We start from the raw sequence: 213490 nt of genomic DNA on the forward strand, positions 1-213490 counted from the left end.
AACATCTGTATGCGCCTCCTTGCCCAGATTGCCTGAGGTTTCGGACTGGGTTATCACCAGTATACTGAAGACACCCAGCTCTATCTGTTGATGGATGGCAGACTGTCTTCTGCCTCTGAACACCTGTCTGAGGCATTAGGAGCCGTAGTGGGATGGCTACAGCAGAGGCGACTGAAGTTAAATCCAACAAAGATGGAGGTCCTGTGCTTGAGTCGAGGGGGGGGGGGGTTGTGTAACCAGCTCCCACCCTTGGATGGCCCGGTTTTAGTGCCAACCCAACAGGTGAAGAGCTTGGGACTGATCCTGGATGCCTCACTTTCTATGGTGGCCCAGGTCGCGGCAGCTGCCAGGTCTGCCTTCCACCATCTACGGCAGATCAGGCAACTAGCACCATATCTCTCCCTCCAAGACTTGGCCACAGTGACCCATGCAATGGTCACTTCCAGATTAGATTACTGTAACTCACTCTATGCAGGCTTGCCCTTGAAGCTGATCCGGAAACTGCAGCGAGTGCAGAACGCGGCAGCTCGCCTGCTGACTGCATCACCTATACGGGTGAGCATGCGGCCGGTGCTCCATGGCCTGCACTGGCTGCCTATAGAGTACCAGATCTGCTTCAAGGTGTTAGTTCTGACTTTCAAAGCCTTACGTGACCTGGGACCAGCATACCTGCATGACCGTCTCTTCCCGTATATGCCCTGGAGGTCGCTTAGTTTGGCCTCCCAGGATAGGCTGACTGTCCTCAGCCCAAAATATGCCCGTCTTGCCTCTACCAGGGCCAGTCCTTTTCGGTCCTGGCCCCAGCCTGGTGGAATCAGCTCCCTATAGAGATCTGGGTCCTACCTGGCTGACTAGCCTTTTGTAAAGCCTGTAAAACGGAGCTGTTCTGCCAGGTCTTCGGGTGAGGCGGCGGGCATCTGCCCACTAGATCGGTCAGCCTCCCCTACTGTATATCCTACTGCGCTGACTCGCTGCACTGTCCAGCTACACCATCATATCAAAATTGTTCTGCCAAGCTATTTGTTTATGGAATAATTGTAATTGTTTTTATTAATATATGATTTTAATGTGATTTTATTTATGTTGTGCTCCGCCCTGAGCCCCCATGGGGGAATGGGTGGAATATAAACTATTAATAATAATATTAGTAATAATAACAACACCAAGTTTCAAAAAAAATGGATCAGAGGGTTTAGTTCTATGAGCCCCAAAAGAAGGTGCCCCTATCCTTCATTATTTCCAAATGGAGGGAAGACATTTCAAAGGCGTGTGGTCCCTTTAAATGTGATTGCCAGAACTCCATTCAAAGTTCTATCCTGCTTGCCACACCCTGGCTCCACCCCCAAAGTCCCCAGATATTTTTTGAGTCAGACCTGGCAACCCTATGTCAATTTCATTTTGTGCTGAGCTGACATTTTCATTGTTATCTATCACTCCTCCACCCCCACCCCCACCCCAAAAAAGAAAGGAAAATGCAAAAAAACTGTACTTTGGGCATGTGTGAGACAGAGAACACTTTTACTGGCATGCTGAAATGTCACTAAATTGATTTTTGCTTTAATAAATGAAAATGCTTCACTGATTTTAAATTGAGTGTATTAACATCTTGAGTGGCTCATTCCAGATAAAGCTTAACTTTTATGAGAGACATGGAACAGGTAACACCTTACAAAAGCAGTGTGACATTATGCTGTGCATCATCCTGCCCTTTCACATAATTGACTTTTGGCCACAAATCTGGGGCAATGCACAGTAGTGATAACATGTCACATGTGGTGTTTACCTAGATATTTCAAGGGACAAAGAGGAGCACTCTTGCAAAACATTTAAACTGTGCAAAGTAACTATGCTTCCATAGTTATAAAGGCAGCACAATACCCACAAGTGCTATGGACATGAATCAACGGGTATGCTTCGCATTGGTTGCAGCACCATTTAAACCAGGCACTGAGCCCAGGGCTCATAGGAAGCTCTTTGTCTCTACAGCATTACATTTAAATTGGGCTTTAATACCAGGGAGGGAAAACAGGCACAGGTGGCCATTTTGCAGGGATAGCAGCCCAGTTTAAACAAGATGCTGGGAGTGCAAGGTCACACATGTTTAAATCAGGTATCTCAGGGCTGTTGAGAATAAAATGGGTGTGTGTACCCCACCCTGAGTTCCCAGCTGGAAGTTGTAATAAAACTATGCAATGGAGACACAGACTGAGTGCCTATGTCAGAAGTTGCAAGTAGGTTCTGATGACAAAGCCAGTTTTATCTGGGTGTCTGTTAAGCCTATTGTCAAAATTTAGCCTGACACAAAAAAGTGAACTAACAACTGTAATATTTGCTCCAGCACTTACAGACATGCAAAAGAGTCCAGTGGCACCTTTAAGACCAACAAAGTTTTATTCAAGATATAAGCTTTTGTGCGCACACACATTACTTCAGATACATTAAAATGGAAGTTACCAGTCCATACATATAAGTAGAGTGAGCAGAATATTGGCATAAGCACAGTAAACAGCGCTTGATCTTATCAGATGCTAGAAGCTAAGCAGGGCCAACCCTGGCAAGTACTTGGGAGACCTCCAAGGAATACCAGGAGTGGGAGGCAGAGGCAAGCTGTTTCAAGCCACTTCCCTGAATGTCCTCCATGCCCCAGTGGCAATCTCCAGAAGTCACCACAACTTCCATGCATGCATGCATACACACACACAAAAAAAAAACCCAGTCCATAAAATGGGAGTATGTACCCCACCCTGAGTTGGAAGTTGTAGACAAAACTGTGCAATGGAGACAGACAATGGAAATAGCTACAGTACGTGAGTTCCAATGTCAGAGGTTGCAGGTAGGTTCTGATGACAAAGCCAATTTTTATCTGGGTGTCTGTTAAGCCTATTGTCAAAGTTTAGCCTGACACAAAAAAGTGAACTAACAACCGTGTTTAACAGATCCAAGGACCAAACTGGAATAACAAGCTTTGTTTATATGGTCACTGTGTGTTTGGATTTAATTCCAGGATTGGCTGTGTAGTGTATAGCTCCTCTGTCTCCACACCAGAGAATGCATTCAAATCTACCATTCTGAATTAATTACATTCTACTGTTCATTACATTACAAATACCATTCCAAATAAAATAAAGATGATATATAGTTCTCCCTGGTAATAATGCAGATATTAGGGTTGAGTGAGCTTACCAGAGTGAGATAAGAAACAAATATCCCCAGTAAGTCCTGGAGATTCCATTGTTCAAAGTAGGGGGGGGGGGGGTTGGGGGGGTTGTTTTTTTGCAAAGAAACTTCAGGAAAAGACTAGAAAGGAAAATTGCTGAGTTGCAAGTTATTACAATACTCAGAACAATGGAATCCCCTGGACTTTAGAGGAATATTGCTTTCTTTTCGGCTTTTTTTAATCGGCTACCGTCACTCATCGGTATTCTCACCAAGAAGGGCTATACATGCTCTTTATTTTATTTGGAATAGTAACTGTTATGTAATGACGAGATTTCTTCACAGAGACTGGCGGCAAGCCCAGCCTCTAACAGTTATTCAGTGTTTTCTCCGCACATGGATTTTAAGAAAAACAAACGAGCAGTTCTAACAAGACAATATCCTCTTGACTACACCGGGGGCAGAAAATGATCCGCGATCGGTACTCTGCTACCAATCCTGCCCTATTAGGAGGGCTTCTCTACGCATTGCATGACCCCAGGACGCGATACTGGACGAGTGACCGACCACTGCGTATGTCACGCGCTTGAGATCTCAGGATCCTCGCGGGGGGGGGGGCATTTTCATCCACCAATAGACGAGGAGGTAGCTTTTCCGGTTTTAGCCTGATTGGAGTAGGTAGCTGTTGTTCAATAGCAGTGAAGCGAGTTATCTTGCGGCCAAAGTTTGGAGAGTTGCTACAGCCCAGTTACGAGCCCTGCGGAGCCCTTATAGAAAAAAGCACGACGGACGGGGATCGGCTGCTGTGTCAGGTGCTGTTGGGAAGTGGGCTCGGTGGCCGGGTCCCCATCAGCCTCCCGTTCAGCTCTGCCTCTTTCTTGTGGTCTGTAGGAAAGAGGGCCTTAACGAAGCAGCTGGGGTCCTCTCTTGACCCAGCAAGTGGCCCTCGGGTTTGCTCCAGCTCATCTGTGCAGTCTTAGCATTCATAGGTAACAGGCTGAGCTTCTTTACCCACCACAGCTTTCCCTCCTCCTTGGGCCTCTTTCTTGCTCTGGCTTTAACAGCTGCTTGATGGGCAGTCGTTCAGCAGGTGTTGCGTGATGTGTTGGTGGGGAATGCTTAAAGTGTAAGGGAGGGAGGGAGGTAGCAGCCGTACTCTGGCTATGTCTTTGGAGATCTCACGATGGTATAGGGGCGGGGCGGGCTTGCCGGCTCTGTTTTGGGAAATTCCTTGATGGGGTGTGGAGAGTTGAGTTGCCAGCTCTGGAGATTTTGGGGATGCAACCTGAGGAGGGTGGAGTTTGGGGTGGGACGTCAGCAAGCTATAATGCAGTGGAGTCCACCACCCTCCAAAGAAGCCGTTTTCCCTAGGGAAATTGATCTCTGACGTCTGGAGGTGAGCTGTAATTCCATATCTCCCGCCATCACCTGGAGGCTGGCAACCATAGAGTGGAGCTTAGGGACGGACCTCAGTGCGGTATAGCTCCACACAGGCCCAACCATCCAAAGCAATCACATTCTCTAGAAATTATCTCAGTAGTCTAGAGATCAGTTGCAGTTCTGGGAGATCTTCAGGACCCACCTGGAGGCTGGCAACCCTAGAAGGCAGAAGTCCTTTGCTGTTGCAACTTTTCTCATTGATATTTTCCCATGTTAAGACTAGTGTATGTGTTGAATTCCTAGCACAGTCATTGAATTTACGGGTCAGGGGGAAGCAATCCTAATAATCTAGGAGAATGTGTTCATGCTAGAGGTGTAGAGCATACTAATGCACAGAACCAGCTTGTTCCCATCAGTGAGCAACAACAGTGTTTTTTTCTCTCGAGTGTGCAACCCACCAGAGCCTCTTCAGTGCCACAGTAATGCAGGAGGCATGTGTTGTGTCTCTGTAGGAATGTCCCAGAAAAACCAAGCACAGAGCCTCCAGGAAGAACTGACCTGTGCCATCTGCTATGATCTTTTTCGGGACCCAGTCATGTTGGAATGCATGCACCATTTTTGCAAGGAGTGCATCCAGAGCTATTGGGACAGATGCTCTCGAGTTGCCACCTGTCCCCAGTGTCGTCAAGAGTTTCCCGCACGGTCCTTCCGCCCCCACTACCTTGTTGCTGGAGTTGTGGAAACAGTTCGGAAGGCCTCCTCCGAAGAGCACAGAAGAAGAATACAGGTAAGTACCTTTATAGCAGTGACTTGACCTTGCTTTTGGCTCACAGTTTGAGGGTGCTGCTCATTTTTATTGATTCCTGCAGTGTGAATTTAATTGTGGGTCTTGGTATCCGTCAGATGACTGTTAGGAAATAATGCCTAAATGATAAGCTTGAAGTAGAGGCAATTTGTAGGGGGTTGTAGGAGTCTTGCAGCAGAAATAGTGATAAAAGAATTTAAAAAAGCATGTGACTAATGTGTTTGGACCAATAGATTGGGTCTGGAGAAACAGAAAATTCCATTGGGCAGGACAGTTTAAAATCCAGTTTAATTAATAATAGTGACCTCCTGGAAAGAAACCAATGCTCCTGCTCTTTCATTGTGGTTTAACAAGTCATGGGACTCTATGATTATGGAAAAATAATGTCTCAGTTAAAACATATTAATTCAGAATTAAGACACAAAAATTATATTGAAACTTGGTTCACTTTTCCTGGTTTTATTTCTAAAAATGAATCCTTGTTTAACCTTCTCTAATAGATGTGTTCATATTATAACTTCTGTTCTACCCTGTGACACTCCTTTTAAATTATCTGATAATACAGGTATTAAACATAGTTATGTTTAATTGTGGGTCTTGATATCCTTCAGATGGCTGTTAGGCAATAATGCCTAAATGGTAAGCTTGAAGTAGAGGCAGTATTTAAGTTCCATAGGTTTATTTTCTCCTTTGTTGGGTGTGTTCAACCTTTATATATTACTAGGAGTAAGGCCCGTTGTAAAGAAAAAATACAACGGGCTTTTGAAGGAGGCTGTAACAAGTGCCTGCCACCCTTGCTGTCTACCCACCCGAGTGAAGGCATTAACTTCCCCCCACCTCAAAGGGAGCTTATCTCTGCTATCTAGAGAGCAGTTGTAAATCTGAGTGATCTCCAGTGGTTCCCTAGGAGGAAATTGCATTTTACCTGTCTGAGGCCCCACCTACCCCACCCCAGGCCCCACCTACCCCACCCCAGGCCCCACCTGTTAAATACCCATGAATTCTCTAACCTGGAGTTGGTAGGGTTAGGCTGGAAGTCTGTGAATGGTCCAAAATCACTCAGTCAGGTTCCACAGCAAGGACCTGGGTCCAGCAGACCCCACACTGAAGCCCTGACTCCTGTGCCCTCCACCACAGAATCTTCTGAAATTTCTCACCAATCTAGAACTGGCAGCCATAGTCAGGAGTGGCCCCAATGAGTTCTGCATCAGAGGCCTGTAGTGAGACCTTTCTGACAGACTGTTTAATAGGGAGGAGCTGTCAGCCATTACATCAGATTACAACATTCTCCCCACTTTGATCTGAACAACAACAACCCCTTGAGGCAGGTTAGACTGGATTGAAATCACCCAGTCAGCTTCTACAGCCCTCACCTGAAGATTGGCAACACTGGTTCCCCAGGAGGAAAGGCCTACTCAGAGGCCTGTAGTGATACCTTAGGAATTCCCGACCAACCTTGAAAGATATAACTAAAGGCCTCTGTGTGAGTGCGTAGGAAGTCCAGGGGGAGTGAGCCCCCCCCCTCCCCCTGGACTTCCTACAACAAGCCTTGAGGAGAAGCAGTACTGATCAGTAAGCTCCCTGTTAGCAGAGAACTGTCTCCCTCGAAGGTCAATGGCCTCCTCCTTCCAGTTCATTTTGTCCACATATCTATCATTTGGAGTACAGAGACCAATGGGCATCTCTCCAATGTAATTTATTCTGTTCCTGCTTTCACCTCACTGTCAATTTAAACCCAGTGATTAATTTTGGGCAGCTTTTGGCAAGTCCAGCTCTCTTGGCCTAAACTACCTCACAGGGTTGTCCTATGCTGCTAAGACAAAACTGTGTGAGCTGGAGGCTAAGAAACTGTGAGCTAGCTCACACTAACTCAGCTTCGAAGGAACACAGTGGGATCTGCTGTGGCTTTTAGAAGGGTAGGGCAGCCAGAGGAAAAGTGGGTGCAATGTCGATTGGGCTTGTGTTGTTTGGGGAAGAGTGGGATGTGATCAAAGGTTTCATAAGTCCAAGAATGCCACTCTCTTGGTAGCAGCTTACCTTCTTTGCTTCATTATAATGTCATTTATGAGCAAGGGCAGCAGTGAAGGCTGTTTGACTCCTAGACCTCAGGGGCAAGCCTAGCAGAGTACTGCTTGTAATTGTGTAGTCTAAGCAGTTGCCTGCTTAGCACGTGCTGATCTAAATTGGGCCCATATCTGAACTAGGCACTCCTGCCACAGCATGGCTTTCAACTTTTTTTTTTTTTAAGGAGAGGAGCTCTGATCTCTTTGGTTACATTGGTTTTGACCTTGAGAGGATATGAACCTTGATTTGAGGTGCTACAAACTATTCACTGTACCATTTTAACTGTTAAATGGATGATGGAGGCTGTACCAGACAAAATAAATATAATTAAGACTTACTTTATTATTATCTTCACTCTTAGAAAAACTTCAGAGAGGCATTCCAGTCTAATCAGAAGGAGCAGGAAAAATTGATAAGGATGAAGCATGTGGCAGAGGAGAAACTCCACAGCCTGCTGGTAATGTTCCTTTCTCCAGTTCTGCTTCCTTATGAGCTCTGTTTTGAGGTAGCTTGTTTAGATGAGGTGTGCAGAGAGAAGCAAAGGCATAGCTAGTGTGTGTGTGTGTTTGCTACTTGTGGGGGGAAAAGACTTTACGAGAGGTCAATCAGAGAGAAGAGAATTAACACAAATGGAAAAATGCCAAACTCTGGGTCCCGAAAGACATATCCGGTCATCTAGGCTATGGCTGGGAGATCTCACTGTTTCTGGGCTTCCATATTAATGGTCATCTTAAATCACAGGGAAAAGATGAAATTGCCAAATAAATAAGTTGCTTCAAGGGTGACAGAAACTAATCATCTGCCCTGATGACCATCGATCTGCTGAGGCACCTCAGCAGATGGCAAGATTAATACTTCTAATTGTTTCACTTGCACAGAGGGAGTAGCAGGAGAATTACTGGGGAGCTTACAGGCAGAGACAGCTTAATGTCACTAAGCCACTGAAAAGTACCTCAAGCTTTTTCAGCCGTGCCAGCAGGTTTACTAGTCACATTTCAGTCTAACCCTTTTCTTCTAGAAAACCAGAAAAATCCCTGCTAAATAATTGCAGATGGTAAGCAAATAAAAATTCATCAGTCTACTTTTTTTTTTTTTGTAATTCCAGGTGATCAGTTTTTTTCCCGTTGAGTAAAGAGAACCAAGCAAGACATGTTGATTTTCTGTAGCTTCTCAGAATATGCAAAAGGGTGGGTACCAAGAGCCCTGGGGCTTAGGTAGTCCTATCGTATGGGCAAGGTTCACCCATTTTATGAGGGATCCTGAATATCTGTGTGTAGAATTTCTACCCAAGCTTTTTAGCCAAAGCTCCTAAAGCATATATTGTGTAGAACAGATGGCACTTGATGTCATTCTGAAGAGTTCTTGGATGAAGACTGCTTATGGCATGTCTCCCCAACTGACATACATTGCCACTCTTATTGAAGATCATTAGCATTAGTGGCTTTCTCTGTATGAAACCAGTGTGTTTGCATTCATAATGGTTTGTTCAGTCTTAAAAGTTGGTAGCATTACGGAGTTAGTTTAAAGCAGTATTTCATGATTCCTTTTTTTAAATTACCTATTCAGTGAAGCGAACACATCAATAAGAGAGGAATTAAGCTCTTGGCAATATAAGCACTTTTGTTGGGTTTAATAAGCTGGCAAGGCAAAACTTAGACAGGAGCCTGATGGTTAAGCACTGCTAAAAACCAACATCCGGCCTGGGCAGAGCAGCAGGTTTTGGCGAGCTGCCAGCTTGTAACTAAAAACATTATCCCCATCTTGAATGCTTTGAGAGAAGACATCTAGCATAACTGGGATAGCTTCTACTAGGAATCATCTGATTTGCTAATTGTTGCTTGTTTCCCAAGTGCTTGTGTGATTCTATAGGCCATCTAATTACTAAGCCATCTTGTTTAGTAATTCCCTTTATTTGCGTGTTACATTGCTCCTTCAGTCTAGCTACATTCCCAGCTTTACCTTCTGTTGTCTTTATACATTTAATAAATATTAAAACAAGTATTTTCTCCCTTACTATCTGGCACTCCAGATCCCTGCCTAGTGTATTTCCCATGTTTGTGCCCGTTCAAGCACAGACCAAAGATCTCTTGCCCAGGGCATCTAGAGGTGTGTTTGTGAAGGAGTATTCACTTGCATTCCCAGATTCCCAGGTAACACCAGGGAGTGGGGGTGGCAGAAGAAACTTTTTGTAAATGTGTTAGGCTGTTTCTCAGTGAATTGTGTCGCAGACAGACCTGGCACTATTGTGAGTTGCATTTCTATTTACCTTTTTTTTTAGGTTTGTAGTGATAAGTGAAAAAGTACATTGGCACAACTTGTGTGAGACAATATTTTGTATGTTGAGGATGAAGACTGTCAGCAACATCAAAAGAACTTGGGCGGCCTAGTTTAACAAACATTGCTAGTTGGCATTGTCAGTGGCAAGTCACGAGAAATGTGTACTTCAGAAGGAACAATTTGCATTCAAAATTAACTCTGATTACTCGTACAGACTGAGGCTCACTATGGAAACCCTCACATTCAATGTGCAGCAGCAGTTTTGTTTTGTTTTTTTAAAAAACTGGATAATGAAGGAGAGATTGATTCCGAGGCGACTTTGATGTCATTGAGCATCACTGTTGTGTTCTCTCCTGGGCCTTCGAGTTTAGTTCTGGTCACCTCATCTACCAGACAGGAGCAGAAATAAGAGGTTAGAGAGAAATAATGTGAATGATTAGCTCATGACTGTAGCATCTGAATTGCCAGGGTTACTGGGGAGATGGAAGCTGGATAAATGCAGAGGGTAAGAGATTAAACAAGAGGTGAATAAAACACTATCAAGAGTAAATCACGAGGGAGAGGGCTTGTGTTTATTTTTCTCTAACGCAAGAATAAGAACACTTCGAATGAAAGTGAAAGGTGATTCATTTAAGTCTGATGGGAAATGTCAGATAAAGCATTCTGTCTTTTATGTCAGTTATGCAGAATTAGTAATTTTGCCACTCATAAAATGCTCCCATCGCAAAGCTGCTTTGGCTTCTGCTCAGAATCCTAAAGCATTTTGCAGCAGGGCTTCATTTAGGGGTCAGAGTGTGCCCATTCAATGTATCCAGTCTCTACAGCCCATTAATACAGCCAACCTTGGTCTAAAATATGTTCCTACCTATATGTATCGCAGAAGGAAATGCGTGGATTTGACTTGGGTGTTCTGTCTTCACATGTGTCTGCCTTTCAGGTTGCATCTGCACAGAAGTTTCCCCCCACCTTGACTTATGAACTACCCTGGGCTTTTTATTTTAAAAAAACAAACATCCATACAAATTGTCCTCTAATTGTGCACTTTCCAGGATTCCCCCATCCTCAGTACATTTTCAAACCCGCTTTGGTATCATCTTTGCAGAAGGAGTGCAGCCTTAAGTGTATTAGCAAGCCATCTGAACAGGAACATGTATACTTTAAAAGGTCCTACCTTTATCATTGCCATTTTCCATGTCTCAGCTCCCTGGAGCTATTAATTTCCTACCCATGCCACTAGTGAGTGTTTTGTTTGTTTTTTGGTTTTTAAAAAAATCTTAATTGGAATTTGATATTGTGATGTATAGTGTGATAATGTTATAACAATCTATTGTCACAGTCTATTAGTTCCTCTTAATTCTCTTTTTAAAAGCTTTCTTTTTTATAAAAATTAATTATCTAGCCTTTTGTTGCAGAGATGCATGGGAAAAGGCAAATGGGGGTATCCCCTTGTATTCTTCAACAAAAGCAACTGGAATTTTTTTTAAAGTGAAAATGGATAATTCAGAGAAACCAGTAGAGCATGACAATAGATTGTTACAATATGAGTATTCTATAGAGCATTAGCAGTTACTTCTATTTTTTTAAGGCATCTGGTGCTGTGAAAATAGCACCTGGGAAAGGAAAGTGCTCACACGACTTCTGCGTTGGCTCCTCATGCCAGTGCAAATGCCTGTGCATTTGCAGTGGAAGTGAACACTGCAAGTGGGGAATTCTCACTATGTGGATGCAGCCACAGTCTATGCAAGGGCTTTGACACCTCATTAGCTTGCCTGAAATTTTCAGAGTTGGCAGTAAAACATTGCAAAAAAGAGGGGAGAGGAGCTCTGAGATGTGCCACAACGCTTTGATGCAGGCGCTATATCAGTAGATCAAATGGCTGTAGAAAATTCCCCTTTCATTCTCTTTGAAGAACTATTACTAATTGCCCTCTCTTAATGAAATTACCTAACACCCAGAATGAAAGCATCATTTGATCCAGAAGAAATGCCTGATATTGTAAAGAATTCATTGACAAAAGGAAAAAAGCATGAGTTCTTGGTGGCTTTAAATTTTTCAAAGAATGATACTAATTTTGTTAATCTTGTGAATGCCTTCTATTACGCTGAGAATATTGTTCTTTTGGAACTGGCTTACTTTAATATCCCTTTCATGTTACTAAGACATAGATAGGCAAAGACCCAGCACTTGGGGTTGCTAATTGGTTTAGGTGAAATAGCTGTTCTATCTGCTGAAGACTCAGCAGTAGATTCCTTCATTCTGTGAGGAGCCACCAGCACAGATAGCAGTGAAAAGGACTCTCCTGGCTGAGCAGAGCCCTGAGGGAATTCTTCACCAAGAGCAGGTAGCTCGATCAGGTAGTAGCCTCACAAACAGTCGCAGACGGGAGTCTAGACTGGGGAGCAGCATATAGTAATATTTGCTGTGGAGAAGCCCCACTCGTCACCCCACACTGGCTACAGAAAAACTGCAGAGGCCAAAACAAGCACCTGGCTACTGGGGGCAGAAATCTGACTACCCATCCTATCCCAGCTGTGGCATCTGGCTGAAAGCGCAGCTGCGCTAGTGAGACAGAGAGACAGTCAGCCCTTTGTGGCCGTAGATTAGATGGGGCAAAGTGGGGAAATAGGCAAGAAAGGCTATGGGAATGGAGAAGAGGGAAGCGAGACAAGAACCTGAGCCTAGAAGGGGACCTCTGATTAAAAGAAAGTTGCAAGGAGTAGTGGATGCTGCTAGAAGGAGGAGGGACAAGGTGGTGGGGAGGGAGGGAGGGAAATAACCAAAGACAGAAGGGTAAATCTGAGGGAGGAAGAGGAAAAGGAAGAGAATGGGTGGGTGGGAATGGCCAGCTGCATCCTGTTCACTGGCTGCTGATGAGAGCCAAACTGCTCCTCACAGAGTAACATGGGGAAATTCCCTGCATGAGGACTGTGACAGATGGGCAGGTGACAGAAACTATGACCATGATGACATGAAAATTGCAATAAACCTCTTTGGCACAAGTGAATACCCGTGAGTTTCAGTCCCTGGCAATACTTCAGTCTCTGTCACTTGTGATATCATTGTACCAATGTGGTATTACTGACAAGTCATTCACAAGCTGGAGTCACAAATTCCCTGCACGTCCATCTCTGGCTCATGAACTGAATTGCACCAAGCTTTCCTAAGCATTTCAAGTGGTCAACTTCGGCTGCAACCCAAACCGTCTGTAGAGGCATGCATAAGAATTTGTGTTCCATGCACTAAAGTTCATTCATTGAGTGTTGTTTTCCAAGACCAGCTCTTTGCACTGCATGAGAAGTCATGTCAGAGTTTCACTCAATTTTAAAGGTGGTTTAACAAGTCTTCCAGAAGTGTCTGAGTGAATGCTGAAGCCCTGCTGCAGAAGGAGAGCTCGCTGCACAGCTCACCTTTGAAGACTCCCCAAGCTGTAGAAATATTGCAAGCCATACCCCTGGCAGACAATGCTCAGTGACAGTAGGCACAAAATGATGCAAATGGTTTTCATAAAGAGGGCCATGGTCTGTTTTCTTACTGATATACATTTTTTTTTCACCCACAAAAATTTGGGATCTAAAGTCTTGATAGCTCTGTGCATGTACATGGATGTATTTGAAGTTCATCTTTTTTCACCTGTTTCTTGTGATCTTTCTTTACCTCTGATCAGAAAATGTCTGGTGAGTTGAATGTAAAGATCCGGGCAGAATTTGAGCACCTTCATCATGTCCTGGAGGAAGAAGAAAGAACTGTGCTGATGGAATTGGCCAGAGAGGAGGAACAGTGGGTGATAAGACTGCAAGGAGAGTCTGCACGCCTAGAACAGGGGATCTATGAACTGAAGAAGAACATGGAGCGCATTCAGCAAAACCTTGAAAAACTGGAGAACTCAGTGCTGCTAGAGGTGAGATTCATTGGGCCGGTTCAGAAAGAGGTTAGTGGTCTTGAGCTTTCAGGCCGGTAGCAGGGACAGAACTTTCCTGCTTGCTTTTCTAGTAATGCAGTGATCATAGTATTGCATTATGTGAGCGTAGATCCAAATGAAGTATCCTCTTGGTATTCTTTTTACATGTATTAGGAAATTTGAGTAGAACTTGGGGGGCAAAGTGACATGTAAAGCAATAGGAACCATAATCAAGAGAATAATTAAAAATAATGTTGTTAGTTACATTTATTTAGATATATTTATACCCTGCTTTTCTCCTCCATGGGGAACCAAGGTGGTTTACAACATCATCCTCCCCTCTTCCTTGTTATCCTTGCAACAATCTCATAAGGTAGGTAAAGCTGAGAGAAAGTGTGATTGCACCAAGGTCACCCAGTGAGTTTCCATAGCAGAGTGGGGATTGGAATTAGGGTGTCACAGATCATAACCCAGCACCACAATGACTACACCAAACTGGCTTTTGTCTGTCCCAAAAGAAGGGAAGAGAAAATTCACCATTTTGTTTCTGAAATATGTCCCATGAAGTGTGTTATAAAAAATCCACACAGATGAGAAATTGCAAGGAAGATTGTGTAGCTGTAATCAGGACCCAAGCAACCTTTCTCCTCTTCCCCGGATCTCCCTCCAGCATCTAGTAAAAAAATGGCGCATGATGTGAAATCTTTACACTCCTAATTGCCAGCCCCACAATGAGGCGGTGGAGAATTCCAACCCCAACGACATCACATCGTAGATTTATTAATTATTTTTGCCAGATGTTAACAGAGTGATGCAGGGAGGAGACACTTCCCCCTCCCCCAAAGAAAGGTGACTGGAAAAGCCACAACACCCACTTCTTTCCTCTTACTCTAAATATTATTTGGAAGCAGACATAATCTTGGTGCTGGCGGGGAGTGGGGTTAAGAGTGCTCTGAGAAACATGGAAGAAGTTCGTTGGAGGAGAAATTCATGACTTTTGTGTATGCATATACTCTTTCCATTTTGCAAATGTTTCATTCTCTTACACATTTTATTATACTTGTAACCCTATTAAAATATTGCTTAGACCTGAACACATTCTTGTCAATTTCCTCTGAGTACCATTCTTATATGCTTTCCTTTCTGTAGGCAACTGTACTTTCATCTCTGTTTGGCCACCTGTTCCCTTTCCTTTTCGCAGAGATGCCACAGAGATAGCATCTCCTTTCCTGCCTGAGAGTCTGCTGTGCAGTCTGGCCTTATTTATCAAAAATGAATATTTGCATCTGTCATTTCCTCTCTCCCCCAAATCACTTTTTTCTCCATCCTCATATTTAAAATACAACTGATCGAGTAATGTAATGCTTCTACATAGTTGTTGTGGTTACTGTGGCTGTATTGTGCAGCGAATTCTTGGAGGGAGCCTTTACCAGGAAGCTCACAAGCTGATTATGGGTGGATCCAGTGGAGGGTTTAGTGAATGAAAGCATTTCCATCTGTGGAACACCACTTTCTTGTCTCCTCTCCTGCTGCTGCAGCCCAGAATGCTGCTCCTGAGGAGAACAGTGCACCTGCAGCAACAGGGGGGTAGTGAGAACGTTGTGTTCCACAGACAGAAATCCTTCCATTTATTCTTCTTCTTCTGAAACTCTCTGAAGTGTAAAACGATTGAGGATGTGGATTGGTTGAGGCTGTACTATTCACACTAGGAAGGTTCCTTTTCTCTTTTTTCCCACTGTCTAATCTTTTCCCACTTTCTGTTTAAGGCACTGGAATCAGCAAGAGTAAGGTGGGTAGTTGGGTAGGTCACAGGGGAGTAGTGTTGTTGAGAGAATGTTTGAAATGGATTATTTGTTATAAAAAGAATGTACAGTAATATTTGAGTGGGACAAGGATTGGGTTATCTCTGCCATGCCCTTGGTGATGGCACTTTTAAAAGCCGTTTTGTTGTGAGAGAGGCTTTTCCCAGGCAAGCCTCCAGACAGCCTGAGTTTGCTTCACCTCAGCCATGTCATGAACATCTAATCTAACGTTCAAGGGTTTCTTCACTAAAACTTTGCTGTATGCCAGCACTAAGCAAGTTTCAGGGCCAACCTGGACACCCAACATGACTGTTTTGTACTTGAAAAGACATGTGGGGGGAGGGGAAAGTTTGCATACCGCCCCCACACCATGGGGGCCTCGCAGCAATTTTAAAATGCTTGAATTCTCCTCTGAAATGGCATCATCGGCCATGAGTTAGTCACAGTAGCATCTAGTTTGGCTCTCAGTGCAATCCCTTCAAGGTTCTAGAGCTGAGGCGGGGTGAAATTCGTTTGTCTTACATCGACATTTTGTCTTTGTAGAGATTCCCTAATGCAGTTGACCCAAATGAAATTTTAAAGTGGGAGAGAAGGGAGGAGACCTCATTGATGATTACTGAAAGTCCTCTGATAGCAACTGTCACTCACCAGACAACTGCTTTGTGTTTTAAAGAGATAAGGCAGGACAGAAATGTTTAAATTTAAATAGTATATAGAAGACTTTATTTTTTCAGTCCTCAGACTCTTGAGTTTGGTGTCTGCTTTTAACAGAAGAGATATAGAAAAACACAGGAACTGGGAAACCTTCCTTCCTCTCTTCTCGCCCCTTCCCCTTGCAGAAACTAGTGATTATGCCCAGTACTCCAGGGTTAGCTTCCACTTGAAATAGGTTTGTTAGAATTCTGCTTGTGCTTCAGTGCAGATGCAAAGAAAGGGGACAGTTTAATTTACTTGAGAAGCTGTAAGGATTTAGTGAGGTGACTGTTAATTTTCTTGCTTCTCGTTGCAGGTGGAAAATGTGGCTGTCAGGTACGTGTCTGGAAAGAAAAAGAGCTGCTTCTCTTTCTGCTGGCTTCTTATCTCACCTACTCTGCTGAGGGACTGTTCGTTTTTTAAATAGAAGAGGGTATTATCACTAGAGCTTTTAAAACACTGAGAACAACAGTTTGGAAGAGAGGCTGGTGTGCAGACTGAAGTAATGTAGGTGCATCTGTTTCCCTGTGAATATCAGATGCCAGAAGCAGAGCTGGGCAAAACTAAACTGAAACAGAGTCCCCAGGTTTAACTGGTTGAGTGGAATTCCCCTTTCAGGGAAATGGCTGAAGGAGACCGGTAAGAAGGGTGTGGTGTACAACCCTGTACAATTTGTGACCCACTAAGTCAAATGGAGCCCACTAGCTGTGTATCATGTCCTGCCAGATGATTCACAGCCTTCAGCAGCGAGGGGCTGGGAGGTTAGAAGGAGCCAGGCAGTCAAAAAAACAGGACATCTGATGAATTTCTGGTGTGCTGTTGTGCATGGCTGGTGAGCTGCATTTGGCCAACTGGGTCACAAGTTGTGCTGCAGGCCAGTCTTAGAGCTATCATTGCTCTGTGTAGTTGCTGGACTACCAAACTGCTGTAATACAAAATGTGGAGTCTTCTCTTACATTTCTATTTTTGCTGTTAGCTTATTACTGTTAGCTTATTGTGGTGAAGGATTGCTGGAGAAATTTTCTGCTTAGCGGCTGAGGGGAGCATGACAAATAATGACAGGTTTAGACGGCTCTTCAGAGGCTTTCAAATACTGAGAGGAATTGGTTTGAGAGCATTGGACTCACACCTCTGTTGAGTACCTGTCAAAATTGGCAGACTGAATTCTATCAGCAGTGCATATTGCCATTCTTCATTGTTCTTGGATTTGGCTACTTGTGTTTATGTCTGGTTTTGCTGACCATAGGGCAGTAAGCAGTTGAAAGGCAGAGGAAAATAATTGGCCTGCAGAGGTCAGTACTTCATCTGCATATCACAAGAGACTTCTTCAAATGTGCAGCATCCAGCAGGTCCCTGATATCTCTTTTCTCAAGATCTTAAAAACTCTCTATCTAATGTACACTCACAGCTGCTACTGACACCAGAATAACAATTTTAATAGTTTTTGTTCCTGCTGCAACATTAGCAATAGCTTTGACTGGTTATTTAGTAAGAGGTTTTTCTCTCTTTATCCTAAAAACTCACAACTGTTTTTTCTTGAAAGTGATCTTTAGTAGTGCTTTAAGGCAATAGGTTCTGGAGTTGTACACATTGGATCTCTGTCCATTTTTTAAAAATTAAAATAAAGTATACAAGGGAGTCCTCTACATCAGTCTTACACACCACCTTGTACATCAGTCTTGGGTCTCGGCTGTGCAATGACTAAGCTGATTGACACAGCCAGATCACTGTTATAACTGATCCAGTGCTCCATCTGCACGAAACTGCACAATCAGGGTTGGAGCCCAACTAAATTTTCTGTTAATGTGAAGTGCTCCTGTTGGCAGAACAGAATGTTCCTGTCCTCCCCCCTTCCTCCCCCCCCCCACACACACAACTGCAACCCAGTGATCTCATAGATACATAGAGCTGGAAGGGATCTCAAGGATCATCTAATCCAACCCCCAGCTCAATGCAAGAAATTCACAAATACACCCCCCCCCCCAAAAAAAATGCTGTTCTTGGGGATAAGGGACCCTCAGGAACAGCATGAGAAGCAAAGGGTCTGCAGCAAGAAGAGGGAATTGGTAGAAATTACCGCAACCCTTCCATTAGCAGAAAACATAGCCCAGATCCAACCCTATCTACTGCATAGGGCTGTTAAACAGCTTGGCTGCATGTTGAAAAGTTTGATGATTTTCTATGCTTTATTTTGGGACTTGGGAATGTTAATCTGATTTTTGTTTTGCCTAGTAAACTTTTCTTCTGCCTGCTCTAGGCCACCCATGGAGGTTGAAGCATTGCCTGCCTTTCGCCTTGAGCAGCACATGGACAAGTATGATGGACCCCTGCAATACATATTTTGGAGGAGGATGCTGAAATCAGTCGACCCAGGTGAATTTCCTTGCTTGCAACAGGTGTAGAAATGAGGGTAGAATCCGAAGCCCATTAACTTAGACGCAGTTTGCAGTATACTGATTAATTCCGATGTACTCTCTTCTCAAAGCTCCTGCACCTCTGACTTTCGATCCGGAATCAGCCCATCCTAACTTGATCCTTACCAAAGACCTGACTTCAGTGACAGAGAGAGAGAAGCCTTACCCTGTGTCCAGCAGTTCCAGCCGTTTCCTCAAATGTGTGAATGTGTTGGCCAGACAGTCCTTTGAGAGCGGGAGGCATTACTGGGAGGTTTGGGTGGGCAACAAGGCCAAGTGGGACCTAGGAGTGGCAGCCAGTTCCATAGATCGGAAAGCAAAAGTCAAGCTGTGTTCTGAGAATGGCTACTGGGCTCTGAGATTGCGGGGAAACTCTGAATACTGGGCTGCAGCTACTCCCCAGATGCGCCTTGAACCCCGACGCATGGTGAAAAAGGTGGGTGTCCTCTTGGACTGCAAGGAGAGCAAGGTGGCCTTCTATGATGCCGAGGACATGTCCCATCTCTTCACTTTCCATCAAGTTACAGCCTGCAAGTTCTACCCTTTCTTCAGCACTTGCTTTAGCGATGGCAATAAAAATGCAGAGCCCATGAGAATCTGCCATCTGAGTCACTAAGAATGCCTCATAGCCTTTCTGCCCACAGACTATATCTGTATTCACCAGGACCTTGGTGACTGCACTGGGGACCATTTTTGTCTTATATCTTTGTCTAGAATAAGAAGTGCTTGCTGGGATAACAGCATTATTTTCTTTCTGCTTTTCTGCTGGTGACATTATGTAAGCGTAATGTAGATTCCATCCTCTGAATCAGAGTTGTAATTAACCAGTTCTGGGGGATTTGCTGTTCTTGTTCCAAGATTCTTCTGATTTTTTTAAAAATTCATTTTATCAACCAAACACTTTCTTAAATAAGCCTTAACAACAAAGACAGCCAATGGTAACATGATGGAATAGAACGGGGGGGAAAAGATGGGTTCAGAAAATTTGAATAAATTAGATGTACTTTGAATAAAGACAGTTTAAAAGTTACTGGGATCTGATGTACTGTTCTTTTATAAATATTCTGTTCTTTTATAATATACATAAAAGGCTTAATATTTATTGGGTTTGTCGCTTGGTCATTTTTCCCCCTTTCATCTGCTTAGGAAAGGGGTATGAGACTAAACATGAAGTAAACATTCAGTCACTGCACCATGTTGACCTGGGTTTTGACCTGTGTGAGAAAATGGAAGTGAGATAGAGAAGTATGTTGCAGTGGGTGGAAGAAGCTGTAGGAGAAACAAAATGTCTTCTTAGAGTGCTCAAAGGCCCTGCAACTGATACCATAGAAGGGCGCACAGTTGGCAGTTTTGCATAACATGATTCTTTGCACTTGGAATTTATGAAGCAAAACCCAGAAGTGCAGGATACATAGTGCAAAATTAATTGCACAAGCAAATTGTGGCAACAACTGTGGTTAAGTGTGCGGACTCTTATCTGGGAGAACCGGGTTTGATTCCCCACTCCTCCACTTGCACCTGCTAGAATGGCCTTGGGTCAGCCATAGCTCTGGCAGAGGTTGTTCTTGAAAGGGCAGCTGCTGTGAGAGCCCTCTCCAGCCCCACCCACCTCACAGGGTGTCTGTTGTGGAGGAGGAAGGTAAAGGAGATTGTGAGCCACTCTGAGACTCTTCTGAGTAGAGGGCAGGATATAAATCCAATATCATCATCATCTTCTGTGGTCAATTGCATGGAATAACAAACACAGCCTTAATGCAGATAGATAAAGATAGGGTTGGAAGAAGGGAGATAGTATTCTATTCCATGTAGCCTTTCACATGGAAAACCTATCCTCTTCTGAATGAGGAGCAAGGCCCTGCATCTTGGAGGCATATTTGCACGATCTTACAGAATGAAACCCAATGATTATTGTTCAACCTCCCTGCTGCAACAAGCTACTGAAAAATGCAGCTCTACCACATACCAGTATAGGGATGTAAAAGGCCTTTGCCATGTCAGCATAGACAAGGCTGTTGAAGCAGCAGTTAGTTGTCATTTTTAACGTACATAATCTTTGCCACATCAAATTGAAAAAAAAAATTACCTCTACGCATTCTCCAGGAGTTTTCAGTTTCACAAGCTTTCCTTTGGTTTCCATGGTTTTGCAGAGGTGTGTATAACAGTAAATCAGTATTTCATCTAGTGTTGACATGAAAGATTTTCTTCATGTGAGAAGAGCAGTTTCCTTCCCAAAATGTTCTCTCAGAGGGTATGAGCTGCTGTTCCCAGTGTAGGATACCAGTTTTCCAGCAGAGGGCTCTGCCTGTTAACAGAATGTGTGAATTGTTAGCATCAATGCTGTAACAATTGATAACGTGCCTGCTATATTTGGCACTGTATTCTTAGCTGTCTGGAATATTATGTCATCAAACAACCTTTCTTTATCATGATTCAAGCAGCTGGAAAGACTAATCAGGTGGATGAGGTGCTTTGCTAAGCTGTACACACCAGTGAACTTTGCTTTCTTTGTTGTTTCCTTCCATACTAGTATAACAAAGTAATGATGATGAGCTATGAACAAAATGTCCCTTGTGGTTCAGTCTGTCCCACAGATTCACTGGGATGCCTTAGGCAAGGCATACCTTGTCAGGCCTAAGTCCAGCAGAGCAGACAATGGATGAAGTAGTCTGCATTGTACCACTTTGAGGTAGCAGGTAGAGGCTCATGATACAGTGTTCATACTTCTGAAACATCTACACCAGAGGTGTCAAACATGCAGTTTGGGGGCCGAATCGGGCCCCCGGAGGGCTCTTATCAGGCCCCCGAGCAACTGGCTGTCATCTGCTTCCTTCTCCCTATATCTTGCTTCCTTCTGGATAACAGCTTGCTTTGCAAGGCTTGCTCAGTTGCACAGGAGCTACAGAACATAACCTCTGTTTTCGCCATTGGCTGAGGCTCCTCCCTTGGGGAAGGCAGGAAAGAGCCAGAGCTTCCTTTGCCCAGTTCCCTGGATCCCATGAGAGATATACAAAGAAAGCACCTTTAAGACCAATGAGTGCTAACATCTTAAGCATGTTTTAAGTTTTTAAATATATATATGTTTGTTTCTTTATAAAATTTATATCTCTGCTACCTAATCTTAAATAGGTACACACATGGCCCGGCCCAACATGGTTCGACGCAACCAGACATGGCCCAGCTCAACAAGGTCTCTTATGTCAGATCTGGCCCTCATAACAAATGAGTTTTGACACTCCTGATCTACCCCTTGGAAGCTAGTATGTCAGGGGGAAGGCTTGTGTTCTGTGTGCAAGGGAGGCTGGGAGGAAATAGTCATATGAAGCTCAAAGTGAAGTGATACCATCCAGTCACTGGCCCAGGTCTAAATTTTAGGTCGCATTTACAATACAGGAATAGTAATACAACTTAATTACAGTCATGTTGCAAGATGTACAAAGATGATCTATGAAACCCTTTGGATGCTTTAGAGTACATAGTAAGTGATAATTAGCATTTATATAGCATTATACCTGCTTACTTGCCTGAGACTGAGGTCTAGGAATTAAACCAGCTCTTGAAATGCCATTTTTACTGTGGCATAACACCCTCAGGGGTGTCAAAATCATTTCTTATGAGGGCCAGATCTGACATAAATGAGACCTTGTTGGGCCGGGCCATGTGTGTCATAAAATCTAATGCCAGTTAGTGGAGGTATAAACTTTATAAAGGACACATAAAAGATTTTTTTAAAAAACTTAAAACATGCTTAAAAGATTAGCGCTCTTGCAATATTTTGTTTATTTAAATGTTTCTGATAACTGACACCTCTCGCTCTGAATTATTGCATCAGAACCTGGAGACAAACTTTGATTTATTGACAGTCATTACAGAAATCTCATGTTCAATGCTTTGAGCCTAAGACTCAGAGGAAAACATGGAATGGCTGGGCATTGTGAGCTTTTGTACAAAAGTTGCTTCATGTGCTGGTCAGCCAATGGAGAAAATAGAGACTTTGCACTGTAGCTCCTGTGTGATTGAGCAAGCCTGGCAAAGCAATCTGTGATACAGAAGGAAGCAAGAGAGAGAAGGAAACAGATGAACCCTGAGTTGCTCGTGGGCCTGATAGGAGCCCTCCGGATCCTGCATCCCCAGGCTACATGTTTGACACCCCTGCTCTACAGATTCCCATACTGGACAAGGAGCTAAGGAGGAATGATAAGTAGCTCAATTCTATCATGGTGGGTCACTGCTTCCTATTCTGATGGGTTCATAAATATCTAAAAATTTTCTTCATGCGGTTCTCTGTTTTTTTTTTTAAGATGGCCTCATTATGTACCAGCTAACAAGTAGTTGCACACAGGGTAAACAAATGTAAGGGTAATTGTTACTCCTCATTGACTCATATTTAAAAATACTGTTAGAACAATGCATGGTGTGACTTCCACGACAGACACTTCTTGACCAGATCAGGCACACCAAGCTGTGATGTCAGAGTCCATTTCATGATCTGCTCTGATTTGCACAAAGTGTCTGGAAGGTGGGTGCCATGGCAGCTAGCCCTAGCATTAAAACGACAATGTTGGTGTGCCTGACCTGATTGAGAAGCATCTGTCATGGAAGTCAGGCTGTTTTTGAACTTTGCTCCACTCATACACTTGCTGCAGTGATAGACATGCATCACCAAATTGCAACTACGTTCACTGATGATTTGCAATAGGTTTCATTTCTTCACAACTCAAAAAACAGATAATGGAATGCTGCTCCTCTTTGGTCCATGTCTCAAGTGGGGCAGTCATCTTTACGCACTGCTACTGTGACAGCATGTTGCTTGCCTGCACTCTGCTGCCACCTGTAGGACATCCCTTATGCCATTGGTAAAAACACCACCAACTTACAATGGCAAGGTGTTTCTAAATTTTATCACCATTTAAGGTTTCATCATTTGACTCGCCCTCGTATACCTGAATGAATTAAACTTATGGGCAGAAGCAGGACACTCAACTATTCCTCCACGTACTGTGGATGCAGGCAGTCTTTCCTTCCTCCCAGGTTATTTCCCTTCCCTCCACCCTTTGGCTGATTTCCATCCTTGGAGCCAAGGAGAAGTACTACAGCTGCGGGCAGAGCTTGTAAGTAAAAGAGAATTAGCAGGTAGAGGAAGGATTCAGCATCCCCCTCCTGGCCACTTCTTTCCTGCTGTAATTTGTCCTCACCTACGCTTTGCATCTGTTCATTACAATCCAGGTTTGAAGGCTTGAATCTGCCACTTTCCTGTGGAGTTCCAGCCCTCTGCCTCCCTAGAGCAGCTTTGTGCTAGAACACACCCCAGCCAAGTAAATGGTGGCTTCAGGCACCACTGTATTACATGGATAGGTGCAGTTTGCTGCTTAGTAGCTGCTTTAAGGTACTTGTTTCATGGTGTTCAAAAGCCTTTCATCCATCTCTTTGAAAGAGACAAATAGAGTCCCATAATTCTCAGGAATCTAGTGAATACTCCTCTAAAAAGCCTAATTCTGTAACTTGTTTAGATTCCTAAGAGTGGGTTTCAAGTGTCAGGTTTGGACTCTTGTCAAGGCTGATTTAACACTTGGGGAAGCTGGCTGTATCAACCCCTGGCTAAGAAGCATGTCTTTCAACAACCTTCCAGAGGGGGAGATTAGGCAGGAGCCTTGCTGGGGCTTATGTCTTTCAGCAAGGCGGGTGGATCCAGGCCCAGCTGGCAAGACGCACATCTTCATTGGCAGAAGCCAGCAACTTTGGGGGTTGAGAAAACACTTGAGGAGGGATTTGTCATAGTTATCTAATCTGGTTGCAGTCAGGGATCACCAGTGTTATATTATCGTGCCCTGGCACTGAGTGAAGCAGACCTCTTATTTCTCAGAAGTTACCTTCCCCCTCATTCCCTTACCGTGCAAAATTTGCTGGGTCTCTGGAATTGGTGTATTTGCATCTGAACAACTGGGACTATTCTTCTGCTTCAGGATCTAAAAGGAAAAGATCTGTCGTGTCCAAATTGGCTTGAAACAAATATTTTGCTTGCTAGTGTATTTTATCCTAAAACATGCAATGAGATACATTTCAACATGGGCTCATGGGATATGGATCTAGTTTGCATTTGTTTATTTCTCACATTTCTAGACTTCTAGCTTGGGCGGGGGGAGGTGACTAAAAGCAAAATGATGGAGGATTATAAAATTATGCATGGCAGGGAGAAGGGTGTGAGAGAGGAAGTTTTCTTCTACTCCCAGAGTAGTAGAAATCACAAAATGAAATCAATTGGCAATAGATTCTGGACAGATGAAAGAATTTCACTCGTAACTTGTAGAACTGACTGTCACAGGATGTCATTATAGCTACTGTCTTAATAGGATTTGAAGGGAGATTAGATACATTCCTGGAGAACTGGTCTCTTAATAACTGTAAGTGGAACCCCCACCATGTTCAGCAGCAGGGCCCTACTTGCTGGGTGACAACAAAATAAGGATTTGGCTTCTGTGCTCCTTCCCAGGACACCTGCTTGGCCTCTGACTAGCATCAGCTCTTCAGGATCTCTGACAGGAAAAGTGTTTCTCTTTACTGGTTACCTAAAATCTTTTTCATTGGAGAGGCTGGTGACTGAATCTGAGGCTTTCTGCAAAGCCAGTACTAAGCACTGAGCCAGAAGAACCTGTGAAGCTGAGTTTTGCTAGCCATGCCACTGGCCCATCTAACTGAGTATTGTCTATTCAGGCTGGCATTGGCAGTGAGGTCACAGGGAAGGAATGATCTTTCCCAATACCTCTTATCTGAGTTCCTTTAGCTGGAAAAACTGGTGGCTTGGACCTGGGACCTTCTGTATGCAAAACAGGTGCTTTATCATTGAGCAATGGCACCTCTCCATGTACTGAAGTTTGAATCACTCGAGTGTGCAGATTCACTGCCCTGGTAATATAGAGAACTATAAGATGGACATATGGAGAAATGTTCTTTCTCCCTAGGAGGCGGAGGACATCTTGGGTGTTTTCCCACCGTCCAATCAGGGAGGCAGGAATCAAAAACTTCCTCTTCCTGTGACTGTGGGGAACCACCCATCTTCAGTTCTTTTCCTGCCTCGACAGGGAGAGCATGTGCTAGGATAGGTTCCTATCCTTTGTCTTTTGCCTTCAATTCTTCCTCACCTTTTTTTTTTCCTTTTGTTACTGACCTATACCTGTTCCTGTTCCTTCTTAACCTCCTGGCTTCACTGATCCCTTCTCTGAGCCTTTTTTCCCCTCTGCGTTCTCCCCCACATCGAAGAGGAGCGGCGCGCCGGCGGCCCGGGCTGCACTTTTAAAAACCGCGGCGCGAAGATCAGCTGATGGCGCGCCGAGCGAGGGACGCCTTTTTAATGGACGACTCGGCCCCCAGCGCTCAGCGCGGAGCCGAAAGGCCGCCTTCCGGAGCCGGCATGACCGCGGGGCTTGCCATGGCTGCCGGCAACGTGCCCTGTAGGGGCAGAAGAGGAGCGGAGAACGAGCGCAGGCGGCGCTGGTCGTCATCGGCAGCGGAGGAGGTTCCCTCCTCAGAACGCCGACCTGGCCCCGACGGCCATTCCGAGAAGCGCAGGAAGGCGCATAAAGACGGCGACCAGCAGCTGGGCAGCCTGCAGAGACGGGGACCGGCAGATGCCACCCTCCAGGCGGGAGATCCCGATCCCTACGAAGCCCAGCCACTCCAGGAAGCTGCACAGACCAGCCAGCCCCAGGCGGGCTTGGGTAATGTACCCACTATGGGACCCTCTTTATTTGTGGATTTTTTAGAGTCTATAAGACAGACAGTGGGTGCTGCAGTGGCAGCAGCCACCCATAGGAGACGAAGGCCCTCTAGCCCACGTCCCCCCTCCAGATCACCATCACCTAAGAGGCCCAGGGTCCAAGACCACTACTCTAGGGCCACCAGGGGTTATTTAGTCAACGATCCTCTGGAGGGTGAGAGATCCCAGTATGGGGATCAGTCGGATCAGTCAGAAGAGGGAGAACGGGAGGAGGGCGAATTCCTTTCTGATGAGGAGATAGAGGGTACGTCTGTGCCAGAACCCTCCTCACGTTTCTTCAGGGCGGAAGAGTTCCAATCTCTCCTGGCCAAGGTACTAGCTATCCTGGACCTCCAGGCGGCTCCTGAGGAACAGGAGGCTCCCAGTTCTCTGACCAACCCCAAGAATAAGTCCGAGGGGAACTCAGAGTTTTTTCCAAAGTATCGCTCTCCTGACAGGGCCTTCCCCTTCCCAGTATTTTTTGAGCGCCAGCTGAAAGCGGAGTGGGCCAAACCAAACGCCAACAGGCAGGTTCCCAACTCTGTCAGAAAATTGTATGAGCTGCCCAGCTTTGCCAATGATATGCTACAGGTACCCCTGGTAGATGCGCCGGTGGCAGCTTTACAGTCCCATGGGTTGTTAGCAGAAGACGGCCAAGGATCCGTGCGGGACAGCTGGGACAGAAAAATTGACCTGGCCCTGAAGAGGACCCACGAGGCCACGGCCTTTGCCATCAAGGCTGCTGCTGCCAACTCCATAGTCTCTAGAGCAGCCATAGCGTGGATAAGGCGTCTGTCACAACTCCTACCAGACGCAGACAAAAGGACCCTGGAGGGCACCAGCAGACTCCTGCGGGCAGCTGAATTCTCAGCAGACGCTTCCCTGGATGCCCTTACCTTCTCTGCCAGAGCAATGGCGTCCAACGCTGTGGCAAGAAGGGGCCTATGGCTTAGGGCCTGGCCGGCTGACATTCACTCAAAATCGATCGTGTCAGCCTACCCTTTCCAAGGGGAAAAGCTATTCGGAGACGCTCTGGAGAGGATCCTTGTGGAGACACGGGACAAAAAGAAAGCCATGCCCAAATTCCTCAGACGTCCAGACAGACGGGGATTTGGGCCTAGCTCCTTTCGGACCTCCCCCAGCACCTCCAAGCCCAAAAAAGAGTTTAGAAAAGCAGCCTGGGGTCAACCCAAGCAAAATTTTCGTAAAGGCTTCTCCAACCCCAGATTCCAAAGAAACCAGCCCGATAGATCGGGCAAATTCCAGAAGGGCCCCAAGCCCAACCAGGCATGACTGGGACCACATCCCAGTAGGTGGCCGCCTGCTGCACTTTCATCAGGCCTGGGAAAAATCGCAGGCGGACTCTTGGACTCTAGAGATTGTCTCCCGGGGCTACCCGATAGAGTTCAAGCGTACACCCCCAGATCGTTTCATTATTTCCCCACTCTGCTCAAACCCGGAGCGGAGGGACATTACCCTCAAGGCAATACGCCACCTTCTGGAGTCAGCGGCAATAGAGCAAGTCCCTCCGAAGCAGAAATGTCAAGGTGTCTATTCCATCTTCTTCACAGTTCCCAAGAGGAACGGGGACTGGAGGGCGATTTTGGACTTAAAATTCCTGAACAGAAACATCAAACTACGACACTTCAGAATGGAATCCATCAAGTCCATAACAGAGGCCCTGAACCACAGGGACTACATGTCATCGCTGGATCTGACAGAGGCTTACCTACATATTCCAATCCTGCCGTCACACCGCAAATTCCTACGTTTCTGCGTGAATGGCTCTCACTACCAATTCAGAGCCCTACCTTTCGGTCTTGCAACAGCTCCACGGGTGTTCACCAAGGTGTTGGTGAATCTGATTGCTCATCTCAGACAGAGGGGCATACACGTGCACCCGTATCTCGACGACCTCTTGATAAGGTCATCGTCAAGGGAGAAAGCAGAACAGGACATACAGAGCACGGTCAGCTGCCTCCAAAGCCACGGCTTCCTGATCAATACAGCCAAGAGTCACCTCCAACCGACTCAGAGACTAGAGCACCTGGGCATGATAGTCGACACAAACCTCAAAGCCATCTTTCTCCCAGAGGACAAGATCTTAAAGACAACAACGTTGGCACAGCAAGTGATCCAGGCGTCATCATCAACACTCCTGACTCTAGCAAGGCTCATGGGCCTCCTCATCTCCAACCTCGAAGCTCTACAGTGGGGTCGACACCACACCAGACAACTCCAGATGCTCCTTCGTCCCCATCAACTACAGATCATGGAGAGACACTCCGTATCCCTAACACTGCCCCCGGCGGTGAAAGAGAGCCTCAGGTGGTGGACCAAGGCCAGCAACTTGCGTCAGGGGAGAGTCTTCCTCATAGAAGGGGAGTTGCAGCTGTTCTCGGACGCCAGCCTCTCCGGCTGGGGGGCAACCCTCAACGGGATCCCCACGCAGGGCCAGTGGACGACCAAGGAATCGAGCCTCCCAATCAACCTCCTAGAGCTTCGGGCAGTTCGCCTAGCTCTCCTGCACTTCCAGGACCAAGTTGCAGGCCAACACGTCCTAGTGCGAACGGACAACATAGCGGCAAAGGCCTACCTAAACAATCAAGGGGGGTCCAGGTCCAGCTCCCTCTACAGGGAGGCCAAAAAACTGTTCGACTGGGCAGAGCTTCACCTGAAGTCAATAAGAGCAGAACACATCAAGGGGGCGCACAACGTGCAGGCGGACTGGCTCAGTCGGGAGAGCATCCAGGCGGGGGAGTGGTCTCTCAACAGAGCTATATTCCTAAAGATAGCGGATCACTTTGGCCCGCCAACCTTAGATCTCTTCGCATCTCACCAGAATCACCAACTGCCCCGGTTCTTCACAAGGTACCTGCACAGTCAGGCGGAGGCCACAGACGCTCTAACATCCCCGTGGCCGCAAGGACTCCTGTACGCATTCCCTCCTATCCCGGTTATCCCGAGATTGCTCAGAAAGATCAGGACGCTGGGGGCAGAGGTCATCCTGGTTGCACCTTGGTGGCCTCGGCGTCCCTGGTTCTCTTCAATCCAGCAGATGTCGGCGGAGGAACCCCTTCACTTACCAGCATGGCCGGACATGCTGCTGCAGGGACCAGTGTGGCACCCCCATCCAGAATGGCTGAGATTGACCGCGTGGAGGTTGAGAGGAGATCTTTGCTAGGCCTAAGGTACACCAGCGAAGTGACAAACACCATCTTGGCATCCAGAAAAGAATCCACTACGCGGATCTATAACATGTCTTGGAAAGCCTTCCACAGGTGGTGCCGGAGAAAGAGCGTGGATCCATTGCATCCTACTGTCCCCAGAGTTCTTCAATTCCTTCAGGACGGTCTGCAGTCCGGCCTGAAGCCAGCCACACTCAAGCGCCAGATCGCGGCACTGTCGTCAGTACTTCAGCAGGTGGACGGTATATCCTTGTCCTCTCATCCTCACATCCGCCGGTTCCTTAGAGGGGCTTCCTTAAGCTCTCCACCACAGACTCATCGGTTCCCGACCTGGAGGCTGAACCCAGTGCTTTCCGCCCTAACAGGCCCACCCTTCGAACCGCTCATGCACGTGCCTTTAAAGATGCTTCGCATGAAGACGATATTCCTGGTAGCGATAACGTCGGCCAGAAGGGTTTCCGAGATCGGAGCCCTATCGACTAGAAAGGAGCTATGTGTGTTCCACAAGGATAAAGTGGTCCTCTACCCGGATCCTACCTTCCAACCAAAAGTGTCATCCAGATTCCACCAAAACCAAGAGATCAACTTACTATCCTTTTGCCCAGATCCCAGGCACCCCAAGGAACGAGCCTGGCACACCCTGGACGTGCGCAGGGCGATCAAAATCTACCTGATTAGAACAGAGCCACTGCGTAAGTCAGACTCCATGTTCATCAATATTTCCGCACCCAGGACGGGGCAAAAGATGTCCAAGTCGGCCATTAGTTATGCCATTAAGCAGTGCATAGCGGAGGCGTACAAGGCCTTGCACCTCGAGGTTCCACCTGGGATCACGGCACACTCGACCAGAAGCGCAGCCGCTAACGCAGCCTTCAGCAAGAACGCCTCAGTCGAGGAAGTGTGCAAGGCAGCTGCGTGGTCGTCAATCTCCACCTTCGTGCGACACTACAAGCTGAACTCTTACGTGTCTGCGGACGCGGCCTTCGGTAGACGAATTTTACAACATGTACTACCTGAGTAGGGTGATCCCTCCCTATGTAACCTACTGCTCTGGGAGCACCCAAGATGTCCTCCGCCTCCTAGGGAGAACGACCCTTGGCACTTACCGTGAGGGGTCCTTCTCCTAGGAGGAAAGGAGGACATCTTGCCCTCCCTTCTATCGCCCAACCTTGGGCAGCTTATCTCTCCATGGTCGTCTACCAACACCTCTACCAATACCTGATTGCCTTCGGGCCTGCCCTTGTTTCTTGTCTATAAAGCTTATTTCCTCGTCGGTCATCCTACTTCTTTATGGATACCGGCGGACTAATAGTTGGTTTTCTCTTGTTAGAAGTTTTTTGTTTTATAGATACAGTTATGGTTAAGACTGCTGCTCGGAGTCACCCGAACTGAAGATGGGTGGTTCCCCACAGTCACAGGAAGAGGAAGTTTTTGATTCCTGCCTCCCTGATTGGACGGTGGGAAAACACCCAAGATGTCCTCCTTTCCTCCTAGGAGAAGGACCCCTCACGGTAAGTGCCAAGGGTCGTTCTGTGAGATGTTGTGTTAGGATAACTGAGCCCTTTAAACAGCTTAGATATTTTGCTGGGTAACTGTCCTTTTGCTAGATAACTCTATACCTGGGTGGCCAACAGTAACTGTCCAGATGTTTTTTGTCTACAACTCCCATCAGCCCCAGACATTGGCCATCTTGAGAGCTACCGCTGGCCACCCCTGCTCTATACTCACAATACACAGTATTAGTAGTGTGACTGGTGACTATTGATCAATAATGCTGGGCTAGCAGGACTTTTGATCTACCCAGTTATGGGTCTTCTACCTGGGGTGATGTGACCCTGCATGTCTCAGTAGTACTGCTCTGTGGCAACTTCCATTCATGAATGAATAAGGCCCACCAGGTACAGGCTGCCCTCCACCCAATTCTACTCCCAAATCCATAGGAAACCCAAAATAGTCAAGATTACAGCTCTGTGCCATGTCTTTCTATTTAATTCAGGTAGTTTGAAACTCTGAAATACATATGTTGGCAGGCAGTTTGATGCTTGTCGTGAACAAGAACTTTGAAACAATTCCAGGCAGATAAAAATACTTAAGAAAAGAGGGGGGAAGGACATAAATAATTTTTAAAAGAAATATAAAATAACAGCATGATTATCACTTCTCATATGTCTAATAAAGGAAGGAATTGGGAAAAGAAATGGATACCATTCGCATGTTGGTAGCTGGATCCATCTGAGAAATTAAATACTAGAGATCAGAGTTAAGTGATTTCAAGAAATCTATAGACTTGTCTATTTTGTTCTTATATATAGCTAATACTGTTCTTCATCCCTTAGTAGGTAGAGGTGGAGGATTTAATGCAGAGATGTCAGGAAACAGTACAGACTTAAAACTCAGGCTTGTGTTGACAGACACAAACATTGCCGGCACTGAGTGTGTCAGCCTAGTGTGGGAAACTGAGGAGAGTTTGGCAATCTGGGTGGTGTACCGACCGCCTACTGCACCACCAGAAAGCCTGCCTGCCCTGCTGGATGCTGTGTCCACCTGGGCATTGGACTTCCCCAGGCTATTAATTCTGGAGGATTTCAATGTCCATGTTGATGACGCAGCATCTCAGCAGGCACAGGACCTGGTGTCGTCCATCGAGACACTAGGACTCAGCCAATTTGTATCAGCTCTGATGCATCAGGCCGGTCACACACTGGTTTTTATCTTTGGGGCAGGTATATTACCAGATCTGGTGGTGGCGGAGCCAGTTCCGTGGTCAGATCATTATGCCCTGAAAGTCCAGTTAGACCTGAAACTTCCCTCCTGTTTAGGCGGTGAGCGGATTTATGCTCGCCCGCAGAGCCAAATGGACCCTGAGCGGTTCAGGAGGCCCTGCAGGATTCGATGCCCCCTGGCGGGTCATTGAATGAGTTAGTGGAGGACTGGTACTCCTGGTTCTCCACTGCCATCAATGATATCGCTCCCTGGCGCCCTCGTCATTGTTGCATCAAAGCTGCCCCATGGTACACCATGGAGCTGCTGAGGATGAAACAGCAGCTTAGATGGCTAGAGCGAGTGTGGCGACGTCCTCTTATAGAACGTTTATGAAGGGCTATGGAGGGGCTATGAAGTCTGCTAAGAAAGAGTTCTATGTGGGCTCCATAGAGTCTGCAAAGTCAGGCCCAGCCCAACTTTTTAGAGTAATTCGGTCATTAACGGTCTTGCCATCAGGCAATCAAAATGGTAGAGAATTGGATATTGGCTCTGAGGCTTTTGCGACATATTTTGCAGATAAAATCCTGACTCTCTGCCAGAACCTACCCGCCTTGATTGATACAGTACATGACCTGGAAGCCCCTTGGCCGTCTTCTGGTCCTACATTGGACTGCTTCAGCGGGCTCTTACCGGAGGATGTGGACAGACTCCTGGCTGCCGTGAATCCTACCACTTGCCCCCTGGATCCCTGTCCATTCTGGCTTGTGAAAGCCAGTCGGGATGGTATCAGGGATTCTCTGGGTGATATTGTCAACTTGTCCCTTTCAACAGGGATCTTCCCAGAGAAATTGAAGGAGGCAGTGGTTCGTCCGCTTTTGAAAAAAACCATCATTAGACCCTGGGGTCTTGGCCAACTACCACCCAGTTTCAAATTTACCGTTTCTGGATAAGGTAGTCAAGAAAGCAGTGGCGGAGCAGTTACAGGTTTTCCTGGATGAGACATCCATCTTGGACCCATTCCAGTCCGGCTTTCACCCAGGCCATGGGATGGAGACTGTCCTAGTCGCTCTCACAGATTACTTAAGACGGCATCTGGATCAAGGTGGGTCAGCACTGCTGATACTTCTTGATCTGTCCGCAGCATTTGACACAGTCGATTACTACCTTATGACCCACTGCCTCGCCGTCACCGGAGTTCAGGGGGTGGCCTTACAATGATTTTCCTCCTTTCTTCGGGGATGGGGGGAAAAGGTGATGTTTGGCGAGCAGACTTCCTTGTGGCATCTACTTATATGTGGAGTGCCACAGGGAGCCATCCTCCCACCAATATTATTTAACATCTATATGCGCCCCCTTGCTCAGATTGCCCAAGGTTTTGAGCTGGGTTGCCACCAGTATGCTGATGACACCCAGCTCATCTGTTGATGAGTGGCTGGCCAATCGCCACCCCTGACCAGTTGTCCGAGGCATTGGGAGCCATGGCTGGGTGGTTACAACAGAGCCAACTGAAGCTGAATCCAGCTAAGATGGAGGTCCTGTACCTGAGTCAGGGTGGGGTGGGTATGGGCATCGAGCTCCCAGCTTTGGACGGTGCCACATTGGTGCCAGCCCAAAAGGTGAGGAGTTTGGGAGTGACCATGGATGCCTCCCTTTCCATGGAGGCCCAGATCACGATGGTTGCCAGGTCTGCCTTTTGTTACCTTCGGCAGATTAGGCAGCTAGTACCATATCTATCCCCCCAGGACCTGGCTACAGTGATTCATGCAAAGGTCACTTCCAGACAAGACTACTGTAACTCGCTCTACGGTGGCTTACCCTTGAGACTGATCCGGAAACTGCAGCAGGTGCAGAATGCGGCAGTTCGCCTGCTGACAGCACCACTTTTATGGGTAGGCATTCGGCTGGCACTCCACAGTCTGCACTGGCTGCCCATCAAGTACCGAATCTGCTTCAAGGTTCTAGTGCTAACATTTAAAGCCTTGTGCAGCCTGGGGCCAACATACCTGTGGAACCATCTCTTTCCATTTATGCCCAGGAGGTCGTTACGTTCGGCCTCCCAACATCTGTTGGCTGCCCCCAGCCCAAGAGATGCCCGCCTGACCTCAACTAGGGCCGGGGGTTTTTCAGTCCTGGCCCCAACCTGGTGGAATCAGCTCCCTATTGAGATCCGGGCCCTACCTGGCTTATCAGCCTTTCGTGGGGCCTGTAAAACTGAGTTGTTCCACCAGGCTTTTAGCTGAGGGCATCTATTCTTGATCTGGTTGGCCTCCCTGGCCAGCACTGTCATCTGTGCTAGGAATTGGAATAAAAACTGCCATCCCTATGAGATATCATGATGTGAGATGGCCAGGCTGGGCAATATGTGATGTTGTGGTAATCTGAGTGCTGTTGAGTTGTCTGTTTTAAAACGTTTTTATTGTATTTTATTGTTTTATTATATGTTGTACTCCGCCCTGAGCCCTATGGGGAATGGGTGGAATAGAAATTTACTAAAATAAATAAAATAAAAGTGATGTATGGTTCACTTCCTAGCCACAGTTACAGGCAACCATACTAAGTGGAACAATGTGTATAACATTGGTGAGAGGAAACAAGCTCCTATTTTGATGCCTTTTCTGAGGAGTTGAAAACATTATTCTGTGGTCACTGCTTCCAAACAGGGCTGTCATGCATCTTGACAGGAACTAGTCTATGGCAGACTAGCAAAACCATATTTCCATAAGTACAGAGAAGCAGGGTCACAGCCACACTGTTCCCCCTACAGGTTTCCCTGCCTGTTTTACAGCAAAGGTGCTATATGGATATTTTTAAACCACCATGTGGCAGGTGATCATCTGTTTTCACCAAGATCTGGGTCTGTGTAGGGGTGACTGATGAGCTGCACAAGCCCTCGGCTGCTGCTTTTGGCTCTGAATAAAGAATGAACTCGGTGGGAGTGACTCTTTGCTGTTTATTTGGTTTCTTCTGTTCGTGTTCTCTGTGTTAGTTTCTTGTCTTCCAAGAACCACCTTCCCATGTGTTGATGACTGCTTCGAACCATGGGCTGCTCTTTCCAGGGCCTCAAGGCACTTTTAGCTCCAAATTCTCCCACCACCCATGGTGGCTTGCACAGGACTCAGGGAGTTTTATTCATCCCGTTTGGGTCTCTAGATGTCTTGGAACAGAGCAAGCTCCCTTACGGGCTGCTGGCTTCAGATGAAATGAAAGCAGAACAGCAAAGGCAGTTGTTTGTTTGAGTTTGCCTGCTGGGAGAGGAAAAATAAAAGTTCCTGGGGATGTTTTGTCAATGTCCAGGCCATAAGAAAAGGTGAAGACAGTGTAATTCAATGAAGAAGCTGGCTGACCCACACGTATGCTGCAGTGGGACTAAACAGCAAATCTAATCTCCCTTGAAGAGGAAAAAAGATCCCTTTTTGCAGAGTTTCCTGGCTGACCCATCCCCACAATGATACAGGTTAGCAACTGTGCTTGGGTTACTGCAATTTCTCTTTTGAAAAGGGATGGGAAAGTGCAAAGTACATATTACGTTATGCTAAAGTCTGATTCCCACATGCATATTCATTGATGACTGAAGGCTGATGTGTGAATATGTCCTTCAGCCCTGTCAACAGAACTTTCATATGCCAACGTGGCATTGCTTTATTGACTTCCATTTAATTTCCTGTGCAGTACAAGATAATGAACTGTAAAGCACTAAATGGCATTGGCCCAACGTGGTAGTGCAATATGGGATCATTTTCTTCCACATCAGTTTTACCTCTGAATCTTAGCTGGGGGTGGAAAGGCCTGCTAGCTTGGTGAGAAAGTTTCCAGTGGATCACTGCCCTGTATAGTTGCTGCTGGCCACAAACGAGCTGAGCTGCAGAGGCCACTCAGTTTGGAACTGGCCAGTGGCAATGGCAGTAGGCACTCCAAACCCAAAAGCAGGGGAGGGGGACTTATCTATTGGTTTATCTCTTTCGGCTTGGACCACAGGAGGCAATGAGCTAACCTACATACATCATTGGTCACCACAGCTTGAGTGTAAGTCAAGCAGCTCCACCACCAGGGCCACTCAGTTTGCTCCATGTTTGGATGTTCCCATCAACCTCCTGAACATTAGGTCATCTGAAGAAGCACTGCTCCGGATGCTTCAGCCCTCAACCTACATACATCATTAGTCACCACAGCTTGAGTGTGAGTCAAGCAGCTCCGCCACCAAGGCCACTCAGTTTGCTCCAGGAGTGTTTAGATGTTTCCATCAACCTCCTGAACATTAGGCCATCTGAAGAAGCACTGCTTTGGATGCTTCAGCCCTCTAGAATTAGGCTGATGGCTACAAGGCTCATGGGCATTTTGGAAATGCCCTTGTTAGGACAGCCTATCAGGCCACTGCTCTCTTTTTTTTTAAGCTTTTAGGAGGATAGATAAGTTGTGACAGTTTCAGGACTTCTTTGAACTAAGCAACACTGAAACCACCTCAAACACTGTGCATTTGGCTGAGAACTAATTTATGTATGTTGGTGCCGCAATCCTTATTACCACGATGACATTTTGCACTCAAATATGTGTATTTATGTAAACACAATGGTTGCCTTTTGTAGTATGACAAACAGCTTCAGCAGGAAATAGTTTTCAGCAGGACTTGGGTGGAAATTAATGTTTGACCCTTTATGAGTGCCACTTTTCTGCTGCAACTTACCCCTGGTTTTATCAATCTAGATTCCAGTCATACATTTGAGAGGATTAATACATATCCAAAATCCCCTTACCACTCCCTTAGATCATGTGAAAAGAAATAAAAAGAAGCCTTTTTATACTTCTCACTGGTGATTAGTTTCCTTGTTTCCCCTCTCTGTTTCCTCTTGTTGCCTTAGAGCAAAATTACATGAATACTGTAAAGTGCAGGAAGACTGAAATCAATTCAGACACAAGTGAATTTAAAGCTATCTTTATTTTTCAGCATCAGAAACCTGATATTCATGTATTTGGAATTGCTTTTTTGTTTTTCAAATGGGTAGCCGTATTAGTCTGTTGTAGCAAAACAAAAGGGGAAGTCCAGTGGCAACTTAAAGACTAACAAAATTTATTCCAGCTTGAGCTTCTGTGAGTCAGACTAGTTCATCTCTTCAGATACAACATTTATTCCAGCAAGGAAACTCATGCTGGAATAAATGTTGTTAATCTTTAAGATGCCACTGGATTTCTGTTTTGTTTTTCACACATGTACCTACGGACAGCAGGAGAGGAGCTGAAAAGTGCTGGAAGTGGTAGGTGTGAATTTGATGGTGTTTTTATCTCAGCTTTCCTCTGCCTCTTTGTTCCCCTTTGTTCCAAGCCTTCCTCTTTCAGCCACCTCAGGTTGTTTGGAAGAGTCTTGCACTTAAAACTAAACATTATGTGGAATAGAAACGAGAAGATTGGACACTTTTGTCCATAGAACAACATGCCAGTTCACTATGGCAAGAGAACAATGCTGCAAAAAAATGCTGAAAGTACATTTGGAAAATGAAAAATGGTTCTTGTTTTCACCAGACATCAATAAAAAGGCAGTGCTTAACTTTAATACATGGTTATTCATAAAGGGCACTAAAGGTACTGAAAATGTTATGATATGTGACACATAATTCAGTGGTAATTCTGCATTTATGTTTCAGGCTAAATAATGAAGTATGATTGGACTGGAGACATGAAAATCCAGTTTTTTAAAGTGTGGCATTCTTTATATATAATCCCCTGGTCAGTACGATGCCTTGGAAGGGCTCATTCCAACTCCCACCATGCATCTCTTCTTTGATTCACTGAATGTGCCCTTGACTCATCCGCCTCCTGTGCAAGGAAGAGACTTGTATTGAAAGAAGGGTCAGGAGGGGAGGAAGCACATTGAAACCCTTGCTGGGGTCACTGTCAGGAAACAAAGTGCTGACTGAGGTTGGGGTTTTTTTTCATACCAACATGTCAAGATGTCCATGTATTCATCTGATGGCTACGGGTGAAACCATAATTTAGATTATCTCAGATCCAATAGTGAAGCAAACTTTGCTGTGGGTGAATCTGTTGTTTTTTAAATCAAATATTGTATGCACAAATAAAATCCAGGTTTTGCAGAGAATATTACAATTCAACAAAACATTCAGAAACAAGTATCATTAATGCACTTTTATCATATCATCTATATATCTAATTCTCAACATTGTCTCATATATTAATACTTAAAGCCAGAGACTGGAGTCATGAACATAAAACAAATTTTTCTACAAATCTGAGAAAAGCCTCAGGGTTGCTGAAAAATCTGAAATCCAGAAAACAAAACATACATTGATGAGATCCCCCCCAAAAAAAAAATTAATAGAAGCAGTGCTTTTTTAATAAATGAATGCCCTTAGATTGGCAATTGCCAGTTGCTAGGCAACTGCAATAATATTGCCAGCCTTCAAGTCTTGGTTTATGTCAGTCAAAGGGGGGCAGACCCCTTTATAGGTCTGTTTTGGCCATTGATGAAGGACTTGTTACAGCCAGGTCTGGCAGCAATCACCAAGGAACTTGATGCTATGTGACTTGCATGACTCACCCTGGCCCAGCTGCCTGTTACTGTTCAGCAAAAAGGTTAGTAATGCAAATAAGCTACATGGATAGGATTGGAAGAAACAAGAAAAAAACCTCAGAATACAAAAAGCCTCCAAAACACATGAAAAAGTTCAAATATTAAAAATTCTTAATTATAATGTCCACACCTTCAGATAATTACTTAACATGTAACAATGATCATATACATATAAAGAAACAATCATGCAAAATAGGGAAACTATCACAGTTCATGAGTCACGGAACAGGGAATGCAAACCCACAGTCCAATCTTGTAAGTCCTTGATAAAACAAGTTGAAGTTTTCCCCTAATTAAGTATGAGATTCCCTTCATGAAAACAAAATTAATTTTTAAAAACCAGAATATCATTTTAAATATCATTTTTCAAAATAACAGAATATTAAAAAAAACAGAATGCCAGAATGCTATGTATTCATATGACGGAATAAGCATGGCCAAGTTAAATCTGTATATAACTAAAACGAAGTGTTGTTGTGATTTTAAACATCTATCCCTTTACCTGTGCAGTTTTTCTTTTCATTGTTTCCATTGTTTTCATTGTTGTATTAGCTGATTTGCTAATACAATTCCACAAAATGTCAATAACCTTAGTACGAAACTTGCCTCAGTTTTCGTACCTGTACATTTTGTCCATCTCTTATAATAAACTAGAACCTTCAAAAGGTAGTGAGAAACTAACTTGTTCATTTATTGTTTTGTTTTTATTATAACTGATCATATTGTACCACCTGACATTTTCTTCAGCAGACAGAAGAACAAATGATTATTTGGCTCCTCCCCATTAGTTAGGGATCATTAGCGCCTGCCCGTGTGTTTCCTCATAATACCCCTTGCTTTTTCTTCCGAGCTTCTCTTCCACAAACAAGTGCCAGTTCAGGCAGCAGGAAAAGAGGAAGACCCAACACATAAAAGATTGCAAGACCTGAAAATGGCAGCTAATGATAGGGCATTTTGGAGAATGCTAGTTCATATGGTTGCTGTAAGTCAGAAGCTACCTGATGGCACCTAACACACACAAATAAAGCATGATGTATATTTGAATTGTTTGGGGGATATAACTGAGAACACATGGTACTCATACCTTTCATAGAAACTGTGCACATGGTTCTTATTCCCAGCTCCCTTTTTGATGTCTGCAAGGTAGTATAATTGATATATTTCTGTGGCACCATTCTCCCTCCAATCCACTCACCCGCTCTCACTTCAAGCAAGGCAAGAGATACTCTTCTATCCAAGGGCTGGTGTCCAGATTGTCCAGGTTGAATATAATTTGTATCTGGAAAAATTTGACAGTGTCCACTTATACAAAGCCAGAACTCTGAATTTACAAGGTGATAATTTAATGATATTTGAGCAGACTTCAGAGGATGGTGGAAGACAGGAGGGCCTAGCATGACTTGGTCCATGGGGTTACAAAGAGTCCAACTCGACTGTGCAACTGAAAACAGCAATTTAATGATGTTTGTTTACAGCTCTCTGGCTTTGAGTTTTAGCATTCACTTTTGCATGTTCTCTTCTCATTTGGTGTCAGTTCATTCTCCTTCACAGACACACTACTAGCTAACTTCCAGGACTCACACCCCACACTGGATGTGTCTCAGTCCTCCAGTTAGTCTTCTGGTCTGAGTTTTGGGTACCCTACTGACCACCAGAATCCAGTCCTCCTTTTTTATGCATTGGCGTGAACTCAGTTTAGACACAGGAGATTGCAAAATCTCCCTCAGAGTTTCAAACTGCCTTAAAACTCTCTCTTTCAGACAGAGACTCTGTCTCCCACAGCCCTGTCTCCCACAAGGAGTCCAGCCTCACTGGCTGATCTCAGTCCCTTGTCCAGTTGCCTTTACAACTGACCAGCCTAAACCCACAGTCTTCCCTTCAGACTCCTCCAAAGACCTAACTCGAAGACTCTCCCGCCAAGACCTGACTTTCCTCTAATATTTCTCATTTATCCTTTAGCTGCTTCTCTCTCTCTTTTTTTAACATGCCCAATAAGCCTTTGTCTTGGGGAAAAGAACCTCATTTGGTGCCATTCTTCACAGTGAATAGATATACTAAAATCAGGGGCACTGCTGCCTTGTTCAATGGCCAAATCTGAAGAGTCTTTTTACCATAGCACGGAATGAAAGGATTGAATGTGATTCTGGCACTGATCCACCCAAAACACAAAGCAGCACAACATGAAATTTCTTAGGTGCAGCACTTACTGTGTCCCCCCCCCCCCCCCGCCCGCCCCCAATTACTTTTGCTGGAGTGGTCTTGAAGTCGGGCTGAAATCCACAACATGCAAAATCAATTCCTTTAATTTTGGTAAAGCTATTCTGGAAGAAAAGGCAGGCAGACATTAGCAAACTTTGTCACATTTGTTACCTTACCAAAAATACTCAGAGTTCATGTATGAACTTAGTTCATACACCCACTCCTAGATTTGTGTCAAAGGGACCTTTGTGGTTGAACTGAGTACAAACTTGGGCAAGACCCCAGAGAGGGGCTTGGAATGGCACACAGTGAGGGAGACCATACTCAAGTTTTAACGTGTTGAACATGTAAAAGTAACAGAATGAAAAGTAAAAAGTGCAGGTAGACTGAACAAGCAATATAAAATACTAAATTCTGGGAATTACTGACATGCAGATAACAAGATGGCATATAAAAATCATGCAAGCATTTGGGGAATAAGCAGCAAAATGCAAATTGAATTATTTCTAGTGAAGGCTGTCCCAGGTACGGTAAGATATTCTTCTCTGAGACTGATTCAGAAAGTCAGAATGCACCACCTGTGTTGTTAGAAGCACGCAGCATAACAATGAGAGAAAGAGGAACAGGAGGGCAGAGGATGCAGGTTCTCTTTGAACAGCAGTTCAGCGAAAGGAAAGGACATGAGAAGAAGCAAGAACGAGGGCTTAGAAAAGCAGAACAGAAAGTTTCATATGTTACTTGATAAGTTTTAATACAACTGAAGAAATTGCAAAGTATTGAGAAGGAAGAGCCAAGAAGAAGAAAAAGGGGTTTCTCCCCTGTTATTTCAAAGACGACAAGTAGTCATTGGGTATCACATTAAACCTAATTTCTCTCTTGCTGGGATGCTATTTTTATCCCATTTTCCCTTGGGCAGGATTTGGATCCAAAGCCTACTAGTGACATTTTGAAATCTTAGCAAAATTCTTACTCTGACTAAGAGAAAGTCAGAATCCTGGCTGTTAGTGATCAATTTGAATTTTTGTAAAAGCAAAGTAGAAGATCGCTAAGAGGAGGAGGAGGAGAAGAAGACAACTGCAGATTTATTCCCCGCCCTTCTCTCTGAATCAGAGACTCAGCTTACAATCTCCTATATCTTCTCCCCACACAACAGTCACCCTGTGAGGTGGGTGGGGCTGAGAGGGCTCTCACAGCAGCTGCCCTTTCAAGGACAACTCCTGCAATAGCTATGGCTAACCCAAGGCCATTTCAGCAGGTGCAAGAGGAGTAGTGGGGAATCAAACCTGGTTCTCCCAGATAAGAGTCTGCACACTTAACCACTACACCAAACTGAAGGGAAGGGGACATGGTGGGTGCCAGGTGAGGCAATGAAGAAGGTGGAGCGATTGAATCTCCTGGGTAAGACAATTGAGTTACCTCAGTATAAGGCTGCTGAGCAAAGGCTAGGAAAATGGCCGATGGCCCTGGCTTAACTTATGATTAAGTCTGCAAGGAAGGCTATGTTAGTTAAATTCTTGGATGTCCTAGGAGGTGGGATTATTGTTCTGCAGATCTTGATCATTAATTATGACCTGAATTATTGTGAGAACAGACCTGCTGGCAGGGGAATCTGATTACTATGTCATTTTTAAAAAGCCAAAGGTAGTCCCCTGTGCAAGCACCAGTCATTTCCAACTCTGGGGTGACGTCACATCATGACATTTTCACGGCAGACTTTGTACGGGGTGGTTTGCCATTGCCTTCCCCAATCATCTACACTTTTCTCCCAGCAAGCTGGGTACTCATTTTACTGAACTTGGAAGAATGGAAGGCTGAGTCAACCTTGAGCCGGTTACCTGAACCCAGCTTCTACCGGGATTGAACTCAGGTTGTGAGCAGAGAGCTGGGACTGCAGTACTGCAGCTTTACCACTCTGCACCATGGGGCTCCTCTTGAACCACAGAGCTCCTTCATTAGTTTAGAACCAATTACCTGTAGCATGATCTTAATTTCTCAGCTTTAATATCAAACTCTCCTGCAATCTCAGATAGCACACAGCCTGAGGAAGATTGGACTTATATCCGACCCTCCACTCCAAATCTCAGAGCGGCTCACAATCTCCTTTCTCCCTCCCCCACAACAGATACCCTGTGAAGTGAGTGGGGCTGAGAGAGCTCTCACAGCAGCTGCCCTTTCAAGGACAACCTCTGCCAGAGCTATGGCTGACCCAAGGCCATTCCAGCAGGTGCAAATGGAGGAGTGGGGAATCAAACCTGGGTCTCAGTCATGGAAGTGACCCAAATACATGGCTCCCACCCCAGGGCTGCTTTCAGGGTTATATATTTTCCCAAGAGGAAGCCACATCAATCTTAGTAGAACTTACCTGAGTATATCTGCATAGGATCAGATTGCTAACATGCTTGGCGTTCTAAGGAAGGTTTAAACGTGCTGTTGTCAACCCAGTATGACAAAGATATCACTTCACACATCTCTGATGCTTCCACACAGGTCAGTGACTACTTTTCTGCTTATGCACATGCTTTCTCAGTGGCTACACCAGTGCTGTGGACTGGGCTTCCCAAGGAGATGAGGAGGGCTCCAGCACTGCACAGAAGGGGAGGGGCTGTGGCTTAATGGTGGAGCATCAGCTTTATATGCCAAGAAGAATGCAGGTTCAATCCCTTGCATCTCCAGTTAAAGAATCAGGTAGCAAATGATATGAAAGACCTCTGCCTGAGATCCTGGAAAGCCGCCACCAGTTTGAGTAGAGAATATTGAAAAGGGCCAGTGTCAGCATACCCTGAGGTGTGGCAACTGCCAGGGCCAAGGACTTCTGGTAGGGCTCACTGTGACTAACCCCACACACACCTTCCCTACTACCTGTACCTATGTTCCCAACTGCCCAGGGTCATTGAGGAAGGGCATGCAGGTGGAGTCCATGATGGCACTCCTGCTGGCAATGAAGGTAATGCAGATGACTGAGCATGGATGGTGGGCATGAGCAGGAGAACAACACATGTACAGGTGAGGCATACAGGTAGTGGCCAGGTGGAAAGGAGGGCATAAAGGAAGCCCTGGATGTGGGCAAATGGATGCTTCTGTGTACTGTCTTCCCAGGGCCCCTTAAAAACCTGGAACCAGCCCTGATACTTGGCAAACCAATGGCTTGATTCAGTATAAGGCAGCTTCTTGTTTTCATGTATGTGTTTATTCTAGACTTTATAAAGCCAGAGCTCTTCCTACATGCCTTTGTGACTTATGAGTAGAGGTTGTGGCTTGTTTCCTTTTATTTGTATTTTAAAGGGGGGAGTTTCTTCAGAATTTGATGTCCTGCTAATCACATTTTTTGTTTGCTATAAAGCTGCAGCCAACTTTATGGACTCTATGCATTAAAACCTGCTGAGGTCCCTCCCTCCCGTCTCCAATCCCTCCCCTCCCCAGGCTTCACTTGGGGAGCAGCAGCTGGGGGAATGTCATTTTAAAAGCCTTCAGGAGCCCAGTTTGTTTTGGGATTGTGACATGGTGGAAGGTGGGGATCCTTCATCTTCATCCACACCATTTCCCAGAGCCAAAACATCATGGCAAAGAGTTACTTTGCATAACTTTGAGGCTACACATTGAGCAGGTGGGGCCTGGAGATCTTCTGGAATTTTACCTGATCTTCAGACTACAAATATCAGTTCCCCTGGAGGAAATGGCTGCTTTGGAAGGTGGACTCTATGACATTGTATCCCACTGAGGTTCCTCCCTTCCTCAAACTTCCCTGTCCTCCTCCCCCAAATCTCCAGGAATATCCCAATCCAGAGGTAGCAGTGCTAATGTGGAGTGTTTGGTACACACACATCTCCAAAGCTATGCAAATTTCAAAGCAAGAGACATTCAGAAGTGGTTGCCATTGCCTGCCTCTGTGTAGCAACCTTGGACTTCCTTGGCAATTTTCCATCTAAGTACTAACTAGAGCTGACTCTGCTTAGCTTCCAATATAATAATAATATTTTTATTTATAATAATAATATTTTATTTATATCCTGCCCTCCCCGCCGAAGCAGGCTCAGGGCGGCTAACAACATAATCAATCTATACAATAAGTTATATAACAATTTTAAAATCAACATTCAACATAAAGCATTCCAATTTAAAATTAACATTTCTAGTGCTATTCTATTAGATGCAAGTATGTATGATGGCGGAATCACTTAAGACGAGTCCATCAGTCATTCAGTTAGGTAAAGGCCATCCTAAAGAGGAAGGTCTTGCAGGCCCTGCGGAACTGTTCAATATCTGATAAGACCAGGCTAGCCTAGGCTATCCAATTCAGGGCTTGATCAAATATACATATTTTTTTTAAAATGTCTTATTTAAGTAACTTAAAAAAAATAAACCCTGGCAAAACACTGTAACTTGAGATATAATTAAACATTACAAGACTGCCTTGCACTGAGTCAGATCTTGTCTTGGCAGGAACACTCCAGGGTATCCAGCAGAGAAAGGTCTTTCCCAATACTTGCTGTCTGAGGTCCTTTCCCTGTGACTGAACCTGGCACCTTCTGTATGTACATAAGCTATGGCAGGGGTGGCCAATGGTAGCTCTCCAGATGTCTTTTGCCATCAGCCATGCTGGCTGGGGCTGATGGGAGATGTAGGCAAAAAACATCTAGAGAGCTACCATTGGCCACCCCTGAACTATGCGGTCAGCCCCTGAGCTGAGCCCTCTGCTGAGCTGGATCGAAGCAAAATTTGTTTGTGAACACAATTTCAAAATGAGAATAATAATATTTTTTAACAAAATCATGTATAGACGCAGATAAGGCTTGGAGTTGCAGTGAAGCTTAAGAGAAATGACTGTCATTTAAGAGAAATGACTATCATTTTAGAAATCAATAGATAAATAATTTTCATCAGTCCCACTGTTTAGATTCTGCTTCACTCAGACGTAAGTCAATGCCCTTCAAGTTGTTTCCACAGATTAAGGGAGAATGCTGTATAGGGAGTTGATGGGGGAAATGGAATGACAAGGGACATGTGTTCTTGTGTATTTACAGATTTTGTGTCTCTCAGCTTCAAATGTAGTTGTAAAGTCATGGGGGGGGTGCTATCATATAAAGCACAAATGATTCTTAATCCTTTTAACTTCTACAAGCCTGAATTCTGTTATCTGTCATCAGGGAATTGCTTGAAGTCATTATCTTCTCTGCGAGCCATCCACAATAGAATAACATCCTATAAATGTTAGCATGGACAAAGCCAACACTTTACAGGCTGTCAACACCTGTAAGTGCACAAAGGCTCAAGGATCAACTTCCCTGTTTCTCAGCCACTGGCATCTTGTGGCAGCCATCTGAAATGTTAAAATGCTAGCTGCTGCAAAGTGCTACAGAGCTCTGGAGCTCTGTGCTGGTGGCAGAACTACTCATAAGGAATCACAGCAGCTTCTCTGCAGATGCCAATGAGTGATCTTGATCCTCAGCACATCCCGGCTGCCTTTGTCATAGATGAGCTTTGAAAGATTAATTATGCACTTAGAGAGATCGTATGAATTTACTGGTGTGTGTAATATGTGTGCTTTTTCCCTGTCTTTTTTTTTTGGGGGGGGGGGTGTAATATGCACTTTTTTGTAGTCTTTAGCTGTGATGGTGTCTATACCATGTATTGTTTTGGATATGTGTGTGTGTTGGTTTGTACCTCTGGATGTGTGACCGTGTTTCTTAAACTGGCAGTATGTGCATGACAACTACAATGCATGGCAACTATAGTCACTTCCCGCATGTCTATCTACATGATCCAAGTGCCTCTACTCAGCTCCATGAATATATGCATGCAGAGCTGTGTATCAATACATCATGATTATGCATGAACTTCAATACTAAGCACAGAACTGAACCAAGGTCTACCCACTACTTGTGTGTCTGTCTTGATCTTTTATAACTCTGTCTTCCCCATCTCTATTGCTGCTTATATTGACATCTGTACAAACTATTTTGAACTTTCAGACAGCCTTATTAAGTGTATTCAGTCCCTACAAGGGGCATTTTACCTATCCACATAGTAGACTACAGAATCACAGAGTGCACACAAGTAATATGACCTGGTGCCATGTTGTGCCAGCTGGTTTTGTATACAAAAGCACAGCCCTGAGAGCTTGAGGCACTCCTTGGCAGTTGTACAGGAGTTGTTACAGGAGCTAATCAGATATATATATATATATATCTGCGCAAGCACCAGTCATTTCTGACTCTTTTAATGATGTTGCATCATGACATTTTCACAGCAGACTATGTACGGGATGGTTTGCCATTGCCTTCCCCAGTCATCTACACTTTCTCCCCAGCAAGCTGGGCACTCATTTTACCAACCTCAGAAGGATGGAAGGCTGAGTCAACCTTGAGCCAGCTACCTGAACCCAGCTTCCACCAGGATCAAACTCAGGTCATAAGCAGAAAGCCTGGACCAGTACTTTACCACTCTGTGCCATGGAGCTCCTGCCAATCATATATATATATATATATATATATATATATATATATATATATATATATATAACCAAAGCAGCTGTGCTGGATTGAATTCTGTGGAGGCCTGTAGGCAGTCAAAATCTTGGGGGTCCCCTCGCAAATTATCTCAGAGTTAGAACGCCTGCCTTTCCACCCATGATGCCCACTGCGACCTGCAGGCATCTTCTCAAAAGCCGCTTTGACAAAGCTGTGGGGGAGAGGCAGAGAAAGGCAAACTTGGTGACAACACCAACAGTAGCTGCACCAGACAAGCTGGGCAAAGAGTGACCCAGTTGCTGACTGTGCATGCAGGCTGGGAGGGCTACAAGCAGGGGGGAAAACAGAGGGGAAAGCCGGCTGGAGGCACCTAAAGGTGTCGGGGCCCATGGGCCAGTGCCTACTAGGCTTAATTGCTAATCTATCTCTGCAAAGCAGCTAGAGAACCCTACAGTGACTACTTTGTTTTTTCCTCCAACAGCAACACAGCAGGCACAAATTCAGGCCACAAAGCTTTCTCGTGTAAGGAAAAATCTCACCAACCGAATTTCTGCACAGGAAGCCTGCTTTACGGCTCAGTGCACGGCTCAGTGGCAACCCGGGCCTAAACAAGCACAGCGCCTTTAAAAGAGCAGCCTCCGCGGAATGTCTTCACCCCTGCCCTCTCGCTCTCTTCTTCACGGCGCTCTGCCTATCAGCCCATCCCATCCCATCCACCCTCTGATGAACTCTCTTCTCCATCCTATTCCGAAGCCCTTAAACAAAGTTTTGCTCTCTAACCCCTCCCCTCCCCACGCCACCCCGCGAAAGCCCCCTCCCATTCCGTGCCAGCGCCCACCTCTCTCCCTCTCTCCTCCTCGCCCTCTCCGTCTCCGTCTCCCTTGCCCCCTCAGCTCGCTCGCCGGCACTCCCGTGCTCGCGACCAGGAGGAGGAAAAGGAAAGGGAAACGGGGCTGAGCCATTCCCCCACCCCAAGAGCGCGTCCGCTCGGCCTGAGGGGACGGAGGCAGCGTTGCGCCGGCTCCCACTGCCCGGCACGACCAGCCCGTCGCCTCAGCAGCCCACCGGCCAGACGCGCTCTTGCTGGCTGCCGCCCCTTCCCGACGCAGCCTCGCCCTGGCGCTGGAAATGAAGAGAGTTTGCACGTTGTCCCTCTGGCTCTGGATCGGGATTGTCTCTGAAACGGGTGAGGGACGAGCGGCGCCGCGCCGTCGACGAAGCGCCCGCTGGGGGATTTGACGGGGGTGGCAGGAGGGGACCGGACCGCTGGGCAAGGTGGAAGGGGATGGCTCCTGGGTGGATAGCGGGGCCAGCTGGTTTCTCCGGCCGGCCACTTCCCGTTGTGCTGGAGTCACCCCCAGTGACGCCCTGGCTTTTCTCGCCCTGGTGCCTTGAGCGCGCAACTTTGCCCAGGGCACGGCGGCAACTCTTTCCCCGCGCTTGCTTCTCCCCTCAGCATCTGCAGCTCAGGCTCTTCTCGTGCCGTTCCTTCTGTTTGCCGCTGTCCACCGCCCTTGTCAAAACCCAACGTCTGTCCCCCAGGTGTTTTGCCTCTTCCCTGGCTTATTTCTCTTCTATTTCCACTCTTTTGCCCAGTTCGTTCCTTCGCTCGTCCTTCTGGGCAGCAGCCCTCCCTTGCTTCAGTCGGCGCACCTTTGTCAACGCAAATAAGGGGTAGTGGCGTCTGTGGCCTGAAAAATCAGACGGAGTCTTGAAGCACCTGTTAAAATACGCAATTTTATTCCACCTCAAACTTTCGCCCACTTCCTTAGATGTAACTCGCTTCAACTGAAGAAGTGAGCTCCGGTACAGGAAAACAAATTCGGGAAGAGATTTTGTGAGTCTTTAAAGTACCACACGACTCCCGCTGATTTTTGTCAAGGCAGCTGCTTTTCTGGAAAGACTTTGGCCAGTTGGGCTTCATTCCACCACCAGAGGGCCCTCTAAGGTGACTAATCTTTTCCTCCGGCTGTGCTTGACCAAGTTGTGACAGGAAAGGGGACTTTGTGCAGCTTTCTCAGTCAATAAAGCGCCAGGGATTTGCTGCAGAGGACAAACCTCCACTGGTTCCTCAGGAAATTCATGCTGCCATCTGGGGCAACTGTGTATTGATCTATCCTGCCTTTGTCTTGGGTTGAGTCTGTGTGTGCGTTTAAAAAAAAAACCCGCACAATATGCTGCTGCCTGCCTGTTGCATGCAATTGCTATTGTGCATATCTCATGAAAGGCAAGGGCATTTGTATGACATTCACAGGTATGTATGGGGCTCTGTCTGAAGGAAACCAGTCAACGCTTTCTTTCCTCTTTGGTAATAAAGAGCTGTTTTTGTTCATGTAGCAGAGGAACACAGTGGGCATGGAGATGTGAAAGGATGAAAGGAAGGCCATGGATGTATTAATCATAATTTATTAACCAGTTGCTGGTTATACAACTCTGAAGTTTTTAACTCTGGACAATCACTGATACTTGCTGGGTTGCGCTCAGATGTCTCAACAGGCTCCTATAAAGGCAAGGCTGTGCAGAGGCACGGATGGTTGCCATGTGCATGCCCTCCCCCTCCCTTCTTGTGTGAAGCACAGTGAAGGTTTCCTGATTCTCAGTGATATACAAATGTTAGGCATCCAGGTGAATCAGAGTTTATATTCTCCCCACAAACTGAGATTTTAAACTGTGGCTCCATACAAGTATAGTATACATGTAAGGTCAAAAGTAATAGCTGTCATACCTGTATGCTAGAACACTGTTTCCAGTCTAAGATGCATGTTAAGATTTAAGTGGTTGCATATAACAAGAAAACACATCAGCTGACGCAGCTCCTGAGATTAATTTTTTTTTTTAAATGCCTGGGAGATGCCTGAGAGACTTGGGGTTGGAAAGATGTTCTGTGTGGGAAACAAATCATACAATAAATCTGAGTTGCCGAAAATGTTTCTGGGGAGAAGCATGACTTGCTTAAATTCAGATGGGAGAACCAGAAAGACCACATGAAAAAACCTTAGGTCAGGAAGCTTTGCATGTGGTAAGATCAATTTTTGCCTTAGTCATCCATTTTCTATCATCTAAGCTTCATGATTCGTCATTGTTGTGGTGTGAAGCTGGGTCTGAAGTAAGCAATGGTAGAGAGGACTGGTACACAGTACTGGGCACTGCAAATTTAGTGCACTACCATCTGCTAAGTCTGCCGTGAAAAACATTGTGAAAACGTCACCCCAGAGTTGGAAACGACTGGTGCTTGCACAGGGGACTACCTTTACTTTACCATCTGCTAATAATGCTTTGAATGGATAGTGCTGTGTATAAAGCATACTATAGTGGGATGCAGTGTGTAGTGCCATCTTTTTAATGCAGGACTAATTAATCCAGATGTGGTCTTGCAAAGGCTGATGTACACCAAACCATTTGGGACTGGTATGCAGTACACAAGCCCCCTTTTTTGCCTGACACAGAGAGAACTGAACCATTCAGCTTGTGAGGCTTCCTTCATAAGGAACATTAAAGGAATTTAAAGAGTAACACTTGGATGCCTTCTGAGCTAGCAGCTGGAGGGAAATAGAGAGTGCCAGCATTATGAGCAGATTTAGTGTGAATTGGGTGAGCCAGTGTTAAATGATAGTAGTAACCATTCTGGGCATGTATCCTAAGCTAGTCAAGGATGCAGAAATAGGGTTCTACATATACAACTATACAATGTGCATCCAGCAATGTGATATTTTTTGTCCTGTCAGGCCTTGAGGGAATAAGTCGTTGGTCTTCTCCCATTTCCATGAAATGGGCTTTAAATACTGGGATCTTATAATTTTAATGCCATGTATTTTAATTTTATTACCATTAGCCAACAGTCCGGCTGGGAAGACCATGCCAGCTAATGAACAAACAAATGCAGACCCACGGGTTGCCCCGTTGGTATCCTTGTGTGGCAGCTTATACAATGTTTGGGCTCTAAGCATCAGTAAAGGCATAGCTTTCAGTTCTTATTGCAACCCTCAGACTAGAGTGTCCAAACAAAGAAACAAATGACTGATATTTTATTATCAAACCCCTTTACTTGGCAGTGGGAAGGGCACAATGTAACTATGTATAGGATAGTGTATCAGGCCTCCGGTATTTCTGGGCCCTTGTTAACTTCTCTCACAAGCATTTTTGTGATCAAGCCTCACTGCAGTTAAAGCATATACTTTGTAAACTTCTTCCCACAGTAATTGTGAGTAAAATGACCAAACTGAAAATATTATTCCAGGTTATTCTACAGGACCAGACCAATGATAATGTGAAGTAAAGGAGCTGTTTTAAAAAGCAGATGTCTTAAATGTAGGATGACTTTTTTAGAGAAACTATAATCAAAAGAGGCACATGTAGTGATTCTGTGTTTGTATTGTTTTGAACTAACTGAGCTTTAGGAAAAGAAAAACTATGATTTCTGTTGCAATCATTTATTTGAGTATCTACATTCTGGGAACGGTGGTTGCAAAAACTAGAATTACATATGTGTGCCTGGAACTAAAACAGAGTAGTCTTGTTCTAAAGTTGCACCTTAAACTGATCATGATGCATTTTTAAAAAAGAGATCTTAAATGTTGTGGTCTAGTTCTGCCCCAGTTTAAAAGGCAGGGGGCAGACTTCAGTATGTCTTGCTTTACTCAGGACATTTTTTTTAGCAGGAAAGCACAGGAACGCAGTTCCAACGGGCTTGGCATCAGGAGGTGTGGCCTAATACACAAATGAGTTTTACTATATTTGGGTTTTGCCTGAAGAACCCATTCTGTGCTACTTCTTTGATGTATATAAATCACTGTCAATTATTGACCTGTAGAAAGAGCCCCGTGGCGCAGAGTGGTAAAGCTGCAGTACTGCAGTCCTAAACTCTGCTCACAACCTGAGTTTGATCCCAGCGGAAGCTGGTTCAGGTAGCCAGTTCTAGGTTGACTCAGCCTTCTATCCTTCCGGGGTCAGTAAAACAAGTACCCAGCTTGCTGGGGTGAAAGTGTAGATTACTGGGGAAGGCAATGGCAAACCACCCTGTAAAAAAGTCTGCCGTGAAAATGTTATGTTGCGACGTCACCCCAGAGTCGAAAATGACTGGTGCTTGCACAGGGAACTACCTTTACCTTTTTAGAAAGGGAAAACAATGAGATCTGTAGCTGCCATTCAACTAGTATCAGTTGCCCTAAGGGCCATGAAGCTGCTGATTTAGAGGCATACCAGTTTCTTTGTCCTAGACTGTTTGAGAGAGGTGTCTGGTCTACACTGGATTTCATTTGCCTAGCTAACAGTCCCCACTAAGCAGAGTTACACCCTTCTAAGCCTGGTGACTTTGGTAGAATTAGAAGGGTGTAACTCCACTTAGCATGGCACTATAATTCTACATAGACAGTGAATGTGCTAAAAGCATCCTTTTGGCACAAGGCCAAGGAAGACTTAGACCCACAGCCTTCAGGAATGTAGCTGGGGAAGGCAGACAGATCCTTGTTGCAGACATGGAGGAGCATGCCGATACAACTACAGAGGCATGTGGAAAGTATTATGGCCTTTACTATGCCCAGATTGGCCCTGTGTGCTGTAGCACCTGCTGCAATGAAGATGCTTCTTGCAATGCATTACAAAGATACCCCTTGCTCCCTGTCTCCTGCAACTTGGTGCTAGGCATTCCAGTGGATTGTAGGGCGGTCATAATTTCTTCTTTGTGGGCACAATAATGCTTCTGCAGCTGTTCTGCTATCCAGTGACTAGTTAAATTAATCTCTAAATCTTCATTGCCTCTGGCTATCCTAGACCTTTTGTTTCTTATTGCAAACTGTTAATTGGGTAGGTTAGATTAGTCCCAAGGGTTGCATTTTTTTCTGAAGGCAGAATTGTAATGGTGCAAAATATGAAGTGATATTGCTTTTCTAAAGTACCTCATCATTAAGGGTGCACTTGAAGGCTGAATAGATATGCTAAGTTAGGAAGATGGTAGTCAACAACTTCTGTGGTTAAATGTGGCTCAGCCCTTTGCACAATAACAGCAGGTTGTCTGATATCCTTTTGTAAATATGTAACTGAGTACTTAGGAAAAATTAAATTCATTGTGTACTTTCTCACTCATTCTTGCTAGTTGTTGTTTTTCACAACACTCATATTACCCTAAAACACATAAAGCAGCTCAACTCAGATCCAATTGCTTAATGGTAAGGTTTATCTATGAGCCAGACCAAGAGGTGATGGAAAAACCAAAGCAAGTTGTCAAGTAGTGAGAACTGTTATGCTTAAATTGATAAATGCACCTTTTGAATGTGCAAAAATAATAGTTTTGCAAAGTGACAAAGTTATCAGGAATCACTAGCCACTGCAAAGGCAAGGAAAAAATGTGGAAGTTGTGTACCACATCTGAGAGAACATGATGTATTAAACAAGATTGTTTGCAAATCTGGCCCTCACACTTTCCAAAAGTTATATTCATATCCGTCAAACTGAAATAGTTCCACAGCCATCAGTGAAACTAGCCTGAAGAATTTTGAATAGTGCTGTTTTCCCCAATTATTTCTTCTGTGTAATAATTCTGTGGTGTTTCTTTATTAAGAGCTTAAAGCAATTTATTTAACTGAGTAGAGACAAAAAGTAATACCCCATGATTATATTCATTGCAAAGAGAGCTGAAGAGTTGTATATAGAGGCCAGTAAGATTCTAAGGTGCATGGCAGATTGGTAGAAGCTGCATGGCAGTAAACTAGAGTGCTCCTAAAATGGCTTCATATTAAGAAAAATCCAGTTCAGTATCTTGGAAATGTGTGAATCATGGGTCCCCAACCTTGGCTGCATCCACATGGAAGTTTTACTTCAATTTGGCATTCAGACTACACTGATTTTTTTTCAAGCATCCTCACAACATTCTTTTGTAGTTGACAGTTGATTTCCCCCCAACTTTACTGCAATATCTCCCAAGTCTGATTAAGTATGGTCTTTTTGGAAAGATCAAAATCAAAGCATTTTGATATGCTGCATAGATGGAAAGTACATGTTTTTCCAGGTCCCACCCATATCAGCACAATTTTCTTTCCTCAACCCCTCACCCCAACCACCATTAGAAGGCTTCTTCAGGTTTCTAAAAACTAGCAATTAATGTATAACTATGTTTTAATATTCTCTCCACTAGTTCCTCTTTTGTTTTGTGTTTTTTTCAAAAATGTAAGCAGCTAGAAGTTTTTGTTGTGTAGATATGCCTTTCCCCTTCTATCGCTGCAGCAAGGGGCTAGAGTCTTATTTTTTAAAGATGAAAGCTGGGAATTCAGATGACCTGATAGATAAATCATTATAATCAGGGCCTTATTTGTAGAAAAAAGCCCAGCAGGAACTCATTTGCATATTAGGCCACATCCCCAGACACCAAGCCAGCCAGAACTGTGTTCCTGTGCATTCCTGCTCAAAAAAAGCCCTGATTATAATGCTATAGCAACTTATTAGTTGCTGATTTTCAAAAAGCCCTCTCTGGTAGTGCAAAGGGGATGAAAGCCGGGGCCGGGGGGGGGGGGGTGAGGCAAGCAAAGTGTTGGGAAAACTGTTGTGTGGGTGCTCCATTGCCAAGATAAATACCTCTGCATTATCAATGGCAATGAAAGCTATATAAAGAATCATCACCTTAGGGAAGTAGCCCTTGTTGAACTAGTGGGGACATTTGGAATGTTGAGAACAGCTGGTAGGTACTACAACAAAATGGCTGCCATGGGAGGCAATCACAAAAAGTTAAGCAGTTCCAAATCAAATTTCTTCTAGTGAAGTGCAGAAATGTCAGGATGAGAGCTTTGTTTTGGGGAAGATATAGTACAGGGAAGAAGCAGATGTGTGTATACTGGTGGGTGCCATGGCTAAATTAGAGTTGCCAGTGTCCAGGTGGGACCTGGAGATCTCTAGATGACAGAGATCAATTCTCCTGGATAAAATGGCAGCTTTGGAGAGTAGATTATTTGGCATTGTACTGTGCTGAGATCCCTCTCCAAATCCATCCCTCTTCACGCTCCACCTCCAAAATCTCCAGGTATTTCCCAATCAAGGGCTGGAAACCCTACATGGCTTCCACAGACCACATTAGGGATTACCGGTATGGATAGTGCAATGTAAACAAGCAACTGTAAACTTATCTGTAAGGCCAAACCATATGTGATGCTGCTGGGGATCACTAAACATGTAATTGATCTGCAAAAGCAGCTGCTATTGAGGGAGGTAACATGGATTGGGGCCACAGCACAGGAGAATGAAGGAGTTAACTATTTCCTGCCCATCACCATTTCAGTGATTGGAAATGCCCCTTGTCTGCTTTAAGTCTCAGGTTTCCATGGTGTGTGCGATTTCCCCCCTCCCCCAGGACTTGAAGTTAGGGGGCATTTCCTCCCATTCCCAATGTATATCTTACAGATCTGGGGATCCAAGCACAGGTCCTCAGCATTACATGTGGCTTGACCCTAACCAGCTTACGTTTTGGGAATACATTTAGGTTACCCTGAAACAACAGTTTTGTGTGCAAGGGTTAAATATGTGAATTGCTAAGATACTCATTTACTGATACATTGTTCAAATCAAACCTTAAGTATTCCTCTTTCCAAAGCTGGAGTAATACAAGCATTAACCTTATGTTTGTTGCCTACATGAATTAATACAAGCATTACGTTGATACTCTGTTGTCTACAAGAATTAAGCTAGGTCTTGCATCATTAGGTCCATTCCCTAACAAGGCAGCTTCCAAAGAGTTAAGTGAAGATGGTTAGTTATGGTGCCAGGCTTGATGTCCAAGCTTTTACTGGTGGAGGTCAGCAGTGGTTCATGGGAAAGGAAAATTTGGCAGCTGGGCCGGATGTCCTGCATTTCCCCGCTTCCTGCAGCGGCCTGAACTATGTTCCTTATTTAGCTTTCCTGATGGGCAGGAGGAATACGATGGCGGAAACTGTCATGGCCTGATAACAGCTCAGAAACCCCTTTATGATGGGTGTCATGGCAGGCAATGGGGTAGTTTTCATTTTAGCTGGGACAGGGGAGGAGAGTCGTATGTCCTGTCCGCCTTCCCCCTTCACTTTGGCACTTTTACCAGCCTTTTCAAGGCAATAAGCGTGTCTGCGCTTCCCTGTGCTTGCCTGCTCACTCACTTGTGCACAGTTTACGCTGCATTCTAATCATAATACAATGAAGGCTTGAAACGATGACATCCGTTGCGAGGGTTTTGATGTTGGCAGCAAAACCAGCTGATGCCGGAAGGAGTTCATGGAGAGGGAGGAGATCCTAGAGCAAAGCCACCTGGCTGGAGTCCAGGCCTGGGTAGAATATTCCATTTGCTGGTAGCGACAATGTGTCAGCAAGGCCAGCGATAACAATAGTATGGTATGTAGTGACGCATAGTTTGTCAGCTGGAGGTGGGAGGGGCAGCTCTACATGCAAGCTGCATTAAACAAAACATTTGCATATATACATTTACCATATATGGTACCTCAGCATGGTCTATTCATCTGAATGTAAGTTTAAAGACAAATATTTCCGTACCAAAATTTTTACCCCAAGTCAATGTAATACCAAAAGTCACATCCACTATGCTTCATCATCCACCATTGCTTCACAGAGCAAAAGACTTCTCTGATTCAAGGTCCAGCGAGACAGCTGTTAATGATGTCATATACATACTTAGCAATATCAAAGTGATCTCAACAAAAAGTAATGTGTATCCAACTGTGATCTGTGGTTTAAAGCTCTTCATATCAATGGTTTCATCTACCTCATGATGACTGATATATGGAAAACAAGAACTCTAGAGAGAGACTGTTTTGAAAACAGAAACGGGAAACATGAAACCAAATCTAGAGTAGCATATAACAATCAGATTTCCATTCCGGTGAAGATGACAAGGTTATTCTGTGCGGGGCGGGAGGGGAGGGAGACACCACAAAATAAGGCATACAGTTATGCAAATTATTTAATTATAATAATGTATACTATTCACCAGATTGATGAATATGAGATTTTTAAGGATGGCTGAACTACAAATCATAAAGCAAATGAAGGGTTCCCAGGGTCATGTTCTCCCCATAATTTTTGTGAGGGGATTGGGGTAAAGGAGCATTTGTAAGTAGAAATTGCTGTGTGGCAGAGAGTATTTAAATATTTCCTGCCACACCTGCAGCTTTCCCCTGTCCTGTTTCCCCTGTCCAGCTCAGAGGCCAAAGGAAAGAATAGGTTGAGGGGGAAGAGGCCTGGTAAAGGTATTGTGGGGGAGAATCAGCAGGCAGAGGAAGGTTTATGTGTAAACTTCCTCATGATTCTCCCTTTCAGCCAAAGTTTGGTGAGTTAACATCTAGTTCCTCTTGAATGTATGTATCAATTTAGGGTGCAGAGTTTTGGTTTAATAGGGCTCCCAATATCCAGTTGGGGGCAGGGGATTCCCTGGTTTGGAGGTCCTCCTCCCTTCTTCAAGGTTATCAGAAAGCATAGGGGGGAAATGTCAGCTGGGCACTCCATTATACCCTATAGAGACCAATCCCCAGAGGGTATAATGGAGAATTGAGCCATGGGTATCTGGGGCCCGGTGGAGCTGTTTTTGAGATAAAGGCACCATATTTTCAGCATAGCATCTGGTGCCTCTCCTCAAAAAAACAAAAACAAAACTCCCAACTTTCAAAAAGATGGGACTAGGGGGTCAAATTCTTTGAGCCCCAAAAGAAGGTGCTCCTATCCTCCATTTTTTCCAGTGAAGAGAAGGCATTTAAAAGGTGTGTGGTCCCTTTGAATGTGATGGCTAGAACTCCCTTTGGAGTTCAATCATGCTTGTCACAGTCTTGCTCCTGGATCCACCCCCAAAGCCTCCTTGCTCCTGGATCCACCCCCAAAGCCTCCTTGCTCCTGGATCCACTCCCAAAGTCCCCAGATATTTATTGAACCACACCTGGCAACCCTATTGTTGCAGCTGACTTTTAAAATTTAATATGAAGATATGGTTGTTGTAATGTCAGACAATGTATCTTTAGAAAACCATACTGCTGGCACGCCTATATGTACTATGGAAAAAAAGTTGGATGGTTTTTTCTCTCACCATTATATAAGAAATAATTTGTTGAATACGTGGATGAAATATAAGAAATATGGTGATGAGAGAAAACCGTTATGGATAGTGCCAGCAGAAGTGATAAAAATAACAGCTGAGGTGGGTGAAAAGTGGTTGTCATATAATCAGCTATTAAAAATACAAGGCGGTAAAATAGAGCTGAAAACTGCGAAAGAGTTGAATAATAAATATGACTGGTTTCAAATGCAACAAATAAAGAGTTTGGTGGAAAAAGACATTAAAACTGAAGGAATAAGAAAAGAACAAACAGAAATGGAAATAGTTCTGCTTGGAGATAATAAAAAATTAATTTCAAAACTATATAACCTGCTTTTGAAATGGTCTACAGAAGATGAAGTAGTGAAATCTCAAATGATTAAGTGGGCAATTAATGTAAATAAAGAAATACAGATGGAAACTTGGGAATATCTTTGGAAGAATTCTATAAAGCTTTCAGCATGTCATAGTATTAAAGAGAACTGGTTTAAAATGATGTATAGATAGTATATAACTCCTAAAAAAGTTGGCAAAGATGAATAATAAGATGCCAGATAGATGTTGGCAGTGTAAAAAACATGAAGGTTCTTTTTACCATATGTGGTGGACCTGTGAAAGAGCAAAAAGTATTGGCAGATGATTCAACAAGAAATATCTAGGATCTTGGGATATGAAATCAAGGAAGTTTTCTGTTGGGATTATATATGGAAAAATTTCCAAAAGAAGATAGAACCATAATTTGGTACTTGCTCTCAGCTGCTAGGACATTGTATGCGCAGATGTGGAAGCAAGAAAGAATACCAGAGAAATGGGATTGGATTATAAAAGTTATAACGTGGAGTGAAATGGACAAATTGACAAGAATTGTAAGAGACTATGATCTAGAAACTTTTATGTTGGAGTGGAAGAAGTTTAGAAGTTATATAGAAAAAGAGTGGAAAATAAAAGGACATTGGACAATTTTTGATAATGATTAAGTCTTAAAAGAAAGAAACATAGAAATTTTTCTTTTATTAGTTAAGGGTACCTTTAAATATTAGTATTTTAAATATACAACACCGGCGGGGGTCAAGTAACGGGGGGAGGGGAGGTTAGAAAAGTAATATATGGGATAGATAAAAAGAAGTAATAATGCAAAGAAATGATTGTTACCATATGTTACTGGAATAAAATTGTTTTACATATGAACATATGAAGCTGCCTTATACTGAATCAGATCCATGGTCCATCAAAGTCAGTATTGTCTACTCAGACTGGCAGCGGCTCTCCAGGGTCTCAAGCTGAGGTTTTTCATGCCTATTTGCCTGGACCCTTTTTTAGTGGAGATGCCAGGGATTGAACCTGGGACCTTCTGCTTCCCAAGCAGATGCTCTGCCACCGAGCCACCGTCCCTCCCACCTGTTTTAAACAGGAAAAAAAAAAGAAAACCATACTGCTCATCTGCTGCTTTTTCTGTTTACCTCAGCTTGCCATGTGTCCCATTGGGCTTTCTGATAGCGTTAAAGCTTTCCTTGATTTCCCAATAAAAGCAAGCGTCTGCAGGAAGGAATAAGCATCACTGAGTGCATGGCAGTCAGTTATCAGAATAGGTGATGATTCCATTTTCTGGAGATGAGGATGGAACACAAAGGGATAGAGCAGTGTCCCACAGAGTGTGGGGGAGGGGGGGAGGAAGGAAGTTCCTTATTAACAGGCAAAATCCTAAAGTCATTAGTTTCCACTCAAATGATTTACAAGGGAATGTTGCTTGGTTAAAATTGGATATAAACATTTCAAATATCATTCCGTGATTATTGCTATTTAAGTACTACTTTGCAAGAATGACCTGAGATATGCAAGTTTAAGGAATTCACCAGAAACTTAAGAAACTGTAGCTCTGTTTTCACTTTGATGGATACATGTGAGGGAAGAAAAAATATGATCCAGCAGGTAGTGCTTTAACAAGAAGAATAGCCAATGATTCTAGACTCAGGGATTGTAGATGGAGCAGAAAATAATATAGCAGTGCCCTTAAGAGTGTGCTTCAGGTAGGGAAAAGGATTTTTTTAGAATAACTTGGCTAAATCCTGTTCTGTTTCCAAGGAAGTATCTGTTATGTATATGAATCTGTGTGTACCAAATGGTGTTCCTGCTTGGCTCATTGGAGCCTGATGGACTCAGCTTGGGGATTTAGGAATAATGAGCAGGAGGATCCAAATCTCAACTGCCCTGCTCCAATCACAGGCCCCCTGCTGATTTGAATGACCCAATAACGTGCGAGCACAGGAACCCAGTGTTGTATATAGTTTGCCCAGCGGGCCCCATTCTCCAGTTCAGTTAGTGCAGCCACCCACCATGCTGTACTCAATAAAGAGCTTATTATCACTTCCACCTCGCCTCTTCAATGCCTAAGAACCCATTATATTATAGTATCTGATTGAAATTTAGACTAAAAATGCCAGCAAACACGATAGCTATTATTACTAAAAATAAATACATTCCTAAACGGATATTTAGTTCATCTGAATCATACAGAAGTGGTTTCCACTTAGATGGGGAACATTATGTTGAAATTAATAGTAGAGTGTGCAACTGAAAATTATGGATAGGCAAAACTGTGCAAGATTTATAGGATAAATTTAAGGACCACAGTTCAGAGAAAATTAATACATCTAATTTAAGCGGGATTTACAGTGGTACAAGTGACTTTCTCCATGACTGGAATCCAGAACTACAGGTAGTCTTTTCTCAACATGTCAACTGCAAATCACAGAGTGTATAATTCAAATACATATACTAGATATCTTTCAGTCATATTTTTCCCCCTGAAGGTAGCAAAGAAGGCTTTTCACCTATTGAATCATCATTTATAATAATAGTTCAGGTTATTTTTCTAAGTGTTCAAAGTATTTTCTATGCATTACGTCACTAATTCTTACAGCAATTTGGAAAGCCAGGCCAATATTATTATCCCATAATCCAGATGAAGTGCTGAAAATTCTGGCTTGGCGGCCTCAGGGGTCGTTTTGTAGAAAAATAGGTGGTGTAGCGTATTAGCATAACTCATTAGCAAATCCCCCCAGCTGAAAGCAACTCAACGCAAGTGAGGCCTGCTTGGGCTGGCTAGAGATCCAGCCAGGCCAAGCAGGCCTCGCTCGCTTGGGGCTCTCCTGGGCTGCCCCCCTCCAGACAAAAGGCCAATAAGCCACCCACCGCCCAAAATCACATAAGAAGTGGAGAAAGGGTGATAGGGGTTTCTCCAGGGGTTAATGAGAGTTGCTGGGGGCATGGCAAAGCCCCTGGTGGCTGGCTGGCTGCCTGCTCTCCTAATCCAGAGATCATTATGCAGGCGCACTTACTATTCAATGGACAAGGTAGGTGGGGAGAAAGAGGGTAAACCCTCAGAAAGGTTCAGGAGCTGTGCTCCTGTGAGCTACGGCTTTATCTGATGCCTGGGCAGCCTTAAAAAGGTAAAGGTAATCCCCTGTGCAAACACCAGTTGTTTCCAACTCTGGGGCAACATCACATCATGACATTTTCACAGCAGACTTTACCCCCAGCAAGCTGGGTACTCATTTTACTGACCTCGGAGGGTGGAAGGCTGAGTCATCCTTGAGCCTTAAACCCACTCAATTCATAGATTAGTTAAAATTTGAACTGGGGGGTTCCAGTTCATAGTTTATTCTCTAAGCAGAGTTACACCTGTCAAAGAACATTGCCTTTAACAGACCTAGAAGAGTATAGCACAGTTCAGGATTACAAAGGTTCTACACTGGAGGTATTGTCTGCAATCATGTTGTTGCTGTTCTGTCATTAGCTACATCTGGAATTAGAAAAGAGGGTCCACAAACAGATCCCCATGGAAATCATTTGCTTTTTGTATTTTTCATGACCACATGGGGAAGGGGTGGATTGTTATGTTGTAATCACGAATCTGCTTTCTTTTTTGTTCAGCAATATTGGTGGAAGTATACCTCCCCCCGCCCATGTTTGTGCTGATTAGCTTTATTACAGCATAATGCTATATCAACACTAGGAATATATTTGCAGTTGTTGTACCCCAAACTCAACCTTTTTGCCTTGGTGTGTCACTCCACATTAGTCCTTCTATGACCCCAGGTTGACATTTCCTCAGAGATATATTGAAAGAAGTCCATATAATGAATGTTGCTGCTTAATGTTCTCCTTTCCTAAAATGTAAAGGAGATCCAAAACCTCTCTCACAGGAATCACACAAATCATATCATCAAGCTATATATATCATAGTATTTTCTATGCATTAGGTCACTAATTCTTACAGTCATTCAGAAAGCCAGGCCAATATTATTATCCCATAATACAGATGAGGTAGGGTTGCCAATCCCCAGGTGGGGGCAGGGGATCCCCTGGTTTGGAGACCCTCCCCCCGCTTCAGGATCATCAGAAAGCGGGGGGAGGGGAGGGAAATGTCTGCTGGGAACTCTATTATTCTCTATGGAGATTTATTCCCATAGAAAATCATGGAGAATTGATCTGCAGGTATCTGAGGCTCTGGGGGGGCTGTTTTTTGGGGTAGAGGCACCAAATTTTTCAGTATAGCATCTAGTGCCTCTCCGCAAAATACCCCCCAAGTTTCAAAAATATTGGACCTGGGGCTCCAATTGCATGAGCCCCAAAAGAAGGTGCCCCTATCCATTATTTCCTACGGAAGGAAGGAATTGAAAAGGTGTGCCATCCCTTTAAATGTGATGGCCAGAACTCCCTTTAGAGTTCAATTATGCTTGTCACAGCCTTGATCTTGGCTCCACCCCTAATGTCTCCTGGCTCCACCCCCAAAGTCCCCAAATATTTTTTGAATTGGACTTGGCAACCCTAAGATGAGGTGCTAAGAATTCTGGCTTGTGTGGATAAAACAGAGGAGAGGAGAATTATGTGAACTAATTCTCAACCCAACCTTTTCTGAGGATACTTAAATCCACAGACTGGAGCTGTGAAAACCCCAGCTAAAACATGCCTCAGATTTGCAGGAAAGAATCTGAAATCTAAAAAACAAAAAATAACTAGAGGGATTTTTGAAAAGTGCCTGTAGCTTTAAGAAATGGATGCCAGTGATGTTGCTAGGCAACCACAACAATTTGCCCAGCAAGCTAGGCTTGGTTTTTGTCAGCAAAAGGCAGCAAGCAAGCGCAAGGCCCTTTCCATGCCTCTTTGAGGGAGGACTCATCAGGGCCAGGGCAAGTCGCAACCAGTGATTTACTACTATCTGACTTGCGTGAGTCACTCAGGCCTGACTGCTTGCTACTGTTCAGCCCAGCCACTGCACTACAACCTGGGTGGTGTAGTAGTTAGAGCTTCAGACTAGTACCTGGGAGACCCAAGTTCAAATCCCCAATCTGAAGTGGAAGTTAACTTGGTGACCTTGGGCCAGTCACATACTCTTAGCCTAACCTACCTCACTGGGTTGTTGTGTGGATAAAACAGAGGAGAGAAGAATGATGTGACCTACTTTGGATCCCCACTGTGGAGAAAGACAGGGTATAAATAAAGTAGCTAAATATCTGAAGACGGGGTGGGGGGTAGGATTGTTGATATGTGAGAAAAGAGAAGGGTGAGGATAAGGGAGTTGCCAGGAAGACAGAAAGAGGAAATAGTGTGGGAAAGATGACACAGGGCAAAATGAGGTTCTCTTTGCAACTCCTTGCAGGTTACCCACTGGGCTGGCCTGGTGACTAGCACTAAGCAACCGGGCCATCGTTTTCCATGCAAAGGGCTGGCAGGGATAAGGAAGGAAGGGGAAAGTGGGGGTGGGTCTTGGAAGAAAAAGTGACGGGGGAGAAGAGAAAGAGGCAGGAAAAGGGGGAGGCTATGGGGGACTTCAGGGAAGGGAGAGAAGAAATAGGGGAAATGAGACTCCCCCCACAAGTTCTTGTGGGTTCCCAGTTGTATGTTGTGACGGCCAAGTTAATCAAATCCTTAAATCCGGTGATTCAAGCTGTGAACTGATGAAATCTTCCTCCAAACCTGAAAAATGCCCCAGGTAATCTTCCTCCAAACCTGAAAAATGCCCCAGTTGCGGCCAGAGGATTCTCTGGTTTGGAGGCCCTCCCCCTGCTTCAGAGTTATCAGAAAGTGGGGGAGGGGCGGAAATGTCTGCTGAGCACTCCATTATATCCTATGGAGACCAGTTCTCATAGGGCAGGGGTGGCCAAACTGCAACTCAGGAGCCACATGCAGCTCTTTCACCATATTGTGCGACTCCTGGAAGTCAAGGAGGGACTTAATGCAGGCTTACTCTCAAGTAAGCATGCTTAGCAACGGGACCTCAATCAGTCTCTGAGTGCTGATCCATAGGTAGGCTACTATTTCTGCCATATTTGAAGCAGGGAAGGAGGAAGAAATAGGCAGGCTTGCAAGCTCTTCTTCTCCACCACAGAGGTTGCCCAGAGACCTGGAGTGGGGAAAAAGAGCTCAAGAGCTGAGGATGCCACTGGAAGGAGGGATGGAATTAAAGAGGGTAGTGCAGTGTTCTCCTTTAGTTTCATAGCTCGTGTAGGAGCTGTATTTACTAACCTGGGTGTCAAGGCAAAGAGAGATGCATGATGCAAATGGTGGTCAGTGATTTATATGGTACACGTGTGTTTCCTTCTCCCACTGGTGCCAAAAAATAATTCCATAACCTTTCCCTATATAGGTCTCACGGGGCCGTTATTCCCAACTTTTTTTTTTAAGTCTCCTTTTAGCATGGTCGTGTTGTAAAGGGCACACATACACATTCCATCTTTCAGTGCAAAGAAAGTATTAAGAGTTGTAATAAAGATGTGTGTGTGATATTTGTTCATGTCTTGCAACTCTCAGGCATCTGACATTGCAGGAAACTCACAAACACCTCCCCCTAAATTCACAGGATCTTCATTGCTGCCAGATGACCATCTAGCCTCTGTTTAAAAACCTCCAAGGAAGGAGAGCCCACCACCTCCCGTGGAAGCCTGTTCCACTGAGGAATCGCTCTAACAGTCAGGAAGTTCTTCCTAATGTTGAGCTGGAAACTCTTTTGATTTAATCCCAACCCATTGGTTCTGATCCTACCTTCTGAGGCCACAGAAAACAATTCCACACAGCCCTTCAAGTACTTGAAGATGGTAATCATATCACCTCTCAGCCACCTCCTCTTCAGGCTAAATATCTCCAGCTCCTTCAACCTTTCATCATAGGACTTGGTCTCCAGACCCCTCACTATCTTCGTCGCCCTCCTCTGGACCCGTTCCAGTTTGTCTATAGCCTTCTTAAAATGTAGTGCCCAAAACTGAACACAACACTCTAGATGAGGTCTTATCAGAGCAGAGTAAAGCAATACCATCACATCACATGATCTGAACACTATACTTCTGTTAATACAGCCCAAAATTGCATTTGCCTTTTTAGCCACCGCATCACACTGTTGATTCATGTCCAGCGTATGATCCACTAAGACCCCTAGATCCTTTTCGCACATACTACTGCTAAGACAAGTCTCCCCCATCCTATAACCATGTATTGGATTTTTCCTACGGAAAAATGCAGAACCGTAGGATTTTTCCTACGGATAAGTGCAGAACTTTACATTTATCCCTGTTAAAATTCATTTTATTGATTTTAGCCCAGTTTTTCAGCCTGTCAGGGTCATCCTGTATCCTGTTTCTGTCTTCTTCTGTGTTTGCAATCCCTCCCTATTTCGTATCATCTGCAAATTTTAGAAGCATTCCTTCTATTCCTTCATCCAAATCATTGATAAAGATGTTGAACAAAACAGGTCCCAGGTCAGATCCTTGAGGCACTCCACTTGTCACTCCTCTCCAAGAGGATGAGAAACCATTCACAAGCCCTCTTTGGGTGCAATCTGTCAACCAGTTACAGATCCACCTAACTGTAACAGGATCCAAACCACATTTTACCAACTTGTCAACAAGGATAGTATGTGGAACCTTATCCAAAAGCCTTATTGAAATCAAGATAAACAATGTATACAGCATTCCCCTGATCCAGCAAAGTAGTCACTTTCTCAAAAAAAGAGATCAGGTTATTCTGACATGACTTGTTCTTGAGAAACCCATGCTGGCTCTTAGTAATCACATCCATTCTTTCTAAATGTTCCAGGACTGACTGACTGATGATTTGTTCTAAAACTTTTCCAGGTGTAGACGTCAAGCTGACAGGTTGGTAGTTACCCGGATTGTCTCCCCCCCCCCCTTCTTGAAGATGGGGACAAGACTGGCCTGCCTCCAATCTTCCGGCACCTCTCCTGTTCTTCAAGAATTCTCAAAAATAATAGCCAGAGACTCAGAAATTACATCTGCAAGCTCTTTTAGAACCCTTGGATGCAATTCATCTGGCCCTGAGGACTTAGTTTCATTTAAAGAAACTAGGTGTTTATGTACTACCCCTATGCTGATCCTAGGTTGGAACTTCATACCCTCCTTTAAACTTGTCATAAAATCAACAACAACAACCTTTATTGGCATAGCAACCATATTTATAACAGAAAAAGAAGGAACAATTCAAACAGTCGTGGCCCAGTCTATCAATATATATATGCAAGGTTTAGCCACAGTTTCAATTACCATTTGATTCCAAGAAGATAATAGAAAAAGGGTTTTGTGTTTCTCGGATTTCCCTTCTTGCTCTCTCAACAAAGGTTCAATAAGTATGTATATCAAGAAAGTAAGTGCAATTAAAAAAACATGTTCAAGGCTTTCTATGTCCTGCCAACGACAGGAGCGTAAGCAAAGCCTATTAGCATATGGTATTTTATGAAATCTCCTGTAGAGCACCACAGAAGACGACACATGTAAGCAGGCTAGCTAATAGGCTCTACAATAGTGTGAGGCAATTAAAAATAGGAGAGGGACTGCTTGGCAAGCAGAAGGTTCCAGGTTCAATCCCCGGCATCTCCAACTAAAAAGGTTCAGGGCCAATAGGCCTGAAAAACCTCAGCTTGAGATCCTGGAGAGCCACTGCCAGTCTGAGACAATACTGACTTTGATGGACTGAGGGTCTGATTCAATATAAGGCAGCTTCATATGTTCATAAAAGGTAAAATACTCTGCCATATACCCATAGGCCCACAGGTGAACATTGTCATTGTCTAAAACATAATTGTGCTGTCTAAAGAAGATATTTGTACCTTTTTGCTAAGACTTCGTTATTTGCTGTATGGTGGTTTAATATTTGGAGAGACAATACCTTTGGGATGAAAACAGAGATGAGGGAAATATGGAAGTCCTTGTAACAGGATTCAAAAGTAGAGTTATACTATGTATTCTGTGCAAAGCTTTCTCCTAATTCTCCTTGGAGGAGCAGTTATGAGTTTTCCTTGTTTCTTCCTTATCCCTCAATAACACCCACTGCATAATGGCTCTCTATAATAGTGACAAGCCTATACTCCCAGGGTTTGGCATCTGCCATTATTTACAGCCCCTCTCCACCTCCAGCTGTTTAGACAAACATAATCTAATGATGACTGGAGATTTTTAAGGCCTGGCTTTCTGCTCTCCATAGCAATAGCAAGTATTAGATAGATTTTCAGAGATGTGCCAGCAGCAATACACTGAAATCAGGTAGTGTTAAAATATATCCTTTTAATCTGAGGACTGGAAAAGAAATTCAATATTTTCATATACTAGATAAGAGTCTCTGTCTTAGCTGCTTTCAATGGGAATGCACAAGATTATGTACTGATCTGACCTCTTACTAACACTGAACAAAACATGTTTTATTACAATGGAGGATAAAAGAAATAATAATAAATATAGCCCTGTGCAAACTCTAAGAGATTTGCAAAAGTATACAAAGATATGACAGTGAGTTTGGTTAAAAACGATTCCAGAAGGATAACCATATAAGTTAGTTGTAACAAAATAAAGCAGCACAGTGGCATTTTAAAGGCTACCTTTTTTCCAGCATGAGCTTTCATGATTAACTTCTTTAGATGCAATGGTATCTCATTCAAGATGGGCAGCTGAAATTCCTGCTTCTACCCTGTTTAAAGTCATGTACAGGGGTGTCAAACTCATGAGGACCAGAACCGAAATAAATGAGACCTTCACTGATTCCCCACTTGCCTTATTCCAGTCTCATTGCTGCTTTTCCCGCTGGTGCTTCTGCTTTATTTCGCACAAGCTGTCCCTGAGCGGTGAGTTGCCCCACCTCTTTTTAAGTTCCCTTTGCAGCAGGCAGAAACCAATTTTCAGAAGATACTGCCTGCTTCAGAGGGAACCTGAAAAGAGATGGGCAACTCCCCCTCCCCCGCCCGGGGCAGGTTGTGCAAAATCCAGCAGAAGCACCGGCAGGAAAAGGAGCAATGAGACCGGAACAAGGCGAGTAGGGAATCAGTTCCAATCGGGCCAGGCTATGTGTGTCATAAAATGTAATGCCAGGTAGCAGAGATATAAACTTTGTAAAGGACACAGACAAACGCCATTAAAGATTTTTTTTAAAAATGTAAAACATTAGCAGTCATTGGTCTTAAAGGTGCTTTCTATGTATCACTCCCATGAGATCCAGGGAGCTGGACAAAGGAAGCTCTAGCTCTTTCCTTCCTTCCCCAGGAGACCAGGAAGGGGAGGAGCCTTAGCCAGTAGAAGGAAGAGAGGCTTGGCTCAGTAGCTCTGCTGTGTGATGAGCTACCCCTCCCCCCCTTCCTCCCCAAGGGAGAAGCCTCAGCCAATGGAGAAAATAGAGGCTTTGCTGTGTAGCTCCTGTGCAATTGAGCAAGCCTGGCAAAGCAAGCTGTTATGCAGAAGAAAGTTAGATAGAGGGGGAAAGAAGCAGATGACAGCCAGTTGCTCAGGAGCCTGATAGGAGCCCTCGTTGGCCTGATTCGGCCTCCAGGCCACATGTTTGACACCCCTGTCCTATAGATTTGTAAGAATAGAATAAACTTATAATTAGTTTTACAACAAAACTTTAGAACTTTGCTCAGCAACTTCTGCATCACATTCAGACATCGCTGTTGTCTTCTGGATTGGTACAACCAGGGCTTTTTTTTTTTTAGCAGGAACACAGTTCCAGCTGGCTTGGCATCAGGGGGTGTGGACTAATAAGCAAATGAGTTCCTGCTGGCTTTTTCAAGAAAACAGCCCTGCATGAAACAATGGTGACATCAGAGGGTGTAGCCTAATATGCAAATGAGTTCCTGCTGGGGGTTTTATACGAAAAAGTTCTGGGCACAACCATTACTATGGCTACCTCTTGCTGCTATGAGTTTATCATTTAAGATCATCATAATATATTGTCTAATATTTTATCTGCTGTGTAGTTTTTTAGATAATTGATATTCAATTGTGATGTGTTTATATAGTGCTTATATATTTTTAACTCATTAGTCCCTTGAATATTTTATGGACATTGCAGCCTATGTATCCTTGTCATATTACAATATAATATTTTTTATCAGAGAAGGATACATGGTAATGTACTGCTCAGTGCAATGTTGATTGAGCTTGCTTTAAATTCTTTCATATTCTCCATGATTCCCATGTAGTCCCTTCCTGAGCTTTGATCCAATTTCCATTTGCATAGTCCATCAGCTCTTTATGATGAAAGGTAAACTTGGATCAAAAAATGAAGCAAATCCCCCTCCCCCTCCCCCATGCTATACTCAGGAGTTTAAAAGCACAGGCAAGAACATCAGAATATCATCTCCACCTGTTTTTATTCCTGTTCTTGTCTACTGCTATAGGAATTAAAGTGAATAACAAAATGGCTAACTGAGGAGAAGGAGCCAACCACAAAAGAGCTGCCATGGGAGGCAAAGCCAACCACCAAATGCCAGGGAACAAGGTTATGCATAGCTCTTAGTCTGCAGTCAGACAAGCAGTTTGATCCGATGTTGTTGCTGTTCCCTTCCAAAACATCTGCCTCCTGTTCCCCAGCCATTAGCACCCTGTTCTGACCAGTCTTTGAATCTGAGTTATTTGACATCAGCAGGGCTTTTTTTTTTTTTTTTTAGAAACCAGCAGTAATCTATTTGCATATTAGGCCACATCCCCTGATGCCAAGCCAGCCATAACTGTGTTTCTGTGCATTCCTACTCAAAAAAAGTCCTGGACACCAGGAAAAGTTTGGTTTTTATGGATATCAGCGCTTTCACCCTGAATTTCCAGTTGTCTGAACTCCCCTGTTGTGAAGTCAACCCATTTGGGAAGTCTGAACCTTCCTTTCTGTTTTCACCCTTTTTATCAGTTAGCATCGTGTGCTTAAGTGGACCTTTGCCCCAGGGTTTTGAATCACAGTTTGCACATTTCTGCACTCAAACACTCTAACAGGAGCCCCTGGGGGAGTTGTTTTTGAGCAACAACCCCCTTCCCCTCCAAAAAACCCTCTCTCCTATTTCTTGAGGTTCAAAAGCCATGAAAATAGTACCAAATTAGGCTCCAATATTTTTTTTTTTGCCTCAGAGCTGTGTTTGAGAGCATCCCATGATTGACACGAGTAAATGTACTGAAGTCAATGGGGCTACTGTCATGTAAACCTTCATGAGGTTTACACTCCCCCTCATATTCCAAGGAAGAGAAGCACAGCAAAGGAGGCTAAGAGGGGCTGCAGTACTTGGCAGAGGGATCACAAGTTATTTGGGTACACGCTTATGCACGTATGTGAAAGACAAACAAAAAAAGGATGCCACCCACCCACTCCATGGTTTACGTGCAACAATAATCTGAACAACTGACCATGGAGCGAACTCACTGTGAAACCAGTTCAGGGTGGGATGTCTGATCAAAACTTCCCACTAAAAATAAAATGGTGTAATTAGAGGCATGGCCAGACCACACCAAGCCTGTTGTCTGACCATAGCCTAATAGTAACTCTTTAGTATTTCAGGCAGAAGCTCTGCTTTAACATGATACCTTGTAAAGTAAACAAACTTTTTCTTACATATACTTTGCTTACCATTAGTCACACAGTGAAGATCCTTGTGCAGTGGTGGCAGTGGCTTCTCAAACAGCTTTTAAAAATCTGGATAGCTGCTCAGATCTCCAATATGCAGTCAGAAAACCTGTCTGGGCAAAAGTCTGGCCCAGCCCACTTTCAGAAAACACTTGGTGGGTGTCAAGAAAGGTGTCATGGTGCCCATGGGTGTCACGTTGGGGACCCCTGAGGTATGTAGTTCAATATTATATGCCAGTTGCTTCCTGGTCCAGTTTCCCCTCATTCTTTATTCATTCTTAATTAAGAAAATCCAAATAATATAACTGAGAATTATTTTTCAAGAGTCAGGTTCTATAGAAACCTATAGCCACGCCATCTCTTGTAGGATTACTAAACATTAAAATAATTGAATATTTTTAAATGTTTGAGATAGAGGACATTTAAATGGCATTGACAGAAATTTGTTTTGAGCAGGTAATACACTCATAAGTTTGTATTGTTCAAGACTGAAGATCAAAGCTTTGGAGACCTTGTGGTATTACCATACTTTTTGTGATCTTGCACACAGCTTTGTGCTACAACTTGAATGTATGCAACTAACTAAACTCTGTGATTTTCATAGCTCATCAAGATAACTCTGCAAGTTAGTACTGTCTTTTTGTTAGTAATTACTATCCTTCACTGAAATTTGTCATTAGGATATATAGGCACTTTACCAGCTTCTGTATTCTACTTCTGAGCACCCCTGGATTTATTGTGTAACAGTGGAATAATTTTAAAAGAAGAAAACTACAGTCAGTAGATTGGCCAGTTTTTCCCAGTATGCTTTAGAGGTTTATGACCACCCCAAGGCATGCTAAAATATAGTAAAAAAAAAAATCAACTTGGAAATCTTTAGTGAATTCCTAACTATGAAAATATGATTGACTGACCACAAGAATTCTGTTGAGACAGCTAAAGAATTTGAAATAATGTCAGTTTTGTTTGAATTAAATTAATTTCTTGGCTACATGGGGTTATTACTAGTTCCAAATGACACATATATGTCTAGATTAATCCTCTGTTTTAACTGCAAACTGTAGTTACTATACTACTTCACAAAGATTATAGTGTAGTCCTTTAGATCATATCAAATACTGAAGGCTACAAATACCGAAGTCCTTAAAGGATTAAGTCGTCAAAGTCACTTCTGTCTTAAAAATACTTATCCCAGCCTAACCCACCTCACAGGCTGGTTGTGAGAGTTCAGTGAAAGAACCATATATGGTGCCCTGAACTCCTTGCAGGATAAAAGTATACTAAATAAATAAGTAAATATATCTGACACAGAATTAAAGGAAACTATCATAGATAGTATCATATCAGAATTAAAGCAAACGATCATAGATTTATTAAGCTAAAAGAAGGACTAAAGCTGACATGATTGGAAAACACTGCTCATGCTAAAAGCAACAAACTGGAACTGGCAGCCTGCCGCATCAAAGTACCGTGATCAAGAACCAAATAATGGTTGCAAGATTATTTTCCTGTTAATTCTGAAGTACAATTAAATTTTGTATGATGTGAAGAAATTCAACAGGTGAAATTTTCCCCACAAGGAAATGCTATAATAGGTAATGCTTCCCCAGCTGAGGTTCTGTCTGTGCTAAAGTCCAAGAGCTCTGTCTGGAAAAAAGATGACAGCCAGACATAGAAAAAAGGGTGGCTCTCCCCTTTGCCAATGCAACAGAGGCGTTGTCAATTATTGTCAGATAGTAAGGGAAATGAGTGTGTTCAGCTGTGCAAAGAGCAGCAGATATCAAACTCCCCGGAGGTTTGGAAGGGCTGCTGACAGCCCAGATCCGAGAGGAGGTCTGCAGGGTGGCCCTGGCTGACCTGCTGGCTCTAGGCCGGACATATGGTTACCTGACAGGCTAACTTTGGCTCAGGACATCTACTCTTTGAGAGGATGGAGTGGGGGAAAGGAAAGCTGACAAGGAGAGAAATGCAAACATGACCTAACAGCAATGGTGTGGGGGGAGGTGTGGAGGAAAATGAAGGGTAAACCTGGCAACAAAACTCAGGAAACTAGGCTGAAGCAAAGCAGGGGGGTGATGAGATAGTGCTTCCTGGAAAGGGCTAGGGAGAAATGCAGACAGATAAACAGTCAAGAGGACGCAAACCAAAGGAACGGATGCTGTTTTCAGAGCCGAGTCCTAGAGGGTGCTATGCAATTAAGCTAGTTTCCACTCCCTACTTCTTTTTGTCTTAGAATTTTACTTGAAGGTCTTAAACACATGGCAAGGACATTAGGAAGAGAAGAGGTCACCCCCAGCCCTTCATTACTCTGGTCTAAATGCTAAATATTGTTCACAATACCTGGCGGCATGCCAACAGCACTACATACTAAAATGAAGGCAAGACCAGAGGCATTAGAAGAGTCAGGTAATGGTCCCCAGATGCTGCAGACCAGTCTTCCAGAAAGGAGTATTGCAGAAGGCTGTCTTGTATCACGTTAATGCTATGCTATCCTGTCCAGGTTGTGTCTCAAAATCTCAGAGGCCCACACTTCTTTCTGAAACTGATAGATAACTAAACTTTCAGAACAGAGACAAGCACAGAAATGGGTTATGTCAAAACCAGAAGATGTTATCTTTGCACATATTTTGTAGGATTAAGGTCTATCATTGCGTTTATTAAAAAAATACTAGAAATAAAGCCCATTGTGAAGAAAAATATAACAGTGTCTAGAAGGATGCTCTGGGCAAGTGCCCACCCACCCTTGCTACCTTCCCATCCACCAAAGTAAAGACATTCAGTCCCCCTCCTCCCTCACCTCAAGGGAAGCTGATCTCTGCCATCTGGGGAGCAGTTGTAATTCTGAGTGATCTCCAGCCCTCATCTGGAGATTGGCAACAGTGGTTTCCCAGGAGAAAATGGCATTGTGCCTGTCTGAGATCCCATCCCTCCTCAAACCCCACCCTTTCCAGGCCCCACCTCTTAAATCTACAGGAACTTCCTAACCTGGAGTTAGCAACTCTATCTCCTTCCCTTTATCTGCCCCACTGACTTGAGGTTTCCATTGCCTTCCCCCTCCCTGCAGCCTGTACATAGGAAAAGGACAGGGGGGAACCAAAGCACCTTACATCATTCTCCTCTCTTCCCTTTGACCTGAACAACAACCCTGTGAGGCATGTTAAGCTGAAAGTCTGTCACTGGTTCAAAATCACCCAGTCAGCTTCCACAGCAAGAACCTGTGTCAGGCACACCACGCTCTGAAGCCCTAACTCCTATGCCCTCCTCAAACTCCACCACAGAATCTCCAGGGATTTCTCACCTGCAAAGGTATCGCTAAAGGCATCTGGGTTAATGCTCCCCCACCCTTGCTGTCTTCCCACCCAAGTGAAGTAGGGTTGCCAAGTCCAATTCAAGAAATATCTGGGAACTTTGGGGGTGGAGCCAGGAGACTTTGGGGGAGCCAAAAGTAAGGTTGTGACAAGCATAATTGAACTCCAAAGGGAGTTTTGGCCATCACATTTAAAGGGACAGCATACCTTTTAAATGTCTTCCCTCAATTGGAAATAATAAAGGATAGGGGCATCTTCTTTGGAGGCTCAGAATTGGACCCCCTGGTCTAATCCTTTTGAAAGAGGGTGTTTTGAGGAGAGGCATCAGATGCTATGTTGCATATTTGGTGCCTCTACCTCAAAACACAGCCCTCCCAGACCCCCAGATACCCACGAATCAATTCTCCATTGTACCCTATGGGAAACAGTCTCCATAAAAAATAGAGTGCCCAGCAGACATTTCCCTCCCCCCACACCGCTTTCTGGAGGGCCTCCAAACTGGGGGATCCCCGGTCCCCACCTGAGGATTGGCAACCCTAATGTGAAGGCATTCACTCCCCCCCAACCTCAAGGGAAGCTGATCTCTGCCATGTGGACTTAAGACAACAGCTCTCAATCCCCATTTTGGAGAAAATAACTGATTTGTAGGGTGGACTATGGCATTATATTCCCCTGAGGCCTCTCTTTTTCCTGACAAAAATAGTCTGCTTTGCCTAGCAACAGCCTCTGGCTAGCTCTTCCCAGGGGGCAGCCATGGGATCTAAGGAAACACTTCCAATGGAGCCTTGGCTATTTCTGTGGTGTTTAGAGGCTGTGTGTGCTGGGAGGTCTTTCATGAGGCCACAGTAGCTCTGCAGCAGTTTCTGAGAGTGGTTGACAGAGAGGACACAGAGAAGAGTTGGAGATGTGTCTGTCTCTGAGGTAAGACTGCTTTTGGCAGTTTGTTCCACATTCCTGGGCCTGCAGTCTGAGAAGCCAAGCTGGAACGCTGGCTTAGGCAGCCAGAACGCTGTCCAGGCCAGCTGGAACAGTGTTCTGGTGCGTTCCGGCTCAAAAAAGCCCTGCATTTAAGATTCCATTACTAGCTAAAATAATCAGGTAAATAATAGCATAAACGATGGCTGCTACCAAATGGGAATCTGATAAGACTTCATGTGTTTGATACAACAGGCTAATAAAGCTGATTAATTTTGTACAGAACAGTAATAATCTTCTTTCATTTTTATCCAATATGGGGGCCCTTTGAGATATTGGATGGCAAGAATGTAAGTAGTATAGAGAGAGATATGTAACAATTTAATTGTATTACATTTGTTGAAAAGTCCTTTATTTGTACTTTTTCTGATTTTTGTTTTTTTGTCTTTGTGTGTGTGTATACATACGCATCTGAAATTCATGGTGGCCTCTGATGACTGACCCCTACTGAAGGTATGGAGGATATTCAGAAAGGTGGCTGACTAAAGCCTGCCCCTGTGCCTCCAGCTCTGGTATTCCAAGGAGGTCTCCCATCCAAGTACTTGCCAGAGAAAGCCCTGCTTAGCTTCTGAGATCTGATGAGATCAGGCTTGCCTGGACTATCCAGGTCAAGGCTCTTTTTCTGATTATTTTAATAACTTGGTTCCTACACAGTACTTCTGAAACATTCACATTGCCATCCTAAGCAAAGCTTCTAGAATGATATAACTCTGATTAGGATTGTACAGGGGGGGTTGTTAAAAAAACCCAGCAGGAACTCATTTGCATATTAGGCCACACCCCTGTTCCACACAGGGCTTTTCCATAGAAAAAGCCCAGCAGGAACTCATATGCATATTAAGCCACACACCCCTGATGCCAAGTCAGCCGGAACTATGTGCCTGTGCATTCCTGCTCAGAAAAGGCCCTGACTGACAATGACCTAACAAGGTTTCATTTGCCTACCACCACCTTAGCCATACTTGTGTTTCCACAAGATTCATCCCTGTTTCTAAACATAGAACTGCATATGGTACGCACTTCGGGAATCCCAGGATTTTCCGTAGAAATTTTGCTTGGACACCTTCAATGTTGTTGTCCAAGGCTATGATCCAAACTGGGACCCCATATAAGAGCTGTGGTATCACTTTAGCCTTAAAGATTTTTTAAAAAAGCGCTGAATAGCTGCAACGTTAACATTGACTGACTTAATTATACAGTTATGGTGATTAGTCCAAAGTGAGTTATATTGGAAATGAATTCCTAAATATTTATAGTATTTTACTTGTTCCATCTCTTTGCCACCTATTGACCATTTAATTGGTTTCCAAGATTTGGAAAATACAAGAATTTTAGATTTGTCATAATTCATAAGGAGCTTATTGTAGTTAAGGAAAGTGATACAACGGGCAAGCAAGCGTTTTAATCCAGTTCTGGAACAAGATAGTAAAACTGTATCGTCCGCATATAAAAGTAAGGGAACATGTCTGGCACCGAGTTTAGGACTATGATGATCAATAACTGACAAAAAGGGAGCAAGGTCATTAAGAAAGAGGTTAAGCAGAAAAGGGGCCAACACCCACCCTTGTTTAATTCCTTTGTTTAACGGGATTTTTGACGTAAGATTGCCTGCTGAAGTGCATTTGACCTGACAAAAGTTAGAAGTATATAATTTTTTAATAAGCATGAGAAGTCTTTTATCAATACTTGTTTGTTCAAGTTTAGCCCAAAGCAGGTCCCTGTCAATTGAATCAAATGTTCCCTTTAAGTCTAAACAGGCTACATACAATTTCATCTTTTTCCTAATAGTGTATTTGGAAATTAGATGAGACAAGGTATTACAATGATCAAGAGTAGTTTTGCCTTTACAAAATCCCAGTTGTTCCAGACCAAGAATTTTTTCTCGCATCATCCATTGTTCAAGTTTATTTTATTTTAAAAGAATCATTAAAATGTTTCTGTCTGTAGAATAAAAAATAATTATACAGATTATTCTTCCTCACAAGGACAATTATTTAATATAATTTATTTAGTTAGTACAGTTTTATCCCACCTTTCCACTCCAAGAAACTCAGGGTGGCATTAATGAGGTAGGTTAGGCTGAGACAGTATAATCCAGCAGTATAATCCAGTCTCCCCAATCCCAGTCTGATGCTCCAGCCACTACACCACACTGGCTTTTTCACAATGTGATCATGGACCAGTTCCCATTGAAACTGGAACTCTGGTAACTTCCAGAACTCTGTTGCCAGCAAATTTTGAATTACCTCCTCAAATGCACACAGTGCAACATTTTTCTGTGCGTACTACTGCCAGGACTAAATTCTGTTCTACAGTAGATGAGTGAAGGGAAAGGACAGCCAGACTTCTGTAGCACCTGGAACAAGAAATTATAAACCCATCCAGCTTCTTCCTATAATGTAGCATTTAACAGTGTTGGGAAATTGTTTATCAGTACTTGCCTTCAGGTTGTCTATGAACACATTTTATTTTCTGCCTTAATTTAAAAGCATAAAGCAAGAATGTTTACATAAAATCATTTGTACTTCACAGCCTCCACCTTTTTCTAAGTGTTGTGACAATAAATGCATTTCTTGAGGTGGTACTGTTGCAGTCAGATGCTAATGCTATAATTGAAAAGCAGCCACTTTGGACATTTATAAAGAAATCAACAAAAAGCCTCAAACTTCCCTTCTTAGATGCTTGCCATTTGCAAGGTTTTCTCAATCTGTTTATTGCCCTAGATAGTCCCAGCAGGCTTTTTTGTTGTAGCTTTAAAGAATCTAAACATGCAAGCTCATGAGAGCCTTTCTCCAACTATAATAACACTGTTGTATCAGAAAATAGCTTAGGGCTGCCAGATCTCTGGTACTCTTTTATGACATTTCAAAATATTCCAATACCATAAAACAGAGCATCCTAGCTTCTTGGCACTGCCTATTTTGATCTAATAGTTCCATGGCAGTTTCTTACACAGCATTAAAAGTAACAATAAATATAAGGAACTAAGACTGAATCTTATAAGGTTGTTCCTTCTAATAGCTATGTAACCAATATCGAAGATACACAAATTCTGTCTAGTAGCCAAGTCATGTTTTCTATCAGTCAGTGGTAAAGTCCAATTTAGGGTTACAAGCATCCAGGTGAGGCCTGGAGATCTCCCATTTTTACAACTGATCTTCAGCAGGCAGAGATCAGCTCGCCTGGAGAAAATGGCTGCTTAGAAGGGTGGACTCTATGGCATTGTATCATGGTGAGGCCCCTTCCCTCTACAAACCCCACCCTCTTCCAGGTCCACCTCAAAGTCTCCAGCTATTATCCAACACAGACCAGGCAACCCTAGTCCAATCCCACTGAAATGTTACCTGTAAAACTATAACATAATTTCTAGTTTAATTGAAACTTGTTAATAGATGGGTGGGGGAGAATTATTTCACTGTATTGGGAAGGCACATTAAAAATCACATAAAACAGAGTTGACTTCCACCACAGTAATTAGGAAGAGTCACAGTGTGGAGGATGGAGGCAAAAAAAAAAAAAAAGGAGGGGGAGTTAAGAGAAAATTTAAAAAACTAGGCAAAAATTCCTTTAAGTTTACAAACACAGTTTAGAGGGCTAGGTGTTTAACTATATCCTGAGGGGGAGAGAATGGTAGCTTATCACCCCATGACCTAGGTGGTGGTCAAGTGTAGTCTACTAGTTAGAGCAGTGATACTCCATAATTTAAAAGAGAGCTGTATTTGCAATCACCATAAGCTATGTGGCTACCGTATGCTTTGCTCACTACTCCACCAAATACACACACTGTAATACTAAATATATCTATTAATATTAATAATAATAATAATAATAAATTTTATTTATATCCCGCCCTCCCCGCCTAGGCAGGCTCAGGGCGGCTGACAAGAGTTCGATAAAATTATACAATATAAAGTATACAATATAAGGTAATTTAAAACAACATTTAAGTTATACATTGATTTAAAACAACAATCTAAAACCAGTTCCAAATGTCTGGATCATTCCATAGTTTAAACGGCGGTGATCTTCCTGATGTTATCTGTACACTTGTATTATGGCAGGGGTCACTAGATAAATAGTTGGTAATTAAACAGCCATCCTATCAAGTTCTACAAACGCCTGCTTGAAAAGGATGGTCTTACAGGCCCTGCGGAATTGGTCCAAATTCCGCAGGGCCCGTACCTCCTCCGGAAGTTGATTCCAAAGGCACGGGGCTATAACAGAGAAGGCCCGTGCCCGTGTACTCTGTAATTTCGCCTCCTTTGGCCCAGGGATAGTCAGCGTGTTCTTCCCTGCCGACCTCAGTGCTCTTTGGGGCTCATATGGGGAGAGACGGTCCCTCAGGTAGGCAGGTCCTCGGCCATATAGGGCTTTAAAGGTAATAACCAGCACTTTGTATCGGACCCGGTATGTAACTGGCAGCCAGTGCAGTTCACGCAGCCCCGGCTGTATATGCTCCCATTTCGGGAGTCCCAATAACAGCCTGGCCGCTGCGTTCTGCACTAGCTGCAGCTTCCGGGTTCGACACAAAGGCAGCCCCATGTAGAGGGCATTGCAGTAGTCTAGTCTTGAGGTGACCGTCGCATGGATCACTGTTGCCAGGTCCCGGCGCTCCAGGAAAGGAGCCAGCTGCCTTGCCCGCTTCAGGTGGAAGAATGCCGACTTGGCAGTGGCCGCTACCTGGGCCTCCATTGATAGTGAAGGCTCCAGTAGGACTCCCAGGCTCTTGACCCGGCCCGCCGCCTTCAACGGCGCACCGTCAAAAACCGGGAGAGGTATTTCCCTTCCCAGAGCGCCGCGCCCCATATAACCCCATATAACCATATAAAGTCCACTAACTTATTTATTGCATGTGTTTTCTTCTGGGCCTCCTGTCAGAGGTGCAGATCAAACCTCATAAAACTCAAACTGGAAGACGAGCCAGGGCTGGGAATGTGTTACATGTGGTTCTTGAGCCACAGAGTATCACTGGATCAGACTATGATTTGGGGATCCTTTGGTTCAAATCATCTATCATCCTTGAAGCTCCTGGGTATTCTTGGATTCAATCATTCTCTCTCAGCCTGACTATGAGGATAAAATGGAGGAAGGAAAGATGAAGTAAACCATTCTGTTCTTTTTATATGAAGGACTGAATAAAAATGTTATATGCAGATAGTTTCCTTTGATTAGAGGGAGATACTTCCACCTTCATAAAGGGGTACAAAAGTAAAGAGAAAATAGGACACCCAGACCTCAAACAGGCAGAATTGATTGAAACTTGTTAATAGATGGGTGGGGGAGAATTATTTCACTGTACTGAGAAGACACATCAAAAATCACATAAAACAGATAAATGTGGCAGGATAAAACATTTTTAAAACATGGCAGGAAAAGAAAATGCAAGCCAGACATTGCTTTCAAAAAGGAGAGAGAAAGAAAAAAGAGAAGACAAAGATCCAGATCCAGATATTGTTGAAATGAAAAGCACTTTAAAAAAATGGGAAGGTGAGAAGCAAACATGAAAGTGGGCCATCCATTTGCCTTCAGCCTAGATATAGTGTGAAAAGGTAGTATGCTTGGCTTTATGCAGATAAATATGGTTCTCCACAGAACAAATGGTTTCTTGGTGTTGTTTAGTTCCTCTAATCTTAATTAAATGTTACCACAAAATAACACCTTATTAGGACACAATTTGAATTGATTATTGAATTAGTAAATTGGCTAAGAGCATTTGTTCTCACACACACACACTAATGTAAAAATTGCAGTCCTTTAATTTAAAACTGTCATTTACTGTAGATTACACTGCTTGGGAAAGGAGTAGACGGTGCCCAGTAGTAAGAATTGTCTCACCATGGACTGAGGAGCTGAACACTTTAATTAACATTATGTGGGGATTGGTTGGAAGTATATTGACTAATGCCTAGTTTATTTGGACTCTCAATGTGATTAACTTTGGATGGGTGGGCACAGCTGTCCTTGCTATAAGCAACAACTTGTAAATTATGGCAAAAACTGACTAGGAAAAGTTGTAATTAGTTATACTTTACAAAGGGGGAAGGCATTGTCTGAAACTGTGCAATTAATCTTGTATGAGACAGGACTGAGACAGTGATGGAAGACTGAAATTAACCCCATGTGGAGTACACATGAATTACTGTCTTATGCACTCTTGTGAAAAACAGAAAGAATATTGGCATCAGTCCTATGCAAACAGCACATGATTATGTTAATTCTGTTCATCTGCTTTTGGTGAGAATGTATTTACTTAGATGTATATTTAAATTCCCTACCCAAGCACAAAAACACAGAACGGTCCTATCTCTATACATCTCTGAATTAAAATAAGCAGGAAAATGGGTAATATAATGCTGTGCCCATTCTTGTAGACTCATTAAATGTTTTGTACCACCTCAGGAAAATTGCCAATGGAAGCAACCTTTTGAGCTACCTATCTGCCTTTGTTGTTTCTATCTGATAAATAAGGCACACTATACAGGTGTGGCCTGACCAGTGCTGTACACTACATTGGTCAGGCCACACCAGTAGTATTTTGTGCTGTTCTGGAGGCCTCAGTTCAAGAAGGATGTGGTCAGAATGGAGTGGGCACAGAGGAGAGTGACAAGGATGATCAGGGGCCCAGAGACAAAGTGCTATGAGGAAAGGCTGAGGGACTTGGGAATGTTCGGTCTGGAAAACAGGAGGGAGGGGAACATGATTGCTCTCTATAAGTATTTGAAGAGCTGTCACTTAGAGAAGGGCAGGGAGCTGTTCCTATTGGCAACAGAGGAGAGGACTGGTAATAATGGATTTAAATTAAGTGTGGGAAGGTATCAACTGGATATTAGGAAAAACTTTTTTACAGTAATAGTTGTTCAACAGTGAAATCAGCTACGGAGGGAGGTGGTAAGCTCACCCTCACTGGCAATCTTTAAGCAGTGGCTGGACAAACTCTTGTCAGGGATGCTGTAGGCTAGTCCTGAACTGAGCAGGAGGTTGGACTAGATGGCCTGTATGGCCCCTGCCAACTCAGATCATTGAGAGGTGTAGGAGAGTCTCTTAATCTAGAATTCTCAGAACTTTTACAGCCACATTGGACAAAGCCTGGCTTCATAACAGAACTGATAAATAAGGATACCAAAAAATTGAGTACTAGTTCAGGCCTGTCAATCTTCCCCTATCATTGTTCTCCTTCCCTGTTTGTTCCCTACCTGTTCCACCCTAATACTGTCACTCTGCTCCCTTGGGTAAAGGAAAGTTAACAAAATACCTGATAGTCAGATGTCTAGGTCAAATCCCGACTATAGGATGCTTTATATAGGGTTGCCAAGTCCAATTCAAGAAACATCTGGGGACTTTGGGGATGGAGCCAGGAGACTTTGGGGGTGGAGTCATGTGACAAGCACAATTGAACTCCAAAAGGAGTTCTGGCCGTCACATTTAAAGAAACTGCACACCTTTTAAATGCCTTCCCTCCATTAGAAATAATGGATAGGGGCACCTTCTTTTGGGGCTCATAGAATTGGACCCCCTAATCCAATCTTTTTGAAACTTGGAGAGCATTTTGAGGAGAGTCATCAGATGCAATGCTGAAAATATGGTGCCTCTAACTCAAAACACAGCCCCTCCAGAGCCCCAGATACCCCCAGATCAATTCTCCATTATACCCTATGAGAATCAATCTCCATAGGGAATAATGAAGTGCCCAGCGGACATTTCCCTCCTCCCTCCCCCCATTTCTGACAACTCAGAAGCAGGGGATTGGCATCTCTACTCACAAGTTGCTGAACTTCCAACTTCTTCAAAGTAATACATAGCAACCAAAGGTTCAAGTTTACCTTTCCTATGCAAACGAGCTCTGAAAAGATTGTGCAACTAAGGGAGGGTCTGGGCTGTTTTCATAGCCACTGGGAGCAGCCATGTTCTTTTGCCTGCTCCCCCCACCCACATTCAGCCTTAAAGACACAGACACAGCATCCCAAGAGGAAGCTTTACCCAGTGGAGTCTGAAGCCTCCAGAGGTGGAAAGGCACATGGTGGCTGTGGGAGTGGGGCTTCCCCACCCCCCACCGGCCAGCTGACTGGGAACGGGTAGGAGTCTAGGAAAGCAGGAGAACCCCTGCTGGGACCTGGGGATTGGCAAGCCTATTTATAATGTTCCCAGCTGGAGGCAGAGGTTAAAGCAGAAGGAGGAGCAAGGAGTTGGAAAGGGGGCCGAAGTTGATGGCTTTAACCAGTGCTTGATGTGTTGGTATGTTTCTTATGTGTTGGCATGTTTGTGAGACTATTTTTATATATATTTTACTTCCTCCATCTGCCTAAGGTGACAACAACTGAGACAGTGCAGAGTCAAGGTACAGGAAGCCAGTGCAGAGTCCAGAAAAGCAACAGTTTCATACTAGCAATTCTCTAGGAAGTGTTGTTAATTATGCAGTTGATTTTACCCTTTTTACTCTCAGTGACAAATGCAGTCCATGTTGTTCCACTGAACATTTGTGATCTCTTCAGAGCAGCTATTAAATGTTGAAAACTCCCCCCCACCCACCCAGTGCATGTGTTCACAGGGTCTAAATGTGCAGAAGACTAGGTTTTTTTTCAAAACAATTTTTATTTTAAATATAATGTTTGTAAACAGAGAATAACATTGTTACAATAATGCCTTGATTTTCATTCCACATACATACCGTTATATAAAATAAAGTTATACAGCTATAGAGTGATCACGAGAAAAGAATACTCTTGTGGATAACCCGTTGGTTAAGTGAAGAAGAAAGAGTGGTGTCAACCTCTATCCTATCCAGAATTGGATACCACTTTGCATAGAAATCGTTAGCTGCCTTTATCGGGTCTATGGTGTCTATGTCGGCTGTGATTTTCTCCATCGTGATGAGGTCCCAAATTTTGAGGATCCAATTATCTATGGACAGATTGAGTTTAGATTTCCAGTTCAGGGCTATTATGTTTTTGGCTGCAGTTATAAGCGAGATAATAAGGGATAGTTTGCAGAGCACGTGAACTCAAGTCTGGGAAAGGAGAATCTGTGGCCTTGTTCTGACACTTCTTCTGCTGACATCACTAGTCAGCAATAACCTCCGCTTTTGTTGATACAAGGAACTACCCCAAATGCCGTCTAGACATTGAGTTGGCTGCCATCTTATTCACTAATATCTGGAAAAGCTCAGAGATCAATTTAGAGGCAAACAAGGGGGAGAGGGAGAATTGAGAGAAGGGAAATGTCATTTCCATTGTTATTTTAAAAAAAGGTTTCTTTCTCTTGGTTAAAGCTGATTTTTTTTTTCTCCTCCTCTCTCCCCACTGTGCTGACAAGCTTTGAACAAATCCAAATTTGAAAGCCACAAAATAGATCCTTTTCTAGGCCACCTAAGATTGCTCTGTTGAGTAATTCCACCTGAGACAAAAATTATAACACAGCTAAGGTGATGATATACAAGGATATAACTGGGCTTTTTTTCTGGAAAAAGAGGTGCCAGGAGTCTCTGGAGGAAAATGAAGGAGAAACACATGACTGCCCCTCATGAATTGTTAAACACTTTTTGAGAATTTTTTTCCACAAAGAGATTTCGGAATTCCATTCCACCACATTTTCCCAGGGAAAAAAACCCTGGGTGTAACTGTTAGATCAAGGTAGGCAGCCGTGTTTGTCTGATGCAATAGAACAAAGTGGGAGTCCAGTGGCACCTTTAAGACAACAAACTTTTATTTAAAGTGTGAGCTTTTGTGTGTATGTACACTTCCTCAGACAAAGTGAAATGAAACTTATCAATCCATACATATAAGGCAGAGGTTGAACAGCAAATTAGCAAACAAGCAAACAATATAATGAAATGTTTTAACAGATGCAAACAGGAATAACAAGCTAAGTTTATAAGGTCATAAGGACATAAGAACATAAGAGAAGCCATGTTGGATCAGGCCAGTGGTCCATCCAGTCCAACACTCTGGTCGTTTTCGCACTCACCTTCCGCCGGCGCGACCCCCCTCTTCACCGCGCAGGATCTGCGCGGATTTCGCACTAAACGCTGCGGAGCAGCCAGAAAAGCCGGAAGCTCCCGTCGCAAAAGCCGCGCAAACGCCAAACTGCTTTTTGGCGGTTTCAGTTTGAGCGGCTTTTGCGCCGGGAGCTTCCGGCTTTTCTGGCTGCTCCGCAGCGTTTAGTGCGAAATCCACACAGATCCTACGCGGTGAAGAGGGGGGTCGCGCCGGCGGAAGGTGAGTGCAAAAACGACCTCTGTATCACACAGTAGCCAAAAAAGAAAGGAGGTTCACAAGTGGAGCCAGAAGCCCTTCCACTTTGCCCCCCCTCAAGCACCAAAAACACAGAGCATCACCGCCCCAGACAGTTCCAAGGGGCAACTGTGAGTCAAATAAATGTGTCAGAATTGGCATAGATGTGTAAATATATCCTTCTTAGGGTTACCAAGTCCAATTAGAGAAAAATCTGGGGACTTTGGGGGCGGAGCCAGGAGACTTTGGGGGTGAAGCCAGGAGACATTGGGCGTGGAGCCAAGAACAAGGATGTGACAAGCATAATTGAACTCCAAGGGAGTTTTGGCCATCACATTTAAAGGGACAGCACACCTTTTAAAATGCCTTTCTTCCAAAGGAAATAATGAAGGATAGGGGCACCATCTTTTGCGGCTCATAGAATTGGACCCTCTGGTCCAATCGTTTTGAAACTTGGGGGGTATTTTGGGGAGAGGCACTAGATGCTATACTAAAAATTTGGTCCCTCTACCTCAAAAAATAGACCCCCCCAGAGCCCCCAATACCCACAGATGAATTCCCTATTATTCCCTATGGGAATCGTTCTCCATAGGGAATAATAGAGTGCCCAGTAGACATTTCCCTCCCCCCCACGCTTTCTAAAGGGGGGAGGGCCTCCAAACCAGCGAATCCCCTGCCCCCTCCCTCTCTCTCTCACACAAATACTTACCAGATCTTCTTCCAGAGAACTCTTGCTGTGAAAACGAAAGCAAAAGAAAGGGAGGGGCCGTTCTCCCAAGCCCTTCCTGCTTCCTGCCCAGCCTTAAAGGGGCATACATTTTACAAATGGCTCAGGAGCTCTATAATAACATGAAGCCTACAGGTATGTTCTCTCCCCCCTCCACCCCCCACCCCCCGCTTCCCAATTTTTGAAGAGCAGGAGATGAGGCTGCGAACCCAGGGGTCTCCCGCCAGAGCGGGAGGTTTGGGAAGCCTAATCCTTCTTAATTATGGAGTGTTCAGAGCAATGTTCCCTCTAAACACCACAGCAAGCTCTCAACAACAAGAAAACAGAAGCACTTAAGTCAGGGTGAGGAACCTCCATCCCGAGTGTGTGGTGTGGCCCACTTGGTGTGGCCCTCAGGGATTGCTGGGCCAAACCGAGCCATGTGGAAGCCTCTCTGGGGCCTGACTGGCCAGTGAGGATCATGGGGCCTAGCCACACTGTGCAGCAGCCTCTCCAGGACCAGGCAGAGATCACAGGGCCCAGATGTACTGTGTGGCAGCCTCCCTGGGGCCTGGCTGGCTGGCCAGAATTGCTGCAGGGCCTGGAAAAGTTACTGTCACAGTTTAGTTTGCACTTGATTATCCCAGATGGTGTGACCTAATATGCTAATGAGTATGTGACCTAATATGCTAATATTAGGGGATGTGGTCTAATGTGCTACTGAGTTCCTGCTGGGCTTTTTCTACAAAAAAGCCCTGGACCTATGCATTTGCCTAGGGCGGCAGACTGTGTGTGTGCGCACCAGATTAGGTTCTCCCCACATGACTTCAAATAGAAAAACAATTATTTGCATTAATTTTGCTGGCCTGAATCATTCTCCCTCAGTGGAGCACTGTTTTTTAAATTGATAATTTTTTAAGGCACGCAAATGATGTTATAAATATCCATATGGCCCTTGGCAGAAAAAAGGTTCCCCACCCTTGACTTAAGTGTTGGATAATGTCCAGTACCCTTTGATGTCATTTGGAGTAACTGATAGATTCAGAGAGAAAATCTTGATAAACTGATTCACAAGGTCTTACTAACTCTAAACAATTTTCATGCCAATGATGCCCCTTTCTATCCCCCTCCCATCTAAATGGCTTTATTCTACCTTTATTGTCTCAACTTACACTCCCCAGGCAGCTGTGTTCTGCAAAGCATCCTAGGGCTTATAAATCAGTGAGTGTTTCATAAAGAGCCAATCTAATTTTTTCCACTGCACATGTAAATTAGTTTTTTTAGATTGCTTCAATAGCCTTGTAAAAATATCAGAATTATTTTAAATTATATTTAAAATATATTTTAAGAATAATTTAAACATTATTAGAGAAAACAGAAACAAGTCAAATTTCACCCACCCTTTTCCACTATATTGGTAACTTTTTCTCTGGAGAACAGGTCTACCTGCCCCAGTCTACTATATTGGTGGACCTGGCCCCTGGAGAACAGGTCTCCCCACTTCAATCCAGCTTATTAGCAGATCTGGCATTGGACTGTAACCCTGTGCTCAACCTTAGAACGCATACCAGTACGGGGCGGGGTGGGGTGGGGGCGATTCTTGCAGTCTCCTTTTTTTTTAAAGTGAAATATGACAACCAGTATTACAGGTCAAGTATAACAAAGGAGGAAAAATCACTGTCAGAACCCTGCATAGCCTAACAAATAGGAAGGTGCTTAAATGTCATCAACCTGCATAAACTGCTTATATATTTAAATATTTATATTGAACTTTCCTCTGTGACTCAAGGCACCTTACAAATCATGCTAAAAAGTATAATAGGGGTGTGCAAAAAAAAAAAATCAGTTTTTCTGACTCCATTGTAGCATATGGGGACCATTATAGTCAATGGCCCCATAGGGTATAATGGACAATCAACCTGGATTTATATGGGGCTCTGGGTGCTGTTTTTTGAAATAGAGGCACCAAATTAGCTGCTTGTGCCTCTCCTCAAAACCTCCCCAAGTTTCAAAAAGATTAGACCAGAGGTTCCAATTCTATGGTCTCCAGAAGGAGGTGCCCATATCCATTATTTCCAATGGAGGAAAAAATGCCTTGTGGTCTCAAGCAGAAATCCCTGAGCTGCCAGTTAAAATTTTGTGCACCAAGGCCCCCTAGCACAACTCAGAGAGAACTACAGTTAAAAGTAATCATCTGACCCTGCTGTCACACTCCATCCATCTCCTCTCAAGTGTGAAGGTAACTGATGGTATCTTTTTCTTTGAGGTGGGGTGGTTTGTAGTGCCATGTTATGTCCTCTGTTACCAGACTAGAGGAATGCATTCCAATATACCAGGGATGGCCAAACTGAGGCTTGGAAACCACATGTGGCTATCTCACACATATTGTGTGGCTCTCAAAGCCCCCAGCATCCCCTTGGCCTGCTTGAAGAAGGCATTTGTCTCTTTAAATCACTTCTCCAATGCATTTAAAGTTGCTTTCTTTTTATCTCTACCTCTCTCCTCATCTATCTATCTTCCTGCCTGCCTGCCTGCCCTCAAACATCTGACATTTATTCTATCTGGCTCCTACATTATGCAAGTTTGGCCACCCCTGCAATATACCATTCTAATTCATTGCGTTACATTACAATCACTGTTCTAAGTCACTATCCCAAATAAGAAATACACTAAAATAAAGAGGATGTATAGCCCTTCTTGGTGAGAATACAGATGTAATACTGAATGAATTTAGCATATGTAATGAGATCAGAAACCAATATCCCGATTGTGTCCTGGAGAGGTTTTTGTTCCAAGTTTTGTAATAACTTGTAATTCTGTGATTTCCCTTTCCATTCTGTTCTTGAAGTTCCTTTGCAATAAAACAGTTAATTTGAGGTAAAAGCTTTCAAGGGTCAAAACTCACTTCATCAAATACTGTTATAAGAGCGGGGGGATTCACATAATATACCACAGCCATGTAGGAAAGCACTGCAGGGGAAGAATGGCTTGTATATACCTCATCATATGTGTGTGTAAACGGCTTTTGCATTAGAACAATAAACACAAAATAGCATAAACAAGAAAAAATTACAGAAGAAAGAACAGATACAGGGGGAAATGAAGAAAATCAGAATGCGTGTCAGGAGAAGTTTTTGTTGTAGTTTTATTGTTTTTGCTATTTTAGTGTTTAATTCCTACACCAGTCCCTTTGGAAGCTTAGTCTGAAAAGTTTAATAGAAATTTTGAAATAATCAGAAAAATGCAAAATCAAAGAATAGAATACTATGGGAGAAGTGGGGAATGTTGCTGGAACTTTGTTGGTAGAAATTTTCCAGTTTATAAATGTTTCACTTCCTCAGTCTAAGTAAATACTCACTGGGGACAATAGGGATAAAACAAACTATGCTCTGTTAATTAAATTAATTAATTGGAATCAGGGTTGCAAGTCCCCAGGTAGGGGCTGCACACTCCATTACTCCCTGTGGAGACTGATTCCCATAGCGTACGATGGAGAATTGAACTGCAGGTATCTGGGGCTCTGGGGGGGGGGCTGTGTTTTGAGGTAGAGGCCCCAAATTTTCAGCATAGCATTGAGCTTCTCCTCAAAACACCCTCCAAATTTCAAAAAGATTGGACCAGGGGGTCCAATTCTATGAGCCCCCAAAGAAGGTGCCCATATCCTTTATTATTACCAATAGAGGGAAGGCATTTAAAAGGTGTGCAGTCCCCTTAAATGTGATGTCCAGAACTCCCTTTGGAGTTCAATTATGCTTGTCACAACCTTGCTCCTGGCTCCACCCCCAAAGTTCCCAGATATTTCTTGAACTGGACCTGGCAACCCTAACTGGAATCTAAGAATAAGGAATTGTTCATAGCAAGGGAGCATAAATGGACTGAAGGAAAAATTCTAGTTCCATGGCAGAAAAAACCAGAGGGTTGCTATGGTTACCTCAAAGCTAGTAATACACTCCTCTTTGTTTTTATTATGTCTGTAATCTGCCCTGAGCCCACTGTGGGAAAGGGCAGAATATAAATCTTCCAAAATAAATAAAAATTGTCTGCCTTTAGAAACATCTCAGAAACAGCTCCATTTGGCACAGAATACTACAGCTAGGGTTCCAGGTCCAACTCAGGAAATATCTGGGGACTTTGGGGGTGGAATCAGGAGACTTTAGGGGTGGAGCCAGGAGCAAGGTTGTGGCAAGCATGACTGAACTCCGAAGGGAGTTCTGGCCATCATATTTAAAGGGACTCCTTTTAAATGCCTTCTCTTCATTGGAAAGAATGGAGGATGGGGGCATCTTCTTTCGAGGCTCATATAATTGGTCCAATCTTGTTGAAACTTAGGGAGTTTTTTGAGGAGACGAATCAGATGCTATGCTGAAAATGTGGTACCTCTGTCTCAAAAAACACCCCCCCCAATCCCCAGATAACTACAGATCAATACTCCATTATACCGTATGGGGACTGGTCTCCTTAGGGTATAATGGAGTGCCAGCAGACATTCAACCCCTCCCTACTTTCAGATAACCCTGAAGCAAGGGAGGGCCTCCAAACCAGGGTGACCCCTGCCCCAACTGGGGTTTGGTAACCCTAACTACAGCTCAGCTACTCTCAGGTACTACTACTCAGTGGAATCTTCATATCAATCCCACTATACAGACATTCCATTGCTTACCAGTCAGCTATCAGGCTGAATGTAAGGTTCTAACTATCACCTGTTCACCCTTTAATGGCCCTGGACCCGTGTACCTACAGAATTGCCTCTCCTGCTATGTTCCACTGCAACAGCATTAGTCATCCAAGCAAAACCTTCTGAAGATGCTACCCAGCTAACAGATAAAATCAGCAGTTGATTGTTCAATCACATTACCTGTGCTGGCTCCCAAATTATGGAAGGGCCTGCCTAAAGCTATTAGGAAGGCCCCCACACAAAATATAATTGTTCAGGAGGGTACTCTTGTAGAGGTATAGAGTTTGGAGCTATGATGTAATGGATCAGCTCAGGAGGTGACCTCTATTATGAATTATTTTTTTCTTCCAGTTCTTCAATCCTAGCCCCACTACAGTAAGTTGTTTTACTAAGAAGTGTTATCATCCAAATGTTATCATACTTTGTAATCAGCTTATAGCCTGACTGAATAGTTCAATATTAAACTGCTTTGAATCATGAGGAAAGACAGAATATAGTTTTAAATAAATAAATAATTATTTCATGCTAGTAATCCACCGTGGGTCCCATTGAGAAAGGCAGACTATAAATATAAATTACTAAAATAAAAATAAATTGTTATCGAGATTGGAAAGGGAGTCAGGGGCTGGGTCCAGACCGATAGTTTGGGACACACAGGAAGCGTGCCAAATCAGTCCAGCTCAAAATGGAGTGGTGGAAACCCATCCACACACTCCCCAAAAAAGTGTCCTCCCCCCCCCCACTCCGTAAGCCAAAATGCCCTCAAAACGAGGTTGGGGAATTAACAGGTGGGCACCTGGCTTTAAAAGGATCTAGAATCTTTGTATACAGGATACACATCCAGAAATTATTGCTTAAATTTGCAAAGGACACTAATTAAGTAAAACAATTGAAAATTCATTGTAGAAAAATATAGAACACACATACAAGACAATGAATACATACAACACACATGCAGTCCTAATAAAAATAGAGAGAAATGCAGAGATAACACAAGGGATTGACAAACAGGGTGATAATTACCGATCGTAGTCTTCAAGGAAGGCTCCAATGGCAACAAACGAGGACTAGGGGGAAGGGACCCTCAACTGGCCAAGAATCGGGGATATATCTAAACAGCAGGATAGGGATACTGCTAGATGAACACCTGTGGGACACTAGACCACAGGTTATAAGGACTGCCTTGAGCCCTTAGGGGATGGAAGGTACAGGAGCAGATGACAGTGGTCAGCTGGTACATGACCTCAGAAAAAGGGGAGGCTCTGCAATTATCATAAGGGCTGGACTTATGCAGTAGCCAATAGCCAGTTTATTGGTAGCACCTGATTGGATGCCCATATCTGGCCAATGGGCTGCCTTGGCCCTGGTTACCTGATTGGACTTCCAGGTAACAATGGGCCAAGGGGGAGGCTCCAGGATAACCATTAAGGGAAAGAATGGAAGAAATGATTGGAATGGGGGTGATTAAAACTATCAAACTTATCTAAAAAGGTGACAATATATGGCTAAATTGCTACCTAGGGTAACACCCGGTCTACACAAAGACACTTGGCTCTAGGTGAAGATGTTCTTCCTCCTCTTCGATCTTCTATTGGCAGCAGTCTTTGTCTTGAATTCCATTGGACAAAGACTTAGGTGGTTTGACAGGATCCACGCCTAAGATAAGCTTGATGGTCTTATGCATAGGTGACATCTGTTGAGTATGTGAGCCTCCCGCTTCGCTGTTATGGAGTCTGGCACTGCAGGAAGATAGTTGCTGGTGATGTTAGCCTTCCAAGATGGATTCTATGGTTGAGGCTGGAAACCGCTTGCCTGGACAGTTCCTGGTGGTGCACCTTCTTCCGTTGCTATGGCCAAGATGGGGATCGCACGGAGCAACTGGAAACCATCTGTTCTCCTGGTCAGCCCTCTTCAAGGGACACGGAGTGCTGCTGCAACATTGTGGCTGTTGGTATTCATAAGTCCCTTCCAGTCTGGTAGACAAAACCCACGTTCACGTGGTAGATGTGTGTGAGTTGAGTCTCCAGGCACCCTGGCAACCAAATGGGTGACTACGATGTTCTGGAAATAGGGGTATTATTCTCACACACACCCCGGGACATGCTTCAGTGTGGTAGATGGCCTTTGCTCACCATCTCCATAGTTTGGTTTGGGTTTCTTCCCCCCCCCCCCACCACCATTTATTTATTGGTCATGCGCACCTATGCACTTGGAATCAATGTTTAAAAAAAAAGCCAGAAGTGCCTTGGAGCAGCCTGGTGGGTTCACACCACCAAAGCACCTTGCATGTGCACTCTGGTGTTCAGATGCCTGCTGAGGTGGATGCCATGCAGCGCAAAAATTTGCTACCACTTCCGACTGGGATGCCTACTGATGGGTTGAGTGCAGGAGCAGGATGGCAGGCAGATGTGCACATTTGGTCGTGCTTTTTTGGTCCACATGCATCCCGTCGCTGTGCTGGCTTAAAATGCCAGTCTGGACTAGGGGGGTGCGTTCGGTAAACATTAGTTTGGAAAAAAGCCGAAATAAGCCCTTTTCGGCATTTTTAGGCTTATTAAAAGACGAATCAAATTCTCTGATCTGATTCAGCAGCCGAATTAGAGAATTCTGGGGAAAAGCCTAAAAAGCTCAGCTTTTTTTGGGGGGGGGGAATCAGGAGGATGGAAGGGGGAAGGGAAAAACATTACAACGAACATCCTCTTCCTTTCATACTTCAGGGGAATCTTTTGTCTCTACAATTAGAATCATTAAGAGGTCTGAATTTACTCTGAATGTGTTCCTCTCAATCCTCAAGGCCTGAACAAAGACCAGTCAGCCATCAAGGTAACAACTGTTTTATCAGTGTAGCAAAACAAAGATTAACTCTATCAGGCCAATGGGAGGGGGGGAGGAATTGCATTTGCAAGATTGTTGAAACAAGTTTTTTTATTTGGCTGCAAATAATAAATGCTCAAGATTGGTTAATATTTATAATTTCACACATACGCAGGAATGGATAGGAAAGGAATGGACTTCTGGAATAAAGCAATAGCTAAAAACAAGGCTAATATGTAATGTATTACGCCTAACCTTCTTTGTGTTTCCTTAATTACACAGTATAGCTAAATTTGCTTTCCTTTGTAAGGCTGTTGAAGAAGGTTGGGCTGCTAGTGGCCAGCAGATTGTTGGGGGAGAGGTGGGCAATCTGGCCAATGGGGCAACAGAAATTCATGCCAGTCACAGGATTTTTCACATTTTGAAAATCTGTGCATGGCCAGAGAGCATAAAAGCAATCTGAGTCAGATTCCATGCTGGTTTGCTGTGCTGCCTGCTACCCAAGATTGTGTGGCTTGCTAGTTCAGCAACTGCTCTGTGCTGGACCTGACTGCTGTCTGCTTGCTGCTGAATTCCTTGGACATTTCTAGAGGGAACCTCCTTCCTTGGAGGTTTTAAACGGAGGCTAGATGGCCATCTGGCAGCAATGAAGATCCTGTGAATTTAGGGGGAGGTGTTTGTGCGTTTCCTGCATTGTGGAGGGGGTTAGACTAGATGACCCTAGAGGTCCCTTCCAACTCTGATTCTAATATTCTGCTCCCTGACTCCTGTCCCTTGCTGGAGGAAGAAGACATCTCCTGGTTTACCTGACAAAGTTTAAATATATTTTTATCGTAGATTTTTTTAAAAAAATTGCCTACTGGGTTAAAGGGAGGGCTGTTATGGGGGGGTCTACTTTGGGTTGGGGGAGCAGGCTGCCCTTGCCTAGGCATTTTTTAAAAAGTTTAATTGCTTTGTTGGGGGACCTATGGGGGTTTGTGCTGTTTGTTGTACTTTCTCTGTGTGGGGCCTGGCCTGCCCTGGCCTCCTTGGGCTGGTGCTGTGCTGGTGGGATGATCTGTGGCTGCCTGTCCTGTTATTGATACTGTTGAGGTTTTTGCATTTTGTTTTAGTTTTTTGCATTTTGTGTCTGCCTTGGAATTTCTTAAAAGGTTTGAGACAACAATGCTCCTAGTTTTCTGTTTTTTGCTATGTGGGCTGCCTGCCCAGGTTATGTGTGAAGGTCTTCCCGTCTGCCTTCACAGAGCTTGTTCATGTGGTTGGCTTGCTTGACTGAGGCCTGCAGTTAGCCTAGATAGCAACAGTTGTTTCACAGTTTTTTTAAAAAATTATCCTGTTGGACTTGGACTGTTTCTGAGTTCTAGGTCTAGCTGTGTAGTGGATGATTATTGCGTTTTTGTGCAGATTTATTCTACTGCACTGCACCAGTTGTGTTAATAGACGTTATTGTAAGTTTCTCAGTCCTACAAGCTTGCTTTTTCAGGGGGAGGCCAGTTGTAGATTTCTGTTTAGTGGGTGCTGCTAGAAGAGGTTTTTAAAGTTTTGATTTCCAGAAGGTTGCTTTTCAGGGGCAAGACCAGCCTGAGACTGTGTGGCTTGCTAGTTCAGCAACTGCTCTGTGCTGGACCTGACTGAATGCTGTCTGCCTTTTGCATTACCCTGAGTATTGCTTGGTGGGTGCTATTATTAGGCTTTTAAAAATAATTAGGGTCTGAGACAGGGAATCCTTTGAGTAACATTGTTGGCATAGAGCTTTAGCACTTCCCCCGTAAGTAGGCCAGATAAGATCTTAAAAGATCTCCAGGCCCCACCTGGAGGCTGGCAACCCTAATTTGAGCAGCTGTTTTCTTCAGCAGAACTGATCTCTGCTACCTGGAGAGCACTCCAGCCCTCACCTGGAGATTGGCAACAATGGTTCCCCAGGAAATCCCTCCTACTCAATTTGATCTTTGTTCTGTTGGGTTTTTTGTTGTTGTTGTGTTTTGGCAATGCCATAGTAGGATTGCCACTGCTGGGCACATGCACTGGTTCTGCTGCTGACTAAAAAAACACTTTTTTAGGTAAGAGATTCTCTTATTTGACCTTAGAACAAAGCAGGAGTCAAGTCACCTTTAAGACCAACCAATTTTTATTCAGAATGTAAGTTTTCATGTGCTCTCTAAGCATACTTCATCAGACAAGGGGATCAGGTATGATGAAGTGTGCTTAGAGAGCACATGAAAGCTTACATTCTGAATAAAAATTGGTTGGTCTTAAAGGTGACTTGACTCCTGCTTTGTTCTACTGCTTCAGGCCAACACGGCTGCCCACTTGGATTTGACCTTAGTCATTTTTTCCCTACAACTGAAACCAATGGAGTTTTCACAGCCATTGATTTCAATTGGGATAGGGGCACCCTCTTTGGATGCCCACAGGATTGAACCCCCTGGTCCAATCTTTTTGAAACTTGGGGATTCTTTTGGAGAGAGACTCCAGCAGGTACCCAGCAAATTTGGTGCTTCTCGCTCAAACTCCTTCCCCCACAGCCCATGGAATGTACTCTATGGGATTTTTCCATTGACTAAAATGGCCCACAGAGTATAATGGAGCCAAAAAAAAATTGGGAATACCGAATTTTTTCAGGTCTTTTTCCTTTACCTAATATGAGATTTGGCTTTCCAAGGGAATAATGATTTTTTTTTTTATTGAACCCCAAACTGAAATTTAACAATTTTTTCCCCCTGCGCACCCCTAGCTAGACCCAGCCAGGGAGAGAGATGGAGAAGGTAAGTCAGGAGGGAATTTCCTGCCAGAAGGAAGGAAAGCCTATAAGCATGAAGGGTCTTCAATATTTCATCCTTACTTTTGAAATTCACTTCTTACCTCACTCTGTAATTTTCCAGATTTATGAAAGAAAGACTCTATATTATTCCAGGAATGACCATATACCTAGCCTATTAAGTTGCACGATACGTAAATGATCAACTTTGCATAGGCTAGGTCAGTTGACTAATTATCATGTGGCACTAAGGCACTGTCATGCAGGAATGAATCAGACTTATTAAGAAGAACAACCAAGAGAAGAGAGGAAATAGGCACTGACAGCTGAGTGGTTAAGGGCAAGCACATTTTGGCTGGGAAAATGGACGCAATTTGCCACCAAAAAGCAGATGTTCATGGAATGATACTGTTCAGAAAAGACAAAAGGCTGCCTGCACCAAAGTGCTGGCACTTTACAGATAAACAAATTTATTGTGGTATAAGTGTTCAAGGGCCAGAGCCTGTGTAATTGATTTGCCAAGGGCTGTTTCTGATATGTACTCCCATCAATAGCTAATGCTTTGTGGAGGTACAAGCTTTTGTGTACAATAGACCACCAGCAAAACAAAATAGCAAGAGATCACAGAACTTTGGGCAAACTATATCACCTCTTTGAATGAGTTTGTAGCTGAACATCCATGAAAATGCCAATCCATATGCATCTTTTTATATATGACAAAGCCACCATGGTGTAGTGCAGGGGTGGCCAACGGTAGCTCTCCAGATGTTTTTTGCCTACAACTCCCATCAGCCCCAGCCATTGGTCATGCTGGCTAGGGCTGATGGGAGTTGTAAGCAAAAAACATCTTGAGAGCTACCGTTGGTCACCCCTGGCTGTAGTGGCTAACAGCAATAGACTCTAATGTGGAGAACCAAGTTTGATTCCCTGTTCCTCCCCATGAAACCTACTGAGTGACCTTGGACCAATCATAGCTGTCTCAGAATTCTCTCAGCTCCACCTACCTCACAAGGTGCCTGTTGTTGGGAAAGGAAGGGATAGCAATTGTAAGCCAATTTGAGGCTCCTTAGAGTACAGAAAAGCAGAGTATAAAACTTATTTTTCTTCAAATACTTGGTAATTGTTCCTTGCTGCCAGCTGACATATATTATATATTAAACATATATAGGGAAATGTGAATGTATTGTGCCTTAACTCATATGTTATGGAACATGGTACTAAGTGTTAAAGTTGGGCTGTTATAGCAAGTCCAAGGAATCCAATTAACAAGAAAAAAACAAGGGTGCCATTTAGGGAGGGCAAAGGAGCAATCGTTTCAGATCACGTGTGTTTATTTCTCTGGAATACTTCTGATTATTATGAGGCACAAAAGATTATAACAAATGTTATATTTGTATAATGCTTATTTGTTGTCATTGTTGTTCAGTCGCACAGTCAAGTCTGACTCTTTGCGACCCCATGGACAAAGTCACTCCAGGCCCTCCTGTCTTACACCATCCTCCGAAGTCTGCTCAAATTCGTTACATCAGTAACGCTGCTTAGCCATCTCATCTTTTGCCTTTCCCTTCTTCTTTTGCCTTCTGTCTTTCCCAGCATCAGGATCTTCTCCAGTGAGTCAGTGCTTCGTTCTCATTTGGTGGCCAAAGTATTTGAGCTTCAGCTTCAGCATCTGACCTTCCAGGGAACAGTCTGGGTTGATTTCCCTTGGGACTGACTGATTTGATCTTCTTGCAGTCCAAAGGACTCTCAAGATTCTTCTCCAGCACCACAGCTTAAAAGCATCTATGCTTCTGCGATCACAGCCATACATTACTACTGGGAATACCATCGCTTTGACTATACGAACTTTTGTTGGCAGGGTGATGTCTCTACTTTTCATTATACTGCCCAGGTTTGCCATAGCTGTCCTCCCAAGCAGCAAACGTCTTTTAATTTCATGGCTACAGTCATCATCTGCAGTGATCTTGGATCTCAGAAATGTGAAGTCTGTCACTACTTTCATGTTTTCCCCTTCTATTTGCCACGATGTGATGGGGTCGGATGCCATGATCTTAGTTTTTTTGATGTTGAGTTTCAAGCCTACTTTTGTGCTCTCCTCTTTCACCCTCAACAAGAGGTTCTTTAGGTCCTCTTCACTTTCTGCCATTAGAGTGGTATCATCTGCATATCTGAGGTTGTTGATGTTTTCCCCGGCAATCTTAATTCCGGCTTCTGCTTCATCCAGGCCAGCATTCCGCATGATGTATTCTGCATATAAAATAAATAAGCCGGGTGACAATATACATCCTTGTCAAACTCCTTTTCCTATTCTAAACCAATCAGTTGTTCCATATCCCGTTCTGACGGTTGCTTCTTGACCCTTATACAGGTTTCTCAGGAGACATGTGAGGTAGTCTGGTACTCCCATCTCTTTAAGGACTTGCCACAGTTTGTTGTGATCCACACAATCAAAGGCTTTAGCATAGTCAATGAAACAGAAATAGACGTTTTTCTGATACTCCTGTGCTTTCTCCATAATCCAGCGAATGTTGGCAATTTGATCTCTAGTTCCTCTACCTCTCCGAAACCCAGCTTGAACTTCTGGTAGTTCCCGATCTACATACTGCTGAAGCCTAGTTTGTAGGATCTTTAACATGACCTTGCTGGCATGTGAAATGAATGCAATGGTGCGATAGTTTGAACATTCCTTGGCATTACCCTTCTTTGGGATTGGAATATAAACTGACCTTTTCCAATCCTGTGGCCACTGCTGCATTTTCCAAATTTGTTAACATAATGTGTGCATCACTAACAGCATCGTCTTTTAGGACTTTGAATAGCTCAACTGGCATACCGTCATCTCCACTCGCTTTGTTGTTAGTAATGCTTTCTAAGACCCATTTGACTTCACACTCCAGGATGTCTGGATCAAGGTCAGCAATTTCACTGTCATGGTTGTCAAGAACATTGAGATCCTTCTTGTATACTTCTGTGTATTCTTGCCACCTCTTCCTCATCTCTTCTGCTTTTGTTAGGTCCCTACAATTTTTGTCCTTTATCATGGCCATCGTTGCATGAAACGTACCTTTGATTTCTCCAATTTTCTTGAAAAGGTCTCTTGTCCTTCCCATTCTGTTATTTTCCTCTGTTGATTTGCATTGTTCCTTCAGGAAGGCCTCCTTATCTCTCTTTGCTGTTATCTGGAAATCTGCATTCAGTTGGGTGAATTTTTCCTTTTCACCTTTGCCTTTCACTTTCCTTCTTTCCTCAGCTATTTGTAAAGCCTCATCAGACAGGAAGGATAGGGAGGGAAGGGTTGGAGGTGGGGTGGCTCAGAGAGGGTATACAGTCCAGTAAAACTGAGGTCAGAGAATTAGATTCCCTTCTAGAAATGCTTTGGGTTGAAATAGAGGGCCCAAAAGGAAATTTAACTATGGATATAAAAAGATAGAGGACGATTATAACATTATAAAATCAAAAGATAGAGGACGATTATAACATGATGGAAGGATTAAAGATAGTGGCTAAACGTAAAAATTGTGTCGTAATAGGTGATTTTAACTACCCTCAGATTGATTGGGTCAATATGTGTTCTGGTCGAGAGAAAGAGATTGAGTTTCTTGATGCTCTCAGTGACTGTGCTATGGAGCAGATGGTCTCAGAACCTACCAGGGGTGGGGCGATCCTGGATTTGGTCCTAAGTAATGCCCAAGACTTGGTGAGAGATGTAAAAGTGATCATACCGCTTGGGAGCAGTGACCATAACTGTCAAGCATGCGGGTTCAATGACGAGTCGAAGTTGATACAAAGACTACGTTTATTGGTAGACCGAGACTTTCTATGTAACAGATTCTTGAGAGTAATGCTGCATATACATTGATACAATACTTTTAAGGCTTACTTCAAAAGGATTCCAAGGGATGTGGGTGCGGGGTAGCTCTCACACACAAACTATCATAAATGTCTACATTCTCGCAGTGTTATCAGGACTCTGTCTTTGCTTTCCCCAGATGTGTCGCACCAGAAATGTATGGGAAGGTGCTGATTACTTCTTCTCAAGTTAGTTTCATTTCTCACTACTTCTACTTTTCAGGCAATAAAGCAAGAAGGGGGGAGGGAAAGAATAACAAAGCTAGCAAAGCTGGGTCCTCCATGATACTTCACAGACCAGTGTTAGGCAGGACCCTATAACAATCAATTATCAATGGAATTTCACCATGCTTGACAATAACATTATTGATTTCACCATTTGTATAAATAGAGAGTTGCCCCAAAAGACCAGCATGACCACATTTAACTTTAAAAGGGGTAAATTCTCTGAGATGAAGAGGCATGTGAAGAGGAAACTGAAAGGAAAGGTAAATACAGTCAAAACCCTTGGGGAAGCTTGGAGGCTATTTAAAACTACAATCCTAGAAGCTCAGATAATATACCACAAGTTAGGAAAGGCACAAACAGGTATAAGAAAAGGCCTGCATGGTTAACAAACAAAGTAATGGAAGCTGTAAAAGGTAAGAAGGACTCCTTTAAGCGGTGGAAAGCTAGTCCAAGTGAGATTAATAAAAGGGAACACAGGCTGTGGCAACTCAAATGCAAGACTGTGATCAGGCGGGCAAAAAGGGACTATGAGGAGCATACTGCAAAAAACATAAAGACCAACAATAAAAATTTCTTCAAATATATTAGAAGCAGGAAACCAGCCAGGGAGGCAGTGGGACCCTTGGGTGACCAAGGGGTAAAAGGGTTACTGAAGAAGGATAGGGAAATGGCTGAAAAGCTGAATGCATTTTTTGCCTCTTTCACTGTGGAAGACTAGAAGTGTTTCCCCGCTCCAGAACCACTAATTTTGGAAGGGGTGTTGAAATACCTGAGTCAGATTGAGGTGACAAGAGAGGAGGTCCTACAACCGATAGACAAATTAAAAACTAATAAGTCACCAGGTCCAAGAGTGCTGAAAAAATTCAAAGTTGAACTTGTGGATCTTCTGACAAAAATATGTAATCTTTCATTGATATCTGCCTCCATTCCTGAGGACTGGAAGGTAGCAAATGTCACCCCCATCTTTAGAAAGGGTTCCAGAGGAGATCCGGGAAATTACAGGCCAGTCAGTCTGACTTCAATACCGGGAAAGTTGGTAGAAACCATTATCAAGGACAGAATGAGTAGGCACATTGATGAACCTGGGTTATTGAGGAAGACTCAGCATCGGTTCTGTAAGGGAAGATCTTGCCTCACTAACCTGTTACAGTTCTTTGAGGGGGTGAACAAACATGTGGACAAAGGAGACCCAATAGATGTTGTTTACCTTGACTTCCGGAAAGCTTTTGATAAAGTTCCTCATCAAAGACTCTTTAGAAAGCTCGAGAGTCATGGAGTAAAAGGACAGGTCCTCTTGTGGATCAAAAACTGGCTAATAGGAAGCAGAGAGTGAGTATAAATGGGCAGTCTTCGCAGTGGAGGACGGTAAGCAGTGGGGTGTCTCAGGGCTCAGTACTGGGTCCCATGCTGTTTAACTTGTTCATAAATGATTTGGAGTTGGGAGTGAGCAGTGAAGTGGCCAAGTTTGCAGATGACACTAAATTGTTCAGGGTGGTGAGAACCAGAGAGGATTGTGAGGAACTCCAATGGAATCTGTTGAGGCTGGGTGAGTGGGCGTCAACGTGGCAGATGAGGTTCAATGTGGCCAAGTGCAAAGTAATGCACATTGGGGTAAAAATCTCAGCTACAAATACAAGTTGATGGAGTGTGAACTTTCAGAGACTGACCAAGAGAGAGATCTTGGGATCGTGGGAGATAACTCATTGAAAATGTCAAGACAGTGTGCGATTGCAATAAAAAGGCCAACGCCATGCTGAGAATTATTAGGAAGGGAATTGAAAACAAATCAGCCAGTATCATAATGCCCCTGTATAAATCAATGGTGTGGTCTCATTTGGAATACTGTGTGCAATTCTGGTCACCGCACCTCAAAAAGGATATTATAGCATTGGAAAAAGTCCAGAAAAGGGCAACCAGAATGATTAAAGGGTTGGAAGACTTTCCCTATGAAGAAAGGTTAAAACGCTTGGGGCTCTTTAGCTTGGAGAAACGTCGGCTGCGGGGTGACATGATAGAGGTTTACAAGATTATGCATAGAATGGAGAAAGTAGAGTAAGAAGTACTTTTCTCCCTTTCTCACAATACAAGAACTCGTGGGCATTCAATGAAATTGCTGAGCAGTCAGGTTAAAACAGATAAAAGGAAGTACTTCTTCACCCAAAGGGTGATTAACATGTGGAATTCACTGCCACAGGAGGTGTTGGCAGCTACAAGCATAGACAGCTTCAAGAGGGGGTTAGATAAAAATATGGAACAGAGGTCCATCAGTGGCTATGAGCCACAGTGTGTATATATATATGTGTGTATATATATATATATATATATATAATTTTTTGGGCCACTGTGTGACACAGAGTGTTGGACTGGATGGGCCGTTGGCCTGATCCAACATGGCTTCTCTTGTGTTCTTATGACAGCCACTTTGCTTTCTTGCATTTTTTTTTGGGGGGGGATGGTTCTGATTGCTGCCTACTGTACAATGTCATGAACCTCCGTCCATAGTTCTTCCAGCACTCTGTCTATCAACTCTTGTTCCTTAAACCTATTCTTTACCACTGTATATTCATAAGGGATGTGATCAAGGTCAAACCTGAATGGCCTAATGGCTTCCCCAGTTTTCTTCAGTTTAAGCCTGAATTTTGCAATGAGTAGCTCATGATCTGAGCTGCAGTCAGCTCCAAGTCTTGTTTTTGCTGACTGTAAGGAGCTTCTCCATCTTTGACTGCAGAGTATATAATCAATCTTATTTCTGTGTTGCCCATCAGGTAATGTCCATGCGTGTCTTCTGATTTAACTCTGGATTGCTTCGACCCGCTCAGCTTGGAGGAGGTCGACAGAATTCTTGGCACTGCATGATCCACAACTTGTGATCTGGACCCATGCCCCTCCTGGCTAATTAAGGCCTGCCAGGAGGAACTAAGATATCCTATACGGGATATTATAAATCAATCTCTTTCAGAGGGTGTTTTTCCAACACCCCTGAAAGAGGCATTGGTCCGCCCTCTCCTGAAAAAACCTTCATCAGACCCGGCCGAATTGGCACACTACCAGCCGGTCTCAAATTTGCCCTTTTTGGGCAAAATTATTGAGAGGGCTGTGGCGTCGCAGTTACAGGATTTTTTGGAGGACGCCTCCACCTTGGACCCATGCCAGTCCGGCTTTCGCCCGGGGCATGGGACGGAAACAGTCTTGGTCGCCCTCATGGATGACCTCCGACGGCAACTGGATTGAGACGGCTCGGCAGTATTGCTGCTGCTAGACCTATCGGCTGTGTTCGATATGGTCGACCATCGGCTGCTGACCCGCCGCCTCGCTGACGCAGGAATTCGGGGGCTAGCCTTACAGTGGCTCTCCTCCTTTCTTGAAGGTCGGGGACAAAGGGTGGCAATTGGGGGGGAGCTGTCTCAGAGACACCCACTTCATTGTGGTGTGCCTCAGGGGGCAGTTCTCTCCCCGATGTTGTTTAACATCTTTATGCGCCCCCTTGCCCAGATTGCACGGAGGTATGGGCTGGGTTGTCATCAATATGCAGATGACACCCAGCTCTATCTATTGATGGACGGCCGGGCTGGCGATGTCCCTGTAAATCTGGACCGAGCGTTACAAGCCGTGGCTGACTGGCTCAGGCTGAGCGGGCTGAAGTTGAATCCGGCGAAGACCGAGGTCCTTTGCGTGGGCCGCGGCGGACCGGGAGGGGAGATTACCCTACCAGCTTTCGACGGTGCGCCACTGATACCAGTGCGCAAAGTCAAGAGCCTGGGAGTGCTGCTGGAATCCTCTTTATCAATGGAGGCCCAGGTAGCTGCCACTGCTAGGTCCGCCTTCTTTCATCTCAAGAGGGCGAGGCAGTTGGCTCCCTTCTTGGAGCGCAGCGACCTAGCAACTGTGATCCACGCAACAGTCACCTCGAGACTAGACTACTGCAATGCCCTCTACATGGGGCTGCCCTTATACCGAACACGGAAACTCCAGGTAGTCCAGAACGCAGCAGCCAGGCTGCTAATGGGACTACCACGGTGGGAACATGCGCGGCCTGGGCTGCGGGATCTGCATTGGCTACCTGTTGTGTACCGTGTTCGCTATAAAGTGCTGGTTATCACCTTTAAAGCCCTATATGGCCGAGGACCTGCCTACCTAAGGGACCGCCTCTCCCCATATGTTCCCCAGAGAGCACTGAGATCTAGCTCTCAGAATCTTCTAACAATCCCTGGGCCAAGAGAGGCTAGACTGAAGACAACCAGGGAGCAAGCCTTCTCGGTAATGGCCCCTCGATGGTGGAATCATCTTCCAGAGATGGTACGAGCCCTGCGGGACTTGAATCAATTCCGCAGGGCTTGTAAAACATTTCTTTTCCAGCTGGCTTTTGAGACAGAACCTGGCTAATCTGATGTGTAGCTATTTAGCCATCTTGTGGATATTACAACTTACAGTATTTTTATAGCACCTATTTTTATCTATTTTATTCATTTTAAATTATTATGTAATTAACTATATCTAATAATTGTTATTTATATTGTTTTATCTAATTCATGGAATTTCCATGTCTGTGAGCCGCCCTGAGCCCGCCTCTGGCGGGGGAGGGCGGGATATAAAAATAAATTTATTATTATTATTATTATTATTATTATTATTATTATAGAGTCGCTTTTTAGATTGTTGGAAGAGGGTGTTCACTATGACCAGTTTGTTCTCTTGACAAAACTCAATTAGCCTTTGCCCAGCTTCATTTTGTTCTCCAAGGCCAAACTTCTCAGTTGTTCTGGTTTCCTTTTGACTTCCTGCTTTGGCATTCCAGTCCCCTGTGATAAAGAGGACATCTTTTTTTGGTGTTAATTCTAGAAGGTGTTGTAGATCTTCATAGAACTGGTCCACTTCAGCCTCTTCTGCATCAGTGGTTGGGGCATGGATTACTGTGATATGGAATGGTTTGCCTTGGATACGGACCCAGATCATTCTATCATTTTTGAGATTGTATCCCATTACTGCCTTCCTCACTCTTTTGTTAACTATAAAGGCCACACCATTTCTTTTATGGGACACTTGCCCACAATAATAGATGTAGTGATCCTCTGAGTTAAATTCACCCATTCCTGTCCATTTTAGTTCACTGATTCCCAAGATGTCGATGTTCACTCTTGCCATCTCTTGTTTGACTACATCCAGCTTACCTTGATTCATAGATCTTACATTCCATGTTCCAGTGCAGTATTGTTCTTTGCAGCATCTGACTGTTCTTTCGCCATCAGACACATCCACAGCTGAGCGTCCTTTTGGCTTTGGCCCAACAGCTTCACTCTTTCTGTGGTTACTTGGACTTGCTCTCCGCTATTCCGCAGTAACATATTGGGCACCTTCTGACCTGAAGGGCTCATCTTCCAGCGCCATATCTTTTAACCTTTTGATACTGTCCATGGGGTTTTCTTGGCAAGAATACTGGAGTGGTTTGCCATTTCCTTCTCCAGTGGATCACATTTTCTCTGGGTTCTCAGCTGTGGCCTGTCGATCTTGGGTGGCCCTGCATGGCATAGCCCACAGCCTCACTGAACCGCACAAGCCCTCTCACCACATCAAGGCAGCAATCCATGAAAGGGATAATGCTTATTTACTATAAATAATTTAATCATGTTGTCCAGGCCCGGGACTGCCGGCAGCACCGCCCACGCCCCCCCCAACCCGCACGGGACCTCCAGGCCGCCAGCCGACCAACCCAGCACCCCCAACGCAAGCTGGAGACCACTCAGCCCTTCCCCACTCACCCTGCAGGCTGGGGGCCCAACGCCTGCTGCAGGAGCTGCTGCCGAGGCTGACAGAGCCGCTGAAGCCAACAGGACGGCCAGGCCGAAGAGTAGGGAAGTTGCCGGGGCCAGGAGATGTCTGGTGGAGAGGCAGGTCCAGCCCCGGACCCGCGGAGGCATCGCCTGGCTCCCTCACCTCAACAGGCAGGAGGGGAGGAGCCAGGCCAGTAGGAGCACATCGCTCTGGACCGTGGCAGGCCCACAGGGCCTGCCACACCACACACACAAGCAGCCAGCCAGAGAGGGAGGGGGCTGCTGGACGTCTGCCCTTAAAAAGGGGGGTGGTGCCTGGAGGGTCCCTCCCAGGGGGAGGAGGCACAGGGGCTGGGGAAAGGTTAAAAGGAAGGGCTGAGCAGCCAGATGGGGGCCGATGATGACGGATTGGAGTGGAGCTGGTGCCCGAGCAAGTCTCATCAGCTTGAGCAAACACAGAGAGAGAGGAGGCAGAGAGCTGAGGGGCAACAGCCTGAGGGGCAACAAGGTGCTGTAACCCAGCCCTCCACTCTATTCTGAGATCCCTGGCCGCCCAGGGGAGGACCCCGGGGAGCAGACAGGCAATGGACAGGGCGGGGCATGACACGTGTACTGTGAACCTTGTCCAGACAGAAATCAAAACCTGAACTGGTTTTGTGGAAGTACATGATGATGCTTTTAAGGAAGTGACCAAGAGCATTAACCTCATTGCCAAAATTTTGTTTGTTTTCAGAATTGGTATGCCACTTTTCTCCCTGAAGGGAACTAAAGATGCTCACAGAAAACTAACAAAATACAGTCCTTTTGGTTGAAACAAATAATATGGTTAAAGAAACAAAGAAAACAAGACAAAAACAAACATCCTGAGCTAAAGCAGAGATCACAAAAAAAAACACTGTGGATACAATCACACAAGGAATCTGGCTTGACAGTATCCCAGCTTTGAAAAAGCCAGTATACTTTGATGCATGCCAAGGCATTCACACAGCCCCCACCCTGTTGCCAAGGAAGGCACGGGCCATACACATGCATGAGGAGAATTCAGACTGCTCATGTGCATGTGGGACAGCTGCAGTGCACACCCAGCCGCTCAGACAGCTGGGAAATGTGCCCTACACACGCTTTAGACATTTGCTACCAGGAAGTACCTGGTAGATATTTAATCCAGTCCCAGCCCATCCTAAAATAAGATAAGGATGGGTGGGACTCGGGAGGGAGATGTGTGCATGTGATTGTGCACATTAGCTCCAGATTGGAGGTGTGGCTAGATCAGCCCAAATCTCTTGTGTGATGGCACCCTGTGATAGATAATCCTAATCTCTGAAGGTCCTCAAGTCAAGACAACATAATGAAGCAGATCGCTCATCTTTTCTTTACTTCACTTTATATTAGAACAGCCACTGCTGAAGGGGATGATTAAAAACAAACAAACAACTGAGTATTATTTAGACAATTTAGAATCCTAGTCCCTAACGTTTAATACACATGAGCACCCAAATTATGGCTTTTAAAATGAAAGGTTTACTGACTAGTCACTGTTTCCCAAGGTACTGACAGTCTGCTATACAAATTTCAGTGTCACTTTAAACAAATTTGTCAGTGCCGTTTCTCTGCAACTATAACTATATAACAACTACCACTATATTGGCTAAAATGTGCATGTATTCTTGAGAAGGGTTGTTGCTGTTCATTTTATTTATTTGTTTTAATACAAACAAATCATGAAGAACAAGCTAGTAAAGGCGGTGAAGTACCAATGCTTGCACTAATAATAGTTGTTTTATTAATGTGTGGTATATAAAGGAGCCTTTTAGACTGTATTCTTTAATCACCATAGCACATGCTGCTTTAAAGGAGATTAGCTTTCATTCCTTGATAGAGCACTGATGAGATCGTAGTGTGTGTGTTGGGGGGGAGGAATGATCAAAGTGGGAATTACTTCTCCATAGCAACACTGCCAATAATGATATAGTCATTGCACAAAATGTACTGAATCAGCACTCTCAGTGAGGAAGAGAAGATTGCAACACATAAATATAAGCAATGACAGACAATAAATCCATTTTGGATAAAAGCCTATGTCTGCAGTCTGCCCCTTTAAGAGCCATAAACTGAGAGATCAAGGATAGGAAAACCGATAGGAAACACAGTTTTCCAGAAATAGACAAGGTGTGAGCAGGCTGTGGGATCCTGCTTCCTTTCTCAATGTCCCATCAATCCAGTTCTGTTTATTTTAGTATCCTGCTGCCAGCTCTCTTGGAAACCATCTTGAAAAAACAAATATCAGTGGAGCTGCTGCATGCCTTTTTAATCACACTCATTCTTTCTCCGTGTTAAGTGTGTGCATATTAGAATAATATATTCATATATAAGACACAGTGGCTTGCACTTTTTATAGCCACATGTGGTTGCTATATGTTAACACATTTGGGCTACTTGGTTTCCTGTGGAGAAAAAGCCTGCGGGTGAGAGTGATGTGATATATTTATTAATCTATTTAAAACATTTCTATTTCATGTCCCCCCTCAAATAGAGTCCCCAAGGTGGTGAACATCAAGATGTTATAATCAGGGATTCTTTTGCAGAAAAAGCCCAGCAGAACATCATTTGCATATTAGGCCACACCCCCTTATACCAAGCCAGCCGGAACTGCGTTCCTGTGCATTCCCACTCACAAAAGGCCCTGGTTATAATTAGGGTTGCCAGGTCCCCTCTGGCCATTGGTGGGGTGTGGAGGTGTAAGGTTGCCAGATCTATGCTGGGAATCTCATGGAAATTTGGGGATGGAGCCTAGGAAGGACAAGGGCTGAGTGGGGTACAATGCCATGGAGTCCACCCTCCCTGGCATCCATTTCCTCCAGAGGAACTGATCTCTGTAACCTGGAGATGAACTATAATTCCAGGGGATCCCCAGCTTTTAAAACAAGGTGTATATATAAAATATAAAGGTGATAATGCTGGTGGCAGTTGGAAAAGAAAAAGACCCAACATTGACTCAGTAAATGAAGCTACAAACTTCAGTTTGCAAGACCTGAACAAGGCTGTCAATGATAGGGCATTTTGGAGGTCATTAATTCAAAGTGTCACTGTAAGTTGGAAGCAACTTGACAGCATGTAACACATATATAATTTAAATAATTCAATAAAAACATATTGCAACTAGGAAGAAGAAGAGAGGGCATATATATATTCTAGCAGGTTTATCTCCTCACATCATGGTATTTTCCCAGAGTTATGTGCCTTCTGAGCAGAATCAGTTGCCATTTCCTAGCAAATCCCATTGCCGAAATCAGCTTGCAGGAAAGATTAGTTGTGCCTTATCAATATTAGGGAGAATTCCAACCTGATGGGGTCCATTTTCTTCAGGAACTCAGGTATACAAGGAGTCAATACAAAAGAACAGGATGGGGGGCGTTTAATTAAGAGATAATGGTAGTGCAAGAGAAATACAAGGTGAATTTGAATGTCAGTCCAGCTTTGATATCCTGATGTCTATGCCCAGTTCTAAAGCTGCAAATGTTTTTCAAGTAACTGCAGAATGGCTGTCAGTGATGTCTAGGATTTGTTAATTAGTGCCCTCATGCATCCTTTTATTGCCAACACTCCTCAAGAATTGCTTGCTACTTAAGCAAGGAGTCATGTGGTTCAATGGAAAAATTATTTCTATATGGAAGACCTGAGTTCAACTAGCTTTGTAGTCAAGTGTAGCCTTGAGCCATGTAACTCTCCACCTGAAGTTCCTGTTTTAGAATATGAATTACTGTTGTGAGGATGTGTAAAGATACAGATTTTAAAGCACAATGCACATAACTGCTATGTAAATGATAAACAATAATTATCATAGAAGTACAGAATACATTAGATGTTCCTGTTTTTCACACCTGAGCTCTATCAGCCTCAATATAATGGCCCTTATTGTTAATAGTTTGAATTGGCAATATTTTAATTATACTTCACCTGCACTGTTTAGATCAAAATCTGAATAATAAAACTTAATGTGTTCTTTTCCAGATAAATGCAAAGAGTTTGTATCTAAATGGAGAAACTAAAAAATTGTCACCAAAGTCATTGGAAAGCTCCCACTTGTTTCTGAAAGAAGCTGCAGTCAAAAGGGATCAAAAAGTATAGAACAAATTGATGGGAGAGATGAGATGACCTCAAATAGACTGGTCACTGTTGCAAACAGACTGGTCGCTGTTGTAGATGGTTGCCCCTACTCTTAGCAATGAGTGCAGTTGATGGCTTATTCCAATGGACAGTTTGTTCCTTTTCCTGTTGTAGTTTTGGAGAGTCACAGACAGGATGCATCTGCAGGAACTAGAGAACCTAAACCTGCACAGACTCTGCCTTTTCTTTTTTTCTCTACCTTGTTGTGGTGTTGCTGCCTAACAGGTCATTAGGCTGAGGGAGATGGCTTCATTTTTTTTTTTATACAATGCATCCTTCCTTGTGGCCTCCACCTAGTTCTGATTGTCATGAATCTGTGCATCCAGTCCTATGCAAACCCCTCACAAACAGAATGAAAGAACAGCCATCTCAAGCATCATCTTATCTAAATGAGGCAATACATATAGGCTAGTTGCTGCAAGGGACATGAATTCATTCATTATAAACATGGAGGCCTTGGTAGATCTCACAGACCATGGATATGTCTATTGGACATATTAGGTGACAAGATGTTCATAGCTTTGGTAATAATACTGCAAAAAGCCCCAACAACCATACTGCAGCAATGTGCACCTCACTTTGAATTCCACACATGGGTAAAGGGCTGCCATTCAGTGGTAGAGCCTCTGCTTGGCATGTAGAAGGCCCATGGTTCAATCTCCAGCACCTCCAATTAAAAGGAGCAGGTAGGAGGTGACATGAAAGATCTCTGCCTGAGACCCTGGATAGCAGCTGCTAGTTTGAATAGACAATACTGACCTGAATGGACCAATGGCCTGATTCAGTAGAAGGTAGAGCCATGTGTCCACACCTCATTAGACAAAGAGAGAGAGCCTAATGCCTTGGCACTGTTATATCTCAGCATTTCAAAGAGGCAAAGAGAATCACCTAGAAATGTATGGACAGTATGTATCACTCATACAGTTGTCTTTGCCAGAAAGGACAACTGTGTGAGGAACATACACTGAAGGAGGCATTGAAGGGGAGACATTGGCAAAACTAGGAAAATCATGCAGAGATACAAGTGCTGCTTTTATTATTTGGGGGAGGGGTTAACCATGTGCGTGTGCATGTAAGTGTGTGTGTTAGAATTCAGATTTTTCTACAAACCTAGGTCTTTTTTTAGGTTTATAGAAAGATCTGATTGTCTGTCCATGGCTACAGTATCTGGATTTAAGTATGCACAGCTTTGGCCATGTTGAGAATGGGATCTATTAATGTATGGAACCTTAAATATGAGGAAGCAGAACTGATTATCATTGTGTTAGGCTCACATGCCTAGAGTGATATTGAAATATTAGGTATTGAAACTCCCAGATGCTTCATAATATCCTGGCTCAGTCTTCTCAAGAATATTTGTTATGCACATGCAAAGTTAAATGTCTATATCAGGAGAGATTAGAATTGTTCTTTTTATGTCTAAACAGGTCTACTTGGAAGTAAGTCCCACTTTATTCAGTGGGGCTTACTTCCAGGAAATTGTTCTCAGGATTGCAGCCCTAGACACCAGAGTTTTACTAGAGGCAGATGTGTTGGTTGGTGAATTTGAAATACAGATTTGTGCTCATAAAGGATCTGTAATATATTTGTTAATATCATTATATTTTCAAGGGATTTAACAAGAATGCTTTAATTTATTTTCATAACCACAGAACTCAGGTTTTTTTGTACAACATCCAAATGTTTTCCCTATCTTTTTCTTTCTGTTCCTAACACTTTGTTAAATATTCACTTAAGGACATACAGAATGTTTAATTCTTGCTTTCTACATTTTTCCTTTTCCTCATGTTTTCTATTTATTTTATCTGGCATAACAATTACAGGGTTTTTTTAAAAAAAATGTTGCCTGTGCAAATGTTGATACCAGGGTTTGAACTTCAAAAATACAACTGCATAAGAACAAAAGTCCATCCTCTTCCACAGTCTCCACAGCCTAGGATATTGCCTCGAGAGATATATGCTGGTGTTCCCAGGCTTCTGAACCTTCTTTAGGTGCAGAAAGAAATAGATGTGTCCAGCAGCAGTCCGTTTAACTGGCAAACAGTAAGGAGCCTCTTAATACCTGAATCTCAACCTTCTGCATTAGAATTATATTTTGCACTTTTTGTTTCTAGTCATGTGGCTGAAACCCCTAATCTTGGAGTGTCGGGTATGGCTTGGGCTATGGCTTTTTTCTACAGTTAAACTAAATTACATAACAATGAAAATGGTGTTACCAAATAAAGAACATCTTGTTCTTATTGATATAGTATAAATGCAAAAACTGGACTAAAAAACAGTACTTTTCAATCAGTGGAGGTAGAAAATGCATACAAACATATATACATGTAATATAGACCTTGACTCGATCACTTTTTGTCAGCAGTGCTTCTGTTGTGTTTCATATTTTGACTTCTTGCATTCACATATATACACACATTTCTGGATGCTCCATAATTTCTTGTGTTTTTGTTACTGAAATTAAATGTTCTGTTGACTGTTAGTGCCATCCTAAGCAAGTCTACTCAGTCATTCTCAGGTTTATTCCACAGGATTTATCTATCAAGAAAATGTTCTTACAGTTGCAATGTCAGTTGGCTATGTGAAGGAAAACCCTTGAAAACAAGAAATCAGAATGGACCCATATTTAGTGGGTCTTACCAGGGCTTTTTTTTTTAAGCAGGAACGCACAGAAACAGAGTTCCAGCTGACTTATTGTCAGGGGGTGTGGCCTAAGATGCAAATGAGTTCCTACTGGCCTACAAAAAAGTCCTGCATAAAACAATGGTGATGGCAGGGGGTGTGGCCTAATATGCAAATGAGTTCAGATTTAACAGCATCATGTGCCCTGAAATAATAATAATCTGGCCTTAGACACAATTATGTTCACTGAGAGAAGCCGGGTTCCATACTAGTTCTATATCAGTGATCCTCTAATTCTCTAAATTATAATGAATTTGAAATGCTCTAGTATTTGGCTCTTTCAGTCCAGTAATGGTTGCACGTAATGATGGCGATTTTTCCCCTCGGGAAGGTCTGATTCATGCTTTGGAAAGTATGACTCTAAATTCCATGAGCACAAGAAGAAGAGAAAAACCAACGTAACAATCCAGGGAGAGTCTGCCTCCATCCTGTCATTTCATATTGGTGTTGTGCCTGCTGCTATTACAACTGTTACTTCAACCACTACTATAGGAAAAGCATGACTGAATACAGGCATGTCTTCCAGGGAATGTTCAATAGTCCCAGCCCAATTTCTATACATACACATTGTCAAATGACTACACTCAGAATGACTTTTTGGTAGGAAGGAAGTATAAAACAATTAAAAGACGCAAGTATGTCTACACAAAACTACATTATTGGCAAGTCATCCTTATGGGCTAGATGTTACTCTGCACGTTTCTCAGAGGTCTGTAGGGAGACTATTCCTGAAGAGCTTTCTCTTCTTATTCTTTTTGGCATTCATCACCTGCTTTTCCTGACTGTAATTCAATCTGAGGGAGTTTATTTTTTTTCTTAGTTCAGCTGCCTGTTTTTATAAAATGCATATGTACTAGCCAAAGAGTGATATTTTAACCTCCTTTGGAAATGATATTGCAAAAGAAATACTCCTTACTATAATGCATAATCATTTATATATCTAATAGCCAAAGGTTGGCCCAAGTGTAGATAGACAAACCCATACAATGAGGACAGCCATATCAACATCATAGGGTTCTACAGATTAGGGGGATTCCCAGGTATGCAATAAAAAGTTAAGTTTTAACAAATAGGGACACAACTTCCCCCACCCCCACCCCCAATTAATAGTGATGTCTGCATGCACAGACATTATTAACAATTCAGTCTATGGTCTGTAAACGAAAGGAATTCAAAACAATGTTTTAAGTTCTGCGTCAGGCTATTTGCCTCGTAAGCCTCCATCATCCTAAAGTTATTTTGATCCAATGGTATAGATTGCTTTGTTTTTACAATTTTCTCTAACCTGTGGCTTTCCCCTCCCCAAATGTCAGTGTGTCCCAGCTGCTTGAATATTTCTTGCCTAATGCTTACATTGGACCCTTTGGTTTTGTTGATCAACCAAAAAACAATTTAAGAGCAGTAATGGAAATGCTGGCCTTGTAAGAATGCTAACAATTCAGTCTATTCCTACAGTAATTCCCACCATATTCTCAGGATAAATGCCGTGTTTGTGTCACCCGTTTTCAAATCTAAACATCACACAACAATAAGTTGAATAGTATAACACAAGCTAAGTAGGTAAGAGGAATCAGTGAAAGGCATATGCTGCATATTCTTTTTTGTCTTCTATAATCAGCAGACTTGAGAAAACCTGCAAAACAGAACTAAATCTTGATATTCTGTTATTGACTTCAAGTGTTACTTCATGACAGGTATTTGACAGAACTTTTGCAGTAAACATAAGTGGCTAGTGGCTAGTTTTTTAATATTATGAACTTCTTTGTTTCTCTCCCAAGATTTGGTGAGAAGCTATTCTATGACTCCACCCACACTCAGCATCACAGAAGAGGAATACATGATCAACACTAAAGATACACTGAATATTACTTGCAGGTAAGAGTCATATAAGAATGCCCTTCACTCTTCCCAACTGTTATGTCAGGGAAAAGCATTTGATATAAAACAAGGTTGGTAAAACATCATTGAAAAATGGGGTTGCCAGTTCTGGGTTGGGAAATACCGGGAGATTTTGGGGATTCTGAAGAAGGTGGGGTTTGTGGAGGAGAGGTTCTTCAATATGGTATAATACCATAAAGCAGGGCCGGATCTAGGGGGAGGCAGAGGGGGGTGCTTGCCCCGGGCACTGACAGAGGGGGGCACGCCAAATTGGGTATGGAGCCCATTGTATTCTATGGGACCATAAAATAGAATGGCCCATAAGGGGGCACCATTTTTTGATTTTGCCCCCCCCCCTCAAAAAACATGTAGATCCGGTCCTGCCATAAAGTCCACCTTCCAAAACAGTGATTTTCTCCAGTGGAACTGATCTTAGTCACCTGGAGATCAGTCGTAATAGAGGGAGATTTCCAGCCGCCACATGAAGGTTGGCAACCCTAAAAGAATGAAACTCAGGCTTTGCAATATCGTGTCTTTAACACCTAGTTTGGAGACCTGCCTTGGGGAACGAGAAGAGTTCTTTCTAACCGAAAAATCTGCTTCCAAGAACCCAACCAAGGGCCCAGAAAAACCTTATTAGCCACCACCATCTGGATTTTTAGATCTCCAATATATACTTTTGTGTAACTTTTCCAGGGATTTTTATGAGCAGGAAGACACAAGAACACAGTTCCGACTGGCTTGGTGTCAGGGGTGTGGCCTAATATACAAATAAGTTCCTGCTAGGCTTTTTCTACAAAAAAGCCCTGAGTTTTTCAGAAAACCAGAAAACTTATTTTCAATAATCACTCAACAAAAGAAACAAAATTACCCAACAAAGAAAATAGCCAGCTACATTAGAAATATCTATTTGTTTGTTTTATATAGAACATTTAGGTATCACCCTTACATAAGTAAGTGCTCTAGGCAGCTCATGGAAAAACAGAACTTTAATTTGGAAATTGTCATAAAAGCATGAAACCACAAACTATTAAAAATGAAGCTTAAAAAGTATTTAAAAAGAAATGCCAAAATCTGGGGAGATAGGAAGAACTTTATAAGCATCACAAGATATTTAAGACAAATTGTAGAGACGTTCCCTGTGCAACTTTACAAAGAGGGTGCAAAAAATCTACATAGCCCATCTTAATAACCAAGAAGTATAGTATAAAGAATATGACAGCACAGCCGGAAAAAGAAATATTCAATAAACTAGTACTACCAACCTTTGCTTTATATAACAGCAAGTACCAGACAGCCTAATGAACAGGGTTGCCAATCCCCAGGTGGGGGCAGGGAATCTCCTGGTTTGGAGGCCCTCTCCCTGCTTCAGGGTCATCAGAAAGCGGGAAGCGGGGGAGTGTGGAAATATCTGCTGGGCATTCCATTATTCCCTATGGAGACCGATTCCTTAGGGTATAATAGAGAATTGATCCATGGGTATCTGCGACTCTGGAGAGGCTGTTTCTTAAAATAGATGCACCACATTTGCAGAATAGCATCCAGTGTCTTTCCCCAAAATACCTTCCAAGTTTTGAAAAGATTGGACCAGGGCGTCCAATTCAATGAACTCCAGAAGAAGGTGCCTCGATCGTTCATTATTTATAATGGAGGGAAGGCATTCAAAAGGTGCACGGTCCCTTTAAATGTGATGGTCAGAACTCCTTTTGTTCCTGGCTCCACCCCCAAAGTCTCCAAATATTTTTTGAATTGGACTTGGCAACCCTAGTAATGAATGAGCGTTTAGAAGGACCTCTGAAGTATTGCAGTCTTCAATTTGATAATGTGGGCTCTGAAATAGATACTGATGACTACTACTACAGAGAAGGCAATTTGACTATATCCCCCTCCTAAGCAAAGAAAGGAAGTAAGTGAATGTAATCAGAAGCTTGAAAACACGGATCAGGCCCAGCTCAGAAGAATGCCTGGATGAATTTCCTTCTTGAGAACTGTCAGTGTTCCAAACTATCAGCAATACCTAGGGAGCCTTTAATCTGAGAACTTCTGGGAGTTGTATGGAATTTTTTTTTTTTTTGGGGGGGGGGGGTACCTTGCTGTCTTATTTATATCACCTTTCTAAAAAAATGATAGGAAATAATTGCTTAAATAAATACAGAGAAACAGTCTTCAGCCACAGATGGCAATGACCATGCCTACGCCTTAAACAGTTCAGAAAAAGGTGCTTGTGCATCTGTTACATGAACAATGTATACAGTATGAATGTTATTTGAAAATGTTTTTTTTTTTTAAAAATGTAAATGGCAGAGATGGTTAAACAACATTGTGAAAGAATCCAGCTGACTCTTTAAATTTGCAGTGTTGGTATTAGAAAAGAAGACCAGAATGGAATGTTTAAACAAAAAACTTACCACAATGACTCAAATAAACAACCCATCTAATCTAGATTCTGTTGTCTTTTTGCTCCTGAAAAGAGGTCAGCATCCCCTGGAGTGGTCGTGGCCTGGAGGCCAAGAGGACACTGTCCAGATTGGAAAGGACAGCGAATCAGTGGTGTTGGTGAGTCTCGACGGTGTCCGAACAGTCAAGGAAGAGGATTGTGAGGGCACTGACACAAAGCCCTACTGCAAGGTCTTGACACTGACAGGGACTCAGGCTAACGACACAGGCTACTACCGCTGTTACTACAAGTACATCAATGCCAAAATCGAGGGCACCACTGCAGTCAGCGCCTATGTGTTTGTGAGAGGTAAGAGGGTAAAAGATCTGCATGGCCAAAAACAGATTAGAGTACAAGTGGAAGATCCCATTGGCCAGTCTATTATATTTGTTTAAATTTTACTGAAACTCTATATCACACAGCAGGCTGAAATTACAAAGGAACAACTTGTAAGCCAAAATGCCCTCAAAAGAGTTGGGGAATTGACAAGTGGGCACCTATGGCTTAAAAGGGATCTAGAATCTATGTATACAGGATTCCACCTCCAGAAATTATTGCTTAAATTTACCAGGGACACTAATTAAGTAAAACAATTAAAAATTTATTACAGAAAAATATAGAACACACACAGAAAAATATAGAACACACATACAAGGTTACAACACACATACAGTTCTAAAAAAAATAGAGAGAAATGCATAGAAGTAACACAAGGATGGACAAACAGGATGATAATTACCGATCGTAGTCTTCAAGGAAGGCTCCAATGGCGACAAACGAGGACTAGGGGGAAGGGACCCTCGACTGATCAGGAATCGGGGATGTATCTAAACAGCAGGAATGGGGTACTGCTAGATGCACACCTGTGGGGAGCTGGGTCACAGGTTATAAGGACTACCTTGAGCCCTTAAGGGATGGGAGGTACAGGGACGGATGACAGGTGGTCAGCTGGTACATGACTTCAGAAAAAGGGGAGGCTCCACAATGACCATAAGGGCTGTACTTATGCGGTAGCCAATAGCCAGTTTATTTGGGGCACCTGATTGGATGCCTGTACTTGACCAATGAGCAGACTTGGCCTTAGTTACCTGATTGGACTTCCAGGTAACAATGGGTCAAAGGGGGAGGCTCCAGGATGACCATTAAGGGAAAGAATGGGAAAAATTATTGGGGTGGAGGTGATTAAGACTGTCAAACTTATCTAAAAAGGTGACAATAGATGGCCAAATTGCTACCTAAGGTAACACCTGATCTATACAAAGAAATTTGGCTCTGGGTGAAGATGTTCTTCCTCTTCTTCACTCCTCTACTGGCACCAGTCTTTGTCTTGGGTTCCATTGGACAAAGGCTTTAGGCAGTCTGACAGGATCCATGCCTAAGATAAGCTTGATGGCCTTATGCATAGGTGACATCTGTTGAGTACGTGAGCCTCTCGCTTCACTGTAATGGAGTCTGGCACTGCAGGAAGATAGCTGCTGGTGATGTTAGCCTTCCCATATGGATTCTATGGTCAAGGCTGGAAACTGCTTGCCTGGACAGTTCCTGGTGGTGCGCCTTCTTCGGCTGCAATGGCCGAGATGGTGATCGCGCGGAGCGACTGGAAACCCATCTGTTCTCCTGGTTAGCACTTCTCCGGAGACACAGAGTGCTGCTGCAACGTTGTGGCTGTTTGTACTTACTTAAGTCCCTACATTCTGGTAGACAAAACCCACGCTCCCTTGGTAGATGTGTGTGAGTTGAATCTCCAGGCATCCTGGCAACCAAATGGGTGACTATGATGTTCTGAAATTAGGGATCTTTTTCTCACAAACTATTTAAGATTTAATTCATTATAAAGAAAAGGAGGACACCCTGTCTTTTGAATGGGAAACACTAATCCAGGCAGAACAATGTAAAAACATGTCTTTGCCAGGTTACCTCTATCATGACCTTTACACCTCTGCACTCTCATCTCAGCTCTCATTGTTGCTGCTGGATTCCAGCACCATCATATTTGGGTTACCTAGGTTGACTGGGAGAATTTTAAACTCACATAGCTGGCTATCTTTGCGCTTCAGGTAGATGTTCAGTGTTAGGCAACATAGGCACCTGCTCAGCCCAGTAAAAAGATAATCATTCAGAATCTCAGTACTGACACAAACCCAAAATATGTATTGCCAATTTTAAATGCAGGAATAGCAGATATTTTGTTAATATATTTATTCACTGCTTTTCCTTAAAAAAACAAAACCTCCAGGTAGTTTGCAGCATGTTTTAAAAGCCTCATAAAAGCACCCCAGTTCCAAAACATAATGTAAGATTATTGTGTCCAGCCAGTCCATTGAACCTGAAAATCTGAGAATAAAAAAAAAATTAACCTGGCAACACAAATTACACAGGGGTGTCGGCTGGCTGGTTGGTATCTCTGGAACACTTGTCTGTCCACTTCCCAAGACCTGTTCAAGAGCTCTGCCAGGCATTCTGCTTGCAAGTTTTCAGACAAGCAGTAAGGAAAAGGGGACTGCAAGCATCAGTGGACCAAAGACAAAAAAGTATGTGTAACAATGAGAGAGAAATCTGAAAAGACTGCCCTGTCCAGCCACTTAGGGTTCCTAGTGTTTCTCCCAGCAGCACTTGGCCATAGCTAAGTTCATTCTTCATACTCATTGACCATTTCCCAGTAAATAAGCTGGTTCTCTTTCTAATCTAAAAAAACCTGATTAAATCCAAGGAAGTTGATGAAAGAGTTATAGCATAAACTTTTTGTTTTACTGAGAGAGAATAAAATCAGTATTCATCCTCTTGTGTGGGATAGCTGAAGATCTGTTCTGTCTGGAGGATTCAATTACATTGGTGCCTGGGGTGAATGTTTCAGAGGGACTGGAATGTAGGAATTTTCAGTTTTATGGCACTCTAGAAGCAGAACACTGGCTTTATTTTTTTAAAAGAAGAACTTAAATCTATTTGCATTTTGGGTTGTAAGGGAACAGGTTGGAAAGTGGTGGGGGTGTTTTCAATAAAACTGAAGCAGAGTAGGATGCAAAACGGCAGATATACTGTTAGAATTAAACAATGTGCAGGCAGAGGCTGTTTTCTCCATGGCCATATACTGCTTTGTGTCTGCAGCTGAATTGTAATTTGTGATATCTTTGCATCTTCCAGCTCCATTTGTTTACCAGTTTGTTTTACCAATTAAGTAAGGTTTCATGTATGCTACCTTAAAAGTCCTTACCTATCCAATCAACTTAACATCATGGTCAGTTAAACAGAGCTGCAGTTTTAAATAGCCTATACTAAGGCAAAATCAAAATCTGTCAAATATGTTACTCAATATTCATGTGCTTTAAACAATTTATCTCTGTCATCATAACATCAGATCTTCTCCTGAACAGTTTTTGTGAGGTGAGACAAAGATGCTTCATACTTGGACTGCAACTTGTCTGTTCCCCCAAGGTTCTTTATTCTTTTAAAGACAATTTTGCCACTGCAAATATGCATACAGAACTTCAACTTCTTAGGCAGAAAGCACCCGGGGGGGGGGGGGGACAAGTGGAGCAGAGAAATAGCAGGTGAGGGAAGATTTAAATGCTCCCAACTTCCTTTAGAAACCCTTCCTTTGGTGTGACCTTGCATAGGATTCACAACCACCTGCTGTATTCATGTTGGCTCACTTACTTTGTGAGCATGTCTGTGCTCTGCAGTTTAGGATGAATCCAGACTAAATTGACCATTTCTACATATTACCCCTTACTGCTGTAGACCCCACCATATCAGCCCAAGGAGTCCCTTAAGAGCAGCATTTAATGGAAATCAATGGGATGCAGTGGGAGAAAGAGACAGGAAAAGTCAGTTTTGCTAATGGAAAATTTAGTCTATCCATCCCTTTCTTCTTTTTTTAAATTGCATAGCAGTATCCAGAAGAAAGGACTAATTTTTCCTACAGCAGGTTGGTAACCAAATCCACTTGGCTAACTATCATCCTGCTCAGGGCAACTTACATGGTTAACAACACTAGCTTCTGGGAAATGTGGATCCTTTTTGTATAAGTGGGGTTGTGAGTTAACATGGAGCCCCATTTGCAGCATTGCTGTGGGGGGGGGGGGAATGGTCAGCATCATGAACTTGGGTATTCTCTGTTTGGAAGCCAAAAAGTGCTACAGGGAAGTGAGAAAAATGAGGACCAAGAGTCCTGGATGTGGCCTGCATTGCAGTCATTGAAGAAGGCATTTTGGTGTCATAGGGGAGGGAAAGCCAAACTGGCAGAAGTCAACTGTGTCTGGATTGCTGCTTTGTGGATGAAGAAGAGTTGAGGGTACATCATTCTGTGTGTTTGTCTTAAACCAGATGAGAGTATGTTTTTGTCTTGTTCAGATACAGTTGAGAGCTGGTCTCCAGACCAGACTTGTTTGCTCATGTTCAGATTCAGGTGAGAGCTTGTACATGGACTTTGGTTTAGGAGTGGTGTTGAGGACCTCTAAGTTGGTTTCCTGAGTGGCTCCAACAACTGAGGCTGCCTTGTGAGGACCAGCTCAGAATTTCATGGTCTCCAATGCCAACCATGGGCTGGTCTCAAATAATAAATGGGCCCCACATTCTGTTTGGGTCACAGTCTGGTTTTCAGTCTGGGTGGGACAGGTTCATATAAAGGTGGGGCTGAAAACAGTTTCCATGACATAGATAGATCACTGCTTGTTGGAGTTTACATTTACAGGGACACCAAGACTGTGCATGGCTGTAGGATCAATTAAAATGATCCAACCCCACAGCCAGATGGATCCAAATTATTTTCAGATGGCCTCGGAGGATTTCCCTATTGATACAGTTGGCTCTCCTATTGATTCCATAGTTGACTTCTAGAGTGAGGAAATCAGGTAGTTGACACAATTGTTCTTAGGCACCTTCTCACCTGTCTAAGAACCCGGTTAACCCTTTGGTTTACTGAGGGGCTACAGGCAATCAAAAGACAGGAAATTGATAGAACCATGAAGAAAAACCAATTAAAAATCTGACATGACATAGGCTAGAGCTCATTTTAAAGCTTAATTCATGGCAGTGATGGCTGTAAAGAAAAATGCTTCTTTTGCCACCATTGCATCTGCACAGTGTAGGCCTGAGGAACTCTTCCACGTGGTCAGGGGCCAATTGCTATTTAGCCTGCAGAAAAAGAGGGGGTGTTTGTCCTTGCCTTGACACAGGTGGCAGTCCATCATTTCCTAAAGCATGCGCACACACACTGCCCTAGGCAAATGCATAGGTTCAGGGTTTTTTGGTAGAAAAAGTCCAGCAGGAACTCAGTAGCATATTAGACCACATCCCCTAATATTAGCATATTAGATCACACTCATTAGCATATTAGGCCACACCATCTGGGATAATCAATTGCAAACTGAACCGTGGCAGTAACTTTTCCAGGCCCTGCTAATATTAGGGGATGTGGTCTAATATGCTACTGAGTTCCTGCTGGACTTTTTCTACCAAAAAACCCTGAACCTATGCATTTGCCTAGGGCAGTGGGTCGCACGTGTGTGTGTGCGCATGCCAGATTAGGCTCTCCCATGACTTCAAATAGAAAAACAATTATTTGTATTAATTTTGCTGGCCTGAATCATTCTTCCTTGGCGGAGCACTGTTTTTTTAAGTTGATAATTTTTTATGGCCCACGAATGATGTTATAAAATGTTATAAAAAAGGTTCCCCGCCCCTGTCCTAAAGAAATCTACTCTGGACTAGTTTGAATAACTATCTGGTTTCAAATTTGCCATTCCTGAGCAAGGTGATTATATGAGTCCATCTGGACACCTCCAAGGATTCCTGGATGAGGTGAATTGTTTCAAATCAAATCTGGTTTCAGGCTCATTTATGAGAATGAAACTGCTTTGGTCACCATGGTGGATGATCTGCACTGGGAGATGGATAGAGGCAATGTAACCTCTCAGAGGCTTTCAGTCACAGTTTCCTTTTGGGAGGACTGGGAGGTACTGCTCTGGAATGGTTTAGGTCCTCCTTGGAAAGTAGGGTCCAGAAGGTGAGGTGGGGAAACTGCTTCTTGACCCCTTAGCCTTTGGTCTATGGTGTCCTGCAAGGTTCCATCTTGTCTCCCATGCTTTTTAACATCTACTTGAAGCAAATGGGAGAGGCCACCCAACAATTTAGCCTGGGTTGTCACCAATATGTGGATGATACTCAGCTCTGATTTATGCTTCCAGCTGACTCCAAAGATGCTGTGGAAAAGAATCAGTGCCAAGGTAAAGGTAGTCCCCTGTGCAAGCACCAGTTGTTTCCGACTCTGGGGTGATGTCGCATCATGACGTTTTCACAGCAGACTTTTTATGGGGTGGTTTGCCATTGCCTTCCCCAGTCATCTACTTTACCCCCAGCAATAAGAGGAAACTTAATCCTAAAAAAATGGAGGTGTTGCTGATGGATAGAATGAGTATCCCAGGAATTTCAGTATCTCCTGGTCTGGAGGCATAGCACTCCCACTACAGGAGCAGGTTTGTAGCCTTGGGGTGCTCCTGGACCCAGGCCTCCTACTGGATAAGCAGATGACAGTGGTGGCTGGTGAACAAGCTGAAGCTTTTCCTGCCCAAAAAAGAATTAGATTAGACTACTGGAGTACACTCTACATGAGGCTGCCCTTGGAAAGGTGCAATTGGTACAGGTTGTTACAGCCAGAGTGTTGACTAAAATGGGTCACAGGAACCATGTCACTGCTGTCTTGTTCTGCCTACACTTCCCTGATTTGCTTCTGGGTCCTATTCAAGGTGCTGGTTGGATGAAGCCAGCAAATCTTAAGGATGTCCTACTCCTAAATAAACCTATCATTAAAGTCAACTTTAGGGCCTCTACTTCTGCTGTCCCCACCATCTGAGTGCCATATGGGTGCCAATTTGAGAAAGTGGTACAAATATTTATGTATTTTCTTCCCCGGGGAAATTTGTCTGTTCCCCTCTATCATTGTCTTCTGCCACTATGTGAAGACTTTGTTGTTGTTGTTTAGTGTTCCCTCGTAGACCTTTCTTCCCCACATACATGTTTTGTTTGTTTTTAATTTTTCTATACACACGTTTTACACAAACAGATCTGTATTTTTAAAGTTGTTTAAATGTTATTTTAATGTTTCTGACTGTTTGCTGGCTTAGGGAGCCTGTTGGATGGAATGGCAGCATATGCCTTCTGTGCACAGTTGGTTGAATACAAACCACTGTAGCTTTCTTCCCCATTTGCCATGATTCCTTCTCACACTCATATATATCACATATTCCCCTGTATCCCTACCCTCTGTTTCTCTCTCTCTCTCTCCCTTGTACCCCACTATATCTTCTCATCTTCATGCTTTCCCTAACAACAGCCACACCTGTAAGGTGGCAGGCACCACAGAGTTTGAAAACAGATAGTAGCTGTTGAAAGGGAACTTGTAATTGATTTCAAGTTAAATGGATATCAGTGTAGTTCATGGGCCCTCGATTTTTAGCATACGGTCTAAATATAATATGGGCAATTAATAGTGAGCACTTGTGGTTTGCCAACTGAGCAACTGTTGCTGGTATTTTAAAATAAATCATTCTCCAATAACAAACTCAAAATAACAATAGCCAGAGGCATTAGAAGTTTGGCAGGAATTTCCCCTTGCAAATGTTAGTTCTTGCTTAATCTAATCTGCTCTTGGTCTTTGCTATGAACATCTGTGGCTGCTCTTCAAATATATCCTGGAGAAATATTTATATAAAAACACAGAGATGGAATAAACTCCAAAACCTCTAGTCAGAAGCATTTAGCAGCAAAGAAGCTGAAGTACATGATTGCCTATGAAAATGTGTTTCAAGCATGACCATGTGCTGCTGTCTTGCAGTGCTGAACTGGTTTTGTTATTTAAGTCTAGATTTATTTTGCCTTTTGTCAGCATAACAGAATATTGAATTGGGAAAGTGTGAATATAATGAGTTTCCAGAGAAGAACTATGGTCCAACCTCAAAGTGAGTTCACAGAGGATATGGGATGCCTACTTTGATTATAGTCTCTGTCTCTAAGCCCCTAGGGTATCTTGCACAAAATGCATTGTTTCCATGTACTTTAAATTACATGTATTTTCCCAGTTAACAAGGAAGCTGTTGTGTCTTTGATTTTTTTGGCCAGGCATGAAGACTTTGATACTTAGCTACTAATATATTGGCATATTTAAACAGATATATGCATGTCTAAGCCAAAGACCTATATTCTATTTCCTAAATCTTTCCACTTAAGTTGCAACTAGAAGCAGAGAATCACATAATGTTCCTGTCATGGCTTTCATCATAGAATCAGATGCTTGGATCCTGCAATAAATTTCCACTGATGGAAGAGATTTCTGTTAGTGGAATAGGTTTTTCTTCTCTCCTACTGCAGCCCCAAAGGACGTCCCTGAACTTCATTGAAACATTCCACCAAACTAGATGATAAGTTTTGCCAGCCTGATCCTCCAAAAGTGAGACAGCAGCTGCTGGGAATTAAATTCCCAAGTGTGCTAGGATCCTAGCCATGGGAGGAGGAGGACCTCCAGCTCTCCCCCCATTCCATGCCGTTTCCTCAATCCAAACAGCTTTCAGAGGCATTATTTGCCCCTGGAGGGGCTGAACATGCTATTTTACTCATAATACACATGTAATGTGTATGTAATTGCTTTGTGAGACTGCCTAAATGTCTTTGTCTTTAAAAACATATAGGTTTGGAGGGAAGGGGATGTGAGCAAGTGAAAGCATGATTTAGTGGAGGAAGTCTTCTTAGAGTGGAAGAAGACTTCAGACTTTGCATAGTGGAGTGGTTAGTTAGGATACAGGCTACTATATTGTTCTGTGCTAAAGTGCATCATTATAGTTTTGAGACTGTAAACCTTGAATTATAAGTTCCACAATGAACCTTAGAAGTAAGTCCCATTCCCACCCCACCCCCCAGTGGTGTTTATGTTAGGTAATTGTACAAAAGACTGAAGTTCCTATAGTTCTAATTTTTTAAAAAAAATGATATTAGTGATGGTTTAAGTACTTGAAATTTGTTATTTTTAAACCTGCATTTTGGGAAGGGAGTGGCTATATTCGTTTCTGTTATCCTAAGCAAACTGCCACATCCATTGATGTGCATGGATCAGTACTAATTTCAGTCAGGAATTTTGTGAAGTGAGCACACACAGTGAAATCATTCTGCCTCAAGTGTTACCACTGAAAGATCATGTTGCATTGTATCTTCTGATTTTATTTTCTAAAACCCTCTGTTGGATTGCCTATTTATTGTAAATGGCTAGAGGAGGAGAGAGCAAAAAGACGTAGCTTATACACTGCCAGAAAAAGTTTCTTCTAAAAGGCAAGAAATACATGCTAAGAAACAATCAGAATCAACCTAGGCCTGGCTGCAGTTGGATCAGAACGGACAAGGCAAAAGGAAAAGGCGGATTTGGAAATATTGTCATTACCTAGTCCTGCAGCTAATGGTGTCAAAATGGCTGAATCATGAAGCTGTGATGACTGAAGGAAAATATAATTATCCATGTGGATTAAATTAGCATTCTTGTCTAACTAACGGTGTGTATTCTATTTATTACATTTGCATCCTTTTATTTATTTATTTTTTTCAAGAAATGCAGGGTGCTTGCTGTTCATAGGTGTTACCCTAATTTATCTACACAACAACCCTGTAAAATAGGTTAGGCCAAGTGACAGACACTTGACCAGGTTTCCCTGATACTGTGTGATTACACGGGCTCACCAATTATTTGAACATATTTAAGAATATTATAAATATTATATCAACAAACCAGAATAAAGCACTCAACTGAAAAGAAGTAAGCAATCTGAACAAAGACAAATAGTTTGTTCAGTCTATTAACTATAGGTCTGCTTGTGGCTGTATTACCTGAAATATAGGCAAACTTTTAATGTTCCCTGCCATGTCTGGGCAAAAGCATTTGTTTGCTTTCTGGGAGTTGTCCAGTTATTAAGCATGACAGTAATATAGTAGAGATAGAGCCCCAAAGAGTAACCTAAGACAGTGGTCATATAGGGCACTTTACATTTCTGACCCCAACCTCATACTGGTGGCAGGTTCAGGACCATTTCACATAGAATTTATCTAGTTTAAAAACTGTTAGGAAGAGAAAATAATCACATTTTTCCTATTTCTCTATCTTCCATTATTCCATTGCTGCTGTTCTCTGAACTTTCTGCATTCCTCTCATTCTCAGATTTTGAACAGCCATTTATCAATAAACCAGAAACTCTTCTTATCTACAATAAGGAGAATATCTGCGTCCCATGCCTGATATCCATTCCAGACCTCAACATCACTTTGCTCTCGGTAAGAAACCTCTTGCGGAATGACTCAGGGCTCTGCCTTGTTTCAAATTCAATCTTACCAGTTTAAGGAGGAATACAGAAAATATCCTAGGGAGTGTGAGACAAAAAGGGGCAAAAGGAGAACTTGATAAAGCTGTTATCCATGAAAATCCTTAGTGATATTTCCCAGTGTAACTTTTTCTTCATTTTTGTCTCTGTTCTCTTTTGGACTGCAGTTTTTGAATTCTCTGTGGGATATTCTGGATTCTCAATGTTTATTTCAGGAGGGATATATTACTATTACTCAGAATTTTCAGGGCAAGGTGAGACTTCCTGGGAGGAAAGGAGCTTTTTTTGTGCCAGGGAAACACTAATATTCCACCCTCTATGGGGTTTTGGCATATTGAGGAAAATTAATATAATTATTGTTACCAGAAAACTGTTCATGTCTGGAAGTTACACTACCTTTCTGCAGACCATGAGTGCCATTTCACACTTTGACCAAAATCACATGTGCATTGTAAAGCATAGGAAGTTTAAAAAACAATTGTATATTAACTTTCCTGTTTTGAAATCAGTCAATTAAAAGCAATGTGCAATTGCCAGAAAGCTGATGCACTGAAAACTGTTCAGGCTTTTGAAAACATACACAACTATAGTGGAACAGAGACCTACAAGTGCTAAATGACAAGTTGTCATTATTCAAAACCACCTGTACCACCAAGATTACACTAAACAAGGAGCAGCAGCCATTCATGGCTGTCTAATGAGTATATCTGCACAATATACTTATTTGGACAAAGTGTGTTTGTTTTTTCATTTTTTCATTTTATTTGATTTATATCCCGCCCTACCCCACGGAGGCGGGCTCAGGGCAGCTCACAGCATAATAATTCTAACAATAAGGTTTAATATAATAAGGTTTGCATAACATTTTAAGATATGCAATAAAAATATGTTAGCACCTAAAGTGTGTGAAGTGCTCCTTGCTACAGACTGCATGGGAAACTAGGTTGCTTTCGATGGGTTTAGATAGAAACTGTATAGGATTGTGCAAACAATATCTTAAGGGGCTCAACAGATGTTAAAACTGCTAAGAGAGGACTCATGGGGAACTGAGCAAAAGACATGTGTGCTGATGCATTTGCTATTGCATCTGCCCATCCTGGCAACAGCAAAGGCAAATATTAATATTGGAAAGCTAAGACCAACATTATAGCTTATATGTTCTGCACCTGAAAAAAGCAGTAGCCTTCATACAATCTAATTGCTCCACTTCTTATACATTATGCATCTAGTCATGTTATACCACTCCCACCCAAAATTTTCAACTTTCTACTCAGGAACTAGTACATTCTGCCTCAGCATTTTCCTGCAAAATGTGCCCTATTCCCTACTTTGGTTGCTTTTCCTTCCCCATCTCTCCCTCACACAGATGTCAGTCCAACATCAAAATATTCATCTGAGAAAAGCTTTATCTGAAAATGCTTTCGGATTTATATAGGGAGGTGTCTGTGGAATCAGCCACAACAAAAACATCCCTGTGGTAGCCTCTAATATCATGTTTCTGATGGGCCTTCTCTCTCTCTCTCTGGTCCTCAAATGAAAAGCACATACATTTGAACTGTTTGAAAGATATTATTGATAGCTACTCTAGATGAAGGGACATGGATAAAATCTATCTTTTGCACCATGGTCTGGATAAATACATTACCTATACGGTAACTTTGTACTGGCAGTCAACATAAATGTTTACCGTTGTTAGCTATGTCATGCTATGGAAACCATTTAATATAATTATCACTCTTGATTTTGCCTATACTCAATTTTCCTATGGCTCCACTGTTGTTACCCAACTTTGAATATCTAGATCTTGTCTCCTTCTATATTACTTGGTATGTGGAATTCTGTGATGACCTTTGGTTTGTACAAATAATTGTACAATTATCATGTACAATTAACTTTGGCTGATTATGTGGCTGATTAACGTTGGTGCTGACCAGCCTTGAAAGTAATAGAGGATAAAGCTGTAATGTTACATCTTTGCATTTCTTCAAAGAGTTTTTTTAATGTTTCTTTTTTTCTAGACAACCTCTGTCATCTACCCAGATGGAAAAAGCATTATCTGGGACAACAAAAGAGGAATGTTGGTTCCCACCTTACTGATCAAGGATTCCCTATATGTTCAATGTGAAACTTTCATTGACAGGAAATCCTTCAAATCCAGTTTCTTCCTTGTCCACATTGCAGGTGAGTTTTTTCTTCCACCATCACCATCTATCTGGTGTTCAGTGTTCACACATGAACCTGTCTTATACTGTGTCATACCCTCGATCTACCAATCTCAGTATTGTCTTTTTCACTGGCAGTGGCTCTGGAGGGACTCAGGCAGAGGTCTTTAATACTACATATTACCTGTCCAATTGGATATGCTGGTGACTGCACATTCTGTTTGAACCTGGGGTCTTCTGCATGCAAGGCAGATGCCTTCCCACTGAGCCACAGCCCCTCACAAAACCCTTTGCTTTATTACTATCTCCTCTTATAATAACAAAAGCCATTGGGTCAGCATCACATAAGCTTGTTTTGCTATTTTCTTTGTAAGATCTCAGGTATCTATAAGGCAGCAACGCTTGTGTGTTTAATCTATGCTTGTAAGAAAAATATTTTTTAAAGTTCATACTGTGGATTGACAATTTGTATTGATTATAGTTAATTTCAAATTTCAGTTATGAATTAAAATGTGTAGGCTTTTCATTTTCTGTTAGTTGTTTTTATCAGTAGAATTTCTTGGGTATGTTTCTGCCTAATTTGTATTCTTTCAGGTCTTTGGAATTTGTCTTACCAAACTGTTTTAATTGTCTTATGTTACTGTTATCAATGATCATGCAATACAAATTATATTTCTCCTGCTACTAAATTACTATAGTAATCTGTGCGATGTATAAGGTTGGCCAGTAACATTAATGTTGCTAATGGGGTACTGACATTGCCATGGGGAAACATATTTAAGGCCACCTAGTAAAGTCAGATTATATCTGAGCCAGCAGCAACCTATTTATTCTCTTAGCTGCTATACCACATCAGCTCAGAGTTGCTTGCTCTGAAACTATGCTTGCTAAAGATGTCCTTGGAGTAGAAAAACATTATTATCACAGATGAGGTTTAAATCAGTGCTTGTTTTAATTGCCTTATAATGTGAATGTAAATGTCATGTCTTGAGGTGCAGGCAGAGAAAGAGACCAAGCCCCAGCTGGGGTCTGAGTTGGAAAGCAGGGAGTCCAAAGTCCAATCCGAGGTCAGAATCAACAGCAGAATAGGAACCAATAGAGATCAATGTCCAAAACAAACCGATAGCCGAGTCGTTCATAGCCAGAAGTTCAGGAGCCAGAGGATCAGGTTACAAAGGCAGCTGGGGTGGACGCATGTTGCAAGATTGATGCGCATTGCTTCCATGGAGGCCCCCAGCCCGTAGCAGAGGCTAAATGGCCCTCCTGCGAAAAGCTTCTGCTAATACTCAGGGCTAATCGAATGCCTTCCTCTTTGGTGTGCCTTCCTTCTCCAGGTTGCTAAGTCTCAGCATAGTCGTTCTCTTAATTGGACTACTGGCGGGGGAGTCAGCCAGGCTCCCTGTTTGCAGCTGTGCTTGCTCATCCTTCTCCTCTGCTGCTGGGACAAGGGAGGGGGGAAGCAAGCTGTCAACCTCCTGAGCACTCAAGGGGATGGCTATAGGTTCCACTGCCAGCTCGTCCTCGTCGTTGCCCATGACAGTAAAGCCTGCTTTGGCCAGGGCACTATTAGTGTTACAGATGCTTCTTCTTTACACACTCGCGTTCACCACAGACCAAGTGCTTTACAGTTTCTCATAACCTAACAGCCTGTTGATTTAGGCTGTTAACATTGAATTGGATCCTGATTAAATAGATATTTTCCACCAATTTACCTGCTGCATCTTCTCTACATGTCAAGGTCTTCTATTTACCCACTCACCCAGGAGCAGCATATAATGGAGATCAGTAGGCTATAGTGGTAGAAGGAAGGCAGGGAAGTTCCATTCTGTCATCAAAAAAATTAGTTTAGATCCAATCCATTCCATTGGAACATTACAGAGCAGAAACTGCAACAGTTCCCAGTGAGCCCAGTTGAAGTTCAGTTGAAGTTCTCCCATTTTCTTTCTTTCTTTCTTTCTTTCTTTCTTTCTTTCTTTCTTTCTTTCTTTCTTTCTTTCTTTCTTTCTTTCTTTCTTTCTTTCTTTCTTTCTTTCTCTCTTTCTTTCTCTCTTTCTTTCTCTCTTTCTTTCTCTCTTTCTTTCTCTCTCTCTCTCTTTCTCTCTTTCTCTCTTTCTCTCTTTCTCCCTTTCCCTTCTCTCCAGCAGTTGAGGAGGCTTTTTTCCACTGCTGTGCTCATTTCCTCTGCTACTAGCACTTCCACATGTACAGGATCAATGTTTTTCAAAGAGCCCTGTGCACATGAACATGGATCCAGCCTTAAATCTCTAAGGCTGTGATCAGGCAAGCAATTTGATCCAGTGCAGCTCCACTTCTAATTGATTCAGGGTTATTTTGTAACAGAGTTCTGATCAGACTTACGCCTCCTTGAACTGCATCAATGTGCTTTTATCTCGTCCTTGATAGATCAGATGCAGCAGCCAGGGAGTGAGCCAGTGGGCTTTTTTTCTCATTTGTCGTCTGAGCATGCGCATAGGCGCTTATGGGAAGCAGCACCTCAGACTCCTGGCAAAATAGTGGCAGCTGGTGGCCAATGGGATTGCTGGAGGAAACTGTGGGGATATGTAGTCCAGTCTAAGGAAAGTGTTTTTTAAACTGTACTTTTGACAACTTCATTGTTTTAAACATTTCAAAGCCAGGGGGAGAGAATATAGAAGCCTCATCCTGGTTCTGTGTGTTGCTGGCATTTTTATTTAAAAGCTTGGAGCAAAGCTGGAGACATGGGCATCATCCTCAGACTGCCCCCTCCTTCCCTCTCTGATAAAACACCTATCTCCTTTCAAGTAACCCTTTTCCCACCCCATGTTCTGCAAAGCACAGGGGGGAAAGATGAAATACACAGGCACCTTTCTTTGGAAGATGTTTTTTTTAAGAAAAGAAAAGAAAACAAGCTCCTCTGTGTGTGTGAGAGAGAGAGAGTGCAATATGCAAATATTAAGTTATGCTCATATCGCTGACTAGTAAAAAAAATGGTGGCTGGTAAGCAGAAACCTCAGGCTTCCAAAGCAGCTTTCACACTGGGAAAAAGTTCTGACATCCAGAAGTGGATTGACAACACTGCAGGATGGTTCAGACTCTGAAAACTGTGGGGTGAATCAGGTACCAAAATAATCCAGTCTGAAAGAGGGATTATAGCAGTAGCATGACAACTCAGAAATGGGAGGCAGATGTTGCTGACTGATCATGCACATTAAATCTGGTAGGGAACAGCAACGACAACAGATCAAACTGCACGTCTGATCACCACTTAACAGTGCAGTTGACTTCTATGGGCTTAGAAAGTACAACTGTTGTAAATCAGCCTGTGTTAAGTGAAGACTCAATTTTTTCTTATGGAGAGTTACTTGTACTTAGCCTTCAGCTGCTGATTGAACAGGAGAACAACAAGAGATCAGATTATCTGCTGACCAAGAGCCACAGCCTACAGCTGAAACTGAGCCAATGCCTTGTGTCTCTGAAGCAGTAAACAAGTCTTCAGAAGCCACTCCCAGCCCACCTAGATCATCAACACACTTGCATTACTGACAGTCAGAGATGCTTAGAGTTGCAAGAGAGAGAAGTGTTAGACTCATGACTCATCATCGGCTGTCAGTTGAAGAGATAAATGCCAAGAAATTGGCTAGGAATTTAACTCATTAAGACTTGGCTATAAATTCAGCTGACAGAAGCAGCAGGTTGTGGATGCAACAAGTACACTTTGTTACTGAGCCACCAACTTTGCTGCTACTGGGCCTCTGCATCCTTGTACTGGACCTGACAACTGGCTTTTCCAGAACCCCTGATCCTGGACTGGACTTGGACTTACTGCCTGGAACTCCTTGACACTAGACAGAACTTTGGTAAGCCAGTTCTCTTTTGGACTGGATTTTGGTTATTCTCTGCAGCCTTGCCTATGACCTGCCCTGCTGAACCCTAGCCCTTCTGGGAAAGCTACACCACTACAACAACTCTGATTAGGATTACATTGCAATTGTATTAATTATATCGCAATTGTTCAATGCCCAGAATATCCAGGTGTTTCTTGAGACTTCTAGGCACTGCTCCAAGGGGTCCAAGGACAACTGGCACAATGGTCACCTTCTTTTCCCAGAGGTGTCCTAACTCGTAGGTCTTTGTATTTTGTGGTCTTTTTCTGTTCTTTCTTCTCTTTTCTGCTGTCTCCTGGGATTGCAATGTCAATTATCCAAACCTTATTTCTTATTTTTTTTTTCTACACTTGTGATGTCAGGGGTGTTATGCTCCAGGTGTTTATCTGTTTGCAGCCCCCAAACTACTTCAGCTAGAAACTTCTCTTTGCTTTTCTTGGTATTGTTCAGGGCTTGTTTTTCTTCCTCAGCTATTTGTTTAACTATCAGGAGAGCTCTTCCACCTAATTTTCTTGGTAAGCAAACACAATCAACATCACTTCTAGGGTGTAGTGAGTGATGCTTTGTCATTATCTTGTGAGTTTTGTGATCTGTTGCTTCTAATTCTGCTTGTTTGCAGTTGATAAGGCCAGCTGTGTGTCTCAGAACTGGGTCTGCCCACATGTTAATTGGCTATATTGTGTTGCCCTCATTTAATTTTGTTTGCAATATCTTTTTGACTCTTTGATATTGTTCTTAACAAGGGTATGTTTGATGTTGTTGGCTTCCAAAATGCCAAGATATTTGTAGTTTTCTTCAGAATATGGTGTTTTGATGTTGTTATTTGGCATCTTGATTTCTTCTTGTTCAACAACATTTCCTGCATTCAGTGCTAATGCTGCACATTTGTCAAGGCCAAGTACTATTTCTATATCTCTGCCAAATATTCAAACTGTATTTTGTTGTTGTTGTTGTCATTATTATTATTTAATCATCCTTACCCTTCCTCCAAGAAGCTCAAGACAAATATAAATCATTCTTCCTTCTTCTGTTTTATCCTCACAACACATCCTAAGAGTGAAATTAGGCTGAGAAAGAATGCCTGTAATTTGTTATAACGGAATATAATAATAAATCCATAGTCCTGCATTATACTAAAAGCAAAATAAAAACAAATGTATACAATAATTTTCCTGTATTAACATGATTAATTTAGGCATTATCTTCTTTTCAGGTAATATTGTTAAGAGATCATATTTTACAGCTGGTTAGAAGGGGTGACAGAGAAGCTCCACCATCTGCCCTCACTCAAAAGGGTGGCGGTGAGGAAATGGGAACGCCAAATTGTTCACCATGACAACACTACTGACTGTGTGCATGGAAGTGGCATCAGTTCATCACATAGTACTCTAGGAATTTTCCCAATCTCTATGTTTTTTACCATAGAATTTCAGGTAAATCCTAGAGTGTGGCATTCTGCCAGGTGTCCCACAGTCTCCCAATGGGTGCCAGCCCAATCATTTAACTACCAAACCCAGCTAAAATATGTGGACCATTTTTTCCAGTGGTGCACAAATATAGCATTTAAACATTTCAGACTGAAGTAGCACAAGAAACAGAAATGAAGTGAAAAGGCAAGCATAATTATAAACACTTGTATAAATATACCACCTAATCAGACATATTCCAAAATCCAAAATCATTGGGTTTCAAAGATAGAGGCTAGAACATCCAGCTCTACAAAGGTATGATTGACAAATAATCACAGATTTAAGCAAATTATTGAAGGCTGGTAAGTGTGAATTGTTTACAATTTTGTGCAACAGCAGCAAGCGTTGTGTTCCAGGACTAAAAAACTGAATAGATTTTGCTTAGGTAGTACTTTTTCCTTATTCCTTTCTACACCAGGAAATGAACTTTATGACATTCAGTTGTTTCCAAGGAAAGCCATGGAGCTGCTTGTTGGAGAAAAGCTAGTTATCAACTGCACAGTATGGGCTGAGTTTAATTCTGGAGTAGATTTCCAGTGGGACTACCCTGCAAAAGAGGTATGAAAACAAAGTGTGTCTTATCCTACATGTGTGTATTCCAGATTCACTGGATAGTTTGTGCATATTTCTTTTCCTTGAGGGCCCAGGGGAAAGCTTGAAACGTGTGCATACTCAACAAATCAAATGTACATTTATTCCCTGAAATTCCATCTATATTCTCTACTGCCTTCTCGCAAAGAGAAAAATGAAATATGCTTTTCTAAAGAGATCCACTCTTCATCACATTTCAAGTTGCCAGCCCTCAGGTCCCAGTGGGAGATCCCCTGGGGTTGCCAAGTCCCCCACGGACAGTTTGCCAAGCCCTCCACCTCCCGAGGAAACCTGTTCCACTGAGGAACTGCTCTAACGGTCAGGAAGTTCTTCCTAATGTTGAGCCAGAAACACTTTTAATTTAATTTCAACCCGTTGGTTCTGGTCCTACCTTCTGGGGCCACAGAAAACAATTCCACACCATCCTCTATATGACAGCCCTTCAAGTACTGGAAGATGGTGATCATATCACCTCTCAGCCACCTCCTCTTCAGGCTAAACATGCCCAGCTCCTTCAACCTTTCTTCATAGGACTTGCTCTCCAGATCCCTCTTAAACTGGGGATTACCATTTCTCTCTCTTCCTGGCTTGTTCTCTCTGGCTTTTTCCCTCTCCCTCTCTCTCTGGAGTGTGCTTGCATACAAAAGCTTATATCTGGAATAAAATGCTGCTGGTCTGCTGTCACAGGATGCCATTTTCTCTCTCTCTTACTTTGGCTCTTTCCCTCCCCTTGCTCCCTCAGGCAATTGAGGGAAGGCTTTCTTTCCACTGTGAAGCAGGAAATAGGAGAGACTGGGCAAATGGAGCTGTGATGCAAGAAACAGGAAGTAGGAAGCAGCAGACAGCCAGTTGTTAAGCAGGCCAGACAGGACCTCTACAGCCTATTCTAGTCCCCACTGTACTCTGATAGACCCTCACCTGGCTTGGGTTTAGGTGTCATTTTGAATATAACAAATGTTTAGTTTAATATGAAATTCATTTTGAAGCCACCAAAGGGACACATTTTTAATTGGATTTTTTAAATTACTTTTTTAAAATTACCTTTCCCTCTCTATTGAATATTTAATAAAAATTGCCTGGTAAAACAGTCATCAGTAGTACCCTGCAGCTAAAATACTGTTTAAACACAGAAAGGATATTTAAATACATTGTATTTAGCTTGTATTACTTTGGCAGTAATGAACAGTTCATGTATTAAATGGTTCTTCAGAAGTGCACTCTTGGAGAAGATGCCACAAAAATGAGAGGGGAAAACAGATTTTTTAAAAGTTACTCTGGTGACTTTCAGGTGCCAAATAACTTGTGCTATGAAACCCACACAATTGATTTTTCTGTTTTAAATGTTTTTATTAGGTTTCAAGGGTGTTAGGGAATGGGTTGGGGAGAGAGATACAGGAGGGAAAAGCTGTTACATATTTACATTTCAAATATAAAGCATAAAAAGATCTTACATGCATAAAAGAGAGAAACAAAAATTACTAACTATAAGTCACAAATTACTTTCTAATTGTCTAACATTAATATCTTAGTATTTGATGATAATTTCTATAAGTTGAGTCACATATAAATAATAAGTTCAAACGAGTGTATCAAGTCATATGTAAAATGGTTTCCAAAGGTTTTTTGAATCTTGCATAGATTTGCCTTTCAGTAAAAGAAAGAGTGAGTCCAGTTCTGCTGTCTCAAAGTTTCTCAATTAAGTCTTGGGTTTTTTGCAGCTCTTGATGTTTCCAATGTTGTGCTATTAAAATCCTTGCTGCTGTGGTGATATCAGCAATCAAGTGTTTTATTTCCTTTGGATATTAATTAGGAAGGATATTCAGTAAGAATAGTTCTGGTACAAATTGTATTTGCATTTTCAAGACTTTCTGCAATAGCTCATGTACCATTTCCCAATATTTCTTAACTATATCATAAGACCACCACATACGGTAAAATGTTCCCACCTGGGAAGCACATTTCCAACACTTAATGTCTCTAATAAGATAGTTTTTCTGGATGACAATTGATTTTTCAAGGGTGTCCTAACTTGTATACCAGTTTATTTCCATTTATTCCAACACTAAACTAATATTGTACAATTCATCACATTTGTATTTCTGCACATAAGCTGACAGATACTGAAAGGTGCTATGGCTTGGCTTTGTGTAGTTTTGTTTTTCCCTTTTAAGAGAAAGCGCCAGATCTCTCTGCCTAGTTTCCTCTGAGGCGGTAGACCTACATAAGGGCTGTACAGTTTCATATTGCAAGTGAGGAGCAAAACATGGTGTAATGTTCTTTCATAAAATATTTCAAAAGACAGAAAATTAGCATCAGAGGGAAAAGAGTTCTAGACCATCTCCTTCATGACATGCTCATTTTCTGTATAGGTAATTTGTTAGTGTAGAGGAACATTAAGTTGTGAGCCTATAATTGTAGACTGAAATCATATATCACAAATGAAGGAGTACTATCGCAATGAGAATTAGGCCTTGGAGTACTATTTAATATTTTAAACAGAAAGATGGAATGCTTCAGTTTGGAGAAGAACTTCCTACAAGCCTTTTCCATTTATTCCTTCACTTCTATCACTTTTTCTATCAGATGAATCGGGAAGTCACAGAAATACCTGAGAGGCGCTCCCAGCAGACACACACTGAGCTCTCCAGCATCCTGATCATCCAAAATGTGAGCCAGCAGGATGTGGGGAAATATACATGCATGGCTAGCAATGGGGAGCAGATCTTCAAGGAGAGCATAGATGTCATCGTACATGGTAAAAACCACAAATTTAGGCTGAGAAACCTTTCAGGTGTTTTAGAGTATTTACTCAGCAGAAAACTGCTCTAAAGGCACATTACCTCTTCATGAAACAACAGCCAGATGAGAAGAGGTATTTTTAATGAAAAGAGAATCCATGGACAGAAGAGGTAGTGAAAATCTGATATTAAAGCTATGCTTGCCAACTGCCCGGAGAAAAAATGTCCTAACCCTTTAGTAGATGCTTAATGGGATGTTACTGATAAAGTGTTGTTTTTTACCTCCATGTCATAAAAAATTCAGCTAACCATTTCCACACATGAAACCTCTACTAAACGACTATACTACTTAAGACTCTTAAGATCACTACAACTGTCAGGGAGTCTGCTGGTTGCCTTTTATCGTAGTTCCATTGAGAGCATTTTATCTTATTGCCTCTGCGCGTGGTTTGGGAGCTGCAAGGAAGCAGAGAGAAGGGTGCTCCAAAGAGTGACGAGAAGAGCACAAAAGATTTGTGGATGTTCTCTCCCCTCATTGGTGGATCTGTATAATATGGGATGTAAAAGGAAGATACAAAAGATCCTAAGGGACCCTTCACATCTGGGCCATTTGCTATTTGAGATCTTACCGTCAGGTAGACGATATAGAGTGTTGAAGGCTAGGACAAACAGATTTAAGGACAGTTTCTATCTGTTTTAGATATATTTAAATGGTTTAAATGGTTTTATGAATGTTTATCTGTTTTAGATGTATTTAAATGGTTTTAATGGTTTAAATGGTTTAAATGGTTTTAGATGTATTTAAATGGTATGAATATGAATATGTGTGTTTGATGTGTTGGTGTGTTTTGTGGAAGAGCACCTCATTTCGTTGCTCTCTTTTTGTTGAGAACAATGACAATAAATCTATCTATCTATCTATCTATCTATCTATCTATCTATCTATCTATCTATCTATCTATCTATCTATCTATCGGGACAGGTCATTTTTCTGCAGGCCTGTTGGCAACCCGTAATCAAGGCTTGCATCCTTTTATTCTCTACCGCCCCCATGTGAAAGTGATAGCACTCTCAATGAATATCTTCTGTAAAGCAAGAATTCGTTACCCCAACCCCTACCAGAGAAAGCTAAATGGTGCTTTTTAGAGTGGGCTACCTTTCTCCTCAGTTACCATCAAGTAACAATGTATTTCTGGGACCATCTGGAATGGCAAAATCTGTGAATGCTGCCTCCCAGTATGAAAAGGAACACCTCAAAATTTTTTGCAAAATTTAACCATCTGATGATTATGATTAGGGTTGCCAGCCCTCAGGTGGGAGCAAGGAATTCTCCGATTTCATGGGCTCCTGCCCACTGCTAGCCAGCTGGCCAGCAGGGAGAAGCCCCACCCCCAACAGCTATGACCCAGCATGACCTTGCCAACACAATGGCACCACATGGAAGTAATGGCATCACACTGTGGATGTCATGCGGTGATGCTCTGGTGTTCTGTGTAAAACTCTTATCGTAACCATAGAATTTTGTCCTAAATACTAGAGCATTGCTGTACTGTGTCCACAGCATGATGATATCACTTTCATGTGATGTCATCATATCAGGGACCTCACTCGCAGCAATGTTACCCCTCCACTCCTGGAAAGCTCCCTCCCACCCCACACCCACAAGAGACAATGACCTAGCAACCCTAATTATGATCATGGCATGGCAGGGGTAAAAAGAGACTAGAGATTGTCATATGATCAAATCACAGACCATGAATAAAGTGAAATCGCAAGTCATGAATCTGTGAATGGTGGGGTCTACTGTATGCTCTTCTCCATAGGAGATATAAGGGAGACATACCTTCACTGATATATCCAAGTATTTATATGAACTGAAGGACAGGTCCATTGACTATGAAAATAGTTGCTTGCTGTTTCCTGTGTCATTCTACAGGAAGTATGTAGTATATGCCTATGATTATCACCCATAAAAAGCAAACTTTTATGGTAAAAGAGGTGGTAAGTACTCAATTAAAACATTAGTCTGAGGAAAAATTATTTTCAGGCAAAGGCGCACTAGCATTGGCACAGGATAACAAAAACATGCCTTCATAGTATGAATAGGATTGCCCAAAGGCCTAGAGATAAATTTTCTGCCCCTTTAATAGGGATGTTATTTACCAGGTGATATTTACTTCTGTGCCGTGAAAGCTTCAGCTGTCCACTTCCATGCATTAAGCCTCACTTAAAAGAACCCTGTTGACAACCCTAAGTATTGGATTTGTGTAATTGTCACATAATGTTCTCATGTCTATGCTGATTTATGTGTGTAACATATAAAGGGTGTCTGTACTTACATTATTTGTTGTCTGAATAGTGGATCTTTTGTTATGTATTTGGTTTAATGATATCTCTGCTTTTGCTTCAGCGAGCATCTTTGACAGCTTCATTTTACTCTCCCCCCTCTTATCTGACTGGTTCTTTACAGAGAAACCTTTCATTAATGTGGAGTGGAAGAAGGGCCCAATAATAGAAGCAACTGCAGGAGATGACATTGTGAAGCTGCCAGTGAAAGTGGTTGCATACCCTCAGCCTGAGTTTCAGTGGTAATGCATTCCTCTTAGCTACAGGCTTAGTAGGCTTGGGACTGTCATTTCTAAAGAGGGGATAGGGGGAGGGAAGTGGGCATTATCATTAAGGAGGATCTTGCTTAAATCTGTTTTGAGAGGAGGGACATTGCCTGTATGAGGAAATGACTTTGGAGCCTTTTGTCAAAATATGAGCTGTTCCTGGTGGCTTTCACTGAGATATCCAAGTATTTATACAAACTTAAGGATAGATCCTTCGGTTCATATAAATACTATGAGTTATTTCTGGTAATCCTTAAATTCACCTCATTAGCCTTCTCCTGTGGAGACGTTTGCTACTTTTTTCACCAGGGACATAAAAAAAATTCTTCCTCAACTTGTTAGTCAGATTTCTGGCAGAAATTAGAAGCAAGGAGGAAAAAAAAAATCTCTCTTCATTAGGGTTTTTTCTTTGTTTGTTTTTTGGCAAACACACATACAAATGCTTACAATACCTTCCCACATGCAAGTGCGGTCTCATAATCCTTGTGGCTGTATAACACCTGTTACTCTTTCAGCAGGCTGGGGCCCTTCTGACTAAGGGGAAATTATGAAATGTGTTAGGGAGAAAGAATGTTCTGGTATGGACTTGCATCTTTACACGGGGCAGAGTGGCGGTAATAGTAAATAACTGTTGTCCTATGATATTCTTATGTATGTTGCTGATCTTTCATTCTGATCAGCTGACTACAATAAATCTGGAAAGTAGCTGCCTTGAGCCACTGATTGACAATACGAAAGGTGGAATATTAATATTTTTATAAAAGAATGAAAAATAAATAAGGAAGACGGATTCTAACTCACTTTGGTTTGTATATCAGTGCACGTTGGGTATAAAATTAAAGACAATATAAGCCCTTCAGTTCACACTTTTGTTCACTCAAATGACTGTGGGTTGTTACAGATGGCAGTCTTAAAAGGCAGTAACAATCACTTAATCAGGAGAGCCAGTTTGGTGTAGTGGTTAAGTGTGCAGACTCTTATCTGGGAGAACCGGGTTTGATTCCCCACTCCTCCACTTGCACCTGCTGGCAAGGCCTTGGGTCAGCCATAGCTCTGGCAGAAGTTGTCCTTGAAAGGGCAGCTGCTGTGAGAGCCCTCTCCAGCCCCACCCACCTCACAGGGTGTCTGTTGTGGGGAAGGAAGGTAAAGGAGATTGTGAGCCGCTCTGAGACTCTTCGGAGTGGAGGGCGGGATATAAATCCAATATCTTTATCTTCTTCTTAATACATCCAGCTTTTGATATTGTTTTTCTTTGGCCAGTAAACACACACTGTGTATCCTTTGGGGGGAAATTACTGAGTGAGGTCTTTTGAGAAAGCAGCAGTCACCTCACTGGCCAAAACCTGGGGTCACATTTCAGAAGAACCATGCTAATAACTTTCTCTCTCTTTGCTTCTGCCCAGGTTTAAAGATGGAAAGTTAATTTCTACCAGACAATCTCAGTATTCCCTGCATATCAAGGATGTGGCTGAACAGAACTCTGGCACTTACACACTGGTTCTTCGGAATGGGCTGGCTGGCTTAGAGAAGCACATTAGTCTCCAGCTGGTAGTCAATGGTAAGGCTGGAGTCACCCATGAAGTCTGATATCCATTTGTCCCTTTACTGATTTAGTCCATAAAGATGTCTGTGGACAAGAGCAAGCTCACTTGCAGTCTCCCTGTCACTTCATACAAGGTATAAAAACAATCAGAGCAAATTTAAGGTTTTTAGGTGAAGATGGAGAGCCTGTGTAACGTAGTAGACAGAATGCTAGACTTCAAAACCGTGCTGAACCATGAAAGTCACTGGTGGCCTTGGACCAGACTTCCTCTCAGGGATCACCTATAAGGTCCCTGGAGCTGCCTCTGCTCTGTGTCTCTTTGATGACTCACCTTATAACATATTCTACAATATAATGCATGGCATGATGTCATTGTGCTGTACATCCAGCCTCATCCCATCACCTGGATGGAGTAGGAAATGACAACATCATGCACTGAACATATGAACATATGAAGCTGCCTTATACTGAATCAGACCTTTGGTCCATCAAAGTCAGTATTGTCTTCTCAGACTGGCAGCGGCTCTCCAGGGTCTCAAGCTGAGGTTTTTCACACCTATTTGCCTGGACCCTTTTTTGGAGATGCCAGGGATTGAACCTGGGACCTTCTGCTTCCCAAGCAGATGCTCTACCACTGAGCCACCGTCCCTCCCTCCTGCATTGTGTTGTGGTATACTTTACAAGGAAGGTAGATGCAAAGCAATGCAGATGTCTCTTGTTACATCTAGTCCTGTCTTTAACCTAATCTACCTCACAGGGTTGTTGTGAAGATCAAATGAGTGAGTTCCAGGACATTTAGCTAGTACCAGGGGCCAGTAATGCTATTTGCAAGTGTGAGGGCCTAGGCTGGTGCATTGCTTCCACTAGAGGGGCCTCCCTTGAATTGCCCCTGTCTAGTAATGTGTCTTTATGGTAAAGGGACCCAGGGATGGGAGCAATAAATTCGTCCCAAGAACAGTACCTTTCCTTGGATTTCTAGGCTGGACCTCTAATCCTTCCTCTAATACATTGTCTGGAAAAATCATCTCTTTCCTCAAAATCTGGAGAGGAACCACACTGTTAATCTTTGTGGCTTCTTTGCATTCCCACATGGGACCGCACTTACAAAGGCTTGCCACAAGAGATTTTTTTTAAGCTCTCTCAAAGATTTGGAGCACTCTGCCCCTTCCTTCATGGGCCACCTGCTGCCCAGTAGCTGCAGCAGGCCTGCACAAACACGTTCCCATGTCTGTCTGCAAAGTAGACCACAAAATGAAGAACATTACAGGTAGGTGTGCAACCCTGTTATTCTGATTGAAAAGTATTCTGATTGGCTGCCAGGTCCAACTCAAGAAATATCTGGGGACTTTGTGGTTGGAGCCAGGAGCAACGGTGTAAGAAGCACGACTGGATTCTGAAGGGAGTTCTGGCCATCACATTTAAAGGGACCACATACCTTTAAAATGCCTTCCACCCATTTGGAAATAATGAAGGATAGGAGCATCTTCTTTTAGGGCTCATAGAATTAGACCCCATGGTCCAATCTTTTTAAACTTTGGGGGGTATTTTGAGGAGAGGCACTGGATGTTATGCTGAAAAATTGGTGTCTCTACCTAAAAACACATACACACCGAACCCCAGATACCCACAGATCCATTATACCCTATGGGAACCAGGCTCCATAGGGTATAATGGAGTGCCCAGCAGACATTTCCTTTCCTCCATCCTGCTTTCTGATGACCCTGAAGTAGGGGGAGGGCCTCCAAACTAGGGGATCCCCTGCCCCCAACTGGGGATTGGCAACCCTAATCTATACATTTCATATCTACTCATCTTTATCAGGTGCATGACTTGTGGGGGGAAAGTAAAGGTCTTTAATGAAATCTGTAATGAAATCTGTACCCCATAGCTGTCTAAAAACATTAGCTAATGGGGCTGTTACAAGAAGTGGGATTTCCCTGATCGCCTTGTAATTTTAGTCTTGTCAGTTTGTGCAGCATTTCCTGATGGAATGCCATTCATGTAAGTGAAAAAAATACTAGAAGATGGGAACAATTTTTTAAAAATCTGGGACAAACTAGAAATGACAGTAGCAGACCTGAATGTGAAGACTGGGTTGTTGGCAAATCTCTACAAAAGGGGGGCGAGACAGGAAGTGGCAAACCACAAGGTGAAATGGGAATGGGATAAATTAAGGGGTTTTATTAGGACTCAGTCATCTGCAGTTTTATATCATCATGATGTCAACATGCTAAAAAGGGGTGAAATATGTAAGACTGCCTGGAGCTAATCCAGCACTTAAGTGCTTTTAAAGAAATAAAAAAAACACTTCCATGCTTTAAAAGTTTCTAATCTAAGCTTACAAAACTTTGCCTATCATCTTCAGTGTTTAATTTCTAAAAATAGGGGTGCTAGGTTGCTGGATGTTAGTGTTATTTAGCTCTGGTTTGCTCATAAGAAGTTAACAGCTGGTTCATGCAATGGCTTAGGCAAGTGGAGGGTTGGAACAAGTAATCACCCCAAGAGTTGTTGTTGCTAAGGCTGATAAATTTATATTTTGCTATTTCAGTTCCTCCACAAATCCATGAAAAAGAAGCATCTTCACCAAACATCTATTCCCGTAAGAGTCGGCAAACACTCACTTGCACTGTCTATGGCATCCCAGCACCAGAAAAAATCCAGTGGCAGTGGAGGCCTTGGACCCCCTGCCGGATGTTCTCCCGCCGCAGTCTGTAAGTGACTTTCCTCCTTCCCTGGATTCCTAATAGAAAGAGGATGGCCTTGGCATGCTTCTTTAGACCAATGCCTGTGATGCAAAGGCCACATTAAATAACATCACAGCACCTGTCCTTGTAATGAACAGGGGCTCCCCATACATGTTGGGCAGTTTTGAACAGCTATTTTGAGATCAGTTGTAGAGAAGAAAATTAATTCATTTCAAGCATACTGTGCACCTAGAAGAAACAATGCACTTAAAAGGCAAAAAACTTTGCCAGAACGCCAAGTAAAGGAGAAAGTCTATATTCCATTGTAACTGATTTATAACTATTAGCACAAATGTGTGAATTTGTAGTGTGTATTATTCTTAAAAATTGCATAATTTGTCGTTTGAGACAGACTGGAGCCAGATTAGTGAGACAGATCTATTTAATCTTCGAATATGTAGTGGATTAAATCCAGGGAAGGAGAAATGAGGTAGCAAAAAAACAAATACAAATAGAGTACAAAAAAATACTTTTAAAAAAGCTAAAATACAATACATCATAGAACAAAGGAAGCCCTATCAGAAAGAGAAGTTTTGAATGAAAAGAAGTATAGCAGAAATATCCAGAAGAGGCAATGGTTTATGGTAAAAGTGGTGTTAGCCTGAGCATAAATTCTTATACAGGGTGTAGAGAAGAATTCAAGAACTGTGGAGAAAAATAGTTGCTGAAAGGTAAAACTCGAGAGCAAAAATCTGAAGACAATATATATTTACACAGGGAGATGAAAAATCTATGTGATAGCTTCATTATATTAACAGGAAGCAGTCCTGAGCACTTTACTTGGGAGCAAGTCCCATAAAATGGAGCAACTTTTGAGCACACCCATTTAGGATTGCTCCCTAAATCTGGAAGGTACATAGTGTAGATGTTCTCATAAATGGTCATGAAACAAATTTTAAAATTGACACAGGATCATAAGCTAATACAGTGTCTATGAAAACCTATAAATGCATACATATTGAACAGCATTCATACGCTATATTAGAAAGCATAATTCTAACAGGAAAAGTAGATTATTCTTTTTTTAATAATAGTTGAGGGATATGAATGTTTAGGTTAAAAACTGAATCAGCAGAGCCCCATGGTGCAGAGTGGTCAGCTGCAGTACTGCAGTCCAAGTTTTGCTCATGACCTGAGTTTGATCCCAGTGGTAGCAGGGTTCAGGTAGCCAGCTCAAGGATGACTCAGCCTTCCATCCATCCTGATTCAGCCTTTGGTTGGAAGGATGAGTACCCAATTTGCTGGGGGTAAAGTTAAAAGATTGGGGAAGGCAATGGCAAACCACCCCGTAACAAAAAGTCTGCCAAGAAAATGTCATGATGTGACATCACCCCATGGATCAGTAATGACTAAGTGGGGACACAAATCTGATATACTCCCACCTTGTAGCCGAATGTCAAAACGCACTTCTAAAGCTGTTAATTTAACTGGTAACAATCGTTCCCAGCTAGCCTGATCTTGTCAGATCTTGAAAGTTAAGTAGGGTTGGTTCCTGGTTGGTTGGTACTTGGGATGAGAATCCAGCAAGGAGGTCCATGGTTGCTGTGCAGATGCAGGCAATGGCAAACCAGTTTGGTGTAGTGCCAGTTTGGTGTAGTGGTTAAGTGTGCGGACTCTTATCTGGGAGAACCGGGTTTGATTCCCCACTCCTCCACTTGCACCTGCTAGCATGGCCTTGGGTCAGCCATAGCTCTGGCAGAGGTTGTCCTTGAAAGGGCAGCTGCTGTGAGAGCCCTCTCCAGCCCCACCCACCTCACAGGGTGTCTGTTGTGGGGGAGGAAGGTAAAGGAGATTGTGAGCCGCTCTGAGACTCTTCAGAGTGGAGGGCGGGATATAAATCCAATATCTTCTTCATCTTCTTCTTCAAACCACCTCTATTAGCCTCTTGCCTTGAAAACTTCATGAGGTTTTCATAGCTGCAACTTGACAACATTTTCCACCAACAACAATCATTCTCCAGACTGAAAGGAATCCTGGGATAGCATCATGATGGTAAATCCATACACCAGACCGCCTGTTCCCCAAATGTACATTGAGCAGGCATGAAGAAAATAATTAATTCAGCTGAAAATGCACATCTGTTTTATGTACATTTTGAGGTACACAATACCAATGCCAACATAGGAGGAAGACAGCATAAGGAAAATGTAGTGTCTGGTTAGTTGGCTCAGATTCATAATGTAGCCATATTCAGGAGAAACAGAAGAATGCTAAAGCACCAAAAACTATGAATAGTGCCGGATGAACTGAGAATACAGGTGTACCTACATCAAATACAGAAAACACAGAATCTCAAGGCAGAGGAAATGAAACTGTTGTGTTACAAAGTGCCAGAAAGTCTTCCAGGAGGGTTTCAGACATCAAGATGACTGTATCTATATCTAGAGCAGAATGGAAAGAAAACCTGTTAGACACTGTAACCTGTTAGACACTGAGCCTGCCTTTGGCAGGGGAGGGCGGGATATAAAAATAATTTTTTTATTATTATTAATTGGGATTGAGTCTAGGACTGATTCTGTTAAAGCTTATAGAAAACTAGGCAGTGGTCATCTCCCCATCACCCAACCGGATTATTACACTAGAAGACTTAGGCATGTAGTGGGTTGGAACAGAGCATCTTCTGCAGGGGTCATTTTGTAGAAAAATAGGTGGTGGAGCTCATCCAGGGATTGTTATGCAGCTGCACATACTATTCAATGGACAAGGAGGTAGAACTCTCAGAAGGAGGAGGTGGAACTCTCAGAAAGGTTCAGGAGCTGCGCTCCTGTGAGCTCCCACTGAATTTGAGGCCTGATCTTCTGTATTCATTCTTCTTGGAGATATAGAATAGTGCATATGACAGCATGCTGGGAAGAGTTTATTATTTATTTACAAAGTTTATACCCTGCCTTGCTGCCCATGTCAAAATTTTAAAAGCAAAAGGTCCACTGATAGTAGAAACCAAAGTATTTCACAAGTCAGTGAGTGGAAAGAAGCAGTTACGGGTAGCAGAGGGATGAAACATGTCAGCTGTCATTTTGAGTTCAATTGTTGAAAGCAGTGTTAAAATATTTTGTTTCACATTTTGAGACATATTTTTCCAAGCAACAAGTAAAACAACTGTGGTTTGCATTATAAAATAATGTGGCCCAGTGGATCAGCATGTCCATTTTCAACAAAGCTGCCTTCTGCCTAAACATAGTGAGCTCACAGTGTTATCACCTCCTCTATACTGGCCTACATTGATAGTCTATCCAGTTCACCTAAAAGATCTCTAGCACACAGTGCCAGACTACAGATGGTGACCATTTTCGCACACAACTTACAATGTGGTCACGTTCCTGTTCTCTCCGCAGCATCTGTCAGATTTCCCATTATCTGTGCCGGAGTTACAAGAAGTGCCGCGGCTTTTGCATAGCAAACGTAAACTGGGTTTTAGCGGTTTACGTTTGCTACACAAAAGCCACAGCACTTCCTGTAACTTCGGGGCAGATAATGGGAAATCCAATGGACGCTGCGGAGAGAACAGGAACGTGACCCCATGGTAAGCTGTGTGCGAAAACGGTCTAAGAAATTTACTGGCATGGTCCCCACGGTATCTCACTCCCCAAAATATCTCTTTGGTGGTAGTCCTATGCTCACTTACCTGGTGGGAAACCCCATTAACCATAGTGGGACTTACTTCTGTGTTAACACACATAGGATTGTGCTACAGATGTTTGGTTCTCAAATGGTTCTCAAAATGTGAGACAGGCTTCCTCCCTCCAAATACTCAGTCACTTGCTGAGTTTCACTAGTTCCTCTCAGACTACTTTGACTGGGCTGGGACAGAGTGCCAGTTTGCCCCTTCCCTCTCACTGTGGTTTAAGCCAATATGTCTTCTGTAATGGCTCATAGTCCCAATCATATCCTAGCCTCATCAATTGTTATGGTAATCATTGTGACTTCCCACAAGTTTCTTTTAACCTAGGAGCTGTAGCTATCAACAGAAGAGAAGTTATGGAAGAACTTGCTATAGTCAGGTCAGAGTTCAGCATGCACTGGTCTTAAGTTTGGTTCTATAGGGAGGTTAAGGCAGGGAGAAATTGTTTAACATTGGGATTGTTTATATCAAGGGTGTTGAACTCATTTGCTGTGAGGGCCAGATCTGACATAAATGGGCTGGGCCACCTGTGACATAAAATGTAATGCCAGGGAGAAAAGATATAAACTTTATAAAGGACACAGACAAACACAAAGATATTACTTTTACTTAAAGTACAAATATGCTTAAAACAGCAACACTCTTGCCATATTTTGTTTATTTAACAACACTCTTTAATATCTGACAGTTCCCAAACATTCCCCCCCTGCCCTTAAAAGATGCCTGCCTGAAATGGAAAGGTAGGGGAATAGTGGGATTTGGCAATGCAGTTTTTCAAATAAAACATCAAAAAAAGCACAAGGATCACATCAGAAACTAAAAATATAAAATGCTCTGACCCTAGGAAAACATGAAATGACTGGGCATTGCAAGCATCTCCCCCACCCAGGTCTACTCAGAGTGATAGCAGCTCTCCATGTAATGCCCCCCCCTTGGCTGTGGGTTGCCAGGTTAGAGTACTCGCTCAGGCACCCTTTCTCAGGCCTATTCAGCAGAGAAACGCTGGCTCAAAACATCAATGATATATTTGCAAGGGGACAATTCTCACAACCAACTACCACTAACATATACAAAACTAGAAACTGAAACAAGAGTTCCATTCAACAGGTCCAAACTAAATCACATAGATATCATGAGGAGTAGAGCAGACTGTTCCATTAGATATAAACAATAAATAAACCACACTCCAGGGTCTCAGGGTTTTTTTTTTTACAGGGTGGTTTGAGATGGGAGAGGCTTGAAGGCCCATTGGAGATAACAGGAACCAAGAATGTCAATTGACTTGCACATGCGCCACTGAAATATTTAATTTATGTGTATATCCCACACACTCTGCGAGCTCACTCAGGGTGGGTCACAACAAGATTCTACAAAGCCATTAAAACATTATACCAATAAATAGTTAAAAACACTTAAAAGGTAGCATAATAAAATTTGACAATCTGAAATAGCTGGAAGCAACTAGGCTAAACCAAGGAACAGTAAGATATTATCTATCTATATGGGCAAATGCAACTGAAAACTTCAGCAAGGAAGACCGAAATAATTGGGCATTTGCTGCCTCAACCAAAGGGCTGGTGGAACAGTTCCATTTTACAGGCCCTGCAGAACTCTGATCTCAGTTCCATTTTACAGGCCCACAGGGCTCTGATCTCAGATTGGAGCATGTTCCACCAGGCCAGGACCAGGGCAGAAAAGGCCTTGGCCCTGGTTGAGGCTAAAGGGACATCCTTTGGGCCAGGGACAACCAGTAAATGATGGTCCACTGAGCACAAGGCTCTCTAGGGCACATATGGGGAGAGGCAGTCCTTTCGATATGTCAGCTTCAGGCAGCATAGGGCTTTAAAGGTCAATACCAACACCTTGAAACAGATGCAGTACTCAATCAGCAGCCAGTGCAATTCACATAGTACCAGCTGAATGCGTGCCCACACAGACATCACAAAAAGGGCACGCCACTGCATTTTGCACTAACTGGATTTTCTGGATCAGTTTCAGGGGAAAGCTCGCAAAGAAATACATTGCAAAACAAACAAGTTGCAAAGAAAATGCAGAATGGATTTTCCATTAAAGTCTCTGGTCCCAGATAGACTACTCAGGGAATGGAAAATCCATTCTGCATTTTCTTTATATAACACCACTATAAATGGTTAACATGTAGGAATCAAACTGACTAGCTTTCTTTAGATAGCACTATCAGGAGATTTTTGAGGAAGATCAGAAAAACAGAAAAAGAGGCCACCAAGGTAGAAAAGAATGCGAGAGGGAGCATTATGGACCTTGGTGGAAATGGGGTGCCTATGCAAATGCTGCTGCCATAAATGTGCTGTGTGACTCATTTAGGAAAGAAGGGCATTTCCAGTCCCATCAGAAAGCTTTGTGGTCCTGTCACAAAGAAGAGTTGGTGAATTATGAGCACTGTCTCCCAAGGCCACAACATTTCTGCTTAGCCCAGAGGATGCAGGAGGCTTCATCATGATTTCCTGTTGTTTACACAGATTCTCCTTCTTGCTGTGGGACACACTAATGCAGTTACATTCTGTCCCCCCAACCCCGCATCCCCAACTCAAGGCTATCTAATCTCTGAATTATTGGGGATCACTCTAATGTCCAGACAATAATTTGGGAGCAAGAATTATGAGACATATGTTTGAGTTATCAGTTGCCTATCCCTCTAGTCTTTTTGATCCATAATCCAGCATACTATACAGTTTTCTCTTCAGCTCTTAAATGATGGCTAGCAGATTTACTTTTTTGCAGAAAAATCCAACATTTCACATATTTTCATATTAGAAACAGAGCCCCATAAGGCCTTCAAGCTTCAGAACTGCCTACAGTACAACATATTCCAACTGCAAGAATGTATAATTGTTCTCATTCAGTATTCATAATAGTTACATAATATCCTGTTCTGTGGATTGCTCCTAAGCCCCTCTCAACAGGTACCTCTCCTCTTTCTGTATCTCCTTTTTCATGGGTTCTGGATAAAAAGTAGCAGGAGGAGGGCGGCCCGGCGCCATCAACGGGACCGGATGCCCGAATGTAAGGACTGGAAGGATGTATCGCAGCAGGATGCTGTGAACCCTATTGAGAGTATTGACACCTGGACAGAGTTTGTGGAAGGAAGGAACAAGGTAAGGCCATTCCCTATTTCCTTTCTGTACTGGAAGGAGGTGGAAGAAAGAGATCGCAAAGTAATGAGATGGAGTCTGCTCAGAACAGGCCAATTTTAGCTTATTTTTAATACAGTCAACATGACTTGGCTGTACAACAAGGCCATCCAGTTATGCAACTGTTGGTATGCCTCTCCAAGCAAAAGTTCTCCGCATCCCTGAAAAAGTTGCTGAAGTGGACTGAGTGAGGACATGTTGAGTTGCCATCTGGAAAAACAGTCTAATTGAGAAAGTTCTGTTTCCTTTTTGCTATATTGTGAAATCACATAGTGAGGTAAGTAAATAAATAGTGAAAATGACATGGTGAATCCAACTTCACTTTAAAAATCTGAGCCCTGTATGGTTGTATGCATTGGCCCGGAGTTGAACCTTCTGCTCAGTGGAGCAAATGCTTTCTATGCAGCAGCTTCAAGTTGCTGCCAGCGATCTTGATAATACTGAGCTAGACGGATAAAAGATCTATCTAGTATAAGATGGTTTGATATGATTTGAAGAAGTCTGTGTACAAATATGCCATTTTGGCCTTGACTTTGGGGTGGGGGAGGGCTGGCTAGCATATCTGGAGATTTCCCAGGATAGCATACAAATCTATATTGGCCCAGGAAGCTACAAGACCAGGACCCTAAGCCAAGAAGCAAGGCAGGGCTCTAAAGTGAGGGAGAAAATAGCTTGGTTTTAGAACTTGAAAGTCAGGGATCTTTTTCATTCAAAATTGCTGCAATTTCCTTGCACCAAGAAGACTTGTGAAAGGACCCTGTTTCATAAAATAGCATGCCACCCACATCCCATATGTTTATAATGGCATTGAATTATCTGAGGTTGATAACAATAGGAAATGTGTTATTGAAGTATGTTTCAAAATCAAACTGTTGAGATAGGACTGAGCAAATAGAATATTATTCTGATTGCCTTTAGAAGTTCTTTACTGTTTCATGCACAGCTGCTTACCTTGTGTTAAAATGAACCAAGAAGGTGGTTTCTTTAAAGTAAAATTTCATATGCTTAAGTTGCCATTTCCACTTCTATTTACTCCTCATCTGTGAATCAAGATAGACAATATTAACAAATTGGGGGGGGGGGGGGTGACAGACTTACTAACATCTGTTACATGCTAATTCCAGTATAGTGTTTTGCGTTAATGTTTTGGGGAATTACTGCTGTAGAGGTATGCATATGAAAATATTGAAATAACCATTTGAGAAATAAAATTTCAAGTGTTTATTAATGTTTGTTTGGAAAATAACAGACTAAGGATTTAGGAATGGGACCTCACAAAGTATTAACAAGAAATAATCACTGTAGATATTGAACAACTAAAAAGTTCAAGTGGAATGGTCAGAACTAGCAATATTGTGGATGGGGATTATTTGTATTCATTTATAATTAGTTTGAAGATGTATAGACCACATCTCCAGATACTATCTCTGCCTGAGATGACTCCTTGCAATGGGATATGTGATGTCAATTCACTGCCACAGGAGGTGGTGGCAGCCACAAGTATAGCCACCTTCAAGAGGGGTTTAGATAAAAATATGGAGCACAGGTCCATCAGTGGCTATTAGCCACAGTGTGTGTTTATATATAAAATTTTTTGCCACTGTGTGACACAGAGTGTTGGACTGGATGGGCCGTTGGCCTGATCCAACATGGCTTCTCTTATGTTCTTATGTTCTCTTATGTCAAGATGAACTTTCTTCCCATATTATTGTCTCTATATATCTCTGGCCCTTTTCAGACAGCCAACTTATTCCATTTTAGTAACTGGCTACTAATGGGTTTTTTTCTGTCATTTCAGAGAGAGATCCATTTTAGTAACTGGCTGCTAGCAGAATTTGTTTACTTTTCACACAATCCCACTTCTGTCCTGTTCAGGAAGGGTTCCTGAGCCATTCTTGATGAAAACTGCTTTCTTCCAGTTTCGAATCCTTCCTTCTGCTTTGGTTGCTGTGGGGTACTGTGTAAAATGCCTCATAGCACTTCCTGCAATGACATTTTCTCTGTGTCCTTTTTTGCCCTGACACAAAACAAGTTCTGTTGGGAGGGCTGTGGTGCTGAAACAGGACCATGGAGGCCAGACATCCCAATGGTGGTGCTATGAAGAAGAAGAGGAAGATACTGGATTTATATCCTGCCCTATACTCTGAATCTCAGAGCAGTCACAATCTCCTTTACCTCCCCCCCTCCCCCGCCGACAACAGACACCCTGTGAGATAGGTGGAGCTGAGAGAGCTGTTACAGCAGCTGCCCTTTCAAGGACAACTCCTGCGATAGCTACAGCTAACCCAAGGCCATTCCAGCAGGTGCAAATGGAGGAGTGGGGAATCAAACCTGGTTCCAGTTTGTGCCAATTTGTGGTCCAGTTTCAGCACCATAGCACTTCAATAGAACAATTTTTTAAATCCTCTGAGAAAGATCATGTGTGCAGCAAAAAACGGTAGGAAAAGAAAGCAGCATAGTTTGAAATTACACAGTACTTCAGATACGGCTCATTACTGGAAGGAAAATTGCTGTGTGAAACCCCCGTCCCTGTACTAGTTTACATGACGATGACAGGCCAATAACGAATACTATCAAGGTTAGAAGGGTAATGTAAAAAGGCTCAATGTCTCTCTATCCGGAAGAAGTATTCATAGCAAAATTGTATATGGACAGAAACCTATATAACTGCACTTTTTTGTAATGCCTTGAGTCCCTTTCCACTAGTCATCATTGTCTAATCTCTGTTGGAGTGCATAGGATTTCCCTGCTAGGCTGTTGACAGATTTAATTAATTAATTTAAAACATCTCTATACCACATTTCCACATGGTAGCTGGCATGTTTACATACATTCTATAGCCCCTAAGTGGCTTATTTGAAAGGACAGAGATGTGTCATTTCTATATCCTGAAGCCAGAATATAGCCAATAGCTAGATAGCACAGCAGCAGACCCAATTCTGGTAACTTTATATCAAGCAAAGGCTGTAAATTGAAAGTGCAACTTTAGTTGAGAGGAGGGATTTTAATCTCTCCCTGCCCCCCCCCTCCCCATGCTGTACCATTTTTCTCCCAGTAGAGATTTCTCATATTTTTGTAATACCAAGAAGGGGCAGCTGAGACAGAGTAGTAAAGGGATGAAAATCAAATACTGCTGAGGGTTCATTCCACCACCACCACCACCACCACCACCACCACCCATGTTGCACTTTAAATCCGCTCTCTGTTCCACCTTTTATATTTACTGTTCAGCCACACACTTAAATTTTCACTCATGGTTCTGCTGCTGTCATATCTGATTTGGCTGGGGCAGCCCTGAACATGAGAAGTTCCATTGGATCTTATACTGCATTTCCTCAGTAGAAGAGTATTTTTCTTGCCCTTTCTGATGACCCTGTCAAAGACTAGTCAGCATTTAATAGCTGGTTTCTTTCCATAATCTCTGGTAGCAATAAGTGCCAGAGGCATGCGTGCTGCTCTGTTACAAGCTTCCCGTTCAAGGTGAGAATGTCAGTCACCAATCATACATGCATCATAGTGATCTAGGCTAAAGAACAAATAAATGGCTTCCAGTTTCCTAAAGTCACTTCCTGTTTTTGTACGAACCTCCAAAATCATGTCCTGTTCCAATGTCCCTTTCAGGAGTTCCTCACAGGGAGAAAGGAGGGAGAGAAACAATTTCCTTGTTGTTCTGTATAAACCTGAATTAGTAATTCAACAACTAATTTTTTAAAAAAATAATAATGTTGGGATTACAACTTTGCATAGTCCCCTCTAGAATTGCCAACCCTGGGTTGGCAAATTCCTGGAGATTTGGAGGTAGGGCCTAAGGAGGATGGTGAAGAAGCTCAGTCGGAATATGATGCCGTACATTTCACCCTCCAAAGCAGCAATTTTCTCCCAGCGAACTGATCTCTATTGTCTGGAAATCAGTTGTGATTCCAGAAGATCACTAGGTACCACCAGGATGTTGGCAAATCTTATCCCCTGTTATTTTTTTTCCTATTTCTTTCTCTGCTACCTCTTTTCTTTATTGTCTTGTATCACTATATAACTATAATATCTAGGTTTTTTTAAATTTTCCCTATCAGTTGCTAGTTAGGAAGATAAAGAATGTAAAGAAAACATTTGTACATACCCTTAAATTCTGCCTTCAGATAGTTAAGACTCTTGGGAAAGGAAAGTATTATTGCTTTTGGGGGTGGGGGCAACTGGATAGCAGGGTCCCTTCTAACCTTTTAATTATACAGAACTATTTCTTTGAGTGTGGCATTATATGAAAATAGCCTGCCTGCCTTCTTGCCTTCAAAGCTTCTATCTCTGGGATTCCTCACTCTCTTAAAGTTTCTGCCTCTGCATACCTACAGGAATGTCTCTCCTCATATATGCTCCAGAGAGCCTTGTGCTCTGCTGATCAACATTTACTGGTAGACCCTGGAAAGACATCCACTTAGCCTCAACCAGGGTCAGGGCTTTCTCTGCCCTGGCCCCAGCCTGGTGGAACATACTCCCACATGAGATCAGGGCTCTGCAGGACTTGTAACAGTTCCACAAGGCCTGTAAAATAGAGCTGTTCCACCAAGGCCTCTGGCTGAGGTGGTGGACATCTTGTCCATCTCAGCCTCCCCTGGCCATAGGAATACATTATTTGAGTAACACCTGCAGGAGGCACTATAGACTGTTCTGTAGTTGTTGCCTTGTTTGCTGCCATCTTGACTTGATTGTTCTAAATCTGGTTTAAAGCTGGTTTTTATTATATGCTATTGTTATTTATTTATATCCTATTTGTTGTGAGCTGCCCTGAGCCCATTTTTGGGATAGAGTGGGATATAAGCTTAATAAAATAAATATCCAATTTGGCAGGCCTGTTTCTACCCACTGACCAGTTGAGCGTTGGAGTGGCAGCAGCCAAAATTACCAGGAATTTGTCCACCATAAGCAGACACCTGGCAAGCCTACATTTCCAGGCAATCTTTGGGGAAACTGATTTCACATTTTCCTTTCTTTATATCTCTCAAACAAAAAAGAATTGGAAACTTACATGATTTTTTAATTAAGTGGGAAATTCAGGGATATGCTTGGAGGCTTGGCCTATTTGATAGATCTCCTATTTTACCATTCCTTAGGGATACAGCAACAACATTATCTTTTCTCCTGAAAAGTTAGTAAGGAGTTGTGAAGATCTTGCACCTCTCCATTATAAATGTTGTTCATATTTCATTCTCTTTCTCTACTAGACAGTCAGCAAACTGGTCATCCAAGAAGCCAGCATTTCTGTTATGTACAAATGTATAGCCTCCAACAAAGTCGGTCGTGATGAACGCCTTATCTATTTCTATGTGACCAGTGAGTATCAGAACTAGGGTTGCCAGGTGAGGCTGGCAAGCAGGCGGGGGCTTACCAGGAGGCTCTGGGAGGGGGAACTCCAAAGCAAGTTCCAGGTTGAGCTGCTGTCATGTTCCTTTTAAATGCTTTCCCTTTATTGAAGATAATTGAGGATGGGAGCACCTTCTTTTGGGGCTCATAGAATTGGACTTTCTGGTCCAATCTTTTTGAAATGTAGGGAGGTTTTTTTTAGGAGAGGCACTAGCAGCTATGCTGAAAATTTAGTGCCTCTACCTCAGCAAACAGCCCCCCAAGCCCCAGATACTCATGGATCAATTCTCCATTATACCCTATCAGAACCAGTCACCATAATATAATGGAGTGCGCAGCAGCTCCCACCTGCTTTTTGATAGCCCTGAAGCGGGGGGAAGCGCTCCAATCCAGGGGATCCCCTGCCCCCAACTGGGGATTGGCAATCCTAAAAGGGGGATAACTCCTTTGCCTGTCTATATGACATTTGTTCAAGCAGTCCATTCACAAAAAAAGTGTTTGAAAAGATCTCCAAAAATCCTTAGCTTTTCTTGGAAGCCATTCATCTCAGAGTATTAATCAGACCACTGTTGTCTTGTGCTCACAAACAGCTGATGACCTGTATTATGTGCATTTATGATCTTAAGAGAATTGAAATGCAGGTAATTGGAAGACACTGATCGCTTGATTGGATGTGCATGAAATGGACTAAAACTTTTTCCAGATTCAAATTTATAGCTTCCAACATTCCAGTTTATCAAATGTATAATATGTGAACAGACTCAAAAGTTTAATAATTTTTTTTTTAATTTGGTGGGAAAACATTCAGTTTTTTAAGCAAACTTGAGAAAACTGTTAGTTTGTATTTTAAATTTTAAATTTGACTAATAATTATATATTTTTGTACTAGCATAGTATAGTGGTGACTGGAATTTGGGAGACCAAGTTTCAGATCCCTGTTCTGCCATGGAAACTTGCTGGGTCACCTCAGGCCAGTCACTTTCTTTTGGTGACCTCTGAGATTTGTTAAAAGGAGAATGATGTTAAGTTGCTTTGGTTCTCTGACAGAAGGAAAAGCAGGGTATAAATATCTAAATAAATAAATGCATTTGAGCACCTATATTTCAAATTGGTTTCTCATTGAACAAAAATAGTCTCTATATCAAGGGAAAACTGCCCAGTGTATAGACAATTAAAAGCTAGTTTAGTCACTCCTGCAGAGAAAAATGATATACATGTTCTGGAACTAGAAGATAGAAATATGTTGATCTCTTTTTTCACCCAGGTCCCTGTCATACTTCCTGTGAATGAAGAGTTCAAAACTTTTCAGTAAAAATATGGAACATGAAATTGCAAAATGTTTCTGGTGTAGTAGCACCCCCTAGTGCTCTGTTGCCCGCATGGAACAGATTATTTTATCCCAGTTCCATTATTTAAACTGAGAGTTTATTTTCTCAAAAGCGGCTTTTAAATAGATAGGTGTGATTGGAATTCCTTGAAAACAAAATGTCTTTTCAGCCTGGCAAATAACTACTCCATGTACAAATAGGAATGCACATTTGTTCACCAATGAAATATTCAACCCTAATGTTTGTGAAATGGTGAAACTTTATTTGACCTGAACCCTCTAGTGCAATGACTACATTGCTCTTTGCTTATTTAACATAGATTTGACCTACATATAAATACTGTCATCACATGTCTGCAGTGAATCTGGACAAAAAGAATTCTTTGTGAATCTGGACAAAGTGAAAGGTGCTAAGGAAGCTAAGACATTTGAAGCCCAGTCAATTGAGTATGCATTTAAATAAAGACATGTCAATGATCAGTAACCAGCAATGACTCTTCCTGCCATCCCCACTCATCATGTTTTTTAGCTTGGAATTGGATTGATTTTGATGTTGTCGTTTAATTTACACATTTGAATGAATGAATGAATAAATAAATAAATAAATAAATGTAAACTGAATACTACCCTGTAAGAATAAACTGACGTAAGCTTTAAAATCTCAATTAGACATCTGTTTCCTTACCTTGACTTCCTGGTAGCCATTCCAAATGGATTTGAAATTGAGTCACAGCCTTCAGAAGATCCCATTGAAGGACAAGACCTGAGGCTAAGCTGCAATGCTGATAATTATACCTATGAGAACCTGCAGTGGTACCGGCTCAACCTCTCAAAGCTGCATGATGAAGAGGGCAACCCCCTGGTCCTGGATTGCAAGAACGTCCATCACTATGCAACTAAAATGCAAGGCAAACTGCACTTCAAGCCTAATTCCAACTATGCCACTTTGACACTTACAATCCCAAATATCTCACTAGAGGATGAGGGAGACTATGTCTGTGAAGTGCAGAATCGGGAGAACAGTGAGAAACATTGCCACAAAAAGTATATTTCTGTGCATGGTAAGCACTGCATTGAACAAGCTTGTTGGGCTTTTGAGGTGCGAAGGGTAAATGGGGAAAAGAACACTTGGTTGGAACAAAGTTGCATGGAACTGTTACCAATCACTATCTCAGTTTTATTCCAGTTTGGGATGAGGAGAAGACAGTCTATGGTGAAGCTTTTCCCTGCATAGAGTTTAAGATTATCCCATGCTAAATTCTCCACAGTTAAAGGGATAGTTCAGAAACTGCCACTCGGTTGTTGGTGGCATAATATTCATCTGCAGATGGGAGAGGGTTATTCTCCAGAAAGAACAGGAGAGAGAAGGAAGCACCCAGCCCATTACCAATTGCTCAACCCAGATTTCTTAAGTATAGTTAAGCGGGCGGGGGGGGGGGTTAGCAGGAACACACGGGAATGCAGTTCCGGCTGGCTTGGTATCAGGGGGTGTGGCCTGATATGCAAATAAGTTCCAGCTGGGCTTTTCTACAAAAAAGCCCTGTGTGAAACAATGATGCCACGGAGTGTGGCCTAATATGCAAATGAGTTCCTGCTGGGCTTCTACCAAAAAAAGCCCTATAGTTAAGCATTTGGAAATATGGAGTTGGATCCTGTGCAAAATTTCCACTTGCAATGGAGCTCTTGCACAAGCAGAAATGCAAAAAAAAAAAAAGATTGCAGGAGCTGCTTGAATTAAGTGTTTCTTTCTTCGATTTATGCATCGCCTATTCCCTACGGTGTAAGGCTCTAGTCGATGTACAACTGTTAAAAAACAAAATTAAAAGCAAACAAAAAAAGACAGTTACATTATTTTAGATGGTGTCAGACATTGCTTTGTTATCCCACTCTGGACTGATTCAATGCAGTTAAATTTCCACTGGTGTTTCCACTTGTGCAAGATCTTGTGCAGCCAATTTCTGGGTGCTGTAATACACAGTTCAACAAGGTCCTGAGTAAGCAAAACTGCACTAAATCTGTTAATATTTCCAATTGCATATCACTGGATCCAAGCTATTATGTCTTCACCAACACTTAGATTGTGAACTGAGACCTTAGTTTAGCTAATGATTACCTGTAGGACCTTAACAATGCATCTTCTCGCCACACATGAAAGTCACAGAAAAGAAATGCAACACTTATTCTGTCTCTAGCCTTGCTGTATCAGAGCTGTGAAAGTTATATGTATTTTGAAAGAATGTTGCAGGGTTTCTCTGGGCTTCCAATTTTTTGTGATTCCTATGCATGTAAAGTCAAAGTCATCTACATGCCTATAGTTTTACAGTCACTATGTTGTTGACTGCCTTTATTATTTGATTGCTAATACTTTAGCTTTGGAAGTCCCACGGTTGAAGCAGAACCTGACAGACATCTTGGTGAATGTGAGTGATTCCATAGAGATGCGCTGCAGAGTTGATGGCACATATATTCCGAACATCAACTGGTACAAGGATGAGAAGCTTGTAGAAGAGGTGTCAGGTATGGCTGACTGAAGAGGTCTGTGGGTGGGAAGAGGGGGACATGAATTTTCCTGCTCTGCACAATGGATGACAAGGCTCTGAGTATAAAAAGCTCTGAAAACTCAAATGACTGGAGTTTATGTTCAAATTAGCGTAGACAATTCATTTCATTGTCCCAAGTTCTATACCACAGTTTGGTTGTTCATATGATGTACTTATTATGACTGTTGGAATGAAGTTCTACGTTCAAATCACAGCCCAGTCATGAAGTTTATAGGGAGACTTTGGCTCAGTCACTGTCTCTCTCAGCTGGGCTGATCTCATGAGATTATGGTGAGATAAAATGGAAATAATATTCTGAGATTCTTGAAAGAATATATAATTTAATACTGATGACATATATAATTTAATATTGATGACCTTCCATGTGTTCTGTTTTGCTGCACCTGTGTATGTGCACATGTAACCAATTTTGTGTAAATCATGTATCATCTGTTTGTAATTAGCAATGGTAATTTTTTGTGGTGTCTATGCATGTAAGGTCAAAGTCATCTACATGCCCATAGTTAAGAAAAACAGAGTGTAAAAATTATTAATGTGTTTTCAAAGCTCAGGCAGGCAATTTAGATTTCATTCCTGCCATTGTTTTGAAGCTCACCTCCTCCCCAGCCACTAAGATTGCCAGCTCTGGGTTAGGAAGAACCTGGAGATTTTGGGAGTGGGGCCAGAGGAGGGTTGGGGAAGGGAGGGACTTCAATGGGCCGTAATGCCATAAAGTCCACCTTCCAAAATGGCCATTTTATCCAGGTGAACTGATGATCTCTGTTGCCTGGAGATCAGTTGTAATCCCAGTAGCTCTCCAGCTACTGCCTGGAAGTTGGCAACCCTATTGGCCACTTCCAAATAAACATGTGCTGAAATCCAAAGGATCCATTTTTATTCTTACAAAGGAACCACCACACATAGCTTGAGAGGTATTTTTCACCATTTTAGTTCTGATCGCTATAAGGCAGGATATTTTTTTTTCAAATAAAAGTTTGTTTCATAATTTGTAAGATTAAAAACTTCAGAAAAATTTCTGATAGTACATACAGGTATCATAAACATGAGCAAGTGACTGCTTTCGTTCTACTGATCTGCATAGGCAAACCAAACATGTTGGAATATTTCTCAGAGTACATATGTGCTGTAAAAGCCAAACAGTGCAAAAAGACTGGTGTGATGGATTGGCAATATCCCATTAATCTGTTTAAAATTGTATTTTATATATTAACAAGCTGGAAAAAAATAAACTATGGAACTGCCACATGTCCCTGATACCACTGGAAAATTTCCCAAACTTCCTCTGGCTTTCAGGTCTTCAAATATTGACTGCACAGTTTTTAGCTTTTATCCATGATTATGGGAACTAAAAACCTACTATTATTTGTCTGAAAGAAAGCTGAGGCTAATGGTTAAAGAAACTGAAATCACTTCAGACGTAATGGTTGGTCAAATTTTAGTTCAGGCTTCTGCTCCTTGGAGGTTATCTTAATGTAAGCCCTCTCCAGATTCCATTGGTTCACACCTCAAAATCTTTGTCCTTATATGTGTTCCAGGGATTGATCTGGCAGATTCCAATCAGAGATTGAGTATCCAGAGGGTGAGAGAAGAAGATGCTGGCCTCTACTTGTGTAGTGTCTGCAATGCCAAGGGTTGTGTGAATTCTTCTGCCAGTGTCTCTGTAGAAGGTACTATTGCTAATTTCAGTCTCTATGCCTCGAGAGGGAAATATTTTTGGAAAGAAGGAAAGTAGAAAGAAAAAGAAGCCTTTAGAGATGCTTCTGGGATCAAGGTCACCTTCTTTACTTAAAAAAAAAAAGAGGTAAAGGTAGTCCCCTGTGCAAGCACCAGTTGTTTCCGACTCTGGGGTGACATTGCTTTCACGTTTTCACAGCAGACTTTTTACTGGGTGGTTTGCCATTACCTTCCCCAGTCATCTGCACTTTCCCCCCAGCAAGCTGGGTACTCATTTTACTAACCTCGGAAGGATGGAAGGCTGAGTCAACCTTGAGCCAGCTACCTGAACCCAGCTTCTGCCAGAATCGGTCATGAGCAGAGCTTAGAACTGCAGTACTGCAGCTTTACCACTCTGTGCCACAGGGCACTTTTAAAAAGGTAAAGGTAGTCCCCTGTGCAAGCACCAGTTGTTTTTGACTCTGGGGTGATGCTGCTTTCACAACGTTTTCACGGCACTTTTTACGGGGTGGTTTGCCATTGCCTTCCCCAGACATCTACACTTCCCCCCCCCCCAGCAAGCTGGGTATTCATTTTACCAACCTCAGAAGGATGGAAGGCTGAGTCAACCTGGAGCTGGCTACCTGAACCCAGCTTCTGCTGGGATCGAACTCAGGTTGTGAGCAGAGCTTAGGACTGAAGTACTGCAGCTTTACCATTCTGCGCCATGGGGCTCTTGCTTCTTTACTTAAACTACAAAAATACTGTCCTATTCTTGGCTCAGCCTAAAAGAAATGTAGTATATTTCCATCAGTATTTCTTCTTGCTCACTTACTGTCTCTTTTTAATCAACATGTCCTTGGTATTGCTACATATATGTTTTGATTTCTCTTCTATTGCTACTTCTACTGTTGTTCTTCCTCACCTATAGGCTCAGATGACAGGACCAATGTGGAGATCGTTATCTTAATTGGGACTGGTGTAATTGCCATCTTCTTCTGGATTCTCCTAATCTTGATTTTCTGCAACATTAAGAGAGTAAGTGTCCTGTTTTACCTGCTCTATGACTGGTTCTCATTTGCTAATAGGCAGACCTATGAACAAGAGATGATTCTAGAGAATCATACTCTCAACTCAGTATTTTTCCATTTCATGTGCTGCTATTTTGCCCCCCATAATGTTAATTTCCACTTTCTCAAACCACACTGGAATATTTCACAGCTGAAGGATTCTTCATATGTGAAATTCCTTGTGTAGGAATTAACTAAGAGAAGTGGAAGAATTGCCATTAGTGATGGGCACAAACTGGCTCACAAAATAAAGTTTATGACAAATTTTGGCTGGTTTATGATTCATGAATGGATGTTTGTAGCAGGTCAGCTATCATGAACTTTCTGTGAACTTTCAAACTGTTCATGGTGGTTTGTAGTGATTCATGAATGGATTCATTTCCTGACAGTCTCCACTCGATCTAAATATTTACCAAACTTCAAAGTAACAGGGGGGGCAGAATTTAGAGGGCATGCAGAGGAACATCCAGGAGAGGTCCCCTGTGACGTTGATGTCTCTGCCTTGCACAGGCTCCATTCTATACACTCCTGAACCTGCGCCTGTCTTTTCCTCAGAAAGCACTTACCTGGGGGCACCTTCTTGGGGGGGGGGTATAACTTGGACCCAGTAAATCCAATCCTCCCCAAACTTTGAGGACAGGCAGAGGAGAGTCAACCTGAGGTCCCCTGTAAGATTGGTATCTCTAGCATGCCAGGGAGCAATGTCACAACTCACAAAGTTCATGAACTGAACCAGTTTGTTTGGCAGCTAAAAGTTCATAATGGTGCATTGTTCACGAACTGGTCATGCCATGAACCAAACCATATTTTCCTGGTTCATGCCCAGTTATCATTTTTGCAGGGTTAACAGTAAGACCGATTTCCCACTAACATTGCTCCGCCCTGAGGCTTCTGTTTCCCCATGGCTCAAGTGATCAGTTTCCCATCAGTAGCTCTGCAGGCGCATTTTGAGCCACAGCAACCTCCAGTTCCCTGCACCATTTTTAGATGCTGTCTTTTCAGGAGTACATTGTCATGCAGAGAATTGGAGGTTGCCGTGGCTCAGAATGCACCCACAGAGCAACTAGTGGTAAATCTATCACTTGCTCCGAGGAAAACAGAAGCCTGGGGGTGGAACAACGCTAGTGGGAAACCGGTCTACATGTTTTCTTTCAGAGATATGCCTATTATTCTGGTCTCTGACTGTAATAAATATTGATTGAGTGAATGAGAGACATGCCCATTTCTGCCAGGATGAGACGTAACACTATTAATATCAAAATGACAGACTATCCAATTTCCCCCCTTTGCTTTGCCATGATATAAGAAGCTTCAGTGTAAAGCTGTAGAACTTGGGGGGGGGGGGGGGACAGTGATACGCACTTGTTGCATAATGACAGAGGTCTACCATTTTTTCTTTTTTTTTCTTGCAGCCTGCTCATGCCGACATCAAGACTGGCTACCTTTCCATCATTATGGATCCAGGTGAAATTCCCTTGGAAGAGCAATGTGAATACTTACCTTATGATTCTAGCAAATGGGAGTTCCCTCGAGAACGACTCCGGCTAGGTAAGATGTAGCAATGCTGAATAGGTATAATTTCTTTTGCTGTACTCCTGTGATTCCAGTTGCCATTTTTGACCTTTGATATCCATTACACAATACACCTGTTAACAAAAAACCTCAAAACCCAGTCTTGGTTTCTCATCAAATCATCTATCATCATACTCAACAGTCTGTTCTCACGCATGGCCTATTTGCAGCAGCCAAAGAAACAAAATTGTATGTAAAAGACAGACAGGCAAACAGTGGGTAGGCCAATAATGAATCAGTCTTGTCCAAAGAGTTGCCCTCACCTCTCCCATGTGCTCTGCTCAAGGGCAACGAATGGCACCTCTCTTCAGCTAGCTATTTCCTTCCTCTGCTTTGTTGCCAATATGTCTGTTTCATTTCCTCCCGCTTGCCCTTTCTCTGAAAATGCAACCATCTGGAGATGGTGAAAACTCCATTCCTTCCTCTTCCCTTTTCACACCTTTTCTTCTTTTTTGGCCCAGTTTCCTGTTTTGGTCTCATTTGCAGTTAATGATTTATAGGGTCTTCGAATACTTACACAAAATAAGTTCCTCTCTTTTATCCTGCTTCATTTCTGCTCTTTTTCAGGTAAAGTCCTAGGCCATGGAGCCTTTGGGAAAGTGATGGAGGCCTCTGCATTTGGAATTAATAAGAGTAACAGCTGTGAGACTGTGGCAGTTAAAATGCTCAAAGGTAGGCAAGATAAATGACTTCTGGTAAACATCAGAGTATGAATTGTCTCTCTGGAAACAGCCATCTGGTTAAATATTTTCACTGGGAGAAATTTTTCCATGATTTAAGCAAATCTCTTATTTTCTGAATGCCTGCTTGTGCTTGCACTAGCAGGAATTCTGAGGCTGTTTCCCCTTCATTGAAGAGAAAAGTGATCATCTTCCTCTTGAGTGTTCCATTTCTTGATCTTCACCCTGTTGATATCTGATTATCAGTCTCCCATTCTTCCCAATACAGCCTTCAACTAAAAATGTTTGAGTAACTATCTTGTATTTACCTAATCAACTTGTATCTGATTACATTAATTAATGAGGTGACTGAAATAAGTACTATGCTATGTCAATATGGGTATTAATTTGATAGTGTTTATTGAAGATATTTTTCATTAAATAAAAACAGCTGACTCATAGTAGCTATAAAGGTCTGATCTGGGTAAGAGGCAACGCAGGATCCAGTCAGGAATGTCAAGGCAGAGACAGGCAACAGCAGAATTGGAGGGAACAGCAAGCTCATAATGAAAGCTATCCTGGAGAAGGTCAATCTGCTGCTCCATAGCAGATGTCTTCAGGTGACAGTTTTCCAAGAGGTAATTTGTGAGGCATCCTTTGCACTGGGAAACAGAAAATCATTCCAAAGGCCTCTATGAAATCACAAGGTTTCATAGGATAATCTATTTCCAGGTGGGAGAAACATCCGGAAGGAGAGGAGCACAACCTTCTCACACAGGAAGCTACTCTCCACTGCCTTCTCTTAGCAGAAAATGAAAGATTGTACCAGATGCTTTTGAGGTGTTGTGGAAGCCTCTGGAGCACTCTCCGTTTTCTTTAGAGTGAGGGTACCTGAGAGAGGTTTTGTCATCTTTGCTTTCACAAGACACTTCCCATAAGGAAATCAGAGGTGGGCTAACATCTCTGATTGGTACACTGGGTCTTCAGCAATTTATGGATAATCCCAACATCAGCCCTGGTAGTGATACAAAATAGTGCCAAAGAAAAGGAAATGGTTTAAACTTTTTACAAAGGACATAAAAATACATAAAGTTCATCTGTTTTGTCCATAAGCACGGGTATTAATATTGTCAGCTGTAATTTGCAAACTGGACCACTGGAGGCCAGAAAAAGTCTTGTTTTATAAAATGGTTTCAGAATCTTTAAATTAATAACAGATGTGGCTAATAAAAGTAATATTTTTTTTAAATTTCAACATTTAAGTCGTCATAATTCAGTGCTTGGATTCTGCTAAATAGCATAGAAAAAAATTCTCCTGGTTATTCCAGAGACGTGGGCTATTGTAATATTTCTTCAAAACAGATGCTGAATTCTGAATTTTGGTTGTGGAAGTCTTGCCATTGTTCTGAGCTCAGTAGCTGCTAACAGCCTGGAAGTAACTTCAAGGATCATTGCTGGCCCTTTTTCTAATCCTATCCATGCCCTGACCTGATCTGGATAGCCCATGCTAGCCCGATCTCAGAAGCTAGGCAGGGTCACATCAAAGGAAGGCCTGGATTACTAAACAGAGGCAGGCAATGGCAAACCTCTTCTGAAAGTCTCTTGCCTTGAAAACCCCACAGTGTCACCATAAATTGACTGTGATTTAACAGGAAAAAAATAAAAGCAAAAAAAAAATCCCATAATTAGGGTTGCCAGGCTCCAGGTGGAGCCTGGAGATCTCCCACTATTACAATTGAACTGTTGATGATAATAAGAAAATGGGATGCTATAACACTCTCTAGTAGAGTTACAGCAGAACTGTTAGCAAAAAGGATAGTGCTGGCTAACTGCTCAGATTCTCCAGGTGACATCCTTTGTGCAGCAGCTGTTCTATGATCCCTTTGAGCATTTAGTGTGTTATTCATCAAAATTAACTTGTGGGTATGAAAACCAGCAGAAAATTCCAACCTTATATGCTTCAGTCAGAAGTAGGAACATTCAGACCTTTTGAAATTCTAACCTTCCAGCTCTGTGCGGAGCCCACTGGTGATTTCTGTTCTACCTCCACGGTTGCTGAATGTTGTTTTTGCATTGGAACATGGCTTTCAAGAGTTCCTCTCTCTGTAAAACAAATTAACATAGTTTGTGTCTTCTTAAATCAAAATGCAAAGAGGTGCATCTATTACAAAGGTGGACAGATACAATCCCACTCTCTCAACTGTGTGGTTTCTGCACAGTAAGAGATTTTGTTGAATTCCCTCAGTTAATGTTACATGGGCTCATACATATGTTCTCCTCACAGTCCTTTACTGTAGGACAAGAAGGCTCTTACAGACTCCAATTATATTTGTTTGTGACGGATAAGCTACTTTTTTACTTTGACAACAATGCAGTGACACCCCAGAAGGACCAAGGAATGTATAATTACAGCTATATTGTACAGTAGTCTTTGAAGAACAAAGACTGTGTTGAGCTGTTATGATAGACAGTGTAAACAACTAATACACTTATTGCCTGGAGACACTGCCATTTCTGTGTAGTTGACTGTGCAGAGACTATTCTTTCTTCCCTCTTAAAAAGAATATAAAATGAAGAGTCTCTTTTTATGAGCATGCCGTTAAAATCTAGTCATCAGTGGTGGCACCAAAATGGTGGAGTACATTCTTGGATTGGTGTTTAAGAGGCAAGAAGGGGTAGCAAATGAAGGAGGTCTGACAATTCTGTAGCCAAATCAATTCTATGTTGCACACTATGAGCTATGGCATTTAATAACTGGGTTGGCTTTTAGTGTATTTTTTAAAAAACTTTCTAATACTTAAGGACATAATAAGACAAGGGTTAGATATTTGAATACATTATTGTGGAGTATATTAAGCTCTCTATGAGCAAATGAAGTTCCAAGTAGCCATGCTGTATTGAGAAAAATCCAAAACCCATATGATATAATTAGCCTTTAGCCATTAGTAGTCAGGGAGCCACATACTTCCCGGACCGCCTCCCTCAGTCTGCCCCCTGGAAGAGCTTCACACTCTAGCAATAAGAAACTTCCAGTGGTCCCTGGCCCAAGAGAGATCAGGCTGTCCTTGACTAGGGCTAGGGCCTTTTCAACCCTGGCCCCAGCCTGATGGAACTTTCTCTTGGAGAACATCTGCACCTTATCAGATTTACTTCCTTTCTTTAGGGTTTGCAAGGCAGAGATGTTCTGCCAGCCATTTGGTTAAGGGCAGTAATGGTCTTGCACTCTCATACCCCTCATCTCCCTCTTATGCTTTCACATACCTTCCATCCAGGGGGCTGGTGGGTACTGAAAATCTCCCATCATCTGGATATTATATTGTTTTGGTATTTTAATGTTGTTTTAATTTATTATCTATTACATTTGTGTCTGATGTAGGCTGCCCTGAACCCTGCTTCCAGGGAAGGACAGCCAACAAACAGAAGCAGATAGACAGATAGATGGATGATTGATTGATGATTGATTGATGGATTGATTGATTGATTGATTAATGACAAAAAATTGCACAAAACATCATATGAACTTTGAAGTTCTTCAGAACTCTTCATGCTGGATGTTAAAGGTAGAGGGGTGTTGTTTCAGAACATGGCATTTCATGGCATTCATACTGTTGGAGGGCCGTAGAACCTTAGCAGGCAAGGAATTTTGTTTGTTTGTTAGATTTATACCCCACCCTCTTCACAAAGAGGGTATTGCTTTTTATAGCCTAATATTTTTAAGAAATGAAAGAAAAGTAGATTAAATGGATTATAGGGTTAAGTCTAAGTGAAGTTAGGAGTTGTAATTAAGAGGTAACGGCAACATTGTTTTCATGTTTGCAGAAGGAGCTACTGCAAGTGAACACAAGGCCCTTATGTCAGAGCTGAAGATCCTTATCCATATAGGAAACCACCTCAATGTAGTTAACCTGTTGGGTGCCTGCACCAAACCAAATGGTAAATCTTCTTGATCTGCTTTGATGACAGGGCTGGCCCATTCACTAGAAAGTCCTAGGCAATTACTAAGGCAGCTGAGGTGGAGGTGTGCCAATCACCCCTTTTGCCCTCTCACTCTTGCACAGTATTGGAGTCTGCTATAGCAAGCAGCAGACCTGGTAGAAACCCCGCAGCCTCAATGAACAGCCATGGGGAGCCTGCTCTTTCTCCCCCTCCTATCTGCCTGTTGGGGGGCAGGGCAACTTCCCCCCTCCTTTCCTTCTCTCCTTCCCTCCACCTTTTTTCTCCAGGTAGTGAGGAGGATGGGCAGTGGCTTCCTTTCTTCCCTCACTAATTCACCATGGTACTGAAGGGCAAGGAGGATGGGCACTAGCTGGCAAGCAGTGGGAGTTGGGGGTTAGGGCAAGATGGGCTATCAGTGCACTGGCATTATGTCACTTTGGGAGAAAACCCAGGTTTTACCACAGAATTTCTCGCAATTCTTAGAGTAGACTGATGTCACTTCCAGGTTATCTCCACCATCATGCCAACAGTGATTTTTATTTTTTTTTTCCTCTGCCACTGACTCCCAGAGTGATGGTGGGCAGCAGGTAAATTGTCTCCCTAGTGGGCATGACTTCCTGCCATTGTGTGGGGATGGGTGCAACAGCTCCTTGCTCTCACTGCTCCTTGCAACAGAGGGGGTGGGAAGGTGCACAGTCACTTCCCTGCAGCATGGGAAGGCAGCAAAATTTTTCTCCACCTAGGGTAGCAAAAGTCCTTGGGCCAGCCCTGTTTGACGGCTAATGAAAGGTGTAAAAAAAAAAACAACCTACAAGAGCTATCTGTGCACTGGTTTCTCCACCACATATGCCAAAATTTGTAGCACTGTGTATAAAAATTGTATGTATGAAAAATCTGTATTACGTACATTTTTATTGTGCCCTTCATCCAAGGAAGGAGCTCAGGGCAGAATACATGGATATCCCTTCTCAGTGCAATATAAGTTAGGGAGCTGAGAGAGGACAGTTTGCACCAAGTTGTCCAATAAGCTTTAACAGTGAGAGCCAGTGAATAATGTATCTGACTAGGATCCTGAGGGATCCAGGTTCTCATCCCCACTTCTGCCATGGAAGCTCGGGGAGTGGCCTTGGGCCAGTCACATTCTCTTAGCCTGATCTACCTCACAGGATTGGAGAGAGGAAGAATGGTCCCCTCTGGGGAGAAAAGTGTGTTATAAATAAATAAATAAATGCAAAAAAGGCATAAATCAGAGCAACATGAAGCTTTACTTGTTTCTACCTGTAGAACATGCTTTCTTCTTGGCTTCGCCTACACAGGTCCCTTGATGGTTATTGTTGAATTCTGTAAATATGGCAACCTCTCGAATTATCTGAGAACCAAACGAGAAGGATTCAGTCCATACAGGGTATGTGACTGACATTATCTTGAGATTATTTTGTGACATTAATGTTATACAGGATGATTAATAATATGTGCACTGTGGATTTGGTATGGTTAGACCAGAGAATATGATCCAAAAATGTCACATGTTTAAACATTAGGTCTGCTGCATGCAGTGTCATTTGATCGCTTGAACAAACATGATGGGCTAGCTTGAAGTACAGGGCAGAATCCATGCTTTAGGAGTAGGTCATGCTACATAGCTATATATAAAATGAATGAGTAGCATTAAGAAGATAAATGTGGAAATCCCTTGCCCTCCACTTTTGTCTCCAAAACTACCACCCCTCAGCTGCATCTGTCTCTTCTGGACTTCCTTGCAGTCTCAGTGCCTGGTCAAGAGGAAAACAGCTTGAGGGAAGGAGTTGTGGGAGAACAAACAGCTGGAGGGAAGGGGTTGTGAGAGAACAAACAATGAGCTGAGGAAGGGTTTAGCTTCCCTCTCCTACTGCTGCTGCTCTGTTATAAATTGTCTCACTGTGTAGTGCTGTGACACATCTTCAACCTGAAGTATAAATCTGCTGCCTTCACAGTTAATCCCTGAATTCCTTATGCCAGCCATAGATTAGCACTTCACCTAATCTGAGGGGTAGATGCTGGTGTTTACATGATTGTAGTAGTTAACCTTCAACTTTTATGGTCTGGTCTTCTTTCTAGGAGAAGTCTCCCAGATTGCGCATCCAGGTTCGATCTATTGTGGAAGCTGTCAGAGCAGATAGAAGAAGCCGTTCTGGTACCAGCGATAGTGCAATTCTCAATAGACTTTTGATGAACAAGAGTCAGACACCACCACCACCTCCTCTCCTACCAGAAGGTAAAAATATTCAGGCACTGTCTATAGGTATCTAGCCTCTTCTGTCAGGGTACCATTGCACTGAACATTAAGGGAGAACTTAGCATTTCTATGAGTGAAGTGGTTGACCTGAAAGAAATTTTGCAGGAGTTCATAATCTTTATGCTAATGAGCCCCAAGAGTTAGGTTACCTCAGCAACAGAATGAATTGTATTCACTTTCATCTGGCTTTGGATGCAAAAGATGAAGGAGAGACTATGGGTCCAAACCACACTTCCATCCAAGAACAGGAGAACTACCCTGAGCCAACAGGAAATATTTTCCCCATTTTCTGTTAGTTCCTCAGTCCTTTCTCCAATGGGGGGGGGAGCTTTGTTAATCGTAACAACCTCCTGGCTCTCCTGGTGGAGCACTGTTTGTTACTGCAAGAATATAAAAGTTTGAAGAATTAGGTACCAATCAAGCTAAGGAAATATTCCCCAGTTCCAGATATAAGGCTGCTGAACTGTAACGGTCAACATCCTGCAGTGGCTTAAATGATAACAGAAGATCCATTAATGGATTTCCTGCTGCTTTTGAAACTGCAAATGGGGCATTTGGCTCAGGAACAAGTTGTGCATGTGATTGGGGATGGGAGGGGCAACTCTTTTCCCTGCTTCATTTTTGTGATCCCAACTTTGACACCAGGGATGCTATTTGCTTGGGGAGGGGGGAGTATATGTTTCTTATCTGTGTGCCCCTCTAGAACTCGTATGATTTTCTTGTGAGGCAAATAGTAGTCAGGGAGGGGGGAATGGAAATAGTAATGGTAGTGGAGTATTAGCCCCCAGATGACACAAACCCTTTTCAAGTCAAGGCCTTTTGTGGCTGCTGTTGAAAAGCAGTTGGTGTTCCTTTCATAGATTGCCTGTAATAACAACTAGTAACACTTCAGTTTTGCTGCACATTGGTTTTAAAAATATAAAACATAAATTCTCCTGCTGGTTAAGTACTGAAATATAATTGTCTTCATTAGAAAACAGAAATAGACATATTAAATATGCTAAGGCTGTGGTCAGATGGACAGTTTGGCCTGATACAGTTGCTATTCCCTTATGGATTAAATAGGCTCGGTCACACAGCCACATCTGGTGCCCATTCCCAAATCGTACTCACCCTATCCTTTGAAGAGTTGGATGTGGAGTAAACAGCCACTGGAGAAAGTCTGATGCTTACAGATGTCTGCACATTCACAGAGCCATAGCCAGGATTTTGTTTGGAGGGGCCTGCAGCAGCATTTTTTTTGTTTGGAAGGGAGGATTGAATGGAGTGGTCTGGGCCCCACTGTAGCTACAGGCCTGCGCATTCATCCCTCGTTTCTGGATGTCCCTCCCCTCTTGTAAAATTAAGCCATTTGGGAAGTCTGAACCTTCCCTTCCATTTCTGCCTCTTTCTTCCCCTTTTGGATCAGGTAGTGATGGGTGCATAAGTGCATAATCACCCCTGGCGTTGTCAGTTACCATGGCCAAGCAGTCATTAGGAGTCCCAGGGGAGCTGTTTTTGAGCAACAAATACCCCCCAGCCCCTCTCTGTTTCTGTTTGAGAGCATCCCATGATTGACACAAGGGTAAATGTACTGAAGTCAATGGGACTGCTCTCATGCAAATCTGCACTCTCCGCCCCCCATGTATTCCAAGGAAGAGAGGCAAAAGGAAGGAGGCTGAGAGGGGCAAATCATGCCAAGCCTCCAGTGTGACCATAGCCTAAGTGTCAAAGAAGTCTAGGGGGTTTGGGCTATGCCCCCTCAGACCTTGTAGGGGATGTGAAGGAAAACAGATGTTCACTTAAAAATTGAACCTCTACCTCTAAGACGAACTGGGTTCTTATGGTCTAGTAGGTTTATTAAATAGTGGCCGGTCTACAAATACCAAAACAAAAATAGAAATAGTTTTATTTACAAGGGGATGGGTAAAACATAAAAGGACATTAAAACAATACAAAGAAAAACAGTGTTTAGGGATTAGGAATAAAATATAAAACAAAAAAGTTACCGGCAGCGACCCAGACTAACTCCTCTACTTTATACTAAACTAGTTGTCCCAGGCTGCTTGCTCCACACAGTTCCTGGTTCCTATAACACAGAACACTGAAAAGTATTTTGCATAAACCCTCTTGTTAGAGGAACACAACCTGTTGCCTTCTGAAGTTCATTGGCAGGACGTCAAGCCCTTGCTCATTCTCCCAGCTCACAGATGCAATATCACAGTCTGATAAGAGCAAAGCAAAATATTTGCACTGCAGACGATGTCAGCTCGCTTTCCTGCATCTCTGCTCCTTGGAATAATTCTTGGCCAGGCACGCATTCAAACAGATATAACCACCTCCTTTTCTGGACAATGAAGGCTCTCTCTCTCCTGTTTGGCATAGCCTCTGTCCTGGCTATATCCTAGGTCAGGAGTGGCCAACGGTAGCTCTCCAGATGTTTTTTGCCTACAACTCCCATCAGCCCCAGCCAGCATGGCCAATGGCTGGGGCTGATGGGAGTTGTAGGCAAAAAACATCTGGAGAGCTACCGTTGGCCACCCCTGTCCTAGGTGTTGGTACTAACTAGCTTAATTAGATAGCCAATCTAGTTCATGATCTAATTAGGCTGTCACAGCAGTTTCCTCCAGGTTTCTAGCTGTCAAGCTTAGATTCTGGTGATCTAACATCAGATAGTTAGTGAAACAGGTAAAATCGATGCAGTTGGTAGATGATGACATAATTGACCTCTGCCCAAAGGACACTTCAACAAGTGTCCTTACGATTAGGACTCGATTTCTTGACATAAGACTGTGATCACACATGCTAAATAATACAGTTTCAACCCACTTTTCATGCACTTTCCAACTGGATTTTACTGTGTGGACTGGCAAAATTCAGTTTGAAAGAGCACTGAAAGTGGATTGAACCTGCATTATTTAGCATGTGTGATCACAGCCTAAGAGTGACATTTTTAGTCTATTCATAATTCATAATTATTCATAATTATATAAGATTTCACCTCTTAACTTTCCATGGATCTCAAATTAGTTTTCTGTATACACACCTGTTACCTCTCATAATTAGATTAGAAATTCTTGGCACACTGAGTGTCAAGTGCTACCTTGCCATTTATGTGGAGACATCTATTTCAGGGAGACTCAAGCACATGTGAAATCATTTCATGCCTGTAGCAACACCAAATGATAAACAATAATAGTTTTAATGTTGGCACTGCTACATGTACTCGAGTACTACTAAGTTCAATTAAAACCTGTTTAACTGTGAGCTGACTCGCCATTATTGATTTTAGCTAATTCTCTGAGTTTCTTCCTACTTTTGCATCCTAGACTAGCATTGATTTCAGCAAATTTAAGATGTATCTGGGATAATCTCTGTTGCCTAATGGAAGTACTTTTTCCCTGCCTCTGACTTGCAAAATGTAACCTTCTTTTCTCACACTGTGTACAGTGGATGATTTGTGGCAAAGCCCTCTGACAATGGAAGACCTGATCTGCTATAGCTTTCAGGTGGCCCGTGGTATGGAGTTTCTAGCATCCAGAAAGGTAAACACTGTATATTTATTCTGACACACCTTTTCTGTATAGATGTTTTTACAGAACATTTATGATTCAATGTAATTCAATAGCAGACCTAGATATGTGAGATTAGAATATTTTGCCTTACAGTCTGCATTTTACATTTGTTTACATTGCATCTGATTTGCCATTTTGTTGCTCAGTTTGGAGAGGTCCTTTTGAAGCTCTACATAGTCTGCTTGGGTTTTCATCATCCAGTGTCTTCTGCAAAATCGGTTACCAGCCAGGTGGACACTGCCCCTGGAAACCTAGCTGAGGGTTTGGAGGCTGTGATGAGATGGTTAAAACAGAGTTGACTGGGACTGAATCTGTTGAAGATGGAGGTTCTCTGGCTAGATGGAGGAGATTCAGACTTGGAGTGCCAAATCTAGACTCTTGACCACAAGCCTAATGCCAGTGCAGATGGTCAAGAGTCTGGGTCTGACCCTGGATGCCTCCTTGTTAAAGGAGGCCCAGGTCACAAATATTGCCAGGCTGGCATTCTTCCAACTGTGTCAGATCAAGCAACTGGCCCCCTACCTGTCTTGCCCTGACCTCGCCACAGTTATCCACACAGTGGACGCACCTAGACTTAATTACTGCAACTTGCTTTATGCAGGGCCGCCCCTGCCTCCAACTGGGTGAAATCTCTGCCTACGAATATCAGGACCCTGTGGGACTTACTACGATTCTGCAGGACCTGCAAGGCAGAGATGTTCCAACAAGCATATGGTTGAGGACAGCAATAGTTTTTTAGCAGCAGTTCTTAACAATGGTTTTCTTTTTTTAAAAAAATGGTTTTAACAGCAACCAACTTATTAACTGTTCTTTCAGCACCACCCCATGCTAATGTAAATTGGGGGTTAGAAATTTTACACTATGGCACCATGTAGATGTTAGGTTTTATGGTTTTATGTTTGAACATATTTTGTATTAAATTCATTGTACACCGCACTGAGCCTGCTCACAGGAAGGGTGGTATAGAAGCTTAATGAAAGAAAGAAATAATACCTTACCCCTGGGCCCTGGTTATTTATTAATGTTAAATTGCATGTGTCCCCATACAGGTTCTTTGAAGATTATTTTCTTACTGCTCTCTACTGAAGAATGGATCATTAACTCTTACTATGCACTTTTTGTTCTTTCACTTGTTACTGGTCCACAAGAAAACGTACTTTCTTGTCATGCTACTATAATATTTATTCAGGACTATCTGGTGACAGGCAGTTGGCCTAACAACAGTTGTCTTAACCTTATATCCTCACTGTGTCTGCTACAAGGTTTTTTGATCAAACATGCCTTTCAAGTTCTGTAATCAGAACTCAGTTCCCAGACAAGCAGGAATTCAATGGGTATTGCGGCACAGCACATAAGAAGTATGCTGGTTTCCCAATCTGAAATGACCAAGGGGAGCTGGTGTTCAGCTTGCAGAGAAACTTAAATGTACTGAAGGTTACATGCAGGGGTTGTTTTGTAGAAAAATAGGTGGTGGAGCTCATCCAGAAATCGTTATGCAGCTGCAATACGATTCAATGGACAAGGAGGTAGAACTCTCAGAAAGGTTCAGGAGCTGTGCTCCTGTGAGCTCCCACTGAATCTGAGGCCTGGTTACATGCAAGTTCTCCCCTCAGGGTCATTTCAGAATGGGAAAATGGTGAGGACAGATTAACCCCGTCTCTTCATTCATGGGTTTCTTACCCAAATCAGGCTCACACTTTCTAGACATGTCCAGTCAAAAATACTTGTGGTGGACCCAGAAAGGATAATGTGATGTATATTTAGACCCTTTGTCAAAAGATTTTTGAAAGTGTACTGAATCACTCTTGTACGCATATTTGGCAGAACAATTCTAATTTATTTATTTTTATTTTTTTATTTATCTGAGATTTATATCCCGCCCTTCCCACTAGGTGGCTCAGGGCGGCTTACAACATGTAAAACTAACATAAAATATAAAATTAAGCATTAAATTAACATTTCATAATTTATAGTTAAAAATCTAAACAATTATTATATACATAAACATTAAAATCATACAGTGGTCTTAAAGCTACACTCGATTCAAGTTCGATTTCAAATTCAGTATTTCGGTGTTCAGTGTTCGATGTTCGATGCCGGTTAGCTGTGGGCCAGCCGGAAGAGGGCTGTCTTACAGGCCCTGCGGAATTGGGTAAGGTCCCGCAGGGCCCTTACCTCTTCCAGCAGCTGGTTCCACCAAGATGGGGCCATTACGGAGAAGGCCCTGTCCCTTGTAGCTTTCAAACGGGCTTCCTTTGGCCCGGGGACAACCAGGAGGTTTTGAGTTCCCGATCTCAGTGCTCGCTGGGGAACGTGTGGGAAGAGACGGTCCCTCAGGTAGGCAGGTCCTAGGCCATATAGGGCTTTAAAGGTAATAACCAGCACCTTGTACCGAACTCGGTAAGGTATTGGTAGCCAGTGCAGAGCCCGAAGTCCCGGCTGAATGTGCTCCCACCTTGGGAGCCCCAATAACAACCGGGCGGCGGCGTTCTGCACCAGCTGCAATTTCCGGGTTCGGCACAGGGGCAGCCCCATGTAGAGGGCATTGCAGTAGTCCAACCTCGAGGTGACCGTAGCATGGATCACTGTTGCTAGATCGTCGCGCTCCAGGAAGGGAGCCAGCTGCCTTGCCCGCCTAAGATGGAAACTTAATGCAAACTTAATGCAGATAAATACAAAATCCCTCCATGTTTACAGGATAGCTGTGCATTGGTCTAACAACCTATTTGCTCCCCAAAAGGAATTGATGCTTGCTATGAGCAAGTGGGTAGCTGGTGAGCTGGCGAAATACTCCAGAGGAAATTAGTTCTGAAGAGCTTCAAAGTATCAGAGTCTTGCTTTAATTACTATTTTAAGAGAAAATTACTCAAGAAACTCCTGCAGTTGTTCATCATCTCTTACCTCTGTCAGTCAAAACCAGTTTCTGGAACTATTTTGTTTTATTTTTCTTGCTTTTCCTTAGTGCATCCACAGGGACTTGGCAGCTCGTAACATCTTACTGTCAGAAAACAATGTGGTTAAGATTTGTGACTTTGGGCTGGCCCGGGACATCTACAAGGATCCTGATTATGTCAGGAAAGGCAGTGTGAGTTCTGGGTTTTTTCCCCTTTAGCTGGTTCTCCTGTGTTCTCAACATTCAGCCCCCCAGCAACATTTTCAGTCCTTTTCTGTGTGGTTTAATGACCTTTGTCCATTTTGGTAAATTTCCAAAGCCATATTTTTCAGCTTGCCTTTGGAGTTCCCCATGTGTATAGAGACCTTGTCTGTGAATGTCCTGGTTTTATGTCTTTTGTCATCCAAAAAAGCTGCAGCTACTTTAGTAATAAATATAGTGATAGTCAAATCAGGAGGTAGTTCTCAATGGACACTACAAAACCCATTTATTATCTGTTTTACAACTAATACACAAATAAATATAGATGAATAAATTTACTAAGAAGCATTATATTATGTACCTTACTAGCACTGGAAACACTAGTGGAGACATGTCGTTTGGTATATGAAGTAATAGACCTTAGCAGTGCCATCGTATATAGCTACCAGATTATATCTGACACAGTAATCATCATCCTTCCCTCACTTGAATTTTTTTTAATGTTTTGCTGCCTTTATGTACATCCACAAGTGAATCAAAGCCTAGTCCATATAACTGCATTTGCTAACATTTATCCCTTGCTAGCTTTTATATTTAGATGTTACAGCACTCATATTACCAAACTAACATAATATTTTTTTTTTTTAGCTCTCTTCTTCAGAATCACCAAGTAACACAGGGCAGGCCAAGGTCATAAATTAGATGTTTTAAAAAGTCTATCCCTGTAGGTCATACTCACAACATAGCATGTCCCATTTTAAATATTTATTAATCAGGATATAATAAGGGAAACCCAAATTTCAGTTTTCTGTTTGCAATGGAAATACTTCAACTGTTTTGATAACCATTTTGAGTTGGAGAATAAATAAGGCCCATCCATCCAGATAAGTAAATAATACTGGATTGCATCCTACAATGTTCCTAAATGGACACCTTATTGTACTGGATTAATTTGCATTTTTCTTGATTTTTCTCCTTTTTTGCTATTAATTTTAATTTGGAATGTAACAGCCATGCACATTTATTTTATCTCTACAGGCCCGCCTCCCACTAAAGTGGATGGCTCCAGAAAGCATCTTTGACAAAGTCTATACCACACAGAGTGATGTCTGGTCATTTGGAGTCCTCTTGTGGGAGATCTTCTCTCTAGGTGGGTAGTAAAACTGTCTACTGGCCTGCTAAGTCAGGATCTGAATGCTAAGAATGCCTACCTGTGTGTCTGCCATCTGTACTTTTCAGGGCACTTAATGTTGAAGGCAGATCTCTCTAAATCTGCTTCTTTTGCCACTAGTCTTTTCTTTCCTATTTAAAAATGCCAGTTGCTGATTCCTTTTGCCCAATTCATTGCTCCCATCTTAAAATAATCCACCAGTTTTTCATTCTTTCAGTCATTCCTCACAATTATAAACCACTCTTCCTCAAGATTGCTCAAGACAGTGTACATGGGTGAGATGAGCTCATCTTGTTTTTAACCTTTGGAATAAAAATCCTATGGAAAAAATGACGCTTTCTGATTGTATATGCCACCAGTTTTACAGACAAAGGCCTGAACTGATGATGAATAACTATTGAATGCCACCTTGCATTTCAGTCCTTGTGATTCTAACCGTTTCCCAACAAGCTGTTTCATTCAGTCTCAAAAATATTAAGAAAATGTCTCTTAATATATCTAATATTGTTCCTCTCTGCAGCTTACTATAACACTGAAGAAGCAGCTTTCAGCTGCCTATTTTTCACAGCTTACAGCCCCACAATTACATTGTGCCTTTAGGCTCACCTCATTTAATGTCTTCAGCAGTTCTTTATGGGAGATTTGTGAATTTGCTTTACCATGAAAGGATCTGCCCATGCAACAGTAGAGAACCAGAATCAATTGCTCATATATCCAAACATGGGATGTTCTAATTAGCTCAATTTTGCTTAACAGGCATAGCCTCCCACAAGTGAAACTTGTTTCCCTTCTTTTAAATCACTGTCAAATAACTGTCCCCATATCACACTCTCAGTAGCAGGGCTTTTTTGGTAGAAAAAGCCTAGCAGGAACTCATCTGCATATTAGGCCACACCCCTGACATCACCATTGATTCGCACAGGGCTTTTTTGTAGAATAGGCCACACCCCTGATGCCAAGTCAGGCAGAACTGCGTTCCTGCTAAAAAAAAAACTCTGTGCAGTAGTAAGAGAGAATCGGGGAATATAAGATTAAAGGTCTGGAGAGATTATTGATTTTTGATTGTACTCAGTATATTTAAATGCTGGTTTCATTTGATTTTAATTTATGCCAATAAATGTACTGGCTGACAAGAAAATGTCTCGATGAACTCACACACACAGTAGATCAAGGCATTCTTCCCCATGTAGCCGTCCTTTCTTCTCTTCTGCACCTACATGCTATTGGCTGACAATCTGTGGGTTATCCTTTCCAGGTGCCTCCCCATACCCTGGAGTCCAAATCAATGAGGAATTTTGCCAGAGACTGAAAGATGGTACCAGAATGAGAGCCCCTGAATATGCAACTGCAGAAATGTGAGTCAAAGTTGAAAACCTAGCCAGCTAGGAATTGTCATCAAAATACAGATTCACAAGAAATCCCAGACTTCTGATGATGTTTAGATAGCCCAAATGCTTTCTCCTGTTGCTGTTTGGTGTAGTGGTTAAGTGTGCGGACTCTTATCTGGGAGAACTGGGTTTGATTCCCCACTCCTCTGTTTGCAGCTGCTGGAATGGCCTTGGGTCAGCCATAGCTCTTGCAGAGCTGTCCTTGAAAGGGCAGCTTCTGTGAGAACTCTCTCAGCCCCACCCACCTCACAGGATGTTGGTTGTGGGGGAGGAAGCAGGGCCAGCGCGTGGGAGTAGGTCAAGTAGGCGGCAACCTCGGGCACCACATAGCCTAGGGCAATAGGAGGCACCCCCTCTCCTCACGCACTGCTGCACCTGCTGCGTTCCCAATCTTGCCAAGGCTGTCGGAGCCTCAGTGATGTCGAGGGGGGTGTGACAGCAAGTGCTGGGACGCAATGCCAGCCTCAGCTGCAGCAGAGATCACTCAAGAATGAGGGGGCAGCCGGCAGCCCCCTCCCTCCCGGGCTGCTGGCAACCAAGCGAGGCTGCAAGTTGTGCCCAGTCCGCCAGAGAAGCTCCGCTCCTTGCTGCCGCTGTCTGGCCAACTCCGCCCCCCCCCCATGCTTTGCCACTCACCAGCAGTGCCGCCAGTCCCAGCAGCACCAAGGGCAGAGGCTCCATCCCTCTGATTCCCCATGGAGCGGGGCAGGAGCTAAGCCCCTCCCTTCCACCTCCCAGCTCCCTCCCACCCACCCAGCCCGGCAGATTCCATTTCCCAGCGGGCTGGGCCGGGCCGCTTGTAGTGCCAGGAAGCCCTCTTGAGGGGCAGGGGGATGCCCTCCCCCCCGACTGCCCTTTCACCACCACCCCATCCTCCTCCCCCAAAGACCTCCAGCTCACTTTGAGAGGGCCAGGCATAGGACTTTGCGCTCTGATGACATCACATTGATGAAGGGACAGGGCGGGAAGGTGGGGGTGGCCTGGGGCGCTAGAAACCATAGTGCCAGGCCTGGGAGGAAGGTAAAGGCGATTGTGAGCCGCTCTGATACTCTGAGATTTGGAGTGGAGGGTGAGATATAAATCCAATATCTTCTCTACTTAATGTGCCGAAGTATAATATCCACCTTAATAGTGAGCTTTCTCTTTGTGGGGTTTCTGCCTTTTGTAATAGTGGCTCTGTAGCTAATCTAGGGCCAGCGTGTGGGAGTCGGCAAACAAGGCAATAGCCTAGAGCACCAGCTCCCGGCAGGGGCAAGCAACCCGTCCTCACTCGCGCCGTCCCTTAGCCTCCCGCTCATTTTTTCTCAACTCTGAGGAACCGGAGGAGCTCCCCCAATCCCTCAGAGCTGAGAAAGAGTGGTGTTTCCCTTCCCCAGTGTCCTTCGAGGGTGCTGAGGAAACAAAGGGCCAAGTGTTCTTTCAGCTCTAAGGGATCGGAGGAGCTCACCCGATCCCTCAGAGTCGAAAGAGTGGCTTTTCCCTTCCTCAGCATCCTCCGAGGGCACTGGGGAAGGGAAGGGCCGAGTGATCTGGCCCCACTTGGCTTTCCCGCACTGTGGGAAGGTCAAGTGGGGGGGGCGTTTGCATGGAGGGCTCCTCGTGCAAACGGGGCCATTTGGCCCCACTCAGCCTTCCCACACTGCAGGAAGGTCAAGCAGCAGGGGCATCTTACTTCCAAAAAGAGGAGCCCTCTGTGCAAATGGGACTCGATTTGGGTCATCATTGGGGGCCCTCCCTCACTAGAGGACGGGGGCGGAGCCTTGCCTGGGTGGCAAAAATCCCAGCACCGGCCCTGAGCTGATCAACAGCTACAGGATGAAAATGCTTGTTTTAGTGTTAAGCAAAAGCTTAAATTGTTTTGTTGTTGTTTGAAAGTTTTTAAAATAAATATTTATTCAATACAATAAAACATAATAGAAAGAGTACAGATAATAGGTACAAGGTGAGCATGTTCATCCAAACCATAGCAATGCTGTGAAAATGCATTTTCTTTCTTTCCCTGCACAGTTACCGTATAATGTTAAGCTGTTGGCACGGTGATCCCAAGGAGAGACCAACATTCTCTGACTTGGTAGAGATTCTGGGGGACCTTCTTCAGGAGAATGTCCAGCATGTAAGTTCCCTTTCATTGCTTCAGTGCAGAAGCTTCCAGTTTCTGAAGAGTTGTTTCTTCATTGAATTTCTGGGTTATACAATGCTTGTAATTTATGCTAGTAAAACTGAACACAGGATGCTGATTTAATTGAGACACAATCACTTACATAAGTGGGGGCTTGTGTGAGAGCTATGCATAGTGTATATGCTATGCCTTTCAAAGGCTGTTGCCTCTAAGGGATTTCCCATCCCAGTGCAGTTTCATTGGCACGTCTTATTCCATGCGAACAAAAAATGTTTGGGTGGCAACTGATGCTGAGCAAACAGGGCTTCCCCACAGGGATATGGTAGATCATCTTCCACTTTTTGCATCCTGGACCAGCTACCCAGATGTTAGCTCTCAAGTGAACCAGAAGAGCCACATCTTACTTCCAAAATTGCAACCTATGCAATTGTGTAGCATCATAGAGTATGAGAGAACGAAAAACAATTTTTTCTCCACTCTGTTTCTGTGAGACAGAGCCTTCAGTGCTAACCAGCTTCTTAACGTATCTGCCCGCACATATAAACCATTATGTGTCGCAAGCAGACACTTGCATGTCAAACAGTTCAAAATGACTCATGCAAGTGAGCCGAGGCACATACATTAGGAATAGACAAGAAATCCCTCTGACTGACTGCCAGTCTGATCTGGGGGGAAATTCCTATTCAACCTACAAAATGATGATCATGATGACCAGTGATAGGTCCTGCTGATCAGCTAACTTTAAATTGTCCGGGAGGCCAGTGCCTGCTCCTGGGCATTCTCCCAGTCATGCAGGAGCACTGGCAGAAGCAGTTGGGCCAGCCTCCCTCTCCGTTTAAAGAGCCTGCTGACCAGCTGGTTGGCAGAGGCTTTAACCACACAGGGAGGCGTGTGTGGCTGCTCCTGCTGCTCTTTCCATGCAATCTGAATTGCCAGCGAAGGCAGCCCTCAGGCACCTCCACCGTGGCTAGAAAGCCGCCCTTGATTCAGATTGCATGGGAAGAGCTGCAGGAGCAGCCACACACCTCCCCGCATGATTTAAAGACAATGGAAGGAAAGGCCAGCCCAGCTGCTTCTGCCAGTGCTCCCATGTGATTGGGAGAGTGCCCAAGAGTAGGCACAGCCTCCCAGGCAATTTAAAGGCCACCAACCAGCTGATCTGTGGGACCTTTCACTGGCACAGGGAGGGTAGCAGCTGCTCCTGGGTGCCCTCCTGCATAATTTAAATCGCCCAGGAGGAAGGAGGTGACCTCCCAGCCTAGGGCCCCAGAAAGCCTGGCCCCGGCCCTGCTCAAGGGCAAACACTGTAAAGAGAGACGTGATTTCATTATTTGCCAGTTGTCTGTCTTGAAATCATGGGGGTGTTTTCGGTAATAAATTTCACATATCCCTCAGGTGAGTCAAATTTAGTATCTGTATTTAATTCTTACTGAACCCTACACAAGGAATGCTATGAATCTGACAAATTTTAAAAACTATTTCTAATGCTCTGAAATATATAACTACTTGCATTTCTACACAGAAGACTCTTCTTTGAGGACAGGAATTCTTCATTTAGATACAACAGCCTGAAGCAGTATTTGTTCTGTAGAGCATGAGAGATACATAGCAGGCCCTCTGGGATTCTTCTGTAGTGCTTAAAAAAAGCAACTCTATATTATGCAACTATAGATTATTTCTGTCTTCAGAGAGGTTGCTCCTATTTTTTTTTTTTTTTTGCCTTAGTAACACTGCTTAGGGAAGAACTTTCTGACGCTTGAAATCAGAAATTGGCCCAATAAAACACACCATCTCATATATTTGCCTCTCTTGTACTCTGAGACCAGCCAGTACAGACATCACTGTATTCAAATACATGGAGTAGATACAGTCTGCAAGTAATTAGATGGGCTGAATAACAGTAGAGGGCATCCTTTGCATATCTTCTCTCTCTGCTTCTCAGGCAGTGGAAAGATTAGGGCACTGTATTACTTTCTGGGTGAAAAAGGTTTGATTTACCTGCTTTCCTCATGAAATCATGGTATTCCTTAACATAACCATATGCAACAACCATCTAGAAATTCAATAACCGTGTTTCTGTCAGTATAGAGAAAAGAGGAAATGTTAAAAAAAATCATTTATTTATGTTTATTTTTTATTTCACATCTCCATCAGGAGGGGAAGGACTATATTCCCCTGAATGACTCTCAGAGCTCTGAAGATGATGGATTCTCCCAGGTGGCTTCATCCATCCAGCAGAACTCTGATGAAGAGGAATTTGATATGAGAATGCACTGTCACAGTATAGCAGCAAGGTAAGTCCTTGCTAATTCCTGGAAAACACGGCAGGAGAGAAAGAGAGAGAGAGCCTAGCACAGAGCAAGACAGCTTTCTAACAATGTCTCTGAGAATAACCATATCTGTTTGACATCATCGAAAAATTAAATTGCATTAGATTATAGGAAACTCATCAACATTTTCAGCCATAATTACTTCCATTGTGCAAACTCTCATCCACAAATGTTTCCACATGCAGTTTCTATGAAACTCCTTCCCTGAAGTTTTGTGAGCGCAAGGAAGCAAGATCTGCTGCCTAGATACATCTGTATTTGAGGAAGTGTGTGTGGATGCAAAAGCTCATACAGTGAATAAAACTTTGTTGGTCTTAAAGGTGCCACTGGACTCATACTTCCCTCAACAAATGATTATCAGTCTTACTTGGTGCTGCATTTTTCTGTTTTCCAACGAGTGCTCCACACAGCAAAGTTAAAGCCAGCTGAGACTTAAAATATGTGTGGTGTACACTCCAAAAACATTTTAATTAATAAAAAAATCCTTCTCCGCATCCATTTTCCTTCTCACATCTGACTCTTCAAGCTGCTTTAATTACTCCTTTTCCTACTCTGCTCTTCGGTCCCCAATAATAACCTCCCAACCTACTTTTTAATTTTTTTAATGCATGATTATCTAGCTAGTCTTTCAACATGCATCCCAAGGAGAGGGATAACAATTGCTTTAGACAGTGCTGCTTCTATGCTGAAAAATGTAATGTCATAACTCCCCTATCTAAATTGCTTTACAGGAAGAGCACAAAGTGCTGATTATCTTATTTGAAGCATATGTCCCAATGGAATCTTTCCTGATTTGTGCTCACTTTGTTTCCTCTCCCAGATACTATAACTGTGTATCCTTCCCTGGCTGTTTGACTGGTGGGAATCAGATTAGGTGTCCATCTAGAATAAAGACATTTGAAGAATTTCCTATGACACAAACCATGTATAAAGCACATCCGGTGAGTTGGTCAAGACTTTCAACCTTTATTTGTTTGTTACCACTGTTCAAACTTATGCCCAGATGATCAAGTAAATGTATGCTCAAATTGAAGTTTCCTATAAACAATATATTGTGTTTCTTTTCTGGGAAATAACTCTTCTCAGGGAATATCTTGAGTTTAGACAGAAAGGGGATGTGATGCTGCACTTTTGCACTTGGTATGACTGACATGGCTAAAAATTAATTAAATGGTTGGCTTCATTTTTTCAAACTTGAACTTGAATCCCACCCACCCTCTGTATATTGAATGCCTTGGGGAGGAAGCCAAAGTTTTACTATTTCTGGCTGTCCTTGTAGAACTGCTGGGATTCAGCAAGTCTTCTTATGTGATCTAAGGGACTCTGCTGCAAGAGGTTATCAGGAACGGCAGTTACCAGGGTTCAAGATTATGGTAAGCTGCTTGCATGGGCAGCAGACTGAAGAGGACTGGGGTGCAGATAATTGCTGGAAGAGATGGATGCTGCCTTCAGTCCCTTCCAGAGGGATGATTTTCATAAATAGGAATTTCCTCTAGCTCATACTATAGGTGGAAGAGAAAGGAGAGAAAGGCTGATTCCACACTAACCTTACTCCATTCCAGGAGCAAGCTAGTGATTTTACACCAGCTACTCCACACCGCCATTTTGCACGAGGGCAACCCACGATTTGCCATTCTGCAGCATAAACCTGTTTTTTCAGGTTTACGCTGCGGAGCAGCAAATCACAGGTTGCCCTTGTGCAAAATTACAGCACAGAGCAGTTGGTGCAAAATCACTAGCTTGCTCTGCAGAGAAACAGAAGCCTGGCACGGAGCAAGGTTAGTGCGGAATTAGCCAAAGTTTCTGTCATTTTGTTTATTCTAGATATAGGAAACAAATTTCATTCATTCCATATGGAAGATGAATACTGTATAGAGGATGCCTGAGATCTGCAAAGTGAAACTGGCTCTAAGAGGAGAACTGTTGTGCATGATTTCCCCCCCCTTGATTTAGGGCAGAGTTCCACATTAGCAACCTCGCAATAGCTGAGGTGATGGAAATGCAGGAGATGGTGGAGGCAATAGCAGGAGAGAATTAGTGGGTGAGTGGGTAGATTTTTTTCAAATGGTTTTTCTTCTAGCTTTAGATCTGGCAGAGAAGAAAAGATTAAAAATGGCCCAGGGGCCATCTGGAGGGCAAAAGCAGAAATGAGCACCTATCCTGCCATCTGATTTTCCCTTGCAAGTTCCCCCTCTCCCTCTGCAATCCTTGCATTTTCTTTACAAGTTCAGCCTTTACCAGGATGAACAAAGCAGGAGTCAAGTTGCACCTTTAAGACCAACCAATTTTTATTTAGAACGTAAGCTTTCGGGTGCTCTTAAGCACACTTCATCAGACAAGGAATCCAGCAGAGTGAGCAAAGCCATACATAGCTGAGCAGAGCCATACATAGCTGGTAGGCAGTGACTGTCATTGGTTCTTAAATCTGTACCATGTTGCATTCTGGGCCACTGCCTACCAGCTATGTATGGTTCTGCTCAGTTATGTATTGCTTTGCTCACTGTGCTGGATTCCTCATCTGATGAAGTGTACTTAAGAGCACATGAAAGCTTACGTTCTAAATAAGAATTGGTTGGTCTTAAAGGTGCACTTGACTCCTGCTTTGTTCAACTGCTTCAGACCAACACGGCTGCCCGCTTGAATCTTTACCAGGATGGTGAGAAATTCTGAGAATGCTTGCTCAGCAAGGTTGGTGCTTATGTTTCTTGCTTCTTTTTCCTTGCAGGACAATCAGACAGACAGTGGGATGGTCTTGGCATCTGAGGAGTTTGAGAGAATAGAAAACAGACACAGAAAAGAAGGTGCACTCAGGTAATCCATTGTCCCACTCTTATATCCATGTTTCAAAGTTCACAGTAACATACAATACCCTGCAGTGCTGTCTGCAGCAAATCTCTCTGCAGCCTTTTGTAAATGTGCTGTGAACACAGAAATGCAAGCACATCCATCCTCCTGTAACCTGCTGCTGGCGGCAGCATTCCTGAAGACATTTATAACAAAAGGGTTGATTGAGCTTAATGGCTTTTGAGTGGAGCCAGTTGAATCCCTGCAAAAAAACAAAAAGAGGAAGCTTCTTACACAGTGATGAAATATGACAGGAAAAGAAAGGCCTTTCCAGACAACCAAGCAACAAATACACAGTCCTCTTTGTTTTTCGAAATAAAGCATTTCACCAATGTTCAAATACAAATACACCAATTGAATAATGCGAAATTTTAATAATGTGATTCTCTTCTCAGCTAGCAGGACTACTGGAAGTGTCACATGGAATACAGCTGTGCATCTATCATACGCATAAGTGGATTTTCTGTTTTTAGCTTTTGCCTTCTGCCAATAGCACTGCTAACTTCTTTTCTATGAGTTTTGTTTATTGTTTCTGTTTTGTTTTTTCACTGGCTTTAATGGTTTTTATGTGAGCCTTGTCTGATTGCCCATATCTATACTTTATTGTTTATGGAGGATACCTTGAGACCTCAAGCTAGGAGTTAGGGATGAAAATGCTTTAAATAATTATTTAGACCAGGGTTTCCCCAAACTTTCCCCCCCATGGTCTGGTTATTTTTACACTTCTCCTTCGTGGCCCACTAAAATTTGGGGGTGGAGCCAAGAGACTTTGGGGGTAGAGCCAGGAGACAAGAAAAGATGTACAAACAAGCCTAAAACTCTTGCAAAATTTTGTTTAGGAAAGGTAGGAGAATAGTGGGATTTTGCAATGCAATTGTAAAAATAAAACATTAAAAAAAAGCACAAGGACCACACAGCAGAAAACTAAAAATATAAAATGCTCTCAGCCTGGGAAAACATGAAATGGCAGGGCATTTAAAGCTTCTCCCCCCCCCCCCCAGTCTACTCAGATTAGCAATGGTAAGGAAGGAGGGAAGGAAGGAAGGAAGACTGGGGAAAAGACTGACTCACAGAAAGAGAGAGGGGGGGAGGAAGAAAGACAGAAAAAGACTGACTGACAGAAAGAGAGAGAGAGAAGGAAGAAAGACAGGGGAAAAGACTGAAGAAAGAAAGGAAGAGAGAGAGAGAGAGAGGAAGGGAGGGAGAGTTGGAAACAAATATAGAAAAAAAGAGAAAGCAAACAGGAAGGAAGGAAAAGGGAGGGAAAGAGGGAAAGAAAGGAGGGACAAAAGGAAGAAAGAGAAAAGAAAGGAAAAGAAATGGGAGCAACTCACCTTTAAAACTGCTCACTCTCAGTGGGAAATCCGGCCACAGAGCCCTCAACGCTGGGCCACAGGGCCTCCAGTCCCCTGGCTGCTCCCCCGCTTTCCTCCGCATCGTGCCTCCTCCTCCACGTCGTGCGCCTCCTTCTCCCTCCCTTCCCCACCTCAGGCAGGTCAGTTTCATGTTGCACCCCCCACCCCGTGTGACAGCCCAATTGCTCGGTGTTTCCCAAAGGCAGGGTTTGTTTCAGCTCCAGCCAGCTTGGCCTGGAATGAGCTCCGCGTCAATTTCCGAGCAATCGGTGGGGAGGGCGGAAGGGCTTTGTGAAGCATGAAACTGACCTGTGGCCTGAAGTGGGGAGGAGTAAGAGAAGGAGGCGCAGAGGCGTGCAACTTGGGGGAGGGAGGTGCAATGCGGGGGAAGGTGCGGGGAGAGGCGGCCAGGGGACTGGAGGCCCTGTGGACCGGCATTGAGGGCTCCACGGCCTGGTGCCAGGTCACAATCCTGCCTTTGGGAAATGCCGATTTAGACAGTATCTATGGTATTACTGATGATGGGGAACATCAGCCACAGCCCACCCTAATGCCCTGGTTTATATCTTTTTCAAAAATGATTTGATTTTCATAGGACAAAATTAAGTACTTTGAAGTGCCATTGATTTCAGTGGGAGAGTAATGTAGATACTTAGATTTCCTTCATGAAAATCAATGGGTACTTAAAATTATTTAACTTTAGTAGAATCATGCCATTATCATCATTGCCATCTGCTATAACCTTAGCTTTATAAAATGGAGCTAAGAAGTGGCAAATACCATTACGATTATCACCTCTATCACATGAGTGCTCCCATGCATTTCATGACATTTTCTTTATTTTTTTAATCTTGGGATTGGGGAAATGGGGCTCTCTCTTTCCAACACTATACAGTATCATGCCCTCCCACATACACACCTTGTAAAAGCCGAGGAAAGAAGTTTAAATGTCATCCCCCCATGCCCTGCCACAGTTGCATGAGGACAGTATATAAACTGCTGCTGCAGGACTGGGATTAACAGAGTTTTAGAACTAAGTAGGAATTGGGGAATTCTAGTCATTAGGATAAACCTGTAGACACACTAATAGACTGTTAAGGAACAGTATGTGTAGTTTGCAACTCCAAAAGACAAGGCTGTGTTCAATGAAATAGATGGACCACAGAAATTGCTTGGTGAATGTGTTTCTCTATCTGCTACCATGTTTAAAGTGAAGACAGGAACAATTTGCTGGGGTGGTTCTGGGTTGTGCCCCATGCATATCTTAAGGATTTGTGCTTGTCTTCAGAGAGCGAGTTTGGTATAGTGGTTAAGAGCGGTGGACTCTAATCTGGATTACTGGGTTTGATTCTCCACTCCTCCATATAAAGCCAGCTGGGTCCATCACAGTTCTCTCAGAACCCTCTCAGCCCCACCTACCTCACAAGATGACTCTTCTGGGGAGAGGAAGGGAAGCCACTCTGAAACTCCTTCAGGTAGCGAACAGCAGGGTGTAAAACCAACTCTTCTTCTTTCTGGTGCTAAGGCACTTGCCTTGGAGGTTGTTTAGGATATTTCTTGCTCACCACTGACTCCCTGCCTCTGTTTTCTTCAACAGCAGTAAAGGATCCAATCAAAATGCAGAATCTACCATGGATCAGTTGGACCTGAGGGGTCGGGGTCGGCCATCATATCAGTCCCAGCTCAGAGGTCAGACTTTTTACAACAGTGAATATGGGGAACTGTCAGAACACTCTGAAGAAGGCAGCTGCACTCCACCCACTGAGGGAGCCAGTCCCTCTCTCCTTCATGCTTCATTTTTTTCAGACCAATACTAAAGAGGAACAGATTGAGGAGACACCAGGCATAGATACCATCTTTCACCACTTCTGCAGTTTTGCCCTTGTTCTATTGAGTCACATCCCATCATCTTAGAAGACCCAATGGCAGAGCCTGAGGAACAGATGGCAATATTCCCTGGATATGAAGATGGATGCCAAGCATTTCAGCGGGGGATTTTTGCATTTGGCACAAACGCATTGTTGATAGGGCTATAGTTTTATCATGACCTCTTTGTATGCATTTTTCTGGAAGAAACTAAAGTGTTCTGCCACCAGGTGGATGCCTGCTTTGAGAGCTGCAGCTACCACTCAGTATTCAACCTCTATTCAACTAGTTCACCATAATAAGCTTTATTTCAGGTCAGATAAAAATAGATATGTCTTAGCTGAGTTTCTTTCTGATAGGCTGCTTTGTTTGTTTCTGCTCTCATTTTGACACAAATAGCAACCAGCTGAATGAAGTCGAGTAAACAGAGGAGCTGCAGTATTTCTACACTAGGTCAGTCCTGCCCTACTGAACGTACACAGTTGTACATACAGTACATCATTTTTGCAGTCTTACATATTTCATTTATATTAAGCACCAAAATAATCACAACCTTTTACTGCATTATTGTGTCCTACAGTTGTATCCCAAATTGTTAATTGTGGGAGAAAGTGAAAGAAGAATTGGTTTGTATCGTAGCAAATAGGGAAAAACAATTGCTTAATAAAATGGTAGATCACCCAATGGTTACTTACTCACAGAAGACCTACTTTACAGTTTACACAAAGAATTAGAGAATGCCTACCAGCTTAGGCAGAATGTAGTAAAATCCAGAGGTCATGGAAACCAAGTGAAACTTAAACACGCACAGGAACACACAAAAACACAGAATCCATCCCTACATGTGGGCCCATCAAGGAGATCATTAAGGGGAGCACCTTTCTCCCATTTATGTGCTTAGATTCAAGCAAAATTTTGGTTCATATTGGCTCCCTGGTATTCAAACAAACTGTCAGCTGTGGCCTCATCATAAAAAACCAGCACATTTCCCCTTCCTTGGCAACCAGCTTTAGAAGCTTTAGAAGATTATAATAATGGTGTATTATTCATGTTCCAACAGCAAAATATGGTATCTTGGTGTGATAGAATTTAATGAATTATCTTTGTATTCAAACAAAGAAAGCAACCTCTAACCCTTCTGTTTACCAAGAAAAGACCTTCTGATGAAATGAAAAATATGATGCAACTCCAGTTAAGTGGGAGCTTACCTTTCTAATTATCCCACCCAGTCCCTACCAAACTCTGTGCTGTTTCCAAGAAGTAGTATGATCCTTGGTAGCAACACCTAAATTTTGCAGTTGGCCCGAAGAAATATTCCAAAGTTAATTTATGCAGATATATCTAATTTACATTATTTATTCTGATTCTGAAATTTGGAAATATCTGTACTTGCCCCTCTACCTCAGTCACCAGTCTTTAGCACTGCTCCTACCTGTAGTTGTAAAATACTACTACTGTGGATTTTTTGTATACTAGGACAGCAGGTGTTGATAGAGGCAACTTGAATATATTTGTGGTGTTGTTCCCTCTTACAATTCTGTACCATATTTTCCCCTTCTTGTTCCTGTTCCAATGGTCACTGTCAGCGAAAAACTTCCACAAACTTCTGTGAAAGTGTTATGAAGTAGTTCCAGATCAACTTGTGAACTTAGAATCCTGTGCTCTCCTCTGTGTCAGAAGGTTTCCACCCCCACCCCCCAAATGGTGCCTCCATATTAAAAGATTTCTGCTTGCGGGTCAGGTTTTCATGTAAAGAATTGATGGTTAGAGTTTGTCTCTTTTTATTTTCTCCATGTTGGGTATTTCTTTCCCAGATTATATTTTTCCTCTGTAAGAGGACTTGATGTATTTACACATTTGTATCTGCCATTGTCCATACCTTTTCCATGTTGATTTGTACCTTGTGTGACTGTGCTCAATATCTTGTCCCTTTTTATGGCATTTTTTTATCCATACAAGTGGTTGTGGATTTAGTTAGTTAGGAAGTGGGAGAGGATAAAGTTCTCTTTTACTATGTGAAGAGGATGAAGGCTTTTTGTTTCTATATGTATGTATATATCTATATTTTTAAAAAAATTCCTGTTTCTGTCATAAATTGGAAACTCAAAGTGGCATATAGATGACAAACAATGAAGAATGTAGTTCTGCAGAAGATTTTCCTTTCTCATTTGTTAGTGAAGTCACATTAATTTGACTGGCTAAGAGCTTCAGAAATGGAAACAGACAAAGCTACATGCATTCCCCCTAAGCTGAAAGCCTCCTCTGATCAGTGTTTATCTTGTGCCACTCCAAGGAGACTGAAAGATCAGGCTGCAACAGAACCAGATGCCTCTGTGTTACTATTATTACCTAGTTTTGTTTTTTTTTAATGGAGGGACAGTTTGGAACCATAGTGAGTATTCTGTTGACATCTATTATTTGTTTGTACTAGAAAACAATTAGTTTACATCAATTTTTATATCATCTAGATCAAATCACTTATAAACTGCAGCTCTAGAAAACCCAGTAGCATTTTGAAACAAGTGATGTCTCCTGTGCTTTGTACAGTTAACCACAGGCTCCTGCAAGTAGGAAAAGGTAAGAATCTGCTTCTCACATAAAATATATACCATGGGACCATCTAGTGCATCCACTAAAATGTGGAATGTAGAACAATCCTTAATGATAATATGTGAAGAGCCAAAGTCTAGTTTAAAGGCAGGAATGACTTTCATTTTGGTTTTTATGCTTTGCAGTTCTAAACCAGCAGAAGTTTTTCCACTTTATACAATAGCTTTTTTCCTCTCTGTTTATTGTCATGCCTCATGCACAACAGAATTTTACATATAGTCAGTTGCTAAATATTTACCAGAAAGTTTGAGTCCAGTGGCCAACAAAGTTTTATTCAAAATATAATCTTTCATGTATAAGCACACGTCTTCAGATACAAACAATGGAATAGAATCTCTGAAGAAGTGTGCTTGCACACACAAGCTTATACTTTGAATAAAACTTGGTCTTAAAGGTGCCACTGGACTTAAACTTGTTCTGCTTCAGATCAACCTGAATGTAAATATTTACCCATTAGGAACAAATTATACATGAAGCCACCATACATTTTTAAACAAATGCTTTTCAAAAGCCATCACTGTTTAAAGGTACAAGACCTTGCCTGTGATTCATATTGAAAAATAATTTCAATAAATTTATATATTATCTTGTAATAAATTTTCCAGTCCTTGTGGACAGGATTTTTAAATAGCCAATTATTGATTTCACAGAGAGTATACAGAGGCATTCTGCTCTTGGTGGATTAGCTACCCAAAGTACCTCTGAATTGAGAATATGGTCAGTTCTCTTCTGTTGTGTGATGAGTTAACGACAGCTCTTTTCTCTACAGCAGGAAATGATGAAGGCTCAGTGTGGAGAGCCAGGAAAAGGCATGTTCTCAAACTGGGAAGTTCTGGAATAATTGCATTACAGATGGTATTACAGTTTGGCTAGTGCCATCATTTTCAATTTTCTACTTTCAGGGAATGCTTTCCACACCAACTCATCGTCTTGATTTTAATTGTGTTTTCAAATTAAGATTCTGGAAGCACCTGGGTGCCAAATATATATCTGCCAAAAAAGCCTCACACATTTGTCATAGAACCTAGGTATACCGCAGAGGATTCTGAGATATGCTGTAAAGTGCAATACAATTCACACATAACCACTGACCAGGCCTATAGTGCTTTATGATGACCATTACTGATAGCTGTTACTGATCTATTGAACTCCAATAAACTTCCACAGAAGCCAAGAACTACAGTCTTAAAACTGTGTTGGGCTACTGCTTGTTGGTTAATCTTGTTCTGAGCACAGCTTTATTTAACTTTCACTTCTGCCTGCCTGCAGATTCCAAACTGATACTTTTTGCCTGTTTCTTCTTTTGACATTACTTGATGGATTAAGTGGCTGATGCACCCTACTGACTGTGCTCTGTGAACAGCACCATGCCTTGTTAAAACCCAAGACACCCACAGGATTTGCAGAGTCACTGTCCCCTGAGAAGAGGGCTTTCTTGCTACCCACTTCTCCAGTTACTATTTTGGGACTGGCTAAGCACAATTGCTGCAAAGACTGCAAGTATTATTGGTTTTAGAAAGGATTTGGAGAATTCAAGGTGGAAGGTAAAGTAAATACTGGCAAAAGTGCAAAATACAAAGTCTACCTGCTAACAATTTTCCCTTCTTAACAGCAGTATACTTATAAATTATATGCCATCTTTTGAATGCCATCTTTCACTTCCTCATTCTCCCCTAGACTTCCATGAGATAAACTTTAAAACCCAGATGAACAAAGCAGGAGTCAAGTTCACCTTTAAGACCAAACAATTTTTATTTAGAATGTAAGCTTTTGTACTTTCTAAATAAAAATTGGTTGGTCTTAAAGGTGGACTTGACTCCTGCTTTGTTCAACTGCTTCAGACCAACACGGCTGCCTGCTTGGATCTATCTAAAACCCAGACTATGTCAGCACTGTCCCAGGCTGAGTTAAAATAATGCATCTGTTCACAGGATAGCCCAGTTACAACGGTGCTCCGTCTCCATAGTGTACATACCAGCACTGTGGTTGCATTAAAGATCACTGCTGTTTGTAGTGCAAACTGCATAAGCAGTTGTGCATAGGCTGTACCGTTATCCTGTCAATCAGACTTGCTTAGCTGATACTCTGCTACTTCCTAAATACATGCTAGTTAAGATGTGACCAGTTTTATCCACAAGACAACTATATTCTTTGTACCTGTTCACTCAGTGGTTTCCGTTCATAGTACTGAGCCATTAAAAGCTGGGGTGAAATTCTTCTGTTGTCCTACTGGCTTGGAATAGATTGTCTAGACCAGGGGTCCTCAAACTTTTTAAATAGGGGGCCAGTTCACTGTCCCTCAGACTGTTGGAGGGCCAGACTGCCGTTACTGTACAAGGCTGTGGGCCGTCAGTTCTCCATCTTCTGCATCTCTCTCCCTTCCCCACACCACACACCCCGGCCTGGGAACTCACCTCACCTCGGTATCACCTCACACTCTGTCTCCGCCACCTCAGCCCAGTGCTGGAAGTGTGCGTCGCTAACGTGAGTTTAGGTCGAACGTCACTTCCGGTCTGATTTTGCCATAACCCGGCGGGCCGCATAAACGTCCTCAGCGGGCCGCATCTGGCCCGCAGGCCGTAGTTTGAGGACCCCTGGGCTAGACTTTTGAGACACTCTGAGAATACTTCCATTTTTGTGCAAATGCCTAATCTTTGTCTAATGGGTCTTTCTTCTAAGAAAACCTACATAGGCTTGCTTCTATATATATATGTCACTCATCTTTAAGCATGACGCAGCAGTACTGCAGGATAAACCTACGGTAAAGTATTTCTCACACCACTACAGCAATGCCTAAAGGGCACTATAGAAATATGCTAATTTCCTGCTGAGTAAATGACAAAGTAACCTATATTTGATCAACATTTAAAATACTGGGGGCAAGCACTGAATTGCTGAAAGCCCTTCATCAACATAGATGTTCAAAGCTAAATTCAATAAATAAAATATGATGCCAAGTATATGGATGTTAGCATAGTAGGGGAGAGTGTTTTTTAAACTAAGTCAAGAAAGTTCATGCAGGAACTGTTAGTTAAATCTGCCAAGAAACACTCTCCTCCCTTCAGCTTGGAATTCCTCCAATACCTGTTTGGATTACAAAGCCTTTGAGGATGATTTGGGCCTATTGGTTTATGCCTCCTCAGAGGTTACTCATTCTTTTTAGTGTAATACCAGCTTTCCTCACTCAGCAAACATATGTTAATGTCTGGAGGGGGGGTGGGAACTGTTAAGTTACTGGAGTTGGCTCTCAAAACCCAAAATCTTTTCTCTGTCTCCTGCTCACCTTACAAAGGATGTAGACTGAGTTATTTCTAGAGTTCTAAGATATTAGTTTAGCAGTTTTCAGTGCCAAAGTTTTCCTATGTAACTTTGGGCTAGTTTCCTCTTGTGTCATTTCACAATCTGTAAAAAGGGAAAGGGGTAGTTCCCCATTCCATAGGGAAACCAGATGTCATAGACTAAAATATAGTTTTTCAATATCTATTATTATATATTGAATACATATTATTATATTGAAGAACATATCCCACAGTAGAAAGGCCCTATTTCCACAGCACTTACTGGAACACAAAATACTGCTTTGGAGATTTGGTGACTTTATTGCTGCTGTATTGATTTGATCTAGGAACTCCACATATTCATGACCAGGAAAAGAGCCAGTTTGGTGTTGTGATTAAGTACACAAAAAGGTGATCACAGTTCTTGAAGAGCTCTTCTCTTAAGGGCAGTTATCCGAAAGCTTTCTCAGCCCCACCTACCTCACATGGTGTCTCAGCCCTACCTACCTCACATGAGAGAGGAAGGGAAAGGAGACTGTAAGCTGCTCTGAGACTTTGAGTGAAGGGTGAGGTATAAACCCAATCTCTTCTTCACTATGCTGTAATCATAAAAGCCCCTATGATCACACTTATGATCATAGACTTCCAAGCCTTTTTCTGGCACATCCTTGTGGCTTCTGTTTGCTACTTGGCATCAATGAGCTCTGCTCTGGTGAGGTGCAAGTTCATCCTGAGGTGCAAGTTCACTCTGGCTTTAGTTCTGGCCAGAAAGAATACGGGAAGGTTTATGCTGTTCTTAATTTATGCTGCAACTCCAGTATTGACTTTTTTCACAATTGGCAGGGCAAGCTCTGATTCAGAAATGTTGTGACAACAAGGAACACAAAATTTTGTGACAGCAAGGAACACAAACTTTCTGAATAAGAGACTGCCCTGCCACTTGTCCAAAATTGTAACAACACTGGGTGGAGGGGTGGCACTGGCAGGCAACCTGAAAGAGCAACAAACCTAAATATTCATCAAATAAGCTTACAGTTGCTGATTGTACTGTAAGAAAAAGCCCCCTACTTTTCATACACATGGACATCGTGATCACCAGTATGGTTGCCAGGGTGCCTGGAGTTTTGACTCGCACACATCTGCTCTAAGAAGTGGACTTTGCCCATGGTTTCTAAGGCTTATGTGGATACTGTAAGCCTCAGCTTTGCAGCAGTATTCTACATCTCTGGATGAATGTTAGCCAGAACTACAGATGAGCTTCCAGCTGCTCCTTGCGTGCCCAGTCTTGGCCACTGCAGTGGAAGAAGCCACGCCACCATGAACTGTACAGGCAAACAGTTTCCAGCCTGTTTCCATGAACCAAAGACTAACACCACCAGAATCCATCTTGTTTTCCTGACTCCATTACAGCAAAGCAAGAAACTCACGTATCCAACAGCTGCTTCAACTTCTGCATAAGGCAATCAAGCTTTTCTTAGGCGTGGATCCTGCCAGACCGTCTAAGCCTTTGTCTAACGGAACTCAAGACAAAGACTGGTGCCAAGAGAAGATTGAAGAAGAAGAAGACCATCTTCAGCCAGAGCCAAGTTCCTTTGTGTAAACCGGGTGTTACCTTAGGTAGCAATTTGGCCATCTATTGTCACCTTTTTATATAAGTTTAATAGTCTTAGGCACACCTCCACCCAGTAATTTCCCCCATTCTATTCCCCAACAGTCATCCTGGAGCCTCCCCCTTGGCCCATTGTTACCTGGACAGCCAATCAGGTATAGGGTGACCATAATGTCTGAAGGCCAGCCAGGGACACCTTGGGGGGGAAGGGGGGAGGCAGGGGTGTGCGCGCAAAGCGCGCGCGTCGCCGGAAACAGAAAGTGACGTCATTTCCGGTGACATCACTTCCGGTGATGTCATGCCACCGCCGGAAACAGGAAGTTACACCACTTCCTGTGACATCATTTCCCCCGCGTCACCTGCCGGAAACGGGTAGTGACATCACTTCCTGTGACATCACTTCCCCCAAATGACATCATTTCCCCCAAATGCCACTGCCAGAAACAGGAAGTGACTTCACAGCACTTCCTGTGACGTCCCCAAAAATCCCCCAAATATCACCGCCGGAAACAATTTTGTTCTCAAATCCTGTATATACTTCATCAGTATATGGGATAAGGCACTTTCTCAACTGTACTGCATAATGCAGCCTATTTATTTTGTCCTGTTTGCTCTGTTGGCTCTATCTGCGCCACCTTCATCACTTTCGGGGTGTGGATCCCCCAGTGGGGTGGTCTCCCGACTCCCTCCGCCGGCTGTTTCTGATAGCCCTGCGTCCCCTCTTTCATTTGATATGTGTCCCGTGCGGGTGCCACCCTCCCGCCGGGAGATGCCGCAAAATGAGCCCCCTTGAGGCTTATGGCGGCAGGGCTCGGGGGAAGCGAGCTAGACTGCTGTTCTTTTGAGGGGTTATAGAGTGTTTCGAGCCCGTCCCTGTGGCATCAGTCCCATCATTGTGGGACCCAGGGGGCCGGCGCGGCGGCCCGCCGAAGCAGCCTGTCACTAATAACACAGGTCGAGATGCAGGACAGGAACCCGGAAGTGACCGACAGGCTGCTTCAGCGGGCCGCTGCGCCGGCCCCCTGGGCCCTACAACGATGGGACTGATGCCACAGGGACGGGCTCGAAACACTCTATAACCCCTCAAAAGAACAGCAGTCTAGCTCGCTTCCCCCGAGCCCTGCCGCCATAAGCCTCAAGGGGGCTCATTTTGCGGCATCTCCCGGCGGGAGGGTGGCACCCGCACGGGACACATATCAAATGAAAGAGGGGGCGCAGGGCTATCAGAAACAGCCGGCGGAGGGAGTCGGGAGACCACCTCACTGGGGGATCCACACCCCGAAAGTGATGAAGGTGGCGCAGATAGAGCCAACAGAGCAAACAGGACAAAATAAATAGGCTGCATTATGCAGCACAGTTGAGAAAGTGCTTTATCCCATATACTGATGAAGTAAATACAGGATCTGAGAACAAAATTGCACCAGAAGACACAAACACAAAGCTCCCTTACACTGAATCAGTGCTTGGGTCTACCAAAGTCAGTATTGTCACATAAGAACATAAGAGAAGCCATGTTGGATCAGGCCAATGGCCCATCCAGTCCAACACTCTGCGTCACATAAGAACATAACAGAAGCCCTGTTGGATCAGGCCAGTGGCCCATCCAGTCCAACACTCTGCGTCACATAAGAACATAAGAGAAGCCCTGTTGGATCAGGCCAGTGGCCCATCCAGTCCAACACTCTGCGTCACATAGGAACATAAGAGAAGCCCTGTTGGATCAGGCCAGTGGCCCATCCAGTCCAACACTCTGCGTCACATAAGAACATAAGAGAAGCCCTGTTGGATCAGGCCAGTGGCCCATCCAGTCCAACACTCTGCGTCACATAAGAACATAAGAGAAGCCCTGTTGCATCAGGCCAGTGGCCCCTCCAGTCCAACACTCTGTGCCACATAAGCATATAAGAGAAGCCCTGTTGCATCAGGCCAGTGGCCCCTCCAGTCCAACACTCTGTGCCACATAAGAATATAAGAGAAGCCCTGTTGCATCAGGCCAGTGGCCCCTCCAGTCCAACACTCTGTGCCACATAAAAATATAAGAGAAGCCCTGTTGCATCAGACCAATGGCTCATCCAGTCCACCACTCTGGTCACATAAGAACATAAGAGAAGCCCTGTTGCATCAGGCCAGTGGCCCCTCCAGTCCAACACTCTGTGTCACAGAAGAACATAAGAGAAGCCCTGTTGGATCAGGCCAGTGGCCCATTCAGTCCAACACTCTGTGTCACATAAGAACATAAGGAGGGAAGGAAGGGAGGAGGGAAGGGAAGGAAGGAAGGAAGGAAGGAAGGAAGGAAGGAAGGAAGGAAGGAAGGAAGGAAGGAAGGAAGGAAGGAAGGAAGGAAGGAAGGGAGGGAGGGAGGGAGGGAGGAGGGAGGGAAGGGAGGGAGGGAAGGAAGGAAGAAAGGAAGGAAGGGAGGAGGGAGGGAAGGAAGGAAAGGAAGGAAGGAAGGGAGGGAGGGAAGGAAGGGAGGGAAGGAAGGAAGGAAGAAAGGAAAGAAGGGAAGAGGGAGGGAAGAAAGGAAGGCCGCCCCCCCCGCTTTCGGCCCCCTTACCTGCTTCCAGGGTGGCGGTCGGCGGAGAGTCCAGCGGCGGCGGCGGCGAGTCGAGCGGCGGCGGCGGAGAGGCCTTCGCTGGTCGGCACTGGTCCCAGAAGGCCTTCCAGAGTCTCTGGAAGGCCTTCCGGGACCAGCGCCGGCTGCTCCGCGGCCTCTCCGTGGCCTCTCCGTGGCCTCCGCTGGTCGCTGGGGGCCCTCCAGAGTCTCTGGAGGGCCCCCAGCGACCAGCGGAGGCCGCAGAGAGGCCTTCGCTGGTCGGCGCTGGTCCCGGAAGGCCTTCCAGAGTCTCTGGAAGGCCTTCCGGGACCAGCGCCGGCTGCTCCGCGGCCTCTCCGCGGCCTCCGCTGGTCGCTGGGGGCCCTCCAGAGTCTCTGGAGGGCCCCCAGCGACCAGCGGAGGCCGCGGAGAGGCCTTCGCTGGTCGGCGCTGGTCCCGGAAGGCCTTCCAGAGTCTCTGGAAGGCCTTCCGGGACCAGCGCCGGCTGCTCCGCGGCCTCTGCTGGTCGCTGGGGGCCCTCCAGAGTCTCTGGAGAGGCCGCGGAGAGGCCTTCGCTGGTCGGCGCTGGTCCCGGAAGGCCTTCCAGAGTCTCTGGAAGGCCTTCCGGGACCAGCGCCGGCTGCTCCGCGGCCTCTCCGCGGCCTCCGCTGGTCGCTGGAGGCCCTCCAGAGTCTCTGGAGGGCTTCCAGCGACCAGCGGAGGCCACGGAGAGGCCTCCACTGCCGCCGGGCCCCGCGCACGGGCGGGGAAGGCGGCGAGGGAGGGAGGGAGCGTCCCTGCGCTTGCGCAGGGGCCCTGCGCACGTGCAGGGACGCTCCCTCCCTCACTCGCCGCCTTCCCCGCCGGCGCCCGCGGCCCACCGCCTCCGGGGCTGGCTAAACCGGGACCTCTAAATGGTCCCGGTATAGCCAGCCCGGGAGGCGGGAATAGGGGGCCAGAACCGGGACATTCCCGGGCGCCCGGGACGGTCTGGCCATCCTAATCAGGTAACTAAGGCCAAGTCCGCTTATTGGCTAGCTATGAGTGTCCAATTAGGGGTTGCCAACTAACCAGCTATTGGCTACTGCACTAGTCCAGCCCTTATGGTCACTGCAGAGCCTCCCCTTTTCTGAGATCATGACCAGCTGACCACCTGTCATCCACCCCTGTACCTCCCATCCCCTAAGGGCTCAAGGTAGTCCTTATAACCTGTGACACAGCTCCCCACATGTGTGCATCTAGCAGTACCCCAGTTCCGCTGTCTAGATCCATCCCCGATTCTGGCCACAGTTGAGGGTCTCATTTTCCCCGTCCTCTATCATTGCCATTGGAGCCTTCTTGAAGACTACGATCGGTAATTATCACCCTGTTTGTCTACCCATGTGTTGTCTCTATATCGCTCTCTATTTTTCTTAGGACTGTATGTGTGTTTTGTGAATTACTTGTCTTGTATGTAAGCCTATATTTTTCTGGACTAAATTTTAATTGTTTTTACTTAATTAGAGTCATTGGTAGATTTAAGCATTAATTTCTGGACATGGAATCCTGTATACATAGGTAAAAAGATCCTGATTAAGCCAGGTGTCCACCTGACAATTCCCCAACCTTGTTTTGAGGGCATTTTGGCTTACAGTAGTCTTAATGTCAGTCTGTAGACTGCTTAGGATAACAACCAAGTTGCATGTTATAATATGCAGATATGCTGACATATCATCCGATCAGCATTGTGCTGCTATAAACCTGACACCAACATTGCCTGCAGAAATAGGCAGCTCCAGAGTGAAAAATGGCAAACATTTCATTCAAAACAGAGAAGGTGTATCTGTCCAATGCAGCAGCATTTGACTAAACATATTTTGCACTTCATGAAAACCACAACCTCATTAGTGTTAGTAAGTAACAATGGTCGTTTTCGCACTTAGCGTTTGCTCCCCTTATTCCACGGCGCAATTATGTCCGGCTCATTTTCCTCGTTTTCGCACATGGACTCATTTGCGGAGTCGCTTTCCATGAAGCCCCGGCTCAAATCATTTTCCCACTGGCATCGACTTGAGTTCGATGCCCTGTCAATCTTTTTTTTTTTAAGCGCAAGTCTGGTTGCGTAAGGACGTAATAACGTAACATTGAGCAGTCACAGCTGTTCCCTCCCCTTCTTTTCGTGGACAAACCGCATCACGTGTGCTGCTGCTGCTTATGGATTGGCTGCAGCTGTAGTATCCTCCACAGCCCTTTATGTATTAACAGAAGCATTCACAGTGGAGAATCCTAGCACTAGATTCCCCCCCCCCCAATTCTGAAGTTGCGAAATATCGCAATAACGAAGAGAGAGAAATCGAGGGGTTTGTGTGTGTGTGTGGCAGCTTCTTCCTTTCCCAGCCTCGCTCCCTCCCGGGTGGCGAAGCTGGGATTTCCTCCGCGCTCTTTCCCCTCCCCGGCTGGCGCTTGCAACGGGGACCTGATTCCTGCTGCCAGAGCTCCCCCCCCGCCCCATTCTCTCCTTCCCCTTCTGTGGCGCGTGTGAAGAGCGAGCTCGCGTCTATTTTCTAACCGAGCGGAATGTAGCCAGGGAGAAGAATTCAGGACTCCAACTTCCCATTTTATACATGGCAATTTTGTGCAGGTCCAGAAATCCTGGTGGCACAGCTGAGGGAGGCATTGCCTTTTTAAAACACACACACATGAACGCTTTGGCCCGCGCCGGCACTAGATTTCCCCCCCCCCAACAATGTATAATGTAGTTGCGAGATAACGCAACAGCGAAATAACGCAACTAAAGTCAATAATAATAATAAAAAATTCTAACGAAACCAATTGAAGTGGCAATTGAGGCTATTCCAGGAGGGTTTTTTTTTTCCTATTTGTTAATTTCGAAATATCGCTATTACGCAAGAAAGATGAAGTTTAAAAAAAAAATGGCCCTGCGGGCACTTTTGGGAAGCGCCGCGAACGGCTGATGATTGGCCAAGGGGGTGGATGGGGTGGGAGGACGGAAAGGGAGAGGGTGACACCCACAAAGCAGTCAATCCAGCGTGGATGGATTTCCCACAGCAAACTCCGCAGAGTGGATCCGGTGTGGATCCGGAGGTTTTCAAAAACTCTGGAAGGAGGTGGATCTAGATACTCCGGCGTGAAACCCCTGCAGCACCGGAGCAAGACGCAGCGCCGGAGCAACAGGTGCGAAAACCAGGAAAAGATCCGGAGGTAAATGGGGTGCTACGCCGGAGTAAACGCTAGTGCGAAAACGGCCAATGTTTCATCTGGTTATGTGGTCTCCAAATAACGTTTCATCCAGTTATGTAGTCTCTAAACAGTCAGAGGAATGACATCAATGTAAAAGAGAAAATGTGTGATTCTAAAAACCTGAATTCTGATTCTCAGTTAAGGCAAGGAAAATAAGAAACTGGTAGGAGCCAAAGATCAACACAGCGCTGGAGAATCTACTTGCTTACCTTAGGAACTATCTCGTGTTTAGCTAATTTTTTTAAAAAAATAATTCTTTAAAATATTGGCATTTGTATAGGAATGCAGTGTTATAAAAGCACAAAGAACTGAAGAACCTGATATGTATCCAGGTTTTTTTTTAAATTGCCTATAGCTATCCTATAACCCCCTTAAGACAAAGCATAGGCCATGAAAAAACAGCAACAGTAACGCAAAATCTTTTTTATTGGGACCAACCAAAATATCATAAAATAGTGAATGCAGGTTTTTTAGTCCCCTAGAAGTCTTCATGAGGCTGGAAGATAAACACAAAAACAAAAAGGGGGAGAACATTAAGAGCAAGATGAAAAAGCCCAAAGTTTGCAGTTTCCCCAAGGAGGTAAGGAGGCACATGGATGCAAATCAAATTCAAACAGCAGCAGTGGGATAAAGAAGCAAAAATGGATGGAGTCTTTCTCTTTGAAAATATAAACATCTTCTCCTTGCTTCTGTCTACATTTGAGAGCCAGTTTGGTGTAGTGGTTAAGTGCACAGACTCTTATCTGGGAGAACTGGGTTTGATTCCCCACTCTTTCACATGCACCTGCTGATGTGACCTTGAGTCAGTCACAAGTCCTCCCAGAGCTGTTCCTCTCAAAAGCAGTTTCTCTCTCAGCTCCACCTACCTCACAGGGTGTCTGTTGTGAGGAGGGGAAGGGAAATGAGCCGTTCTGAGACTCCTTTGGGTAGTGAAGGGCAGGGTATAAATCAAGTCTCTTCTCTTCTCCATGGGATTTGTGTGATCTGGGTTACTGTGTAGTTGAGCTTGGTTGTTGAAGTGCTGGCATTTTATTATAGTTGCAGCAGGCTTGCAGCAAATGATGAGAAGAACCGGATACCAGCCTGAGTAAGAGAAAGCAGGCGCTTGATTTCCTCTTGCTACTGCTCTTCTCATTGCCTAACTTATTTCTGAAGCAATTTCCTGGAGCAAACAGAGCAGCCAACCCAAAAATAATTTGTATCTCACTCAGATTTTCTGCCAGTGGTCTTTTCTTGCTGCTGCTCACATTAATTGAAAGAGAAAGCAAGCAAGAGAGGAAGGCGGGAGAAAAGGAAATAATTATGATGATATACAAGAAGGAGTTCGCTCTGTAAGGGTTAACTGACTGTGAGCAAGAGTCATGTTAGAGCTGTCTTGCAGTTCCCGTTTTCCCCATCTTTTGCAAGGTAATCAGGAGCAAAAGGGCTTCCTTGTTTTGTCACGCATCAGCATAACAAAATGAGGGTTTTAAAAAATGAAATATGGGAGTTCAAAAAGGAGACATGGCTCTAAATGGCCCTGATCATATGGCCGATTTCGCACTAGAGCTTTAATCCTGATTTAACTTTGTCCCCAAACTGACTTTCTACACTAAAACCATAGAATCATAGAGTCATAAAGTTGGTTTCTCTGACTCTATGATTCTAGTGTAGAAAGTCAGTTTGGGGATAGAGTTAAACCAGGATTAAAGCTCTAGTGCGAAATCGGCCATATATCAGTCTGTAAGGGAGTAGAATGAGCTGCTAGGCATTTTGGAAGCTCCTGATTCTGAGACATAATACAGATAGTAGGGGAGGCAGGAACACTAATGTTTCAGCTTTATTTTTTAAAATATGGGTCATTGTGAAATGTAGGCTTCTTGCACTGGGAGAGGAAGAAATTAGCTCTTACAGAAAATAGCAGGAAGTTGTTCACCTGGGAATTGAACAATGTCAAGGAAAATATATCTGATACATAAGAAAAATGGAAAGCCACCACAAGAGCCTTGCTGACTCCCTGCGCAATAGAGCCTGAACAAATTCTGAATATTAACTGGTTTGCCTAGGTGCATACTTCACAGCATTAAAGTGCACTATTTCTCCTTAAAACACTTTAAACAGCTTTTGGTACTCACAATAAGTGTGGCTAGAATGGCAAAAGCATGGATGCTTTTCATCTTTCGAAGTATATATATGGGTGAAGTGGGATTAAAAAGAGATCTCTGAACTTTTGAGTCATTGGAAAGTATACAAACTACCGTTCCAGAATCAGACAGGAACTAAAGGCAATTTTATCTTCCCTAGAATTTCCTGTCTTAATTCGAGCATGTATAAAATAAGCTCCTCAGCTGCTCCCTTTTTCTTTCAACCCTTGCATCAGGTTTTCTGGCCTCTGGACATTTGGACTACCTTAGGAATTTCCCATTGGACAGATCTGCTTGAGAAGAGCAAATAAATTATAATGGAGAGATAATATGATACAGTCATTTATATTTGTGCCAAATGTTCTAGCTTTCTGCTATCATGGCATTTTGATGCACTCATGTTCCACCAGTGAAAATTATAGCAAGGATGAGACAGAATCTGAGCTCATGCAAACTAAAGAAAATATGATTTTGTGCAAATGTGCACACAGACATACTTGGATGACAGAGTCTTAATGGAAATAAAAGCTGTACATGGGGGAAAGAAGAGAGACAGATGGAGCAGAACATCACAGAAGAAACTGGATCCAAGAGACTAGAGTTCAGCTTTCTTTTCTAGTGATGAGAGGCTTTAAATCCAGAGAATGGGACTGCTGCTGGGTCAATAAGAGCTTAATTTCCAGGAATGTGCAGGAATTAAGCATATTATATATTTTCAAGTACTTAATATTGTCCAGTTTTATGTAGGCATGCTTTATGTTTATGCTGCTTTTAATGACTGACATATGGCTTTGATTTCTTCGACACTCACAGTATTATTTATACACACATATATAGCACTCTCTGTGTACATGGCATGTTGCAGAACACCACAACCCAAAAAGACAATCTAAGGAATAATACAGAAGAGTATCATGGCCACAATATTCTGTTGTGCTTATTGGAAAGATAGTTTCCCCCTTTATAGGTTCCTCTATTGTTTGCTAGTTCATGGGGAACAATCATTATTTCTTTAAAGGTCATTAATGGCCAGTCATGATAGTGTTTATCTAAAACTCACTGTAAGCAGCACCTAAAGCTATAGCTGTTTACAACAATTGCAGTCAGAAAAAGAAAACAGAACTTTCAACCAAAGACAGGTTATTACCTACAAAAGCAGACATTTTGAAGGGATTCCAAGGTGATGATTACTTTTACCTTAGATTGGTTTGTTGCCCACTCTCCTTGAGCATTGGCAAACAAGTAATTCACTACAACTTTTTATAAGTCTCCATACTCTCTCAACCAAAAAATCCCACCTGGTTCTATAGAAGTTTTTGAGTTTTGTGTTGGGCAGGATGGAAGTGTGTCATGATAGTCATAACAATGGAGAATATCTCCATTCTCAAAAAAAAACCACCTGCTAATGGTTTATAACACAACAGAAATTCCCAGTTACCCAAATGCGATGAAAGCTCTCATCTTTGGATTTTTGTCATATTTTGTATTTTTCTTGTGCCCTCCAGATATTTATGGGCTAAGTGTTCTCCCAAGATAAGTTTTACTTGGAAGTATCTGTATGCAACAGCCGCTTTGGTTGCACTGATTGTGACTTGGCTGTTGGCACCTATCTCAATAGAAGAAGAAGAAGAAGAAGATATTGGATTTATATCCCGCCCTCCACTCCGAAGAGTCTCAGAGCGGCTCACAATCTCCTTTACCTTCCTCCCCCACAACAGACACCCTGTGAGGTGGGTGGGGCTAGAGAGGGCTCTCACAGCAGCTGCCCTTTCAAGGACAACCTCTGCCAGAGCTATGGCTGACCCAAGGCCATGCTAGCAGGTGCAAGTGGAGGAGTGGGGAATCAAACCCAGTTCTCCCAGATAAGAGTCCGCACACTTAACCACTACACCAAGTGCCATCATGGCTGTTTATTTTCACATTTACTGAAGTGGTATTCTCCCCAAATCTTTACTGCCTTGCTTTTCACTCAATGCAGCAAAAACTGAATACTGTGAATTTTTTTGAAGTTGTGTGATTTTACAGGACAGCCAATCTGTCAATAAACCTAATCTTGATCAGGAAACCTTATTCACAGCAATCAACTGAGGAATTTCTTAACAGCAGCACATTACACAACTCCATGTTGAGGAAGCAAGGCATTTTCTGTGTAATTGTTATGGTGCCTGGGACATCAGCTCATGTGTCATTTCTCCTTTAAGATTCTAGTGTCCCTTTTATATTCACCGAATCTGTGTCAGGAAAAGAACAGAACAGATTAGCAGGAGAGATTTAACTAACCAATGAGTAGATTTCTGCATGTGAGATAATTACTGAGTGCAAACAGTATAGCCTTTGTAGGACTATCCCCACTGCAGTTATGGACTGGGATCAGCACAGTGGTACTGCAGAGGAATGGATTTGAAATCTTTATACGATTGGCCCAAGCCATTATGGCAGCTGGTTTCTGCATGCCTTTCAGATATCTCTGTCTCCCAAGATTTTGCAATGATTCTGACATTTTCCATGCAATCAGCACGATCTACATGGCAAGTCCTGTTGTGACATGGGCCATCACCAGGGCCCTTTTTTTTTTTTTTAGCAAGAATGCACATGAACACCATTCTAGCTGGTTTGCTGTCAGGGGGTGTGGCCTATGCAATGAGTTCCTGCAGGGCTTTTTCTACCAAAAAAAAGCCCTGGCAGTCATCATACAGAAGTCCTTTAGGGACATGGAATTCCACAGGCCAATGCTCACTGTTGGTGAATGGAGCACTGCCATGTTTCTCTGTACTAGAAAAATCATGCTTAAGTGTGTTAAAGCGCTGCTGGTTATGAGCACTACAAGATTATTCCTATGTTCCCATGAAAATGCAAGGTGTTTTCTCAATAGCCCTCTGTTGATTCCTGTGAAACAACAGAGATAAATCCAAAAAGATGATTTTCAGTGGCACAGAATACATTTGACTTTATTTGTTGTCAAGCAAATCTGCCCATAAAACTAAAGTCCTGTCACTATTTTAGGCATACTGTGACACAGCTGCAGACAGTTCCTGTGAAGGACACCAGTGAAATGTGAACATTTGTCATTTGATTGCTACATAGTCCTCCCTCTTAGTTAAAAGAGGAAGAATTTTGCAGAATGCTTAGAAGCCATTAGTGAAACCACTGTGGTTCATCACCCAGCATTTCCCAAGCAGGAGTGAGGGGGGGAAATGTGATGTGAAAGCAGAACATTCAGCTACGGCTTCAAAAAAATTTCCTGTATTGTATTGACATTTCTATACAGCTTTTCATAAATGACATCTCTGAGGGTTTTACAAATCTGCCTTCAGTGGGCTCTGTGGGTTAATGTCTACTCTCCTAAGCACATGCAATGCACAAAGGCACACAGAGGATAGAATTTGGCCTTCTTTAAAGGAAAATGAAACCAGCACATTATGCTTTTCTGCGATTTTTCTCGCAATAGAGATCAAGTGCATCAAAAACAAATCAGCTGTTTAAAAAGGAAGCATTTAACCAGATGGCTTATAGTTAAATCAGTGACATTATATATTTTTTTCTGTTACAACCACCACCATCACAACAAAGGTTGAAAGCCAGAAAACAGCTTTAAAAATTCAGGTATTTTCCTCATGAAAAGCTCAAAATAACAGCCATGAAGTAAGTCGGAGGATTTCTTATAGAACTTTACATCATTCCTGTTATGTTAATTTATTGGGACATATACAAAACTTTTAGTTTCACAAAACACCAAGTTTTGTTCAAGTATAATATGAACATCACAGAATAAATTTCTGTGCTGTTCACATTATACTTGAACAAATCTACGGTTGTTCTACCATGTTGATATTGTCTATTTGCATTCCACAGTTCCTCAAAACACTCATACATGTGATGTCATTATATCCTCATTACAGCCCTTTGAGGTAGGTTAGTCTAAGAGGCACCAACTTGCCCAAAGAAAATCAGTCGACCATGATGGCAAAGTAGGAATTTGAAGCTTATTTTCACTAGTCAAACCTTCCACTATCCTCTGTACACCACAGAGTGGTTGAAGGCAATTCAACAAAGATGGAGCACTTTTAATAGGTTGTTCCACATTTCCCTTCCTTCCATGTCTCCTCCCATACACACAGAACATACCATACTTATTTCTTTGATACTAACAGGGGTCACTGTAAGTTGGCTGCAGCTTGACTGCACTTTACACACACGGGCATACACGCACACAGAGAATGTCATGCATCAATATAAAAAAATGAGCTCTATATTTTGGTCCTTATGAATAAATCCCAGAATCAGAAAACATTTATTAAAATAGAATATTTATGCAGTACAGCTGGTACAAACCTATTATTTAGAGCCACTAATGGTTTTTGAATCCTTAGGTACCACTCATAGGCATCAAGAAGCCATAAAGCAGAGAACGTTGGCAGCAGTGCTTTGTGAATTCTTTTGTTAAGGAAACTGAATATGTCAATGACTACATACAGTGCCAGATCAAAGGTTTTTTCCTCCCAGCCCTGTTTGTGAGCTTTTCTACATCCAATTTCCTACATCTACATTTTCTGATTTTTCTTTCAGCGCATCCATGACAGGAGCATCTGACTGTGCTGCAAATGTATGGGTTGATCTATCTCATTCTTATATGAAAAAAGCACGCTGTCAGACAGCATTACCCACACAACCCATGAGCCTTTCATTCTAGAAGTGCCATCTTTGAAGGCACCTCATTGTCCAATTCACAGTCCGGTTAAGCTGAAATGGTACACTTTAAATTGATTTAGCTGTGATGAATTCAGTACATTTTGCTTCAGGGGAAACACTACGCAGAACCGTAAACTGGCTGCAATTCCACCCAGGAAGAACCCAGGAAGTGTTTAGAACTCTTTGGAAATGGATGATTACAGTCCAGTATAGGCTGTGCTACAGAGCCAATTCCTGTGACATCACTGGCAGAGAGCTATAGATGGAACTGAGCTGCTGAACAAGAAAGCAAGCTTTCTCCATGCTTTCCTGATAGCATTTCAATGCAGTATCCTCAAAATTTTTAAATATGTGAATCAGCGCTAACTGCTATTGATCACAACACTGTGCATGGAATTAATGTTGTGATACTCTAGAATTCTGCATGATAGTTACTTGGAAAACTTAATAAAATTATGTTTACAAAAAAAAGACCTTTTACTCTTAAGAACTTTTTTTGTCCCTTCTGCAGCTTCTCATCCCCTTTGATATATTTCTAATACTGCCACTGTACTGCTAGCTGTACTGCTAGGAGGTCTGGCTGTCCTCAATTAGGGCCAGGACTTTTTCTGTCCTGGCCTCAACCTGGTGG

At 43.1% G+C, this 213490-nt stretch overlaps 2 protein-coding genes across 7 annotated transcripts; both read left to right on the forward strand.

Annotated features, from left to right (window-relative positions):
- The first annotated feature begins 3768 nt into the window (after positions 1-3768).
- LOC132572847 (zinc-binding protein A33-like) lies at positions 3769-19519 on the forward strand. 3 transcript variants are annotated; one of them, XM_060240328.1, is made up of 7 exons: positions 3778-3968; positions 5049-5323; positions 7767-7862; positions 13347-13580; positions 16392-16411; positions 18333-18448; positions 18561-19519. In XM_060240328.1, the coding sequence occupies exons 2-7, from the start codon at positions 5051-5053 to the stop codon at positions 19103-19105; spliced, it is 1284 nt and encodes a 427-aa protein (XP_060096311.1). In that variant the 5' UTR covers positions 3778-3968; positions 5049-5050; the 3' UTR covers positions 19106-19519. The 3 variants fall into 3 exon arrangements, with proteins under 3 accessions (XP_060096312.1, XP_060096311.1, XP_060096310.1); XM_060240327.1 differs by having other exon boundaries at positions 3833-4145; XM_060240329.1 differs by lacking the exon at positions 7767-7862 and having other exon boundaries at positions 3769-3968.
- A 28911-nt stretch (positions 19520-48430) lies between these two features.
- FLT4 (fms related receptor tyrosine kinase 4) lies at positions 48431-193172 on the forward strand. Of its 4 annotated transcripts, none has more exons than XM_060240330.1 (30): positions 48431-48565; positions 115246-115342; positions 117817-118091; positions 127975-128087; positions 130153-130315; positions 136047-136186; positions 138803-138974; positions 141428-141545; positions 142973-143127; positions 145661-145823; positions 152471-152612; positions 157865-157973; positions 160032-160391; positions 161701-161847; positions 163427-163558; positions 164476-164582; positions 166027-166162; positions 166754-166858; positions 170665-170778; positions 172098-172186; positions 172879-173035; positions 176486-176580; positions 179573-179695; positions 180743-180854; positions 182131-182230; positions 184271-184376; positions 186537-186676; positions 187533-187653; positions 189438-189523; positions 192509-193172. In XM_060240330.1, exons 1-30 carry the CDS (start codon positions 48508-48510, stop codon positions 192726-192728), a joined length of 4155 nt encoding a protein of 1384 aa, XP_060096313.1. In that variant the 5' UTR covers positions 48431-48507; the 3' UTR covers positions 192729-193172. The 4 variants fall into 4 exon arrangements, with proteins under 4 accessions (XP_060096313.1, XP_060096315.1, XP_060096314.1 ...); XM_060240332.1 differs by having other exon boundaries at positions 192512-193172; XM_060240331.1 differs by having other exon boundaries at positions 152474-152612.
- The last annotated feature ends 20318 nt before the right edge of the window (positions 193173-213490 follow it).

This window comes from Heteronotia binoei, chromosome 5, assembly GCF_032191835.1.
Source record: "Heteronotia binoei isolate CCM8104 ecotype False Entrance Well chromosome 5, APGP_CSIRO_Hbin_v1, whole genome shotgun sequence".
In the NCBI taxonomy this organism is placed as follows: Eukaryota; Metazoa; Chordata; class Lepidosauria; order Squamata; family Gekkonidae; genus Heteronotia; species Heteronotia binoei.

Coding starts and splice junctions, on each gene's coding strand:
- LOC132572847 (XM_060240328.1), top strand. CDS start 5,051: ATGTCCCAGAAAAACCAAGCACAGAGCCTCCAGGAAGAACTGACCTGT. Junction 5,324..7,766: donor AGCACAGAAGAAGAATACAG/GTAAGTACCTTT, acceptor CTTCACTCTTAG/AAAAACTTCAGAGAGGCATT. Junction 7,863..13,346: donor AGAAACTCCACAGCCTGCTG/GTAATGTTCCTT, acceptor ACCTCTGATCAG/AAAATGTCTGGTGAGTTGAA.
- FLT4 (XM_060240330.1), top strand. CDS start 48,508: ATGAAGAGAGTTTGCACGTTGTCCCTCTGGCTCTGGATCGGGATTGTC. Junction 141,546..142,972: donor CCTCAGCCTGAGTTTCAGTG/GTAATGCATTCC, acceptor GCTTCTGCCCAG/GTTTAAAGATGGAAAGTTAA. Junction 184,377..186,536: donor TTCAGGAGAATGTCCAGCAT/GTAAGTTCCCTT, acceptor CATCTCCATCAG/GAGGGGAAGGACTATATTCC.